At 46.7% G+C, this 206648-nt stretch overlaps 7 protein-coding genes across 13 annotated transcripts; 2 read left to right on the top strand and 5 right to left on the bottom strand.

Moving 5' to 3' along the window:
• Positions 1-30184: 30184 nt before the first annotated feature.
• Positions 30185-34116, bottom strand: LOC103670951 (protein FAM209B). Its single transcript, XM_008699476.2, has 2 exons — positions 32390-34116; positions 30185-31131 (listed from the first exon to the last, which is right to left on the bottom strand). The coding sequence occupies exons 1-2, from the start codon at positions 32636-32638 to the stop codon at positions 30868-30870; spliced, it is 513 nt and encodes a 170-aa protein (XP_008697698.1). The 5' UTR covers positions 32639-34116; the 3' UTR covers positions 30185-30867.
• A 1880-nt stretch (positions 34117-35996) lies between these two features.
• On the bottom strand, positions 35997-75879 carry RTF2 (replication termination factor 2). 3 transcript variants are annotated; one of them, XM_008699479.2, is made up of 9 exons: positions 75703-75879; positions 71635-71729; positions 70842-70935; positions 68929-69068; positions 64969-65047; positions 40599-40712; positions 37883-37937; positions 37666-37761; positions 35997-36712 (listed from the first exon to the last, which is right to left on the bottom strand). In XM_008699479.2, exons 1-9 carry the CDS (start codon positions 75769-75771, stop codon positions 36537-36539), a joined length of 918 nt encoding a protein of 305 aa, XP_008697701.1. In that variant the 5' UTR covers positions 75772-75879; the 3' UTR covers positions 35997-36536. The 3 variants fall into 3 exon arrangements, with proteins under 3 accessions (XP_008697701.1, XP_008697700.1, XP_040494429.1); XM_008699478.2 differs by having other exon boundaries at positions 35997-36715; positions 75703-75875; XM_040638495.1 differs by having other exon boundaries at positions 36665-36715; positions 37616-37761.
• On the top strand, positions 51623-59649 carry LOC103670952 (beta-1,3-galactosyl-O-glycosyl-glycoprotein beta-1,6-N-acetylglucosaminyltransferase 7). Its single transcript, XM_008699477.2, has 3 exons — positions 51623-52798; positions 53754-53849; positions 56981-59649. The coding sequence occupies exons 1-3, from the start codon at positions 51829-51831 to the stop codon at positions 57202-57204; spliced, it is 1290 nt and encodes a 429-aa protein (XP_008697699.2). The 5' UTR covers positions 51623-51828; the 3' UTR covers positions 57205-59649.
• A 7239-nt stretch (positions 75880-83118) lies between the features above and the next one.
• On the bottom strand, positions 83119-115389 carry CASS4 (Cas scaffold protein family member 4). Its single transcript, XM_008699481.2, has 7 exons — positions 114853-115389; positions 96318-96740; positions 91118-91219; positions 89337-89417; positions 87145-88455; positions 86009-86086; positions 83119-84147 (listed from the first exon to the last, which is right to left on the bottom strand). The coding sequence occupies exons 1-7, from the start codon at positions 114886-114888 to the stop codon at positions 83737-83739; spliced, it is 2442 nt and encodes an 813-aa protein (XP_008697703.2). The 5' UTR covers positions 114889-115389; the 3' UTR covers positions 83119-83736.
• Positions 115390-122534: 7145 nt separating this feature from the next.
• On the bottom strand, positions 122535-132298 carry CSTF1 (cleavage stimulation factor subunit 1). Of its 3 annotated transcripts, none has more exons than XM_008699486.2 (6): positions 132174-132298; positions 129244-129444; positions 127378-127655; positions 127036-127233; positions 125812-126202; positions 122535-123128 (listed from the first exon to the last, which is right to left on the bottom strand). In XM_008699486.2, the coding sequence occupies exons 2-6, from the start codon at positions 129410-129412 to the stop codon at positions 122869-122871; spliced, it is 1296 nt and encodes a 431-aa protein (XP_008697708.1). In that variant the 5' UTR covers positions 129413-129444; positions 132174-132298; the 3' UTR covers positions 122535-122868. The 3 variants fall into 3 exon arrangements, with proteins under 3 accessions (XP_008697708.1, XP_008697707.1, XP_008697706.1); XM_008699485.2 differs by having other exon boundaries at positions 132134-132271; XM_008699484.2 differs by lacking the exon at positions 132174-132298 and adding an exon at positions 131959-132086.
• On the top strand, positions 132182-150787 carry AURKA (aurora kinase A). 3 transcript variants are annotated; one of them, XM_008699490.2, is made up of 9 exons: positions 132182-132311; positions 136213-136259; positions 138921-139200; positions 140691-140745; positions 141859-142050; positions 142917-143055; positions 147123-147271; positions 149878-150052; positions 150184-150787. In XM_008699490.2, exons 2-9 carry the CDS (start codon positions 136218-136220, stop codon positions 150367-150369), a joined length of 1218 nt encoding a protein of 405 aa, XP_008697712.1. In that variant the 5' UTR covers positions 132182-132311; positions 136213-136217; the 3' UTR covers positions 150370-150787. The 3 variants fall into 3 exon arrangements, with proteins under 3 accessions (XP_008697712.1, XP_008697711.1, XP_008697710.1); XM_008699489.2 differs by lacking the exon at positions 132182-132311 and adding an exon at positions 132353-132522; XM_008699488.2 differs by lacking the exon at positions 132182-132311 and adding an exon at positions 132353-132546.
• Positions 150788-152834: 2047 nt separating this feature from the next.
• On the bottom strand, positions 152835-162239 carry FAM210B (family with sequence similarity 210 member B). The gene is made up of 3 exons (XM_040638494.1): positions 162042-162239; positions 155617-155792; positions 152835-155212 (listed from the first exon to the last, which is right to left on the bottom strand). The coding sequence occupies exons 1-3, from the start codon at positions 162225-162227 to the stop codon at positions 154996-154998; spliced, it is 579 nt and encodes a 192-aa protein (XP_040494428.1). The 5' UTR covers positions 162228-162239; the 3' UTR covers positions 152835-154995.
• Positions 162240-206648: the final 44409 nt, after the last annotated feature.

Here is a 206648-nt window from a genome sequence, read left to right as displayed (position 1 = left end):
ACACACACACACACACACACACACACACACACACTTCTAGAACTGGGAAAAATGGGCTTCAGGAAGCCGTGAATGTCCTGAGATGGTGGGAAAAACCTGGCATTCCTGGGTCCCTTTTACTTTCAAGAAGGTCCGGAGTCCCCCAAAGATTGGACTCTCTGACCTGAGAGGTCCTGAGGGAGCTGCAGCCCCATGGCCCTGACCCTTCTCTCCTACTCTGGCTGTTTCAGGCTCTGGACATGGCTTGTGCTCAGTCTAGGGTTCAACGCTGGGATCACGCCCTGAGCCAAAGGCAGGCACTTTAACGACTGCGCTACCCAGGCGCCCTCATCTGTTTATTTTGAAGTGGAAGCCTTTGAGCTCCTCCTTACTTTGTAGCATGAAAAGACATTCCAGGATCATCTTCCTCAACTCCGGGCCCAGCCCTAGGACGGAGGGTTCGCGACGGAGTCCTCTCAGTGCAGAACAGAACTTAGAAACTAAGATCCGATTGCTAGATGTGCTCACGGCTACCAGGGTGTCCCTGCTCCCAGGCCCTCTCAGCAGACAAAGACAGAAAATGTGTGTGCGTGTATGAACATTTGCATCTGTATTTATTTCTGCATCTGTATTGAAAACCATGCATTCTTATCAATCCTTGTAATTCTGAGACAGTTCCATAGCATCCATTCTAGCATTCCCTCCTTCCCTATTTGGACCTCTTTTCTCTAACACTAATAGTAAGAAACATGGATTCCGTGATTCTCAGTGTATTTACTTATTTTCCCAATCCCCTGCGTGCAGCACATCTCCTGAACCCCTGGGCTCTGGCTCTCAGACACCCCCCTTAGGTGGACACCAAGCCCCGCAGGGCTGTCAACCAACCCTGTTCCAAGGGCCTCCACAGGAGGGCTCCATCCCCACGTACGCCGTACGTCTTCAGTTCCATTTGACTTGATGACATTTATAGAGGATTTTTGAATCTATATTCACAAACGATATCGGGCATGGTTTTTATTTCTTACAGTTTCTTCTCTGGTATTCTACCAACGTAAATCTAGCTTCAGAAAATGAGATGGGCAGTTTTCTTTCTTTTCTTTTTTTAATCCTCTGGAGCCACATAAGGATCATCTAGGTTTTGGTAGAACTTTCCTGCAAAATCAAGGGGGTCCTGTGGAGTGTCCCCCGGCTGGGTGTTAGACTGCTGGGACAGGTGTCTGTAGTAATGTGATGGATACAGGTCTCTTGAGGTCCCCTTAGGGGATGTCGGAAGGTTCTAGTTGCCCAGAAAATTGTCAGTTTCCTCTAAATTTTCAAACGTGTGGGTAGAAGTCTGCTTCAAAGTGTTCTCTGATTTTCTAACCGGTACAGTGTCTGTACTGCTTCTCTTTCATTCCTAAAATGCATATTTTCTTTTTAACCTGTAAGTATTATCAACAGGGTTTTATCTATTTGTTTTTATTTTTGAAGAGCCAACTTTTGGTTTGTTGGTACTCTGAATTGATTCTAATGAATTCTTATTATTTTTTAATTCTCTTCCTCCCATGTTCTTTGGGTTTACCCCGATGTTCTTCCTCTAATTTGTTGAATTAGACATTGAGCTCCTTTATGTGCCTGTGGGGCCATCTCCTTCCCTGTACGTATCACTTCCACTGAGTCCACAGGGCTAACGAGGTTGGGTGTTCATTGTTGTGCTGTTGTAATATTATCTTATTGACTTTATGATTTCCTATGTAACTCATGAATGTCTTCAAACTTCCACAAACATATAGGATGTTTTTGGTTTTCTTTCTGCAGTGTTACATATAAACATAATAAAATTAGAAACCCAAGGACAAAGTGAGCGATTTGTTCCTAGCAAAACTCAGGTATAATTTTTTCCCCTCATTTACACCAAAGACAATATTTTAAATGCACGCCGTGTGTGCCTTTCAATATGACTTAGAGTTTGTGGGGTGGCGCGGATTGAAGTGTCAGTGCCTTCACCCCACGAAGACCTTGAACTGGCCCGCAGAGATTGGCATGGTCCGAGGCAGACATGAGGCGCTGGGGGCAGAGAAAAGATGCCTCCCCCCACAACCCGGTTCCAAGGAACCTGGAGACAGTGGGGCGTGGAAAGAGAGCACCGAATTCATCATCCGTCATGCATTCATCCACTGAACGCCTTTCTCCCGCATCCGGTCTGCTGTCTGCGAAAGGACTCCTGCGGTTCCTGATCCCCAGGCTTAGTCACAACTCCTTCTGGGGAAACACACAATCAAGGGCAGAGTCAAACAGGGACTTTCCCGCCCACGGGGCCGAGGACACCGCAGGGATGACGTGAGGCACAGGCTGGGACAGTGGGTAGCCCAGCCGCCGAATGCTCGGGGAGGATCAATGTGTGGTTTGGGACCTGCGGCTGTTGGGGGTTCAGGTGCACGGAGCCTCCCCAGCTCCCCGGCCCCACCCACTCCTCAGGCTCTCCCAGGACTGGGGTGGGGGGCAGAATTTGCTCTCCTTTAAATGATGGGGTTGCCGTCATCCCTCAGGGAACTGGGGTATTTCCAGCAAGGGATGCCCCTACTCCTTTTCCCAGGGGTATATTGTTAAGGGGGTAAGAAGAAATCCCCAGAGACATTCATACTTTGTACCTTCCTAACTTTGGAAGCTTCATTCATCTGGTTCCTCAAGCAGGTGGCGGCTGGGTGGGATGAGAGGAGGAATTGTCTATCTTTGGGCCCTGAGTTTGCATCAAGGCCCTGCGGCAGGAGCATCTCGCCCACCGTTTTGTATTCTTTTTTTTTTTTTTTTTAAGATTTTATTTATTTATTTGACAGAGAGAGACAGCCAGCGAGAGAGGGAACACAGGTAGGGGGAGTGGGAGAGGAAGAAGCAGGCTCCCAGCAGAGGAGGAGTCTGATGCAGGGCTCGATCCCAGAACACCAGGACCACGCCCTGAGCTGAAGGCAGACGCTTAACGACTGAGCCACCCAGGCGCCCCCCTCCACCGTTTTGTATTCTTTATTTGGTTTTTCAAAAAGTAAGGAGTGAAGGTCAGAGCGCCTGGGGGGCTCAGTCGGTGAAGCATCTGCCTTCCGCTCAGATCATGATCGGGGGTCCTGGGATGGAGCCCCTGCTCAGGGGGAGTCTGCTTGTCCCCCTCCCTGTCCCTCTGCTCCCCCTGCCCCATGCTCTCTCTCTCCAATAAATAAACAAAATCTTTTTTTAAAAAAGCAGAGTGAAAGTAATCAATTCCGTCCAGGTCACAGAGAAGATCATAAACTCTGATACAACACGTCCCTCCTCATCACCTCTTATAACCCCCCCCCAAACGCAAAGCTTCTCATGACTCCTTACACTTTAGTGAACATGAGCCCAGTCTCTAGAGTTGAGCAGAGACGGTTCCTTTCCTTTCTGGACCCACCACTCACTAGTCTTGGGCACATCCCGACGGCTCCCTGAGCCTCAGCTTCCTCATCTGTCAAATGGGAGTAAACCTCCTCGCAAGGCTGGTGGGAGGATTAAACAGAGTAACAAGGTTATAAAGTGTGTGGTTGCACAAACCCTCTAAGAAAAAGGTATTTGGTAAGAATTAGACAAAGGGCCACCACCTCAGCCACACAGATTGCTAACACTGGCCCGCGACCTGGGCAGCCCCTCCTCCCCGCCGCTCCTCCGTCCCTCGCTTCTGTAAAGGGGCAGGTGTGGGGCAGAAGCCTTCCTCGGTGCCGGAACCCCTGCGCACCTAGCGGGAACCCCTGCGCACCTAGGGGGAACTCCTGCGCACCTCGATTTCGCTCACAGCTTCGGCGGATGCCTCTGCGTCAGCACAAAGAAGGACTCGGCTTCCAAAGGGCCATGATCTCCGTGGTCTCTGTCCTCACCGGCCTGGTTCCTGAACCCCATTCCGGGTGCCCACCTGGGCCCTTCAGCATCCTCACTGAAGCCGGGGGAGCAGAGCCCCCGTTCTGCAGCGGCAGCCTGGAAGAGTCTGGATTTCCGCTGTCCTCTCTCCCTGCGTCTGTTTCTTCCTCTCTAAAATAAGGTCACCCTAATGACCCCCAAGTCCCTCCCAGGACAAAACACCCAAACCACCCAGGCATCTTGTTTTCTTGTTTTAAGGTAACACTGAAGAAAGAGTTCACCCTCAGAAAAACCCTAGCGGTCAACCCCAACCAGGAGCGTTTCCAAAAGCCTGCGATAAGGAGAATCAAGAATCGTACTTCTCGTTGGGTCTTTACTCTGGAGATGAGAGTGTTGTTGTCCCCACGATTCGGATGAGAAACTTGACTCCTCTTCAGTCACGTGGCTGGGAGTGGACTTGAAGATAGACCTTTCGACCTCGGATTCTGGTGGGACCACAGACCACAGACTGGGGTCCAAATCCTGTCTCCACCACGGGAGGGGCCCTGGAGTGGAGGACGGGCAGTGTGTGGTCCCTAAGTCTGACCACAAGATGGCAAGCTGACTCAAGGCATTGCCATTCACAGGGTGTGTGTGTCGGGGGAGCGGGGTCACCTGGTGTCACCAATGTGCCTTGAGGCTCTCAGCTAATGCTTTACTTTCTTTCTCCAGTCCTGGATCTGGCTTTCCAGATTTGCAATGATATAAAAAAGAAAGAAAGAAAAGAAAGAAAAGAGAAGTAAAGAAAGAAAGAAAAGAAAGAAAGAGAGAACGAAAGAAAAGAAAGCAAAAGAAAGAAAGAAAAGAGAAAAGAAAAGAAAAGAAAAGAAAAGAAAAGAAAAGAAAAGAAAAGAAAAGAAAAGAAATCAGATCAAGTAGTATGTTTCATTTCCAAAGGGCTTCTCACTGTACTGGGAAGAAAATTCCTAAGGTCAGGTGAGACCTGGGCCCTGCTCCCTCCTCCTACGCTTTCTGACAACTACAGGCGAGCCGCCCTGGCTCACGTGATACATGATACACGCGGAGAAGGGACATGGGTGCTCCAGGATCCCTGCCTTCTAGTCATAGGACGCCCCGTGATTCGGAGAGCGGAAGCTACACCTGGTCTGTGTGTGCTGCTGAAATTAACCATTAGAGGCCGAGAACATAAAACCCGGAACTCCAGTTTGAGAGTTACTTCCTTCATTCCTGGCTTTCTTTCATTCGTTCATTCATTCATTCATCAGTATTGATCCAGCCCCTTCTATGTGCCAAACACTTGCAATACAGCTAACAGTGATGCCACAGGGTGGCTATAGCCAGCCTCCTATGTCGTGAGAGCCCTCAAGCCATTCCAAATATCAATAATGGCAATAATAATATAAATGAAATGAAATTAGCCAAAGATGTGTTTCAAATTCCAGAAGACAGCGTTGTCGTGATTTAACATGTGAAAGGCAGAAACCAATTCTATAACATGTCATTGGAATAAAAGGACCACCCATCAGGAAGAAAGAAAAACCTGGTTTCTATGAAAGCCAGTTAAGTATCTTTTTATGTGAGCGAAGAATAATTTCATTAACCAAGTCTCTGCTTTGATTATTTCATTTTCTGATGATCTGTCCCCATCAGTTGATCGCATGAGTCACGTGTCAGGTAGAAATTTGTGTTTCTCTAGTGCTATGTACTATCCTTACCCGATTTCCACTAAGCCCTAACAAAGAAGTCAAGTAAAAATGGTGTGCTTGTTATGCAAACACAGCTTTCCTGATCTCTCCTCAGGGAAGAGAGGAGATTATGACTCAGTTTTTTGGTCTGATTGGATTTTGTTTTGTTTTGGGAGGATGAGTCAGGGAAGGCTTCCTGGAGGAAATGACATCTAAGCCAAGCCAAGGACAGAGGGATAAATAAGAGCTAACCAGAAGTGGGGACTAGGGTAAGGTAGGGACGGGTATCCAAAAAAGGAGTAGCAAGTGCAAAAGCCCAGAGGGGACGGGACATTCTGGGACCTGAACACCTGTCCCTGTATCTGGGACCTGAAGGGCACCCTGGCAGGGGAGGGGGAGAGAGGCAGGGAGGGGCCAGGCTCCAAAGGATTGTGTCAGACTTCACCTTAACAGCAGTGAGCAGTAAGGAGCATGAAATGGTTTTAAGCAAGGGACTGACCTGACTCAATTTTCATTCTAGAAAGATCTCAGCGGCAGCAGGGTGAGAAGCCAGGGCTGGCAATCACTTAGGAGATGGCTACAGGTAGGAGTTGCTGGTGGCCTAGCCTAGGGTAGTGAAGTGGGGGTGAAGAACATGGACCTGAGGGACATCCGTGGAGCAGAACGACAGCTGCTGGTGGACTGGGAGGGTCTCGGGGCAGGGAGTGAAGGAACCAGGGATGACAGCTCCGGCCTCTGGGCTCTGGGCAGAAGGAGCTTCATTCTGGACACGTGAAGTGTGGAATGCCCAAGAGACGTTCACGGGGGTGTCAGTGGGCCGTCAGCTGTGAGGGGACAGCAGGACTGGAGGGATCTGCATGGGAGCCCCCGGCACGTAGATCATGGGGAAAGCCACGCAAGAGGCCAGCTCTGCAGAACCCAACATGGAGAGTGCAGGCTGGGGAGGAGGCTGGGGAGGAGGCAGGAAAACCTTGAACATGTCAGAAGGAAAGCAAGGAGAAAGTTTCTGGAAGGAGACAGCGGTCAGCTGGGTCAAGTGCATCTAAGAAGCCTCATGACAGAGGGCCTTGTCCATTGTGTAGGGGAACCTGGGGGCCGGTGGCCCCCGCAGGAGCGAGTTCAGGGGGCGAAGTGGGTGGGAGAATGGGTGGGAGTCAAGGAACCTCAGGCAGTGGGCGTAGAGAAGCTCCTTTCTGAAGGAAGGCGGGGAAGGGAGGATGGACGCTGGCGGGGCCCCGGAGCTCAGAGGGTTTCTGCTCTTGGTAACATGGGAGCAGCTCTGTAGCTGATGAAATGCAAGGGAGAGGGAGGGAGGGGTGAGTCAGGAAGCGGAGAGAAGATGAAAGACTTGCAGTCCCTGAGAAGGTGCAAGGGGCGGGAGCTGGCTCTCCGCAGACCCACCTTACATAAGAGCAGCTCGTGCGTTTCCTCCATAAAGCAGCAGAGACGAGGGAAGGGAACACGAAGGGAGGAGCGGGCTGGGATGACCACAGGACCGCACCCTTGGGCGCTGGAAGTGGGGAGCCGATCTCAGGCGTGATGTGGCTTGTCTCTGGGGTCTGAAGCAACTGGCCCTAGAGGTGAGTCGACTTGGCCCTTGAGTGGAGACCCAACCCAATGCAAATGTCCTGGCTCACCCACCCTGTCGCTGGCAGCCCTGGGCTCCCTTCCCCGAGAAGCCTGCATGCAGGGGGAGCTCCACCCAGCCAGAGGGAATCCAAACAGGCCTGGAGAAAGTTGTTACCAAGGGAATTCTTTAGCAATGCTTCAGGTCTTGTCTCTGCAGAGAGGAGATGAGTAATGGACAAAGGGCCTTAATCCTCCTTTAATCCCACACAGTGCCAACAGGGCTTGCACTGCCCGGCCTGCTTAGTGAGGGACTCAGGAAGAGGCATCCACTGACTTAGCGTATTTAAAGAAAAAGAAAGTGAAGGTGGAAGGGAGGTGGAAAGGAAGAAAGGGGAGCAAAAGAGGAAGATTCCTGAATGTCAGGGAGCTTGAAGGGGAGAAGCTACGGGAGTGACTTAGGCCATCCTGCCGCACAGAGCCAAGCTCTGCGTCTGCGCCAAGGCACGGAACCCCATCCCGGGCCGGGCTCCGTGTGCAGAGGCAGCAGGAGGGGAATCTCGGCGCAAGGCTGTAAGTCAGTAACAGCTATCCCAAGTCCCCTCCATGCAGCACCAAAGTCAGGTGCTCTGCGGGAGTCCCCACAACTCTGGAAGGACCCTTGTTCTGCAGGTGGGGAACCCAGGCTCAAAGAAGGGAAGCGCCCGGGCTTGCCCAGCCAGTGAGCTGCAGATCCAGATCTGAGCCTCTCTGAAGGCAAGGGGGCAGGAGGGCATCGTGGTTTCGTGGTGGTAGGAATCCTGTTAGCTATGTGATCTGAGAGAGGTTGCAAGGCCCTACATTACAGAGGGATTGTAAGCTTTAAATGAGTTCATATTTACAAAGTACACAGAAGACGTAAGTGCTATATTGTGTATGGCCATTGCACTTTGGGGCCATCTCCCCACCTCCCCATCTCCGTTAGTACCCCAATATTAAGGCAGTCCAAATAAGCATGTCATCTACATTAAAAGGGTGAGCTTCTGAAGCTCTGCTTCAAGACAAATTTCTGCATTTCAAGTAGTTCCCCCTCCTAACCCTCCTCCTCTTACCTGTAGAATTTCAGGAGCTGTTGGTTTCCTTTTTTTTCTTTTTCGCTCTCATGATTTATTTTATTTTATTGTATTGTATTGTATTGTATTGTATTGTATTGTATTGTATTGTATTGTATTTTACTTTAAGTGATCTTTACACCCAACATGGGGCTTGAACTCACAACCCTCAGATCAAGCCTTGCCTGCTCTACAGACGGGGCCAGCCAGGCGCCCCAGTTACGGTTATTTTAATTAAAATCATTTTGGATCAAAGCAAGAGCTATCTGAAGATACTCTTTGAACAAATCTTAACTTCCCAAATAGGAAAAAAAACAACAACCCATAGAAGGTATTAGCCACAGTTCTAGGTCACCGCTCTGGCAATTTCACTGAACCACCAAAGCTGTCTTTTTAGCTGCCCGTGAATAATATGAGAACCAAAGATGAGTGAAATTTGCCTCAATCAGTATAATTTCATTCTCTTTGCTCTGTGGGCTTTCGTCCCTACTTCCGGGCCTTAGTGAAAGTCCCTTTGAAAGATTTTTTTCTTATATTAAAATAAAGGCTTTAATACATTTAAAGGAGGAGAAATGAAGAGCAGCCAAAAGGAAAAAAACATGTTTTTCCCTACCACTACACTCTACTCACACCAGATATATTGGGGGGGGGGGGCCCCCAGCCAATTCTCCAACTCCCTGGACATCAGTTGGGCGCCCACAATTCAATTCTATTGCAACGCTAACTCCCAGAGTTAGAGCAGACCCCATGCGTTAAGGGCTCAACCCTGTAAGTCTGTTCCCACTTCAGATGCTGGGCATCCAGTACCTCTGACCCATTGGCTATAAATTAGGGTTTCCGTGACCTGCCCTTGGGGTTCAAGCATTTGCCAAAGGCTCACAGAACTCAGGGAAATAGTGTAGTTACTAGGATACAACTCTGGGGGAGCCAGAGAGCAAAGATGTCTAGGGAGGAGTATGGGGGAAGGGGGCAGAGCTGCCATGTCCTCGCCACACCTGCCACACTTCCAGCACCTCCACAGGTTTACCAACTTGGAAACTCTCTGAAGCCTGTTCTTCAGGGCTTTTTATAGAAGTGCCATTCCTTAGGCAGGACTGAGTAAATCACTGGCCGTTAGTGTGAGTAGCTCAACCTCCAGCCCCTCTCTGCTCCCTAGGGGTCAAGGAGTGGGGCTGAAAGCTCGGACCCTCCAAGCGCAAGGATGGTTACCCTGGCAACCAGCATCTGACTGAGGCTACCCAGGAGCACACTCCCCCCCCCACCCCCCCACCCCCAGCCTGCAGTCATCTCATTACGATACAAAAGGACACATCACTTTGGAGATGCCAAGGATTTCAGGAGCTCCGTGCCTGGAAATAGGGGCAGAGACCAAATATATATTTATTATGTCACAGCGTCTGGAAAAGAGTAAGGAGGTATCTGGAAGAGTCTGTCCCTCCATCTTCACTGCTAAGCCAAGAGATACAGCTCTATTTATTAACAGCCTGCCTTCGAGTTTTGCCAAAAGCCCAGTTAATGCTAATGAAGCCGACTTTTAATTTGCCTTTGCCTCTTGACCTCAAATAAGATTCAGGCATTCCCGGAATGGCATGCCCAGGAGGGCCCCTACCACTTCCTGCGGGGAAACACTTCCGCCTGGACCATCCTACAATTCCTGCATAGCTGTCAATCACAACATCGCAGCTCTGTATCTCCTGGTCCTGGAGTAGAAGAGCTCAAGCCCCAGATCTGGCCAATCATAGCGACCCGTTTCACTAGCCACGGTGAATGGCCCAGGAGTGGGCCATGTGACCGCAAGCCAAGCCAATCAGATTCCTTGAAATGGGAGGAAAAGGAGATTTGACTTTGAGGTAGAGACCCTGAAAGGATGAGAGATGGAAACTTAACGCTCCATACTGATTGTCCCCAGTCCTGGTTGTAGATAAAAATCACCTCGGGCTGCCTGGGTGGTGTAGTCGATTAAGTGGCTGACTCTCAGCTTCTGCCCAGGTCCTGATCTCAGGATCGTGGGATCGAGCCCCCGTCTGGCTCCACACTTACCGCGGAGTCTGCTTAAGACTCTCTTCTCCCTCTGCCCCTCCTTCCCTCTAAAATAAATAAATCTTTAAAAAAATAACCACCTGACAGGCTTGTTAAAAAAACACAGGTTCCTAGGTGAGAACAACTGAATCAGAATGTCAGGTGAGGAAGGAGGTGGGAATCCAGGTGTTTTCATCAGCAACATGGGTGATTTTTGTGTAGCCTGCCCGGGTTGACCTCAGAATTTGGAATCACTGATTTATGATACAAAGAAGCTTAGCTAGGAGGCGAAGAATTCCATCAGCTGCCAGGACATTTTTCTTCTAAGGCACTAAATATCCATATATTCCAGGATGGGCGGGATTTCCTCCTTGTTCTCGTTTTGCTGAACAATAATTCTAAAATGTTTGCATGTGGGTTGATTTATGCATATATTTTTCATGTACCCTTTGCATCGACAAAAATAATATGTCAGCAGGTTTTAATTACTCTTGGGAGACTGTGTCTTTGAATGTCACATTGCATGGAGAACGGATGATGGGAGGGCCCATTCTTTTATTCGGGTTATATATATATATATATATTTCTCTCACAGCCAGAGAAAGTGAACAGAACATAAACAGTGCTTGGAGCAGGTTGCCGACGAGGCCACACGGTGACCTTAAAAATAACATGACAGCCCTCTCTTCTCACATGAATGACTGCCAGCTCGTCAGTGTCTGTTCCGACCCTGCTTTACCTCAATGCATCCTGCTTCCAGTGTTAAGATAGTTGCCAAATGGCCCATCTTTCCGACAACATCCAGAACTGGCCCGTTGCTCGCATCCCTCCCAGGAATCAGCCAGTACAAGCTCCAGCTCCCTTCATCCTCCCCTTTCCAAGAACTTCCCAAAGGCTCCTCTGGCTCCTGTCCTCTGGGTGCTGGCCACAGCAGCTAAATCAGCCCATCTTCGTTCGAGCGCAGGAATGTTCCTAATGGGATCTGGCCGGTGGGATTGTACAACACGACGCACGCGTGTGTGCACTCACGCACACACTAGCTACTCAGTTCTGACGCTTTTCACTACAGAAACGGAATCACGACTCAAACCAGCTTAAAATGTGGGACATCTTCGGTCATGCAAGAAGAGCAGAAGCCGAGCAGGCATGAGGCACGGGGCGTCGGCTCTACTTCCAACTCTCTGGGCTCGATTCTCTTCCCCAAGTCTGCTTCATTGTCCCATCGTGGTTCCAGGTGTCCTGTCCCGTCACGAGAACGAGTAGCAGAAGGGCATCTCCTTCTGTGTGTCTCACGTAGGAGGAAGGAAACCTTCCCCAGGAGCCCCGCTGCAGATATCTGCCTTCTTACCGCATGGCCCATAATTACATCCCAGACTCTGGTCCAAGACACCTGCCAAGAGGAAAATGGCCACCAAGACAAATTAATCTCAAAACACTAGTCCAGAGTGGATGGCAGCACAAAGTCGGGGGTCTCTTAGGAAAAATGAGGAGAACGGATGTTGAACAGACAACCCGTAATGCCTGTTACTGTCCTACGGTGCTGTTCGTGTGCTCCTCCTTGGGCGTGGGCTGGTGGCGAAGGTTGGCTTGACGGCCCAGTCTAAGATTTCCCAATTCTCTAATAACCGTGTATCATTTCACAATAACAAAAAATAGAATTTCAAATAAATTTCAAATGAACATCAAAATCCAACTTTTTTTTTTTTTAAGCAATGCTATCAGTTTGAAAAATGAGCAGACTGAATGATTGCCTCTTATTTCTTTCTGGCTTTTCCACTTTCTCTACAAGTAGGTTGGGAGGTGACATGTCCATTTGAGGTGTCGGACACAATAACCCCAGGGTATAACCAGGCTTGAGAGTTTTGGTTTTTCAAACTCAACTATTGGTACAAGAAACACCCTCCCAGCTCAGGAGGAAAAAGGCTCATGTTTTTCAAGTGAAAATGCTACTCAGGAAACTTGGCAGAAGTCCAAGGTTATAGGGCACAAAGGCTAATTCCTCTTAAATGAAAAAACAGAAAAAGAAAAAAAAAGGAAGAACATAACAGGCAACACTTTCCAAACGATCGTCTTCTCCAGGGCTCCCGAGGGATCCAGGGCAACAAAGAGCCCCAAGTCATTCACAAATCCAGGTAGGGTTTCTGCCTGAGAAAAGTAACCCCACAGAAGAATCTGGAGAGTGCTTTGGAACTAGAAAAACTGGTTTAAGCCTCTGCCTTAAATCCTCTCCATTGATCCAGCAGGAAGACCCCCAGCCCGGCTTAATGTACAGTGGACCCTAGCAAGCAAGGAATCCTTTGCTCCAAATAAGACAAAGTTTAAACTGTAATTAAGAGAGGGAGAAAGATTTCAAGGAGCTCCTTGTAAACTGCTGAAAAATAGCTTGATGTGAAGGGGACCCAGTTAGGGAACAGAGGGACTGTCCTGGATGATCAGGACAGGGTCATCGGGCTTCCTCGGCAGGTGGCCTAATCATGGGTTTGCAAAGTTGCAAAAAGATCCAGAAGATGGGATCCATGGGTCATGAGAAGTGACTCAGAAAATGCCCCTTTTTCAGCCTGTCAGAGCTTAGAGACAAGGGCTAGGCTGGGAGAGGCTTTGAGGACACCACTCATTGCTTCCCAAACTCAGAGGGTGTCTTCCCACGGCAAGCTAGGTTTCTAGAATGTTCTCCAGGGAAATGAATGCCCTCAGTAGAGCAGCTTTGGAAACGCTAGTGGAAGGGAAGCAAAATACAGTCATTAAAAAGGATAGTAAGGGGGGGCACCTGGGTGACTCAGTCGGTTGAGCATCCGACTCTTGGTTTTGGCTCAGGTTATGATCTCAGGGTCGTGGGAAGGAGCCCCACATCCGGCCCTGTGCTGGGCGTGGAACCTGTTTAAGATTCTCTCTCTCCCTCTCTCCCCGCCCCGCCCAGTCTCTAAAAAATAGAAGAGTAAAAAAAAAGTAAGGAAAGATATTTACTGACTTGAAACATATTCAGAGTAAATGGCAGGGCTGGCAAACTCTGCAAAGGGCCGCATAGAAATTTTCAGCTTTGGGTCCATATGGTCTCGGAAGCCACCACAGGGAGTATTTAAATAGTACGGCTGCTGTCCCTACAACAGCACCTGGAGTAGTTGTGACAGAGACCATATGGCCCCCCAAACCCCCAAATATTTACAATTTCTGGCCAATGACAGGAAAAGTGTGTGGACCTCTGAATCTGTTGGGTGGATTAGGGGCTGGGTGAGGGAAGGAACTCCTTGAAGAGTCCCTATGCTCATCATTAACAGAGCAAGAGAATAGACTCGGAGGGGGACATCACGGCCACCCTGCCACTAACACCCAAGCCAGGGAGCCCTGGCAGGAGCTCCTTCAGGGCAAAAGGCCTAGCGCTGGGGCCACAGACCTTGGATGGAACTCCACTCCCTCTGGGATGCAGGCCCACATCCCCCAGCTGCGTCTAGGCTGCAAGCCTGTCTCCCTTTGGGTCCTCCAGGATCCGGCCCCACCTCCCTGACCCTGAACCCCACTGCTTCAGGCTTTCACTTCACAGTCCCATAAAGACAGCATTTCGTGTTTCCTTCCTCCAATTTCCATTCATTCTTCTTCTGAAAACAAGTGCCCCCAGCCCCCCCCCACTCCTCCTGCCCCATCCCTGCCCGGCATCTCCCCAGGTTGGCGAAGGAGGGGGCCTGGCCAGTGTCAGCACTCTGCTGCCCCTTAGCTGCAGGGATGGGTCGGGGATGGGCAGATGATCTAGAAAGAGCCAATGAGCGGTCATGAGATAACTGACAAGGAAGCCAAGGGAGAGCCTCCGGGGCTGTGGCCCCAGGGGCTTGGGGCAGCGGGCTTGCAAGCACAGGGGGGAGGCCTGAGAATGGAGTCGAGAAGGTAGACATGAAGGCAGCAGCAGGACACAAGCAGGTGCGATCCTGAGGATGCCGCTGTAAAAGCTGGGTCCTCAGCCCCACGTCTGCCCCTGATGGGCACTTTCGCATCTTCTGAACCAATTACATTTTCATTCTGTTTGGCCATATCTGGAGTTGCATCTAAGAGTCTGAACTGGTACATTGTGCCTCTGGTTCTCGGCACATCTCCCGCAGTTCTTCCTGTCTGGGATGCCCTTCCCAGTGGGGCCCTCCTGGCCTCCCCCTGCTGATCGTCTACGGCTCAGCTCAGAACTGCCCACCTCCTCCAGGAAGCCTTCCGAAGTCCCGATCACCCTCCCAAGCTTGCCTGGCTACCCCATCCTGGTGTTTGCATAAAACCCCCCGTGTCCTGATTTATAGAACCCGGTGTTTGTGCAGCAACACCCCAGTATGTCCGTGTATCCTCCTGCTCTGCCACAGAGACCAGTGGCCATGGGCTTTGGAGTCAGACGGAACTGGGTTCAAATCCCGGTGCTGTGGCCCACCAGCCCGGACTTCAGGCACACCGACCTCAGAGCCTCCCGTATGGGCTGTTAGGTGATGGTGCAAAGAACTCAGGCAGCGGAAGATTTCTAGTTTTTTTTTTTTTCCCCTTTTAAACATTTTATTTATTTATTAGAGAGAGAGATTGAGCACGAGTGGGGGGGCAGAGGCAGAGGGAGAAGCAGACTCCCTGCGGAACAGGGAGCCCTACGGACCTGGGGCTCCACCCCACAACCCCGAGATCATGACCCGAGCCGAAGGCAGATTCTTCGCTGACTGAGCCCCCCAGGTGCCCCCACTTAGGGTTCTTTGTAAACAGAAATAATCTGTGGTTGATTTAGGCCAGGAAGGAATATATTTGGAAGCCAGAAATATCAACGGAAAACCTAACTGGCCTTAGGCAGGACGTTGCCCGGGGTGGCTCTGGGTTGCAGGCCAAGCTGTCTGGGTGTCACGGGCCACGGGCTGAGTGAGCAGCAAACGTGTTTAGCCCTCAACTCAAGAGTCAGGGCTGGAGGGGAGCACGAGCCTGGCCGCCCAGGCGCTCGGCTCCCATCGCCAAGGCAGGGAGCGGGGATACGGGCGGGGTCCCAGAAGATGACGTGCGGCACCGACTCAGCGACTCAGCGTCCCCTGGGCATTACGACATCTGCCGAGACCCTATCCTCAAACGCAGGTTCACGAGTACTGGGGACTAGGCCTGCAACATACCTTCTTGGGAGACAGAATTCACTCACAACGTACTCTCTCCAGGAGAAAAAATCTTAACGGAATTTTAAAGGGGATCATACTAAATTTCCATCATAATTTTCACCTGTTCTTACTGACGCACACGGTATGTCCTCTTTGTTCCTACTTTGCGCAATGTCTTGTTTTTATGGATTCATCTTGAACCCAGCCGCCTGGGTGGCACAGATGTCCCGATGATGTCAGTTAAGATGAGGTCACACTGAAGAAGGGTGGACCCTTATTGCCCGATGACTGGTGTCCTTATAACACAAGGAGAGACCCAGTGAGGTGACTGCCACGTGAGGTTGGTGGCAAAGCTTGGGGTGACACGTCCACAAGCCAGGGTTCAGAGGCGGATAGAGTGCAGAGACCTGTGGCTGAGGGGGAAGGAGCCTTCCAGGGCCACACCCAAGGATTTTTTCCTACCTGGAAACTACGAGCACCTTCTCCCTCGATGCATGAGGCCCGGATCTCCCGGAGGCCTGAGTCAGTGGGAGGAGGTCCACTTCCCATCACGCTTTGGTCAGTGCTGGGCCAGGCAGTCAGCGGTGGGTTGCGAGATAACACACAGAAGACCCAGATAAATTTGAATTTCAGATGAAGAAGGAATACGTTTTCAGTAGAAACATGTCTCAAAGATTGCGTGGGATATACTTGTACTAGAAATTATTTGCTGAGTATCTGAAATTCAAATTTAAGCGGGCAACCCGGATTTTTATAGGCTGGATCTGACACGCCTCTGTGGGAAGCTGCTGGAACCTAGAATCAGCTTCTGATTGAAAGCCTCGTTCACACCTGCTCCCGGTGTATGACCATAGACCTGCCAGTCACCCTCCATCATCATAGCTCTCTGACAGGCCCCGAGCTGGGGCGTCCGGAGTTGTTCCCCACCGCAGATCAGAAACAGCCTCGTGCTATTGGTGTGGTCCCTTCAAGCTGTGCCCTTGCTTCTCCGAGGACTGGCTGCGGGCTGAGCTCCCAGTCGTTAATCTGACAGCCTCGCACACATCTCAAGAGACCAGCAACCTGGGATACCAAGTGTTGGGGCAAACAGGTGACTTTGGCTTGCAGAATGAAGATGAGTGTTTGATTTTTAATGACAGACAGGCTTTGGGCTCTGGGGGAAAAGTATTGAACCCCATTACCCTGCGTCATCAAAAACAGTTAAAAGACACGCAGTCTGTTCTGTCCAAAGGCAGAGAAACATGTAGCACAGCTCGTATGTCTCAGATTTTTTAATCCTTTATTCAAGAGACTTTGTTTCCCCGGGCATCAACAACACTTTTTTTTCTGGCGTAATAAAGTATTATTACAAAGCACCTACTGCGTGCCAGATGTCACAGTCAGGACTTCATGGCCCTATGTTACTGAATCTGGGCTGTGATCCTGTTCCGTTACCCCAGGGCAAACCTCATTTTGCAGATGAGATTCAGAGAGGTTAAGGAAATTGCTTAAGGGAGCATAGCTGGGAAGAGGCCACACTGGGTTTAGGAAGGCAGGACTTCCGGGTGCCAACTACCATGCCCTTAACCACTACGCCCCCCCACCCCCCCACCCCCGCTGTGACAAAGTCTTGTGCCTCCAGGAAGCCAGCCTGGAGCAGAGAGCTGTGTGCCCATCGCCTTCCTATCCATGGTGCAGGCAGGACCCCGAGCCTCACGCTGCACAGTGGCTCTCTCTCGAGCCTCGTCCCTTCTCTGAGAACCCTCTCACCCACACGCAGGGCAGGTACTGGGGACTGGGAGGGCGGCGGTGGGGGCAGGGGTGTGGTCCCAGGAGAAGGTAGTCTCCCTCTAACAGCTTCTCCCCACCCACCCACTCATTTCCAGTGACTTCAGGCCTCTGCCCTCTGTCCTGCTCACCGTCCTTATTGACAACTGGAGGAGATATGCTAATTAGACGTGCAGAAGGACACCGGTGACTGTGCTGCTGATGCCCAGAGGACAGGCCCCTATGCTCAGAAAGGCCCCACACTTGATTCGATGCTTTTCCATAGTTGTCTTGAAATTCACGATGTTTGGATGAGAGGCCCTGACGTTTTCATTTTGCACCAGGCCCTGCAAACGACACAACCAGTCCTGCCTGGAAGGAATGAGGAATCGTCAAGCCTCCTTTTTCTAATTGTCGTTGAAACTGCAGATGAGCTAAAAACCCAAAGGGAAAGCGTGCGGCCTTCCTCCTTCCTTGTTGCTCTGTCCTGGCTTAGCAGCCTTGGGCCGCTGGCTCAGAAATCCCCTTCGAGGAGCACGTGAAGCTTCTACTTGTCAGCCACCCGGCTTCCCCCGGGGCCCAGAACCCCTCAGACAAGCCGGGGAGCTGAAACCCCGGGGCCCTGGGACTGGTCGCCTCTCAAGCCTGAAAGCTTGGAGCCAACGTGATTTGGGGGCAGGTGAAGATACAAAAGCGGTTGCGAGGAAAGGGCAGGTTCTCCAGGCCCCCACCGTCACTTCCGTTTCAGCCACAAGAGAAGGGAAATTCGAGAAGGTGGGTCACTAGTCCCAGGTCCCACGGCAGGAAGTGATGGTGACCCAGATCCCAGAGCTATTTGCCGGAACAGCTGGGGGGTTCCGTTGATGAGGTGACCTTCATGAAGCCCATGAGCCTGGCTCACAGGAGGATGCGGGTCTATGGTGACTTTGGCTCCTGTGAGCAGGGAGCGGGGGCGGGGAGGGGACACTGGGCGGGTCAGGGGAGTGATGGCTTCTGTTCCATGGTTTTGGAGAATAAGACGAACAGGAGCCAGCAGGGCATTCCCTCTCCCTGGGCAGGCTAATCAGCCTCCGAAGCTTCTAGGTTTAGGGGCGGGCACAGGTGGTGGGGGCCTCGGGGCCTCAGGATGCCGCGTCCTGGGCTGACTTCCAGGAGACTTTGGCAAAAGGGTCACCTGACTGCACTCCCTGGACTGCTCCCCAGAACCTCCTGAAAGCAGGGCACAGGTTTCCCCTGTGAAGGTGTCCCCTCTCCCAAACCGGGAAGAGGAACGCCGCTCGTCCCCGGACTCAGAGAGCTGGCATGGAGGTGTGTCTGCATGGACCATGCTCACTCACGTAACCCTCACCTTCCAGCGCTTTCCCCCATATATCCTCTGGTCACAACCCCGAGGTTTAGCACCCCTCAGAGCTCAAAACCCCTGTCCTTTGTTAAAGTGGCATATGACCTACTGTCTATCACTTCTTTTTTTTTATTCTAAGTAGGCTCCATGCCCAGTGTGGAGCCCAATGCGGGGCTTGAACTCACAGCCCTGAGATCAAGACCTGAGCTGAGATCGAGAGTCAGATGCTTAACCAACTGAGCCACCCCACGCCCCCTCTACTTCTTTAATTTCACTTTTTTTTCTGTGAACTCCTATGCACACGAATATTCATAAAAATCACGTGACTTTTTCTCTTGTTGAGTGATCTTTTGTTAGTTTAATTCACAGGTCCCCATGGCTAGAACCTAAGAGAGTAGAAGAGAAATTTTTCCTCTAAAACAGGGATCATACCATAGATGGTCTTTTGTGCCTGGCTTCTCTCACTTAGTATAAGGTTTTCAAGGTCCATTCATTTCGTAGCCTATGTCAGCCGGCATTCCTTGTTATGGCTGAATAACGTCCCAGTGTGTGGATAGACCACATTTCATTCATCCGTGTATCGGTTGTAATGGACATTGGAGTTGTTTCTACTTTGGGGCTATTCTGAATAGCAGCGCTGTGCACATTCATGTAGAAGTTTCTGTGTGGACCTATGCTCACATTTTCTCCAATGAACATCTAGGAATGGAATCGCTGGATCCTATGGTGACGATATGGTTAACATTTTGAGCAAATGCCAGACTTTTTTCAAAAGTAACTGCAAAATTTTACATTTCCACTTGTATTGTGTGAGGGCTCCAAGTTCTCTGCCTCTTCCTCAACGCTTGTTACTGTCCGTCCTTTTTAATCCTAACTATCGGGGCACCAGGGTGGCTCAGTCCATTAAGCATCTGCTTTTGGCTCAAGTCATGATCTCAAGGTCCTGGGATCGAGTCCCACATCGCGCTCCTTGCTCAGCGCGGAGCCTGCTTCTCCCTCTGCCTGCTGCTCCCCCTTGCTTGTGCTCTCTCTCTGTCAAATAAATAAATAAAATCTTGAAAAAAAAATGTCTATGTCCTTTGCCCATCTTTAGCTGGGTTGTCTTTGTATTGTTGGGTGGTAAGTTCTTCATATATTCTTGTATCTCTCAACAAATAAGAGAGAGAGAGCAAGCAGGGGTGGGGAGGGGCAGAGAGAGAGGGAGAGAGAGAATTTCCAGCAGATTCCATGCCCCGTGCAGAGCCCCATCTCACCACCCTGAGATCCTGACCTGGGTCAAAATTAAGTCTGGCGCTTACCCAACTGAGCCACCCAAGTGCCCCTTCATATGTTCTTAATATTAGACCCTGGTCAGATACAGGACTTACACGTTTTCTCCTGTTCTCTGAGCTCTCTTTTTGCTTTCTTATCATTCCCTTTGAAGCGCAAAAGTTTTTAATTTTGAAAAAGTCTAATTGATCTATTTATCTTTGGTTACTTGTGCTTTGGGTTGCTTTGCTTTCCTAATCAGGAAAAAAAAAGGGGGGGGATGTTTTACAGAAAAATAGGCCCAGATGAAATGCAGTTCATTTATTCAACCGTATCTCTGTCCTCAAGGAGCAAACACTCAGCTGAGGTTTGGTGGGACTTACCCTCAGTAGTTAAGAATGCGTTTTATCTTCCTCTTGGTTTCTTTTCCAGGTTGCCAGGCAAAGTCTTTCATATTCTGATGAACCAGATGGCCCATTAAACAGCTTTGAGGGGGATGAGTCATCATACAACGGTACTTGGGAATTCTAAGATTAGTGAAGTGTAAGCCATTTTCGGCTTTCTGTTTGCTGTGTCTTGACGGGCCGGGGCCGCAGTGTTTGCTGACTGTAGAGGCCACCCAAACACTGGCAGAGGGCGGTTGTGGTACCCGAAGTGAGGATCACCAAGTCCTGCCCAATCTGGAGAAAAACGTACCATATATGTTGGTAGTAAGAACACACCGGGAAGAATCTAGACATCCCTCAGTTAGGAACTGGCTAAATTATGGTACATCTGAACTCTGGAATAATAAGAGCCCAAAGGCGCGGAGGGTAGAGAACTGAAAATGTAAGGGAGGACAAGCTTTTCCTCTACCCTCTTAGGTAAGGTAACCGGGGGTTGTAAATTAAAGTACAAATGACGGAATAACAGAAGAAAAGACACACAATTTTTCTTAGTATTTATGTGCATGGGCGATCACAGAAAAGAAGGGAAATTCAAAGAGGCAGTTAGAATCAAGGCTTAGATATCATTTTAGCAAAGAAAGAGGGTTTAGGGCTCCAGGGGTAGGTTGTGGGGAAGAGGCCAGCACACATGTGGGAGACTGATGGACTGCGTCTTAAGGTCTGTTTATGCAGACGCATGCCGGTTTCAACTCCCATCTTTGGTGGCAAGAGTCACTCTTCTCTCCCTGGTAGGAGGGAGGAGGAGACACCTTCCTCATTGGGAAATCTATGTCCTGCTTTTAGGCAGAAAAGGGGAGAGGAGAGAACTGTGTCTGCCTCAAATGCCTTCAGCTCAAAATAATCGTTATGCTAAAGCAGCATATTTGGATGACGTGTCCTGATTGTCTTCACAGGGATCCAGTTACAGTGCGATGAAGGTATAAATAAGGAGGAAGGCTCCTCCAGAGGAAGGAGTGGGTTTCTAGGAAAAGCTCAGGGCCTTTGCACCTGCTGTTCCAACTGCCGAGAGGCTGTTCCCTGTGCTCTCACCTTCCATGGTCCAAGGTGCTCCCCTGAAAGGTCTTCTTTCACCATCTGGCTCAAATGCCCGCCCCCCCCCAGCCGGTGCATTTTTCTTCCCAGCATTTGCCCACTGCTGACACGCTGTTGTATACTTATGTGTTCATTTCTGTGTCTTTCTCCCCTAATTGTCTACAGCTTCCAATCAAATCACAGGATTTGACGACCTCTGTGCTCCCAGTTCACACAGTGCCGGCTTTTGAAGCCAAATGTTCCAGCTCGCGCATTGACCACACTCTGTGTATCCATCCATCCCCCTGTGGACCCTTGGTTGCTTTGGTGTCCTGGCTGTTGTGACCCCTGCAGCTCTGAGCATGGCTGTGCAAACGGCTCTTTGAGATCCTGCTTTCGATTCTTGTGGGTTCTACCCAGGAGTTGCTGGGTCCCGCAGTAATTGTTTGTCAGCGTTTTTAAGGAACCTCCACACCATTGTCCACTGCACATTCTCAACGGCAGGTGCACGGGGGTTCCAATGTCTCCCATCCACGGAAACACGTGTTTTTCTGGTGTTTTGACAGTGGCCTGCGGTGGCTGTGAGATGGGGTCTCAGTGGATCCGTGTCTGTGTTCACTCATCGCCGATGGTCAGCCCCACCCAGGTCTTGTGGAGCGGTGCTCACTGGATTAGCTGAATGACGACCAGATGGACATCCGAATGAAGGAGGAATGAATGCGCGGGAGGAGATGGAATTTCTGGAATAATGGAGGGGAGTGATGCGTGTATGGGTGGTATCTGTCCAAACAAGACGCGTCTACCTGACGTCTAAATCCACACACCAGGGACGGCAGCGAGCAGCCCCGTGGTACCCCCAAGCTCAAGACTTTGGGAATCCCTCCTCAGCTTTCCAGGGTCTTCCGCAGCCCAAACCCCCTTGCCCATCAAGGGCAGGGCTGTTTCCTGAGAGGCTAGGAGTGCGCTTGGTGGGGCCTCTCGGTCTCACAGGGACCCCAGCCCGGGAGGGTGGGCAGCGTCTGCGGTGCTGAGCAGAGGAAGGACAAGGGCAAGTCGGAGGGGGTCCCGCCCTCAGGGAGTTTAGAGTCTCCCGCACCCCCTTCCCCAGCTGGAGGTGAATCCAGTTCACCTCCTGGAGCCAGGCGCTGGAGGCGTCCCTCCGACCCCGGGGAGGGGACTGTAACGGGCACAATCGTGGCTCTCACACTGTGTCGGACGACTGTGTGTTAGAGTTTCTCCGGATCATTAGTTAGGCAGGGGATCAGGAGGACGTTCCCGCCGGCTGGACAGACACCTGGAAGAACCGCACAGGGGCGCGCAGTGGGGACCCAACGGCACACACGGCGCATCACCACATCCCACTCGACGCAAACCTGCGTGTTTGCAAACACGAGTGCTTTGCGTGTTATCAGGTTTCCAGAATTTACAGGATTGTTAAGTAGCTGCAAGACCCGGAAGGGCTCCCTGGAAGATGCCTCACGTCTCAGGGGAGAGCTGCTCACAGGTTTTCCCAGCAGCAGGATGGTAACCTCTCCGAGGCCTGAAGTGGTCCCATCTGGTGTCCCCGCTGCTGACTCACCCCCCCCGCCCCCGCCTGTGACAGTCCCCTGAGAACAGAGACGATGTTCTTCTCTCAAAGGTGCCTGGGATGGATAGGCTGCCCGTAGCTGTCTGGTGAGGGATGAATTGCAGGTTTGGGGAGTGGGGAGGAGGGAGCCCTCTTTCTGGGCTTCTGAGGATCTGATATTCTCTCCCATGGCTCCCATCTCTTACAGAGGTAAAGCCCAAAGTCCTGTGGATGGTCTGTGAGGCCTCCATGACTGGCATCCCGCACACTGTTTGTCTCTTACCTCTTCTCACTCACTCAGCCCCAAGTACATTGAGCGCCCTCCATCATGCCATGGCCATGCAGGCCATGCCCCTGCCTCAGGGCCTTTGCACTTCCCATTACTTCTGTCCTCCACCCTCTCCAGCTAGGTTGTCCTCATGGTTTACTCCTCCGTGAACCCTTCCCCGACCGTACTGCTCGACTGTAAACCAACCACTCCACTCACGGCCCCCACACCTGCACACATACCTCTTCCCTTGCTTATCTGTCTCCATAGTACCTGTCTGCACCTGACAGGCTACATATTGGACTTATGTGTGTGTTTATGGCCTCTCTCCCCAGGCAGGATGTTTGTCTGGGCTGTTCTCCACTTTTTCATCCCCAATGCCTACAAAAACGTACAGAACAAATAAATCCTTGAGTAAGTAAATAATCAAATGGCAAATGTCAAGTGTTAATAAAAATAATGGTATTCTCATATAATGGCTAGTACTATGGATGCTAGTTGCTGTTAGTAATAGAAACACGATGACGACTCTTCAACTTACCCATTACTGTCAAGGGCCCTTGAAAACAGAATCTTGGAAACCAGGAGCTCTTCTCTGCGATGGGTGTTGTCTGCCACCTCGTGGCCGTCTCTGGAACTACAAGCCACACAACGCGTTCCAAGAGCCCTTTATCTGCCCACATCCGTTTATAAATCTGTACGGGCATCTCCGGCAGGGATGCACATGGCACCACCCACCCAAGGCAGATTTGGCAATACCCAACAAAATTACACGTGCACCACCTTTCTACCCAGCAATCCCATGGATAGGCACCCACGCTGAAGATACCCCTCCAACAACACAAAAACACCACTGCACCATTATTTGTCATTTCAAAGTACTGGAAACCACTTGAATGTCCACATAGAACAGTTAAGCAAACTACTCTCAGTTACCTGCTACATGCACACAATGGAGTGCCCTGCGGGCAAGAAAAAGAACGAGGAAGGTCTCTGTGAGCCAATGAGGAGCCATATCCAGGACCTGCTCTTAAGGGAAAAAAAAGCACAGCCCCAAAGAGTATTGATAACATGGTATCCTTGACATGAGAAAGAGGGGCTCTAAGAAAACACATGTGTCTGTTCATTTGTGCAAGAGAAACACAGAACGGATAAAACAGAAACCAAAGAGGCTGATTCCTATTCTGTGGAAAAGAGGTGGAGAAGAGGGAATGGGGTCCAGGCACCAGGGACAGGGACAGGGACGGATCAGCAGTTCCTTGGGAATATCTTTTCCTACATCTTTGACTCTCAGAACCACTGTGTTACATTATATACCTTCACAGACAATGGAACAAGTAAAACCAGCCAGGATGTGGGGGAACCCATATTGGAATGGATCTAACACACGACCAAGGAGTCACTACCCCACTGAAGGGGGCAAGGAAGGAGTCACCTAAGGAACTCTGGAAGGAGCCGGTTGACTGGATGCTGTGAGGCTGTGGTCTAGTTAGTAAATGTGCTCCACGTGGGGTCGGGGCTCGAATCTTGACCTCCTTCATGTGTGCGCTAGAATTGAACAAATCCGCCAACACAGATCTTGAGAGCTGGGTTTGTCCCTGTAGGGGGAAGGAGTTATAAATAGGCGGCAGGGGGATGGCTAGATCGAACTGAGGTGTCGGACTGGAATCAGAAGCCCCAGGATTAAGTCACGGTCACTGATACAGAAATAGAGACCGGGGTGGGGGAGGGGTAAGACACGTGAGTTTCCCCCGTCCCGGTGGAGGGGGCCGCGGGGGCCGAGGGCTGGGGTAGCCCTGTGCAGACCAGCACCCCTGGCTGCCAGAGCTGCCGAGAGCCATCCTCCACCGCAAGGAACAAGGGCTCTTTGGAGCCGTGGCTGATTCCAAGGCAGGGAACGGACAAGATGATCCTGGAACGTCTGGAGTTGCCCGAAAGCGAGAAATTGCTCAAAAGAGGGTGGGGTTTGTTCAGAGTACACGGGAGCCAACCTGAGGGAACCGGCAGAGTGTGCGCAACAAAATAAACAACAAAAATACCGGCTTTTGAGGCGCCTGGGTGGCTCAGTTGGTTGGGCGTCTGCCTTCAGCTCAGGTCATGATCCCGGGGTCCTGGGATCGAGTCCGGCATCGGGCTCCCTGCTCAGTATGGAGTCTGCTTCTCCCGCTCCTTCTGCCCCTCACATGCTCTCTCTCTCTCTCTCTCAAATGGATAAATAAAATCTTAAAAAATATTGGATTTTAATACAATAAAATAAATATTTATGCTTCTATACCGATATCAATAAATAATCAAATAAATGGGGGAGAAGGGACAGGTCTTCCTTACAGTTGTCTTCCAATTAATAAATGAAGAAGGAAAGTGGGAAATCAAAATCACAATCAGGCAAATATCAATACCACTGATTAATTATTGCAGAAAAGATTCGCTGATGGATGCTCACATTAGTGGGTGAAAGCTTGAGGGCCCGGTAGACTCAGAGCGTCCTCTAAGGTGTTTCTACCTTACAGGGAGGAAGCCAGCAGGCACCACCTTCATCAAATGGTGAAGGCCAATATCAACAGCGCTGGGGCGCATACGCCAGGACACGACACCAGGTCGTCTCTGGTGCTCTTGCCGAAAAGGCATAACCTCATTTGCATCATGAGAAAACAAGCATCATTCACCCCAAACGGAGGGACACTCTACAGAATAGCTGATCACTGTTCTTCCACGCTGCCAAGGTCGTAACAGACGAGCCGGGGACGGTTCCACACCAGAGACGAACGCAGGGTGGCTGAATGCGCCGTGGGCTGCTGGCCGGGATCCCGGAACAGAGGGGAATGAAACAAGAGTCACATCAGTTAATGAACAGCATTGCACCCATAGTTCAGTTTCGGTCGTCATGATTCTACCCTGGTTACCTAAGAGGCCAACGTTTGGGGACGCTGGGGGAGGGGCGTATGAGAACTCGCGGTGCTATTGTTTGTTTTCTCTGAGTCTGAAATGAGTGCCAAGTGGGTTTTCCGAGATCTGGATGGAGTACCCATTATGTGCCAAGCTCTGCTCTAGACACTGAGGACACCACGGTCACCGTAGCGGTCACCATCCCTGTCCTCATGGAGCTTACCTTCCAGGGGACACAACAAGAAACAGGTCAGTAAAAAGCATGATGTCACATGGTGATGGTATTGCAAAGAAAACAAACTGAAGTGGGTGATGTGGTTAGAGTGGCAGGGGAGGTCAGCTGGGAGGTCAGTGGAGGCCTCTCTGAGCTGGTGACCCTCTGGGCAAAGACCAGAATGACAAGCACGGCAGCCAGCACTGGGGCATCTGGTGGGAAAACTTACCATAAGGAGGGGCGTCTGGGTGGCTCCGGCGGTTAAGCATCTGACTCTTGATTTTGGCTCAGGTCATGATCTCAGGGTTGTGATCTCAGGGTCATTATCTCAGGGTCGTGAGATTGGTCCCTGTGTCAGGCTTCGTGCTCAGTGAGGAGCCTGCTTGAGATTCTCTCTCTCCCTCTCTCTCTCTGCCTCTCACTGCTCGCATGCCCACACATGCATTCTGTCTCTCTCTCTCTCTAAAATAAATAAATAAATAAAAATCTTAAAAAAAAAAAGTTTAAAAACCTACAGTAGGGAGAAAGGCCATGTGCAAAGGCCCTGAGGCAGAAGTGGGCCTGGTGCGGCCTAGCTGGGCAGAAGCAGGTCCAGAGCTCAGAGGTGGGTTGGATGCCTCTGTGTCTGCTGGGAAGGCCCAGAGGGTATGGGTCCTGGAGTGCTATAACGCCCATTGTGTTTATTTGTATTTCATTGGGACTCCTTGATTTGTTGCTTCTCCCTCACTAGACTGCAACAAGGAATCTCGTTGTAAGATGTTGGCCACAAATCCAAAGTTATAAACATTTTACTGGGGGCCAAAACATACCCTTTCCCATGCGACCTGGCAATCTGGGGGTTCATCCCAGACAAATGAAAATGCACGTCCACACCAAAACCTGGACGAGATTCTCCGTAGCAGATCCATTCGTAAGAGCCCAAACCTGCAAATGACCAAAATGTCCCTCAGCAGGTGGACGGCGACATGTGCGTGGAGAGTTCGTGCAGAGAACCGGCCGCAGGCAACGCAGGGCGTGATGCAGGCTGGAAAAGCCAGCCTCAAAGGTCACATACGCAGGGCGACTCCTCACTCACGTGACATCGTCCAAACAATGACGTCTTCGAGATGGGAGCAGATTCGCGGTGGCCGGGCTGGGTGATGGGGCGGGTCTGGTGCGTGGCGAGGGGCAGCAGGTGGAGGTCTCCCGAGCCGGCACAGACCCGTCTCTTGGTTGTGGGGCGATTGCGCCGGTCTTCACGTGGGGTGAAATGGCACAGAACCCTCCACACACACCGTTGCAGCCTCAGGTCCCTGCTTTGGATTTCGTAGCACGGTTACGCCAGACCCACCACTGGGGAGACCCGGTGAAGGGCACAGGGCGATTCTCTGTTCCACCTTTCCAACTTCTTGTCAATCTATCCCTTCAAAATAAAAAGTTAAAAAAGGACTGTGGGCCAGGTAAATGTGGCAGGGGTAGGGAGAGCTTTGCTCCCTAAGCCAACAGTTTGTAACCTCTGGTTTTAAGGAACAAGATATCCCCCCACTTTTTTTTTTTTTTTAAAGATTTTATTTATGTGAGAGAGTGAATGAGAAAGTGGCAGAGGGAGAAGGAGAAGCAGGCTCCCCGCTGAGCAGGGAGCCCACTGGGGGGCTTGATCCCAGGACCCGGGGATCATGACCTGAGCGGAAGGTCACTGAGCCACCCAGGCGCCCCAGATAGTCCCATTCTTGATCGTTTGTCGATATTCTTCTGGTCCCACTTCTCGGATCCAGAGGCCTATGCCCGGGTCAGAGGGAAGGTGGACGCGTCGTCCCAGGCATCAGAAGCAGCAGGTGGAGAGATCTGGCATGTTTGTGTGTATCCGTGAGCAGCGTTACTTTTTTCTTTTTCTGTGTCATAAGTTACCACAAACTTAGTGGCTTAAAGCCCCATGCGTTTACAGTTTCTGTGGGTCGGGAGCATGAGTCTGGGGAGTGGGCTCCCCTACTCAGGGCCTCACCAGGCTGAAATCCAAGTGTTAGCTGGGGCTGTGGTCTCACCCGACTCAGGGGGTCTCTTCCTGGCCACAGGTTGTTGCTAGAACCCACGTCGTCACTGTGGTGTGACCGAGAGACCACGGGGAGGGTGTCTGGGCTAGGACGGAGCCTCACAGGACACGGTGCGAACAGGGGAGTGACCGCTCCGTCACATCGTTCAAGAGAAAGATTGACTCCACAGGGCTGCATGCCCCCCCGGGGACCCCCAGGGTTCTGTTCCCCACCTGTGCCCAGATCCAGGAGAAAGGCCTTGCAGATGACCATGCCAAGCAGGGCACCGACGGTCCTCCCACTTCTTCATTAGTCCTTGTCGATTCTCGCCAGAGCGGCCTCCCTCTCTGCAGCGGGGTCTGGCGGGGGCCCCAGACCTGGCGCTCACACTGGGTGTAACCCCCGCCTGCCCCTGGAGGGACTTGTTTCTAACCGGTAGCTGGTGTGACAGCTGTCACTCCTGCGATCACCTTACAACCTGTGAGACTGGGGTCTTTACCCCTCCTGCCGGCCTCAAGGGAGCAACCACTGTGAGTGCCCCCCCCCGCCCCAGGTGACCACAGGGAGCTCGCGGTTACTGGTGGCCTGTCAACTGCTCTTCTGAAACCACAGAGGAACTGAGTTTATGTTAGAACGGCAGAGTTCAGTACGTTCTGAAGCTCTAGACCCCAATTCGAACACGTTTTGCATGAAAATATTGCATGAAATTGACTGAGTTCAGAAAACACTGTTGTCTAGGCCAAACTGTGGTCTGCAAAGCTCTGTGTGAGGCTAGGCAAAGACTCTGGGACACTATTTTCTAGAAATTGCTACATCCAGATGCACAGCAGCTTCTGTTCTAACGTACATCCTTGGTCAACTGCTCTAAGGAATTGTGAGGTTTTGCCTTTTCTTACTGTCCCCATCTTCCATTGCTCATGACCTGGACAGAACTACAAAAGGTGTGACTTATAAAATTACATGTTAGCCTAGCAGACAAATGTGGGAGGTTTGTGAAGTTTCCAGCTGAACAGATCTGCGTTTCTTGAACACTCTCCCTGGTTGTTAACATGTAAGATTAGCATAAACTAGGGGTTGGCAACCTTCCTGTAAAGGGCCCGTCGGTAAATAGGTCCAGCTCTGTGGGCCGTAGGGTTTGTGTTGCAGTAACTCACTCCTGCCCGTGAGCACAGAAGCAGCCACAGGCAACATGGAAGTGAACGCGCGTGGCCTCGTGCCAGTGAAGGTTAAGGACGCCAAAGTTTGAGTTTCATGTAACTTTCGTGTCATGAAATATTACTCCTCTTTTCTCAACCATTTAAAATTATAAAAACCATGATTAGCTTGTGGGTGGTGTCAAAACGGGCAGCAGGCTGGATTTGGCCCATGAGCCATGGTTTGTTGACCCCTGGCCTTTTAGATGATCTCCATTCATCTAAAATCTGGGCCATGCTGAGATCACAGGTTACACCCGAAATATTTTTCGCCTCTCGGAACGTCCTCAGAGTGTGCTGTGAAAACAGTTCGTATAGTCCCATTTGCTTGAACTTCTCAGAATACTGAAAGCACAACTCCGCTCCTTCCATTTTTTCCCACCCTGTTGAGCCAAGACAAAGAGTCAAGTGTTCAGGAGTGACAAGATGGGAAGAGACGGGCAGGTGGCTTTGGTCTGAGGTCTGACTCCCACACACCCAGGACAGAGCCTGGAAGACTTTGCCCAAATAGTGGGGATTCATGGATGGAGATTCAGAACTCCTCTGCCAGGCACACATTAATTTGGACTGAAGTAGAAATAGGGACCTTCCATTGTCTTCCCCACTCGCTTCTTCCCCAGGCCTGCACTTCTGTGTCTGGAGAACTGCCTGCTGACCTCAATTGGGGGTCAGGAAAGCTAATTTAACAGCCTCGGGTATGTGTAGTTCCCATCAGCCACACTAACATGCCAAAATGTCCCTATTTTTAATAAGTATTATAAATATTCATACCAACTACTTTGCGAAGCCCTGGTTAGCTCACCTGTATCCAAATCCCATTGAAAATACAGATCGATTCTCTATTTCTTTTCTTTTTTTTTTTTTTAAAGATTTTATTTATTTATGTGACAGAGAGACAGCCAGCGAGAGAGGGAACACAGTAGGGGGAGTGGGAGAGGAAGAAGCAGGCTCATAGCGGAGGAGCCCGATGTGGGACTCGATCCCATAACGCCAGGATCACGCCCTGAGCTGAAGGCAGACGCTTTAACGACTGCGCTACCCAGGCGCCCCCGATTCTCTATTTCTTAATCCAACTACATGTTTGGTAGAAGAAGAAGTCAATACATGTCAACCATGAGACAGAATGAATAAAAAGACTTTTCTGGTGGGAAGAGAATCAAATGTTTCTAGAATCCACCATTCCCTGACATTCGCACATGTGCACACACCCTCTTAATTCAATCATTTTCTTTTAAACCTATAATTAAAGTTGGCCTTTGAAATAAATTATAAAGATAAAAATTGGCTCCATCTTTTGCACAAATAGCTACCACAAAGATAACTACTATGAATATGGTATCCGGATCTTATCCCAAATTTCCTAAGCCTAATCGTCCTCCGGGGGCCTGGGTGCCAGAGCCGAGAAGGCCACCTCCCCTACTACGTTGCTCTCTGTGCTCTTCTCACCACTGACTGCTCTAGGGGAGGTGAGGAAGGCAAAAACAAAGGAGTATCTGCTGTGGTTACTGGCCTCACATTTATTTTTCCTTCCAGATTAAAAAAAAGAGGAAGAAAAAAAAAGGTGTCAACTTCGAGAATTCTTTTTCTTCAGAATAGTTTTATTGGTTTGCATATGGTTTGTCAACACTCAACTTTGTCTCTCCTACTCTGACACTCAAATCCATTCATTCAGAGTCTTCTTCGCCCCATATTTCATAGATGGTAATATTATTGTGTGGGTCTGCAGGTACCTCCAAGTTCTGAAGCTTGAGGTTACTGCTGGTTGCCATGACGACTTTCAGATTCCGCACCTTGGACAGGAATTTCACAAGGTCCATCTCCAGTTGGGTTAAGGTATTGAACGCATAGTCTTTGTTGGGGGAAGCATTTTGGTTTTTCTTTAGTGGAGAGCGAAATGAACAGCCTCGAAGGGCGGAAGGATTCTGCTCCTGTCAAGAAAGACAGTCAGGGTGAATAATATTGTTGCCTTTACTGGTTTTGACACAGTTCCAAGAGAGTCAGGCTCCCCTAAGAAAAGATGTTTCTAGCATTGCACTCTAGTCCAGGGATTGGCAAACTAGGGCCCGGTCTGGCCCACCAGTTGTTTTTGTAAATAAAGTTTTATTGGAACACAGCCTTGCTCGTTTATTTGCACATTACATAAGGCTGCTTTCAAGCTAAAACGGCAGAGTTGAGTCGTTGCAACAGAGACTGTATGTGTTGCAAAGCTGAAAGTGGCTACTATCTGGTCCTTTCCAGAAAAGGTTTGCCCACCCCTGCTCTATCAGTTTGGACACAGTGTCATGAAGTGTTGGGGCTGGATAGCAGAGAACATGCCGTATTTCTCTCCCTTTCCCCGTCTGAGACTTGTTCAGGCACTTCAGGGAGGAGTTGTTACTTCTTTACACCTTTATCCCTTCAGAACAGGTCTTTTCCCTTACCTGGGATAACGATAATCATTTCCATTCGGTCCAGCGACTTGTAAGAAATAATGAATTTCAACAACAACAACAATGAAACAACAAGAAATAAAGAATTTTTTTCTAGGGAAATTAAGAATCAGGGGTAGTGAATCTGTCTCTGTGAATAATTTTGACCTGAGACACACCAAGTTCTCGAATCTCTCCTTCATTAGAAAAAACCCCATTTAGGGGCGCCTGGGTGGCACAGCGGTTAAGCGTCTGCCTTTGGCTCAGGGCGTGATCCCGGTGTTATGGGATCGAGCCCCACATCAGGCTCCTCCGCTAGGAGCCTGCTTCTTCCTCTCCCACTCCCCCTGCTTGTGTTCCCTCTCTCGCTGGCCGTCTCTATCTTTGTCGAATAAATAAAAAAGAAAAGAAAAGAAAAGAAAAAAGAAAAGAAAAGAAAAGAAAAGAAAAGAAAAGAAAAGAAAAGAAAAGAAAAGAAAAGAAAAAAAAAAAAACCCCATTTAATAGGATAAATATCAAGCCAAGCTTTTATTCAGCCAATCAACGGAAGGTCATCTTCAACCCTTAGCCCCGACCCCTGAGGGTCTGGGGACCGTCGTCTTCCCAGAGGACAGGTCAGGAAATGAATGTGCCCGTGTGTCCCGGGACCACGAGGTAGGTGCCTCACATGTACTTCGTTCTACTGAACGGCCCCGCCTCTCAGGACGAGAACACCGTCCTGAGAGCCTGGCACGTCTGAGACGGAATCAGGGCGGGTAAGAAAGGGAGCCGTCCTTACCTTACTCTTCTCACTATCTCCTCGAAACTTCAGTATCACGTACAGTACAACAACAAAAAGAAGCCAGAGCCATTTGCTCCCAAGCCAGCCTTGGGCATGCTCTGGGAGATTCTGCCTGATCCGAAAGTGCCCTCCGCAAGGCACCTTCCCCTGGGGTTCTTTGACCTTCTCTCTCAGAGGAGAAAACATAAAGGCGTAGCCGCAGGAGAGGCACAGAGGCAAGAACAAGAACCATGTCAGCGTCCGCATGGTGAGCAGAGATGGGGGACGAAGTTGCTCATGGTGGGTCTGTTTGCCTGCTCACCTGGAGACTGGGTACCTGGGGCCGGGCCGTTGGTGATGTCACAGAGCCCACTGTGATGACTTCCGGCCAGAGGGTGGTCGCCCGGGAGCAAGGCTTAAAGGGAGGTGGAGAAATGTCCAGTGGGCAGGAAGAGCGGGAGGATAGGCCTGTGGGACGCCAGCTCCCTGCCAGGACATTCTTTCTGACCCCCGGGCTCTACCGGGAGAGGCCATCACCTCTTTCTGTTTCTTGCCTGTTGAATCCAGACATGATGGTGAGCAGGGCGGACCCACACATGCCCCTGCGGGACGGAGAGCCGAGTGCGAGACAGAGGAAACCAGAGGCCACAGATCGGAGCCACTGGTGTGTTTGGCTTGGCCCACGTTTTTCCTAAACAGGATTACTTGCCAGTATTTAGATGCTGGGAGGGACTCAACTTTTAAAACCAAGATTTTTGGATCCTTTGAAAATAGGGATGATCTGATCACACCGGGCTGTTCTCTGCTGGAGTCAAATAGGCCCTCTGGGTGGCCGTGCTCTCCTCAGTCCCCACCACTCCCTCTTGCCTCCCACCTCCACTCACTGATCGTCCCTGAGTGTGCAGTGCCTGCGTTAAGGGTATAAATTACTTCATTAAAATTGTGATAAGAACAGAGTAAGAGAGTAGAACAAGGGGACGACCCTAGGTTAGGTTATGTAGGGAGGCTTTCCCGAAAAAGACATTCGGGTAGTTTGAGGGGTGATGAGGAGGTGGCTGGGTAAAACGGGGGCTGCTGACATCTGCAAGTGTGAAGACCCTGACGGGGGAAGGACCCAGCCTGTAGGACAACCGAAGCCAAAGCCGGGAGTAAAGCCAGGGCTCACTGGCCAGTGTGTGTGGAACCATCAGTTTTAAAAATGACACCAAACTGAAAGAATCTCGGAACACAAAGCGGCTTATACCTGGTTCCCCCGTGTCATCTGATTCACAGAGTCTGTCCCTAGGAATGAAATGTTCTGCTATCATCAAGGATCCACTGGGGGCCCTCCCTGTGCCTCGAACTGTGTTGAGCTCTGGGCATTGAGCAAGAAGTTTCGTAGGACTGCTTGAAACCACAGGGGAAAGCAACTCCTCCACGCGCACAGCTCATGGTAAGGCGGAAGCCTTCCTGCAGGAGGTGGTCCGAGCAGGGCTTGCAGGGGCGCAAATCCAAAGGGCTGATTAGAAAAGTGGGCGGTTAAGTACATCCGTTCCTCACGAGGGGCTCCTTCGTAGCTGCTCCTTCGGGAAGCAGCTGGCCGGTATCTCTCCCACGTGCTAGAGGGGGTGCCCCGTGACCCTTGGGGGCTCATCCTTGGAACGGAGACTCTTGTGGAGACTCACGTGGCTCTTGTGGGAGAGTCGGCCCTGTTGCCGAGCTACGGCTACAGAGCATTTTGGGGTGGCCCCGAGTCTGAGCGTACCCTGTATTTTAAGTCACCCCCCCCCCCGTAGTGCTCTAAAATGAGGTGGTCATGGTGCGATGCAGTGAGGGGCACAGACTTCACGTCCAGATGACCCCGCGCAAGGGGTGCGATGCAGTGAGGGGCACAGACTTCACATCCAGATGACCCCACGCAAGGGGTGCGATGCAGTGAGGGGCACAGACTTCACGTCCAGATGACCCCACGCAAGGGGTGCGATGCAGTGAGGGGCACAGACTTCACGTCCAGATGACCCCGCGCAACGGGAACGCTCGGGAAATTTCGTCCCACCTGATTGTTCTTAGTTGTTAATGTTGACGTAGATTTCATGATAGGAATCCCACTGTTTTGGTTTATATTGTGTTCAAAAGTCTAAAGCACTTTTCAACAAAAGGAGGGCAAGTGGAAAAGCAGGTAAGAAGCAGAAAGATCTTTGCGCCAAGACGCTCTCTGGGTCAAAAGGCAAGAACGGGTTCACGGTGTTGAGCGGCAATCTTCTCAGTTTTATTTCTTGGAAATGAAAGACCGTGAACAGCCCGCGTGTGGGAGCGCAGGCCCTCCCGTGTGCCTCCCAGCTCGCAGCCCGGCTCAGGCCCTGCGGGGCGGGCAGAGGCGGCAGGAGCCCGCGGGCGCTCCGCCTTCTCTGGCCCACACCCGCCCGGGGGAAGCCTGGCTCAGCTTCCCCTGACTTACCCACCTGGCAGGTGGCTGCGGGAGACGGCTCGGCTCTGACCTGACACGAGCTGTGACCGCGTGCGCAGTGCCGCAAGGAGGGAGGTGCTCGCCAGCCCTTCTGTGGGTCCGTGAGCCCCAGGAGACGAAGCCCATCAAGGGCTCAGCTCTTCAGGGGGGCCCTCAACACAGCAGCAGCTCGGAGCCATCACTGCCCTGCGCTGCTTCTCCCGTGTCCCGGGCATCCAACCAGGCCCGGGGGGGCCCCGGGCAAACACTGTCCGCCACCGGAAGGACAAGTGTCGCCCCTCGGACCTCTGAGGACTCGATGCCTTGCTAGACACGAAAGGCTGGAGGGCATCTCCACAGCAAGCTCCCCTCCGGGGGCTGCGGGGCTCTCGGGGGGAAGGCGCGGGCAGGCCAGAGGTGGGGTGAGAGGCTGAGGCGCTGGCCTGGCTGCCGGGGGTGCAAGGGCGGGGAGGGGGTGACATGCCGAGCTTGGAGGGGACCTTGAGGGGAAGCAGGCGGGCTGAGCTGCTCAAGTTTTGATGCTAGGGACACTGTGACTGGGTCACGGGGAAAAACTGGAGACAGTCAAAAGAATCCCCGCAGAATAAAATAAAGGCTACAATTAGGGAAACTGAAGTTGGCAGAATAATGGCTGAAACGTAAAAAAATGCAACCTAGGAAATGGTTTAAGCGGGCTGTATAGGAAATGGGTCAGGAAAAGAAAATGGGCAATTCAGGTTTGTTCTGGAAAAGTCCACAACAAAAATTTACTGACGTGCATAAAATTCTAATTAAAATGCTTTTCTATTCATAACAGAGACGCCTTGGGGCCGAGCTTCCCACTGCTCGGACACAGGGGACATGGGGATATGGTCCTCCCACCCAGGCCTCTGGCCCTCCTCCCGGGCTCCTTCTCTTACGTGTTGATGGAAACCAGCCAGTCCCGTCCACACACCACCGGCTCTAGAAAGCCGTGCTGACGTGGGGTATCCCCGGCTCTTAATTCGCCGTCCCAGGGGACATTTCAATGTCTGACATCAGCATACGCTACGGACAGGTAACAGACACCAATTTCACAGAGAATTCCCTTCATCTGAGAGAAAAGGGAACGCATAACATGGAAACGCTCTGATCACCATCAGTAGAGAAGCTGTCATTTTCTTACTAAAACATTACGGAAGAGAGAAAAATACAGACAGATGAGAGAAAAGGCAGACTTGCTTTATTTTTCTATCAAACCCTCAGGTGCCCAACAAAAAGGCTTTCATCTTGAAAGTGATAAAGGAAGCTCCCTAAATACTCGACTGGCGAGGCCACGGCTCTGCTGGGGGCGGGGCAGGGCCCGCAGACAGACAGACGCACGGGCACAGTGCATTTAAAGCTCACTTTCTAAAGTACAGTTTCGCCTGGCCTGTTTCACTGTTGGCAGCAAAATCATGAAAATTTTAGGCAAAATGGGCCAACCGCACACCCCAGGGAATCTGGAGTCTTTATTTCGGGCATAGAAAGTGCAGCCAATGCATCTTACTGAGCCGTGAGGTGGGGATGAGCCTGTGGGAGGGGGCGGGCAGGGCCCAGCACGTCACAGTGGGAACCCGCACACCTCACAAGCAAGAGCGACCACGCCATCTCCGGGGTTTGGGAGCACAGCTTTATAACTCAGCGCAAACGGAGAGCTAGCAGAGGACGGGGCCCAGTAACGCCCACACCGCCTGCGTCGCGAGCAGCGCAGCTCGGGCTTCAGAAGCAGTAGGACGTGTGGGTGACCCAGTGGGCTGACTCCTCCTTGGAGCGCTTGGCGGAGCTATGAGTCGTGAAAAGGGACTTGTAAGCTTCCGATTCTTCGCTGTTGGCAATGGACCTCTTTGTGGCTCCACACAGAGGCTTCCCGACTTTTCCAGAAGAGCTCCCATTTGCTGCTGGAAGAACGAAAAGCCAAGTACTTTAAGGTTGGGCCTACAGATCACTCCAAATATCACATTCTTAAAAAGGAACAAAAGTCCGTTAATCTCAGGAATTTTCCTCTTCCTTTCTTGGGATAAATGTCAAAGTACATCATCTCAACGGCCAACTCCTAAAAACAGACGAAGCTACTCATTAACGTCTATCATCGAAACCCACACCAATAACTGGTTGCTATATTCTCCACTCTGGGCCCAGCCCCGCGAACGCTGTGGATCAGATCGTCCTCATGAGGGCTGCTATCAGCCTGTCTCACAGGAGCAAGAGCAGAAGTACCAGGAGGCCGGGTCACCTACCCCAGGCCAGGTGGCAACTCCGTGTAGGGTGGGGACTGGAATCCATTAAGCATTGTGGGTGCCACTCATAAGATTACATCTCCTTTTATCTAATAATAAACCTGTGTTTCCTTTTTGTGAAGTAAGTATTTTCTTTGAGCTGAAGGCAGCGAGGAGAAACGCACTGAGCTCTGGGCTATGTGTCAAACAGCCCTCTGACACTTGGCCAAGAGGCGGGAAAAGGGAAGGCTGGCTCCGAGTGCCACATGTGGTGCACACAGAACCCCAGCCTTAACGGCATAGAGAACATTCCCGCCCACCGCCCCGAGCCTCAGGCCGCTAACGAGTCTCCGCGGTAAGTGTGAGTCCAGCTCCCTGTGCAGCCTCGGTAGCTTGGCACCAAACGCACCCTCAACAAAAAAACAATTAGCATCTATGCCCAGACTCCTTCAACCCAGCTTTGGGCTAGAGTGACTGTTTCTTGGCCTCCGAGAGCTCAATGAACTACTGAGAAACATGACTTATGAGCTCGAGCTTTCGAATTCACTCGAATTCACTCCAGTAGAGCTGTGACATCACCACCTGGTTTAGCAGCCCTCTGAACAGCTCCCCGTGGTCTCAGTAGGACCCACCCGCACTTTTGGGAGCTGAGCTGGCTTTCTTCTCTTTAGAATCAAGGTTGGTTTCCTCAGGCTTCCCTGTCTTAATTTTTGATGGCCCTGGAGATTCTGTTAAAAAAAAAAAAAAAGGTAAGTCAAACAAAAACAAAGCGATAAAGCATGAACTTTTGAAAGAAACAGCTCCACAGCCTTATTTTTGCTAAAATAAGGACCTCTTTTAGTGTCTTACCTTCACTGACACCTGGCTTTGAGACAGACTCTGGCGCCTTGGGTTTCTTGGCTTTCTGTAAAAAGAAAGAGCAAACCGGAGATGTGCTTGCACTCTATTCCGGTGTGAGTGTGGCTGCCGCCGTCCGGGGCCCCGCCGACAGGCTGCTGCAGTCCATCCAAGCAGGTGCTAAACCCCGACCCTTGGCATGTGTTTCCAGGTACGCGCTTCTGCCCACTCAGGAATATAGCCGGAGAGATCCGCCTGGTTCTCTATTTATATTCCAAAAACCACATTCACAGAAATCTTAAATGAAGACGCCAGATTTCCGTGATAACCATGTTACCGATGACTGGTGTACAAAGAGCAGTTCAGCACGTAATGAAGTCTAGATGGACACCTGAAGTCCAGCCAGCACAAGAATGTACCGACTCTAACCCACTCCAGTCACTCTGCTCAGAGCTGTCAAACTGCTCTCAGACTTGAGGCTAGGGACGCCTGGCTGGCTCAGTTGAAGAGAGTGCAACTCTTGATCATGGGGTCATGGGTTCGAGCCCCACGCTGGGGGTAGAGTTTACTAAGAAAAAATAAACTTAAAAAAAAAAAAAAAGAACTTGACACTAGGCTAAAGGACACTTTAGAGAATTCTCCAAAACTCTGGATTACTCCTGTTAGGTTTTTAGGCACTAGAGTTCTGTCACTCATAACACATTGGTCAGCAAAAATGTAAGAAATGAAATTAACCATTCTAAAATCACACGGCTGTGCTGGAACGGATTCAGTCAGAGCACAGACAGAAGGATGTTTATTCCGAGAATTTAACTCGCACTTTCCTACGTATCCAAAAGGTGGCGCTAAAGACACACGGCCTAATTATTGCAGCAGGCCGCCGTCACTGGAAAATATGGGGACCAGACCTTCCCCAGGCACTGGCCTTGAACCTGTAACACAGACACGCAGAGAGACTTGCAATGCTTGTACACAAGGTAAAACCTGCCTGTTTGTTTCACACACGCAAGGCACACACTCAGATCCAGGAGGACGAGACAACTGTGGATTTCCAAGCCTTTTCTGCACAGCTGAGGTGCTATAAAAAGCAAGAGCAGTAAGAAGTTAGGAAATGCCGTGTCCTGTCTTCGGCTGAGAGCATATTTGGGAAATATTTTGGTATCCTGGTAGCAGTAGCTAAGAGGCATTCCCAGAAGCTGCAGTGAGTATTTTGCGGAGAGGGGTGTGTGGGCCCCACTGGGCTTTGAACACCTCGGCAGGAACTCTGGGCCTGGCGACGACTCACCACAGTGGCACCGTTAATGACCATACGGACACCAGCAGCTTCCTCTGAAACACATTTTTCCCCCTTCGTGCTTTTTAAAAACGGAGTTAGATCAATGACAGCAAGGAAGAACAAGCAGATCCTTTTTGATAACTGTCAAAAATATCTCAAGCTTTTTTCTTTTTTGCTCATACAATAACAAAATCAGTCCTTTAGAAAACCAACGGAGAATGAGTGCACTTCTATTCCAGGGGGATAGGGTCCTGCTCTTTCCTCTATGGTGATTAAAAAACACATAACTGACAAATCTTAATCCCTACACTACTGGTAAACACATGCCACACAGAGGAAGGCTATTTCCCCCACAACTTTAAGTCCTCAGGACACAAATGAATTTTCTAATACTTCTAGCATTCCTCTTAGTTGGGATCACAAAATTTCTCCCACATTTACCCTGAACCTCACTTCTTTATTATTTTTAATTTTATAATTTAAAATTATTTTTTAAAATTATTTTTTTTTAACAATCTCTATACCCAACGTGGGGAACTCGCAACCCTGAGATCTAGAGTCGTGTGCTCTATGGACTGAGCCAGCCAGGCGCCCCTAATTTTTTTTAAAGAATGAAAAGTTTGCTGTTCACAAAAGATCATAACGATCACCTGTAAATACTTAAGAAAAAACAAAGTTTGCTGCTGGATCCAGAATGGATGGCACACAGAATGACTTCTTAGCTGAGAAACTGTTGAGCCTGGTCATTATGTCAAATCATGAGGCAATGAACCCACTTAATGGGATCCTAAACCCAGGGCCACAAAACAAAGCCTTCCCGTCCCGCATCCATGCAGAGCTTTGGTCGCAGCCGTGGGTCCGGGCACTGGCCTCTGTTCCGGAGAGCCAAGGCAGCCCTCACAGCTAGGGGGACTCAGGAAGGCGGGGTGCGGCTCCCAGTCGTGGAAGGCTGCTTAGCCCCTCGCTACCTGAGGTGCCTCAGCAATGGGTGGGGATCGCAGGCTCCCGGGCCCCCCGGATCTCCAGGGGACCCCCAGGACATTCAGACATGGGCAGCAGAGGCTCTCCAGATGTGCTTTCCACTTCGACTGTACAAGCTTTATACACCCAGGGCATACTCTTAAAGTCAGCGCAGCGGCGGCTGCCCCTCCCCCGGCTGCATCCGGGCGCGATCTTGGTGACCCTCCTGAGCACGCCCGCCCCACGCAGGTGCTGTCACCAGCCCCACATCAGAATGAAGCAGCTGAGTGGAGGAGGGCAGAACCGCTGTGCCCCACAGTGAGCCCTGACTGGAACCCTTCTAGAGCCCAGGCCCTTCGAGGTTGTAAAAAGCGCCTCAATCACTGCACGCCCGAAAGCCGCCCCCAGCCGTGCAGTTCGGGGGTTCGCCACTGGCCCGGCAGCACCTGAAGACTCCAGGGAGGGGAGGGGTGGACCCCAGGGCCCTGTTACCTTCCCCAGCTTCGTCCTCAGCCGCCTCTCCTCCATCCGACTCTTCAGCGTTTCCACGTCCTCCTTGGTGCCATTGAGCACGATGACGTCGTCCTCCTGGAAGGCAGCCCCACACTGCAGAGGGCAGAACACAGAAGCCACTCCATCACCACGTGGAGGGCAGCTCAGCTACCCCCCAGACGTCCCCCTCGAGCCCAACCACTGCTCTGCGAACCCTAGGGAGCTTCCCGCCTGTACCCTGGCTTAGCCGGCTTCTGAGTGTGAGCCCAGCTTTGGCAAGTGCTGTGTTCGAGCCAGCGCGGCAGGCCCGAGGGCTAACCCTGAAAGGGCCTGCCTGGCTCTGGGAACCGGGAGGGTGCCCATCATTTCCTAACTGCATCGGGCTTCTTCCCATGCAGGCCGGGCCCGCGGCCCCAACCTCCAGGTGTGCGGGAGAAGGGCTCCGTGCACAGCCGCTGGCAGCTGGGGGGCGTTCAGGGGAAGTCTGCGGCCAGGACCCCAGTATCTATTCCGCACTCGCTGCTGGTTCATCTTAGGAGGATGCGCTCCACCAGAGCCTGTGCTGTGCCCTCTGCACACCGAGGGCCCTGGGCCGGAAGGGAAGAATCCTGCAGAGCTTCCCCCAAATGGAGCAGACGTTCTCCAGCGTGACCCGGCGTCAGGGTCTCCAGCAGCGAGGGGACCCTCAGCTGGTGTCCGATTCGGGAGCTCCGGGGTGGTGGGGGCATCACCTGCATTTCGCACCTGTTCTCAGGCGATGCAGATGCTGCCTGGGGGGAACCCTGCTTTGAGAACACCTGCTCCAGCGTTCAGGAAGATTGCCAACTGGGGGAACCCGGCTCCATCGCAGCTGCCGGGGGGGGGGAACCCTGCTCTGAGAACCCCCACTCCAGCATCCAGGAAGATGGCCAACTGGGGGAACCGGCTCCATCCCAGCAGAAAAGCGGAAGGACCTGTCTGGAGGCCGGAGCTGCACTTCAGCTCTCTCCTGGGCCGCTGCCCACTGTCATTCCCATGGGAGGCGGATTGGGGGGGCGTATCCTGCATTTTCAAGGGCCCCCCTGGGGACCCGCCCCGCTGAGGAAGGATCTGGGCCAGCATCTGTTTTGTTCTGTGTTCTTCCTCCTATTGTGGGTCCCAAGGCCCAGACACACCCGTGGATTCTCGACCTCAGTTACCACATCTGTTAAAAATGGGCAGTAAACTGAACTCCCAGCACGGTCCGGATGAGGCAGGAATTCAGGGTGATGGTGCAGGGAGCGCAGCACAGGACTGGGCACCCAACCGTCAACCACTATGGGCTACAGCTGCGGGTCTGCACTTTCCTGGAGGACAGCGACCTATCCTGACACAGACCATCTCCAGGACACATCTCTGCATTTCTAACTAGCTTCCCTGGGTGAAACCTCACACACACGTGGCTGCATGTGTCTTGCTGGGGAAAGTGGGCCTCTGTGTCCCTTCATGGAGGAAGAGCACATGAATTCCTGCGGACGCCTCCCCAGTCTGTGTCCCTTACCATCGGCCACACAGCCTTACTAGCCTGCTGGGATAAATGTGAGCCGTGAGCACGATGTGCTGACGCCAGTGAGGCCTCGAAAGCCTACCATGGCCGGGACAGGAGCGGCCACAGACCTACTGCTCCCACAAGCTCTTTTCTACAACACATTCTTAGCACAAAACGCTGAAGCGCTCTTAAAAGCTTCCAAGCTCTTCCCGGCACTTCCCAACACACAGGAGAGCCAGTGGACACGCACTGACCCCCAGGTGCTGCCTTAGCTCGGTTATTTACCGTGGTTCTCCCCTCCAAAACCCACCGCACAGGCCAAGGCCCCTCCTTTCCTAGGAGGGATCTGGTAAGATGTCACAAAGGAAGAGACCCCCCTCCCCAATCAGGGCCACAGAGAAGTCCTATGAACAACAGAAGGGGGCTGTTGCGGCACCTAGCTGGAACTGCCTTGGAGGAAAAGGAGCTTGTTTTTCGCCATCACTGCAGGGAGGCCTCCAGGCTCTGCAGGAGGAGGCCCCCTGGGAAGCCCCACGCTGTGGGAGATTTGGGTAGAGCCTTCCCTTGGGGGACCTCCTTCTTGGGCAGGGAATGAAAAGGGATCCGCAGGAACAGAATCAGGTGGTGGATACAGCCCAGCGGGGCTGGGGCGATGGCGTCAATAACCCTCCTGAGCACACAACCAAGAGGCAGAAAGAAGTCCCCATTTGTTCCATTAGCCTGCCCCCCTCTCCTTCCCCGCTCGGGGTTTCTGCGGCTGATTTCCACCAGTTCCCGGCACCCCCTTTCCTGGAGCGTCAGCAGCCTCTCTCCCCTACATGTGACTGCTCAGTTGTCTAGATAGGACTGTGGACCCCGTTCTACCTACAGGTGTGCTGCGTTGTGCCTGGAAAGCTGAATTAGCCACTAACCATAAAAAGTCGGGAACCTCTCACACTAAACATCGAGACATCTTGCTTTCTCTCCCAAATTCAAAAGATACATTAACACTAAACCGACACTCTCAAGAACTCAACTGCTGCGACCTGAGCGGGGCTGCCCCCTAGAGCCTGGGGACATGACCCTCCCACTGGCGGCAGGCCCTGTCATGCTCCTGGTGTGTGCCTGACCCTGGCAGCTTCTGCCAGACCCTAGGAACTTGGGTGAGCAGCCCATCCCGTGGGAGCAAGTGAAGCCAGTGCAGGAGGCAGATTCCCATGCACAGTGCCAGCTGCCAGGCTGGGGCTCTTCTCTACGGACTGAAGGGTTGAGGGAGGGTTACTTTCGGCAGTGAGGGCAGGGCTGCAGCAAAGACACAGCTGACCCAAACGGATGGACCTCTCTCTGTTCATAAGGGAAAAACACCCATATTTTCCGGCAAATGTATTATTCTATGTGTACGATTACTGCACAGTTGAAATCATGTATTTGTTTTAAATTAGCTTCCTTTTATCACTTATAACTTAGATGTCCCGAAAATGGGGGAAATGGTTAAAGAAATCACAATACATTCTTAAAAAGGAAGGCCAGATAGTTATTTCAGAGTTTCTGACAATGTAGAAAGCGCTTGGTAAGCTGAAAGAAAAAAACTACAAATTATATGTCCATGACCTCTGGATATTAGCTTTTTTTTTTTTTAAAGCATTAGGAAAAAAAGCCAGCAGGAAAGTGCTGAGGGAACAGGGGCAGAATCACAGTAACATGCTGCTCTACTGTAGGCCTGTATCACAGACAAATGGAAGAGCGGTTTCGCACGCTCTGTTCTCGCAGACACTATCTGCACGAACACCCAACGGCACGCATCTCAGACCCCGGGTGGGACCTGCCTGTTTCCCGCGTAGTACTTCGTGGCACGCAGGAAATAAACGTGTACCTGTGTGTGCTTTTACAATGGTGCTTTCCTCTGTCACACTGTAAGCTCCAAGAGGGACGGACTGGTCGTCACCCGCCTCGGCGGTGGCCCAGGGCTAAGCCCAGGGTCCTGCTCACAGTGGGCACCAGGAAGTAAGTGCCATATGCGTGGATGAAGACAGCCCGAAGAGATATTTCAAACCAGGATGAAAGGGAATAAAATTTTAAATCCAAACAGTTCCCCTGAAAGGTCGTATGAACTTCACACTCCCGACCACATGTAAGAGTGCCCATCACACCAAATAATTTGAAGAAACACAAACACTTACGTGATCGGAAAGGTTAAAGAAGATAGCTCCTTTATGGCTTTAAGAAACAAAAGGCCCCACCGCATTCCTACGGCCTCTCTCGCACATCATGCGTATATGCTGTAGGTCTACTTTATTTATTAGGATTTTTTTTTTTTTTAAGATTTGTTTGAGAGAAAGTGAGAGCGAGCATGAGCGGGCGCAGTAGGGGGAGGGACAGGGAGAAGCAGATTCCTTGCTGAGCACGGAGCCCCACACAGGGCTCAATCCCAGCACCCCAAGATCACGACCTGAGCTGAAGGCAGATGCTTAACCGACTGAGCCCCCCAGGCGCCCCTATTTATTAGGATCTTCATTCAAAAAGTTTTACTTTAACCACTCTGTAGAATCTGATACATTAGGCCTATTGACCTTTGGTCAATATCGCAATTCCTCCCGTGTGTTATTCTGTATTTCCCTTTGAGCTACGGAAGCATAAAGCTGTATGCAGGCCACTCTACGTTCTCAGCTATCTCTTCCACTGCTTTTTGGCTTAGAGAATCTTCCTCCTTCCAGGTTCAGGATGTGAGGTCCCAGGTGAAATCCAGCACCAATTCTTATCCCCTCGGGGCGTGCTACCACGAAGGGCCCGGCTCACGAGCACCCAGCACCCACGGGCTGACCTTTCTGACAAGCACTCAAGGTACAGGGGACACAGCTGCAGCAGGACTTCACCAGCGGCCAGCGGCCTTTCCTTTCCTGATTCTTGCCCGATAAACCTCAACTCCTGGCACGTGAAGATCTCCCTACAAACATACAAGGTCTCACCACTGACAGGCGGCACGAATCTGTTTTTATAAAAAAGCACACATGCCACACACAGCCATGCCGCAACCCCGGGAGCTTCAAGAGACTCGACTTTATCTGCCCAATTAAGAAACCTTTCTATGGCAACAGCGACAACTGTTCAGCAGAAGGGCCACAGGCACAAGCCACCTGCGAGCAGGCGAAGCGAAACTGCACTCATCTGACTAAATGCCAAGCTCAGGTGCCTGGACACCTGCGTGAGGAGAAGTCTCCCCGGCGCGTGACTCCTGTCTCTTGGCTCCACGATTCTTAGATCGGTCTGTGGGAAACCCGAAGAGGCAGCAAGTGAGGGAAGCTTGTAAGCCAGAGAAGGCAAAGAAGGGAAGATTACAAGCATCCAGCCGCGGAGAACAACAGAAGGTTAGAGTTGCTGGCGGTGGGGCAGCGAGGCCAGCTCAGCCACGGGCCCTGGCCCCGCCCCTGGCAGAGCCCCGCAGCGCCAGGCCGGGCACAGCTCCCCTGCGTCCCTGAACTCAGGCCCTCTGGAGAGCCATGCTGAAACGTTTGGATTGTTCTGAATGCTATTCAGGAAGCAAACACGATTTTTAAAGGACTTTTATTATTTATCCCTTTAATGAAAAAGGGTCAGATAACCACATCTGGCCCCTGATTTTTAAAAGCATTTATAGACTTTGCCCCACGACCGCCAGGACCCTATCCAGGCTTCAGAACACCAGACCACTCTGCTGCCCTTCATCTGGGCCAGGCTGCCGTCCTGTTGCGTTTTGTAAGGCAGTGATCTAGTCCTGGAGAAATACTGAGAAGAAGCCACTATTTTTCAATCTACGGGTCAGGACCAACAAGAATAAAATCCTCCAGGGATGAAAGGGTAACAAAACCGGCCAAACAACTCCATTCATGTGATTTCAGCGGAAGCCACGGAACCGATGGGAGAGAAAAACCCAGCTGGCACGGCCTCGGCCAGCATTCCGCCCCCGGCACCTGAGCAGCAGCTTCTGGTAAGTGCTTCCTTAAGTACGCCCAGGTCGGGAGGGGCAGAGACGGAGCAGGTGCACGTATTAAAATAAAATGTTTTTCTTTGCCTCCTTTATAGTTTTAAAACACAAATATTGGAAAGCCAGCAATATTTTTTAATGCAGATGTCGCAGGCATCTTTTTCTCTCAAAACCAGCCTTCGGGTTTTCGTTTCAGCCAAAGAAAATAAAAGGGAATATTTTCAAGTTTGAGACTAGAATTTTTTTTTTTAAGATTTTTATTTATTTATTTGACAGACGGAGAGAGAGAGAGAGCACAAGCAGGGGGAGAGGGAGAAGCAGGCTCCCCGATGAGCAAGGAGCCTGATGCAGGGCTTGATCCCAGGACCCTGGGATCATGACCTGAGCCAAAGGCAGACACTTAACGGACTGAGCCACCCAGCAGCCCGAGATCAGATTTTTTTTTTTTTTAAGATTTTATTTTTTCATTTGACAGAGATAGAGACAGCCAGCGAGAGAGGGAACACAAGCAGGGGGAGTGGGAGAGGGAGAAGCAGGCCTCCAGCGGAGGAGCCTGACGTGGGGCTCGATCCCAGAACTCCGGGATCACGCCCTGAGCCGAAGGCAGACGCTTAACGACTGAGCCACACAGGCGCCCCAGATTTTTTAATTTAAAATGCCACCAGCTGCTCCTTCCTCACACGACAGATAATAACCAAGTCAGCCTCAAGGCCACGTCTAAGTCCTCAGTCCTCTCTTTGTGCCAATCACACACATGCTATTTTTGTTGTGGTGGTTTTGAGTAGGATATCACACTGAAGTTTTCCTCTTCATACTGGACTGGCTGAAAAATGTATACATGCTGTGACTAAGACGTCTGTTTTGCTGGACAGCTGGACAGTGCTTGAATTCAAAATTAGTCTCACATTATAAACAGAAAGAGTTCAAGAAAACCAAATGTTTTAACCTGTGGGTATCGTTCTGAGCCCAGAGACCACAAAAATAAGAGGCATCAAATTTTCATTGCTGTGGCTGGAGTGACTTTTTTAGGACAAACCTACAGTAAATGGAGAGCACTGACATTCACTGTCTTGGGGATCGACACTAACACCCCAGTCCTGCTCAAGCTGGGTCCCTCCCCTGGCCAGGCTCAGTAGGGAAACTCACATCCACCCACTCCTGAACACCTGTCCCGGTGTTCCTATGGGGCCGGGACCATCATACACCCCATCTTCAGTCCAGAAAATGGACACTAAATTGTTTCATCTGGGCAAGCTAATGTTAACGCTCTAAAACAGTAATATTCTAGAACATATGGCAAAATAAAATATTTTAAGTTCATCTTTAAAGATGCCCATTCATTATCTGTTTACACACAGAAACTACCTTTGTGTAAAAAAAAAAAAGTATAAAAGATTCAGCAAAAAGTCAGAATATAGGATGTTGTCAATTCCCCTGGAAAGTCTTTATAACGAATCCCATCCCAACAAATTAAAAATCATTGCCTTTAAAGAAAGTGTTCTAGTGGTAACACACGATGCCAAACCCATGCTGCCAACTTCTGTTTCTGGCTGTTAAGGTTTGCCAGGGGGTGGCGAAGGGGGGGCACTGTGGCTGGATAAAGAAGAAGAGAAGAAAAACATACTCAGTTGGTCTAATAATTAGGGGAGTCATGTGTTTTGAAACAACTCTTCAATAGTATCATACGCTTGGGCAAAAACATAAAAAGCAAAACAAGTCCATTTTGACAACTATTAACTGAAAATCATTTCTGCTATTATATAGATTATAATGCTATAAAAAGGAAAAAAACTTAAACCCCATCCCTAACCACAACTTCGGTAATTATTTCTACTGAAAGAGACTCTCCACCATCTCTTGGATGTCGTATGTCTTCAGTCGACTGAATCTATGATCTTCAGAACATTACTCCTTGTTTGGCAACTATTTGTACACTGAACATATTCACTGATTCCGCCTCCCAAAGGCTGCAGTGATGGAGGGACTAAAAGATTATCAGGGTGTATAAGGCCCAGGAAAGGTAATTTCAGTAACTGACAGTACATAAAAAGAGACTTAGAATGCGCTCACTCACACACAAAATAATAGTTTCAGGAAAGATGTGTGACTCAGCAACACGTGAGGAAACAAGATACTGGAATAGTAAAAATGGGTCTGGTCTGGTCAAACGCACTTCATATCTGCTCCATAAAATACAAGGATAACTGCCAGTCTTTCTAAAACCTTTATTTTTAAAAAAAGATTTTATTTATATATTTGAGAAAGAGAGAGAGAGAGGGACAGTGAGTGCATGTGCATAAGGTGGGGGGGCAGAGGGAGAAGCAAACTCCCCACTGAGCAGGGAAGCCTGACACGGGGCTCGATCCCAGGACCCCGGGATCATGACCTGAGCCGAAGGCAGATGCTCAACTGCCTGAGCCACCCAGGCGCCCCGTTCTGTAAAATACATTTTTAAAATATAGTTTTTATGGAGGGAAAAAAGGGTCCAAAAATCAGTAAGACCACACTTCTTAATGAGCTGTGTATTCCCCACACTTGAAAAATACCACTGACATGTTTTGGAAATTAGTTCAGTGGTAGAAAAGTCACCTGTTTAATAATTACATTTTCATTATGGCAACAAAAGTCAAGTTTACATTATAGACAAAACCACAACAAGTCACCAAGAATCAAGGCTCGGAAATGTTTGCAAAACTGAAAATGGCACACACCCCCACTTAAAGAGGAACGAGCGGCCAGCCCCGAAGACGGGATGCCCGCGGGGATTTCCACAGGACCCACTAGCTGTTGTGTTAAAGCGACAGCAAGAGCTACGGCAGCGCCGGGGCCTCCAGAGGCTTCACTTATGAGGCGGGCCTGCCTGCCTGCCTGCCTGCACGAGCTTGTGTTGAAGCAACGACAAGGAAGCTCAAGTGCCGGTGACCCCGGTCCCCACGGCAGGTGGCATTCTAGAGCACACCGACCTCTCCATCACAGAGGAAAGCCGAGATGGAAAGAAGGTGTAACCAGGCAGGTGTGAGGCCAGAATCAGAGGCAGAAAGGCGGCAGATGAACACAGCCCAGCTCACACGCCTGTCTCCATAGGAGAGAGAGAAAACACTTAGCCCAGGGATTACCCTGAAGGACAGCGGATTACACACGGGACTTGTCCTCATTTAATTACTACAAACTACTGAAAAGATCCAATTCCCTGTGGCAGAGCCAGAGTTTACATGGGGTGTGATCTGTTGGTGAAGTGGGGCTAACAACGTTCCTATGATGAAACCAGAATCTTCTACTTTGATCACAAGCCTAGAAACAAAACCAAAGAGGACAAGCCAAAAAACCTCCAAAACCTCCTTCCCACACTGCAGCGGTAACACAGGAAAAAATGCAACAAACTATGGCAGATGGGTGCCCTTTAACCAAAACGTGTAAAAGTAGTGAAAAGCTTGATTTTAAATTCAAGAAGGTATTTCCTTCTTGCTGAATTTCTAGGTTTTGTTTATTTTACAGACCAGATAGGAAAATGTGTTCATTACAGTGAGTTTTTGTGTTTATAAAAAGTACATAATTTATAAAAATGTCTTTAGAACAATGCCATTACTTTTCATGTTTGGGGCTATCCTCAAGCGTTTACTGACCTGGCACAGAACGCTGTAGCATGGCATATTTGGGCAGTGACTGCTTTTTTATTTTTGAAGTGGGATGGGTAAAAAGAAACTATACGAGGAAAATAAATCCATTTTTTTAAATTCACAACCCGCAATCAGCATTTACAGCTTTTACTGGCTCACAGTTGAAGAACACAAGAAGAGCTCAAAAGGCTGCCTAGTCCAGCTTCATCCAAATGGCATTTGTAATAATGACACAGAAGGGCAAGGAGCCAATGTCAATGTGAGCTAGAATGCTGCTCAAAAGCAAATGGGCTTTTTAAATAGGCAATGATATGACTTTTTATAGAAACCAGGAGTCAGGGATTTGTAAACAAGAAAAGTCGTTACTAACGTAATAGCTGTTTGACCGGACCAGACTTCTTCCTAAATTTCAAAGGTGATGACGTCTTCATGCGTTAATAATTAATTAATCAAAATGCTTTTGGTCACCTTTGCTCCTGCTAAACCTATCCATGCACTTCTGTAGGGCTCCAGAAAGGCAACTCATTATTAAATAATTTTATTACATAAAGATATCTTGTTTTTAATTAGTGAACCCTTCTCTAAAAATAATCATAAACTCAAGTCAACAAGCCAAATTCTGCGATCATAAAACTTCTTTTGATTTGTTGCTTCCTCTACTGGAAAGAGTTGTAACATGACACAGAATAACAGCATAAAATGAACTCTGAATAATGCAGAACAGGACAGCATCTATGTCCAAAATAAATATTTGAGGGTTTTGTTTTGTTTTTTTTAACCTGCCAAGGTAAGGGCAGTAACACATGAAAATATGCTCATCGGGGAAATGCAAAGTAAAACCACAATGAATGATCACCACACACCGATCAGAGTGGTTAAAATAATGAGTCTGAGTACACCAAGTGCTGGTGAGGTTGTAAGGGACTGGAACTCTCCTACGCCGCTGGTGGGAATGTAAAATGGTACGACCTCCTTGGGAAACAGCTGGCAGTTTCACTGTTAGGTATTTACCCCCAGAGAAACAAAAACATAGGCCCTATTAACACCACCCTGGAAACCTGCTCATTTAACATTCCAGAAGTTTTTACACTAAGGGCTGTTTCTGTAAAACTGCCATTGCTTTTAATTTAGAATTGTGTTTAAAGAAGAGCATAGACTTCACTGACTGCCTCTACTGTGCCAAAACAAAGTCTTGGACGCAAACGTCCTGACTGTGAGCTTGCTGAAGTAGTCGTCGCGATTTTCTATTACGTCAGGGAATGTAAGGAGATCTCTAGCATCACCAGTATTGCAAATGGCTATTCAGTGCAATGGGCTGCCTGAGTCCGTCCGGGATGGCTGTGCCCAATTGTGACATCATGTTACGGGTAAATAAGCACTGGAAAATAAACCACAGACCCATGGTATATCTTGTACTTTTGTAAACATGACCTGTGGATAACTTTTCCGTTTTCCCAAAGGCTGATCTATATTTCAATAATTTGAATACATCAGTGTTATCTGAGTCGGTAGAGGTGACCTAACCAACCACCACCATGTTTTGGTGCTAAGGGCTATAACTTTCAATGAAGCTACTGAAATACAAAAACAAAAACAAAGGGCCAAAGACTTGTGCATGAATGCTTATACTGTCTAGTAATCTCCTAAAACCGGAAACTATCTCAATGTCCACAACAGGTGGAAAGATGAACCGTGGCATGCCCACGTGATGGAATCCTGCTAGCAGCAAGAAGGCAGGGACGGTGATAAACACAATGGTGTGGATGGAATCTCAGAATCAGGACCCTAAGTGTAACATGCCAGGCAAAGAGCACACAGTGTAGGCCTCCATTTCTATAAAGTTACAGAACGTGCCAGCAAATCCAGTGATGGACAGAGCATCAGAAATTGCCCAGAGACAGGGTGGAGGGAGGATGGAGTAAAAGGGGCCTGAGGATACTTTCAGGGGGGAGGGGAATGCTTGTCGTGGTGACTGTGCTGATGCTTTCGCGGGCGTGTGCGTAGAGAAAAACGGAGCACGTTACACACCTGAAATACGTGCCCTTTGGTCAAGCTGCAGGTTGGGGGAGGGCTGCCACACCCTAAATTCTCCCTCTTGTTCACCTAGGAAGCTTAAAGGAAAACATTTCAAGCCATGGTGACGCGAAGGCCCTGGGAGCCCAAACCATGAGCCAGCTGCGAGCCACGAAGCCCGGGCTCCTCGTGTGCGTGGCCATCTGCATCTTCGTTCTTCTTTATTTACGGAATCCGACCCCTGAGGAAACAGAGGAGGAGCCCCCCTACCCAGCAGTAGTGGAATGTGGCTTTTACCCCGATGAACTGTGTTCGGCTTTATTTGAAGGGAAAGGGGCCGCCCTCCAAATCGCAAGATTTTGCAAAAACCCTCACAGTTCTCAAATTCTTGCTCATTTACGCACCCCAGGAAACTGCTCTAGGATTTCCCGGGAGCTGCGTTTCATAACCAGACCCTTGTCTGCAGAAGAGGGCAATTTCTCTCTGGCATATATTATAACAATTCATAAGGAGCTGGCGATGTTTGTGCAGCTTCTCAGAGCTATTTATGTGCCTCAAAACGTTTACTGTATTCATGTCGATGAAAAGGCCCCGAAGAAGTATAAGACTGTTGTGCAAACCCTGGTTGACTGTTTTGAAAATATTTTTATTTCATCAAAGAGAGCAAGAGTGGCCTACACGGGCTTTACAAAACTCCAGGCAGATATTCATTGTATGAAAGATCTGGTCCATTCCAAATTTCAATGGAACTATGTCATTAACCTTTGCGGACAGGATTTTCCAATCAAAACCAATAAAGAAATCATACACTACATCAGAAGCAAATGGAATGACAAAAACATCACTCCTGGAGTAATGCAGCCACCAAACACGAAATCCAAGACCAGCGAAAGCCATCCTGAATCCACCCCTGAAGGAAATATCTGCATATCTCCAAATAAAAGATTCAAGGACAAACCGCCCCATAACTTAACAATTTATTTTGGGAGCGCTTACTATGTCCTCACGAGGAAGTTTGTAGAGTTTGTACTGACTGACACCCGCGCAAAAGACATGCTTCGGTGGTCCAAAGACATCCAGAGCCCGGAACGACATTACTGGGTGACTCTGAACCGGCTGAGAGGTAAGAACAATCCAGGATGAGAGTCTGTTCAGATCAGAGGCAACAACAGGAGAAGTTCACTCTTGAGTGAACACTCTCTACTTTACTATGGCTCGGGAAACAGCTCTGCATTTTGCAGGACCTTCCACGTGAGGAGTATGGGAGGGTCTTCGGTTTAGGGGTCTGAAGTTTGCTGATAGTGCGCCATGTTCCCAAACCAGCCCGGCTGCTTTTATTCCCTCTCCGGAAAGAAGTCCTACCAGCATCTGAGCACGAATCTTCAGAAACTTCTTCGTTCAGTCATTACATACTACGGCCTACCTACTAGTGCCAGACATTATGCTAGGGGCTCTTTAACAATAGGAAATATTAAAGGTAGTAATTTTTTGGGTGGCAGATACGATACCTCTGATAGGCTCCCTGAGAGGCAGAGGGAGACCTCATGTCCTTCTTTAAGTGGCCTTCTCTTCTCTTTGCATAAAGCTGACTGGCTCCGGTAGGGGATGTGGCCTCAAGTTCAAACAGCTAAGCTAATGGGTCCAGATGACAGTGCAAACACTGAATCCAGCAGAAACCGGTTAGGATCTTCTTATAATCTCTCCCATCCACTAAAAATCCTATTTTCGAATCCCCTCAGAGGGCTATCACGGGGAAAACACAATCCCAAGAAACCCAGCATCATCAGGCCCAGGGCTCATTGTAGGCATTCCATGAGTTACCGGGGATGTGAAAGGGATGGAAGCGAAACACAGCGCCGGAACACAAGGCCAGTGCGGCGCTCCCCACCCGCCCCCAAAGCGTTAACCCTGCATCAGACCACAGCCCAACACTCGGACTGAGGCTGGACCTTCCCTCCCCCCCTCCTGTCTCCCGGACTCCTGCCCGTGGAGGAAGGGGAAGGGCCGGCACAGAAGAAGTGGGAGCACAGGGCCGAGGAGCTGCCCACGCCGCAATGCCTGTTCTGCTTCCCCCCCAGATGCCCCGGGAGCCACACCAGACGCCGGCTGGGAGGGAAACGTTCGAGCTGTGAAGTGGAGACACGAGGAGGGAAGTGTTCATGATGGATGTAAAGGTAAAAATCGAACCAAACCAAAAGCAAGCCTTCCCATCTGACAAAAACTCTGCAACCGCTGCCGGGGTGATATCGCGAGATGATCGTTAGCAAGGAGGGATGGGATGAGTGAGGTTCCATTCCATGGGGTCAATTTTTTAAAAACTTATTTAATTATAATACCTAGACAGAAAAGTGCACAAATCATAAGTACTTGGGTTGATAAATATTCACAGAGTGAATACAAAACCAGGCTGCAACTTTAAATGCTTTAAGATAAAAATATGCAAGCTAGCTGGTTTCTTCCATCTGCTCCTAGAATTCAAACCCAACATTTATTAAAAAAGGCTCTGTATCTCCCTGGGTCTCTACCAGGACAGACGCGTGAGTAACAGGTGTGCGCTCCAGAGCGGGTTCTTAAGTAGTTCTTGCTGAAGGAAGGTCTTTTTGCTTTTTACTCTCAGGAGACTCTCCCTGGGAGCTATGAATTCTTGTCTGGTGTCCCAGAGGTTTTAGTTACCAGGACATTACAGAAAAGCAAGACCTGGGGTGTGGAGGGCAGTGTCCCCCTTTGCTGGACAGGCGGGGACATCACTGGCTGACTGCAGGTTCTCAGGCACCACAGTCTGGGGGGGAAGTGCCTAGGGAGTGGCAGGACCGGAACTGGGTTCCTGTCACGCTGTTCAGGCCTAACACTCTCTGGGTGGCACCGGCTCTCCCCACCCACCTGAAGTCCAGGGTCGGATGGCTGCCCGAGAGGAGCAGACGGTCTCGGGGAGAAGATGGAGGCCAACGGTCACAGAGCGATGTTTACAAGTCCAATAGGGAGAGTTGCAAATGCTCTGGGAGCCCGCACGGAAAGGAAAACGAGGTGTCCGACCTTTATGGGGCCGCCAACCATGTGGGACAGAGAAGGCAGGAAGAGCAGAGCAGACGTGCATGCAGGCGGCCGGGGGCACAGCATCCTCTGTCCGAGGGAATCTGGCCTGCCCTTTCCGTCCACACGCGGCTTCCCAGCCACGGCGGGAGCTACGGCGCAGATACAACCCCCTCTCCTTATCGTGCATGTGGGTGTGGTCCTCGGGCTTGAGTTACAGGAGACCAGACAGCAACTGGGGTCACCCAGTTTTCAAGCTGTTTAAAAGACTGACCTAAAAGAAACAGGTTGCAGACAAATGAAAAGTGTAAAACCTAACACCAGAGTAATTCAAAGACGAGCAACTCCTACTGCCATGTGCGCAGCCGCCCTCCTGACAGGTACCGGGTCGGAAGGGCTGGAAGAATTTTCTAGTTATTTTTAATATTTTAGCCAGGATTCAATGAAGGAGCTATTCACGCAGTAAGAGGGTGACAGTCAAGCAACAGGCTAAGTTGCAACCTTGACCTTTCTTTAGAAAGCAGGTGCTTGTTGCCATTATGCACTGGGGTTGACAAGACTGGTCAATAAATGTTCGGGTGGGGGTCGGGGGCTCAGATTTGTCCTGAAAACATGATTCACTCACAGTACAAGAAGTCATGAAAGGCTGTTGCTATCAATAATAATGATTTAGAATCCTTTGAGTGACAACCTGAATATTTCAATGTTTGCCAAAAAGTCCAATTACTGTGAATCTTAATAAAGATCATCATTGCCCCAAAGTAAACACTTCAGAAAGTTCTTGCCATGGCTCACTCCAGAGCAAACCGTCTACTAGTAAAGCAGTTCTGGCCCCTGCCTTAGGCCAAGCGCTGGCGGGGAGTGTGGCAGACCCTGCCCCCTTCCAGAGTCCGGCTCTGGGCCTGCAGTCAGTCCTCACAGTGACTCTGTTGTTAACGATCACGTTCACACTTTACAGAGGAGGAACCCCAGGCTCTGAGGAGTGAGGTCACTCCCCATGTCACAGGAAGTGGCACAGGAAGTGGCAGAGCCGGGTCTCAAACCAGGTGCCACTGGCCGGTGCCCCTCCACTGGATGAGCTGACAGAGTGACAGTCACCCTGTTGTTATCAGCAACAAAGAGTTTATTTGTAATCATCAAAACAGCACGAACCTGACTCAGGACTTTCCATTCGCTTGCGTCCCCTTTCGGCTCAAACTCATGTGTGCAAATGACAGAACCATCCAGTTACAATCAAGGGGCAGCTGATTTTCTTTTCACTCTTAAGTTTTTCGGACTGCTTGTCTCATATTCAGACTTCTCAAGGGCTGAAGTGTAATTCTGAGACTCTGACACTGTACCAAGAGTGTCTATCAGAAAGATTTCAATCACGACGACAGTTACCACTTACGGAGCGCTCACCCCGCTCACAGAGCTGCTTGGCCCTTAACCGAATGAAGGCCTGCTCACTAAGGGAACGTTCTTTCCGCCTTTTTCCAGTCTCACAAACAACACTGGATGATTCTGTGCGTGCAGTCCCACCCCTTTCCTATAATATTTCCCTCAGATAGGTTTTCAGAAGTAGGATGACGGGGTTGGTGTGGAGGGAAAAGCAGGGCAGAGCTGGGCAGAGAGCAAGGTCTCCAAAATGGGTAGACCTTTCCCTCACACGCCAACGGAGCGCTCGCTTCTCTGTGAACCGAAGGGGGTAATGGGAGCCACCGCACGGCGTTGGCGGGAGGGTGACAGAGAAGGAAGTGCCGAGCACAGCGGCAGGCACGTGGACGTGCTACTGAGTTCATCTGGAAGGAATGAGCACTAGATTCTAACTATCATTCCAATTAAATTCCTTCCATTTACATCACACGCTCACTCTGCAAGAGTGAGAACGGATGGCAGCGAGGACCTGTTACCACCGCTGCGATTCTTGTGATCTACCCGCAAACACGGAGAACAAAGTTCGTGGAACCTGACACAGAATTGAGAGTGGGCCCGGCAAATGAGTGCTATTACACCTCCCTCGTGTGTTCATGACTAACGAACATTCCACAGCATTCCCTTAAAGCAGCCATTCAACATGCCAGAGACCACTGATAGAACGAAAACATCCCCGTCCCCACTGATTCAAAACCCAACACAGAAGCCCCTGTCAGAGCGATCCGGGAAGTCAGGTCCGGCCTGCGCTCGCGTGAAGCAGGGGCCTTTACAGATGACCTCGGAGAGCTGTCCCTTTTTGTGTGTGACCGTAAACTGACGAGGACACAAAGGCGGCAGGTTTTTGTGCTTCTTTCTACAGGCCGCTACGACCACGAGAGCTGCGTGTATGGACCAGGGGACCTGCCGTGGATTATTCGGTCGCCTTCTTTGTTTGCCAACACATTCGACTCGACAGACCCTCTGGTGGTGACGTGCCTGGAGCGGCGGCACCGGCTGCGGGCGCTGCGACAGGCAGAGGCTCCCGTGGAGCCACACTGGCGTTTCCCACGGGACAGTCACTTCAACGGGAGGCGGAGCCGCTGAGCCGGAAGCTGCGCACTGTCTGCTTTCTTACCAGGGCCGCCTGTTCCCGGACTTGTAAGTAACAAGAGAGCTTTCAGCCAAAAAAGAAAGAATGAGAAGGGATTCCCTGAGACAAGCTAGTCGTCAGATGGATTTAGAAACATGCTGTTGACAAGCCGTTCCTATTAACCACAGGCCACTTTTCTAGCCTTGAGGAAGAGATCATGGGAGGAAAAGTGACTCAAGGTACTGCTGGTGGCCCCCCGACCGGCCAGCTGGACGGCTGACTGCTTCCGTAAACAGGGGCTGCAAGTCAACCCCCCCCACTAGATCCTGACTCAAGTTAGCTAAGAACACATCTGATTTCTAAGATACTATTGTGTATGAGGTTCTAATAAAGAACAAACTCGCACTGGAAATGACTCTGCTTCTCTGCACCCACTCTGTTCCAGCAATCCTAGAAAAACACAGAATGTCTACTTCCTTTGGGTAAAATGAAAACGAACCCAGAGTTGAAACACGCTTTCTTAAAAAGGTTGCCCTACGTTTCCCTAGTCTCGTGGCACTAACAGTACCGTCTGTCCCGATGGCTACGTGCCACGTCTGGGCTGCCCCATACCGATGACCACAACCATGACCACAACCACAACCACAGGGGGCTTCGGGGCATTCGAAAGGTAGACAGTGTGACTGATTAGGTGAATTTTAATCTTTATTTTAAAAAAATTTACTGAACTGAAATTCAAATAGTCACATGTGGCTGGTGGTTACCATACTGAACAGCACTGGCAGGAATGATCTTAATTCTCTCTACTCACAGATTTGGGTCTCTAAACAGTCCATGGCTTTTTCCTCATTCTGTTGAGGACTTTCTCTATATTCTCTTTCTCTAAAATAGTTTGTGGCGTCGTACAAGACTGAGAACGTGCTACTATGAAACGGCACAACACGGAACTACTAAAAATAAAGGAAAAGCAGGAACCACGGGAGAAGACACTAAAAAAATAAACGTATAATTCAAAAGCAGAGTCCAAAGCCTCAGTAAACTGCAGCTTTGCAATGAAATCAAATCAACTCAGTCAATGCAAATAGCCCCTGGAAAGCACAAAGCTTTCCAGAAGGAAAAGAGGCTCTGAAAGCAGGTCCCACAGATCAAATTAAGTAACCACAGAACATTAAAACCACCATTTCAACAAACATTTCTCCCACCTAGACACCTAATTCCAAGGAAAGCACACACTGAAAATGTTAAAACTGTCGGCGAGAACGCCAAGAGCCCCACAACAGCAAAGCTCTGCTTTTCTACACTAATTTTTATAGGCAAACACAGTGCTCACGGATGGCGCCAACTGGCTACGTTCCGAAAATTCAAATTCACCACGATGGTGTCCTCTAAATTTTATAACAACTACTAGCAAGTTAAGGGCAAAACTCATTAAACAAACAAACAAACATATCTTTTCAAGTTACTTGCAACACAAGCCTGCCTTCGTTTTGTTTCAATGCCGACTGTACGTTTCAATGTTCATTCAACAGCCACAGTGCTGTGGAAGGGTCTAATCCGGGCATCTACTTACCGGATGTGCCATGAGGATGAAGCACTTAGATGTCTGACTCATCTCACAGATGAGGAAACTGAGGCACAGGGCAACAGTGGGACTTTCCAGGACCACACGGCTAAGGAGGTGGAGCTGGGATTTGGACCTAAGCAGGCAGTGCGGCTGCAGAGTCCAAGCCTTCACTACACCACCTCACCTCATACAAAGAAACGAACTCAAACACAGAGCCGCCCTCCAAGGGATCAGACGTAACAGAAGAAGCCACCTTAACAAATCATTCCAGTAAAGATAAAATAATGGTGAGTAAGTTAAAGGCATGGTGGAAGGAAGCAGGAGGAGATTCAGGGAAGGACACGCTGGGTTTTAGTGGAGTGCTGGGGGAAACAATGGGAGCAGAGGCTGACAGCCAGGCAGCCACCAAGGCTGGGACAGGCCAGCGAGGCCAACATAAAGCAGCAGTCTTCGCCAGCGTTAGAACCAACGAGAAACTGCTGTTCGCTCTACTCTGAGTCAGACTCTCACTGTGTTCCTTTGTAAGAACACAATTAAATCACATGCAAAAAGAACGTCTGAAATATACCACTACACACTGTCTCTTAAAGGTGACACATGAATCGGGATCTTGAGATAATTTCCCTTTTTGGGAGCAGAACCTTCTCGCTCAATGTAGACACTACTGTTTAATTTTTCTATTAGATCTCTCTAACACGTGAGGAAGTTCAAGCTGCCTATCCTGCATGTTATGCAGTTCCCTGAGGCTTAATACTTCCAAAGACCAGGAAGACGGCAGAAAGCTAAAATTCCCCGAAAGAGGTCAGAGCCTGAAAAAAACTCAGCATTTGCAGACCACTTTTTGTTTTGTTTTGTTTTTGTTTTTTTAAATATATTTTTTAAAGATTTTATTTATTTATTTGACAGAGAGAGAGACAGCCAGCGGGAGAGGTAACACAAGCAGGGGGAGTGGGAGAGGAAGAAGCAGGCTCCCAGTGGAGGAGCCTGATGTGGGGCTCGATCCCAGAACACCAGGATCACGCCCTGAGCCGAAGGCAGACGCCTAACAACTGAGCCACCCAGGCGCCCCTCACAGACCACTTTTGAAGGCACCCCTTTCCCTAACATTTTCTCCCCTTTCCATTCCACCTCCCCACGAAAAGACAGCAAAAAAGTGGTGCCTGGCTGGCTCAGTCAGTGGAACACGCGACGCTCGAGCCTGAGGTGGTGAGAGTTCAAGCCCCACACTGGGCATAGAGATTACTCAAAAAAGAACCAGCATGATTGTAAATTTTTGTTTCACTTCTGACTTTAAAATATCCACACGCCCTCCTCGATGACCACAAACCCTAACTAAATGAAGTCAGTGGCAAGTCAAATGCTACTGGTCACAACTCTAACACCTAACTCAGGGATTCTCAAACTTTATAGCGCATGCAAATCCCCATGGCTGGGGCGGGGGCAGAGGATCTTGTTAAAATGCAGATTTTGATTCCACAGATCTGGACAGGGACCCAGGAGTCTGTGTTTCTTCAAAAGAGAAAAACAAAAAACCTCCCAGGCGATGCCAATATTGCAAGACCGTGGCTCATGCTTTGAGTAACAAGCACACCGTTTATCTGGCAAACTGTAATTACTCCAATGTGTTTCTTTATTACAAGAAGGGAAGAAGACAATTAATTTGGGGAATTATAATTGGGGAATACAATTAATTTTTTGGCTAGTAACGTGTTTATAGTGAAAACAAACAAATGAACAAACCTAGCAACTACATCTCTTTGGACCCTATTTACGGAAATCAAGCGCGTACACCGTGTGTTTCAGAGCACACAACCGGAGCGACCTCAAACCCTTGAGTCTCTTCTAGTGAACTGAAAAACCAAATGTATAGGAAACTACAGAGTGAAAAGTAGAGAAAACGTACACCCTAACTATCCCTGAGGTTCCTGAGTTATTCTTACGACACTGGTTTCTCTAAATTTCAGACATTACTTACAAAACCAAAAGTATTTGTATTAGACTTTGATGCTGGGGCTTCATCTCACTTCCTTGACATTTCCCTGACGCACTGAGTTCCTGGAGCTGCACCTGACTCTTCCTTTTGGCAGAAATGGCTGGTGTTCCCTTCTTCCTGGGCGTCCAGCTCTAGGACCCTTCCCAGGCTTCCTTGCAGGTCGGTGTGGCCACATGACTGAGGGATGGACAACAGAACGGGAGCAGAAGTGATGAGCACTGTCTCCCAGCCTGACCCATAAAAACCTCCTACTCTGTATGCTCCCTGCGCTGTTCCCACCAGTCGGCTGAGTGCAGAACACTCCAAACCCCAGAGCAGGTCTGAGCCATAAGGCAGCAGGAGCCCGAGTCCTTGAGTTTCCCTTGGAAGAAAGCTGCCCGACCAGGAACTTTCACTGCATTAGCCACTGGAACGTAAGGGCTGTGGGTCATACCAGTTAGTCAACCGTGCCTGATACGCTTAGTCTTCCTACACTTTAGAGACTTTAAATTAAAAGCAGGAGTTTGATTCCTGATAGTACATACATTTGTCATTTATTATTTTAAAATGTCATTGTTTGGAATCTGGATCTAAAAGGAAAGTGTCTAAGAATTTACTACAATCCTTCATTTTACATATTAGAATCTGAAGCCCAAAGAAGCGATAGTCTCAAGCCAGCACCGGTGTGTGACCCAAAGCTGACACATACCAGGCTCTAAGGGTTGGTTATGTGGATGAATGACTCCCACTCAAGTGAGCCACTGACTGTCCCATGATCTATGATTTTCTAAATTGTACAGTGTTATACACTGACTGTGTCCCCTACCAAAAATTTGAAGTTCTAGTCCTCAGTATGTCAGAATGTGACCTTCCCGGAAATCAGATCGCTGTAGACATAGGTAACATGCAGTCACTGGGGTGGGCCCTACTCCAATGACTGGTGTCCTTACAAAAAGGGGAAATTTGGACACAGAGAGAGACTCCATAGAGAGAAAACCATATGAAAACACGCAGGAAGAAGATGGCCATCTCACAGCCCTTAGAAGGAACCAAACCTGCCAATACTGCGATTTCGGACTTCACGCCTCAAGAACTGTGAGTAAATTTCTGTGCAGTTACCCACTTTCTGCTGCCTTCTTATGGCAGCCAGTATTAGCAAACTAATACGTGCAGTATTCAGTCTAGCTCTGCAAAGGCCATTTTTTACGTGAATCCTGTAAGTTAAACGTGCTCATTATCTTGCTCTTCTGGCAACAGATTTATTTTTCTGAAAATTCTCTCCCTGAGGTATTCCTGGAGGACAGCCAGCATCCTGTCCTGCCTGCTGGAGGTTTCAACAGCCATGGCAGCTGCCCTCATGAGACAGAAAGAGCTAGTGCTCTTGGTTCTCACCTGCCCTCTGCTCCCCTTGTGCAACCCTGCTGCCCTCAGTTCCCCTTTCCACCTGCTTCCTTCCCTTCCCTTGAAGTGCTCAAGGTGCTGACATTTCAAAGTTCACTAGCGTCCAGTGAAACTTCTCAAGTACCAAAAAAAGGTTTCAGACTTCCCTTGCAATGCTGTATTTCCATGACCTAAAATCAACTTCTCTGTAGAGCTCTGGGCAGACAGTCCTGTTTTGCTGCAAGCTTGTTAACATGGTCACTAATGGATATGCGAGGTCAGCCTATGCAAAGGGCAGTTTCATGCCATCTGAGGGGTGGTCAACATCATGGGCAGAAGAAAATGCAAGTCTGGCTGCTCTGGATCAGTCAGTCCCCACGCCTGGCTGCCTGCTGGAATCATTCTGAGAACTCTTAAAAGCAGGATTCCGTGTGGCTCTACCCCAACTGTGAAGATTCAGACTTAGGGGGTCTGAGACGGGGAATGGGAACTTATGTTACTGTGGAGAGCCTACCGTGCAGCCTGGTTTGGGAACCACTGATTTAGGGTATTTGGCTTCTCTGATAAATTTCAGCTTTATTTCCCACCTTCTCATATTTCTTTTCTTTCAAGCAGACTTCCAGAATGTATTTGCAAATGTGTCTAACACATAAACAATACCTTCCATATTATGTGGGAAAACACACACACACACACACACACACACACACACACCCCTGAACACAATGTATACAGGGTTCCCCTCCTGCCCGAAGGAGCCCCAGGCCAGCCACGAGCCGGCTCCTACGGTGCTCCTCCCACAGGAGCCCTGAGCAAACCTGCTGCCAAATTCCTCCTCCTGTTCGGCCCCAACATTTGGGCATCCTGCATGGCCCACGCATTTACGCTCCCACAGGCGTCAACGGCTCCTCGGTGCACACCCACCTGGACCTGCTCCTTGGGCTGGCCCTCGAAGTTTCCACCATCCAGTCCGACTCACTTCCCAGGCCTCTCTCCCTGCTCGCACACCCCGCCCTGCCCACGTGAGGACGACACCTCACATTGCAGTTCCGTCTCAGCAGGCCGCCTGGGCCACTTTCTCCTTCTGGTGCGGCAAGTGCTCCTCTCCCTCCTCCTCTTCTCAACAGCCTTCTCCTCTTCCACCACCCTCACCCACATCCTACCGCCACCACTTGTGGCATGTCCCAGAGCCTCAGGCATCCCTGCTGACCTACCATCAGTGTCTTGATGTATTTCTGTAAACATGCCCATTGCTTCTAATTTTACTTAAATTTACTTTAAACGTTCACTTTATACTCCTGCCATAAATATCAAAGCAGCACCCCTTGCCACTACAGCAGCCTCTCCCCCTCTGGGACATCACCCTGTGTTTCCTTCCCAGCATTAGCACCTCTCCAACTGGACTGTGGGTTCCATGAAGCAGGGGCTGTATCAATCTTATCCCCCAGGCTGTCCCACCGTACCATGCTTAAGACACCCTCACAGGTGTTCCGTGAAAGTTGCTGAATGAAAGAACAGCTCACAACAGGGAGAAGCAGGATGAGGGGCCCAATGAAATCCAAGCAGAGTCAATATGGGAGAAAACACAATCAGGACCTGTTGGCATCCATGACATCAAACCAAATGGTAGCTTTTCCGTGGCCAACAGAACACCAGAGACAAATGTCTGGGTCTGCGCTAGCGCCACCGTGAAAGCAAGGCCATCAGCATTTCCGTCCTGTGAGCTGCACAAGTGAGCGCCTACAAGTGTTTGCCCCCCTGTGTGAGCACTGACCAAGGACCTGCGACATGCTCTGCAGGTGAGAGGCGGACAAGCCTTGCTCCTTGCTCTCCAACACTCACGGTGGAGCACAGACGATTGTGAGCGCAACGAAAATACTCTGGATGACACTATGATGCTGGATACCTGTCATTATACATTTGTCCAAACCCACAGAACGTACACCACCAAGGGAACCTTAAGAGATCTGGGGTGATGGTGTATCGATGTAGGTTCATCAGTTGTAACAAATGTACCCCCCCACCCCCAGTGGGGACATTGATAATGGGAGAGGCTGTCGGGGGGTGGGGGGCACAGAAGGAATAGAGGAAATCCCTTACTTTCCTCTTAATTTTGTTATGAAAGCTACTCAAAAATAAATAAATTCTTACAGAAAAAAAAAAAAAAAAAAAGGAAAAAACACAATTGGCCCAGTCCAGTGGGGAAACCATGACGTAACTACCAATTACATTCTGATGAGATCAGTGGGATAACAAGGTGCCCAGGGAATGGGGAAGGAGGCTTAGCAGCAAGGGTTCACAGAGGAAGCAATCGCTCTAGAGCTAAGGTTCAGGGGGGCATGACCTCCCCTCCCCGGGCTGGCAGGTCAGGGGAGAGAGAACAAAGGCACAGGAGGTGGTCAGGGAGCGGCCAGAGCTCGGCCTGAGCTGGCCAGATAGGCAGGGGCACCACAAAAGGCAGTCTGAGTCTGCATCTAGCAAGGCTGAGCCATGGAAGGTTGTAAGCAGAGAAACAACTAATCAGATCTGTGTTTCAGAAAGAATTGAAGGGGGGCGCCTGGGTGGCACAGCGGTTAAGCGTCTGCCTTCGGCTCAGGGCGTGATCCCGGCGTTCTGGGATCGAGCCCCACGTCAGGCTCCTCTGCTATGAGCCTGCTTCTTCCTCTCCCACTCCCCCTGCTTGTGTTCCCTCTCTCGCTGGCTGTCTCTATCTCTGTCGAATAAATAAATAAAATCTTTAAAAAAAAAAAAAAAAAAGAAAGAATTGAAGGATGTTGAAATGACACATGGAGGGAGGGACCCTAAACCATCTGATTTCGTCAGCTACCAAGACGGAACAAATGATGGATGTCAACAACTCACTGTGTGACAAACTTCTGCTTTTATCTCTTTCAAGGCTCGTTCAGAAAACACACAACCACAGCATCGCAGGAAGCAAAACCTGGAGAAATAATCCAAAATGGAGGATGACTTAAATAATAATTTAAAAATGGTCACCCAGATTATTAGTTAACATATGTTCAGGTCATACAAAGGCCAAGAACTACAAAGAGAAAAATGGTCACATTTGATTCCATTAAGGAAAAAGAAATTCTTTTGTCCCATATATATTTATTTATGTACTACCTTATAGATAGATAGATAGATAGATAGATATGCCAGAAATATAGGCCATAGTCCCATTCCTGGTCCCTTTTAATAATCCTTTAGAATAAAGTCTCTCCTACAAAAAAAGTAAATACGTTAAAAAAAAAAACCCTACAAACATACAAAGTCAAAAGATAGAACAGGACCTCTGGGAGATTATTTTATATATATATATATGAGATTCACGGTTTATATATATTCAAAAAGGTCTCCAAAAGCAAAAATAAACGATGTATTAGAAAAATAGGCAAAAGCATGAACATGAAGGAGAAATATAAATGGCCAAAACATATAAAAGATGCTTAACCTCCACTATTAATTAAAGAAATTCACTGCAGAACAACGATGTGGCATGCTTTACGTATCCGGCTGCAGTGAGCGAGACTGACGTCATCCAGCTGAAAACAGAGGACAGAGGCGCATCTGTTGGTGATGGGCACAGCACGGTGCGTCTTAGAAGGAAAATTTGTCAGTATCGAGGAAAGAACCACTTTTCAGAGCATCTACAGGAACACGCTCACGAGTGTGCAAATGCATAAATATGTGTTTATGAAGTTGTGTAGGACAGTGCAGCTTGTAACAAGGAAAAAGAGGAAGGCACCTAGATGTTCATCAACAGAGCAATGGTTACATAAATTATGAACACTCACACAGCTATTAAAAGGAGTAGAGTAAATCTGTATGCAAGGCCATGAAAACATGCTCACATTAGACAGAGAAGTAGGAAAAAAAAGAGGTTAGAAGATATGTATAATATGTTTCCACGACTGGAAAGATACACATTTATTTCTATTTCTACTGGCAGAGCAGGGACGTGCAGAGCGTGTATGGCGGTGCTGAGCTGGTCTGTGGGGGGGTGTGAGACTCCAAACAACTAAGAATGTTGCTACTGGAGGCTGGGACTGGGGGAAAGGGGCAAAAATCACATGCACATTCTACTTTACTCCAATTCCTTAGGGATTATAGTGGATACAGACTGCCTTAACAAAACGCAATTAATAACACTGCACTACATTCATTTACTGTTTTAGGACCCCCCCCCAAAATTCTATTTTATGGATGCTTACTAATTAATAGTTTAGAAAATTATTTTTTTAAGATTTATTTATTTATTTGACAGAGAGAGAGAGAGAGAGAGAGAAAGAAGCAGAGGGAGAGGGAGAAGCAGACTCCCCGCTCAGCATGGAGCCTGAAGCGGGGCTCAATCCCAGGACGCTGGAATCATGACCTGAGCCGAAGGCAGCCGCTTAATGACTGAGCCACCCAGGTGCCCCAGAAAATTATTTTTCTTTAAACAAAGGCTCGATGTTTTCATTACACTAGTCATTTATTTCTATTTCTCTCTGTATTTAAATCTTTATTATATAAGCTTTATTTTATTTTATTTTATTTTATTTTTAAAGATTTTATTTATTTATTTGACAGAGATAGAGACAGCCAGCGAGAGAGGGAATACAAGCAGGGGGAGTGGGAGAGGAAGAAGCAGGCTCATAGAGGAAGAGCCTGACGTGGGGCTCGATCCCAGATCGCCGGGATCACGCCCTGAGCCGAAGGCAGACGCTTAACCGCTGTGCCACCCAGGCGCCCCCTTATTATATAAGCTTTAATAAATGTATGAAGTCACCCCAAATTCATTTCCTGTGTGCAGGCCCAATATAGCAGGAGGGCAAAGCCAAAACAGGCAAAGCTCAATTAACTGGGAAGACAGGAGAGAGATTAACCAGCGAAAAAGGGGAAAAACTAGGGAAGCCACAATGGGAGCAACAGGCTACAGATAACCCCTGCTCAAGACCCCAGAGTTGAGTCTGTTTCTGCCAAGTTCCTCTTTTGGGGTGAACCATGGTTTTCTTAAAAAGAAGTGGGAAGCCAGACACAAAAGGTCATATACTGAATGATTCTATGTATAGAAAATCTCCCGGGGCGCCTGGGTGGCGCAGTCGTTGAGCGGCTGCCTTCGGCTCAGGGCGTGATCCCGGTGTTATGGGATCGAGCCCCACATCAGGCTCCTCTGCTATGAGCCTGCTTCTTCCTCTCCCACTCCCCCTGCTTGTGTTCCCTCTCTCGCTGGCTGTCTCTATCGGTTCAAAAAATAAAATTAAATTAAATTAAAAAAAAAAAAAAAAAGAAAAGAGAATCTCCCAAATAGGCAAATCCATGAAGACAGAGCAGACTGGTGGTGGCCAGGGGCTGGGGCTGGGGGAATGGGGAGGGACTGCTCTGTGACTATGAAGTTTTCCTTTGGCGTGAGGGAAATGGAGGAAAATGGAAGCAGATGGAGGCTGGTGGCTGCAGAGCACTGTGGCTGTACCAAACACCCCTGAAACATGCACCTTAAAATGGTCACCACTATGTTACAACTTAAACCTTGAAATAATGTGTGTGTACACCACATACAGAAATACACACCAAAGTGGGATGAGGTGAGGTCCATGAGTCTGCTTCCCCTGAACTTCGGTTTTTTAATTAATTACTTTTTCTTTCTTTCAGCTTTATTTAGGTACAACTGACAAACACCCATTGTCTATCTTTAGGGCGCACAACTTGATGATTTGAAATATGTACACACTGAAATAATCAGCACTATCAAGCCAATTAACATATCCGCCACCTCACAGAGTTACCACTAAATGATAAACTCCGAGAGGCTTCACTGATTGAAGTCCTACTATATGAAGAATATAATCTTTAAAAGCTCCTTGGGCCTAAAATTTGACTTCTCTCCAAATCCACAAAGCCACAGGTAACGCCACTTCAGGGCATGGTGGTCACGCTCTCTGGCACAGTTTGCCACGCGTAGCGCACACACGTCCGTTAAACGGATGTGTACAAATGTGCCAGAATGCTCCAGATCCAATGTGGTTGTTTATAGTTCAGTTTTTATTTACTTGAGATTCTCCCCCCACTTCACCCCCGCCCCTGTTTCTTGAATGAAAAGAGTAAAAAAAATACTACCTTTCAACAAGTAATATGTTAGATGGAAGATTCCAGATGGCAGGTGGGACTACCAGTTATTAAAGATATTTCTAAATGGTGGGAAAACAGTTGAAAGCTTTGGCTTACTGAGACATTCTACAAAAAGACACCTACTAACCCATTCAACATTCATATCTTTTAAGGCAGAAATATACAGGTCACTTATGTTTGCTATAGAACTCTTGACCTTAGAATTTCTGGTGCTCTAGTCGGAGGATTTGTTCGCTACAAATTCAAAGCAAGTTATCATTATCAGCTAGGTCTTTAGCTGACTGATTGACAACACATTACGTGACAGTTTTCCACTGTATGGTTTTCAGCAATTATAAGGAAATGGGAGTTGTCTGATGTGCAACATTTGTCCTTTGCTTTCCTCCCATAAGAAAAGACCAAATAATCCAACTCAAGTCTTGTAAGTCACAGGAGAAATTTTTAAAATCCCTCTTTACTTTAGGTGCTCCTACTCTCAAGAACAGAAAGCACAGACACCAAAGTTGAGTGGACTTGCTGGGACACCACATTATAAACAGCTGTTAGGGAATGAACATGGTCTTATGCCAGCACCACCACTTCTAAGGCACTACCCAAAGCAAAGGACACCTTAAAGAAGAATGTGTGATTATAAAGGTACAGCACAAATGCTAAGAACACCAATATTACCCAACCAGACTCCACACCATCTGCCCCACATCTGTTACTGACCTGTGCCGGCCATTCATCTCCAAGCCCACAACGGGGCAGATGAAACGTGCCCGCTGGAGGTCATCGTGTTTGTCACCTTTTGTGTTTCCTTTGTCCCCTTCCCAGGCGGGATTATCAGAAAGCCTTAGTTCTGTCACATTCTGTGAAAAACCATCCACAGTTAAGAATTCATCTGATAAATGGATCATGCTTAGCCTCAATAACCACCTAAATCGACCGAGAAATTGTTATTCCAGTCCTTTCCCATCCAGACCTCTTCTTCCTAGCTCCTTTCCTTTGGCTGTCAACTGTGACATGGATAAAAAAATTAAACCATAAATTATGATGGAAAACAAGGGTTTTAAAATTCACTGGCAAATGAATTAATTTCTATTTTACAAATATTTTCATATTTAAGGAAAATTACCTTTGGCCATGAGAAATAACCCCGCTAAGAGAAAGCTTTGTATTAGTTTCATCCAAAAAGGAACATTTTCTTTCCCTGTGAATGAATCCTCACGGAGGCTGTTCCATATTCCTGGCGGCCCATGTTTATTTAATAATTGAACAGATAGTAAAATCTATGAGGCCACAGTCTAATGAGTCCAAAGCAGAATATTAGAGCCAGAGAATACTATCATATTCCAAGATCTGGCCATTCAGGTTTTCAAAAGCTTGCCTTCACAAGGAGTGATAGAATGGCTCCACTTTAGCATTTGAGCATTTCTTGACATTTAACAGTTCCACCCTGATTTCAGCACTCCGGAGAGCAACTGAGTGCCTCCAAAGGAAAGCCACCAGGCCTACAGTCAATACAGTTAGCTTCCTGGTTGATAGCTGCCATGTGTCTCACCAAGTTCTCTGCTCAAGAGTATTTGTGGGCTACTAATTGACAGTAGTGACTATCTTGCATATTTGCATTGTTTTATTTGAATTCTTCTGCCTTTACAGTACTGATTTCTTGGAAGTCTTTTCTTTTCCATTAAAATTAGAAGTTCAATCACATACCTTGAATATTATTTTAAATGTAGAACTGTATAAATTAATTTCAATGATAATCACATTCTTGATATAAGATAATTATGCTACCATGGGTTTTTTAAGAATGAATTCTCCTCCCCAGATAAAAGTGACAAAAATCGGCATGGTATTTCTAAAGCACTACTTTACCTACATTTCAGAATTACTAATTTGCCTGAAATTAACATATCTTGTATCCTGTAATCCCTCCAAGAATTCAAACAAAAGGCCTAATATCATTAAAAAATTTCCAAAGAAAGAAAAGGAAAACCCAAAGCCTTATATGGGGAACCAGGGAATCTGGTTCTGGATTAGGTGCCTCATTAGCTGTGTGGCCTCAAAAAGTCATGGACAGTGAGTATTCTCACCTGTGAGAGAAGGTGTCTGACAAGGCTGATGGTCCTCAAATTCTCTACCACTTTCCTGATTTTTCTCCCATCGACCAGATTTGCAAGATTTTGTCCTCTCGACCAACTTCCTTTACTAAAAAACTCGTTTTTCCGTTTTCACAAAAGAATTTTAACTGCCAATCAGAATGTCTAATCAGCAGGAGATACCACACTGATTTCACAGCGATCTACCTATAAAATTCTCCAAGGGTCTTCCAAATCAAAAATTCAAGTAACTGAGTTTTAACTACAAAAATGATGTCTCCAAACATTTATACATCACATTAAGAGTTTTCAAAGTTCTTTTCCACATATTAAATTATAACAGATTTATAAGGCAGGAAGGACAGGTATGGGAACTTCTGGCTTGAGCTTTAAGTGACCTGCCCCAAATCATATTCTCATTAAGTAGCTGGGTGGGACTGGAATTCCAAATTTCTGAGTTCAGTCTATAAGGTACATGAATTCTATAAAATAAAGTTAACCACTGAGACCCCTGGAGAACTTCAGAATCATCAGTCTTACCTTAATGCTTTTAATGTGAGATGCTGCCTTCCCAAGAGCCTTTTCAGAAGATTTGTCCAATAGAAACTCAATGACGGCATCTTTGTTATAAAGTCTGCAACAATAAGGATAGTCAGAACATTCTGGCAACAATCAACCTCCACACAAAGGAGTAAATTCAGTACAATCCAAAGTCATTTACATCTGATAACAGAAATGCCCTGCATTATTAAAAAGTAAATTAAATCCTATCTCAACTATTTCCAGAGTATACAAAGAAAGAAACTAGTTTAAATCAAGGGCTGCAAACTGGTGGTCTGAGGGCTGAATGTGATCTGAACAGGACCTTAAAAATTGGGAAATTTAACATAAAAGTACACATTTTCAACTTTTCCTGGGAAAAACAATCAGAAGTTCTGGAATCACTAGGCCTACATTCTTGAACTGCAACAACTGGCTGGAAATGAGTAGCAGCAACCCTTTTAGACAGGACACAAACTCTCCAGTTTCCTCAAGTTCCCACCATTCCCTAATATCCCACAGAGTTCCTTCATGCATTTGTTTATAACTGACCTCCTACTGGCCCCTGAATTTTCAGATCATAGATTAAATAAACCAAAATGAAGAGAAAAATGCAGAAGTATGTTTAGAGACAGCAAATGATAACCTAGGCTTCACAAATTTGTTTGAGATAATTCACATTTCATGAATCAAGAACTGCATTTACACATTAAAATTCTTTTTTTTTCACATTAAAATTCTTTTAAAAATTAATTAATAAAAACTCATCTCAATTAAGTAAAAGGAACCATACCTGCCAAGTTCGCAGGCAACTATTGGTCGCCTTAGTATTTCTTGACTTATAGTACAGTAGTTCCATTGGGCCACTAATTCAGCATCTTTGTCAACCTACGAAAAGAAAAAAAAATCCTTTCAATTAACTTTCATCCCTGAAAGACATATGGTCCACAGGTCTACATATAAAGGCTTATTTAGTTATACAACATGTAATGATTTTTGTCTTTTAAATCAAAGACAGTGACACATGAAGTTGGGACTTAAAAAGTCCAAAACTAATACCATGTCAAATCAAGTTCCCGCTAAACGGGACACCTGAAACAAAACAGTTCCCATCTAGTCATTAAATTGCTTATGCAAGCTGCATATAAGAATTAGTATTTGTGGGGCGCCTGGGTGGCACAGCGGTTAAGCGTCTGCCTTCGGCTCAGGGCGTGATCCTGGCGTTATGGGATCGAGCCCCACATCAGGCTCCTCCGCTATGAGCCTGCTTCTTCCTCTCCCACTCCCCCTGCTTGTGTTCCCTCTCTAGCTGGCTGTCTCTATCCTGTCGAATAAATAAATAAAATCTTAAAAAAAAAAAAGAATTAGTATTTGTATCTATTTTTTAAAGTTTATTTTTTTAGTAATCTCTACACTCAACGTGGGGATTGAATTCAAAACCCTGAGATCAAGAGTCACATGCTCTTCCAACTGAGCCAGCCAGGTGCCCCTAGCATTTGTACCTTAATAGTAAGTAAGAGAAGCCATACAGAAAAAAATGAGCAATACAGGTTAATTTCTATCAATGGGAATGGCTCCAAAGTTTTAGCTGAATTTAAAGACTAAGAATTTAGAAAATAGATTTTTTTTTTAAGTCCAACACAAAGATTATATAATTCTTTATAAAAATCACCAATTTAACACTGTTCATTAGGGGGCATATCAAATCCTTACCCACACTCTGAAAATCCAAACACAAGACCTTCTATTGCCCTCAAATGACATTTCACCTATATAATATTCCACATCCCACTCTTTTCCCCTCCTAAAATGCCAAACCTGAATAATACAGTAGGATGGCACAAGTGGGAGAAAATGGGAAGAGAAAAAAAATAAGGAAAAATTTCCTTAAATTTACTTTTTGCAGTAACAACTGCTTAAGTGTTCACTGTGTGCGCCAAGTGCTGTGTTAAGCAGTTTCTGTGACTTAATCTTTCAGCCCTCATAAAAACCCTATAACTTAGTATTTTTACTTTGTTACTGAGGAGATGGAGGTACCAAGAGGTTATATGTCCAAGGTCTCACAGCAAGTAGATGGAGGAGCTAAGATAAGAACCCAAGCAGGCTGGCTCCAGCAACCATGTTTTATTTTGTTTTGTTTTAGATTTTATTTATTTATTTGAGATAGAAGGGGGGAGGGGCATAAGGGGGGAGAATCACAAGCAGACTCTGAGTTGAGTGCGGATGCCAAGGCAGGGCTCGATCCCCCGACCCTGAGATCATGACCTATGCTGAAACCAAGAGTCAGACACTTAACCGACTGTACCACCCAGGCGCCCCAGAGACCATGCTTTTAATCACTACTTTCCAACGCTTTTCTATTATTTCAAATAGAACAAAATAAAAACAAAACCCAAACTACAACAACTGTTATTCTATCCATACCCCAGACCCAAGAGCCACACTTTGGCCGCTTAAATAACTTTTATCAAAATTCACAGTGTAGCTGAGCCCCAAGAAAAACCTGCCACTAGTGAAGTCGATTTACTACATCCTTAGCAAAGTCAAAAAAAGCCATGTTCAGCAAGTCCAGGATCTCCCTTCTGGATCCCTCACCTGCTTTACCCATAGCCCTTTGCTGATTCAAAAAATAATTGGGAGAGCTGGGGACAGGGAGAAAAGTGATAAACTGATCCTTATCCAGGTTACTAAACCCAAAAAACTTCTGAAACTTTTTTTTTTTTTTTTTAACCAGGGTCTCTCTTCTTTTCAGGGCAAGGTCTTAAATTACAGCAATGATTTTGCCAGCCCAAACACACCATATGAGTGATCAAAACTATTAAATTATTATATATCTATTTGAAATGTAAGCAATGCAAAGGCTGAACTCTGTCCACTGCTGTGTCCGCAGGCCCTGGAATGACGTCTATGATAAGCATTTAATAAAGTATTTGCTAAATAAATAAGGATAACAAAAATCCATCCTGCCTGAGTACTCTGGTTGTCTGGGATCACCCTTTCTTCTTTTCTATCCCCTTCTGACACCTTGAAAAGCTTTTCATTAAGCTACTCCTCTTCAGCCCTGGCCACAAGTTAACGAAACTAGCCGAATACTTTTTTGGCAAAAGTTCTCCTGAATGTTAACTATCTAGCATTTGTCTATGCGTCTGTAGGTGTGACGAGAGGGCACACTCCATCCTCTTGAGAGTTCTTTCATTCTTGCAGCAACACATTTACCAGATGTCTACTGTGTGGTAGACAAAAGTAAGACACAAAGTCTCTGTTCATGTCCGAGAAAGACAGACAGTAAACAAACGAAAACAGTGATAAGCACTATAAAGAAAAGTAAAGCAGCAAAGAGGATAGAGAACGGTGGAAGTGAGATGTATTTTGGCAACAGTGGACGGAAATGACATCTTGAGGAAAGAACTGAATGAAGTAAAGAAACAACTGATATGAACATCTCGGTGAAGAACACTGTCAAGTTGTGGAAATTATACTCCAGGCTAAGAAACTAAGGCCTGGATGGCTGAAACAAAATGAAAGACCTGGAGAGGGGTAGAAAATGAGGTGGGGAGCAACGCACCTGATCACACAGGACCTTGTGGGATTTTGTTCTGAATATGACAAAAAGCTGCTGGAGAATTTTAAATATAGTAGTGATATATGAGATTTACCTTTTAAAAAGATTTTCTAACTGCTGAATGGAGAATATATGGAGCATCCACGTGTGCCAGGCACTGTATTAGGTACTTCACATGCCTTGTTATTAAAAAGTAATTACTAATGGGGGGCACTTGGCTTAGCTGGTAGACCACCTGACTCTTGATCTCGAGGTCATGAGGTCAAGCCCCATGATGGGCGTAGAGATTATTTATAAAATAAAGGGTTAGGAGTGCCTGGGTGGCTCAGTCATTGGGCGTCTGACTTCGGTTTGGGCCGTGATCCCAGGGTACTGGGACTGAGCTCCGCGTCAGGCTCTCTGCTCTGCTGGGAGTCTGCTTCTTCCTCTCCCACTCCCCCTGCTTGTGTTCCCTCTCTCGCTGGCTGTCTCTCTCTCTCTGTCAAATAAATAAATAAAATCTTTAAAAAAAAAAAAGGGTTAAAAAGTAATCACCAATGCTAACTTTGAATTCCTGAATAAATGGTTGGAAATCCTGGCTTCATTACATATCAGTTGTGTGACCTTGGTCATGTCACTGACTCAATTTCCTGTTAGTAGCATGAAAATTATTATATACAATTTTTCACAGTTATTACCTGTGAGAATTAAGAATTATCCACTCATTCACTCACTGTATTTACTGTGCCAGGAACTGTGCTACCTGTAGAGGGGAAAAGACGAAGACTGCGCCACAGGGAGTTTATCTTTCTCTGCGACTGACATTAATCAACCATGAAGGCAGTGTGCTGGGTGGCAAGGTAGTTTTTTAAGAGAAGGACCGGATCTCATGTGGATAAGAGAACCTTTGGGACGAATTCCCGGGAAAAATGAAGTTAAGTGTGTACAAAGCTCAATAAACAGCGGCCATTTGTATCATTGTAACTAACGGCAGAAAGCTTTAAATACCGGCCCTGCCACTTACTAGCGTTGCAACTTTGTCCTCTTGGCCCTCAATTTCTATGTCTGAAAAGCAAGGATGAGGACAATACGTGCCCACAGGGCTGTTGTGAGAACTGTACGAGCTACCCCGTACTAAGCTACTGCCAGGTGAACGGCAACAACAAGCACTCAATAAAGGCCTGATACTAATAATGTTGTTAATATGAGTTCTCCTAATGAGATAAATGACCACGGCAGCGTCAGGAGCCCCGTTAGCTCCGCGCCTCCCCCGCTCGGGACCCCAGTACCGACGGTCCCCACCGGACCCACGTCGCTGACCTTCTCAACCTTCTTCGGCCCCTTCACCAGCTCGTGTCTCTTGGGGATTGTTCCTCCGTCGCAACCCATCGCAAACCAGGAGAGAGCGTCTGCAGCAATACCCCGCAGCGACCACTGCCGGAGGTCCCTGGCGACCGCTGAAGTCACTTCCGGCGCGCCGGGATGACGCAATACGCCCGACGCGGCGCAGTGGGGCGGATCCGTTGCCAAGCCCCGGTTGCCATGGAGAGCGTCGCTAGGCGCTGGGCGAGGCCCCGCGGCTAGGGCTGCGTGAGCGCAAGCCAGTCCTCGCCCGCACAGAGGCTGGTGGTGCGTCCCGGGCTCCCAGGCCCGGCCCCTTCCTCCCTTCTTCCGGTGGGTGCAGGGTTTCTGCTGCACCGTGGCGATCGCTCGCTGCGCTTCGGGGGGGCAGGGGTGACTCAGGAGCACCCCCCTTTCTTGAGCCCCGTCCCACCCTAGCGTGTCTGACTGTGGGTCTGGCACATCCCCGGGCTGGGAGCGCTGCGAGGGAAAGGGCCGCATTTTGTTAATGCAATTAACAATGCAAGTGAATGGCATCTGTTCTTTCAGATAACAATTAGCTGTTTAAAGGAGAACTTTTTATGGAGCACCACTGTGACTTCAGCACTCACAACAAACCCTGTGATGTGGTGTTATAGGAGATTCTGGAGAAGTAAGATTCTCTAAGGCCGGAAACTTTGACACTGCCATGCGTACAGTCCATAGGGGAAAAGTTGCAGAGTCTGTACGTGCATGTGTTTGATTCGCAGCTTGCTTGCTTGCTTGCTTGCTTGCTTTCTCTAAAAAAAATCAGGCATAGTGAACAGAGGCAGATATAAAACCCACACTGATGTTTACCTGCCTTTTCCGAGAGACAGGTTGTATTACCTTTGTAATGAGAGCACAAATCCCTTGCAAAACCCCTGCTAAAATCAATGACTGTCTGCTTCTGTGCTGTTGACTATCTTTCTAGCTGTTTCTTAATTATTATAAATATTAGGGGGAAGTCTAACCACAGCGAGTAAGTTGGACCTTCATAATTGGATGTTACCTTGCTGACCAAAGTGGGACGTAAAAAAAGAATCGGAAAATATTCCCCAGTTGGGAATATCTGTGAAAACTTCACAGATTGTAACATTGGATTATCTGTTACTGCAATTAATGGGAATTAAAACAATATAATTCCTTCAGTCAGTTGATCTCTCATTGCCTAATGATTTATTTTTATGCCAGTCACAGAAATTGTGAACTCTGTGGGGGTAGGGACTTTGTTTTAGTCCCCATTGTGTCCTCAGTGCATGGAGGAACCTTTGGGACACTCACTATTCATTTCCTCAATAAACCAAAAAGGACGTACAGACACATTCAGGGAGGGTGACAAGTCCAGTTTCGGCAGACCCTATAACTGGTAAGTACTATGAGAATCCATTTACAAGTAAGGAAATAGAAGCCGGGAAAGATCAAAGGACTTGCCCAAGGTCCCACAGCTAGTAAGAGGGAGAGCTGGGACTGGGTTGCAAGATTAGTTTTCTCCCCGCTGTCCCCGAAGGACAGCAAATCAGGTTACAAAATAGCATAAATGCAGAGATCTTTAGACAGACTCTCAAACCAGTGCTCTTTTCTGGCGACTAAATCATCCCCTCACCAAGTTCATTTGGAGAAACAAAAATAAAAATAACCACTCTTTATTAAACCATGACTGTGCCCTGGGAGATTTGGAGGCATTGTTTCCTCTGTCTTCATAATTTAAGGGCTATAATGCCTTCCGTTCTCCAAATGAAAAACCTGAGACTGAGGTGTACAATCTTGGGTCAGGGGCACACAGCAGTTGAGTAAAAGGAGTACAAGATGAGAAGCTTTCTCGGATGAGGCCCATGTGACTACAAATGCCGTGTTCCTTAACTTCTCCCCAAAAGCTTAACTGGATGGATGTTGAAGCTCGGGCAGCTGGATTTTTTTTTTTCCTCTTCCTCCTTGGTTTCCTCATTTAGAATATTGGTTTTTAGGCTCTTCTGTGCTGCAAACTATACACGCTTAAGCTTTTGTAGAGTTAATATCAATAGCAACTAATTTGGGTTGAGAGCTGGCTGAGTATCAGGTATTGTACTCAGGGCTTTCCATGGTTTGAGCCATTTTGTTCTAGGCACAGTAGACGTATTGATGTCAGCTGCGGTTACTTTCCACTGCCTTTGCTGAATGAACTGATACAGGATTTTCCCTTGCAAGGATCCTTGGTGACAACTTTGCCTCAAACTGTGGATTTAAAGGGCAGGAAAGAAGGGGCGCCTGGGTGGCTCAGTCGTTAAGCGTCTGCCTTCGGCTCAGGGCGTGATCCTGGCATTCTGGGATCGAGCCCCACATCAGGCTCCTCTGCTGGGAGCCTGCTTCTTCCTCTCCCACTCCCCCTACCTGTGTTCCCTCTCTCACTGGCTGTCTCTATCTCTCTCTGTCAAATAAATAAATAAAAAATCTTTAAAAAAAATAAATAAAGGGCAGGAAAGGAATAAAACCAGGAAAGAGAAAACCATTGCCCTCTGGCAAAACCAGTATTTCTTAACCTCTTGGACCTGATAGAGAATGTGATGAAAACTTTGGACTTATTCCCCCAGAAAAATATCCAGTAGTACATAGAAAATTTTGCTACAAGTTACACATCTAAGTATTTCATGCATCACCCCCCAAGGCCCAAGCTAAGAACAAGTACTTGAAGTGCTCCTACTGCCTGTTACAATCTTTCCCAAATGCTTCAGCCTTCTGAACCTTTGAGGGTTTCATTTCCATGTGCTCTCCCATAGCTGTAGTTTATAATTCTGTCTGGACAAGGCAGATAGGCCGAGGACTCATTTCAAGAGTTAGCTTGAAAAAACAACAAACAGCTGTATGTTAGGATTCTTCAAGACTTTCGTAACCATCACGTAAGGTTACACTCCCAAGGATGTCCCAAAGAGGGTTAAAGTCAAATAAAGTGGAAAACTAGAATTAATCCTGACATAATTCGAGACAAAAAAAAAATACTTGTAATTTGCAGTTTTAGGGGAATATTAAATATATCGCAGGAATACACAGGCTTTCCATGAACCGGCCTCTGGCTACCCGTCCCAGCTCATGTCACCCACTTTCCCTTCCCTCTCTTGGTTCCAGCCGGTTCCAGCCGCACTGGCCCCTTCTCTCCCTTGAGAGCTCCAGGTTCATTTCCACTCCTGGGTACTCACCTTGCTGTTCCCTCTCCAAGAACACTCTTTGTCCACTGTTTGCCAGGCTGGCTCCCTTGAGTGACTCAGTGTCTGCTCCTGACATGGGGGGGCGGGTGTCTCCACAGAGCTTCTTCCCTGACCTCTCCCAGTAAAAGAGTACCCGCCCCTCATCCTTCCATCCACTACCCCCATTTTGATTTAATTTCTTCATTGCACTCACCAGCCACTGACCTCATGTTATAAATTTACATTTTTTTTAAAGATTTTATTTATTTATTCGACAGAGATAGAGACAGCCAGCGAGAGAGGGAGCACAAGCAGGGGGAGTGGGAGAGGAAGAAGCAGGCTCACAGCGGAGGAGCCTGATGTGGGGCTCGATCCCATAACGCCGGGATCACGCCCTGAGCCGAAGGCAGACGCTTAACCGCTGTGCCACCCAGGCGCCCCATAAATTTACATTTTGATATCTTGTTCACCATGGACTTCTTTGCGTTGGTTGTGATTTTTTTAAATACTGCACTGAAATACAATGTATCTTGATTACTCAGTTTTTGGGCACCCCCTTATATTTTGCATTCAAAGAGAGTGTCTCACTCACCCCACCCCTTCCTGGCCCTGGTTTTCCATCCCCCTCCGCTGGAATGAAGACTGCAAGGTGCAGAAGCTTTGCTTTTGTCCCATGCAGCACCTCTAGTGATCAACAGAGGCCTGGTAGGTTGGAGATGCACGATAAATATTTGTTCAACGAATGAGTGAAAGGAAGAAGGCGTTCGCAGATCACCTACACCAACGGGCAACTTTCGAAAATGGGCAGCTTTTGGAGGCCTGGGTGCATACTTGGGCAAAATTTTTAAAAAGATGTTTTAATTAAAAAAAAAAAAAAGATAGTTGCCCCCAAACCAGAAACACGGCTCCCCAGTGCTTGTCATACTGGAAGATCTGTCAGCTAGGCTTCTCACCACTTCCATCCTCCTGATGAAATTAACTTAATTGAGGTCAAGCTGCTACCACCACAACCCACCATTTCCTCGAGGTAGGCCTCGAGAGGAAGCAGCACAGAATTCTGGGCATGAAAGAAAACTACTTAGCAAAATGTTGCTAAAAGTTGAAAAATGTGATATTCTTCTTTTAAATGTTTTTCAGAAGCAATTATCCTATCGAATTAGAGGAAACTCAGCTCATAACTGCCGTCTTTCAAAAAAAAAAGGGAAGGAAACACATTTAGCTAAAAGCAGCAGCTTTCATTATTTTCAACCCAATGGTTTTGTACTTTGTCAACAAAGGCCCTTGGTTTGAACTCATTTCAAAATACATGTAGAGACAAAATATTATATAGACAGATATGTCTCCATATACGTTTATCTACTTGCCTATCTCCATACATACATCTATAGTATTCCGAAAGCAATGGAGATCTATTGATTACCTGTTAGAGCCTCTCACGTGTGAAGGACCGATGAGTTAAAACCGCTAAAGCGTTAGAACAGAGTCTGGAGTGCAGTCATCCCGTCATAAACACATGCTGTTGTTATTACTGGGGAGCAAAACTCGTCTTGCCGGCTGGAGCAAATGTGTTGGTGCCTCCCTGCACACCTCCCCCTGTGCCCTTCTTCCAACAACATTCTCGCCTTGGGTTGGGGCCCCTGTTGGGACACAGTTCTTGGAGCCTTTGCCTTTTTGCATGTCCTTTGAGCAGAGGCACTGATGGCATTTTGTCCTGAATTGCATCTTCAAGGTGGTTTTTAGCAAACAGCCGTGGAAGACAGAAACCGTGTCTCTCTCCAGAGCAGAAGGGCAAGCTTGTCTGCTGTCCAGTGTCATAAAGACAGTGTCTCCCTCAGAGACAAGGCTTGCAGGGTTACACAGAGGCCGTTATGAAAGACTGCGGCTGCCGACGCTGAGTTCTTTGGCTGGGACACAAACTCAGTGTGTGTGCGGCCTCCCCTGCTCCCGCCTTTGCTCTGCCCTGGGACTTGGGGGAGGTGGAAATGATGTAAAGAGGCAGCATAAGCTGCTTGCGAGGCTGTGAGGAAAATCCTTTGTTTCTGGGCAGAAGAGGTGACACAGGAGGCCTAAATAATCTCCTTCGAAAGCCTGGTTTGCAAGGTTGGCCTTTGGGTGTTTAGGAAAACTTGGATTTGGGGAGAGTTCCCACTACCCCAGAGCTGTTGAGAATGGGTCAGGTACCAAAACTGTTTGTACAAACAATATGGTTCACGCTGGACACCTGCTTGCCTTCAGAGAGTCTGGAATTCAGGGATGTGCCACGTAAAGCCTGCCTACAAGATCAGCTCCGTGGAAACCCTGGGTGTGAGGCTCTCGTGACCTTCCCTGGCTGGCAACATCTCACGTGTGTTGTCACGGTTTGTTGCTGAGGGAATTAAAAGTGTCCTGTGTGACGTCGGAGAGAGGACTCCTGGCCACTTGAGTTTCCTTTGTACAGCACGCTTTGAGCCTCTCCCTTTGCGGTCTCTTTTCACTGTAATAGATCAGAGCCGTGAGTACGAACATAATGCTGAGTCTTGGGATTCCTCCTTGCAAATCATCAGACCAAGCCGTGGTCTTGGGGCCCCAGATGTAGTCTCTGATCCCAGAATCTTATGTCTTCTTGCAACATCCATGAAATTGGCTGGCTAACTTGTTAATTTAAAGCAGGGGGATCTCAGATGTGTCATAGTTCTTGCGGGGCTCTTCTTTCCCTCTCTCAGAACACATGGGAGAGAGAGAGTGTGCGTGTGTGTGTACATGTGTGAACGCACCTGTGTGGAGGTGTGAATCCGAAGTCTAGGTCAAGCTGGGTACTACATGCCCTCCTTGTCATGGGGCTCTCGGGGGGCAGGCATCTGCTCTAAGTTAGTCTAAGCAGAATCAAGCCTCTTTCTTCTCTTCTGGCCACAAACCAAAGACATAACCTGGGGCAGCCACCTTGCCATCATGACAGCGAACGCAGAGAAAGTGGGACTGAGAAACTGGGCACCCACACCAGCCAGCCTTGAAGCCCGTCTGCCCTGAGTGATTTTTAAGATACTTGAGTCAATAAATTTCCTTTATTGCTTAAGAAAGATCGGATATGGTTTTTGATCACTTGCAACAGGAGTCCTAACGGATACAGATCACAGCTGTTTAGAGAACATGGTCTCTCTGTTCTAGCAAGCCTCACAAAGATGCGATCCTTCTTTAGAGACCCTAGGAGTGACTCGCTGAAAATAACCAGCTTCTAACAGTCAACCGTTTAGAAGTGCCTACTAAGTGCAGAGTAGCAGGCAGGCTGGTGACATTTCAGATGACTTCCAGCCTGAGGCTGCTGGTTCCAGGTTACAAAGGTGTTTAGTGGCTGAGATGTGTATAGGAGACGTGGACCTTCACTTGAAGTGTAGAGATGATGTAACCATAGCAACATGAGCTGAAGACCCAGCTGCAAGGAGAGGAAGAGGAGGTGGTTTGACTTGAGGGGAGCTCTGCACCACTTTGAGATCTGTGCCCAGCGGGGGGTATCCTGTCCACACCACACCTCCTGGTTGCACCACCACGAGTGATGGCTTTGTTTTTGCTGTACTAGCATCGTGCATGAGCACTTGGCCTCTGTTGCATCTCCCCGCACACTTTGGGGAGAAGCATTTATTTATTTATTTCATTTTTTAAAAAGATTTTACTTATTTATTTGACAGAGAGAGAGAGACAGCCAGTGAGAGAGGGAACACAAGCAGGGGGAGTGGGAGAGGAAGAAGCAGGCTTCCAGCCAGCAGGGAGCCCAATGCGGGGCTCCATCCCAGGACTCTGGGATCACACCCTGAGAGGAAGGCAGAAGCTTAAAGACTGAGCCACCCAAGTGCCCCATGGGGAGAAGCATTTAAATAAGAAAAGTAAACATTGGTGGCTTTGCTTTGGTACCAGAACCTGGGTGACCTGGATCACCAGCTCTCCCAAAGAAAGGATTGCTACAAAGAATGCTTCAATTCATGATTATATTTACATAACATTACAAATGGTAACAGTTTTGAGACTGTTGAAGTTAACAAGCCTTTTCTGAGTAAACATACTGAATTTATCAACATAGACTACTATATACAAAATAAATTAATAGGGAACCCAACAGAACATGTTATGTTGTAAATATAACATGCATCTTTAACTTGGTTAAGATAAAATAGTATATATATATATATATGTATGTAACATACGTGTGTATATCTATATGTGTATATATACACACATATGTTACATATATATATATATATATATGTATGTTGTATAAGATGGAGATACAGAATTTGTACCAAATCTTACAGAATTAATTCCAGTCCAAAATGAAAAACTTATCACATTTGCTAACGGATGCAACAGAAATTCATCATTTGAAAATAAGTCTCTCCTTCTTTACTGTCTCCCTAGCACCTGACATATTGTGTATGTAATTCTTCATCACTTATCGTCTATTTCCCCACTAGATTGTAAGCTCCCTGAGGGCAAGGCCTCTGTCTGATTCAGTGCTATATGCCCAGCACCTAGAATCTGACATATAGTTGATGCCCACTAAATAAGTATTGAATAAATGAATTTAAGGCAGGCATACATTCAACCAGTATAAAATTGATTTCTACAACATCACTTCATACACTGACCCCACATGCTAAGCTAAAAACTTAGCAAGGCTCTTACTTAATACTTGGCCCTCTGTGGGATAAGTCAATGTCCTGGGGTTGTTTAGTCACTTGGTAATACCAGCTTCTGCCCATCAGTGCATCCCCAGGCAGGCCTTGCCCGTAGGACAGAGTTGCACAGCTTGGGGCTGGGAAGCTGAAGATAAGAGGTGAACAGGAAGAAAGAGGGTGAAGGAGGCTCATTCCAACGTCCCTCTGAATTGCCGAGTGTGTTGCTCCAGCTTCTGGGCCTCTGTCTGGAGGTGCCCCAGGGCCGCAGGGCTGGGGTATTTGAGCACAGCGTGCTTGGTGGCCAAAGCGAGGTTCTTGAGCAGGCTGCAAAGGTGACTGCTGCCACAGAGAATCTCGTTGCGCACGTCCCTCTCCTGGGTCTCCTTGCACAGCGTGTCCACCAGCTTCTGCCCCACCATGATGACCAGCTTGCTCTGCGTGATGAAGATCTCGGGGGGCTGGCTGTTGCTGAGACTGCTGTTAAATACGCCGATGGCTTTGAAGAGTGCCCCAAAATAGAGCCGGCAGTGTTCAGACAGGTGGAATCTCTTCTCGGGATTCTGCTGACTCAAAGGCTGCGGGATGAGGGAGCTAGGATTCTGGAAAAGGGAAGAGAACAATTGAGAAGAGACAAATGTCATCACCAGGCTGTGGTTGTCTCCTGTTTCCTATTTTGTTCAATTTTCTAGACTTTTTATAAGAAAAAATACAGTTTTGTTTGAGAAGCCCACAGTGCAGCATCTGCCTAACAAATTAATGTTTTCAAAGCACTGTTACATATAAATTATAGTATTTATATATACAATCTGATATATTGTGTTGTCTATATAATCTTACATGTTAAATATATAAACTCTTATTCAATATTCTCAACAAACCATTAGCAGCCCATTCCAAGAAGCACAATGACAATGACTAAATCTGTAACTTCAAAAAAATAAAAGAAAACTTAATCATGAGATTTTTTAAATTTACTGAAAGAACAGATTTTAAAGGATTTAAAAAAATTCTTTCTAATTCCAATATCGGCAGTAAACCTGAGCCCCCAAAATTTCTAGAAGAAATCTGAATGTGCTGACTTATCTGCCTTAATATTATGATATTTCTCCAACTTGCTCATAAGATTTCATCTAGAATTTTACTTCCATGAGCTGTATTTTCTGGGATGTGGAACCAATGTCTTCCCGAAGCCTAAGCACTGTTAAAACGTTCTCACCATCGAACTTAGCGGCAACCACTCTGGGTAATCATCCAAAGCCCCTTCGTTAGGACAGGTGGGGAGACTGGTGCTCTCTGAAGTGAGGGGGCTGCCCATGGTCATTCATTTAGCAAAATTGAAGAGCCAGACCTCTACACTGAGTCAGCTAAGTCTGAATGTCTTATTTTTTTCACGAAACTGCTCGCTCTCTCATCCACCTGTGATCTCTAAACTCACAGCCTGGAAGCACTCAGCCGGTGTTAGGGTCTGATTTTTGTACCTCCCCCCCTCATATGTTGAAACTCCACCCCCTTACGCGAAGGTAGCAGGTGAGCCTTCAGGGAGGCACCTGGAGTTGGATGAAGTCCTTTGGGTGGGGCCCCGTGGTGGGATTAGTGCCCTTGTCAGAGCTCACTTCCCTTCTCTGCTCTCTGCCATGAGCGGACACAAGGAGAAGACAGAGGAGAGCCCTCCCGAGGATCCGACCATGCTGGCTCTCTTTGCTAGGTCTTGCAGCCCAGGGTTCTCATCTCAGTTGACCCCAAGGAGACGAATAATCTTGCCCATGTCATGAGACATCTCTGTCCTTCCCTCCTCCACCCCACACCTCCCCAGCCTGGGAGTTGATCTGGTTCGCTGATCTCCAGGCTTCAGGTACTCAGACGACCTTCATAAGTGATGCCCTTTTTGCCTCCCTCTTAACCTGACTTGCTTCATCTTTGTCTTTAAATGAATCCACTGGTTTTACTTATATTAGTTTAATGGAAACTCTTCAAATTGGTAACTGGAAAATCATTGTCATTTGCCACGAGTAGCAGGTAACCAATAACAATAAGCCCAATGATAGCATCTTTGACTAAAAAAAAAAAAAAAAAAGGAAGGAAGACCATCAAGGGTCAAAGAGGTGTTGATGATACACAAGTTCCAAACCAAAACGGGTTGTCTCTTTTAATCAGAAGCATTAAAAGAGGATGACAAAGGAAATGTGAGTCTGTGCTTTCAAAGGCCATGTCAGTCCCACCCGTGATAACCCTGCAGACCACCGAGAACTCTGTCACTAATGGTTCAAGAATCATGTTCCGCATACTGGGTTTCACTGGACTTATTCAGGGCTCCTTCTACAGCAAACAGGAAAAACTGTCACAAAAATATCTACTCCCAAGGGGGTCATGGCTGGCGTGCCGACTTGTTCATAGCAGGAGACATCTCGAGGGATAAAGCGTGTGAGTCAGAAGTACGGGGGAGCCAGCACTCTCACTCACCTGTCCTTCGAAGTTTTTGTTTTCATCCAACTTTCCTTCGAAGATGGGTTTTTCTGTCTCTTCTAGGTTAGGCAACTTCTGAAAAATAAAATCCCTTCCAATTACCAACTTGAGTGTGGTTTTTACACTCTACAGAGGTATTCAAGTCCACTTTAAAACTTGAGCATTTCTCTTTATATTTTTGTCAATCATTCTGCCTCCAGATGTCTTTTTTTAAATTCAAAATCAGTTAATTAACATGTAGTATATTATTAGTTTCAGAGGGCTGATGCCTTTTTCAACAAAGGAGACTTTGCAAGACCAAGGGCTGAATTTTGCCTACCAACATGGCTTGATGTAAGGACACATGAGTTTTTAAAAAATTGTGTGTGTGTATATATATATATAATACCTTTTACATCTATATCTATATTTTTAAATTAGGGAATGAAAAATACCCAAGTTTCTAGCTTCTCTAGAATGTGTGAAAGCTGTTACACCAACCAGAGGCTTTTTTTAAACAGAATATCACACAAGACTGGGGCTAAAAGGACCAAGTCATGTTGTCCCCAGGTTACGTGCCATGTCTCTTGACTTGTAATCCTTGAACCATTCTCTTTCTGCAGTGTCTGAACTCATGCAGCAAAGAGCTTCTAACAGTAACTGCAGTCTGGAGGCTGCTAAGACCATGCACAATTTGGAAGTGTTTACACTTCCTCTTCTGTTTCTAAGAAACGCAAAGACAATGACTAAATCAACAACTTTCAAAAAGGCAAGGAAACTCGGTGGTGAGATTAAAGAAAGGTGCTCAAGGAACAGATTTCAAAAGATTTTCAAAGTCCTTCCTAACTCTAGTATTAGAGATAAACCCCAAGACACCAAGTTTCCAGAAGACATCCCACGTGCCTTAATATTAAAATGTTTATCTTACTTCTTAATAAGATTTCATCTAGAACATTACTTTAATGTATTTTATTTTTTAAAAAATGGAACCAAATTTCAAATGAAACCAAATTTCAAAAATTATTGATTACTATCTTTCAATATCTAATTATTGAACTATCCAACAATTAGTGAAATGTTGTTGGCATCTGACTGACGGGCAACCACTCCAGATAAAATCTGAAAGCCTCTTTCTATTATACCTCTGAACTCACCGATTCACGGATAATTGTCCCGTTTTTCTTCAGTAGCTCAGGGGAGTGTTCACTTTCCTTTTGTTTACTAAAAGGAGCACTTCTTTGGTATGATTCAATCTCCCTTTGAGGGAGCTGGATGCGTTTCTCAAGCTCCAGTTGTGCATTGGGGGTCATTTGTAAGGTATCTTCCTTTTCGCAGTTCTGCTTGAAAAGGAGCTTCCCATTGGCAATGACAATGGAGGCAAACCTCTTGATGTCTTCTGGAACCATCCGCGCCACCATGACAAATCTCTCGAGGTCATCTGGACTATTTTCGACTTTGTCGGTCACAAGGACTTCCAAGGACCAATTGCAGCTATCCAGGCTTTCCTTTGTTCCAAGCAGGATCTGGTAGGAGTTGGAGATGGTCTGCAGCTGGTCCCTAATTCTGGCCTGAAGGTTAGTGTCGCTGAGGTTACAGGCAGTCCCACGGATCCCGCGGGCAAAATCCAGGAATGCTCTCAAAGATTCTTCCACGTGGTCGGTGGCCTTGCGGATGGCACTGAGGTTGGCCTCCAGATACTCTCTGAACCTCCACTTCCTGCTGACAAAGAGCATCAAGCTGGTGACAGAGCTGGCCACCTCGTGCTGCAGAGCCGCCACCATCTGTCGGGCCAAGTCCGGGTCCAGGGAGAGCTCCTTTCCTGACTCCTCCGAGCAGGAGCTAGACGACGAGTCGGTGGACGTGGAGGAGCACGAGGAGACAACGCTGGCCCTGCTGTCAGAGCTGGAAATGGATAACCTGTCCGGTTCCGGAGACAGCGAGGGGGCCAGGCCGGGGAAGCAGGAGGAGCTGCGGTCCAGGGGGTTCTCGGGAGCCCCGTCCACTCTCCCCGGCTCATTCAGGGCCTGAGGGCCGCTCGGCATCGATTTAGGGATGTCATAAATGTTTGGCTTGGTGTCCTGCTGTTCCACCCGGGAGATCAGAAAGCTCGAAGGCACCTTGTAGCCAGCACCCTCATCCAAGGGAACAGTGTCCCTGGGCGCCAGGGATCTATAAGAAGGAATTTCTGGAAGGCTGAGTTTTTTCTGCATGGGCACATTTTTATGCAGGTGTGGGTAGAGGGACCTTGCTCTGCTGTTCGGAGGGTTCTGGAAGCTGGACATACACCTGGGGGGAAAGTGGGGTTCTGATGCTTCCACAAAGCTGCTCAGAGATGCATTTCTGCTATCGGCCCTTTCTGCAGACACCGGCGTGTCATAAATCCATTCTGATTTCTGGGGGCTCGGTAACGTGTTGTAGCCGCCTCGCCTCACGGCGATCGCGGACATCAGGGGAACACTCTGCCCCTGTGAAGAACCACACAAAAATGCCCAGGTCAGTAGCCGTAAAAAGAGGGTTTGAGCAACTCATTTGACAAGGGTGCATTATACTGAGGACCTACTAAGTGCCGGGTACTGTGCTTCTTACAAATCTGATTGTCACTCCCCTCCTCAAGCATCTTCAGTGGCTCCCCATTGCCATGATCACTCAAGGTTGTACCCCCTTTTAAGCCTCCCCACCATGGCGGCTACCAGCCTCCTTGTGAGTCCGGTCACCCCGGAGGTTCACCTTCCCCTGAACTCGGAGTGCTCCCTTAGCCCTCTATAGTTCATTCTGCCCAAACCAGTCCTTCTGTTCTATGTGCCCTCTCGACCCTCTCCTTTCCCTCTAACGAACTCCTGAGCATCCCTCACGACACTGCGGAGACGCCGTCTCTTTGTAAGGCCTTCCCCAGTAACTTTGGGCATCGGTACATGTATTGTAAATGCGTGACAATTCGACAACAAACGTGGATTCCAGATGTTCACATTAAGGCATGTCTCCTATAAACAAAAATCTCCCTTAACGCAACGTCCCTCTGAGGTATGGAAGAAGAGGGAGCATTTACCCAAGATCTACTGAGCTTTTGCTCTGTGCCAAGCACTATACCTGTACTAGGTCCTCTGCGGGGATTAGCTCAATCCTCACAATTAGTCTGTCATGAGAAACTGAGGCACGGAGAAGGTGGAGGCCCTGCCCAAACCACATTGCTCACCCTGTTCCTGAACACCACTGCCATCAGGGGTTTCAAATGAAATAAGCTCTTCTGCGAGGCATTCGCATTCCCAATTTTGACCAAGCCGATAAAACAGCCCAGAGCACGCTCACGTTTTCCCAGCATCGAATCTCTGCGTCTCGTCATACTTACATGCGGTTGGCTGGCCAAGGGGCCAAGTCCTGCCTTTTGGGGGCTGGGGGGTATGTCGTATAACTGCTGCTTCTCTGGCTCCTGGGGAAAGACAGAAAAGGAGAACTTGGATTTTCCCTTCCTGAGGGACACATCACAAACTCTGCCCACGCCAGTGTTTCTTGTTTTTGTTTCTTTTCCCAAATCAAAATAGAAATCACCAAAGACTTTAGGGCTTTTGGTCACGATGCCCGCACGGTGGAAGTTTACGTGGTTATGTTTTCAACAATGAACTTTGTGTTTTAAAAGATGCCTTCTTGGGACGCCTGGGTGGATCAGTTGGTTAAGTGTCTGCCTTCGGCTCAGGTCATGATCCCAGTGCCCTGGGATTGAGTCCTGCATCAGGCTCCTTATTCAGCAGGGAGCCTGCTTCTCCCTCTGCCTGCTGCCTCTCCCCCTGCTTGTGTTCTCTCTCTCTGATAAATAAATGAAATCTTTAAAAATAAAAATAAAATTTTAAAAAAATGCTTTCTGACCAAAGCTGGGGACAAGCTATAGAGAGAATGAACTTGCCTGAGTTAAAAACAGTGGCTCATTTGCATCTGCAAGTTAGCCTTCGGATTGACTAAGGAATACATGACATTGGGACTTAATAGTGCTTCTGTCTTTCTTGTTTGTATTTCTCAGCAGAAACTTTTCGGTGCTTGTAATTCGCTGTTCATCCTGCAAATATTCACTGAGCGCCTTACCACCAAGACGCTAAGTCAAATGACGTATATACACCCAGTAAGGAGCAAAAGGCATGGTGCCTGAACAGATGATATGCATTTTTGGGGGTGCAGCAATTAGAAAACACATATATCAGGATGTGAAAAGTAGGTACGTGTTCCAAAGCGAGGGGAGAGAGCACCGAACCAGGTTCTGCAAACAAAGAAAAAACTAGACTCTGGAAAGGGGGGTTTCTTTGGAGAGAGCTGAACTGTGGGTTTCCTACTGACTCCTCCTCACTGGGGAAAGGTGGGGTGCATTTTGTTCCCCTCAAGCAGAGTGGAAAGTGCTCCGACAGGACCTTCGGTGACAAATTGCGCCACCTGGGCATGGGGTCGTAGTGCACGGAGGGGGTGGGAGGTGTCACTCTGGCTTGGGAAAAGCTAAGAGTGAGAATCTGATGGCTGTGTTGGGGATGGTCTGTTCTCGGGTGGGGACCAGGGTGAAGAAAGTGAACCAGCTGCTTGGCCATAACCATTGAGGGGGCCCCCAAATCCTCAGTCATCAAGGTAAATAATAATGGGATGCAACATTTAAAAAACTCCATAATTAATGTGAAAAATTCATGATGAACAAAACTATCACCATATTCAATAAAGACAGGGTCGAGGGGGCCGGGGTGAGGGTGAGGTGGGTGAGGTGAGTCCTGCACGTGGATCTTTATTTAAGACTTTTACGCCCAAGCCCGCCTCGTTCTGCTCGTGCCATGCCAGCGCAGCCTGGGCTCCTGGCGTCTGTCCTGGCGAAGGGAGCGAGTGTGCTCACCCACGGGCCAGACGCGGACCCCACGTGAGCTAGAGCAAGAGCCAGGCCGGAAAGTGTGGGAGGGGGTGAGGGCCTCTCAGGAGGCTGAAGATGACCGGCCTGCCCAGCCCAGGGAGGAGCGGCCTGGGAACATACCGCCTGCCGGTCAGAGATGTTCAGAAACAGGGGCAGGGAGAGGAGAGGCGGGGAGGCACTTGCGGGAATGCAGAAAAGCAATCTGCCTGGCACGGGGAACCCCCCAGTGGGGTAGGGCCAGGGCCGACGCTCACCTTCAGGACTGGGGGGCCCCGGCTCTGGGCCGGTACATCGTACACCTGGGAAGGCAGCGTTGGCAACGAGGTCTGAGCAGGTCTGGGAATCGTGAAGAGGGCCTTGGGGAGACAGAGAAGAGCCAAGGGAAGGAGACGTCACTGCAGAGTCCACAGATCATGTTCCAAGTTACCCTCATACAACAAAGGCAGCCCCAACAGCACAGAGGCCATGTCCCTGCACCCCTGACCCGTGGCCCTTCTCTCAGACCTCGGACCCTGGATGTGGGAGGGGAGGCCCCGTGGTGGTGGGCAGTCTGCCTCCCGTGGGGAACAGGCTAGAATGCTGATTCCCAGGCCCCATGTCAGTTGTACTGGGGTCTCTGAGTCCTGCCCTGGAGCCTGGGAATCTGCAGTTATCAGTAAGCTTGCCAGGTAATTCTGACGTTCTCGAGGGATCCGGGGATGTGATTCAAATCTGGGGGTGTTACCATGTTCATCTGTTGATGCTGGGGATACAGCAGTGAGCTGGACAGGAGAGGCTCAAAGAGTGTAAAGTGAAGGGACTCAAGGGGGTAGGGAGGGAGCAGGGGCCTGCCTCAGGACGTGTTGCTGGGGACGAGGGTCAATGGGGCGGCAGGAGGTGACCAGACCGAGCGTGGCCCTCAGGCTCGGAGACTGTGCCTATAACTGGATTCCAGTGAATCCTCCAGTACTCATGAATGTCCAGTCTACACTGGGTACCATGCTGGCTGCTCCAGGGGCCGCAGCTTCCAGACCTGGCCAGGGAATCAACCACCTGGCGAACTTAAAAATGATACAGTTGCCCGGCTCCACATCAGACCTCTCGAACGAGAACGCCTCCAGGAGGGGCCCAGGAATGGGTGATTTTATAGGGGAGTGGATGCTGTCTGCCAAGGTCAAGGTCTAAAGGGGGAAATAAGGTGTGGACCCAGCCAGGACGCAGGCTGGAAAGCAAGACAGGGCCTTGAGGAGAGGAAAGGGTCAAGTCCAGAGAGCTTGGCAGAGGGAGACTGCATTTCCCACTGGGTCCCCAGGACCCTGTCACTGGAAAGGGCTTTCTGAATTGGATCGCGTGGATGGTAAGGACCTGAATACGTGCAGACGGGGAGGGCAGTCCAGGTGGGGGCTAGATCAGAGTCCCTTTGTTCATGAGGGCGCCCCGGCGTGGCTTGAAGGAAATGCGGGTATCTACTTATTTATTTGCTGTTTTGGGTGAAAGAAAGTCTACAGCTTGAGGCAGCGGTCGGGGCCCAGTGGGTCCCACCACTGATCAGTCTGGAGTAACAGATGCAGATAAAGCAGCTGCAAAGCAAATGGGACAGACATCCCTCCCCAGGACACGGTCAGCTGTCAAGCGTCCAAATAACCTCCCTCCGAATGATGACTGCTTCCGTACTCACAGAGAAACCTGGTTCTCTAAAATCCTAGGCTCTTGGGAGCACTGCAGTCTGAAGTTCTCTCAGTGAGAAGGAAACATCCCACTCTTGTCGGAGAAGCGGGCTCACTTTCCATCCCCAGCACAGAGCCTGTGACATGATGTATCAGCTGGGACATTGCCCATCTACCCCAACCCAAGGAGACAGCAGCCTGCTTTGCAGTCAGGCTGAGGTTGAGCCCTCTACAAAGGGTCATGGGCCATCACCTCCACCTCTGGCTTATTCTGACACCGCAAGCTCTCCCCTACCACAGAGCTTTGCCAAATGCACTCCCATTGCCTCTTACCCCCTAGGACCCCAAGCCCCTTGTCTTGATGTAGCCGACATTGTGGGTAGACCACCCACAGAGAAGAGAGGGGGTTTCCTGTGTGTGGAATTTCAGGTGGAGGAAGCTGGTTCAGAAATTCCCAGTGTTTCTTGGAACACAGAGGTTCAAGGTGGCAATCAATTAAGGAACATGTTTGAGAACCACGGTTTCGAAAGGTTTAGGGGGACAGAAGGAAACGCCAGTTCAGGAACTAGTGGGTCCGAGAATAATTCCACTAGGAAGTTGGACTCTTTTCACTTGAAATAAGAAAGATTCCCCTTTCTGAAGGCAAACCAACATCAAATATGTTCTTTGTATGGTGATTAAAAAAAAAAAAGTCAGGCCAGCATATTATATTAGGGAAGTTGGAATAAAAAGTGAAACAAGGCTCAGGAGATTGGTTACCCTGGAGGAAGTGACCAGGAGAATGCGTGAGGGGGCTTCCGGGTGCTGGTTTTGTTCTGTTTCTTGATCTGGGTACTAATGACTAAGCTGTCCCCTTAGGACCTGTAGGTTACGTTTCAGTAAAAAGCTAATTGCAAAGAACAGATAGCGACAGTCACAGAGTCAGGGCAACGAGGGGCAAGGACATGCACGGTCTAGGGGCCTCGGCAGCCACGCACGGGCACAGGGAAGCTTTGGTCCCTGGTATTCGTCCTCCTGTGACCTTGGATGGGCCCCTTCATCTCCCTAGGAATTAGCTCCCTCGTTCATAACATGATGAGTCGTTCTCCAGACCCACCGAGCCTTGATCTAGTGATCGTCAATGCAGAGCTAAGGGGAGTCTGTGCACTGGGTCACCTGGGCCGGTTCCACGTCTGTGAACTGCCCGTTGGAAAAACAGCGCAAAGCTAGTGGCTGGATTTGCCTGGTTCTAGCGAGCGCTTCTGCCCACTGCAGAGCCAGGGCTAACCCCCCTGACTACACAAGCAGGACGGAGAGGTCTGCCTCTTCCGCCCATCAGAAGTTCCTGAACTGGGTTTCATCCAGTTCTTCTAGCTCCTTCCTCCTTGTGGTAGAACCAGAGGTGGAATTACTTAGAATTACCAGAAGGCACAAATTCAAGGAGCTCTTAGAAATGACAGGGCAAGACAGAGAGGTACAGAGTGGTGTTGGGATGTGTCCATCTCCCAGCATGGCCGTGGCTGCCCCGGAAGCCTGGTGACCCGGCACTGCTGATTTCCAGGCCACATGTGGCATCTCTTGCTCTAAGAGACACCCCCCCCCCAAGAGCAGAGAAGGCGATACAAACAAAAAGTGGGGGAAGATGGAGCAAAATGTAGATGGGGCAGCCACGCAGGAAACGCAAGCAGGAGAAAAAGGCAGGAAAGTTCCCCAGGTGTTTTACTGGGCCCACCTCAAGGAGCCTCCAAAGTGGCCAAGCTCCCCTGGTTTCTGAATTCCCCATTGGCGGCTGTGGTTTCTGTCCATGGCCACGGCCTTACACAGGGGAGGGCTCCCCTCACAGACACGCTTCATGTCAAGGGCAAATCTCCCAGCCAATGCCCTGACCCTTTGCTGAGTTAGGTTTAGAGAGTAAACTCAACTTTCTCCGTATATGATGCCGGTCTAGAAGCTGGGCTCCACGGTCACTTCATTCATTTAACAAACGTTAAGGTGTATCAGCTGTAGGTAGCTACAGCTATCAGCAGGTAGGAGCCTGCCTGGGCTCGGGTGCCGGGGACACCCAGTGAACAGCAGACATGGCACGCAGCTGCCTTTTAGGGAGAAGGGGAAACCCAAATTAACTTCAGCAGAGGCCACTTGTTCGTGGAGGAACCACCACCAAGGCCCCCGCTCTGAGTCAGCTGCTCAGCCAGCTGAGCATGCCGGGCCTCGACGTGGGCCAGCTGTTCCAGGGCCCCCCTCGTGGGCTGCTGCGGAAGGCTCGACCAGCTTCTTTGTGGGGTTTGTAGCCCGTGCCTCGGAATGGCAGCTGTTCTCCACCTGGCAGCCCAGGGCCTTAGCAAATCTGAAGTATTCAAAATATTTTAAGAAATCAACACCTTTCCATGGTTGGAAATGGTGTGGGGGAAGGCCTGCGTGGTTAGCAGGACCTTCCCAGGGTCCCCAGCACGTATGTGGGTGGGGGGGAGTGGCCTTCCTGGACACAGACCTTGCCAGGACCCCTGCCCGGAGCTCGGGCCAGGTGGGATGTGTCCTTTGAGCTGAAAGCAAAGCGTGCAGGAAATGCCCACCATGGCTGAAGACCACGCAAGTCTGTTCTGCGTGCTTATCACTCATCGAGGCCTGGGCCTGGGGAAAACAGTACATTATTTTTCTCCTTTCTTCTTTAAATTCCTCTCCATTTCTTTTTTTTTCTTTTTTCTTTTTTTTAAAGATTTTATTTATTTATTTGACAGAGAGAGAGACAGCCAGCGAGAGAGGGAACACAAGCAGGGGGAGTGGGAGAGGAAGAAGCAGGCTCCCAGCAGAGCAGGGAGCCCGATGTGACTCGATCCCAGAATCCTGGGATCAATCCCTGAGCCGAAGGCAGACGCTTAACGACTGAGCCACCCAGGTGCCCCTCCTCTCCATTTCTTAAAAAAAAAAAAAAAAAGTTTTCATTCTGCATTTACCTAGTGCTTCTTTTCCTCTGTTTTTTTAAAAAGCTACTTTTGAAAATTGCAGATGTCATACGTACTGTAGATAACACACAAACAAACTTCCTGACCTCTCTGCTCATCGACTGCACACCCGCCCCAGGCCAGCCATAGACGCAGGCACCGGGAACCTTAGAGTGACCAACGCCACGTCCTAAGGGAGCCCCTGTAGGTGGTTGCATTTTCTTTGTTTTGTTTTGTTGTTTTGTGTTTGCTTGTTTGGTTTTGTTTAAATGGTTATTTTTTCTCTCTTATACGTGCCTCCTAGAACGACTTCATCTTTTTTTGGCAAGTGCCAGTATGTTGTAGGGATAACAAACATTTATGTAGCCAATCCCCTCATTAACAAACATGTAGGCATCTTCGATTTTTCTTTATAACAAAAAATGCTATTATGACCATGGTCTCCTCACCCAGATGTATGCTTGCCTCCTTGGGTATTTCTGTAGCAATTCTGGAAGTAAAGTTTCTCACTTGAAGAGACTATAGGTGTTAAATTTGTTGGGGAATTTCTTGCCTTTGAACCCATCACTAGAAGCCCTAGTGTCCAGAAAGGTCACGGCAAAAGTCCTTAATACTTTCATGAACAGTTCCACTAAACATTTTCCTGCCAAAGCGTGGATGTCTTGGAGAGTGGGTGGGGGAGGGGAATCACTGGCGGGCCAAGAATATTAGTGACAACTGAACTGGGGGCCAAATACAAGCTCCCCCATCATCACCCAATCAAAGAGGACCAGGTTCCCACTTTGCACATTCATCCTCCTGATGGACACCGAGAACTCAAGGGCGAGGTCAGCCCCTGGGTGTTACATACCCCTTGAACCACCTGTTTTATTTGGAAGGCTGCATACCTGTTTTGGAAAGCTGAGAGTCTTTTCACAGACGATTCTGGCGCCGGCAGGTGGGTTAGGAAATTCGTAGACTTGGGCGGTGGTGTGTGGAGGCCCCTCCACCCAGCTCTTCATGTGCTCATACACGGGGCCTGGAGCTGGGGGTTTGAGCAGGGTGGGCACCTGGTAGGGCTCCTCGGAGCTGGCGAGAGCTTCTTCCAGGCCTCTCAGGAAAGGGGGGCAGGGCCTGTCTGCGGGGGCCTCAGGGAGGATTTGGAGGCGGTTGGCAGGGGCCAGACCTTGCCTCCCATGGAGCAAACACTTCCACCAGCCCTCGCTTTCGGGCACGTTTTGTTCCAGAATGGTCAAGATGTCTCCTCTGCAGAAAGCCAGCTCGTAGGAACAGTCCGGGTGGTTGTCATAAAGCGCTCTGGCCAAGAGTGTCTGGGGGCGGGAGGAGAAAGAATTCATTGTTATCGCTGTTGCCAACAACCCCCCACCAATGCCACTGGCTCAGAAACACTAGAGGGCATTCATACATTTCCTTGACCCCACAGGCTCTTGTCCCTACTCTTTGCCTGATTTCTTCCTACCCACCCTTGGGGTCTCTGGTGATATGTCATGTCCTCAGCGCAGGCTAACTTGTCGATCTCCTGAATGTGCTCTGGGGGCACTGTTTTCATTTGTGATGACCGTGAGCTGCGGGGGACACGGCAGCAGCGCACAGAGTTGAATTGAAATCCCGGCTCTGCAACTTCTTAGCTGTGAGCCTTTGAGCAAATTAGCTACTGTCTCTGGGCCTCAGTTTCCTCATCTGTCAAATGGCACTAACGATAATATCTGCCGCAGGGGTAAGAATGAAAAGGGCTGTTACGCACGTAAAGCTCACTGAACAGTGCCTGGCATTTAGTAGGTGCTCAATAAAGGTTGGCTGTTACTGTCCTAATGATCATTGTGCTCTTTGTCGGGTTGTTATTTTTCTCCTGAATTGGATTCTAAGTTCTATGACTGCTGGGACCATATCTCACTTATTTGCTGCTCTGTCACCAACATCAAACACAAATTCAGGCGCCTGAGACACGCTCAGTTGATGTTCATTAATGGGGAAGTGATGAAGCAGAGACGGGGAGTTAGTGACGAGTCTATGGTCACGCAGCCAGGATCAAAAAGCAGTCAGGGGCCCCCCGGGGGGCTCAGGCGGTGAAGCATCTGCCTTCAGCTCAGGTCATCATCCTGGGGTCCTGGGATTGAGCCCTGTGTCGGGCTCTGCACTCAGCAGGGAGTCTGCTTGTCCCTGTCCCTCTGCTTCTCCCCCTGCTCGTGCCCATTCTCTCTCTCTCAAATAAATAAGTAAAATCTTTAAAAACAAAACAAAACAAAATCCAGTTGGTCTCCCTAATTCTCAGATTCATGCTTTTTCTGTGAGCCACACGGTCCTCAAAGGAAAATCACCCCGTCTCAGGCCAGCAACAGGTAAGCTTCCTTCTTATGTGGATTTTTTGCTGTAATTAAATGAAGGCAGTTTGTTTCTGTGGGTTTTAACGTGACCCCCTGTTACTACATCAATGCACACTTATCACAGAAAAATGAGGAAATACGGAAAAGCAAAAAGAAGTGAAAATTACTCATAATCCCACCACTCAGAGGTAACTTTTCAGACCACTTTGGTATTTATCCTTCCAGTTGCTCTTTTCTTTCTTGGACTAAATTTAATTATACTTTTTATACTCATTAGCTCTAAGTACATACAGTTTATAAATAAAACAACGCAAAAGTGACCAGCCATTCCATTACATCTGTTAAGAAGTGTTGCTTTTTATTTATTTTTTGCATAAAGTTTTTCTGTTACAAAAATGGAACGAATGTCCAACTGCTAGAAAGTATCATTTTAAACACACAGCGAGGTCTCTATGCGTTAGAGACACACTGGTGCATGTATATCTGAGAAGCATAAGTAGAGTCAGATCCCTCATGCAGACACTGACAATCCCACAAAAAATCTACTGCAGTTGTGGTCCTAGGAGATCATGAATGTATTCTGTACATGGAACTTTCAGGACAGAGAGAGTACAAGATAATGATAAGCAAATAGAAGAAAACAGAAATGCCTGCCACTGACAATCCCTGTCACTCCTTTGGTTCGTGACCTCTTGGATCTTGTGCACATTCGTTCATATATCTGCCCGGACTCAGTTGTATTTTAAAAACCTCATGGGATCATGTGCTACATACAGTTTTACAATCTGCTTTTTTTTTCATTTAATAATAGGTTATGAACATTTTTCCATGTCTATGAACAGCTTTCTTCACTCAGTATCCTTTTAAATCATGGTGCCGGTGAGGATGCTTGTCCTTCCTGGTTCTGGGACATTTTAGCTAATTCCAATTTTTAGCTATTACAAACAGTGCTAAGATGACCGTTTTTATCATTAAATATCTGCAACTCTCCTTATTTATTTCCACAGAGAAATGTCCAGGTGGGTGAAATCCTTAGGGCTCCCCTTCCGTCATCGCCCTCAGGCATGGTTGACCCACGTACACTTCCGTCCACTCTGAACGAGACTGCCCATTTCCTCGCACCCCATGACCCTTGGCATGAGCTCTTGGTCGGATGGTGCATTTGTTTTAAAATCTTTGTCATGGAGGGGGGCGCCTGGGTGGCGCAGTCGTTAAGCGTCTGCCTTCGGCTCAGGGCGTGATCCCGGTGTTATGGGATCGAGCCCCACATCAGGCTCCTCTGCTATGAGCCTGCTTCTCCCTCTCCCACTCCCCCTGCTTGTGTTCCCTCTCTCGCTGGCTGTCTCTATCTCTTCAAATAAATTTAAAAAAAATCTTAAAAATCTTTGTCATGGAAACTTGAGATTTTTTAAAACACATTCTTGGAAAATAACTCATTTTTAAGAAGAAGAAACATGGCCCTGAGTGTTAGAGGCGTGTGTGTTCTGAAGGACAATCTTGCCTGTGGGTATCTCCTCTCCCAGCCCCGGTGAACCAGCAACCCTCCCCTGAGAGGAACGGCACAAATCTCACTGCTTGGAGGCGGACTGAGTGTATGGGGTTACACCGAAAAGCAGAGAGCCCAGCTAGAGCTAATAAACACCGATTGCCTTCTGGGTGGGAGGGACTCCACGAAGTGTCCCCTTGGCCACCTGTATATTCCTTCACAAGGGCAGCCAACCTTGGCTGAATGTTCGCAAGCTGCGCCACTGATCCCTGTGCCTGAGTTCGGGGATACCAATTTTGATCATGTGATGGTCCACTCTGTGAGCTTTCCACGGCGCCTCCGTAGCCCATACTCTGCCCAAACCTTCGGGGCCCTGAGAGATTCCGCTCCTGCCTACATCTCCAGGCTCGTGGTATCACTTCCTCATCAGCCCCACAGGAGCACCACCCTTTGTGGGGGCCTGAGTCCTTCACACAGGCTGTTCCCTCTATCCGAGAGCCGGCAGCTGTGTGCCTAGTCAGACCCCCTCATCTTTCCAGACTCCTCTTAGATGTCCCTTCTTTGCAAAAGGATTCCTTGACACCCAGACTCCTTCAGACTACACTAGTTCTCCCCATTTTTTTGCTCAATGCTTTTCCATGTCAGGGCTGAGGACATTCACATACAATTCATTGAGTAAGTGATGGTCGTCTATTTGGTGTCTATGTCCGGGCTAGAGCTCTGGCTCTAGAAGAGGACGCCTTCCTTGCTCTAACTGTATGCCCAGCTTCCGGCACACAGCAGGTGCTCATTGGCTGCATTTTTAGTTAATGGGTGGATAAAGCTGAGTAATGTAATGGTCTTGTGTTCAAGTCATTGGGAGATAAATGGACACACAGCACCGAGATGAGAGCCCCTGTTTCTTTCTAGAGTCGGGTGAAAAGGAGGCTCTCGGAGACTCTCTGTCCATCTCATTAGTTGGCCTTTGGTGACAATGACCACCAACATGTCCAAAAGATGGGCCGCAAGACCTGGCTAGTCTACGCATTCAGAAACTGTGCCGTGAATGTGGTGTGAGTATGTTTCCAGCTTGGGGAATCCAGCAGGGATGAAGCATTTAGAGGGAACAGAGTTTTAGAATCTTATAAAGAGTACCAATTAAAGGCCAGGATTTAGTGACGTTCCATGTTATTTAGTAGATTTTTTTTCTAGTTAAAAATAATCTCTGTCTAGTAAGAAAAGAAACTGAAAGGCTATGGTTTATAACTTTGTCAGACTTTAAGCAGATTTATAACTAGCCCTGCAATCCTCTCTTAATAATCCTTTATTAAATTGCCTAGGACTGCCTAGATTCCTAAACGCTCTTTGACCCAGTTTGAACATCTTACTGGTTCTCTCATTAACTAATCCGTTTAATAAAATCTTTGACATGAGTTTATTTTATGTTTGCTTGCGGGTCATGATTTTACCTTGAAGAACATTACACTTCAACTGTCCACACTGGTGAGAAAACAAAAACACAGTCTCCAACCAATCACCACAACTTCATGAAATACGCCTGACACAGCCATAAAAGAAAACGCTGACGATCTGAGCTGTGCTTGCCTTTGCCTAGAAATAAGATCACGTGTGCGTCCAGACAGAGCAGTTGCTGTAGCATGGCAGCTGCTCGGAAACGTCTAGGTTGCCATCAGCTCCGTCGGTGCACTCGTCTATGGCGAGCGGCAGCGACTGTTTTCGAGAGAACAGGGGGCTCGTACGATCAGCCACTCCACTGGGCACCCACAGCTGTCCAAGACGGACAGCCCCAGTCTTATTACTCTGTGCTTCCAGCCTGCAGCCTGCAGTCCAGCACGTCGACCTTACAGGCTGCAAACTGCCAGCAAAGGGAAAGCCTATGCCTGTTGCTATCACTTAATTCCCTTCGTTCTAATTGGCGGGGATGTCTCTGGATGCCTCATGCAATCAGTCGGTGTCTCAAGAGTTTTAATAACAAAGCCCATCAAAGTTTCTGTTCCAAAAGAAGAACTTAACACAAGTGAGGCATCTTGGGGCTCTTCACCTAGAAAACAGAGGACCACATTGAATGAGGCCCTATTTTGTGTTGGGGGCGATCCGGTCATTATATGACTTAACTCTCAGAAGCCTCAGAGGTGGGTTTTCTTATCCTCATTTTGCAGAGGAAGAGACTGAGGGTCAGAGAGGTCAAATGACTCATCTCAGGTCACTTGGATTCTAACTGCACTCCTCACATCCATTATTGCACCATTCACTCCCCTTACAATCCATTCTCCAGACATTTATACACCTAAGTATTTATATCCACCAATCAGATCGTGTTGATTTATTTAAAAACCTCCAATGGCTTAGAAATACACTTAGAACAAAACCAAATTCCCTGCCTGGTCGCCATGCGGGCCCACCAGTTTGTTAATTTTCCTTCCATCACATTGTTCTCTCCCTTTCCCCAGATGCACTAAGCTTGCTTCCACCTCAGGACCTTTGCCCTTGCTTAGACCACTCTTCCGCCAGATCTTTGCATGACTGGCTCCTCCTTCCAACCTCAGCTCAAAGGTCAGCTCCTGCCGAGGCTGTCCCTGCACGAAAGTCCCTTCTTGCAGAGGTGTCCCTGACCACGTAAGGCTAGTCTCCTCCTCTGCGTCCTCACAGGACTGAGATGTTGAGCCTCTAGGCACGCTGACGAGAGAAGCCAGACGTATTTGGGCCGATGGGCGGTGTGGGGAGGAGAAACAGCAGCAGCAAACACTCAGCATGCACCCATGTTCCTGGCACCGCGCTAAGCTCTTCACAGATAACACTTGGAAGCAGCAGCCAGCCCACCACGAGAAAACCTAACAACAATTGCAATGCTCTCTGAGGCCACTCACAAGGTATTTTTTAAAAATAGGGTGTTAATTTAGAAATGGCTGTGTAGATATTGAAGAGATGAAGGAAGACATATGTTTATGTTTTTGTCCCCTGTGGGCACACTGGCAGTTAGATTCTGTGAGCAGTGAAAGAAATATTCCTGGGGCGCCTGGCTGCCTCAGTCAGTTAAGCATCTGCATTCAGCTTAGGTCATGATCTCAGGGTCCTGGGATCGAGCCCCACATCAGGCTCCTGGCTCAGTGGCGAGTCTGCTTCTCCCACTCCCTCTGACCTCTCTTGCTTTCACTCTCTCTCAAATAAATAAAAATCTTAAAAAAAAAAGAAAGAAATATTCCTAACTAATTTCCAAAAAGGACATTTCCCTCAAATGCCCATCTTCATACAACAGCTGGAAGAAGGGAAAGGAAAATGAATATGCATTTGGAAGAAAGAAACAAAGACAAAGTAAGATTCTCTGGAGAGACCTTCACACAACCACCAGATGCAATGTGTTCATCTATGTTGAATCAGCAATGAGCTATGGGAGTAATTAGCTGCAACTGGAGAAATCTGGGATGTTGTTCGTTCATTCATTCATTCATTCATTCACGAAATTGTATCGAGCGTCTACTATATACCCAGTGCTCTGCTGGAGGTACAGCCGTGAACAACACAGTTCCAGATCTCATGCCAATCTCCGTTCCAGTGCAGGAGACAAACTCCAATCAGATATTCACAGGAAGCAATATAGGGTTTCTACCTCTCTTCCGGACGATGCAGGAAAATATAGGAAGTTATGAGGAATATGGGTGTAGTGAGTGCGTGGCCGTGGAAATTGCGCTCTGGGGGTGAGTAGGAGTTAGTCAGCTCAAGAGTGGGGGAGAGATCATCCAGACAGAGGAAGAGAAATGTTTGAGGGCTGGGGGGAGTGATGGAGGGAGTGTGTGTGTGTCTGTGTGTGTGTGTGTGTGTGTGAAGTGGGTGGTGACTGGAGGAACTGAAAGATGACCAGGCTGGTTGGAGAGAAGTAAACAAAGGATCTGGAGCTTGATTCTGTTTCAGCTGCTGTTTATATCTGGTTGCTGGGTGAAAGGGATTGGAGGGAGTGTCAATGCCAGCTCGTCAAAGCCAGCTCCAGGTGGGAGATGAGGGTTTGGATTTAGGATAGCCCAACGCCAGAGGTGGTGAAGGATCGCATGTGATCTTTAAGGCGAGTCTTGAAAGAAGGACAGGATTATGATTACCAGAGAAGGGAGGAAGGACGCAGTATGGACCAGGGAGAGGAAGAAGCAGAGAGAGAAAATTGGTTCTCGTACTTTCCGTCTTCTGCAGTGGCACAGAGAGCCAGCGCACAGCTACAGCTCTAAGCAGAACCAGGTGGAACGAGCCCTCAGAGACACCACCTGCTGAAGCTTCAATTCTGCGCGTCTTCATTCATCACCCTGTAGACCAGAAGGGTGGGCACAGCTCCTTGGAAACTCTGCAAGACCCCTGCTTGCCTTTCGGTTTTACTTTCCATTTTTCTTTTCTTTACTTCACTTGAAAGAGCAAAGCTGCAGAAACTCAGAGCGTTAGAGCAGGACAGGGACCCTGGATGCTGTCTTCCGGGTTCGCCTCATTAGAGAGCTTTGTGTGCCTGAGACCAGGAGAAGTTACGTGACCTGCCTAAGGTCACACAGCAGCAGGCAGCAGGGAGGGGATTCAAACTCGAGTCTGATTCCAAAGTCTGCTTTGCCGGCTTGAGGCACAGCCCCTCCAAATCCAAGTCAACCTTCTGCTCTGGTCTGCTAACGTCTAAACGCATGTACTTTTAGAAGAAGCTGCTTTAAAGTCATCCATAGTCAGGAGCAGGGAACTCACGTGATTATAGGAGCTGGGCAGAAAGTATATTGAGGCAGGCCAGATGTAAGACATTTGGGAGTGCTGGAGACTGTGGCACGCTCACACAGATTTTAAAATATAAGTTCTCAGGCCAAGGGAAGTGCGGTGCTGCTGAGTCCAGCCCACAGCTGGGGTCTTAGAAGCCCCAGGCTGTTCTCCTTTGCAATCCCAAAGTCAATGGGCAGGAGGCTAGAGCATTTCTACTCAGTGCAGGGCGCCTCTGAACAGATGAATCTGCTTTGAAGTGCCCGCCCTGTTATGTTTATGGCCAAGATTGTATGCCAGGTGCTCACAACTTGAGACTCTCTCTACCCTTTCCTGCTTGCTTCTCTCTTCCCCTTCACAGTTGACACAAGTGCTATCCCAACTCCCTGTACTCTTGTATTTCTAAAATTAAAAAGTTAGTAGCCAGGGGGATAGAAGAGACCCTGAGATGATTTTCCTTCTAAGTAGCCAGAATATCATCATTTCCTTTGGAATGTAAATCGTACCACAAGGTCTCCAGCTCATGGCAGGAAATAGTAAATAAGTAAGTGCCCCAAACAAGAGAAAAGAGATGGTGTATGTGGCCAGAACCATGAGCAGCAAGTGATGGCTGGACCTCCTTTCTTACACCGTCACAGAACCTCATCGCTGACACAATGGGCATCTGTCTTCTACTGAGTTCCTACTTTGAAAAATGTCCATGTTTAGCATTTCAGCTTCTTTCTCATAGATTCCGTGACTTGTTTCCAAGAATTCTTAGTTTTAGGAGAAGGTGGCAGAATTGTTCATACTTCCCCTCTGAGGACCATGAGAGATACATAAACCACAATTTTTTTTAAAGCATACACTGTAAATATTTGAAAGCCTTTGACTTAAGGCAAGTATGAATCTCTGACATTCATAAAGGCTTGCTCTGGATGTAGGAGCTTTGACTTCGAGATCAGTGAAAGCTTCTCTTACAGATCTTTATGGGGCAGCTGAACCCAGACTCAGAACATCAGGAGTGGACACAGAGCAGAGAAAGCCCTTTGATCGTCGTTAAGGATGACAGTCTCCCCTCGAACACACTGGAAGAATTCACTGGAAGTAGCTCATGCTGTGTAAACACACAGATAGGCTTGGAAAGATCAAAGCAGAGAGAATGGTGCTATAGGTTGGCTTGCACATATTTATTTTCCTTTTTCAAAGCATATTAGGTTTAAAAATAAAGTTTCCAAGAGCACAAGCAAAATCCCCTCACCACCTCCATTTTCTCACCCACATTCTCCAAAAAGGGAAGAAAGACAGGGGAAGAGGGACAACCCTGAGGAAGAGACAAAGTATCTACATGACACTTGTTTTGTGAGAGGTTTTGATGGGTGACAACATTCTGTGAGGTAAGATGACAGGGTGGACATGTTTTTAGGGAGTCATGGCAGAGACGGTCTGGAAAGGCTTCCCGGTTCGCACACTCCACATAACAACACAGCCTTCTTACACATGCTGTGTTAGCTAGTACTAACTTCCTGTAACTAATCAAAGAGGAAAAGCTCCCCTTCGATCTTTTGGCTACACACTGAGTCAGGCGTCACGTTACTTTCGTCGTTTACTATTTAGCCAATGCCCCGTGCGTGAGGATAGCTCACAGTCTTTCAACTTCTGTGCCAGGCACTGTAGTAACTCGCCAAGATGATCTCCCTGGTATTTACAATTCCATGAAGCAGTTACTGTGACTAATACTCTGTTTGAGAGAGGAGACAACTAAGGCACAGAGAGGGTGGTTAAGTAGCTTAAGGATGCACAGAGAGCAAGGCACAGAACCAAGAACGGAACGCAGGCAGGTTTGACCCTGGAGGCTGCCCTTTTGGCTCACAGATCACAGTGCTTGGCACAGACTTCACCACAAGATGGTATGTGTGTCTTGACAGACAAGCGAATGACAAAGTGTGCCTCCGAGAGAGGGACGGTAAGCTGATAAATACATTTTAACTCAGGTGTGTATGTTGCGTGGTCATTTATCAGAATTAGATCCTGCCCTAAGAATTCAGGACATAGCTTACATGTAATAACTGGTAAATAATGATCCATTTTTATAACGGAATACCATACAGCCATTAAAAAGATGGAAACGGAGCAATCTTCAAAATATAGTATGAATTTTTTAAAAAATCAGGATTACAAACTGTGTGTACAGTAGGTCCTTGTGAGTATAGCATCTTTCTGGACAATGACGTAAGTTTTTGGTTGGGGCTTTCCCTCTGGCCAGGGGGACCAGAGCCCTGGAAACTACAGACATTTGGGATTAAAGGAAAACATGCTTTCAGTCCATGCTCATTGGTATAGTTAGAATTTTGTAAACCATGGTTTTTATGTTTTAGTTTTAAAAAAGGATTTGGTTCTATTGGAAGAAAATGGCTTTCCATGGGTAAACTTGAGCGACTGGTTGTCATTAATCACTCCCGTCCATTCTACCCTGATTGGATAGAAGGAACCTTGCCTCGAAGTCAACTTCATCTCAGCTGAAAGCATGTATCCACACAAAGTCATACCACCAACAGCGAAAACGAGGACGAGCTGTTGCAAGACACCAGAGCTGGCGTTGCGTGCCTGTAACATGGGGGAGGGCGGCGAGAACGACCTGCTGCTGCTTCCCCCCCACCCCCGGGGCTGTATTCTGAGGTCTCCTCTTCCTTTTCTCCCCCCAGCCCCACCACCCCATTTCCTGTCTTCCATTTGTCCCTCCTTCCTTCTTCCCTCCTCTTGAAGAATCTCCCTTGGAAGATTGTTCAAGAAAGAAGCTGCTACCGTCACTTCTGTTTTCCCTCACGGATTTCAATAGCTTTCCAGAGCAACACTTCCACTGACAAGTGCAATTCCACAAGCTATAGGGAACTAAGCGTCACGGCAGATCGCAAAATGGTATATTTCATAAGCAGAACTCGCCCTGCGACTTGCAACCGTATTCAATTACACCCCTTTCATGTGTCGTGCCTAATGTGGTGAGAGAGCCTGAGACGGTTCTGCTTCAAGACTCTGCATTTTAGTCTCGGAAATATTTAGGCTTTTTTTTTTTTTCTTAATGAGGTGACAGCTAAGTAGTTTCTTGCATCATCCTACGACATAAAGAAGAGTTGTTTCTCTTGGAGCTGGCTTTTGGAGACTTAGCAAAGTGGCTAAAGGAGAGTCGCGGAGGGAAAGCTGCTGTTGTCTGCCAGAGAGGCTGGGGAAATCAGCGAGCTTCGGCCCCAGCAAGCCCCTCTGAAAAAGTGGACGAGTTCTCCAGTGAAAGGCCCCAGAATGTGGAGAAAGTGACCCGAAGTCACTTTCAGTGAGACACCGAAATGACGTCCCCCCAATTACCTTTATGTTTAGAGTAACACGTAAGCTTTAAAAAAAAAATTACCCGAGTAGAATACAACTTTTTAAACAAAATAAAAATTCTCTCTTTTCGGGTTCAAAGCCCAAAATGGGCCATAGAGCAACTTTCAGTTACTTCCACTGGTGTGATATTTATTTAAGGAATATCATTATCTGCTCCCTTAACTTAGGGGAAAAATTTGAGATAACAAGTAATGGACCCCTTTCCATGGTGAATTTAGAGTCCCAAACAGTTTGAATAGTTGCAAGAAACGGATGCCAGCAGAGAGAAACTCCGATACTCACACTTACCTTCATCTTGATCCTTCAAAGAAAGTATTTTTAGAGGTGATTACTCCATATCCTGGAAAACACGGCAGAAATCGCTTGGGGAGGGCAGTTCTTCGGTGACAGTTTGTGCTGGAATGCTGGGAGGTGTGGGTCTGAAACACTTGTGTGTGAACAGTGTCCTCTTCCTGCAGCTGTTCTCGCCAGCAGATCTGGGCTGAACCCAACAGCCCTGGGAAAGGATGGGGCCGGCCACACCATGCGTTCCCTCCATCTGTCCCCTGCTCCCCTCCCCCCCAGCCATCTGGGTGCAAACAGCCATTGTGGTGGGAATAACCCTGGTGAACTTGGAAATGAGAAGCTCTATGAGAGAAACAGAACAACTGAAGTAAAAGAGTGATTCCTTGTCTTCCTAACACCTATCAAAATGCTCCTGGATGATGGCGTCGTCTATGAAAAAGCACAAACTTGAAGTGATTTCTCCACGGTACCATCGACCTCTGGATCCCTCCAGCTTTGAATTCTTCCTGATGGTTCAGATGAAAAAGCCCCTCATCACAGGACTTCCGTAGCTCCAGAACGTCTTGCCCACTGATGAGACTTTGAGGAAGTGATTGGTCAGAAAAAAATTCCAAAGCCGCCCAATGGAAGTGAAGTATTTTCTTCCCTGAGGCCTGAATACTGTGGTTTTCCAATAGGTTTGGGTCTTGACCAGATCCATTTGTTTGAATCTACTTCCCTTTTTCATGGGAACCTTGCTAGAATGCACTTTTAGTGCTTCAATGATTTGCAATTATATATTAAGCACCTACTGTATGTCTGACAACATGTGCTGGGGGGAGCAAGCAGCCCCAGGTCCCCTTGGTCTGGCCTCAGGATTGAAATGATGCAATGAGAAACCAGGCCTTCTAGTAATTGATTTTTTAAGATATGGCCCAAGATGGGTCCCTGTTATACCAAACTGTGTCCTTTGGGCCTCAGGGTCCTGGAGATCCAGCGGATCTATTCCTCACCATCCCCCTCCACCACCTCCACGTCCACTCCTGGCCAGCCATGTCCCTGGCTTATTGATTAAGATACCTCGTTTGGAAAAAAGAGAAGTTGGAAGCAACTTCTGAAAGTGGTTGAGGTTCAGCTCTTGCTCGTGAGAAGCTTGTGGAGGGAGGAGGGCGAGTAACTGGGAGTGTCTCGGGGGCTCCATAGGTAGGTTCTTTCCCTTCTTAGCTTCCTTGTCTCTCTTCCTTCTTTCTCTTTTTTTTGAAAGGAAAAGAAGAGGGAAGGCAGGGGGGATACGAGAAGGTGTTCTGTCCACCTCTGACGAGGAGGACACTTTGTCTAAGACTGTGCTTCTTCAACCCGTGTGTCTATTAATGGCTTCCCATCACAGCCATGTGTCGTCGCTCCATTTTTTTACTTAAAGTAAAATGTTAAATGAGGCCAATTAAAAACAACTCCCTTAAGCAACATTACCTATAAAATTACGTTTGATGAGCTAGGTTTCATTTTTTTCTAATGCACATGAGAATACATAACTGACGTTAGGAAAATGTTCTATCCATGTCCCGCATCTAAGATCATCTTGTTTGCCAGCAGTCAAGGTCCCTGCAGTGTGTGATTTTTTTCCATCTGATTGATCAGGAAAAATTCAAAGTTGGCCCAAGCTGTTTCACGGATCACAGAAAAATAATGGAAATTTCATGCCTGCTCACCGAATTCTCCATCCCCCAGGGTCATTTTTAGGGGTGTTAGGAAAGCAAGGAGCCACCCTGTTATTTAAGCTCTTGGTCTCCCCCTCTGTGGGTGTGAATTTATTCCAGTCCCTGGGCTTGTAACAGGTATGGAGCAAAAGCTGTTTCTTGATTCTAAGGAGAAGTAACACTTTAAAGAAAAAGAACAAAACTATACATTCAGTAACTTCTAAGCTCACGGAGACATTCTCTCTGGAGTGAGTGGCCACACGGGGAGCCCAGACATGCCCGTGGATCACTTTTCAGTGGTTCCGTGTTTTCCCTTGAGGGGTTTGCAGAGACAGCAAAGCCTTCGTGCGGAAGCCTGAGATGATATCCCAGGGGCAGGACACATTGCCTTCTTGGCATTAACTCTGTTCCCATGGTGTGGACACAGGCGTCCTCCTCCATTCTGATCTACAAATGGCTTATGAGCAGTGCAGTTGGACATGGTTCCTAAAATATTTATTTCCCCTTTTTGCAACTCATGTTGGAGTATCCAAATATCACTTCTCCCCGCCTCCCACCTCTGTCCTTTGAAGTTATTTCCCCTCCAGGCACTTGTCATTTCCTCCCTTAGTCATCCCAGTACCAAAATGACCACGTTCTGTTTCTAGGCCAGCTTCCCCATTCAATGATCATGCAGGCCACTTTTCTTCGAATAGTCTGGTAACTGTGGGGGTCCCGAGGGTGTTTGGTTTAGCCCCCCCCTTTTTAATAGTGTGCTCTCTAGCCAATAAAATGTTAGGAGAATTAAAGTTATTAAACAAGGGTGATCATATAATGTGATGGACTTTTTATTAACTAAAACGACAGTTTATTATACTCAGAAAGGGGCCGAGACACTTTTGTCCTTTGTGGCGTTTAGAATAGTGCATGGCACAGGGCAGGCACTCGATATTTGTTGAATGAATGAAAGCTATATTGTCTGGAAATAAGGTTGGTAGAAAACAAACATTGGTTTCGGAAAAAAAGGGGTGTGTAGCACGTGTAGTTCAATGAAAACTATTTATACCTTTATTTACTATTCTTTCTGTTCACATCCTCTGACGGTTTCAAATGTCAAAAGTTTTTTCCAAAAGGCAGGGCAAGCAATTTTTGTCTGTGTCCATTGAGAACAGCATGGCGGCTTCCAAAATGGAAAGGGCGGCCACCCGCCTTTGTCTCTTGACTCAGGCCCCAGCTTCTGCTCTTCTTGGCCAACAGTCCACTTGTTGCATAGCAGCCTGAGTGATGTCTTAGAAACATAAATCAGACCATGTCATCTCCTGCTTTAAATAGGCCAGTGGCTTCCTTTGCAGCTGGAATGCACCTCAAAGTTCTTTTCAGGACCAAAAAGGTCCTACGTGAACAGGACCCTGCTTCCCCCTCCGATCTCATTTCTGCCCACTCTCTCTCCTTGTCCTTCTGTCCCAACAACGCTGGCCTTTTTACGGATCCTCCACCATGGGGAATTCATCCCTGCCGCAGGGCCTTTGCCTTTGCTGTCCCCTCTGCCTGGAATGCTTCTGCCATCATTCAGGGCTCCAGAGAGGCCCTTCCTGTCCATCACCTCCATCAGATCACCTTGTTTTAGTTTCTTCATGGCCGTTATCAGCAGCTGGAATCATTCTGTCCGGTCACTCATCTACTGACTTTCTGACCCCACCAGAACATCAGCTCCGTGTTGATCATGCGAACCCCGGGATCCAATAATTACCCGCTGACTGGTGTGTATAGCCAAACGATGCACGGTGAATCCTGTTCTCACGCTGGCTGTTGTATCTGGGCTGTTTTGCCTTGTGAGGCAGGTGAAGGATGGAGCTGCTGGACAAGCTCACAGGGAGGCCGCAGGTCCTTCTGACCTTGACTTCAGCTGCAAAGCTCAGATCTAAGGCAACATCTGACCATGGGAGCAGGAAGGGGGCTAGTTCTCGAGAGTCTAGGCTGAGTGGGTCCAGCTGGGGCCAGATAAGGCTTAGGGAGCTTAGAGTCAGGGCCGGCCTCGGTTCCCAGGTGTCTGACAACTAGGAAGTACTGTTTCTGACCTTGTGGCAGGGCAGGGCTATGTCGCAAGTTTCCATCTGCACTCTCTGTGACCTCCCATTTATTCACACACACACACACACACACACACTCAAAGCGTTTATTGGGCACCTACTATGGGCGGGCACTGCTGTAGGCACTGGAGATGTAGCACTGAAGAAAAACGCCCAGCTCTGTCCCTTGTAGAGCTGGTGCTCCAGAGGGAAGACAGATGATGAACAAAGGGAGAAACAATTGGGAAAGATGATTTCAGATGTTGATAAAGGAAGAGGAGGCGGAAGATGAGAATGACCAGGGAGGGTGCCGGTGGGAAGAGAGACTTGGATGGGGTGGGCCAGAGAGGGGTCAAGCAAGTGAGCGAGTGTGGAAGATGCTTGTGGGGAGGCCCCAATGGGATCCAGCCCCCAAATGGAACATCCCAAGGCAGGGGAAGGGGAGGCAGTGAGGTGGGGGGTCTGGCAGGAGGGGGTCAGGCTGGCCTTGTGACCATCGTAAGTTCTCTGCACACGTTCCCACTTGCCATTCCTCAACAAAGACTGAGTTACAATGTCTTGCTTCCCATCTCAGAGGTCCTAAAGGCACAAGGAGAGCCCGCAACTTCTCCCCACCCACAAATGACATCCCCAGTGCTCTTGCCCGGAGTACAGAAACAAGCTCCATCTGGCAAGCCGCAGACCCATCGCCGTTGGGTCTATCAGTGTCTAGACCAGCCCTGGGAATGTTGGCGATTTTAATTCTCCATCTTTACTGTGACCCTCCTTGAGGGGCTCAAGGACCACTCCACCCAGAATTGGGATGGAAGAGGGCTAAAGGATATTTGCTCTTTACTTGAGGCTGAATCCGAAACGTTAAGGCCATCTAAGAACATTTAAATGTGCGTAACACATAAATATTACTTTGAGCAGTTCTCTGGACATCCACCCTTCAGTAACAGGGGAAAGACACTTGTTTGAAAACTCCTTTCAGAAAACCAGGTGAGCACACAGCCATATTGACAGAAGAGGGAAAGTATAGGCCATAGAGAAAATACTGTGCGAAAGCAGGTTTAAGTTTTTGTTTTGTTTTTTTTTTAAGATTTTATTCATTCAACAGAGATAGAGACAGCCAGCGAGAGAGGGAACGCAAGCAGGGGGAGTGGGAGAGGAAGAAGCAGGCTCATAGCGGAGGAGCCTGATGTGGGGCTCGATCCCACAACGCCGGGATCATGCCCTGAGCCGAAGGCAGACGCTAAACCGCTGTGCCACCCAGGCGCCCCCGAAAGCAGGTTTAAAATAGAATCAAATTTCAGAAATTTTCAGAAAGTGAAGGAGAACAAATACCATGCTTACTTGACTCTGTAATTCTCCTTCAAGTCCAGTGAGACCAACATGTCTGTGCCCAAAGATGTCAATTTCACTATCACCTCTAATGGTGTGCCCTCAGGGGCGCACATGTGCGGGCACACGCACACACTCAGAAGTGAATACAATTTGTAACACATGGGACTCCATCACTAAAGTACACGCAGACTCTATTGTCATAAATAAGGCACTTTGGAAACTACCTGAGATCCAAAACAAGGGTTTACATATAATAAAATCACTTCTGCACCCTGTCTTTGAGACCTAACTTTCCAGCATTTCTTGAATGGAGTTGAACATGGAGCCATCCAGCTACAGTCCAGTAAGCCAATGAAGGACGTGTTAAATGGACCATGTTGCCACACATGACGAGCTTCTCCCTCTGTTGCACATATACGGCTCCCAGCGTTTCCTCGCACTTCTATCATCATATTGATTTTCCAATTTCTCTTGGTTTTATACAAGAATTAGGGAAAACCTAATGAAAGTCAGACAACTACACAAAGGCTGCTGGGCACAAAGGTCAAGACTCTACTGACACAGAACTGTTGGGTGACAAGCAGCAGCACCAGGGGACAGCGTGATGCCCTGGCACTGGTCACCACCCACTGTCCGCAGGCCACCTTCAGGGTATGAGAGGTGTTTTGGGGTCCCCTGATGAACATGAGGGTGCTTCAAAGCCAAATGCACCGAAGCTGAGAACCACTTACATGGTATGACCCCTGACTGCATTGTATCACCAGCTAATAAAAAGCAATTAATTAATAATAATCAAGGAGATCAATTGTGCGAAAATAAGTGGGACTCTAATATATATTGTTAATCTGGTGAGAAGCTCAACAGTTGTAGTTAGTGCTTCTATTTGTAGAAAGCTTTTAAAAAAGTATATTATATCGTATGTGCATTGACAGTTTTGTAGGGGTCCTAGCAAACCCTGAGCGGAGGTTGCCTCTGGGCGAGGCGTTGAAGACGTGAGTTCTTGCCCCAGTACTGCCGTGATGTGGACTGAGTATTAGAAGGACATTATTAATTCAACGTTAAATTTTCTTGCCTGCGATCAGATTGGAGTTGTGTAGAAGAATGTCCTTGTTTTTAGGAGACACATTATTGAGGTGAAGTGTCATTTAGGGGGGAAAGGTCATTATGCCAACAATTTGTTTTCAAATGGTTTAACAACAGTAATAGCAAAGTGTGTGCACACGTGGGTCTAAATATACACAAATAGATGCAGACAGATGTGACAAAGTGCCAGGAATTAGTGAATCTAGGTAAAGGGTATGCAGGGATTTACCGAATTATTTTTTCCCCCCAGTTTTCCAATGGTTTAAAATTTTTTTAAAGAAAATAGTTGGGTATAAAATTCTCCGGTAGCTTAGATATTTATACGCAATCCATATAAAAGAGGCTGTCATAGGTTACTCGGCCATACATTCCACTAGTGACATCCATTGTTATTATTTTAATACTAAGTAACATATATGTAATTCATATAAACAAGCTTCCCCTTTAGTAACTGTTTCATTTTTTCCTGTTCTACTTTAGATTTTTAAAAGGTATAGCAAGATCATCCTTGAGTTTCATTTTCCTTGTGTCCCAGCTGTTTTTCCTTTAAAGCAGCCATTACAACTTTCTAAATAGCGAATCTTTTTTGAGTCATGACACAGACTTGAGCCCCACTCACACCTATCAGTACAAAAGTTCCCGGGAAGTAGTGTGCGGAATGCACCCTGTGGACTCAGCACGGGAGGCAGAAGCCAGATCTAGACTCTGCTCTTGGGAAGGAACACAGAATCAACCAGGACACTTGGGAGTCACACCAAGGGTCTACAGGGTCCCGAGAGAAGGGTGGTCAACACGGGCTGAGGCTGAGACTCACATCTTGCTCGAAAAGTGTGTCAGAAGGCAAATGAACACAAAGGGATGGACGGGTTGTGTTATCAACCCCATAAACTGGCTTCTGCTGGAAGTCATTTTCATCCTTCTCTGAATCGGACTGGCAGGCGCTTTGAGTACATACCTCTTCCACACTTAGACTCATGTTAAACTTTTCCTTCTCAAACTCACATGTTACTAGTATTCGCCTCTCGACTCCATTAGAAACTTGGAACGAAAATCGGTCACTGTCCTTAACTATAACAGGTTGTTTTGCCCCCCCTGCCCATCCAAACAGCCCCGACACTCACCTTGGGCGCACCATCCATGATGCCGGCTCCTTTCATCTTGGTGTGAAACAGCTCCCGTGAGCTCTCCGGCTAATATCTCCGGCTTCAGCAGAGGATTATGCAATGTCACTGCATGCCTCTGGCCGGTTCTCAGAAACTGAATTCTATGGAGCTATCTGACAACACGGGAAATTGCCAAAACGATTCTCCCAGCAGGCAGACTTTCTGGAAAGCACGATAAGAGTAAAATAAAGGGGCTGATGGAGAGGAGACAGAAATCCAGGCCACCCTCACTCCTTGATGCCCGGCATCTCACTTGGTCTGTAAGTAGAGATTGTCACACATTTGCTATGTGAAACCACAAAAGAAGAAAAAAAAAAAAACGCTCTTCTGCTTTATAGGGTGAAGTTCCTACTTTGAATGCTTGGTGTATGGACACTCAGCATTCGTGTCCCCATAAACTCTGTGAACAACTTCCACCAGACAGACCGAGCTCGTTCTCCTGATTAGAGCCCGCTAGGCCAAATTTGTGATCGTGGTCAGCCTCTCTTCCTTCCTGCTTCCCAAACTTGCCCCGCATCCAGCCGGGAGAAAATAAGTCAAGGGGAATGCCCTAAAGGACCTAGTCCCCACTCATCTCTCCTCCGATGCACACTGCTCCTCGCTCTGACCCCATGCCTACCTTCTGGTCTTTGCTCCAAAACGTCATGATGAACATTTTCCGAGTGCTGACTCTGTACCAGCGCTCTGCTGAGCACTTTTCAGAACAATTAAATTATCTCTTAAATCTCACCCACCCACCATCTGAACTTGAAAGCACAGCACTAGCTCACTGCAGTTCGGCATTGCTTGCTAAGTCTTTTTACTTTCTCGAAATTCAGCCTAAGCATTCAGAGAGGACGTACAGGGAAGAAGACTCCTTGCGAGGCACGTTCACAGTTTTATTTCATTTAAACAGACTGGTACCCACTCTTCCGAGCCTGGCTCAGGTTACCTCTCCAACCGGTGATCTCTCCCTGCTGCTACCTCCCTACACTTCTAGCACTCTCTGTCTGGTCTGCCAGCTATCCAACTCTGTGTAGTCAGTCCTTGCAAGTCTGAGCACCAGGAAGGATTTACTGACGGAAAGAGCTGACTGATTTCTGGCTGAGACAATTCGTGTTTTAAATCGTTATCATTGTTGGGAGTTAACTTCCGGGGCCAAGTAATTGACGTGTCGCAGATGGGAGCAGATAAACCGGCAGGCAACAATGACCCCACAGAATGAACACAAGCTGACTGAACAACAAATTGAGAGTGGCGATCCATAGAGAGGACGACAGAGATGGGAGAATGGGGAGTAATTTAGGGAAGGCTTCGTGAGGAAGGCAAGATATGAGAAGCAGGGGCAGATCTGTATAAAGGCAGAGCTTGTTTCTAGCTGCAGCACCATGAATGTGCAAAAAAAAAAAAAGATGGAATGAGCAAGTTCCATTTAAGGGAACCAAGCAGATTCAGTTGGAAGAGCAATGAGTCATAAGGGCTGAGGTTATGAATGACAGCCTGGGCTAGCAGAAGGATTCTATCCTATTCGTCTTTACGGATAGGACAAATCATTAAAGTGATACTCCTGCAAGGCATATAACTCGTAATACGTATAAGACAAAGGCCTCTACGGAATGACAGGTGATACCCACGCCGTTGATTGTGCAGCTGGACATTTTTCGGGGCTGTGCCTCTTCGCTCCTGCTTTCTTCTGGCCCTAACCTGCATCTCTGTGTTGGTGGGCGTGGTCGTCCCGGATCTCAGATGAGGAAGATGCAGGCAATGCTGAGCTAAGGCCGAGGTTCACGTTTCCAGGGTGGGAATCTATTAACCTCAATTTGATGCTTCCATGTATGTTTAGATATAACTATGTCATGATTTTGTTTTTGAAAGTCTTTATCTCTCAGATGTACATACTTATATATTTACAGATAAAGATCTGAGATTTGCTTTGAAGTAATTCAACGGGGAAAGTGGCTGGAGGTGTAGGTAAAAGAAGATTAGTTCTGAGTAGCCGGCTGGGGAGTCCGAGCGATGGCTACATGGAAATTCGTTATACTGTACTGTTTTTTTTTTTTTTTAAGATTTTCTTTATTTATTTGACAGAGAGACAGCCAGCGAGAGAGGGAACACAAGCAGGGGGAGTGGGAGAGGAAGAAGCAGGCTCCCAGCAGAGGAGCCTGATGTGGGGCTCAATCCCAGAACGCCAGGATCACGCCCTGAGCCAAAGGCAGATGCTTAACGACTGCGCCACCCAGGCGCCCCATCATTTTACTGTACTGTTGACATTGAATTAAAAAACAGCAGCTTTATTAAGATAGAATTCACATACCACAAAATTTATCCTGTTAAAGAGCACAATTCAGTGTTTTGTTTTGTTTTGTTTGTTTAGTGTATGCAGAGTCGTGCAACCATCAGCACTATCTAATTTGAGAATATTTCATCACCCTAGAAAGAAGCCCATACCCATTAGTGGTCACTCCTCCTCCCGCTGTTGGGCCCCAGCCCCTGGCAAACATTGTTTTTATTGTATAAGGGACCTTTGCATATATTTGAAAAGAGGTAAAAAGGATGGACAAACTTGCTCAAGGTCACACAGTGATGGGACAGAGGCAGAATCCAGACCCGAGCCTCTCAGAAAAAAGCTAGACTTCATGCCAGATCCATTCTGGATGGTTCCCACCATCTTGGCAAACTCCTGACAGTGATTCTTCCCAATACTGAAGGGCTGACCCTGGAGTTCCCGATACAGGTTAGAATGCTGTAATTTGAGTGTCTTTTTATACATTTACTTATTATTTTTTTTTTAGGAGAAACAAATTAAAAAACAGAATGAAGGCACAAAAGCCACAGATTTGGTGCCAAAAAGAAACAGACCCACTCTTACACGGATACCCAGTGTTGTATTTTGTGAATGTGGGGCTTAGCTTTCAGTCTGCTATTTGGCCCTGTCATTTTTCTGAATGAAAGCCCTTAGACATTTTGCTGCAATCCATTCGTATTTACTTCTTTAGGCAAATGTGTCCTTCTGTGCACAAATATTGCAAGAGTTTGCTATTCCAGGAAATTGGGTGGCTTTCGTAATATCCTACTGACTGAAGGTTGAAACAGCTCGAGTTCAAGGGAACCAAGTCCGAGACTCTAATGAGGTAATTTTCCCCCTTCTCTTGACAAACGCTACTGGGAACAGTATTTAGGATGAATTTTCTCTTCAAAGCCTGGGGCATCTGACCACTTCACTGCTATAGCCCCTAATAAATGCACAGGAAGGTAGATTGCTTTTGTATATGGGACTGTTTTTTGGTATGCTTTATCCTGTTTTCACGTGCGCTTTTAGCTACCAAGTTTCTTGAGGGGTAGTCTTTGAACGCTGGGCACTCAATGCCTGAGTTTTTAAGTGCCGCTGGACACCAGGTGAAGAAGGCCAAAGCGTTAAAGGCTTAGCAGGAGGGCGCCTGGGTGGCTCAGCGGTGAAGTATCTGCCTTCGCTCAGGTCATGATCCCAGGGACCTGGCATCGAGTCCCACATCAGCCTCCCTGCTCAGCGGGGAGCCTGCTCCTTCCTCTCCTGCTCCTCCTGCTCTTGTTCTTTCTCTCTCTGTGAAATTAATAAATAAAATCTTTAAAAAAAAATAAAGGCTTAGCGGGAGATGTCCAACTGCATGGCTTTAAAATCATCTAATAATCTGGCAGCTTTTAACCTCAAGAAGATAACTCAAATACAGCTGTTTAGTGAAAGCAGAATTTCATAAATTGTCAACAAATTCACCGAAATTCCCTAATGCATGGGTACAAACAGGGAGGACTGGGATTCTAATTGTCAGTGATGACTCTGTTTAATAGCCTGAATTTTGATGCTAAGGTGGAGAGGGAAAAGAAAGCCAGACTTGAGAAACGGGATGCAAAAAAAATGCTGTGGGCATCAAGGGCCCCAAAAGCTGGAGGAGAGGGGCTGAGTGTTAATAGGAGCACAAGAAAACCCCGGGGCAGAACATGGGGTCATAGGCAAGGGGTCGCTGTCCGGTGAGCAGCCAGACTGTGAAGAGTAAATTGGCCGAATGGTGAGTGGGAAAGCGGCTTCACAGATGAGAACGCCCACCAAGGGAGTCGGAAGGCGAAGAAAAGCTCCAGAAAAAGGCCAAAAGCCTGAGGAATGAAAGCTATAGAAATGTGAACTATTGGGACGCCTGGGTGGCTCCGTCGGTTAGGCGTCTGCTTTCGGCTCAGGTCATGATCCCTGGGTCCTGGGATCGAGTCCCATGTCAGGCTCTCTGCTCACTGGGGAGTCTGCTTCTTCCTCCTTCCCTCTTTCTCTCAAATAAATAAATAAATAAATCGTAAAAGAAAAAAAAAGTCAACTATTTTCTTTTTTTTTTTTTTTTGAAGATTTTTATTTATTTATTTGACAAAGAGAGACAGCCAGCGAGAGAAGGAACACAAGCAGGGGGAGGGGGAGAGGAAGAAGCAGGCTCCCAGCGGAAGAGCCTGACGTGGGGCTCGATCCCAGAACGCCGGGATCACGCCCTGAGCCGAAGGCAGACGCTTAACGCCTGCGCCACCCAGGCGCCCCTGTCAACTATTTTCTAAAGGGTTTCTGCTGTTGTTCAAATCCCCTTGGTCCCTTTTTTAAGTCTCTTGGTCCTCGGTCCTGTTTCAGCTTGTCATGCTCGATGCACTCACACATCGTACGTCTGATTAATTCCAAGTCTTCAAGTCTGACTCTGGTGTCTAGTCTCTAGTGCTTCTCATCATGGGGGCGGTTTCCTTACATACTTGACCGTGAACCCATGACTCTCAGAGCTGGCTCTGGGAGAACTGGGCTGGGGGAAAGACGTGTTCTTCCTTCACCCGCGCCGGCTTCTGTCAGGCGTTCTCGGGAGTTGCTTTAGACTCTCAGCTCACTTTTCTCCACGCCACACAAGTAGTGCGAGTTGTTTGTTCCCAGCTTACACGGACGAATAGCTTGTAGGTGGGAGTGTCAGAGAAGACCCTTCCCACAAACCCGAGCCAGCACCACGTCAGGCGGCTCTCCTCTTTCCTGGAGGCAGGGTTTTTGTCAAGTTTACCCCTTCCGGGAATGGGGCACCTTCTGGGTTCTGGGGTTTCTTTCTAGGTCTGGACCAAAGCTCCCACCATGTGAAGTCAGAGCTCAGAAACCATTAGGCTCCAGGGGACTGACAAATGTCCTCCGTGCAACTGGCCACCCCATAGCTCCTGATTGTCTGGATTCCTGCTTTCTGGTTGTTTGTATCTCTCAGGAATTCCCGGAGAATTTCTTGCTAGCTCAGCTATTTAGAGATTAGAAATAAAAATAAATTCTATCCAGGTGTGTACTGAAAGGGCTCTCAGAGCATCTGGTCCCCCGTATTTTCAGAAACAGAAGTCTCCCCCTCCCCCAAAGCTGTTTCTAGCATGCTGCGTTAAAACAAAAAAAGCGCGTCACTGATTGAGTACATGTTGGGGATGACTTTGATTAAGCTTTTTAATCACAGTAAAGGAAGCTGTGGCACTGAAGAGAAGTGGCTTGCTTTACTACGTAACAAGTTAGTAACAGCTGAGACGCCTCCCCCACCCCACAACATCGCCCTTCCAAAGGGAAACCACAGTCTAAGGTAAAAGGTTGGTTTCTCTAATCATCAAAAGAAATGGAATTATACTTTAGTTTTAGGAAAGGCACATAGCTAAAGGAGATTCGGCTATAAAAATCTGACTTCTAGAACAAAACACTAAAGAAACAGTATGAAAAGTACCAAAGTCGTAATTGCTGTTTGAGAAGACATGTTTAAATATAAAAACATTCAAAGCAAGGTCCAAAAACAACAAAACAAAACAAAACAAAAACTAGCTTTAAATTATCATTATATACAAAAAGTTTATTTTAGAAATCACATATCTTTAAAAAATAACATAGAAGTTATAAGTTCTTATCCTGACTTATTATTCACTGTTTGAAAGCCAGGGTGTCACGTGGTACAGTTAATGACATGCTGATGTCAAGTCCATGGAATATTCCTGGCATTTATACCAGTTCAAAATATGTGATTTTTTTTTTTAAAGGTTTTATTTGAGACAGAGATAGCGACAGAGATAGCGAGAGAGAGGAGGAGTGGGAGGAGAGGATAGAGGCAGGCTCCCCCAAGCAGGGAGCCATGGGACTCGATACCAGGACCCCGGGATCATAACCTGAGCCCATAACCTGAGTGCTTCACCAACTGAGCCACCCAGGTGCCCCTTAATGTGATTTTTAAAAGAAAAAAAAAAAAGTCTGTTTTGGAAACACACAAAAGTATCTTGATCTTATAGGTAGGAGTCCTGAAACTACAGCTCCACTGCTGAGATTATTCCAGGAACTGGAAAGAGTAGGCATCATTATTTAAATTCATGAACAGTTAAAAAGACCCAGCAGACCTGACATCAGGAATGCAATGGGGTCACTCTAGTGCATGTGCTGGAGCAGAAGGACGCAGAAATGTTCAATCTCTGCTGTGGCTTCATAGGGCTGAAAGCAAAAGAAGCAGCAGAAAAAGAAGCGAGGAGTTTGGGTTGCTAATTTTTTATGGAACCGGTTACTCTTGTTCCTATTCAGTAGGTTTCTTCTAATCTTACAAAAGCAGCACCCACAGATGGCCAAGTTCAAAAGCTGGAGAATCAGGACACAAAATAAAAATAAATCCAAACTCACTAGAGACCATAAAATACAGCTCTTTGGAAATCTGAACTAAAACTCTGATTTAACACGTTAAGAATGCCTAAAATAGTTTCATAGATCGAAGAGTTGATATGATCCTTAAGGAGGACGACTAATGCAGAATTTTTATGCAGTAACCCTCAGATTTCAAAGTTCCTATAACATAAAACACTTACTTTAACTTTAATCTATCTAGTATTTTTATTGAATGACCCTAGATTCTACTTTTAGGTACTCCTACCCAGATCATGAGGTATTTGTATTTGGGGATAAATATAAACCAAAGTCTATCTTTCAGATCGGAGGTTAGGGTTCCCTGACCTAGCTTGAGGTGAATCCAGAGAAATAGTATCACTTTCTAAAAAGTTTCGAGAAAAAGAAAACCCCTATCGGTTGGTTAATTGCGAAAATCTTTCAAGAACATAGTTGCCGTGTGCATCCACGATGAGCAGGGATGATTCATACTGAAGAGAACTGAAAAATGAGATTTAAAATTACACAAGAACAAAGTCAATGGATATTAATTGTCTGTGAAACAAGCAATGCGGGAGAGCGGCAGCGGGGTCACCTAATTTTGATTAGATTGGATGGATCTTCAATTAGGTTTTCCGTCAACCAGTAATAATCTTATCAGAAGTATTTACTGAAGATAAGCATTGCAGCAATGAAAGGAGAATGTGGGAGGTATGATGAAACATACCGTCTCCTACAAATCTTCAGGAAAAACCCGCCGCTAATTTTATTGAAGTGAAAAAGGTGTAACACTAAAGTTAGAGTTTCGAGCTTTATTTTCAGAATGATGTCATTTTAGGATAGAATCGATGGATTCTCTAAAATGGTTTTAATATGGCACAACACTCTTGATTCTCAGAGCTGTATGCCTTCTTATCTGTCAAAATGTATTCTGCAAGGAGACAGAGACAAACAGGGTGGAGAACAGGCACAAGAGTTGACAAAACTACCAAATGAAAATTCCTCAGGACAGATCCACTTGAGATCTAGAAAGCACTTTAATACTCTATCCTTCTTCAAATGATCAAGAGATTCAAGAGAAATGGCAAGTCCTGTATTTACAAAACCGATGAAAATCACACTGTAATAATCAGTGAATGCAGAACCACCGCACAGATCTGCGTTTCCAACTTTTCCCACCATGATTCTACATCAAGGTAAAAAAAGATTCTTTTGTACAAATCCAAGAAGGATGGAGAGGTGGCAGCACAACTGCCAGATGGTGCAGTGACTTACTACCAGAGCTGGTGTCAGGATGCGGGGGCAAGAGGGGCACAGTCCTCGAGAAAAGAACCCTGTATCATGGAGGTGGGCTAGTCTGTGGTTGATCTCCGGTACCAAAACCGTGCTCGGAAGTCATCGCTGCACGTCATGAAGCCGGGGTTGGTGGGCGAATGCACTATGCAGCGCACGATGTTGTTGTGGCCGAGGGAGAGCAGGTTCCGGCGCTCGGCTGTGCGAGAGTCCCAGCAGCACAGACTGATGGTCCTCTCGTCCGGCAGCAGCACGTAGTCCTCGGTGTGGTTGAACACGGCCTGTGTCCGGTGCACCTGCCGCCCGCTCAAGCCGGCACCTGCAGAGACGAGAGGTTAAGGGTCTGAGTGCCAGGGCTAGCTGTCCACTTTTACATTTTCCATCCTCAGACTGCTGTACTTTGGTTAATTATCCTGTCGATGGCAAAACAGCATTTTAAAATGGAAGGAATACACATTTATTGTGCAATTTGGGACACTCCAAAAAAGTCTGCAGAAGAAAATCACCACCCGCTCACCACTTCGGGCAACTGTGAACGCTCTGAGGTACTCTAGGCATAAAAGCATCTTAAAAAAAATACAAAATTGGTGCTATATTATATCTTTTCTGTCACAGTTTAAATCAGCTTTTTGTTGGGTATGTTCATTCTTCGATGTTTTTTATTGGCTGCAAAATACACCGCTGTTAGGAAGCACTATTAGTAGTTAATAATTCCTTCTCTGCTAGGCATTTAGTTTGTATCTGATCACAAATAACACTGTGACAAATTCTTTCTACAGAACATGTTATTTCCTCAGGATTAAATCCCTAGAACAGAATCACTGGGATATGAACATCTGCTCTCCAAAAGGAAGCTTTAGGCTTTTTCAGGACCATGAAAATACAGATTTTATGTTTAAAATACTGAATAAAGCATAAAAAAATAAAAACTGCCTGATAGCGTTGTATCCAGAGTTAGTGTTTTGATGAATATCCTTTCTCAATATCTCTATATGTTGTCCATCATTCCTAAAGCAGAGCATACATCATGTGCTCTTACTCAACAGTCTGTAGTAGCCATCTATAAAGATGGAACATGGTTTAACGACGTGCACATGGACAAATTACACAGCCCCGTTACACCTTCAATTTCTCTTCTGTTCTGTGGAGGATAATTCCAGCACCTACCCTCAAGACGGCTGCAAGGATCAGCATGAGGTGTAACACACACAGCTTGGCAGGGTGAGTATTTAGTTTTCAAGGCTGCATACCGTGGAAAGGATGCGCAACAACCACTTACTCAATGCTTTCTGGGGGATATTTCTGTTGCCTCTCCCTTTGCCCTTCTCTAGATAACGTCAGGACGGACATCCTTCCGTGCGTGCATGTGCGTACTTGCCGAGAGTCATTTGAGTCTGAATTTCTAAGAGTGCACATAGTGGGTCCAATGCTGAACATTTTGATACGGGACACCAGCCTGCCCTTTAGAAATATTCCCCAGCTGACACTATGTACAATAAAATATGTAATTTCCTAAAATGTTGATCAATACAAGATAGTATCAATCTTTTAAATTCCCACCATCTGATGAGTACAGAAAGATACTTCCCTTTTCGTTTCTTAGGTTTACGGTACCGCCGGTCACCTAGCTCCCCTTCAGCTCACTGACCCCTGATATGGGTCCACTTTACATGCTATGCATATTATTTCCCTAGTTCAGCATTTTAATTTTTACTGTTTTGAATTAATTTTTAACATTGACATTTCTAAGGCTTGATAGTCTTTCCTTGTCTTTATTTTAAGAATCCTTTGAATTCTAACTAAACACTGAAGCTGGAAACACAGATCTAAGCATGCTGACATGGAGTCTTAACCTGTGAATTAGAAAACGAGGGAATTTGCATATAAATTCCGTATAATCTCATTTTAAAATCAAATCCCAAATCTCTATTACAACAAACCAATAAGCCACATATAAGCATGAAACATCCCCATATTCACAAGACCAAACAGGATAAATCCTGTGAGAATCTAGTGTGCACCCTGTCTTCCACACTCAGACAGACCGTGGTCATTACTTGTGAGATGCAGGCGGCTTTCCCACTTTTACTTTGATCACTTTCGTATCTTCTTTTTGCAACAAGAACACAGTCCTTGAACAGTAACAATTAAAGAAATTCTTCAAAATAGCTCCATACAAAAGTGTTTCAACAAAGTCACCAAGAATTATGATAAAAATGACTCTTCCCAAGACTTGCTAGTTGTGTTTATGTCAGAAGCCAGGCAGATGGCAGGAAGCGAACTCTGGTCACCAGGAGCTAAATCTGACGGGGCTGTGCTGCACCCTAGTGGTTCACATTTCTTTTCTAAAAGTCGAATAACCACCACCGCCGAGCCCTTACAATGGCTGTTTTCTTACAAAGTTCTGGTCCTGGTGATTTTAGTGTATGACACCATCTCACAACAGAGGAAACTAGGTGAAGTTTACTGGAGGTTTTCTACCAAACAAGAGTCTTTGCAGCTCTGAGGAACAGGGAATGAGACACAGTATTTTACCAAGATTCAGTGCCAAGTTACTATTAGGGCTACCTGCACTCTCTTAGGAATAGGCCAAGATCTTCCCTCTCAGCCTTCTTTCCCTAATGCATATATTTACTGAGATCCACTAACTTAGGCTTTTCTCTGGAGTGCTCTTATGTTTGAGGGGAAAAGGGCAGACCATTGGCATACAAATGGACCACCAGAGTCTCAAATGTCACTTGCACGGCATCAGATCTCGTGTAAGCCGTAACGTATGGAGAACAAGGTTATGAAACTATGGTTCTATTTCCAGCTCTGCTTCTTACAAACTGTAGCCTTGGCTAAACTACTTAACCTCTAAGTCTTGGTTTCTTATCTAAAAGAGGGATCACATCTGCCTTGCTCAATGCATACATTTACAGTGTGGCTCTTGTGAAGATTTAAGTGTTCTGGAAACCATAACATGCTATAGAAATGTTAAGTAATAGCAATTTTTTGCATACCTGTGTATCTGACCAGTGTTCGTCCTGTTGATATTTCCCAAAGTTTAGCTACAGAGTCTTTTCCACTGGAGAGAATGTATTTAGAATTTTTGGAGAAAATGGCAGAACAAACTTCAGCACCATCGTGGGCTTTCTCAAAAGTTGTGATGCATCGATTTGAAACACCATCCCATAACTTGATGCAGCCGTCCTTGCTACCAGTTACATACATATTGGCACTAGGATTGTAATTCACGGAGCATATAGCATCAGTGTGTTGGTCTTGAGGATTGCAAGAGACAAAACACTGAAATGTATTGATGTCATAAAGCCGCAGAGTAGGATGCTGAGTCCCAACAAGTATAAAGTCTCCAGAGGGATGAAAAGAGATGGAGCGTAACATTTCAGCTTCCTGTTAGGACAGAGACATTAACATTAAGTGACCAACTAGTGAACAATTAAATCCAGAGATGTGGAAAATAGCTGGTTGATGGAGAGAACATATAAAACAATGGTCAGACGTTACACAGGTATAAGGAACAATGAACTTTCTAGAATATAAGAAAGTATCATTTGAACAGAGATTTCAAAAACTATTTACTGGTAAGATTATTTATTCCAAAAACTGCAGAAGCAAGCTTCATTATTTGCAAATGAACATCGGGTGAACTCAGAATGGAATATTATCAGGCTAGCATACATTCACACATGAACGAAGAAGGATTAACACAACTTATACACATGAATAGCTTCTTCAATTTGTCCTAGGTTTCCAAATATTGAGTAAAAAACTAAGTTAAATTACTAAAAGGTGGAAGCCACTACCCAAACATTAGTATTTCTGAACTGGAAATTCAAAATACGGTACCAAATGTCACTTTTCCAGGAAACATCTGATAGTTTCAACTGAGTAATTTTTTGATTCCCATTAAGTTATACTTTCAGCGAAGTTGGTTTGTCTTTAAACAGGGTTCTGCAACCTTAAAAAAGTGATACAGATTCTGAACCCTTGTTGCATAAACTGTGACCAGCAGTCCTGACCGGCCAGAGAAGGTGGGCACAGGGCAGCATGTGGACCACGTGTCCATGCAAATCAGATTCCCGAGCCACCTGCGGCATGTGTCCTTGTCGTGTCCTCCTGTTTCATAGGATCACTGAGACTACTTTAAAAAAGAGAACAGTCATACAATAATAGCTCTTTATTTTTAAGAAAAAACGTAAAGCTCCTTTCCAAACATTCCTAACCTGAATGTATTTGAAGGCTCTTTTTGCAGATGGTTTGGAATAATCAAATAATTTAAGAGTATAATCCCTTGAACCAGAGGCAAGGATCTGTTCTGTTGGGTGGAAAGCGAGACATGTGACTTCATCCACGTGGTCATAAAGCGTTCGAATCACTGGGTGGTTTTCCATGTTCTGTTGTGCAGTCTCATTCATCATGACCTAGACCAATAAGAAAACAGAAGCTCAAAATCTAAAAGCTATCTGACTCAAAGTACCCAACTATGCTAAGTCCAGTCTAAACTGGTCCCTCACTCTCCCAATGAACAACAGGCAAACAGTACATACGTTACTGGGATTTTTTACCTCTATTGGCATGGCACTTTTGGCCAACATTCTTTCTGTGTCAAGTATCTTTATGGAAGCATCAGCAGATCCAGTAGCTATTAATTGCCCATCTCTACTGTAGGTAGCTACACGGCATGGTCCTTTATGGGATGTGACATAGCATGTTTCGTACTCTGAAGCCTCTGGGGACATAGTCTGGACGTCTGCATCAAATTCCAGGTCAATTCCTGTGCCTGGGGCAACTGTATCTGAACGACCAATTGCATACTGAACTGCAGTATCATCATTTTCCATTCCTGAAAGGAATAAAAATTAAGTGCATGAGGGGTGCCTGGGTGGCTCAGTCGGTTAAGTGTCTGTCTTCAGCTTGGGTCATGGTCCTTGGGTCCTGGGATCGAGCCCTGTTGGGCTCTGTGCTCAGCTGTAAGCCTGCTTTCCCCTCTCCCTCTGCCCCTCCCCCTGGCTCATGCTCTATCTCAAATAAATAAAATCTTAAAAAAAAAAAATTAAGTGCATGAAAAAATATTATTTGAAAAAGACAAGACCAAATTCTGGATCCAATGTCAATTCACTCTTTCTTGGAGCTGCATGACACTTAGCACTTCACAAAATTACGTCTATTGACCTGGGTGCACGCACAGCGACGACACTATAGGCAATATGGAAGGTTAGGCTCCAAGAGGTTGCATCAGCTCCCCTGATTTTTGCCTCCAAAATTTTCTACTTTAATCACAACTACAGAAATGTAAAAAAAAAACAAAAAAAGCAGTTCTATAGTTAAGCTGTCTATTTTTCCCCCATTCTGGATTTTAATATTTTAGTGCTGAGATCTGTTAGTAGCGCCTTTGAGGCTATTAAGTCAGATACATTGTTAGCACTAACACGAGTGACACATACTTGAAAGAATGCTGATATTTAATAAACAGAAGTTTCTCAAGAAAATGCATTTTAAATTTAAACATAACTTCACATATCACATAAACAGTATGTTTATTAGTATAAGAAAAGTTAGGAATACAGATGAACACAAAAATAAAAATGACCTTCTATTAGATGACCCAGGAATAATTACTGTTAACATGGTGGAATGAATTCTTCTGGACCTTTCCCCATGCACAGCTGTTACAATTCTTAAAACAAAAATAGAACCACACTACATGATATTTTGTAACTTGTTCATTGACTCAAACAGAATAAACATCTGGCCAGTGTAACGTTTATCTACATCATGTTGTTGGACTCAATGTGATGGACACAAGAACACTCACAACTAATTCCTTATTGTTGGGTATTTCAGTTGTATTCGTTTTATTTCCTCAAATTTGAACAGAAATTCTCAAAATTGGCATTGCTACGTCAAAGGGTATAAACATGTTGGTAATTCTATATTTTACTGAGTGCTTTCTACAACCCAGGGAAAACCCAGGATATATTGTTGAACAAGACAAGATCCTGATCTTTATTGAGCTTGCTGTCTTTTCTGGGGAGGTACGGACTGTGTGGGAAACAACCTGAAACAATGAAGAAAATTTCAGATAGTGATTCTGTTATGAAGGAAATAGGACTGCTGTTTTAGAGTACCTGAGGTTTGGGGAAGACAGTGGGTTATTTTAGAAAAGGTGAAGAGGACTCTGAAATACCATTTGAACTGAAATCTGGTCAACAGCACAATGAAAGAACGCTTCAGATAATTCTTATACAGAGCCTGAGGCTAGAACCAGCTCGAAATCTTCATAATCTGGGGTTTGCTTACTCTTTCAGTGTCTAGCATGTGTGTGACACATACTAGGCATCAAAACTACACAAAAATAATCTTGAAAAATTCTGATTTCAAAAACATCTGGAACCTTGTCCCGGAATCAATGAATCTGCATTCAAAGCTACCTAGTTTGATGAGATGCAGGAGCTGCTCCGAGGGTGCACAAACAGACTGAGGCTTGATTTCATTAATGAGGCCATTAGCAATGCTGATGTAGCCGTCATAGAGCAGCTGGCTAATGATCAGCTTGTAGAGCTGCTGGCGGTCCTTCAAGCCCACTTTGGTTCTGTACATCTCGGAGAAGAGGAAGACAATTTCCTTGCCAGCTGCAAGATGAGAAAACAGGGATGGTGAAGGGCAGAGGCACTAGTCAGTCACAGAAACAACACAGTCATCTGGCCAGACTTGCGGGGCGTAAATCCCAGGGCCACTAGTTCCATCATCTTTGGTCATCAACCTCCTTCCTCTGAGATCATGTTCCTCAGCTGCTAAGCAAGTTAGCAAAGGTTAAATAAGACGGTATGTGCAGAGCACTGAGCTGAGTGGCACACAGAAATCATTCAAATCACGTTAGTGAACATTTACAGAACTTTTCATCCATTTTTCTTCTCTGTCAAACTACCTGCCTGCCACTTTTTTTCTATATTGCTGTCCCAGAATCTTCCACTTCTTCTAAGACACTGACTGGTTTTTGCAATAGTTAAGACAGCTGCTATTGTTGAATGTCTAGACACTGTTTCCACCAGCTGAGCTGTATGCTTACTGACGTCAGTTAAGTTCATTCTTGAAACACACTGTAACTAAATTTGTTAAATTACACAATTTAATTAGATAGTAAATAAAAACACAAGGGCACAAAAGCCACTACGCTATGAAAACTAATCAAGTTGAGTGCTTTGGAAAGATTCAAAGATGACTTGCTTAATAAAATACTGGCAAATAGGATATGGCCAAAACAACTATAAAAAAATGAAGGAAAAAAAAGGGTAAAAATCTAAAGGATTGTGCCCTTAGATTGGTTCACAAGTGCTTAAGTTCTCTCTTAGAAAGTAAAATGAAAACTGCAGATGATGGTTTCTGATCTATGCAAAAAAAAATAAGTCCAACTGGTGGACATGAGCAGATAAATTTGACTTCTAAAAATCAGTGTTTGTATGTATATGTATGTCTGGACACCTACCAGAAGACCACAGGAGCCTGGGGCCAGTAATAAAGAACAGAAGTCACAGGGAGACAAGAAATTGGAAGTCAGAGCACAGGGGAGAGAGAGGAATACCAGAAAGGAGAGGAGTGAGCAGTAACATCAGTACTGCCTGGACTGCTGTACTTTACAGGGAAAGATTCTGGAAGGGGGGTGTCTTACAGTAAGGAGTGTGGAACCATGTTTTCTAACTAATTCTCCTCTGGAGAATAACTGAAACTACTGATCATAAGAATAGCTAACAGTTACTGAATGTTCAGCATGTTTTTTCTTACTTAGTCCCCAACACCATCCCGTAAGGGAGGCCCTGTAATCTTGTTTACAGAGGAGAAGGAAAAATAACTTGTCCAAGGTCCCATGACCAGTGCCTAGAGAAACCAGGATTAGCAAACAGATGGTTTAACTCTAGACTGTGTCGTTCCTGATGACTACCTGTAGTGTTCCTTAAAAATTTAATGATAGGGGCGCCTGGTGCCTGCATGGCTCAGTCGGTTAGGTGTCTGCCTTCAGCTCAGGTCATGATCCTGCGGTCCTGGGATCCAGCCTCCCAGAGGGCTCCCTGCTCATGGGGGAGCCTGCTTCTCCCTCAGCCCCTCACCCTGCTCATGCTCACCCTCAGATAAATAAATAAAAATCTTAAAAAAAAAATTAATGATAAACTAGCTAAAATTTATTAGACTAAGTGTAGTATATAACACCAGTGTGTAAGCAGTTTATATGCATTACCTCATTTAATACTCATCTAATCCTAGTTTAGAGATAGGGAACCCGAGGTGCAGAGAGGTTAACTTACCCAGGATCAAAGAGCTTATCAATGACACAGCCTGGATCCTTACCCCGGCTATCTGACCTTAGAGCTCCAGTCCTTACCGTGCTGCACTGATGGGTGTTAAAAACAGCAGCCAACATTTATTAAGCACTTGCCAGACACCGTGCTAAGCACTTTACAAGCATTAGCTCACTGAATGAAATCATTCAAAATATTTAAGCACACGTAGAAGCAACTGTATATAAATCTATGCTTGTGTAGACAACACTAGGACACAACAGAGATGATGAAACCGGCAGAAATAACTTAGGAAGCTGAAAAGAAAATGTGGCTGAGTAACTCGTCAAGTGGCCGCCAGGACTGCCCACAGCAGAGCCCAGAACTTAACCACTATTCTCTCCTGTCTCTGCACTCATGCCAGGAGCATCGCGGGGTACAAAAGATTAGAAAAGAAGAGAAAGTACGCGGCCCGCTTCTCAAGTCTCACAGAACATTTGCTCGCTGGGCTAGTAAGTACTTAATTACCACCCCCAATTTGCAGGCGAGGACGCCGAGGCCCCAGGACGGGAAGAACAAGGCCTAGGAACTGTCTACACCCGGAACTGGAAGGGAGATCAGGGCGAAAACACACACACCCCCTCACGAAGCTCAGCTAACATCCCGCCATAGAAGCGAACTACGGACGGAGTGAGGGTGGGAGCGAGGCCTTCGAGGAAGAGAAGAGGGCGTGCAGGCCCAGCCTGGCAACTCAGGACGCATGCCACCCCACTCACTATCGGGCCTTCCCGCTTCGCTCATCTTTCCTGTTGTCCCGAAAAGACCCCAGCGGACCGCACCAGCCGCTCTCCATGCATCCCAGGCCCCCAGTACCCGCTAGTCCGGCTCTCTCGATCTCCCGCTTTCTCCCAGAAAAATGGAGGCGCGAATTCTGCCCGATCGATCGCTCTGAGCGCACGTTCACTGCGCACGCGCAAAGGGCGAAGCGCCGAGCACTGCGCTATCGATCGGCCCCACTCTCTCCTGCCCTTCTCGCCATCTTACTTACTGGCGCGTTCGAGTGGTTCGTTAATCTCCTCCGACTTTACCTCTTGCGCGACAACGTTGATGGACGCCAAGAAAATGCTGTCTCTCCGACAAATGTCTGATCCTGGAGAACACCGCGGGCTCTAGAACGGCCAAAGTCTTGCGGGCGGTTGGCTCCAACACTTCCGGGGCCTTACCGGGCAAGTACGCCTGCGCGCTGTCACCGCCTTGGACGTGACTCAAGCCGTCGGGTTGGCTGTGAACCAATCAAAAGGCAGTGCCTCTCTAGCCCAGGCCAATCAGCATTCAGATTAGAGGGTTTAACTCCTATTTAAAATGAAGACTTTGAATCTTAACGGCTGAGCTCTCGGGAGGACTCGGCGGCTTTGGGTCGGAGGCGGGAGCCGGCGGGTTCGTAGACCCTGGGATAGCTCTGTAAGACGGGTGGGCGAGGGCGGCGGGTCTGGGTGGCTTTTTAGCCGGCGGCGGGACGGGTGAGAAGGAAGAGGGCGGTGGGGCTGCGGTGCCGGCGGGGAAGAGTCGAAGCGAGATCTCCTTCGGTGCCCCGTCCCCACCTTGGCCGTCCTCGGTCCTCCTTAGTCCTCCTCTTCCTCTCCCCACCTGCATTCCCTCCCCCGGTCCCGTCCTTTGTCCCACCCGTGCTTTCCCAGCGCCCTCCCCTCTGCTCCCGGGTACTGGGGCGCCCTGTAAGATGCCGCTTGGTGTTTACCAAACACCTACAGTGCATGGGGTTGTTGAGCGGCATTGGGGGTGGGGGTGCTTTCTGATGGGGTTTTCGTATTCGGTGAGCACCTAGCTAGGAAAAAATAGGAGGGTTTTTGCTCTCTGGGAGTTTATGTTCTAGCGGGGGTGGGGCGCCAGACAACCAACTGGCTAGAGAACCTGCAAGAGAACAGTAGTGTGGTTTAGCGGGTGCTACTGTGGATAGAATAGCCAGGAAGGACCCTTATCCTGGGTGAATGAGTGGGTGAATAAATGAAAAGTTCCTCAAAGAGGATTTCTTTGGCCAGTGCTTCTGAAACCGCAGATCTTGGACTGCGTTTATCGGGATTTCTGAGGGTCCTTGTGGAAAATGTAGACCCACCTTATGAATCAGAAGCGCTTGGGCATAGAGAACTCAGGTGTCTGTAGTTTGTCAAGTTTCCCAGGTGATTCTGATGTTTCATGGAGAACCAGTGGATCTAGACCAGCGCATATTAGATGTCTGGGGATGTTAAAATGCAGGATCTGAATTGTTAGGTCTGTGGTTGGCCCTGAAAGTCTCCATTTCTAACAAATGCCCTCCAGATGTAGACGGAGCTACTGCCCTTGACTTTTAACGGTTCCTCCTCTCTCCTTAACCTTTCTTGTTCTTTGAATTAAATGCTTTTCAGCCACATACTCATTCCCACTCTCCTCTAAGTCTGTGCAGACACTAGCAGGTTTGATGAAGAAAAAGTCTAAATGCACAGCGCTATACAATCTTAACAGTTTTCCAGTTTAGAATAGCAGGATGTGTGGTTTGAATTGCAGGGATCTTGTGAAGGTCATCAGGTCATGTGACTCCTGAACATGGCTATGGACTGGAATCACTTGAGAAAGTTTTCCTGGGGCTCTCTCCAGAATTTCTGGATCAGAATCTTACTCCATTCTGTTTATCATTATTCATCTCCCTGAGGAGGAAAAGTATATTCAATTGGGGCAAATATCTAGCTTCTTTTGAAGACTATCGAATAAATATCCTTTAGCCTGTGTGCTCTCATTAGTCTGCTACTTGTAATTATTAGGGAAAGTGAAGAAAGCTTTAGAGTGTATGTGAAATTGTTTGCATAACACGAGCTTATAACTCCTTTTTCCTTTCTGTCATTTCTCCTAACCTGCAGTTTAATATAAGGTCTTCTTCCTCTTTAGCTGTGGTTCCATCTTCAAGGTGGAGTTATTTAAATTTGAAATGGATGTGAAAGTGTGGGGATGGGGAACACTTTCTGATTGGATTCTAGAGATTCTAGATTCAGAGAGCTCCTGGGTAGGGAAAATACAGAGAGGTTCTGTTTTCTTGGAGTTTATGTTCTACTTACTTGATAGGTTGCTGTGCCTGACTCACAGTATGGGCTTAGTAAGTATTATAAACTATTTGCATTATTGATTTGCTTTCTTAATGGATTAACTCATTCCGCAAACACTGGTATATGAACTATGTACCAGACATGTTCCGGGGAGGCAACATAAACAAAATGGGCCTAAGCCCTCACTCTCATGGAGCTTACTTCCCTTGGGGATCCTGAACAGTAGCTGGATATTGTCTGGGAAGGCAGAAGTAAACAAGTACGAGTAATGTTATGTAAGATGTTAAGTAAGGGCTATGAAGAAAAATAAAAGCAAGATGGTCAGAAAGGAAATGTCTGAGCAGAGAATTTTAATGAAGGAGCAAGCCACACTTCTGTATGAGGGAAGAACCAAATGGGTAGAGAGAACAGGAAGTACAAAGGCCCTGTGGCAGGGGACTGCTTTGAGGAAAGAAAGAAGCCCTGTATGGCTGGTGCAATAGACAAGAGGAGATAAGGCCAGAAAGGTGGTCAGGGTCCACACTCTGAGACTGTAGGACTGTCTTTGCAAGTAGGATTTTGAATTTGAGTTGAGGGACCATGAGGGGCTTCTGAACCAAGGTCCAACATAGCTGACTTCATAGTGTTGCAAATGGACCATAATGCGGCAAGGGTGGAAGTAGAGTGACCATTGGGAGCCTGTTGCAAAGAATGGAAGGGAGAGAGCATTGGTTTGATCAGGTGGTGGTATTAAAGGTCCTGAGCAGTGATTTTGAAGTAGAGCCTATGAGATATGCTGATGGGTTAGATGTGGGGTTTGAGGGAGAACCGTATAGAAGATCAGTTGACCCGAGCAACTGGCAGACTGTAGGGTTTGCCAGTAACTGAGATGGAGACATCTGTGAGAACAGGGTTGGGGAGATGGGGGTAGGGAGGGAGCAGGAATTCAGTTTGAGACATTTTAAAATTGAGGGGCCTCTGAGTACAGGTGGAGATGTTCTATACTGGTAGGAGTTCAAGGGAGAGGTCTGGGCTGGAGATGGGAGTTTGGAGGTCCTGAGCCTGTGAATGGTGTTGAGAGCCCAGAGACTGGATGGGTTCCTATAGGGAATGAGGATAGCTGCAAAAGAAAGAGTGTTTCTGGGCCTGTTCTCAGGCTCTTCCTGAGAGCAGAGAGGAAGAAAAGCCGGGAGGAGAGAAAGGTTCTGTCTGGATGTGTTGGGATTGAGGTGCTTGGCAGAACTTTCTGGGGGATACTGAGCAGGTAGGTAGGTAGGTAGGAGTCTGGCCGTCAGAGGAGAAGTTAGAGTAGTAGCTGTAAACCCACATCATCTCAGAGATGGTTTAGAGTCCTGGTGCTGGATGAGGGCCCCTAGGAAGGGTATGGATGGAGAAGTGGAGTCGGACTCATTCAGCTTGGCACAAGTGAGGCAGATTGAGCAAGGGAGGTTGTAGTAGGAGAGCTGGTGACGTGGGGGACCACCCTGCAAGCTAGCAGAGGCTGGGAGTGGGACAAGAGCCACCCTGTCAAATGCTGCTGGGGACACCAGTTTGGTAACAGTAGAGGTCAGTCATGAGCTGGCCCCTTGGTGGGGACGAAATCCTGATGGGGGAGGGCTAGAGGCTGAGAGACATGGTGGATGCGGTGAGTGAATGACTGTTCCGGAGCTTTGTTGTTGAAGGGTAAGGGGAGAGGTGCTGTCATAGCCGGAGTCCATTATGGCGAGGAGAGGACCTGCTTTTACGAGGCAGCAGGGTTGGAAGCAGGCTCCTGCACTGATGAAGTTGTCCTTCAGAGATGAGCTGGCAGAGCAGGAGGTCTCAGGGAGTGAAGTTGGGGGCTGGGGGGGGGTGCAGTGCGGGGCGGAGGCCCCACACCTGTCCCTTATGTCACCTGAGAAAACAAGGCTCTCATGCCAGCTTCATTTGGACAAAGAAAAAGTGAAATTCTGTGTTGTGGAGGCTTTTTCATCAGGAGCTGTACCCTGATCTATCATAACAGCACGTGGAAGCGTGAGGTTTTGTATAAATTAAAGGTGGTTCTTTTTCTTTTCAGGCATCATGGACAGATCTAAAGAAAACTGCATTGCAGGGCCTCTTAAGGTAAATTGAATATGTAATCTCGATCACATTTATAAAATCCAGTGGAGATTGGTTTTATATCTGGAGCGCTTTTTCCTTTTACTTTGGATTGTAACTTTAGAACTCTCTACTACATTCCTGGATGTCAGTCACTTTTCTTGGCATTAAATAACATTTTGTTGATTGTCACTGTAGCTTTTATCTTGTTATGGTTTGTCTTCTAGCTAGCTGTTTAAGTATCTGTATTCCTTCACTGTGTGCAGGATAATACTGTACACAACAGGTGCCTAATGCTTGCTTGTGCTTACTTGCTTGCCAGAAATGAAATTGCTTTGCCATAGTTTGTTCTGGTCACGATTCAGGGAATGGTAAGCTCAAAGGACTGTCAAGCTGCATTGTAGCAAACATTTCCTGGGAGATCGCTTTGGGCCAGGTTCTGTGTCAGAGGCAGGGATTACGGTGTTGAAAAGCACATGGTCTTTGATATTGAGAGCTTAGCCCCTTTGGGGAGTTATGTGAGCCAGTACCACGCCTTCATAAAATACGTGAATATGTAATTCTGCCGAGGGGTGCTCAATTCAGATTGGGCTAGGTTGGAATCCAGGAAGGCTTCACCTGGGAAAGACCCCTGGCTCTTAGAATTTAATGAATATTTGTGGAGCAGCTGGGTGAATGAGTCTTTATATAAAGATCCTTTAATATAAGTAATCCCCAGATTTTATTCCTTCTAGGAAGTCAGCATAAAAATACAAATCTTGCTTCTTGATTTGTGTGTGTGTGTGGGGGGGGTTCTTGTTTTTAGAAGTTTTTCCTTTCTTTTTTCTTTAAGTTTTTTTTTGTGTTTTTTATGTCTATGTGTTGTTTTTTAGAGCACGCATGAGCAGGGTGTGGGGGAGGGTGGGAGAGGAAGAGGGAGAGAGAGACTCTTAAGCAGGTTCCACACTCAGTGCTGAGCCCGACCTGGGTCTTGATATCAGGACCTCCTGAGATTATGACTGGAGCTGAAACCAAGAGTTGGACGTCCTACCTACTGAGCCACCCAGGTGCCCCTATTTTTAACTTTTTGAGGAACCTCCATACTGTTTTCCACAGTGGCTGCCCCAGTTTGCATTCCCACCAGCAGTGCACGAGGATTTCTTTTTCCCCATGTCCTCGCCAACACTTGTTTCTTGTGTTTTTGATTTTAGCTGTTCTGACAGGGTGAGGAGTTTTTATTTTCAAATAAATGGATAGTTACCCCCCTTTTTAAATATACTGGCTGAAAGTCCAAAATAACCAATTAGAAAAAGGCTAACTCGAGTCCTTGTATTCGATTCTCAATTCCTATGATAAATATCATTTTATTTTATTTTTTTTTTAAGAATTTTTAAATATTTATTTGAGAGAGAATGAGCGAGCAAGCAAGCATGTGTGCACCAGCAGGGGGACGGAGAGAGGGAGAAGCAGGCTCTCCGCGGAGCAGGGAACCCAACACGGGAGATCCCAGAACCCTGGGATCATGACCTGAGCCGAAGGCAGACTCTTAACTGACTGAGCCACCCAGGCACACTTGATAAAGATCATTTTAAAAAACTGCTCTGTTGAAAATGTTCGTCATTGCCTGCAATGCCTACTGTGTTGTGGACGTTGCTAATTTCAGAAGTAGTTGACTTTTTACTTGGAAGTTGGAAACTGTCTCTTATGAGGTACTCTGAGGCTTCCCTTGCCAGCATTGTTCCCTTGTTTATGAGGAAATTTCCTCCATTGAAGTTGGAGGAAGTCTTCCACTCCATTTTAGTTTGATTTATTCAAGGTCTTAGGATTAACTATTTTTTAAACTTGTGATCCCTTACTTATAGGCATGTAAATAATGTATTTTGGCATAGGTCTTTGAAGAACCTGTTTGTTACCTCTTTGCCATGTTCTTTTGGCTCAGACCCATTTTGTAAGTGCTTGGACAATGAAACATTAGTAAATAATAGTAAGTATTTTGTGGAAAAAGTCTGGTGAAGGCAAAAATTCAGACTTTTTTTTTTTTTTTAAAGATTTTATTTATTTGACAGAGATAGAGACAGCCAGCGAAAGAGGGAACACAAGCAGGGGGAGTGGGAGAGGAAGAAGCAGGCTCATAGCAGAGGAGCCTGATGTGGGGCTCGATCCCATAACGCCGGGATCACGCCCTGAGCCGAAGGCAGACTTAACCGCTGTGCCACCCAGGCGCCCCTCTTCTGAAACGTCTTGATTTGAAGATAACCACTGTTGAATATTTTGACGTGTTTCTTTGTCTTTTTTTCTAAATGTACAGTATTGCCAAAGAAATTTTCAATGGGATTGGGATTTTGGTATAAAGTTTCTGTATTGTAGCTTCTTGCCAAGTGATAATTTCCAAATCATTGAGAATTCTTGGAAAGTGTTTGATGTCTCCCTCTTCAGATGGCAGTTTAGTTAATGAACGTTTACTTATGGGAGCATGAGTTTTCGGGGTGGGGTGTCGGGGCGGGTGGGCGGCATCCTTCAGGTACTCCTTCCCACTATATACTAACCATATCCTCTGGGAGCGCTGATGAAAATAGCCTTTCCCTTCCATGGATTATCAATGACCTTCAGTATTTTGTTATACTAGAAAACAGACTTTGTGAAATTCTCAAAATACTCAGCTTTTGTTCATGAAGACATGAAATTTATTTTTCCCTCCCAACCTAGACTACGATTGCACTTGGTGATGGTCCAAAACGTGTTCCGGTGACTCAGCAAATTCCTTCTCAGAATCCGTTATCTGCAAATAGTGGCCAGGCCCAGCGGGTCTTGTGTCCTTCAAATTCCTCCCAGCGAATTCCTCCACAAGCACAAAAGCTCGTCTCCAGCCATAAACCAGTTCAGAACCTGAAGCAGAAGCAATTGCAGGCCACCAGTGTCCCTCGTCCTGTCTCTAGGCCACTGAATAATACCCAAAAGACCGAGCAGCCATCATCATCAGCCCCTGGTAAACCAGCTTTTTGAACTTCTACTGGTAGTTACTATTCCTAGTTGCTTAAAAGGGGGGGGGGGCAAGTGGATAGACTTGCATTTATTGTGTGGAGCCCTCACATTTACTTCATTTTACTGCGGTTGGGGAAAAAATATGTCAGGTTGAAGTAGCAGTGTCTCCTGTGGGCCAGCCCTGTGCCCAGGATGGAGAGCGGATTCCTACCCTCCTGGTATGCTTGAGGAGCTGAGAAGTTCCAAGGCTGGGAGTATGGAGGGCAGTCAGGGAAGTGGATGGACTTGGGTGGACTGAGGCCAGCTGGATAAGGTCATGGTGGGCACTGTGGCTATGTCATGTAGTGGGGCTTCATCCCCTGTGAATCGGGAACTTGCTGAAAAGTTTTTGAGCAGAGGAGGGGCTGGCTTTTTAGAAAGAAGCTTCCTCTGGATGGGTGGAATGAAGTGGAGGGTAGTAACGCTGCACTCCGGGGTGGCTGAGAGGAGGCAGGCTGTTGGGGGTTAGGGCAAAGATGGCAGCGGCCTGAACCGGGTGGAGCAGGGTGGATGTTAATAGTTCTTATTTACCAGCTTTGCGTGCTCACGCTCAGGAGAAGTGCTTCCTTCATCCATGTTGTCTCATTCAGTCCTCGGGACCACTGTGAGGGGAGTCTTATTAACTCTGTTTTACAGAGGAGGAAGCGAAGACTCCGAAGCATTCGCTTACCCTCAGACACAGCCAGGATGGAGAAGTGCAGACCAATTTGAGCGCTCACTGAGGATGCAGACTGGATAGAACTGGGCAGTCAACTGGACATAGGGATGGTGGTCGTAGTGATGGCATGAATGGAGATAGTGAAGCATGGAGGGAGAAACCAGTTAGCATACCGTGCTGCTGCTGGAGTGTGAAGTGGAAATGGCCTATATAGCCTCTGGCTAATGACTTTAGCACCCTGTTGTGAATTGGTTTATTGTACATTTTGCTGACTCAGTGGCTTCTATTTTTAGATTTCCTCTTGGCAACTAATCTAGTGGAAGGAAGGTGGTTGGTTTACGTTTTGTTGCACGTCATTGATACCTTGTACATATGTATCCACATATGGACAGTGGACTAGCCCACCTAGTGGGGGAAAAGGTGAAGAGTGGGAGCTTATCATGGGAGAGACTGGCAGTTCTGCCTTAGAAGCTCTTCATTTGGAAACTGAAGCTTCTGGGAGAATCTGCATAGTCTTGAGGCTTTAAATTATCAGAGGGCTTAGGTGTATATATCTGCTCATCTTTACTCTAGAAATCTGTAAAGCCTTCACCTGGTAAGAGTCAGGTTAGGGTGTGATAATCTTTTTTTCTATAAAGAAAACTAAAAACAGCCCAGATCTACCATTGTGGACATACAGTTATTATTTTGGTGACCATTCTTTGTTTCATTTCTGTTTATAGGTTTTTAATTACTTACAGTTATTCTAAAATAATTATAGTTATTCTAAAAGCAGATTTTTAACTTCTTCTATATAGGAAATAATTCTGAAAAGGAACTGGCAACGAAACAGAAAAATGAAGAAACAAAAAAGTAAGCTTTATCTTATTTACAAAGTCCTGTGCTATCATTCTATTAGAATATGCCATTGCAAGTTTAATTATGGGAACGCATTAAAAAATAAAAAGGTCTCTATATTTTCACTCAAAATATAAATGCTTCTGAATTCTAGCCTTTCAAAAAAAGGGGGGGGGTGGATTTTAATGTTTACTGGGGACTCAAGCTTTTCTTATTGCTTTCCAAATTTAGAGAAAAACTTGTATGAATCTGTTACAGAAATGTGTAGGTAAGTTCCTCTCTACCCTCAGAAGTAACCACTACATATATTATAGTTTAGGTATGTTTCTATATTTATTTCTATTCTTATACAAAAGTGCAAGTTTGTTAAGCAAAAGGCAGTCATGTTGCAAAACTATAGACACATGTATATATGACTCTATGAATATTTTGACAGTATTAATTGAATTATTCTTTATAATATCTTCCCCAGATATTTTGCAGAAGTCTGCTCTCGATTTCTGAACTGTCTAGACTCTAGAATGTAGAATGTAATGTCTAGAATGTAGTAGGAGGAGCCAGGAATGAGCCCATGGGGTTTTTTGTTTGTTTGTTTTTTTACTTTCGCTGCCTATAGTAGCAGCTTTCTGAGAATCTAAATCCAGTGGTTCTTGCCCCACCTGTAGGATCCATCCCACTTGCTTTATCAGAGTGATTCTCCACCCCAGAGAGTTAGCATCTCTGGGATGGAGGAGGAGGCTATGGTTAGTCTACAAGAGGCCCACAGAGAGTTCTGAAGACTTCTCCAGTTACTTACCTAACCTTTCCCGTGGTCTTCAGTGGTGGTGGTAATAGGTCTGTAATTCAGAGTGTAGTAGTAGCCTTGGGACACTTTGCATTGGTGCTTCATCTCTAAAAGTCCAGATTGTTCCTTGTCACTGACTCATACAGCCACTGGCAGGTGGGGAGTGGGGAGTTCAATGACTTCGGAGACTCACATAGAGTGCTCATTGGCTTGGTTCTTGCCGAGGTACATATTGAAAACAACTTCAAATATAAAATTATAGGTATATCTACAACTCATTAATAAATCGTTAGAAAAGATTTGTTTTCTTCACATTTTAATAAAATGTTCAAATTTTTTCCTAGAAGGCAGTGGGCTTTGGAAGATTTTGAAATTGGTCGTCCACTGGGTAAAGGAAAGTTTGGTAATGTTTACTTGGCGAGAGAAAAACAAAGCAAGTTTATCCTGGCTCTTAAAGTATTATTTAAAGCTCAACTGGAGAAAGCAGGAGTTGAGCATCAGCTGAGAAGAGAAGTAGAAATACAATCCCACCTTAGGTAAGTTTCCAGATTGATGTTCAAAAGAATGTGGTGCAGAACTTAGTTACTAAGAGTTAAACGGCAGAAGGCCTGCGCCACATGACTGCAAAGAGTGATTTAGTTCGTCATTTTCCGAGGATTTATCTAGACAAGGGCTGTGGTCCTAAAAAATCACTTGGAGGTTTATGCTTTGTTAATGAATTATGTACGTGAGCCAAGTGTGTGTGTGTGTGTATGTGTGTCCATGATGAAGGGGACTGATACTTCTGAGCTCTAAGCGGAGGTTGCAACTGGCAGCCTGTGCAGGTTGACTTTGGCCAGTGGGTCTTTTTTTTTTGCGTTCAGTATTTTTTTCAGACTTGAAATCAGTTGTTAATACTTACAAACCTGTCCGCATCAGGCCTGTATCCTTCCTTGACAACAGCTGATGGGAGCTGAAGGGCTGCCGTCCTGGGCTGTGTTCACAGCTGCCCAAAGTCCTCAGCAGCCCACCTCTTCCGCTGAACACGGCTTTGAAGTTGTGTTTCCTAGTGTTTGGGGATCAAACTGCTGTGGGAGTGCCGTGTCTCTCTCTCTCTCTAATGTGCAGAGAATTAACATTTAGCTGAATTTTACCCCCTAAGAATAAGATGGCCTGAAGGAAGGAAATAGTCTTAACTAAATCTGAGGTCCATTAATAACCTTGTAATGTTTGTCAACTGACTGCAGATGTCTGTATTTTTTCCGAGTAGGTCTGTAGTTTCAGATTCTCGAGGGGTGTGGTGGGGCATTCTGTGACCAGAACCAATTTTCACTAGTTTTACCTGGGGGTTGGATTAGTAGTTAGTACATACTTTTGTATCTTTTCCAAAACCAGGTATTAGAGTATTCATCCTGTGTTGCAGGCATCCGAATATTCTCAGACTCTATGGTTATTTCCATGATGCCACCAGAGTTTACCTAATTCTAGAATATGCGCCTCTCGGAGCTGTCTACAGGGAACTTCAGAAACTGTCAAAGTTTGATGAGCAGAGAACTGCTACTGTAAGTTTTCATTTACTGTCCCGGCTAATTCTGTTTCCTGCGTTCCTGTCCTACACAGCAGTGTGCCTTTCATTATACTGTAGCGGGTTCTGTCTTAGGAGAGTGCTTAATGGGATCAGGTATTTGAATGAAAGAATCCGAATACCTTAGTTGTAGCAAATGTACCGGTAAACTCAGGTACCAGGCGGAATACTGTGGCTGGTGTGTTTCCACAGCTGTTTTCTTTGGAAATGTATATGTGAATAGTTGCCCTCTTTTTAGAAAGAATTTTATTTTAGAATAGTTTTGGATTTCAAGAATGTGAAGATAGTGCAGACTTCTTTTCTCCTGTTCATTGTCCATTAGTGTGGTCCCTACTGAAACCCTGGCTTATCACTGGGGGTGTTGGCCTTGGTGACGTGCCTGAGGTCACACTCCTTAGGTTTCTCCCCTGGGAAGTTACTTTCTCTCTTTCCATACTGTGCTCTTCTAAAGTGTGTCGCTCTGCACGGCCCACACTGAAGGAGCGGGGGTTATGTCCCACCTCCACCTCGATCTGCATACATCATTTGGAATTCTTCTGCATCAGAGATTTGTCTGTTCTCATTACTCAGTCATTTATTCATGTGGACTCGTGGATATTTTATAATTCGAGGTATAATCTCATACTGCTTTATTTTGCTGCTCAAATTGTTCCAGCTTTGGCCTTTGGGATCCCTTTCATATGGTCCCTGTTTTAGGTGTTTTTCTTTTTTTTTTTTTTAACCAACCCCCATCATTGTGGGTGTGTGGTGTGTGTTTTAGCACTTCCTTACATCTGGCCCTAGGAGATGCTGCACTTCGTATCCCAGTCCTAGAACCTGCCACGTCTCCAAGCAGCCCTGGTTCCAAGGAGCCTTGGAAAACCAAGATCTGGGTGCTAGCTATGCTCATTGCTACTGGAGTGTCCTTATGTCTAGGCTCTCAGCGGACAGAACAGGGACATATGTGTATATACTAATCTGTGTATATACATGTATCTCTATTTTTATCCATTTGTATCTACATTAAGCAAAACACGAGTTCAGTCCCACATGGATCATTCTACTCTCTTCCGCTTATTTATCTGTAGCCTCTCATTCCAGCCTTGAAAAACCTGGATCCTACCATCCATCGACCATTTAATTATTCAGTTTCAGTTTGTACGTGTGTAGTGGTATCAGAATGATTACCCAGTTACCCCTGGGGGGGAACAACTATATGCATTTAAGGGTCATCTGTATCCTTTCAGGGTGCGAGCACGGTAGCTCATTTTTTTATTGCTGAATAATATTCTGCAGCATGGCTGTAGTTCAGTTTATCCCTCCATCTGTTGAAGGGCATCTTGGTGGCTTCCAGTTACTGGTGATTATGAATAAGGCTGCACTACAACATCTGCATGCATGTTTTTGTGGGACATAAGTTGTCAACAGATTTGAAAACTAGCTTGTGTGGTAAGGTCATGTGTAGCTTTGTCAAAAACTGTTAAACTGTCTTCCAAAGGGGATGGACCGTCTTTGTGTTTCCCCCAATGAACGTGTTCTTGCTTCTCCTCCTCACTAGCGATTGGTATTGTCAGTTTTTTGGATTTTAGTCATTCTCATAGGTGTACATGGTGCCTCATTGTTTTAATTTGCAATTCTCTAGGGACAAAAGATGAGCATCTTTTCATGTGCTTGTTTGCCATGTGTATGTCATCTTTGACTTGTCCGTCAGATTTTTTTGCCCATTTTCAATTGGGTTTTTGGTCATCTTGAGTTTTAAGTGTTCTTGTATATATTGGAGACAAGTCCTTTATCACATGTGTTTTATAAAGGTTCTCTCCCTGCCTGTGGCTTGTCTTTTCATTGTCTTACCTGGATCTAATCTTAAAGTCCAACATAATCAGGTTTTTGTTTTGGGTTTTTGTTTTTTTTTCCCCTATGGGCTGTGCAGCTTTATTTGAATGAAATCACTTGTTTGAAGAAGTAAAGGGTCTTTGGGTGGTTTTTTGTTGAATCGGCAGATGATTGGTGGTTACTTTGCTTTCTGTTTCTGGGTAGTAAGGGCACTCAGTTGCTTTTTGGTATTGATTTAAATGGCATTACTTTCAGGTGGTTGTGCTTTTGAGATTACAGCACTATTGGTGAATGACCCTTTGGTCTTGTCTCAACAATAAGACATTTTAAACTTAAGCGTTTGCTTTTTGGATAAGTAGAAACAGATTTGTTTTTCTTTTTAAATATTAGCTAACCTAATTAGTTGTCTTATTTAATCGGCAATTGATACTTATACTATTACTCCATTTTCTTTAATCCGGATGGAGTTTGTGTTATGAGCACATAGTTATTGGAAAGAAAAGCTTGTTTCTTTCTAGATTCCCTAGTAGTTAGAGAGAATATATATACACTCTTGTTTCCCTTTTTTGATTCATTCAAATAAAACTAACTGTAGAGAAATATTAGGGACCGTTACACATATTCACAGTCTGATATGAGAGATGTGAAGGAAGTAGTGCTGAAGAGCTCTGCTTTAACTACTAGCTTTTTGGTTTTGTTTTTTAGATTTTTTTTTAAAGATTCTATTTACTTATTTGAGTGCATGCAAGCAAGAGAGCTCAAGCAGGGGGAATGGCAGAAGGAGAGGGAGAAGCAGGCTCCCTGCTGAGCAGGAACCCTGATGTGGGGCTCCATCCCAGGACCCCAAGATCAGAACCTGAGCTGAAGGCAGATGCTTAACCAACTGAGCCACCCAGGCACTCCTAACTGCTAGCTTCTTGATCTAGGCAGAGAAGGTCCCTTGCCCTCTAGAAGTCTATGTATGATCTTGAAGTATTATCAACTCAGTTTGGTCTAGAGCGGCTTTCTTTGCCTTCACTTTCGATTTATTGTCTAAATTTTGGTCTCTCTGGCTTTTGGCTAAAAAAAACAAATGTTCTTTCTGACAATAACATTTGGTTTCTACAACTATTTGGTTAGTAGGCCTTTTAGTGTAAAATAATTTTCAGTCCTATCTACTGTTTGCTTTGGGAAACCTTAAACTTCAGCCAGAGCTCAGTATATTCTTTCAATACACTAATAACAATCCTTATCTTTTTTTTTAATTAAAATTTTAATATATTTCCAATTTAAGAAACTCAGTGATTTATCAAGATGTTGAAGCCTTATAATGTCCAAAATATTCAAAGAAGTGTTGAGAAACAAGAAGTCTCCTCAGTTTTTTCAGGAATTTAAATGAACTATAGTGATTCTTGACTGTATGCTAAAGCAGATTCTGGACTTGCTAGATCTTTCTTTGGTTAAGAGGAAAACAAAGTTAATAAAAGAACTGACTCGCTGTGTGTTTTTTAAGCGGACAAATGAATTAGTATACCCCCAAATTTACTACACTATTTAACATGCAAATACACTTGCTTTTAGTGGGTTGCTTGTTTGTTTTGTTTTTAAGATTTTATTCGAGAGAGAGAGAGAGAGAGAGAGAGAGAGAGAGAGCGCGCGCGCATATGCAAGCATGAGCCGGGTTGTTGAGGGGGAGAGGGAGGAGCAGACTCCCTGCTGAGCAGGGAGCCCTACCCAGGGCTCCATCCTAGGACCCCGGGGTCATGACCTGAGCTGAAAGCAGATGCTTAATGGACTGAGCCACCAGGTGGCCCTGATCTTGGTTTTAAAAATGGGAATTGACTGTACTTGCAAGTTTAAAAAAAAATTTTTTTTTAAAATTTTTTTACATGTCTGACTCCCTAATTTGTGCCGGTTTCTCAGTTTTTATCATACTCCATCGCTACTAGGCCATAAATTGCCATGTGGTGATGAGTTCTAGCTAGTCAGTTTTTCCCCGTCCTTCAATATCCTATCTGCTGTGTTAGCAAATAAATAACTTAGTATGGGATAACTTGTATTTTATGGTAAACACGAATTCAGTTTAATTTTTTTTTTTTTTTTAAGAATCATCAATTGTTTCTAGCTTTTTGCCTCAAAATCTACAAAACCTGTTAAAATCTATGTTGGGTTTCCTTTCAGAAGAGATGTCTAAAATTGTGTTACATAAAATGTAAGATACAGACTTTCCATACTTTTTTATTTTTTAAATAGTATATCACAGAGTTGGCAGATGCCCTGTCTTACTGTCACTCAAAGAGAGTCATTCATAGAGACATTAAGCCAGAGAACCTACTCCTTGGATCGGCTGGAGAGCTTAAGATTGCAGATTTTGGGTGGTCGGTACATGCCCCATCCTCCAGGTATGTAACTTTAGAGCTGGAACTTACTTAGTTTAGCAAAAGGCTTGGGGGCTTTCAGGAACTAAGTAGAAAAATATTTAAGCATAGATGTGTGGAATTAGGGCAGGTAACTGATGTACATACTTTGGAGTAACTTAGGCCCAATAGAAGTGTCGGTGAGAACATTTTATTCTGCAACTGTTTTGAGGCTATTTAATATGTCCTAGGCTTGGGTTAAAGATGCTTAATGTCCTTAGAGGCTAATGAAGGGGACATATGTGACAAGTATATGAGTGCAGGATGTGTGTGTGTGGGGGTGATGCCTGCAGCAGTGGGGAGGGGGAGACGCTGCTGCTTCCTGGACAGGAGACCAGTTTCAGAGGGCAGCACACACACAGATCTAGAGCTGAGAACACAGTTCTTTGGGGGAATTGAAAAAAACAAATTGGTTTGGATAGAACTTTCAGGGTGGTGGTTAAGATTCTCTGTGTTCTGCTTTGGTCAACAGCAGAATCCTTTCTTGTCCCCTCTTAACACACAGAAATTTGGTGAAAAAATTTAAATCTTAACTTTGCAAATAAGAACTAAAATACTGTTTTAATTAAGCTTTTGAAGCCTCATGTTGTGAGGATAGAACATTAAAAACCTCTAATGATAAGTGTGTCAACTTTGGGGTAGGACTTAAAAAATTACAGCTATAATACTTAAAGACAGTTAAAAAATTGTGTAGCCTAAAATAGGTGACATGGTAGGGGCAGGGAGCTTTATTTTTGCTAGATCACTTCTGATTGTTTGCAGCAATGCATTGACTCTTGTGTAGTCCCCCCCCCCTCCCCCCCCTTTTTTTAAATAAAAAGCTGGTTGTCACTAGTGGGAGCTGTTGGCATCTAGAGAGGCAAACAACAGTGAGGATTTGTAGGCTTTGTGCAGTTGCCGGGCTCACCTGGACCTTAACCTGTCCAATGGTGTCGTGTGATAGGAAGATCAATGTCCTTTTCAGAAAGGACAAGCTGCATACATGTTAATGCTCACCTCGCCCCACCTCCCCAACATGAACAACCATAAGAGCTCCCAGGTGTGGTGGTGTTCAAGAACCTTCTGACTCGGGCCATTTCCACCATCTCGGTGGTGCTGCGGGGATAGAGGTCTGGAGAGGTAGCTCCTTCATCCCGGGCCGCAGGTCACCGCTGGGTTGAGTGCACTCTTGTGTGCGTGCTGGGCCTGGCGACCGGCCTCAGCAGGACCCCATAGAAGAGTCGGTGGCAAAGAATAACTGTTAGAAAGCACTGGAAACTCATGTGGTGTTTGCTCTTAGTCCGATGTTTGCCACCCTCCGCTTATTTTAACCAGCCTTCGTTGTTAAAAACTCAGACATCTAGAAATGCTGAATTGGTGGTTGACTGCTCACCTGTCTAGTGCCTGCATTCAGAGGTGGTAACATTTTGCCGTATGTATGGCCACACACTTGCCATACTGGTTTTTGTTTTTGTTTTTGGGTTTTTTTTGGTGAATCTTCAAAAACAAGTTGCAGACCTCAGGCTTCTTTCTCTGAGGACTTGAGTATGTATCTCCTAAGAATAAGGGCATTGTTATCATCACAACCATTATCACTCCTAAGAAAATTAATAGCCTTGTTAGTATCTATTTAGTCCGTGTTCCAATTTCCCCAGTTGTCCACAAAATTTTAGAGCTATTCTTCTAAGAATCCAACCAAAGTCCATCCATGCATTGTATTTGATTGTGTTTCTTTGTTCTAAATTTAGACCAGTTCTCCCACAATTTAAAATGGATTTTTCTAACCTAAAATGGTGTCACTTGGTCCTTCATCCTCTGTAATTGCTGAGAACTAGAAGTAGGTCGAAGGGCCTAAACAGTGTTTTTGGCAAGAATACTTCACAGGTCACCCCCAAATGTAAGTCTCTTTCATTCCAGCGGTGTATCAGAGGCAGAAATATCTGTAACGCCAAAGCTAATGCTTTCACAGTGGGGTGGTTTTTAGTTACTTGTCATTCATGTCACCTGGCTGTTATGCTTCTTAGCCTATCTGTAATATAAAAACAAATAAGGAACTGCAAATTGTATTTACAGAGAACTTTCATGGCTGCTTTTATATGGTAGTGATTCTTTGAGTTTCTTATATTTTAGATCATTTAAGAAGGTTCTGAAGTTGGACAACTTTGGGGTGTGGCTTGGTTGCTAACTGTGTGATGTTGCACAGCTCTCTCAATCTGTTTTCTATCTAAAACAGGGGATTTCTTTTTTTTTTTTTCCCCAAAGATTCATGTATTTATTTTAGAGAACACTGCGAGTAAGGGGTGGGGGGAAGAGCAGAGGGAGAGAAGGAATCTCAAGCAGACTCCCTCCTGAGCACAGAGCCTGACGCGGGGCTCAATCTCATGACCCTGAGATCATGATCTGAGTCGTCGAAATCAAGAGTCAGACACTCAACCGACTGAGCCACCCAGGAGCCCCTAAAACCGGGGATTTAAATAGTACCTGCTTCACAGCACAGGATCTGGCCTAGGAAGAGCGCTCAAGCAACGTTAGTGTCATTGTTAATGACGTGTAGCCGCTCCTGTGATAATACAGACAGGAGCACATCAACCCGAGCCTGCCTCTGTTTTTAGGAGAACCACCCTGTGCGGCACCCTGGATTACTTGCCCCCAGAGATGATTGAAGGCCGAATGCATGACGAGAAGGTGGATCTCTGGAGCCTTGGGGTTCTTTGCTATGAATTTCTAGTTGGGAAGCCTCCTTTTGAGGCAAGCACATATCAAGAGACCTACAAAAGAATATCGCGGGTAAGACCTAGTGAGAAACGATCCATTGCTGCTTGTAGGATTCTTACCAGCCTTAACGTTGGCTGTGAGCTGAGTGTTTGTACTGTTCTCTCTAAGCCGCGTTTTATGACTGTCAACTTATTGTACTCCAGGTTGAATTCACATTCCCTGACTTCGTGCCGGAGGGAGCCAGGGACCTCATTTCAAGACTGTTGAAACATAATCCCAGCCAAAGGCCGACTCTCAAAGAAGTACTTGAACACCCCTGGATCACAGCAAATTCATCAAAGCCATCAAGTAGCCAAAAAGGCAAAGAACCAGCTAGCAAACAATCTTGAGAATGGTGCAGGGGGAGAAATCTGAGAGGCAGCGCTGCCGTTTGGTGTCAGGAACAGGCCTGCGCGGGCCCGAGGGCGCTGCCTCAGCCTCCCCACTTAAGAGTCCACATCAGTGAGCACTGCTCCGGAGTGAAGGGAGCTGCAGGAATCGTGGCAGGGTCACTAGTTCCTCAGTCCCGGAGCCTCCCCGCAGCCTGGTTCGCATGAGGCCTCCTTGTGGAGGGAGGACCAGCCCGGGGTCTGACTGCGGGGAGAGTGGCCACTTCACCGGGACTCCATCAGTGACCGAGGCGTGCAATAATCTTCCAAGTACCTTCGTGTGTGTGTAACTTATTGGGTGGCCAAGCCTGGGAAAGCTGTCAGGATGAACATGTGATTCTTTCTTTTAAATGTTAAAATAAAGATTTTTGTATAGACTTCTATCTGTTTCCACGGCCTCCCTTTAGGACTGCGCTCGCTTATCCAGCACCTCTGCCGGGCGTAAGCGGTGCAGGCTGGTTGGCGAGTCCGAGGCTCTCCCCTGAGACTGAAATAGAAACATGTGCGCTACCTTCATCTTGGGGCTGGCTAGATGTTTCTAAATGTTAAAGGGGTTATTATGAGACCTGTCTCTGTTCCTAAATGTTAAAGGGCTTATTATTTCATGGTTTTGAGGTTTTAGTTTTTGTAAAGCACAGTAAGTCACCTATAAAATGATCATACTTAAAGTTCTCCTGTGTCTAACCTTGAAATGATAATGCATTTCCCGGTTCATTCTACCCGTTGAGAAATGCTGGGCTACGCGAGGGTCCACTGTGGGGGGGGGGGGGGGGGGGGAAGGCCCCTCCATGGTGCTGTCAGGGCTGTGGGTCTGGAGCTGGCCTGGTCTGTGAACATATCCACCCCATGATGACTGGGGACACGACTTAGTAGGGTTGCCACTGACCGGAGTGGGGGGAGGGGGACAAGTCAGGGAATGGGCAAGTTGTGATGAGTAATTAGGTGGGAGAGGTGTCCAGAGGGAGTGGCATCTGAACCAGGTTTGATGGACAGGGAGGATTGAAAGGATGGAGGCGGGAATGGCAAGAGGTCCCCGTAGCCCAGGGAGGGAGCAACAGGAAACATGGCATCACAGGGGGCAGGCACGCGGCTGTGTGACTGGGTGGTGGAGGGGGCCAGTGCCCTGTCTATGCTGCACACTGTCCTGTGTGCCCAGTTAGCATGAGTTCCTGTTGTAGGCTCTGGACATTCAGTACAGGACAGCAGCCCTGCTCATGGAGCTGGAATCCTTGGTGGGTCCTCATCCTGGGGAATCAGCTGTTCAGTCAGCAATAGTTCACAGAAGTGGGTACACCTGGCCTGGCCTGGGACCTTTGGGCGTTCACTAGAGCAGTGGTGGTCAGGACAAAGGGATGAAGGAATGGTCATCTATGTCCATACCTGCCCACTGGGCTCTGACCATGTTTTCAGTAAGATGCAAAGAGCTCTACATGGGTGAACTAGGTCATTGCAAACTGATTTTTCCAAGCGTGGCTCTTAATCCTCTGAAGGAACGTTTGCTTAACTGGAATCCCTCATTTCCAGCCCTGTGGGGATTTGGGTACAACTTGTGTTCAAGCCTGTTGCCCCTTCAGTACAGCTGGTAGAGGCTTCCTTTGCTCCCCTTGTTATCTGGCTCCCAAGGGACACTTGGCAGGTTATTTTTAATACTATTTTGGAGTTATGGCATGTATGTAAACTTTAAACGTAGGGACACAAATACATCTAGGCTGCATGGGTAATTCTGTTCACTACCTGTTCACTATTGGCCTGAAAACGAGCAGGTGCCGTGAGAGGCGCAGGTGTATCTCTTTTCTTTTTTTTCCTTTTTCTTTTTATTATGTTAGTCACCATACAGTGCATCTGGTCTCATGTACTATGTGCTCTTAACGTATAAAGTTACATATTTGTTTCTAGCTGCCAGCATTTCCTCGACCAAAGAGGGTGAACTTGACCTTGGAAGTGTTGAAGTTCCTGAAAACTAATAGGGAACTATGCTTTCGTGGCCGACCTTCGTTCGACGCAAAGAACTAGGTACTAGAAATAACTAACTACAGGGAAGTGGCCAACATGGAGAGACTTCCCAGTCAGCTTTGGTGACACGGTGACAGAGGTTTCAGGACACAACTGAATAAAGCTGCAGGTGTCCACCCAGCTAGGCCCCTTGGGATAAAGGAGCTTTTCTTTTCAGTCTTGAGCTAAACCAACTTTCACATTCCCAAAGGAGTATTTCATGCACCATCCACCCAAGTGAGAGTTAATATGATGTGACCAACTTCACCAGTGACCCCAGCTAAACTTCTGTCACTTCCCCAAACACAATCCCACACGAGCAAAGAAAACAGCTCATTGTAGTAGCACAATATTAACAAACCAGTCACACACAGGGCTGCCTCCTCATCAGCAACAGCTATGGCTTAACTGGAAGAGAAATCCAAAGTTCTTCATACGCTACAAAGATGTTTATTTGTTTCAGAGAATTTAAGCGGCTCGTTTTGTTAGATACAAAATTAGGGGTGAACAATGGCTTACATTTTTTAAAATAGATCATGTTTTTTCCCCTAGATCCATAAAAACAATGTAAATACAAGCAATCTGTACATCTTGCTGGTGACATCATATATTCCCTGATCCTTTGATCTCGTCTTCTCCAGGTTCTTGGTTCTGTTGGGGCCACTGGCCGCAGGAGTGGAGTGGAGGTGGGGCTTAGAAGAGAAGGCCATGGCTATTTGGTTTGGTGATTGGTTTTATTGCTTGCCCTGTCCACTTCCATTCCTCCAAACGTGGAATCAAAGTTTTAAGATTTCAGCCCTTAAACCTGTAGGACTCACTGTCAGTTTTGTTTGTTTTTTGTTTTGCATAGGCATTACTAGGGATCTGAGTGGTAGGGAGACCGGTCGAGAAGGTGGTTAGAGTGTGAAGCCAGCTGTGTGAACAGAGACCAGACCACAGGGAGGGACTGCCTAGCACTCTTAGCAGGCATCTTGCTCAGCTGTGTCGATGTCCTTGGAATTAGATCCCAGAAAGGCAGTTCCAACTTGAAATCGGTAAAGCCTTTTGGCAATTGGCTAATTGCTTTAAAAGGGGGGGGGGAGAATCCACTTTAATGATCTTACAAGTGGAGAATTTGTCCCACAAAGCTTCTTGTAAGTTAACTGAAATAACGGACATAGGTTACTAAGGCTTAACCAGGGAACGGTCAGCAGCCAGCTGGTAAAACCAGGACGGTCAATTTATAGTTCCTTTAGTTTTCTGATTGTCACATCTGTAATTAACTCCCCCCACCAAAATTGTATCTCCCTCGATCAAGGTGGCAGGGCAGAACGGATTGAATCCAGGTTCCAGTGTGGACCATGCTGTGTGAATATGGCCCGGAGGGTAGCATTACGTGAATCCCACAGAAAGGAATTCCCTCCAGTCTGTCTGCTCCTAAGTGTTCCAGGGACAAAAGTCTCAATTTGAATCTGTGTGCTTGAGTTTCTGTTCTTAACTAATAACGTCCCTCACAGCAATGGGGGGGGGGGCTCACATCAAACATGCTTTATCAGGTAAAACTGGCTCAACAGAAAGTAATTACACCTGCCTGCCCCTCTCCCTCGGCTTGTATTATTTTGTATTCGTTCACAGTATTTCACAGTTGCCTCCCATTTACAGCAAGCACACTAATTTTCCTTCTTAGAGATTGTTACAAAATCTTTTTCTACATAACAATTTTAACTCAGTTAAAAAATATAAGTAGCAACACAACGTAAACATTGTGACAGTAGTTCTGGAATGCCTGAAGTTTGACAGAGGGTTAAGCGAAGATTGTCTTAGCTTTCCATGTGTACAGTATCCAAATTCACCTGTGGATAAGGCCGTCAGGAGCCACGTGATGCTACTACTACTGGATAAAATTTCCATTTTGCCTAAACAGAGATAAATGACCCTGACCTACTTCCATGAAATTTGAGAAAAGCCACCTGAGGTAGGGACCATCATGTCCAGATTTGAAGGTGTTTTAGGGTCAATGAAACACACCAGAAATACTTGGTTATTTTTCCTTCCTAAAACAAGTGTAATGAACATCAAAGCGTTGCTGCTAATTTAGATCCTGATTACATATTGTTGAGTCTTAAATTCTGCTTCATTAATTGTAACACTGGCAGCTGTTTTGCAGAATATTGCATATTAAACCGCAGGCAGCCTGACAACAGATATTGGAGGAAGGGGAATTTTAAAAACCAGCTTAATGAATCGTTGCCCTTTAAGAATTTGAGTGAAGAGTAACCCCTGGGGCTTCTGCAGACTAGAACCTCACCAATGATCTTCCAGAAGGAACATTTTGTAGGCTAACAGTTTTGTTCGAGGTGACAACTCAATTTGTGATGTTTTGCTGACATTTAAGATTATGTATACAAGCCCTACCATCAATAGCATTTGTAATATTTGTAAAGCAAATTAATTACAATCATTAAAAAACCTGAATTTTGCTGCCAAAGGTAAAACTTATTCATGAGAACATAGCAATTAGCTTTCTGTTCCCACCCTACCCACCCCTCACGGAAAAGCTCTATCCTAAAACTAACCTAAAATTTCTATTTAAAAGAAATAGGTTTGAAGAGTTCATCAAGGCTTTGCAGCTGGAGGTTTAAAAAATCCCACTTTGCGAAAATATCTGACAATGAAGGGCACAGAAACTAAGGTGATGCTGATTCGCACGGGGGCAAAGAGCTTGTGGATGGCGTAGGCCACCACGAAGGTGCTTGTGCCCGCTGCCATTTTGGACTGCACCAGCGACTCTTTAAATCCGAGTTTAAGCAGGATTGCAGACATGTCCACACCACTGCAGAAAGAGACCAAAAAAAAAAAAAAAAAAATATTTCAAGGGGTTAAATTAGGCAATCGATTTGGCTTTTTTTTTTTTTTTAAGATGTTATTTATTTATTTGACAGAGAGAGAGACAGCCAGCGAGAGAGGGAACACAAGCAGGGGGAGTGGGAGAGGAAGAAGCAGGCTCCCAGCAGAGCAGGGAGAGCCCGATGTGGGGCTCGATCCCAGGACCCTGAGGTCATGCCCTGAGCGAAAGGCAGACGCTTAACGACTGAGCCACCCAGGCGCCCCAATCAATTTGGCTCTTCGGATTTAAAGTATTTAAAAAACGTGAGGAAAGCGGCTAGATGAACACAGCTTCATAGGAAAAATAAATGACAGTAAAAAACAAAGATTTGTTCCTGCCAGAGGTCTTACCTTGAAACCACCATGTAAAATATGCCCAAGGAGATGAGTGAGATTCCGATGTGCAGTGACACGCCAACGGCACCATACTCTTGAAAAATCTTTCTCAGCTGCTGTGACTTGCTTTGCTTTTTCTCCTCTGTGCTGCTGACAGGCAGGGCTGGTGTCGCAGTGATTTTGCTGGGGTCCTGTGCACAAACAAGAAGGGGAGACGTTCTGGGGCAGCAGCCAGGGTGTTAGTGGCCATCGGCAGCGTTCATATCGCGCCATGTTCTACTCTCCTTCCTGCCCAGTGACGGACCAGTTACTCTCTTCCTCCTCAGTCAGCTGAGGCTAATGCCCACTTCAACACTGAGCGCACTGAAAGGCTGGGTATCGGGACGATCAGCAGAATGATGGCGCCCAAGATATCCAGGTCCTAATCCCCAGTGCCTGTGACTATGTTACCTTATGTGGCAAAAGGATTTTGCAAATGTGATTAAGGATCTTGAGATGGGCAGAGCATCATGGATTTTCCGAGTGGGACCAATGTAATCAAAAGGGTCCTTATAAGTGAAGAGAGGGAGGCAGGGGGGTCAGGGACGACGTGTGCACAGAAGCAGAGTCAGAGAGCTGAGGAAGGGGCCACGGGCCAATGAGTGCAAGTGGCCTCTAGATGCTGGAAAAGTCGGGAAATGGATTCTTTCTCAGAACTTCCAGAAGGAACCAGCCCTGCCCATGTCTTGACTTTAGCCCCATGAGACGAGTTTTGGACTTCAGGCCTCCAGACCTGTAAGGTAATAAATGTGTGTTGTTTTAAGCCACTGGGTTTCTGGTAAGCTGTTAGAGCATCAACAGTAACCTTGGGGCTCACACACTGGGGGACACTGATGGGGCTTCATTGAGCACTGTCTCCCAGCCAGGCAGCGCTCAGATGTTTCTCTCCACCTGCTGTCAGCTTTCATCCTCACGACCACCTTCTAGGTACATACCGTTTTATTCCCACTTTCCAGAGGAGCAACACAGGCCTCAAGGGGCCAAAGAATTGGCCCAAAGTCACCAAAACTAGAACTCAGGTCACCTGGGTCCACAGCCTGAGCACATGACAACCATCCTAGATTCTACTAAACAAGGACGGTAGGTGCAAAATAAAATGGAGTAGAAGCTATGGTGTATTTACTACCAGAATCAAGGTTTACCCTGGAGATCTGAGCAGACACAGGGAGAGCCGATTCCTGGGCCATCGATGCACCAGCTGGGATTTGCACAGAAGCAAACCACACTTTGGCATCTCTTAACATGTACTGAGCACCTACAAGGCCTGGAGTGTTTGGGAGAGAAAAAACAAAAAAAACCAAAAAAACCCAACAATGCTTGATATCTAAAAAAAAAAAAAGCTCCTTGTCAATATGGAAAGTGCCTTTTTTATGAAAAGATTTCTTGAATCCTAATGCCCTGTCTCACAGCTGCTCCTGGGAGGCAGTATCTGGGTCAGCTAGCTCCTGTTTCTGCCTTGCAGCACGATGACTTTTTCTTCGTATTTTTAGAGCGAGCTGCACCCGAGCCACACTTCAAAGGCAAGAGGGAGGAGTATGACAGCTCAGAGTCCCCAGGAGGTAGGCGCAGGACTCCCCGAATGAAAATGAAACAACACAGGGGCCCAGAGCAGCACCTCCAAACCTAGCAAGGCTCCCCGGGGCTGCAGGGGACCTCCCAGCCATGCCCGGTTTCAGGAGCCCCTGCCCTGCGGGCTTGAGCTCTGACCGAGCCTGTGGGGTGGGGTGGGTGGGGGAGCTTTTCTCATGAGCTCCCAGGTGGCTCAGGGCTGCCGGTCCATTTGTACCTATGTCCAGCGTCTGATTTTGTGTTCTGGGCTGAGGCCTGGGCACTGGGATTAGTTATCAGTTGCCCAGGGTTGCCGGGTAAGCCCCTGCTTACCAATCCTGCCTCACCTTGCCAGGCTCTTTCCCATCCTCAGCATGTTCTCCAGGGGGGCCTCCCTCGCCCTCAGATGCACTTGCTGGGCAGCCGACTGGGGACTCCTACCCATGAGCTTTGCTCTTGGAATTCATCTCATTTCATTAGACGCTGCTTACATTCCCGGGAATCAAATGTTAAGGCCACTTTCGGAGTTACGAAAACAGACTTAACGGAAGGGGAGGGGCTGCTGAGATCCACTACTGGGTCATGGGTCTCAGAGAGTGCATTATTTTTTAGAGCAAGTGTGCACACATGGAAGGGGAGGGGCAGAGGAAGAGACAGAGAGAATCTCAGACTCCCCACGGAGTGTGGATCGACCCTGAGATCATGACCTGAGCCAAAGCCAAGAGTCAGACGCTTGACCAACTGCGCCACCCAGGTACAGCCCCTTCCTTTTTTTTTTTTTTTTTTGATTCAGGATTTTTTATCTTTAATCCCTTCACCCGACGTGGGACTTGAATTCACAACCTCGGGATCAAGTGTCTTGCTCCACCGACCGAGCCCGCCAGGAGCCCCTCAGAGGATGAATTCTGATAGGCAGTATCCCATAACTACTTTTGAAAGGCTTTAGGGAAACCACCCATGACCTCAGGCTAGGTCCCCCTCTACTGAGCCAGGTGCTGGGCTTAGCGCTTTAAAGGTGTCATTTCATAAAAACCCTCATGCTAACCCATGCATTGTGGCTCCCACTTTGACAGGCGGGAGACTGAGGTTCAGGGGGAGTGATGAGCTGGCTGGCCTGGACGGGTCACTGCACTGGCCACTGGGAGGCCATACGGCTTCCGCAGGGAACCCTCCTAAAGTTCTAGAATGCTTTTCCTGGACTTCAAGGCTTTGGTGGGGAGAAGGAAAACCAGTGAGTCTCCTTTGGGTTGGCCAGCACGTGTGACTTCCCCTTTTCCTCCAAGCTTGCCTGGCTCGGCCTCCCACCGCCCAGAATGGCGGCTCAGGGCTCAGGTTCTTTCTGATAAACAAGGCCCCACCCACCTTTTGGCTGCGGAGGAAGCACAGCAGATGGGACAGCTGCCAGATGTCAGGCACTGATAGGACAGGAATCTACAATCTACAGTCCAAGTGCCAAACAACGTTCTGAGGCTGGGGAGGGAGAAAGCCCCTTTCATTCCCCACCCTTGACACTTGGCCCGACCGAACTTAATTATGCCCCATCTGTCCATTCACAAGAGCCCAGTGGAGCTGTCTCTGTTGAGGGCTCTTTTCTTTACAACCTCTATTTTGGCAAAAGGCCTTTTGGCCAAAAAAGAAAAATAAAGAGGCAGCCAGACTTCCAGCTACAGAATAACCCACATCTACTGCAAAACAACGGGAGGGATAAAATATTCAGACACAATGGACAATTTCCTGTTAGCCAGCAGCAGGGTTCGTTGTTAACTTTCTAGAGTTAGAATCTTGGGACAATTTTCTTCCTTTTATTGTGGTAAAAGGAGGTATCTTTAAGCACTGTGAACCATTCGGTTTTCTTCCTAACCCTGGAGGAGACTGAAGAAGCTAAAATAAAGAAATTTTGGAGGGGGTGGCTTGCAAGGAATGGAAACTTTTCAGACATTCATCTCTTTGTGAAATATCACCCTAAGTACCTGTGATATGTTATGTTAGGCATTGCCCTGGGTGCATGTAACATGGTATATCCCCTAGTGTCTGTACTTCGCCAAAGTGCTTTTGTGTGTGTGTGTGTGTGTGTGTGTGTGTGTGTGTGATTGCCTCTCCCCACCCCCAAGCTAAACAGTTATTAAAGTATAAAAGGCACAGGAAGGTTTGAAGAATAAGGCAAAGATGTTGCTCACGAGTTGCTCACATTATTTGGAGTGACACCTGTTTTCATTCATTGATAAGTAATAATACTAAACACAACACTACATTGTGTTTTTGTTTTTTTTGTACCAGGCACTGTTCTGAGTACTTTGAAAATATTAATTCAGATCATCCTCACAACAGCCTTGTGAGATAGGCACTACTGTCATCCTCACTGAACAGAAGGGGATCCTGGAAGCCCAGAGGGGTTGAGTAATTTTCAGAGGGTCACATAGGAATTACCTGTCAGAGCTGGGATCTAAACCTTCTGGTTCCAAGGCTTTTGCTCTTAACAACTATGCTGTGCTCCTCACTTATTCATGGATAACTGCTCTATGCAGGCACTGCTCTAAGTATGGAGGTGGGGGTAGAGCCATGAATGAAAAAGACAAAACTCTACCCTCAGGGAGCCTATTGTCTAGTAGGGAGCGTAGGGACAATAAACAGAAAAGGAAAGTATCAGGGCTGCTAGATAGGACAAGTGCTATGGAGAAACACCAAGGAGGGGAGGACTGTGGGGAGGGATGCTGCCAGTTTAAACAAGGTCATCAAGGAGGGGCTCCTTGAAGAGGCAGCACGGGAGCAAGAACTGACAAAAGACACTGGGGCTCAAAGAGAGCAAATCATTTGCCTAAGATTTCCCTGCCATAGCGTAAGTGTAGGCAGGCTGGGCTGCTCTGCCAGGTGACATGACATGAATCAGGTTAAGTGAAAAAGGCAGGATTCTCCGTGGCTTTAGCTCCTTCCTCCCAGTTTGAGTGGAGGCCCCACTAAAGGCAGACATGGGTAGGTCACTCACATACTGGATTAAAATCCTGGCATGTTTGGAGACCCTAGCTGCACTCCCTCCTCCCAACGGCCCAAAACAAGGTGCCTGTGGGTAGCCAGGAACAGCTGATAGGGGAGACCCCTGCACCGGCTCCCAGGCCCCACCAGCGATGTATTTTCTCAGGGAGATGATACTTTGAGTGATGAGTACCTTTTGTCCTAACATCCTGTTAGGTTCTAATCCCACCTGGATCCTTCCCTTCTACCAGGTAGCAGGAGAAACAAGCACAGCTCATGGGGCCTCGTGATTTATATATTTACTGTGATAGTAACACCAATAGCTAACATTAATTTAGAATGTACCCGATGCCCGGTTTCACACTCATGCTCCAAGAAATGTGGATTAGTAACATCCCATTTTACAGACGAGGAAACTGAGAAAGAGAGAAGTGGGGGAATTTGATCAAGGCCATAGAACTACTGAATAGAGACAGGAATATGGCGAGTCTGAGACTGCACTCGTTACTACTGTATACCCATATCATGCACAAACATACACATATTTGAGCATGCTTTCTCTCTCTCTCTCTTTCACACACACGCACACACACACACACACACACGCACACACACACACACACACACACACCTGCCAGGGCTGGGGACAAAACTGATGTGGCTGATGGGACAGACAAACAAGGCAGGAGACCATTCCACATAATGAGTGCAGAGAGGGTCCATATCCACAGGACTGAGGGGGGCCAGTGGAGGTACCCAAGGCATCACTAGTGGTCAGAGAAGGCTTCCTGGAGGAAGGGACAGGTGGGCTGATTCATGAAGAATCAGTAGGAGGCAGCCAGATGTGTGTAGAGGGCTCAGGATTTAGAGACAAGATCTGCTGCCTGTTGCATGGGGGAGCAGCAGGCAGGAGGCATGGTAAAGGTGTGAGTCAAATCCCTATGGAATATTCATTCAGGAAGCTCCACTGGCACTGCGCTCAGGCCTGCTTCAGCTCATGGAATTGTCCCCCAAACTCTTGTTGGGAAGCTGCTATCTTTAGCTCTTTGAAAGGTCAGCAAACAGGCTCAGAGCCTTCAGGGTACGTGGGATGAGGTCACAGGGCTGGTGAGTGGAGGGGCAGGGATCCCATCCATAGGCAAAGGGACTGCAGGAGGCCAGGTTCTGCGTGTCCCAACTCGTCAGCCCTGTGTCTCCAGACTGCACTACTTACTGTTTTTAAGGAAATGAACTTAAAAAGAAAAAAAAAAAAAAAAACTAAAAAAAAAAAATTTATCTTTTTTTAAAAAAGAAAGTCCGTATTACCTTTCTGATGGGAAATCAGTTTCACTTACCATAGGTAGAAAGCAACTGAAATGAAAACAGGACAGAACAACACTATTTCTTGCGCGTCTCGCCTGAAGCCTGGCAGGGAGGCCTGCTCTTTTGGTTAGATAAAAAGGGAGTAGCAGCAAATGATGGGAGGTGTTTGAGACAGCAGCACCCCCGGGGCCGTCCTCCTCGGCCCAGGCCCAGTGCGGAGGAAGCTCCAGCGCCACTTGAAGGGGAAACAACTCTGACAGCCATGTGAGGACGCTGATATCAAGTCCAGGCCCCAGCTACATAGAATTTTCTCGGCTACCGCCACTGTGCTGGGCGACGCTTTGGGAACCTGGGGCTCTGCCGGAGATCGTGTGACCTTGGGCAGATCACCGGACCTCCCTGAGCCTCAGTTTCTCCGGCTGTCAACTGGGAGGATCGCTTCCTTGGCTTGTAGGGATTGGGGCCTTGGGGACGCTGGGCGGGGTGGGGGGGGCTCGGTCTCGGACAGCTGGGCGAGTAAAGCTTTCCTTCGGCGGAGGTGCACCGGGATCCAGGCACCGGATGCGGGGGGGGGGGCTTACCTGGCGGCCGCGGCTGTCCCCACGGACCGCACGCAGCAGCGGGGCGTCGGGTCCGGGCCGGAGCGGCGGCAGCAACAGGGGGCGCGGCGCGCAGGAGGCGGCGGCGCCTAGGAGCCAGGAGGCGCGAGGCCGGACCCGGGCGCCCACCCTGCCCGCCGGGCCCAGCAGCGCCAGCAGTCCGGCCATGGCGCGCGGGGAAGCGCTGCCGCGGGCGCAGCGGACCAGAGGGGGAGCGAGCGCCGGTGGGCGGGGCCCGCCGGAGCCCGAGCCCGGAGCTGCGTGGGCGGGGCCGGAGCCGCAAGTTCCCCACCCCTCCCGGCCCTGCCCACCTACCCCGCCCCTTTGGAACGGCACGCGGAGTGGGCGGGGCCGGAGCCGCGCGGTCCCTCCAGGCCCCGCCCCGTCCCCCGCTAGTTCGGAGCTCAAGCCTCCCGCAGAGTGGGCGGAGCCGAACCCCGATCGCTCCGCGGAGTTCGCGGGGCTGGAGATTTTGTGCCTTTTTCCTATCCTTGGAATTTAGGCGGTGTCAGTTCTGTTGTATTCTGTCAGAGGGCAGCCCAGATTCGAGAGTGAGGGGGTGAGACTCCTCCGACGTGATGGAAAGTGGCGAGGTCACCTGTGGAAGGTTTATGGGATGGGAAATACTGTTGGGACCGTCTTTGAGAGATACAATCTGCCACAGTACTCAGTAACTATTAACTGATGATAATAATCATCTCTGGTCTCCATTCTACAGAAGACACTGAGGTTCAAAGAAAGTGTGCCTTTCCTGAGGCCTCTTCATACACTTTTCATGCCCGACATCTTCAGCATTTTTTGGTTGAAACTAGAGGATTCTAAATGTTTCTAGATCTTTGCTATTTTAGGCAGAAAATAATTTAGCACAGGGAATTAGTGCTTGGAAAATCATTGGAAAAGCTAGAGGAGCGGGCACTAGGCTCGGCCCCCAGGAAAGACTGCCTGGACACAGCAACACTGGCCAGCCACAACTGGGAAGGCAGGCATCAGGAGCTGGCCAGTGGAATGAATGAGCTCTAGAATGCACTGCCACAGCTGTGATCCAGGGTTCAGGAAAAGCTGCCACTGCCTTGGAAAGGCAGTCAGGCTGCTGTCTCTGCCACACCTGCCTGTCCACACCCATGGCCTGGCGACTGAATGCCTGAATTCTGCTGCAGAAAACCCCCAATCTCTGCAAACTTGCTTACCAGCAGCAAAAAGCCCAAACCGCAGGAAGATGCTTCTGCCCTGTTTCTGCCTTCAAAATATTGTGCAAGTGCATCCAATTGGCAGAAACAAATTCATATTCAGAAGCCCAGCTGCAGAGGAATCTGGGAAACTTTAGCCTTTCTGCCAGGAAGGTTCTGGAAAGAGATGGGATCAATGTGCCCAAATTCAGTAGGGCAGCAAATAAAAACCCTTTCTGGACCCCCCCCCCACCCTGCCGCCCACCAGGAGAAGCCCTTTCTAGTCTCATTGGCTAGAAATGTGTCACATGATCACTCTTAGCTGCAAGGGAGTCTGGAATTTGAGGCTCTGGCAAAGGGGAGTAGAGTTGGTTTAGGAGCAGCACATTGTCTTCCTAATGCAGTTGAGGTTCTGATGGCAGAGAGCTAGAGTAGGTGGCTGCTGGGAGGTGGGGTGATAGCTCACAGATGGTGCCACAGGGCTGTGTGTGTGGGGGGGGGCAGAGAGTGAATAACACAGGAATGCTTGTGTGCAAGTGGGAAGCGGCACACTCGAGTGTGTGTGTGTGTGTGTGTGTGCGCGCGCGTGAAGTGTTGAGGAGGAAGAGGGTGAGGTGCTGAAGGAAGACATTTCCTCCCTTCCATCAGAGGAACCCTTTTTCCCAGTTTTCAAGGGAACACATTATTAATCTGCTCTGGGGTCAGGGGGCCTGCGATTACTCACATGGCTTGTTTTTATAGGAATATGGGGGCTAGATTCCTGAGCCCAGGCAGGACGACTGTGTTAAAATGGACAGTGGGCAGTGTTTGGGAGTGATTGTTGTGTTTTCTCCCAAGGCATATTCTCTGACCATACCTAAGTCTTCCTGTGGACAAGAGCACTTTTATTCCCATTCTCTTTCTTTGTTAGATGATGCAGTGACTGTTCCATATGTTTTTGGCCTGTTTGGAGTCCTCCCTTCTGTCTCTGTCCCTTCTCCCCAGGCAAACCCAACCACTCCCGCCCATCCATCACTTCTTGCATCCTCTCTTTTCATTTCCAATCAGCATTTATTATTCTGACAACTCTATGTGCCAGCTGCTATGCTGGCGGTGAGTGATACAGTGAAAGGAAGACTTTGCTGTTTTAGGATTTGGTGGTTAGCCTCATGGCTTTGGTGAGTCCAGGCCTGGCTTAGAATCTGGCTTTCCCTGAACCTTTGCTAAGTGACTCCAACAAAGTCTCTGCTTCTTCCCTTGGAGGAAGTGGGAGTAACAGCACCCATCTCAAAGGGCACTGGGAAGGTTAAATGTGATAACACATTTCAGGGCTTAAAGAGCTGGCCCTGGCATGGAATAACGACTCAAGAAATGAAAACGTGGCTGATAGTTCTTCCTTTTTTTGTCTACTCAGCTCCCTCTTTGCACTGAAGAGTGCCCCTCTCTTCCTGTCGTAGTTTAGGTGAGGCTGTTAAATCTCAGTGCTCCACCTGGACTCTGGTCAGGGGTTGGCCCCAGGATCCAGGTCTTGCCAAAGTACCGATTGTCCCTGGTATTGAGAAGAATGGGGTCATGCTGTATAATTGTATTATAATGTGACTTTTCCACTTCATATGTCACTGATGTCTTTCCTGTTGAAATCACAATAGTGGAATATTATTTAAAGGCCACAGAGCATTCTATAGTGTTGATGCACCATGATTTATGTAATCCAGTCTCCTAGTAATGGATGTTATGGCCTGAATATTTGTGCCCCCCTCCAGACCACACCCCCAAATTCCTGTGTTGAAGTGCTAACCTTTACTATGATAGTATTTGGAGATGAGGACTTTGGGAGGTAAATAGAGTTAGGTTAGGTTATAGCATGGGCTTTCATGATGGGATTAGTGCCCCTATAAGAAGTGAAAGAGACCCCGAACTCACTCTCTGCCTGCTACGTGAGGCCACAGAAGTGGGTCAGCAAGCCGGGAAGGGGGCTTTCACCAGACCCCATCCCTGCCAGCGCCCTGATCTGGGACTTCCAGCCTCCAGAACTGTTAGACATAAACTTCTGGGGTTTAAGTCCCCAGTCCCCCAATCTGTAGTATTTTGTCATGGGAGCCTAAGCCGACTAATATAGATTATAGTGGATACACATAGGTGAATTCCTTTTTTTTTTTTTTTAATAACGTGGACTTAATGGCCAAGTCTCCCAGCCCTTTTTCCAATACTCATTATTTGTAATGTCTTGTAGCAATAGATCCTGTTAGTTACCCTCTCCTTGAAACAATTTCATTCATTTATTTACTGGCTTAGTCAACATGTACTTACTGGGTGCCGACGACATGTGTGGGGTTTGCTGCCATCACGCAGTGCCTACTGATTCCTCTCCCTCTGTGAGGCAGGGTCTTCAGAGGCAAACAGGTCAGAGGTGAGTTCTGGAATTCATGACCGTTAGCCATGTGGCCCAGAGGAAGGTATACAACCTTCTTGAACCTCAGGTTTCTTCTTCTGTAATGTGGGAATAACAACGTGGGCCTCCATGGCTTCCTGAAAAGATAAAAATTAACACCATGTGAGCACAACAGATGTGGTATTAGTGCCCCAGCGGCTTCACTCCCCAGCCCCCTTCCCTCCTTCTCGACACAAGTGGCCTTGCTTGGTATAATGAAAGAAGGAGGAGGGCAGAGGGGAAAATATGACTCTGCAGACCACTTTTTTTTTTTTAAGTAGGCTCCATGCCCGGTGTGGGCTTGAACTCATGACCCTGAGATCAAAACCCAGCTGAGATCAAGAGTCAGATGCTTAACTGACTGAGCCACCCAGATACCCCTTGTAGACCACTTTTGAGTTGAAAACCACGAAAACTTGAGCTATATAGTCTCTTGTAAAGGGAGGTGGACATTCACTCATTTGTTCAGCAACTGGGCAGTCAGGGCCCACATGGTGTTTGGTGCTGTGCTAGGCACAAAGGGGACTAGAGAAGAAGTACAGGTCAGGGCTCTAGTCATTAAGAATGACTAACACAGAAAAAGCCCTCAAGCTCTTCCATTTCTAGGACATGGGTCCCCCGCCCTTACGCAGGTGTGGAGAAATGTCACCAGTCGTAGCTATGGCCTCTCACTTTCTCCTTCTGGCTCACCCCGTGGGAACTCCCTCCCTGTTTGCACTTGGACTGACTCTGGGTCACCTTCTCTGCTTTTCTCCATCTCTTTGAAGAAGAATCATGGCTAAGAACATGGGCTGTGGGGGCAGACAGACCTGGATTTGATTCTGAGTCAGCCACTTAGTAACTGTGGCACCTTGGCAAGTCACTTCACATCTCAATGCCTTGCAGTCCTTATCTCTGAAACGTGGACAGTAATAGTAAGCACCTTGGTGCTGGTGTGAAGATTGAATGGGATCCCATCATTCAAGTGCTTACCCTAAGGCCTGGCCTGTGGCAGGAGCTCAGATAATGCGAGTTGTTTAGGGGATTCTGATCCTCCTGCCCCAGGTTCCTGTCTGGTTGGGTTTTCTCTTCCTTTTTCCACAAATAAGGTAGAAGATTGATCCAGTGCTTTGGAACTAATGACATTTTGTGGTTTGGAGCCAAGGGCAGGGTCTTTGGGGTCAGATGGCCTGGGGTGTCCCCCCGCTTTACTGTGTATTAACTGTGAGACTAAGCAAGTCACTCAGCATCTGTGAACCTCAGTTCTTCATCTGTGAAATGGGAACAATAATACAGGTGGGGCCCTGTACCCATCTCACAGGGTTGCTGTGAAGATTAAGGGAAATCATGCACATAGGGTACTTGGCACAGGGCCTGGAGCATACAGTTAGTTATAGTACAGAAAGTTAGTCACAGTACACATGGGGACCGTTATTGTTTCTATTCATTCATTCATTATACAGTGCCTTCCAGAAAGTTAGTCACAGTACACATGGGGACCGTTATTGTTTCTATTCATTCATTCATTCATTCATTCACTCATTTGGAGAAGAGGGCGAATGGTGTGAGCTAGATGTAAATAAAGGCCTTGGGGTGGAGGGCACAAGGCATGGGACTTGAATGTCCAGTTCAGTGGAGCTGCTCAGGAAGAGACGCTGCTTATAAATCGCCCCCTTGAGAAAAGTGGTAGCTTTCGGAGTTGGAGGATGGAGTTGTTGAGATGCACTGAAGACTCTCCTCTCGACTGTCTTGGAGATAAAAACAGATCATTCTCAGTGCATAGGAAGGATCTGGATTAACTGGGACTATGATGTGTGAGGTTTTCTGTTTTTTTTTTTTTTTTGTATGATGTCTGAAATGGTTGCTAATGAGAATGTCTGAAGTAGTTCCTAGTCACAATTTAAAGACTACAACTCACATCTGTGAAGCGTGAGGACTCACAGGACATAAAATCAATATCTATAAAGCAAACCAGCACCTACCTGTTCTATTGGCAATTGTGGTGATTTTAAAAGCTCAGTTGATTTTTTTTATTATAACAAATAATACTTGCTCATTGCAAGAAATAAAACTCAAACAAGATGGCAGGTTAATTTGTTTGTTCATTCAATAAACACGTTTCGAACACCTACTCAGTGCTGAGGACCATTCCAGGTGCTGTGGAAGACAAAAAAACCCCACAGAGCTTATGCTCTGCTAGGGAAGAGACGTTGGGGAAATAGAATTCAAAACAAAATCACCTGCCAATCCAGAAAACCTTTCCACAAAAGTAAAAGAGAAAGAAAGCAGTTTTGTTGTTGAATAAACATTAAGCCAGAATTTGATGCATATCACAGGTGATTCACCAAACAGATTTCAAAGACAGAAAGATATCTCGCCCTTTTTTGCAGCTGACAGATGCAGTGCATTACATCCATGTCCTCAAGATAAACGATAACTAGTTCTCAAGTAAGGGAACTTGACAGCACCATTTGTCACACGTATTTCATCTTAAATCCACTGGTAATTGGGACGGCCATTTGTGATTGCTAATTGTCTTTATCTGAAGGAATGATAAACTTCTCATGTGTCTAGGACAAGCATGTAATTATAACAGGGAGCTAGCCACTTAAGTGAGACACTCACCTAGACTGGGAGTTCAGTTCTTTCTTCATGTTTACATTTCAAAGATATGGCTCTCAGACGCTTAAGAAACCCATTTCTGGGTTGTAAAACTAGCAAGAGCTTATTTCACCTTTAAAAAGGTCTGCATGCATCTCACAGGGGCAGAAAAGATTTTCAAGTTTTCCAAAGGAAATACTCTAAGAAGAGGGGGGTGTCTCTTCTCTTTTTGCCCCATGGAAAATGAATTTTTTTCAATTTGTTTTTACCCTTATATTGACAGACATTAAACAAGTAAGTATACTCTATGAGGTCTGGCAGCAGTAAATGCCATGTGGAAATGAGGTAAGGGATTGGGGAGTGATGGGGGGGTGGCTTCAGATAGGCTGGTTGGGTAGATGTCACAGAAGGGTTCCTTGTGCCCTGAGCTGGCAGCAAGAGAATCAGGGAAGGCCCTCCTTGCCTCAGCCAGTGTTAGCGCTTTTAAGTCCTTCCAGGTGGGTTCCTACATGTGAATAATAGTATCTAGTTGTTCTTTTATTTGACTTCTTCTTCTTCTTCTTTTTTTCCAAAAATGGGATTATAATGTGTCCTTCTTTTACTTTTTCAGCCACTGTCCTATCAAGGACATCTGTCCGTGTGGGTAAATAGAAGCCTCATCTTTCGTGAAATGGCTGCACTGTATTCCCTGTGGTGGCCCTGGCAGAGTGGTTTACCCCTTTCCCCATGTGATGGACATTTAGGGTCTTCCTAGTGGAGGCTGAGAGTAAGAAGTCTGGTGTGAAGCCCAGGTTCAAGCTCTTACTGTATGACACTGGGAAATGATTTAAGCTATGCCTGTTTCTGCATCTACAAGATGGGGATAGTAATAGCAGGTACATGATGGGGTAATTGTGAGGAGTAAATGTACTAACATGTGTACAGTGCTTAGAATACAGTCTGGCCTAGAGCAGTCCTATTTTGGTGTTAGCTATCATTATCATAAATTATATTAATAGTTAATGGTTGTTCTCCCATAGGGTTATATGTGTCTTCTCATTCCCTTCCTTTGCCCCTACCTCCTTCTGCTCCTCTCTTCCCTCAAATATTTGTTAAGCATCTATGATCTGCTCAGTATTGTGTCAGTTACATGGGCGGATGGCTCCACGTGGTCCTCTCTCTTATGGAGTTTCAATGGGTGGGGCTAATGGACAGTGAACAAATAGCCAAGTGAGGAGAGCATCCTGAATTGTGGTGGGCATTAGGTGATCAGAAAGGCCTCCTCAAGAAAGAAGCATTGGCCATCTGAAGCATGCAAAGAAACAGAGAGCTTTCAGTGGGAAGAGGCTCCCAAGCAGAGGGGCGGCAGGGGTGCATTTCCGAAGAGGTCAGCTTGGCTCGTGGGGGGCAGGCAATTCAGAGGAGGCCTGAGTGGCCAGGGCACAAGGAGTGAGGGGCATGGCCGGGCCAGGAAAAGTTGCCGGGGGCCAAAGCAGTCAATTTTATTCTAGACGCAGTGGTTAAAAGTTGGAGGCTTTCATCCCAGGAGTGAGACAATCCGATGAGCGTGATAAACAGGTCCTTGTGCTTGCTGTGTTGGAGGAGGCAAGATGAGAAGCAGGGAGCCGGGCAGGGAGGTTTTGCAGACTTCTGGGTGAGGGAGGGGGGGAAGAGAACGTGTCTTGGGCTCGGTGGACACGCGCGCCACGTGGGAGGACGTGAGAGACACGTGGGAAGTCCGGGGGTGGGGTGGGGCAAGGAGACAGGACTCCGGGATTGGCTGCGAGGGCACGTGACGCCGGGCGGACCCGCCAGGTGGCTCCACCCCCGCCCGTGGAGTTTATCACCGCCCACTGATGTGAGGACGGAGCCATTTTCGAGGTCAAGGCCTCGAGGGATCCTGGTGGTACAGAGCCTACCTGGACGCTGAGGCCGCTGTGTGAACTTTAAGCTTCTGGTGGTGGGGGCAGAGAGCTACCCCTCCTTAGGTTCCCTTGCTGCCTAAAACTGCCACCTGCCCACGGGGAGGCCTCCCTGGCTCCGGTCTCTCTGCGCTCTGTGTGCGGGCCAGTTTCGGGTGTCACGGGGAGCCCGGCGTTGGAACCAGCACGGATGGCTGCAGGACTTCCCCCAGAGCTCCGGAGGGGCGGCTGGCCCCCGGCTGAGTGGGGAAGACTGGGGACGGGCCGGCCTGTGGGGTAAGTCGAGATTCTCCCTTTGTAAGGGTTCTGTTCCGGGGTCTGCAAGACATCAGTGGCAACCGAGTTGCATTTGGCTGGGCAACCACGCTGGGTCAGTTCTCAGACTTGGACCTGCAGGAACGTTTTAAAGTGATATTGGGGGGCGCCTGGGTGACTCAGTCGGTTAGGCGTGTTAGGCTTAGGTCATGACCCGGGAGTCCTGGGATGGAGTCCCCCGTTGGGCTCCCTCCTCCGCAGGGAGTCTGCTTCTCTCTCTGCCCCTCCCCCTGCTGGTGCTCTCTCATGCTCTCTTTGTCTCAAATAAATAAATAATCTTTAAAAAAATAGTGAGGTTGGTACTATGATCAGGGAATGCACGCACAAATTTCTCTTTTGTCTCCCAGCAATTTGGAGGTGTTGCTCATCAGCCTTCCTCTGTTGGCCCCAAGCTTCGGCACTGTTACTTCAGTTTTGACCCGGGTCATTGTGGCCTAGAACACTGGGCTCTAAGCTGGCACCACCACTGACTGGCTTCTGGGAGTGACAAGCAAGTGATTTGAAGTCATTAGCCTAATACATCGTCATCATTTTCTCTCTGTAAGATGGGGGAAGAATATCTAGGGCCACCAGCCATGAGGAACTCAGCAGGCAGCAAAAGCATCCTGGAGGGATATGGGGGGGGGGGGGCAAAGCCATTTGATTTGCTTAGTTCTCCCCCCCCCCTTAAAGATTTTATTTGACAGAGCACAAGCAGGGGGAGTAGCAGGCAGAGGGAGAGGAGTAGCAGGCTCCCCACGAGCAGGGAGCCCGATGTGGGGCTCAGTCCCAGGACTCTGGGATCATCACCTGAGCCAAAGGCAGACGCTTAACCAACAGAGCTACCCAGGCGTCCCTAGTTCCCCCTTTTGAATAGATTAAAAGAAAAAGGTGGGAGGTGGGGAGGAATTTGACCTGCCAATAGTTATGCAGGAAGAAAATTTTTTATTCCAGACACAGGCTACTGGCACTTGAATTTTAGCCCTGCTAGTTGCTTGCTAGCTGACCTTGGCCAAGTTACTTAAACTCTGACTTAAAATAATAAATGTTGGGGCACCTGGGTGGCTCAGTTGTTTAAGCATTTACTCTCAGCTCAGGTCATGATCCCAGAGTTCTGGAATCGAGTCCTGCATCGGGCTCCCTCCTCAGTGGGGAGTCTGCTTCTCCCTCTCCCTCTGCCCCTCCCCTCTGTTCATGCTCTCTCTCCCTTAAATTAATAAAATCTTAAAATAAGATAATAAATGTTACCGGCTTCATGGAAATGCTTGAGTTTCAACGCAGTTAAACCTCTTGGAATAGAGCTTGGTTTGTAATAAACCCACGGTAGCTGCTATTTTACTCCTGCTGGACAAGAGGACCACTGCTTATCTTTCTTGTTATTGTATTACTATTATGCAAAGGAGGTTCAGGCCTGACATTAATAACTGCTACTTCCTGCACACTCTGTTCCCAGGCTCTGGGTACTTATGGATGGTCACATTTGCACCCAACAACAACCCCTGGGGTTGTCATTATTTCCATTTTGCAACTGCAAGGCAGTTGAGGCTTAGGGAGATTAGGGGAGGGATGTCTGGGGCTTCATGGACCTCCCTGACATGGGGTGGGGGGCTTCCTTTCTTCCCGCAGGACGCCAGCTCATTGAAGCCCTTCCCCGCAGCATCTAGGGCATGGTCGGGGGCTGAGGACTGCGCACTCGCGCACGAAGGTGGTCTCAGTCCCGGAGGTGGTTGGGGTTGCAGAGCTCGGCCTCCAGAGCTGGTGTCAGGGGACCCGCTGGCTTGCAGCTGGGTGGTGCGTGCAGGTGGTTCTCGGTGAGGCGGAACCGTCGCGGATTTACCCTAAATAGTGCTGCCGGGCGCACCGATAACCCTGTTCTAGGCGTCCTCTCCCAGCAGGTGGCGCTGCAGGCCCTCCCGAGGCTCCGAGCGCCAAGGGGTGAGGCGCCTGCAGGGACACAGGTTTGGGGCGAGTTACGGTTTCCAAGTGCAGCTACCCAAGTCAGCCCCCTTTGCTGTTGATTCCCAGGACCATTCAGAGAATCGCTACCGCAGCTGAGTCGCGAATTACCTTTTGTAGGGAGCCTGCCTTAAATTCAGAGCCGAACATGGGAATAGCCTTACCACTCAGTGCTTTTTTGGGTTGTCGTTGTACTTTTGATTTGTGTCTGAATTTGTTGTTACAACAGCATGGGTCCACACTTATGCAACATGAATAGATCGACTAACAATATCTTCAAGGAGAAGTGTGTGAACACAGCAGGTATAGTTTTCCAGCAGGGAACCCGAGGCTGGGACAGACTGAGTGGAGTGGTAGAGCCTGGAGGGGAACTCAAGTGGTCTGACTGCAAGGCGTTTTCCCCCTAAGTCTTTCAACTGTTGAGTAATCACCCTCTTTCCCACTTTTCAATTCCCCCTCCCCTCATTGATTCTCCCAGCAAAAAATGGGATCTCTATTGGTGCAGGGGTGGTGGTAGGGGGGAGAGGAAACAGGGTAGATGTTTTCTGAGAAGTGGAAAGTGATCACAGCAGCTGTGTTCATGGCTGGGGATGGGTCTTTGGGATCTGTGGGATGGGAGGTCATTCTAGATCAGGAATGGCAAACCCTGCCACATCCACAGAGCCAGACCATGTGTAAATGAGTCATCAGGAGCAAGGCTTGTGCAGAAGGGCACTGCCATACCCATCTAAGGGGTCAGCTCTGTGCTTTAGCGCATCGTATGCCCACGTATGCCTACTGAATTCTTAAGCTGTGTGCTTGGGACGCCTGGGTGGCTAAGTTGGTGAAGCATCTGCCTTTGTTTCAAGTCATGATCCCCGGGGTCCTGGGATTAAGCCCCACATTGGGCTCTCTGCTCAGCGGGGAGCCTGCTTCTCCCACTACCTCTGCTGCTCCCCCTGCTTGTGCTCTCTCTGTCTCTCTCTCAAATAAATAAATCTTAAAAAAAAAGATAAGCTGTGTAGTAAATTGCAAAGGTGGCCACAGATTCTTCCCCTCCCCCCCATTCGGAGGTGAAGTGAGATTTCCACCCGTTGAATCTGGCTGGCCTGTGACTTGCTTTGGCCAGTGGAATGCAGCAGAAGTGATGGTATATGAGTTTTTAGCCCAGGCCTCAAGGGGCCTTGCACACTCTATTGTTGCTTCTAAAACCCGTGATCACCTTATGAACAAACTTGGGCTAGCCTGTTGGAGGAGGAGACCAAGTAGAACAGAGTGAGTCATCCCAGCCGAGGCTATCCTAGACCAGCCAGCCCCCATCTGAGCTCCAGTGGACTGTAAACACAGGAACAAGCCCAGACCCTCACAGCCGTCTGGCTGAACCCAATCCAGATTGCTGAACCCCAGAATTATGAGGCAACAAATGGCTGCTACACAGAAAATGCTAATTGACCCAAACCTGCTATCTGCATCTAAAGAATATAAAATCTCCTGATGTTTTTTATTTAAAAAATTTTTTTAAAAAAAGATTTTATTTGACAGAGAGAGACAGCCAGTGAGAGAGGGAACACAAGCAGGGGGAGTGGGAGAGGAAGAAGCAGGCTCCCAGCAGAGGAGCCTGATGCGGGGCTCGATCCCAGAATGCCGGGATCACGCCCTGAGACGAAGGCAGACGCTTAACAACTGAGCCACCCAGGCGCCCCTTTTATTTTAAAATTTTTAAAAGATTGAGAGAGAGCACGTGAGTGTGCACGGGGGGAGGTGCAGGGGGAGAGGGAGAGAGAAAATCTCAAGCAGATTCCATGCTGAGCGTGGAGTCTGATGTGAGGCTTCATCTCAGGACCCCAAAATCATGACCTGAGCCGAAATCAAGAATCGGATGCTTCACCGACTGAGCCACCCAGGTGCCCTTAAAATCTGATTTTTAAATGTTGGCAATAAATTAACAACAAGCAAGAAAACAAATCAACCCACACCTCTAGAGGTTGAACCAGATATTTCTGAATTCCAGGTGAGGCCCCAGGAATTGCCCATTGGCAAACACTGCCATGAAGCCCATGGAATAGGAACAAACCTTGGCTTGCTGTTTGCAGTAACCTTGCACGTGTAAATCTTAGTGAGTTTATAAATACTAATTGAATGTTAGTGTGGAGAACAATTACTGTGCCAACTTCTAAAGGACACTCATCTCTGTGGGGTTTCCTCTTGGGATAAGGAGTTTCAACTTTTCTGTCTGTGGGTTTCTTTGTTCAAGATTATCTCTTGGTTCTGTTTAAAAATAAAATCTTTCAGCTTCAGGAAGGCACAGAGACCTAATCTTGTTACCCACTGCAGTGAGCCTGGGCACCAGCAGAGCTTCAGCGCCTGCCCATCAATCTGCTTTAATAACTTCAGTGGTGAATAATCAAGGGTATTGACGAGGCGGAGGAAATGAGTATTTTGAATCAGCGTCCCTGAGCAGAGCCAAGCAAGGCAGCGGGAAGCAACCAGACTCTTGTTTCACCCTTAAGATTTTCAAGGTTTCCAAGTTGTTTTTCCTGCATTGTCCGTGAGACTTTAAAGAGCCATTAAAAACAGTCTTGGTCCTAACCACCTGATATAATGAACCAGATGTCATTTGCTCAGATTTGCAAAACTGGGGAAGAGAAGAAAAAGCCTCTGGGAGGTAGGAGTAGCCCCTGAGTCTTTCAGGGGAATTCGTCTCCGACTTATTCACTGGTGCATCTTTTATGAGGCTGAGAAAGGATTGTGATTGTACCTGTTTTACATAATGGAGCTCAGCTTGCCGTCCTCTGCTTCAGACTTGGAGAGGGCCTGGCTCGTTTATGCTCGAATACTTTCAGTGTTCCTCCCATTTCACAAGCTGCGATCACTTCAGCTAATCGGTGGGGGGAGAGGAGACACTGCGTGTAGAGCATCTTTTCTCTGAGTGTGAACGCGGACAACCAACATCAGGATCACCTGGGTGGGGGCAGGAAGACGGCTTTTTAAAAAAATATCTGTGATATAATTGACATAACATTGGGTCAGTTTAAGGTGTACAGTACGTTGGTTTGATAGGCTGAAATATTGCAATCTGGTCACTATAGTAGCATTAGGTAACACCTTTATCATGTTCCAGATTTATCATTGTGTCTGTGTACACGTATGTGTTGAGAATGGTTAAGATTTAGTCTGTCAACAATTTTAAAGTTTATAATGCAGTATTGTTGACTGTAATCCCTGTGTTGTGCATTAGATCTCCAGAACTTATGTGTCTGCTAGTTGTAAATTTGTCCCTTTAAACAACATCTCCCCAATTCCCCTACTCCCTGGCCCCTAGTGACCACCATTCTACTTCTGTGTTTGCAAGCTCAGTTTTTTTAGATTCCATATATAAATGAGGTCATACAGTATTTGTCTTTCTCTGTCTGACTTATCTCACTTAGCATAATGCCTTCGAGGTCCATTCATGTCACAAATGGCAGGTTTCCTTCTTTCTCATGGTTCAATGGTATTCCATTGTGTAATGCCACATCTTCTTTATCAATTCATCCATTTATGGACACTAGGTTGTTTCCACATCTTGGCTGTTGTGAATAGTGCTGTAGTGAACAGGTATCCCTTTGGGATATTGATTTCAATTCCTTTGCATATATACCCAGGAGTGGGATACCTGGATCATATGGTAGCCCAGTTTTTAATTTGGGGGGGAACTGCTATGGTTTTTTCCATAATGGCTGTACTAGTTTACATCTCACCAGTGGTATAGAGGGCTCTCTTTTCTCTGCGTCCTCACCAACATTTGAGATCTCCTGGGGGATGGCTTCTTTAAAAAGCAGATTCCTGAGTCCATACTAAAGTCACTGATTCAGAATCCCTGCAGATGGAGACCTGGAACCTACAGTTTTAAAAAGCCACTTAGTTGATTTTTTGCAGTGCATTAAGAGGTGAGGAGGGAGCAGGCAGTGTGGTACAAAGGTGAGCTCTGGAAAGCCTTCCCCTTGGTTAAAATGTCTAAGCTTGAAGGTCTCTGTGAGATGCTGACCTATAGCCTAGAATGTACAGAGAGGTGGCTTTGGTTTTGCCACAACGATCAGGAGAAAATTTTGCGTTATTAAAACCATGTCTTTACTCAGGCTAAAAGGACTACGTCTGGTTGAGAGAAACCCATCTCTTTATGTGACTTGGAATACTGCCATTTGGAACTAGCCATGTCCTGTGAAATATGGCTCTTCAGTGGAATGGCTGACTCTGTGGTAAACTGCAATAATTTTCTCTTGCTGCATGACACGTTACTCCAATACTTAGTGGCTTAAAACCATAATAAATGTTTATATGATGGATAGTTTCTGTGGGTCAGGAATTCAGAACCGACTTAACTGGGTAGTTCTGACTCAGGACTTTTCATGAGGTTGCTGTCAACACGTGGGCCACAGCCACTGTCATCTGAAGGTTTGATTGGGGCTGGAGGATCCACTTGCAAAAGTAGCTCCCCAATATGGCGGGCCAGTTGGTACTGACTGTTGGCAGTTACTTCCCACCTGAGCCTCTCCATAGAGCACCTTGAGTGTCCTTACAACATGGCAGCTGGCTTCCCCCAGACCAAATAATCCCAAAAGAACAAGGTAGAAATTGCAATGCTCTTTATAACCTGGCTTTGGTAATCACACAGTGTAATGTCTGCAATATCCTGTTGGTCAAATAGGTCAACCCTATTCATTGTGGTACATTTTGGGATTACACAAAAATGTGAATACTGGGAGGTAAGGATCACTGGAGACCACTTTGAAGGCTGGCTGCCACATGAACAGCATTTGCCATGTCATAACAATAATAACTATTGATGGAGGGCTTACTACATGCTAAACACTGTGCCACGTTCTTTACACACTCAATCCCATAATAATAAAAGTACTACTTCTTGGTTTTCAACATTTAGAGTTGATTCCCAGGCCAAGCATGAAAGACTTAGCTTTTGTGTTCAGAGGACACAAGGAACTGAAAGTCAGAACTGTTGAGAAACATAAAAGCAGGGGTGTTTTGACAAGACATTGTGAAATGGATGGGAGGGACAAGGAGTAGAGAGAGGGGAATGGGAGCTAATGAGCATCATACGAAGGCAGGGTGTCAGGAGAGCCTGTGGAAAGTTGAAGGAACAACAAATAGAGTGTTGAGCATATCATCTGAATTTTTTCTAAAGAGTCACAGAGGGACTAAAAACTCAAGCTATATAAATACCAAAAGTTGAGATGGAGAGGGGAAGTTACCAGCTAACTCCTCCTGGTGGGGAGGGAATATATGTTGTCTAAATCTGGAAACAATGGTATAAACATACTGTTTAGAGCTACAGAGCTGGGCTTTGGGGTTTGTTACTTGGAAAGTGGTGCAGTGGGCTCAGGTGGAATGATTCTGCCAAGGGGGAAGGTGTGGAGGAGGGTTGGGACACTGCAGGGACTTCCCAGGGGAAGCGAGCAACGATCTCAAACTTGAACTTGCACCAGTGTTGCCTCTTGGGGTTGTTAGAACACATACTGTTGGGCCCCACGCCCAGAGCTTTTGCTTTAGCCATCCTGGGGTTGGTTGTGAAAGAGAAAAAAACAAAAACCAAGAAGCTTGTGTTTCTTCTCTGCCACTCACACAGAACACTTCTGTGATCAGATGTGTAGATTTTTTCTCACATGGACCAGTTCTCTGGACACCAGCTGGATGTCCTACAATTCATTTAAGCTCTGGCACTGTCAACCTGGAGTGAGTGTCGGACCCCACAGGTTAAGGGCTCAGTCCCACAAGACTGACCCTCTTCAGATGCCTGGCACAAGTAAGAGGTTGTCACCGGTGTTTCGGACCAGCTGGCTATAAATTGGGGTTTCCATGACCCTCCTGCCTTGGGTTCAGTTATTTGCTAGCACCTCCCAGAGAACTCAGGGAAACACTTACAACCACCCCCTCCCGGACACTCAGCCGGGTCTTTCAGCCCCCTACCACCTCAGCCTCTTCCTCTGGGGAGCGCTCAACCTGATGGAGAGAGTGGCAAGACAAGCACAGAGGAGATGTGAGGTTTTTGTCTTTTGTTTTTTTTAAGATTTTATTTATTTATTTGACAGAGACAGCGAGAGAGGGGACACAACCAAGGGGAGTGTGAGAGGGAGAAGCAGGCTTCCCGCTGAGCAGGGAGCCCGATGCTGTGCTCGATCCCAGGACCCTGGGATCACGACTTGAGCCGAAGGCAGACGCTTAATGGCTGAGTCACCCAGGCGCCCCAAGAGATATAAGTTTTTAAAACTTAAAAGAATAAAAGGGTGTTGACCATAGGACTGATATCTCCCCGCTTTTTCTGTTCTCATTGAATTATACAGAAGCATGAATACTTTTGAATTGGTTGATCTTCCCCTGTAATTTTATTTCAGAACAGTGGCTTCTTAGAGGTCTCCATGGTACCCGGGGAAATGATACAGATGAACCCGAGTACCACCCATTGTACAGTGATACTATCTGTGCAAAAGATTACCCCTTGTCTGGAATACATGTGGAATGTTGGCTTCTTGTGTCATCCATGTATTTGTTCATTCATTCTTCCAACCACTGAATACTTACTGGGTGTCTTCTATGTGCCAGGCACCGTGCTCAGTGCTCGGGACACCACAGTGAATAAGAAAGACAAAATACTGCTCTGAGGGCACGGACATCTTAATGGAAAGAGGGACTCTAGACAAGTAAATGCTGGGCACCTGGGTGGCTCAGTCCCTTAAGGGTCTGCTTTTGCCTCAAGCCATGATCTCAGGATCCTGGGATTGAGTTCCGAGTTGGGCTCCCTGCTCAGCGGAGTGCCTGCTTCTCTCTCTTGTGAGAGGGAGAGGAGAGTCTGCCCCTCCCACTGCCTGTGCGCTATCTCAAATAAATCAATAAAATCTTTAAAAAAAAAAAAAAACAAGGGTGCCTTGGTAGCCTAGATGGTTAAGCGTCTGCCAGGTCCTGGGATCGAGCCCTGCGTCCGGCTCCCTGCTCATCGGGGAGTCTGCTTCTCCTTCTGCCTCTGCCTGTCCCCCTGCTTGTGCTTTCTCTGCCCTCTGTCTCTCAAATGAATAAATAAAATATTAAAAAAAAAACCCAAGAAACCAACAGAAAAAAAAGTAAATATGACCATATGTAGGATGGAAGATTGTAATACAAGCTGTGGAGGGGAAAGAAAGCACAAGGGAGTGTGGGTATCAGGGAAGAGAGTGTGACCTAGCATGGGAGGCAGCCAGGGAGCCCTGAGATGCCACGAACTGGTGACCTGGGTGGAGTATGAGAGTGAGCCATGTGGCTACCTGCTGGAAAAGCATTCTGCGCAGAGGGAACAGTAAATACAAAGGTCTGAGGCCAAAATATGTTGAAATTTGTTTAAAAAAAAAGGTGGATGAGAAGGAAAAAGATAACAGTTGCAGACCCGTCTGTGCTTCCTCAATCACTGGCTGATAAATCCAGTTTTTCCTTTCCACTTTATCCTCTGAATTCTTTCAATTTAAAAACATAGTACATCATTTCTATCACAATAACTTGTGTAAAGAAAAAGGAAAACAAACAACAATTTCTTTTTAATTAGGATGGAATCTTGTTAAATGGAAGGCATTTTGGTTCTTGACTTGGATACACAAAAATGAGTGTGGTGCTGAATTGGGACGAAGGGTCTTGGGGGGGGTGGTATTTCTTTATGTAACAGAAAGGGAAATTTGGACTTGGAAGTGAGCCATCTGGGAGGGGGGTTAGGAGAAATTACAGGAATAGGAGGAAGGAATGAAGACTCTGTAGGAATGAAGTGGGTTCTAAAAAGTCCCCTGTGATGGGAGGCTGGAGGAATTGAAGAATAAAGATTTTTAAGTCTAAAATAATAATTTAACGGTTTTCTCAATTTATTTTATTTGATGAACACTTCCTTAGCACTTAGGCATAGTTCTAAGTGCTGTTCAGTATATTTTTTTGACACGCAAGTCATATACCATAAAATTCACCCTTTTAGAGAGTACAAATCAGTGGTTTTAGTATATTCAGAAGGTTGTTCAACCATCACTGCTATCTACTTTCAGAGCATTGTCATCACCCTGAAAAGAAACGTCATACTCATTAACAGTTCCCTAGATGTGCAAAATATCTACTCAATTAAGATTCGTTACAACTCTCTAAGTTAGTATAATTATCTATCTCTTCCCAAGGAGGAACTGATCTCNNCATTCATAGGAGCTGGAATTTGGGTTTGAACCCAAGTCATCTGGCCTTAGAGGCAATGACCTTAACCACTATTCACCCCCCCATAAGAATGAATTTATTCAAGGGCGCCTGTTTGGCTCAGTTGATTAAGCATCTGTCTTCGGCTTGGGTCATGATCCCAGGGTCCTGGTATCGAGCTCCACATTGGGCCCCCTGCTCAGTGGGAGAGTCTGCTTTTCTTTCTCCCTCTGCCTCTCCTCCTGCTCATGCTAAGTATAAACAAAATCTTAAAAAAAGAATTAGCCTATTCATAACAAATGAATTCATTTTTACACATTACAGGGGGAGGAGATTCAAAAATGGTCTAAAGCAACGCTAGTTAGCAAGCAAGAAAACATAAGTCTCTAAAATTTAACCACAATGTTTTGCTACCCCACTTCTCATCCTTGATTTTTAGTGCAGATCTGTTTTACGTTACAGTTTTAAACTAGTCTTCCTCTACTTTTCTCCATCTCTGCAAATGCCACCTTCAACTACCTGGTTCCTCAAGTCAAACTTCGGAGTTGCTTTGATTCCTCCCTTCTCCTCATCCCTAACACCCAGTCCTTTACTCAAGTCTTGTGGACTGTATCTCCAGCCATCCTTAAAGTGTTCCATTCTTCCCATTAGTGCCCCTGCTAATACTTTAATACCAGCCACCACTACCTTTCTTCTGGATTCAGCTAATTAAATGCACCATTCTGTCTTCTGCTTCTATCTTTTTGCAAATGCTGTTTACATCTGGAATGCTCTTTCTCTTTTGTCCACTTGGTAAGTCCTTTCCTCACTTTCAAGACGCCTCTGAGGTCTTCCTCTGGACATGCTTTTCGGCAGAGGCTGCACATCTCGGACCAGCCGATTTCAGCACCGCGGTGGCGGACAGTTCACTGAACGGAAGGCGAGCACTGCTCCTCTCTGCTGTGCAGCTTCGGGTGATTCTCCAGAGCTCCAGCAGGGGGTGCCAGGTGGCTTAGGAGTGCTGGCGACTTAATGCCTCTGAGACCACCCAACTTCATTCTCTATCAGGAAGAAAAATTTCAGGCATATTCTATATAGTTCTTCAGTTGACTTTATCAAAATTAAAAACATCTGTGTTGCAAAGAACACCATCAAGAAAATAAGAAAGAAAATAAATTTTCTCCCACAAAATGGGAGAAAATATTTACAAATCATATATCTGATAAAGGATTGTATCCAGAATATGTACCCTTTTAAAAAAGAGATTGTATTTATTTATTTGAGAGAGAGAGAACGTGCATGAGAGAGCAGGAGCGGTGTGAGGGGCAAAGGAAGGAGCAGACTTCCCACTGAGCAGGGAGCTGGGTGTGGGGCTTGATCCTGCGATCGCAGAACACTGGGATCATGACCTCAGCTGAAGTCAGATGCATAACCGACTGAGCCACCCAGTCACCCCTGTAAAGTACTCTTAACAATAAGAAGACAACCTAATTTTGAAAACAGGAAAAGATTTGAGTAGATGGATCTCCAGAAAAGATGTACTAATCTCCAGTAAGCACCTAAAAAGATGCTTAACACCATTAGTCTTTGGGGGAATGCAAATCAAAATGACAGTTACCATGTCACATCTACTAGGATAGCTGCAATGAGAAAGATGAGCAGTAACTAGAGTTGGCAAGGATGTAGAGAAATTGGAGCCTCCATGCATCTGGGGAGGGAGTGTAAAATGGTACAGTCCCTGTGGAAAACGGTTTGGCAATTCCTCAAAAAGTTAAACATAGCGTTCTCATATGATCCAGTGATTGCACACCTAGCTATATACCCAAGAGAATTGAAAAAAATATGTCCACACAATAACTTGTACGTGAATGCTCCTAATAGCATTATTCATAATAGAAAGAAATGGAAATGTCCCAAATGTTCATCAGTTAATAACTGGATAAAAAAATGTGCTATAAATACAATTATTCAACCAGAAAAAGGAATTAACTGCTAACACATGTTACAACTTAGATGGATCTTGAAAACACTCTGGTAGGTGAAAGTAGCCAGACACTAAAGGCCAAATATTGTACGATTCCATTTTTAAGAAATGTCCAGAATGTGCAACTCTGCAGAGATAGAAAGTAGATTACTGGTTGCCAGGAGCTGGGGGATGGTGACAGTGAGGAGTGACTGCTAATGGGCATGGGGTTTCCTTTCGGCACGATGAGAATGTTCTGAAATTAGATAGTGCTGATGTTCTTGCACAACTTGGTGAATATTCTAAAACCTACTTGAATTTTACACTTTATAAAGGGTGGATTTTATGGTATATAAATTATATCCATTTAAAGGAAGAAGTACTCTTTCTTGCCTTTTCTTCTTTGATCCTTGTGTTTGTCAGTGCACTTCATTTTTCTGAATTGTCAAGGTCCCTGTTCCTGAGTTCCCCAAAGGAGCGGGTGTTGGAGTGGGCACTCCCGCAATAACTTCAGTTACCTTGACCTCTTAGCTTCTTTCTGAAGAGAATGGCCTTCCTCTCAGCACAGCTAAACTCTAAGACACAGAGATGTGTTGTGCCTAGCTAGAGGAGAATTGCCTGGCATTGTCTTAACTGAAGGACCCAGGCCACTTTGTTCCCACCATCGCACATGGTACCTGAGGTTCCTTTGCTAACCAAATGATGAATGGCATTTTTCGTGCAGACCCCAAGACGGGGACAGGAAGCTTGCTTATAGTCCATTGCAACTCTGAGCAATTAGGGATAGGAAAATGATAGCAACCTCAAAATGGGGACATTGCCAAACTGAAACCAAATTGAAACGTCAGGTAAAATGTAAGAGGCTGCACGCTGTAATGGAAAGAGTTCAGGCTTTGGACCATAAAGACTTAGGTTCAAGTTCTAGCTCTCCTAAGTGACTTCACTTCTTTCTAAGCCTCAGTTTCTTCATTGAGAATAATGCTACTTCCCTTGGGAGTTTGGGGAGGACTGGAGACAGTGAATGGAGCATGCGTAGCACAAAGCTGGAACTCAACCGTGGTCAGGCTCGGTATGAAATATTAAGTCACAGTGACCTTGTGCATCTGATCCATTAAACCTTGGGCTGGACTTAATTTGGAATTGGGTAGAAAGCACAACAAGGAATTGATATAAATGAAATCCATCCCCTTCATTTTGTAAAGAACTTACTAATGAAAGAGAACTTCCTGACCTGTGAAACTGTGAGGCCCAGGGAATTGGGGGGGGGGGGGCGGATAGGCTTTTTGCAGAAAAACTTCCAAGCCCTCTTAACATTTAAATGGCACAAAGCAGTGCATTTTGTCTCTAAGGCAACCAACAAACTAGATTCCACTTCCAGGTTAAAAAAAAAAATGTGAATGTTCTTCAGGGATGGTTTGAACTTAATGCACATATATGTCAGGGATCACATTTCTCAACCTCAAATCCCAGCCAGGCTGTTAGAAATGTAAACAGACTCAGAACACTGTGAATATATAGCCACAGTTCCCTGTGTTAGTTCCCGAGCTGACTAATCTCAGGGAAGAAGTGTCCTGACTGCTCTCTTCCTCCTGCCCTGCCCTCTGATCTCCAGCTGTTGCCTCCCACTGGCCAAGCCAAGGGGCACTTGGGCCAGCCGGTCCCCAGAATCAGCTCCGGGACCACTGAGCAGGGTACAGGGGGGAAGGGGGGGCAGACTAAGTAGCTGCTCCAGGTGCAAGCACAGTCAGTTGGAAGTCCCCAGAGCAACCAAATGTCAAAAGAGAAAACCTAACCACCCCCCCCCCCCCCCCGCCGCCGGGGGCAGGGGACCACAGATTGTTCTCCAGAATGTGGTGAGGTTTTGTGGTAGCTGCTCCACTGAGTGTTGGCTGGGGTAGTTGTCTGGACCTTCCATTTCTCTGAAAAAGTTGACTCTGGTATATGCTTTTTTACTGAGATTGAGATTTTCCTGATGATTTCATCAGAAGAAAATGCTCCACGCATTAGAAACCTCCTTTAAAAGTTAGCCTCTAGAGCGCTCAGACCCCTGCAGCGTCCCTAGTCTGTAAGCCCTCAGTCACCTTTAAGCAAAGGGCCCCACGAATTCCAGCTTGAACTTTCTCTTGTGACTGGTTTTTCTTCGATGTCCTGCTGGGGAGTGGAGTCAGCAGCCCCGATGGAGAAGGCCTGACATTTAGGATGAAAACATGTTTGTTCCTCTTTACCTTTGAAAGAGGGGAGAAAGGGCAGGTGAGGGTTGCTGTTTTGGACTCCGTGTCCTCACCAGATCCTTTGCTGTTCCTTACAGTTCATTAGGAAGACGCCACCAGCTCTGCCAGACAAGTGTGTTTAACAGTTCAGGTCAGAAACTGTGTTGGGGGAATGACATTCTAAATATAAGAGGTTTCACAGTGGCACTTCGACAATTCTTTGATGTAGGCATGTTGTCTGTACTACTTGTTACTAGAGAATATCACACTCCTCAAGTAAGAGAAACCTTGGTCTTTATTTTTATTTTAATTCAGCAGCGTTTCTAACGGAGGAAGTGTCTTCCCCATTGTCTTTTTTGTGGTTCGTGGTATGGCTGACTCCTTGTGTTCTAGAATCTCTCATTTTGAGTGTTAAATACTCCAGTCGAGGCTGAAAATGGTTTTTATCCTCAAGGTGAGAGAAGACAGTGAAGCCCCATTTCAGATTAAATCCGAATGGTTCAAGTTCAGTGGGAACTTGAATTTGGCAAGTGCTTTAGGAATGTGTGTGGCCGAGGTTCCCAGGCCCCAAGAGGCTCCCACCGGCCCCAGCAGGGCCTCCAGGTGCCCTGCAGCATCTTCCTGGCTCCTACCCCCTATTTCTCCTGAAGCAGAGTTTATCAATTTTATACAGGAAAGGAAAACAAGCAGAGTGTCCTGGCAGATTATGTCTTTGTTCCAGCAAAAATCTCTGAGACTTTTCATGCTTCTCAGCTTTGTACTAGATCACATCTCGATAAGGATGAAACTCTGCTGCACATAACTCAGTGGTTCTCACGGGGTTAGGAACGTGGTTTTGTGCTCCAAGTGGACGTTTGGAAACTGCCTGGACACATTTGTGGTTGGTACAACCTGCAGGGGTATATTGGCATCTAAAGAGTTGAGGCCAGGGATGTTGGCAACATCCACAGTGCACAGGGCAGGCCCCACCACGAAGAATGTTCCAGTCCCAAATCAGTGGTGCCTAGATTGAGAAACCCCAGTATAAACTCAAACCAGTTTGGTCAGCAAACCCATATGTTTGGGATTCTACCCAAGTTGAGACCCTTGCCGTGTACATACCTGTGAACTGCAGATATTTTTATATTAACATTTGAATTCTTTCAACAATATTTATGGAATGTCCATCATCTTCTGGGCACTGTTCTTAGCTCTGAGGCCACAGCAGTGAACGGGATCAGGCCCCTGCCTGCATGGAGCCCACAGTCTTCAGGGAGCCCCTTTCTCCAGTGGGGACGCATTCTCCACCTATTGCTTTGTTACCTGCTGCAAATTCCTTTTAGCCAGATTTCTCTGACCGTCTCCTCCTCCTCCTGGGTTGGGCATGGGCTGGATGCTGTGTGTATGCAGAATGTTAAGATTTGTTTAGAAGCCTTCTCTTGAGGACTGGAGGCTATGGACACTGGCGGGAGGAATGTGGATTTTTGAGCCAGACAGAGGTGGATTCAAATCTTGGCTCTGCTTGTTAAGAAGCTGTTTGCCTCTCAATTTCTCTGTTTCACTTTTTTCATCTGTAAAATGGGGCTAATAGATAGTCCTACCTTGATAACTGATCACCAAGACTTGGGTAGAGAGTGTCTGGGATTCAGAAAGCACAATCCTGAAGTCTCCGCGCCTTGCTGGTCTTAATGACGGGGGGAAGGGATGGCAGAGAAGTACTCTGCTCAGGTAAGAAGTAGTCTTTCTTCCCTTTATGCTTATCGAGTGCCTTCTTGGGGCTGGCACTCTGCTAGATGCTGTGGAAGCGGGGATTAAACCACAAGGCAGATGTGATCCCGGCCACCAGTGGTGCATACATTCTAGTGTTGAAGGTGGAGGGTGAATAAGTTCTCATGCTAAGTTGGAAGAAAATGTGTGCAAGGATAAGGTATGACATGGAGGGACCTACTTTGGATTGAGCATTTAGAGGACGCTTCTTGGGAGCCTTTTAATGAAAGAAGACATGGTGTTTCAGCTAGATCTGCAGAAGCAGCCACCCAAGGCAAGAGACAAGAGAAGAGCTTTCCTGGCAGAGAGAACAGAAATTGCAAAGGCCCAGAGGTGGGAAGAGATAGGCATGTTCCAGGTACTGAAAGAAGGCTGATGAGATAAGAATGTTTTAGATAAGGGGGAGAATGGAGAGGAGTAAGCCAGGGGGGGTTAGCAGGGGTAAGTCTTGCTGGAGCTAGTGGGCATGGTGAGGACTTTTGCCTTAGGATAAGTTAAAAGCAAACTGAAGATAGTACAGGGTATGGATATTCTAGCCCTTGCAGTGTATCTGAACTTACAATTTTCCTTGTGCCATCTGCCCAGCTGGGTGGCTCCAGGGTCTCAGTTTTCATCCTGTTTGTGGTGGCTGCCTTGAAGCTCATGTTCATTACATGTTGAGCTCAGTAATTCAAGGGAGGCTGTCTTTCTCCCAGGCTCATCCTAATCAGTAGGCGATCCCTCCCCCTCAGCAAAGTGGGAACTCAGAGATTCACAGAGCCATCTGGAAATCCCTCCTGCTTCTCAAAGGAATATATTAGTTTTCTATGACTGGGTAACAAATTACCACAAGCTTAGTGGTGCTCAGTATCACTCATCGTCAAGTAAATGCAAATCAAAACCACAATGAGAGATTACCTCACACCTGTTAGGATAGCTGTTACCAAGAAGATAAAGAACAAGTATTGACAAGGATGTGGAAAAAAAGGAACCCTGGTGCACTTTTGGTGGGAATGTAGATTGATATAGCCATTATGGAAAACAGTGTGGTGGTTCTTCACAAAATTAAAATTAGGGCTCCCAGGTGATCCAGCAATTCCACTTCTGGGTATTTACTGGAAGGAGATGAAATCAGTGTCTTGAAGAGATATCTCCACTTCCTTGTTCACTGAAGCATTATTCACAATAGCCAAGATATGAAAAGAACTTAGGTGTCCTTTGATGGATGAATGAATAAAGAAAATGTGACATATAATGGAATATTATTCAGCCATAAAAAAGAATGAAATCCTGCCATTGGTAACAACATAGATCAACCAGGCCAATTATGCTCAATGAAACAAGCCAGACACAGAAGGACAATGCTGATTTTGTTTGCAGTGCAATATGACCAGCTAAAAAACTTGAGTTTCTCTTAGACTCCTTGCAGCTGGTGGCCATGTGACGTGGGCTTGGCCAGTGGGACATAAAGAGAGTTCTGCTGGGAACTTCTGGGAAAGTTTTGACTTCCTGTCATAGTCTGTACTGGAGGTGATCCCGAGGCACAGATTCTGGTGCAGGTGGTTTATTTGCGAGGTGATCTCAGCAAACACTGGTAGGGGAATGGGAAGGTGGGCAGGGGAAGGAAAGACCGTGTCATCAAGCACATTACCATGAGGGCCATGTTGGGAGATAGTGTAGAGTGTGCACCTCAGAGTTACCCACCCAAGGACTAAGGGGGCTGGGGTATTATTTATCCACCAGCTTCTACTGGTTATTGATGGAAGGCTGTTCCCTGGGGGTATTAATCTCTTAACATTTCCAGTTTGCCCTGTACAGGCTGAGCAGACCTTAAGGACCAGAGCAAAGAGTCACATGTTGGGCCTTTGGAAGTCAGGCCAGAGAGTGGAAAGGGTGTGCCTGAGGGGAACGGGGCAGAGCAGGGGCAGCACCTGCTCTGTGTGCTGCCTGGAGGGTGACCGGCATCTCCTCTCTGACTGGTTGCTTGCTGAGCTTTGACACATGTAGACCACCCTCACCTCCCCCCACCTCCCTGATCCCCAGATGCTACGGGAGCAGAAGATGAGAGAGGGTATGGGAGAGCTTGTCGTGTGGGTACTTAGACATGTGGAATGGTGTCTGCCTCTGGCCTGGAGGGGCCTGAAGGCAGGTGGGGCCTGAGCAGCTCCAAATGGCAAGAGGTTGAGCAGAGAGGGTGCAGAGGAAGCTGCCCACGTTTGCTGAGCTGGGGGCACTGCAATGCACACTTTCCCACAGGTTAAGACGGTACTGAGTAAGGTAGCTGTGTGCTTGTCTTATTGGGATGTCAGCCAGGGCAAGGGATCCCAGGGGAGTAACCCTAGAGTGAGAGTCGGGAGAGCATCATGAGGTTAGGCCAGGAAATCATAAGCCCCGTTAGGGAGTGATGCTCTATCAGAGGCCTTTAACAGAGGGGACAGGAGCCTTCTGTCTCTAAACTCTTTTCCTCCTGGAGCCAGTTTGAGCTTTTGTCTCTTATAGTCATCTACAGAACCTAGGCTGAGACATCCAGCTTCAAATTTATTTTTTTCCCCATCTACTTTGATGAAATTTCTCATTCATTTTTAAATGTACTTGGTACTATGTGTCCAAATCTGAAAGCCTGGGATGTTCTGCTCCCGTGAAGGGAAAATGGCAGGACTGAGCCTCGTCTCCATTTGCCTTAATGAGTAATTGCTTTAGCAATGTTGCAAAGTATGATTCAGTAGTTCTCCGCTGGAACTAATTGAAATGAGAATTGATTCTGGCCTTGACATTTTTCCTTTTCCTTTGCTTTTCATTCTTTCTCTTTTTTTTTCCTTTTTATTCCATTTTGATTTTGTAAACTTCTCTCTCTGTTCTGGGTCATTCGTATGAGGTTCCTTTGGAATTGAAACAAACTGCAATTCAGATAAGACATCAATTCAATTTATTGATTAATGGGATGTCTGTTCATTAATAAGAAAGAGTCAGTCCCTCATCAACAAATAAGCATTCTGAAGGCTGTCTGTGAATCCGCCTTTGTTTTTCAGCCTGAGCTAAACGTGAGTGTATGGGTTAGATTACTGTATCTGTTTTTATTTGTGAGAGTAATTTGTGGAATGAACTTAGATTAGTCAAAAGAAGCCAAGAAGCATTTTATGCAATGCATTTCTTTTTTTTTTTAATTAAAAAAAAATCAATAGTTCCAGTTCTGGGAAAAATGTGGCAACATTATTATAATACTTGGTGATTTTGTTGCTGAGTGTAAATTGGTGAATCCCTTTGGAGGGCAATTTGGAAAATCTATTAAATGTAAAATGCACGTGGACTCTCTTTGGACCCTCACTCCCACTCCTGGGAGCTTTTGCTATAGATGTATTCCCAAATGAGCACACATAGGGATGTTGAAGGTTATTCAGTGCAGTATTTTCTTTATGGCAAAAGTTAAAAAAAATCCCTAAGTATTCATCAGTAATAGCCGGCTATAAAGAGCAAGAGCATTAGGGGAACTTTAAAGAGCATGCGGTATTTCTAGATTCTGTGAAGGAATGACCTTGAAGATGAGTGAGAAAAACTAAGAAAACAGAATAATGTGTATATTGTGCTCCTTTCTGTATGAAAAGAGAGAGGCACTCACCCCCATACACCCACACACCCCAATCTCTGGATGTCTGTAGAAGAAGGAGTGGCCAGGGGCAGTGAGATGCTCCCAGATAGGTGTGGGAGGGAGACCCCCAAAACCCTTTTGTACTCCTGTGTTTTAGTATTTTTTTCCGTGTGTATCTATCACCTATTGAAAATAATTAGCATCTGGGTAATTTAGTTATTACAGTCCTACTTATTTTTGACTTTGCTTGTAGCACAAGCATTCATAGCCCAGGGCTTCTGAGTGGGTTTACAGATGAGCTTTAAGGAGAGGGCTTCCAGAGCTGTGCACATCTAGGTGCATTTTCAGGGATGGGACCCATCATTTTTGTCAGGTTCTCAGAGTGGTCCAGGATCTCCAGGAGGTTAAGAACTGCTGCTTTAGATAGAGATCAAGCTTCATCCATGGCAAGCAGGGTGAGTAGTACAAGTTGAAAGCCCCACTTCTGGCTTGCTAGGGGACCCCTGGCGAATCAGTTCAAGCTTGCTGAGCCTAGTTTTAGCCAGCATAGTCCAGAAATTAATGCCGAGTGGGAAGTGTCCTCAATACTTGCTGTTGACTGACTTTCTTAGCTCAGGCTTGGTATTCAGGCTGTCCTGCAGGATGAGGTTTAACTGCCAAGCAATTGGTGGGAATATGGTGGAAAGGACCAACACACACCAGCTTTGGCATTAGATGGGAGTCCAGATCAACGCCTGGAATTTTTCATTATAAACAATAACAAAGAACAGGCTGATTGACTTATTGACCCAGGAAGGGGCAACACCATCCTTTTACTTGCTCAAGACAAAAATCTCAGATCAGTTCCAACTTCTTTTTCTCTTGTATTCCACATTACCAAATCCTGCTAATTTCACCTTGAAAATGTATTAATATTGACTATTGATTACTTTGGACCCTCTGACTGTTCCTTGAATGTGTTGGGGATTCTCTTGCCTCAGGACCTTTGCACCGGCTGTTTGTTTTTCCTGGAACACCCCAGACATTCCTGTAGCTCACTCCATCATCAACTTTAACTCCTTGCTAAAATGTTACCTCAGTGAGATCTTCCCTGACCACCTTGTTAAAGTTGTAATCCCATCACTTACTGGAAGCCTGGATTCCTCTTGTCTTGCTGTTTTTTTTTTTTTTTCCTGTGTAGCATTCGTTACTGTCTGACATGCTCTATAGTTTGCCTGTTTATTATTTTTATAGGCTGTCTTCCCCAGGTAGAAAGTAAGGCCAATGAAGGCAGAGATTTTTGCGTGCCAAAGACAACACTTAGGACGTAGCAGGAGCTTCACAAATACTTGGTCAGTAAATGAGCGCAAGGCACTGAGCTAAGTGTTTTGGGTTTGTTAACTCATTTAATCTTCCCAACTATGGAGTATGTGCTGTTACTATTTCCATTTTCTATGTGAGGAAACCAAGGCCCAGAAGGTTAAATCATTTGCTCAAGGTCATATAGTTAAAAAGTGTCAAAGGGGCACCTGGTGGCTCAGTTGGTTAAGTGTCTGACTCTTGGTTTTAGCTCAGGTCATGATCTCAGGGTTGTAAGATCGAGCCCTGCGTTGGGCTCTGCCCTCGGTGCAGAGTCTGAGAGTCTCCCTCTCCCTCACCTAGCANNNTTTCCTTCTCTCTCTCTCTCATACAAACAAATAAATCTTAAAAAAAAGGGGGGGGCAGAGCTACAATTTGAAGGAGGCACCGATCCAGATGGGGGTGCAGATAATGGAGGTGGCTTGCTCAGGGGTCAGTAGAGAGTTAGTGAAGTTCTACACCTCGGGCTTTATGGCTATGAAATTGCTCACGCTGTGTAACTAGGGTTGCCACAGCCTTACACAAATCCCTGGGTGGGCCTTGTACAAAATTACAGATCACAAGAAATGAACACCTTCCAATATTAATAATATTGATAGCAATCTTATATTTTACATTTTAGCATTGAGCTTTTGGTTGGTATTTTGGTTTTCAAAAGCTTGTCTTTTGCTTTCAAGGGGAGAGGGTCTGGAGAAACTACCTACAGGAATACTTTGTACTGGAAGAGCTCTTATCATTGTCTTCCTTGTGCCATAGGGTTAAGCCTGAGACTTCTCTTCTCACCAGATTTTAAACAGGCATTGGGGTAAATACTGAACTAAATATTAAATCCGTTTCAACAAATTTGGAGCAGCAGGTTCTTTGAAGAAAAATAATTTCCATTTTGTAAGATTTTCTTTTTGAGTGTATGCGGTGAAAACATTCAGCTTTGAAAGGACTTCTTTGGCAAATGCCTTGCTACAAATATATAAATAAATCAATAGACGCACAAACGAATGCAGGTCCCTTAGGCCATGGTAAGATGGGTTTTCGGAAAGAATTCACTTCTGTAGTTTTTTTGAAAACATCAGTATGCCTATTTAGTGCTTCAGAGGTAAATTGATTATATGGACTAATTAGTAATCCTGCAGTAAGCTAGTATTTGTTGGGCATATACAAATATGTTGAGCCAGAGACTGTTCTGTGTTTTTTCATGTAATAATCAGGATAGCTTTATGACCCAAGTACTATTATTATCCTAATTTTACAGTTGGGGTGTGCTGATTTTCTGTGTGTGCCCCTCCATATCCTCCTTTCGACACTACCTTGGAAGGATGATCTGTAGGGCTGCTTCAGTTGTGTTCCTTTGTCCTCTGGATTCCAGTTAGGTTAGTCAGTGAGCCATTAGGAGATGGAGAGTCAAGCCATAATATTATAGGAGGGGACGGGCTGAGCTTCCTGCCTGAAGTCTCAGCTCCTGGCAAGTGGCCCTGTCCTCCAGCTTCAGGTCTCACCTGATTCTGGCCCCACTACTTTCCCTCACCCTTTATGGCTCAGGCTGATGATGGCTTTCTGCTGTTGCCAGCTCTGGGGTATTTCCCCAAACCTTGTTGGTCTCTCTTAGTTGTGCTCATTAAATTCTCTTTAATGGTCTCTCTTGAGTGTGCCCTTTATTTCATATCTGGACCTTGAATACTACAAAAGGGAGCATTAGCACAGAATGATTAGGAGAATTGGTCAAGGTTACCCAGCCTAGTAGGAGGCTAACTGGGGATAAGAATATAAGCAGTTTGATTTAAGAGTAAATAGACGTTTCACTGAAACCTGAAACTAAAGCAAATGCAGAAACTGGAATTATTTTCCTCCAAGAATTTTTAAACTGACTTAATAAACTATCCTTGATTTAAGAGGCCAGTGTTTAAAAATAAAATGGTCGCATATTCCTTATCTTAAAATAGCTTTGTAAACCATGAGAAAGAAGAAAAAAAGGGGGGAAGCAGGAAGAACAGCTAATGTCACACACCACGCCCTACTCCTGTAAAAGAAAAACATAAAAGCACAATGTTTTCTCATTTCTTTCTGAAACAGAAAGCTCAAGTATCAGATTGCCGTGTTCAAGACATGAGTGGTGTCAGCCTTCCTCAGAGGTGACACACAGGTCTGCGGTTATCTCCGGGGGGTGGGGAACAGGATGGGAATGGAGTGGGGCGTTAGCTGTAGCTGTAAGGTCTTACTGATGAGAAGAGTTGAAGTTAATGTGGCAAAATGTTAAATTTTGTCAAATTTGTAGGGTTGGTACGCTATCTGTTGTGCGATTTTTTTTTTGCACACAGAACAGATTTTATAACTACAAAATGTTCAGAAAGAAACCTTCCCTATCACACAAGACTTTCGGCAGAATAATTTACAGCATACCAGTGGTTCTCAAGTTTCTGTGTCTTACAGGATGTGAGTGATGCCAGCCACGGGCACAAGCCTCTCCCAGGGCTATCACCAGATTGTGGCATGCTCTGGGCAGGATCGGCAAAGCTGTGGTGAGGTAACAAGCAACTACGACATTTCAATGGCTTAACACCATAGAAGTTGACTTCTGTCTAGCTGCACATGTCCAGCACGGGTGGACGGTGGCTTCTTATAGTTGCTAATGTCTCAGGCTGGGAGCTTCACCATGTTGTAGCTGTATCATCGGAGGGCAATACACCAGCTCTTGGGTGCTTTGGTTTCAAAGTGACACGTGGCACTTCTGTTCATAGTTCATTGGGCAGAACTAGTCATATTGCTCCAACCTACTGTAGGAGGCTAGGCGATGTGAAAAAACACGTGGACATTTGGTGTTGAATGAAGGTCTCTGCTACATCACAAAAACAGGGGAGCCTGGGTTTGTGCTTTATTTTAGGGACTTTCATTGTAACGTCATTCCTCCTTTCCCCTTTTGAGGTAGCATTTTTGAATATAAGTGAGGAGAGGACATGTTTTTATAAGGAAAATCTTGCAACCGATGTAACTTAAGTTACGATGTAACGTAACTTTCCAAGGAAACCTTGGAAATCAGTCACAAATTTCGGAGCTATTACTTATGATCCCCTTCACGATTGATCAAGGCACATTCGCGCGCTCTGCCTTAAGCATTGAGAACTGTTGAACTGTTGTACTATGCTGTGTGCATGAACCATTTAAAGGATAAAACCTACAAACATTGATCCTGAGACGTGTTCATCTTTTGTCCATCCATCCACGCATCTATCCATCTACTCATCTGTCCAACCATCTACTCACCTATCCATCCATCCATCCATCCATCCATCCATCCATCCATCCATCCATCCATCCATCCATCCATCCACCCTCCCACCCACCTATCCACCCACCTATCCATCTACCTATCTCCATCCATCCATCCACCCATACACATATCCATCCATCCATCCATCCACCCACACATCCAGCCAGCCAGCCAGCCAGCCTGCCAGCCAAGAAATATCCACTGAATGTCTATTATGTGGCAAGCATTGCGTTAGGTAAAGGAGATGTGAAAGTTAAAAAGACAGACATTGCTCCTGTCCTCATGGAACTTACAGTCTATTGAGGCAAAGGTAGATAACAATAAAAATATCACAAGTAGTTATGTAATAACAATTGTAGCAGTTAAAGAAAAGTGTAGGGCACGAGGAGTAGAGACAGCAGTGGACTTTTTCCTTAATAACTGCCTCTCCCAAGTGCCATATCTATATTTTGATACTAAATTTAATAATTTGATATTAATTGTGATCAGAATTCCTAGAAGGGGGAGCTACCTTAATAATGTAAGAGCTGGTGTATTGCCCTCCATGGTGAAGCTCCCAGCCTGAGACATTAGCAACTATAAGAAGCCACCGTCCACTCGTGCTGGACATGTGCAGCTACACAGAAACCAGTTCTCTTGGAGACTGTGGAAATTAGTGGTGTTTAATATTTGTATCTTATTTTTTAAATTGAGCATTGATTTTATGACAAATCTTTATTTTCAGTTTGTGTCTCAAATATTAGGTAAACAGAAAAGTAAAGATTAAGTGAACAAAAATGTCTTTGCCAATGCCAGACAACACAAGTTAATTTTTTTTTTTTTTTTTTTTTTTGCCAGTTTCTCTGCAGTTTTCTCCTGGAACATCTGCAGTTCATCCTCTCCCACCACCAACTTCCAGACTTGGGAATAATTGGGAGGCCAGTCATTAAGTGGAACACAAAAATTAAACCTGGGCCAGATACTGGTTTAAGCATTTTGAAAACTTTAACTCATTAATTCCTCATGAAGTGGGCACTATTATTATCCCTGTTTTACAGGAGATGAAACAGAAACAGAGAGGCTAGGAAACTTCCCCAGGGTCACAGAGCCAGACTACCTGCTTGCCCTGAAATCTTTTTAGTTTGTGTCATGGTATTACCTACTGACTTGTTTGGGTTTCTGTACCCAGACATGAATGGGAGCCTACTTAGGGCCAAGCACTGTGCCTTGGAGACTGTGAGCCCTTGAAAGGCGGGTAGGTGTCAGGTCCTGCTGTCCGTACGTCTGCTGTAGCACTTGGCACATCGTACATCCGAAGACGTGTTTGTCAGACTCACAGTTGTGACTCCTTACTATTGGCTTTGGAGGAATTCTCACTGGTCAGATTGCCTGGTCCCCCTACTTCTGTATGACGTTTGAAGTAAAACCTTTCTAGAAACGGGCCTGCCATCAAAAGCCCCTGGCATCAGTACCCCCGTCCTCCACGTGTTTCCCATTATTCTGGTGAGTCTAACCAGGAAGCTATTTTATTTTTTCTTTTTCTGGAACACATCAAGCTCTTGTGATTAGGAGACACAACTGGAACTCTGCAGAGAGGGACATTGTGAAGCTGCATCCCAAGGGAGTAATCCAGCATGAGTAAGAGAAAGTCTCCAAAGTGCTGAGCAGGTACACATGCCCCAAACAACACGTCCTCTGACCCATGGAATGTCCGGGGCTTGAAAAACAAATCGCTGTCCTTTCAAAAGCTTAAATGCTCAGTCCACTCTATACAATGCAACGAAATTACCTCAAGGCTATAGATTGTTGAAATTAGCTGATTAAAGTAATCCACATAACAATTTATGAACCACATTCTCATTGAGGAAATAAAAGGAACATTGGCTGCATAATTTAATAAAAGCTGCCCTGTGTTCAGCCATAGAAACAGCTGTGTTACCCAGCAGTGCTTTGGTTTAACTTGTGCATTTTGCTTTGTGACTGTTGAACAAATTCAGTCTGGTGCTGACCTCTGAATTATGACCGAGTCGTAGAAATTGAGGGGCAGGGGGCGGGGAGTAGAATGAGCTGTGGATGTTACAGGGGCAAGCTAGGGAAGAATTATTAAAAAAAGATATAAGCCAAAGAAACATTTGCAGGCTGGCATTTGCAAAGAAATTATTTTGTTTGTTTAATCGAGTGTTTGTTAATTTAAAAAAGCAGAGGAGAAAAGAAGGAAATTATCATTCACCATCTGCCAGAATGAGGGCTAGGCATTTGGACACAAATGAGATTTTTATCTAGTTGGGTGGAAGGGGAGGATTTCTTGAGTAGGGAAGGATCAGAGATGGGTTTTGTGAGGGGGTTACAGTTTGGGGTTCAGTGCTAGGAGAGAGGGTCCATTTTGCTGGTAGTGGCTTTAACATGGGGAAAGAGAAAGGGCAGGGAGACAGCTGACTGAAAGCTGGAGACAAATGTCTCTTGCTACTTCTCTGGCTTCCATGCCATGGATGATGGAGTAATGCCCAGAGCGATGATGGGAATAGGGAAGACCGCTATGCTTGTATTTTACAGCATGCCATTAGGAGCTGACATTATCCAAGTTACTTGGTTAGAATAGACACATCTGAAAATTCAGGGGCCAAAATGAGTCATCAGCACCCCCTCTCCACCACAGACACACCTTGGCTGGTTTTTTCCATCAGTATTTTTTGTTCTCTTGAAAGTACTAGATGCTTTTAAAAGACATTTGAGAGATAAAGTAAAGCAGAAAAAATAACCCAAATTCTACCACTGAAACACAAACATGCTAACATTTTGGTATATTTTCTTCTAAACATAGATTGTTTATTTTTACACAGGCAGAACCATAATATATATGGCCTATTTGGTGTCCTCATTTTTCACTTATATTAGGTCCTAAACGTTTCCAACCTATCATATTTTAGACTATTAATTTTAGAGGGAGGTAATATTCACCCAGTGTATGTATGAGAATTGATCTTCTTATTCCTTTCCCTATTCTGGGTAGGTCAGTTGTCTCTTATTTTCCCCCGCCAAATATAACAATTCTTGCCAATATGATCTTGGTGCATTTTCTCTTAAACTCTTGGGATTTTGATTCCACTCATCAAGTGGCAGAGTTAACAGCCACAGAAAAAGAGCAAATAGGAGTCGGTTAAAGACGAGCTAACTGGGATTGAGATGGGCAGGCACTGATGAATATCCAATATATGTGTTTGGTATTTTTTATTTGCCCTTCCAGATCCCTTTCCATCCATATCCACCTTGCTTTTTACCCCTGAATATGCATCTACATCAATGGGTTCCCTTCCCTCTGGTTTCAGGTTGGGTTTGACCAATGGGAATGCACAGCAGAGAACTGGACGGAGGGATGAGAGTGAGGAATGAGGTCTTAGTGCCTGTTCCCATGGCTCTTTCCCTGCAGATTTGACTTGGGATGGCTGCATTCCATGGCTAAAGAATATGGCTCCAAGTAGGTTTTGGTCAGCCCTCTCCGCATGGAGTTCTCCTTCCAGGTTGTGATAACTGTTCTTTCCTCATGTTCCTTAAGGCCTAAAGGTGTATCTATGTGTTCCATTTAGAGCTGGGGCATTTCCCATCCCTTGTGATTTCTCCAGCCTTTGCACATGGGTCTTTTATTCATACTTCTTGATAGCACCCAACTTGAGTATGCCTAGATCCTGATGGATATGATATCCTTATCTTTAGTTTTGATGAAAATTCTCCCTCCAAAGCCTTGTCACTTTATATTTGGGATGAATTTCTTTTGGGACATTTTGAAGTTTAAATTTTTTTTCCTGTGCAGCTGCACTCATTGAAAGCTCGTACTGGCTGAGCAAGCAATAGGTTTCAAAGGAAGCATCTCTCTTGCAGTCACTTAATTAGAAAAGAATCTCTCTCTCTCTCTTTTTTTTTTCATAGTGAGCCAGCTCCAGTGGAAATACTTTTTCCTGTCTTCGTATTTGTGTGAGAGAATTAGCAGAAATCCTTGGGGAAGAGAATGTTGCCTCCTTCCATGACTGGAGGGGATTGTACTTGGCCGGGACTTGGTAGTCCTGTCCACCCAATTAAAGCGGTTGTCTTTTATTGATGTCCTGGTTGCCAGATACTGTGTTAAGCAGTCACAAACATTTATCTCAATTGATGTACGCAGTGAGTTTGTGAAGTCAGTGACATTAGTATCCCCGTTTTACAGCTATTTAACGTTATTGGTAATAATCTGGATGAGCTTCTGTATGAGCTGCCCTATCAGAGAGGATGACTTTTATTTTATTTTATTTTATAATATTTTTTATTATATTGTTAGTCACCATACAGTACATCCCTGGTTTCCGATGTAAAGTTCGATGGTTCATTAGTTGCGCATAACACCCAGTGCACCATGCAATACGTGCCCTCCTTACTACCCATCACCGGTCTATCCCATTCCCCCACTCCCTCCCCTCTGAAGCCCTCAGTTTGTTTCTCAGAGTCCATAGTCTCTCATGCTTCATTCCCCCTTCTGATTACCCCCCCTTTCTTTATCCCTGGATGACTTTTATGCCAACAAGGCGGAAAGATCCTGAGCCTGATTTTGTCTTCTGGTCATCATCATAGTCCCATGTGTCTTTCCAGAGAGGTGGGAATCTCTCCACTGTAGGAAACTTTTTAGAATGTCTCCTTTGGAGAAGGTGTTCAGTTTTCTCTTGTCTATTTTGATTTTTTTTCTCTACTCTGGGTCCTAAGTAGAGAAGCTCGCTTTTGCCTTCTTTCTCTTACTGCCACCTTCGCCCTTGTGGACACAGACAGACACTGTGGTGGCTGTCGAGATTAACAGGGTGGTACTTGCCCTCATATCTTAAATATGTATTTGGTGACTCAGAGGATTAGACTATGGCCTCATTTAACCATATGGTCCCCCATCAACCTATCCCTTTGTCTTCCTCCACCCAAGGTAACCATCTCTTTGAATCTCCTGTTACTTGTTTTTACTTCCTTTCTCTCTTTTTATGCAGTTCTGTTGCGTTTATGTGTACTCTTAAGGAGTGTATTTTTAATTTTAGTAGTTTTTTATTTTATCATGCCTTATGCAATCTTTTTGGACTTTCTTCATTTACTTATGCCATGCTTTGTGCATATTATTTCCTGTTGCTGCAATGGATAGATTTTTACTTTCATCTATTATCTCATTGTGTGAATACACCATAGTTTATTCATCCACTGTCTGGTTAGTGGCCAGTTATTTGGATTGCTTCTAGGATTTTGCTTTTGAGAACAGAGCTGGCTTTTGTATATTAATCTTTTTTTAAAATAATTTTTATTATGTTAGTCACCATACAGTACATCCCTAGTTTTTGATGTAAAGTTCCATGATTCATTACTTGCGTATAACACCCAGTGCACCATGCAATACGTGCCCTCCTTAATAGCCATCACTAGCCTATCCCAGTCCCCCACCCCCTCCCCTCTGAAGCCCTCAGTTTATATATTAATCTTTTTTTTAAATGATTTTTTATTATATTATGTTAGTCACCATACAGTACATCCCCGGTTTCCGATGTAAGGCTCAATGATTCATTAGTTGTGTATAACACCCAGTGCTCCATGCAATACGTGCCCTCCTTACTACCCATCACCGGTCTATCCCATTCCCCCATGCCCCTCCCCTCTGAGGCCCTCAGTTTGTTTCTCATAGTCCATAGTCTCTCATGTTTCATTCCCCCTTCTGATTACCCCCCTTTCTTTATCCCTTTCTTCCCCTACCGATCATCCTAGTTCTTATGTTCCATAGATGAGAGAAATCATATGATAGTTGTCTTTCTCTGCTTGACTTATTTCACTTAGCATTATCTCCTCCAGTCCCATCCATGTTGCTGCAAATGTTGGGTAATTTCATCCACTGTCTGGTTAGTGGCCAGTTATTTGATTGCTTCTAGGATTTTGCTTTTAGAAACAGAGCTGGCTTTTGTATATTAATCTTTTTTTAAAATAATTTTTTATATATGTAGTCACCATAAGTACATCCCTAGTTTTGATGTAAAAGTCCATGATTCATACTTGCGTAACAACACCAGTGCACCATGCAATACGTTGCCTCCTTAATAGCCATCACTAGCCTATCCCAGTCCCCCACCCCCTCCCCTCTGAAGCCCTCGTTTATATATTAATCTTTTTTATGATTTTTATTTATTATGTTAGTCACCATACAGTACATCCCGGTTTCGATGTGAGGCTCAATGATTCATTAGTTGTGTATAACACCCAGTGCTCCATTGCAATACGTGCCCTCCTTCTACCCATCACGGTCTATCCCATTCCCCCATGCCCTCCCTCTGAGGCCCTCAGTTTTTTCTCATAGTCCATAGTCTCTCATGTTTCATTCCCCCTTCTGATTACCCCCCTTTCTTTATCCCTTTCTTCCCCTACCGATCTCCTAGTTCTCTTATGTTCCATAGATGAGAGAAATCATATGATAGTTGTCCTTTCTGCTGACTTATTTCCACTAGCATTATCTCCTCCAGTGCCGTCCATGTTGTAGCAAAGCGTTGAGAACTTTCGTTCTTTCTGATAGCTGAGTAATATTCCATTGTATAATGGACCACAACTGTAATCCAGTCATCTGTTGAAGGGCATCTGCTCCTTCCACGATTTAGCTATTGTGGAATGCTGCTATGAACATTGGGGTGCATATGGCCCTTCACTACGCCTGTATTACTTTGGGGTAAGCACCCGTAGTGCAATGGCTGGATCATAGGAGTAGCTCAATTTTTAACTTTTAAGGGACCTCCACACTGTTTTCCAGAGTGGCTGCCTGCTGCATTCCCACCAACAGTGTAGGAGGATCCCTTTCTCCACATCCTCTCCAACAATTGTTGTCTCTTGCCTTGTCTATTTTTGCCATTCTAACTGAGTAGGTGGTATCTCAGTGTGGTTTTGATTTGAATTTCCTTGATGGCTAATGATTTTGAACATTTTCATGTGTCTGTTAGCCATTTGTATGTCTCATTGGAAAAGTGTCTGTTCATATCTTCTGCCCATTTTTGATTTTGTTTATTTGTTTCTCGTGTATTGAGTTTGAGAAGTTCTTTGTAGATCTTGGATACCAGTCCTTTATCTGTAGTGTCATTTCAAATATATTCTCCTATTCCGTGGGCTGCCTCTTAGTTTTTCTGACTGTTTCCTTGCTGTGCAGAAACTTTAATCTTGATGAAGTCCCATAAATTCATTTTATCTTTGTTTCTCTTGCCTTTGGGGATGTATCATGAAAAAGGTTGCTTTGGCGATTCGTAGAGGTTGCTGCCTATGTTCTCCTCTAGAATTTTGATGGATTCCTGTCTCACATGAGGTCTTTCATCCATTTGGAGTTTATTTTTGTGTATGGTGTGAGATAGTGGTCAAGTTTCATTCTTTTGCATGTAGCTGTCCAATTTTCCCAGCACCATTTATTGAAGAGACTGTCTTTTCCCACCGGATGTTTTTTTCCTGCTTTATCAAATATTAGTTGCCCAAAGAGCTGAGGTCCATTTCTGCCTCTATTCTGTTCCATTGGTCTATGTGTCTGTTTTTGTGCCAGTACCATGCTGTCTTTGTGATCACAGCTTTGTAGGTACAGCTCGAAATCCGGCATTGATGATGCCCCCAGCTTTTTTTTCCTTTTCAACAGTTTCCTTGGAGATTCGGGGTCTTTTCTGGTTCCATACAAATTTAAGGACTATTTGTTCCAGTTCTTTGAAAACGTTTCGGTATTTTGATCGGATAGCATTGAAAGTGTAGATTGCTCTAAGGTAGCATGGACATTTTAACTATGTTAATTCTTCCGATCCATGAGCATGGAATATCTTTCCATCTTTTATGTCTTCCTCAATGTCTTTTAAGAGTGATTTATAGTTTCTAGAATATAGGTCCTTTACTCTCTGGTTAAGTTAATTCCAAGGTAACGTATGGTTTTTGGTGCTATTGTAAATGGGATGGATTCCTAATTTCTCTTTCTTCGTTCTCGTTATTCGTGTACAGAAATGCAACTGATTTCTGAGCATTGATTTTGTATCCCGCCCGTTAGAATTGCTCTATAACTTCTAATAGTTTGGGAGTGGCTTCTTTTGGGTTTTCCATATAGAGTATCAGCTGTCATCTGCGAAGAGAGACATTTGACTTCTTCTTTGCCAACTTGAATACCTTTGATCCCTTCTTGTTGTCTGATTGCTGTTGCAAAGGACTTCTAGTATAGTTGAATAATAGTGGGAGAGTGGGCATCCTTGTCATGTTCCTGATCTTGGGAAAGGCTTCAGCTTTCCCATTGAGAATAATATTTGCAGTAGGCTTTTCATAGATGGCTTTTATGAGATTGAGAAATGTACCTTCTATTCCTACACTCTGAAGGGTTTTTAATCAGGAAGGTTGCTGTATTTTGTCAAATGCTTTTTCGCATCTCGAATTGAGAGAGGATCATATGGTTCTTGGAGTCTTTTCTTGTTGATATAGATGTATCAGCTGATTGATTTGTAATATTGAACCACGCTTGATCCCAGGTATGAATCCACTTGATCGTGTGGATAATCGCTTTAATGAACTGTTGGATTCTATTAGCAAAGTATCTTGTTGAGGATTTTGGCGTCCATATTCATAGTGGAAAATCGGGTCCTGTAATTCTCCTTTTTGAGGTCTTTGCCTGGTTTGGGGATCAGGTAATATTGGCCTCATAGAATGAGTTTGGTAGCTTTCCTTCTGTTTCTATTTTTGAAACAGCTTTAGGAGAATAGGTATTATTTCTTCTTTGAAGTTTGTAGATCTCCAGGAAAACCGTCCGGGCCTGGAGTTTTGTTATTTGGAAGGTTGTTTATCACCTACTCGAATTTCTTCATAATTAATTGGCCTGTTTAAAAATCAATTTCTTCCTGTTTCAATCTTGGTAGTTTATAGGTTTCAGGAAGGATTCCATCTCTTCCAGATTGCTTGGTTTATTGGCATATAGCTGTTGAGTAAAAATTTCTAATAATCCTTCCACTCTTCAATGGTGTTTGTCGTGACCTCTCCTTTTTCATTCATAATTTTAATAATCTGGGTCCTTTTCTCTTTCTTTTTGGGATAAGTCTTCCCAGTGGTCTGTCAATTTTATTGATTCTCTCCAGAACCAGCTTCTAGTCCTGTTGATCTGCTCTACTGTACTTCTGGTTTCTCTGATTGATTTCAGCTACAATTTTGGTCAACTGCTTCCTCGTGCGTGGATTAGGCCTGTCCTCTGTTGCTGTTCAGCTTCTTGAGGTGAGAATATAAAAACTGCATTTTAGATTTTCTATTCTTTTGAGTGAGGCTTGGATGGCTATGTATTTCCCCTTAGGGACCAATCCTTTGCAGTATCCCATAGGTTTTGGATTATGTATTTTCATTCTCATTGGTCTCCATATAATTGTTTAATTTGATTTTTGATTTCCTGGTTTAGTCGAGGTCATTCTGGAGCAGGATGGTTCTTAGTCTCCAAGTGTTTGAGTTTCTTCCAAATTCTTTCCTTGTGGTTGGGTTCCATTCAGAGGCGTTGTGGTCTGGAGATATGCAGGGGATTATTTCAATCTTTGGACTCGGTTGAGACCTGTTTTGTGTCCCAGAACATGGTCTATTCTTGAAAATTTCCCATGGGCATTAGAATAGAATGAGTATTCTTTTGGTTCTGGGGTGTGTGTTCTATATATATCTAAGAGGTCCAACTCGTCAGTATGGCATTCAAAGCCTTTGATTCTTTGCTTAGTTTTTGCCAGGGTGTTCTGTCTATTTCTGATATGGGAGGTTGAGGTCCCCTACTATTAATGTATTTTATTGATATGTCTCTTTATTCTGGTTAAGAAGTTGGCTTGTGTATCTTGTTGTCTTCCCTGTTGGGGGCATATATATTTACTATGTCATATCCACTTGTTGAATACTTCCTTTAAGAATAATATAGTGCCCTTCTGCGTCTCTAACTATAGTCTGTAGTTTAAAATCAGTTTATCTGTTATGAGAATTCTACCCCAGCTTTCTTTTGAGGTCCATTTGCGTGAAAGATGGTACTCCATCACTTACTCTCAGTCTGAATGCATCTTTGGGTTCGAAATGAGTCTCTGTGAACAGCAAATGGATGGGTCATTTCTTTTTATCCAATCTGCAAACCTGTGTCGTTTAAGCAAGAATTTAAACCATTAATGTTAAAGCACTGAGTACTGAGAGATATGCTTTTAATTCTGCCATGTTGTCAGTAAAGTCTTTGTTTGTTTGGCTGTGACTTTCTGTTTTGTATCACTCTTGGGGCCTTTTTACTTTTATAGAACCCCCGTAATACCTCCTGTAGGGCTGGTTTAGTGGTTACGAAATTGGCTAGTGACTGTCGATTCTGAAATGTCTTTATTTCTCCGTCAATTCTGAATGACAGCCTTGCTGGATAAAGGATCCTTGGCTGCATGTTTTCTGAAAGAGCTTTAAAAATGCTCCCCACCCTTTCTCTCATTCCAGGTCTGTGTAGACAGGTCTGACCGTAATTCTGATGCCTTTGCCTTGGTACAGTAGGAAATTTCTTTGCCCTGGCGCTTTCAATACTGTATCCTTGGATCTCATATTTGCAGTGCACTATGACGTGCGTGGTGTAGGTCTGTCATGGTTGAGCTTGGAGGGGTCCTCTCTGCCTCTTGGACACGAATTTTTGTTTCCCTTGCTAGATTAGGAAGTTTTCAGCTACAATTTGTTCAAATATCTCTTCTAGACCTCTCTTTGCTCCACCCTTGGGAATGCTGATGATTCTAACATTGGATCGTTTCGTTGAGTCAGTAATCTCCGTAGCCAACATTGTGGCGTGGATTTTTAAGACCATCTTCTATTTTTATTTTCCTCTATTAACCCATCCTCCAATTCACTAACCCTTTCCTCTGCTTCGTGACCGGCAGTCAGAGCCTCTAGTTTTGCCTGCATTTGGCTCATAGAATTTTTTTAATTTCTGTCAAATTCGCTCTCATTTCCGCCCTTAGGGATTCTATATTCTCAGTAACATTTTCCTGAATACTTTCAATTCTACTCATCATTTTGACCATTGTTACTCTGAATTCCATTTCTGATAATTTGGTTACATCCATATCACGTTAACTTCTGTGGCAGAGGCCACAGACTCACTATCTTTTCTTTGTGGGGAGGCTTCTCCTTCTTGTCATTCTAATGAGGAGAGTTGGGGGTTGTCAGAGCCGCAAAAGAATTATTGATGGGTCCCAGGCCGTAGCCCCTTGTTTTATAGGGATCTTAGAGATGTGGCTCTTCTTAAAGATTTGTTTTATTTACTTATCTGAGAGGAGACAGACAGTCAGCAAAGCGGAACAGAAGCAGGGAGTGAGAGAGGAAGAAGCAGAGCTCCCCAGCGGAGGAGCCCGATGAGGGATACCTTTCCCGGGGCAGCTGGGATCACTCAGAACTGGAGACAGGCTCAATGACTCGCCACCCAGGGCGCCTTCCGGTTCATGTAGCTTCTTGATTTTTCAGCCTGCCTTCTGTGTTCTGGGGAGAGGGGCCTGCGCGCGCCGATACTCAGGCAGCCCTGTTTGGGTAGAGTCTCCGTGTCCCCTGCGAGGAGGATGGGGATGGGCGCTGTGAGCCGGTATTCCAGGCTTTTGTTCTCTAGGCGACTTTCCTGGCGGCCGGCTTGCCTCTTCTGAGAGTCAGAGCAGCAGAGGCTGCATTGTCTCAGAACAGAGGATTGCGGCCATTCTCCACTGATGTGGCCACTTTAACTCTGTTACTGTTGGTGCTGCTCAACCCTGCAGCGTCCGGGATGTGCTTCCAACCCGGCGTCCCTGCCTGCACTTCCAGAGGCCGGCGAGTCTCTGTCCTTTGTGTTTCTAATGCCGCCAGCCACCGGCCGCGCCGCGACTCCCGGGTCTCGGTCTCAGTCTTTGCCTGGTAGCACACCTCGATTCCGGAGTTCGTAGAAGCCTGGTGGCGCGCGCACCCGGTTCAGGTCTCAGTCTGCTGTTTCTGGGTGCCCGACCGCGAGTCCGCCCGCTCCCCGTGCAGGTGGCCCGCCAGCCGCCCTTGCCCGCGCGCGCTCGAGTTCCGGTCTCAGTCTGGATCCCGTGAGCACCTGC

Source organism: Ursus maritimus, unplaced genomic scaffold, assembly GCF_017311325.1.
Source record: "Ursus maritimus isolate PB19 unplaced genomic scaffold, ASM1731132v1 scaffold_22, whole genome shotgun sequence".
In the NCBI taxonomy this organism is placed as follows: domain Eukaryota; kingdom Metazoa; phylum Chordata; class Mammalia; order Carnivora; family Ursidae; genus Ursus; species Ursus maritimus.
This window is presented reverse-complemented; position numbering and strand designations above follow the sequence as displayed.

What these genes read in the sequence shown, in the direction of transcription:
- LOC103670951 (XM_008699476.2), bottom strand. Translation starts at nt 32,638, where the DNA reads ATGCGGACGCTGACATGGTTCTTGTTCTTGCCTCTGTGCCTCTCCTGC. An exon ending in GAGATAGTGAGAAGAGTAAG is followed by an intron (nt 31,132 to 32,389) that starts GTAAGGACGGCT and finishes CTTTCTTGACAG; the next exon opens with GAGCAGAATCCTTCCGCCCT.
- LOC103670952 (XM_008699477.2), top strand. Translation starts at nt 51,829, where the DNA reads ATGAGCCAGCTGCGAGCCACGAAGCCCGGGCTCCTCGTGTGCGTGGCC. An exon ending in GACTCTGAACCGGCTGAGAG is followed by an intron (nt 52,799 to 53,753) that starts GTAAGAACAATC and finishes CTTCCCCCCCAG; the next exon opens with ATGCCCCGGGAGCCACACCA. An exon ending in TGTTCATGATGGATGTAAAG is followed by an intron (nt 53,850 to 56,980) that starts GTAAAAATCGAA and finishes TTCTTTCTACAG; the next exon opens with GCCGCTACGACCACGAGAGC.
- RTF2 (XM_008699478.2), bottom strand. Translation starts at nt 75,771, where the DNA reads ATGGGTTGCGACGGAGGAACAATCCCCAAGAGACACGAGCTGGTGAAG. An exon ending in GGCCGAAGAAGGTTGAGAAG is followed by an intron (nt 71,730 to 75,702) that starts GTCAGCGACGTG and finishes TTCTTTTCGTAG; the next exon opens with GTTGACAAAGATGCTGAATT. An exon ending in GAGATGAATGGCCGGCACAG is followed by an intron (nt 65,048 to 68,928) that starts GTCAGTAACAGA and finishes TTATTTCTCCAG; the next exon opens with GTTTTGCTTCCTGCGATGCT.
- CASS4 (XM_008699481.2), bottom strand. Translation starts at nt 114,888, where the DNA reads ATGAAAGGAGCCGGCATCATGGATGGTGCGCCCAAG. An exon ending in GGGGCCCCCCAGTCCTGAAG is followed by an intron (nt 89,418 to 91,117) that starts GTGAGCGTCGGC and finishes GTCTTTCCCCAG; the next exon opens with GAGCCAGAGAAGCAGCAGTT. An exon ending in CCTTGGCCAGCCAACCGCAT is followed by an intron (nt 88,456 to 89,336) that starts GTAAGTATGACG and finishes GGTTCTTCACAG; the next exon opens with GGGCAGAGTGTTCCCCTGAT.
- CSTF1 (XM_008699486.2), bottom strand. Translation starts at nt 129,412, where the DNA reads ATGTACAGAACCAAAGTGGGCTTGAAGGACCGCCAGCAGCTCTACAAG. An exon ending in CCTGCATCTCATCAAACTAG is followed by an intron (nt 127,656 to 129,243) that starts GTAGCTTTGAAT and finishes TATTCCTTTCAG; the next exon opens with GAATGGAAAATGATGATACT. An exon ending in AACACTGGTCAGATACACAG is followed by an intron (nt 123,129 to 125,811) that starts GTATGCAAAAAA and finishes TCGTCTCTGCAG; the next exon opens with GTGCCGGCTTGAGCGGGCGG.
- AURKA (XM_008699490.2), top strand. Translation starts at nt 136,218, where the DNA reads ATGGACAGATCTAAAGAAAACTGCATTGCAGGGCCTCTTAAG. An exon ending in GCATTGCAGGGCCTCTTAAG is followed by an intron (nt 136,260 to 138,920) that starts GTAAATTGAATA and finishes CTCCCAACCTAG; the next exon opens with ACTACGATTGCACTTGGTGA. An exon ending in CCTACAAAAGAATATCGCGG is followed by an intron (nt 150,053 to 150,183) that starts GTAAGACCTAGT and finishes ATTGTACTCCAG; the next exon opens with GTTGAATTCACATTCCCTGA.
- FAM210B (XM_040638494.1), bottom strand. Translation starts at nt 162,227, where the DNA reads ATGGCCGGACTGCTGGCGCTGCTGGGCCCGGCGGGCAGGGTGGGCGCC. An exon ending in GGGACAGCCGCGGCCGCCAG is followed by an intron (nt 155,793 to 162,041) that starts GTAAGCCCCCCC and finishes GTTTGTGCACAG; the next exon opens with GACCCCAGCAAAATCACTGC. An exon ending in TTTTACATGGTGGTTTCAAG is followed by an intron (nt 155,213 to 155,616) that starts GTAAGACCTCTG and finishes CTCTTTCTGCAG; the next exon opens with TGGTGTGGACATGTCTGCAA.